We start from the raw sequence: 249,989 nt of genomic DNA, 5'->3' as shown, positions 1-249,989 counted from the left end.
TGGATTAAACAAAAAGAAAAGGAGTACTTGTGGCACCTTAGAGACTAACAAATTTATTTGAGCATAAGCTTTCGTGAGCTACAGCTCACTTCATCAGATGCATTTGGAGTAGCTCACGAAAGCTTATGCTCAAATAAATTTGTTAGTCTCTAAGGTGCCACAAGTCCTCCTTTTCTTTTTGTGAATACAGACTAACACTGGCTACTACGCTGAAACCTGTCATTCCTGTTCTGTCCCCAACAAAAGCATCACACACATAGACAGACCCTTTGTTTCTCCCTCCCTCCAGCTTTGAAAGTATCTTGTCTCCTCATTGGTCATTTTGGTCAGGTGCCAGCAAGGTTATCCTAGCTTCTTAACCCTTTACAGGTGAAAGGATTTTTCCTCTGGCCAGGAGGGATTTTAAAGGTGTTTACTCTTCCCTTTATATTTATGACATATGGCCTTTTGGCCTACCTTATTTATAATCATGGCCTTATTCTGCCAATCCCTCTGAATACTTTTTGCAATTGCTTGATTTTGTTTTAAGGCTAATGCTAGGTGGCACCACGGCCACTCCGGCTTGGGAACAGCCACTAAGAAGCACAGAGAGCAACAGGGTATGAGTGAGATAAAATACAAAATTAATGCACTCAAAAAACAGCTCAACCTGACCCAAACTGCTGAGGCTGAACTCACACCCTGCTTGGCTCCAACACTATTTGGAAAGCTTGCCTCATTCTGCTGCAGCTTTATACATGACTGAGTATTTTGTCAGCAGGAGATAAACTGATGGAGGTAATGCCTTGGGACCTGACTCAGTGCTGACTGGTAGGAGGTCGGGGAGAGGGAGCAGCTGAACTCTGAGCAGAACCGGGTTTACAATAGTGTCAAGCCCACACTTAGAAAGGGCCTATTATGGACCTGTCTAATCCATCCACATGGCTGGGTCTGGCCCCTCGTCCAAGGAAGTCCAGGGCCCAGGCCTTGCTGTGTGAGCGGCTCCCAGCCAGCGGGTCCTGCTCACCTGTAGGGGGCTCGCCACCCAGCAGCTAGGCTTCACTATACGGGCTGGGCAGGGCTGCTGGCCATGGGGCCAGTGGGCGCGGTCAGGCTGGGTGGGCTCTTGGGGATTGCATCCTAGGGGTCTGCCCCACTCCCCAGTGTGGCTCCAGCTCCAAACAGTCTCTGCTGCCTGCCATCTGTGTGGCCCTTCCCATCTCCCCACGGCTGAGCCCCCTGGGACCGGTGCAGAGGCTGAGCTGGTCTCAGCCAGTAGGGGGAGAGGGGGGAGTTTGGGGGTCTCAGGACTGAGCCCTGAGGGAGCCCAGCCTGGGCCGGACGTGCTGCCACTCCGGCCTGACTGATCATGCCACTTCTGAGAGGCCACAGTGATCCCTGATTTGCCCCAGCTGCCCTGTCAGCTCAGCGCAGCGGACACAATCATCTCCCAGTGAGGCCAGTGAATGCAGCTAGGGGGCAGGGTGCAGGGGAGTGGGTCTCCGGAGGTCTGGGGGAGAGGGCACTGGGCAATAGGGGGTTCTGTGTGTTGGAGTATTGAGCAGTGGGGGTCTCTATGGGGTGCTGTGCAGTTGTTGGGAGTCAGGGGGCTTTGCATAAGTGCTGGGCATAAGGGGTTGGGGGGACTGGGCGGTGGAGGGGTGTGTGGTGCAGAAAAGGGCCAGGCAGGCCAGTGTGCATCTGGCAGCTGCTGGTGTGTAAACATTGCCCTTGTGCTGAACTGGGCGGAGTGCCTCCACCCTGGGCTGGGCCCCATTGTTCCTGGCCGGCCCCCTCGCTCTGGGACCCCTGACCCCTCGCACCATGCCCTTTTGCCCCCATAGAGGCCCACAAAAGGTTAATCCGGCCCTGGCTCCTGGTTGATGAGTTTCCTGCCTGCAGACCAAGGCCAGCAAGAAGCAGCAGGTGCTTCCCTCCTATGGCCTGTCACTGGCAGGAGCCTGCTGGAAGCCTGGCCACGGGAGCCCAAGGCTTAGCAGGAGACTAGCCTTGCCCCTGCCCACTTCCTACGGGGGTGCATGAGCAGGGGCTCATAGGCTGCAGCATGCTCGCGACCCGACGGGGCTGGGCCGCGTGCCCAGTGCGCTCCCTCCCTGCGCCTTTATTTGCCTGTGTAAGGAAGGACCCGCCCCCCCCGGCTGAGAACAGTCTCATCGGCATCGACCTCCAACCAACAGAGGGCGCAACACGGCCTCAGCCTTGCTAGCCCCATTGCTGCGCATGCGCCTTTCTGCTGTAGAAAGCTGTCCCAGTCTCCGCCCCTGCGAGCGTCTCTCCCTGCGCATGCGTATCGCCCGTCAATTTGCCTACTTGCGCGTGCGCTCCTGTGCTTTTAGAGCTCGTCTTCCCGCGCATGCGTCTTTTCTGCTCCGCTCGGGGTCAGTCGGGCTTCGGTAGGGGTGAGGGGACAAGATGGCGGCCTCCTCTGTGTGTCGGGCCGGCTCTGCCGCCGGCCGAACCCTTCTGCGGGGCCCCCGCTCCTCGGTGAGTGACCGCGCGCCTCTGCCCCGCCGGGGCCTGGGGGAGAGGATGCGGATGCGGATGGGGCCGGGCAGGCCCAGCCGCCTTGGCCGCCGGGAAGGTCCCAAGGACGGCGAGGCCCTGGGGACCGGCAATGGCCCAGGCCTGGCTCTGTCTGCCGCGCCCCCTCCCCCGCTGCGGCTGGGCTAAGAGATGGGGAATGTGGTGCGGGGGCCGTTCCTCGGCAGGGTCCCGGTTCGCAGTGACCTTCCCCCGGAGCTGGGTGCGCGGGGCTGGCCGGACGAGCCGTGCCCGTTGGGGGAAGGGCAGGGCGCTGCTGTCGGGGGGGGGGGGCGTTGCCGCGCTGGAGGGTCCGAGGCGAGCAGGCCCTTCCTTCGGGCGCTGCTCCAGACTGCGCCCGGTCGGATCCCGCCTCCCTTAGTGCCGAGAGCCCCGATACACCCGCGGCGGGACCCAGCCGTCGCTTCTTGCTGTTGGGTCAGTCTTACCCAGAGCGTCAACGCTGCACCTGCGGGCGGCTGAATCCTACACGGCCCCTGCCCACCCGGCAGGGATACAGCCAGGGGCCCTGGAACAATCTGTACAGTGCAGGTGCTGAGAGCCATTGAACCAAACTGCAAACCCTGTATATGATGGAAACCTCTTCAGGCTGGAGAGTGCAGCAGCACCCCTACTTCCAGCTCCTATGGATCCAGCTAGCATCAAAGAAGTTTAAAAGCTTGTATAGCCGCTTGTTGAAGCGCACCCAGTTCCCATGTTTGTGCTGGGATGTTGTATACGTTAGGAAGGCTTCGCTCCTGTGTAGTAGGTGGTCTCTGGCTGAGACTCTAGTCTTAACCAGACATCTAGTTGGCATCTATAAATAGACATTTGTTTCCTGACTAAAGTCATTTAGTATATGTCAAAACTGGGTGCCGTTTCTGATGCTGTGGGGGAGCAGAGTACTGCACCTTCTGTTCGAGGTTCATAATCCAAGGAAATCCTGCTATCCAATTTGGGGTTCTGTTGAATAAAATGATTTCAAATTCATTTTAAAACTATTAAGACAAGCCCCTAAAAGATTAATAAATGGTAGTTGAGAGAGGAAAATGGATTAAAGAGGAACAGTAATACAGATGTAGCAGGGATAGTTAAAGCAGCAACTCTTTATTCTGACGGTGTTATGATTATTTTAAAAAGGGGAATTTCAGCAGGGAGCAAGTTCCACACCCTAGAGCCCACCACAGCAAAGGTCCGATCATTCAACCATGACAGTGTCAGCATAATGTCAATCAATTATTGAAAATGAGTTAAAAGTAGCTTCAGGTGCTACACCTGCCCTGAGTCCCCCTGCTGAACTTTTTAGTTTTGCAGTTATGTTTCCCTATTTTGAAAATTTTCCCCTTTTGCTGAGTGCAGAATCCCCATGGGCAAGAGCTAGTTATCTAGGCAAAACAGTGTAGCAGACAATGCAAAATACTGTCAAAATGCACAGAACAAACTGTCGCAGCTCCACAGCAGCACTGCTATGCCCCCAGCTTTGGAGCAATCTCCAGGAGGAACCTGTTCAGTGTGGTAGACCATGTACAGGTCTTGCTCTTCCTTCAGAGCAGGCTATGCCACCTCTTTAGACTGAACCACTGTGACTTCAGCACTCCTACTTCATACTGTGAGCTCTGTTCACCAAGTCCACCTGAGGGAAACCCCTGGTAGAGACTTGTATGCTTTTCAGGAATTAATGCAGCTCCCCAGGTATTTACAGTGATGCTCAGACAGTATTATCAAAACACTCAGGTTTATTGCTAAACTGGAGCACAGCACTGGAAGTCCTTAAATTAGCATAGAGAACTGAAGTTTAAAGCATAGTTCAAGTCCATTCTGGTTAGTCCAGAGCCCAGCCAAGCTGTAGTGAACCCTCATGTTCAGGCTGTGTCTCTTTAGCCATCTGACATCCCTGGTCATTTTCAGGTGAGAGCCCTTGCTCCTTCCCGCAGCCAACTCTTAACCCACCCACAGTCCTTTGTTCTCGACCTGTGGAATTTTGCTTTGCTTTCCTGCTGAGAAGTGGGGAAAGCCATCTTCCTGTGGGTCCTTGGTTGCTGGGTGTCAGTGTTCTGGTGATTGGATTTGCCATTGATATGGGGTTGACCTTGTCAGTCTTTTAAATGACCCCTTCAAGCTCAGACATCTTGGCAACATTCGCTTATGTCTCTGACAGCACAGCTGTGCTGCTATAGTACTTCAGTGAAGATGCTACCTATGCTGATGGGGGTCTTCTCCAGTCAGATTAGTTAATCCACCTCCCCGAGAGGCAGTAGCTTTGTAAACGTGAGAATTCTGTTGTATTAGCGCTGTCTACGCTGGGGGGTTAGGTTGGTTTAACTGCGTCACTTAGGGGTGTGGATTTTCCACACCCGTGAGCAAAGTAGTTATACTGATGTAATTTCCTAGTGTATTTCTGGCCCTAGCCTGCCCTGAGACCAAATGGTCGTCCGTCCTCCCCCACCCCATAGCCATACAAAATATAGGGGAAACAGAGGTACACAGGGTTCAGAAAACTATTACATAAAATTTCCACTTTGTCACACAAATTAAATGTAAAAAAATTAGAGAAAATAATTCTCACCCTTTTAATCTTTCCTCCTCCTCCTCCATATCATGTTCATACTTCTTGTCTTTGTTTTCAAATCTCTGCATAATTCTTCACCCTTCCCTTCTTATTGGCGCATATTTTGTGTTGCCCATCTATTGCCTCTTTTGCTGGTGATACCACCTTCAACTTCCTTTTTGTCTGATTCTCCTATGAGTATCTGCATGCCTTTTTCCATGCTCATCTCTAAAAATGAGCTGGTCTGCAAGGCCTTTTCCCTTTCTACATTCAAAAGCTTCCTGAAGACCCATTTCTACCATGATTGTTGTTGCTTGTGGATTAAGTCTGTCTGAATTTGTTTCTTACTGATACATGGCCAGTTAGAATTGGGGCCGGGGAAGTGAACCTGAGCCTTAAGCTGTGCTGGGGGACCCCCCCATCTTCGACAGTGGTACTCGGGATCTCATCTCCTCTTACCCTCACCATACACACTTGGTTCCTCCCCCCTGCCATCAGCCCCATTTTGTCTCCATTATCTTTAGTAAAAGTCAGGGACAGGTCATGGGAGTCTGTGAATTTTTGTTTGTTGCCCGTGACCCATCCTTGACTCTTACTAAAAAATAACTGAGACAAAATCTTAACCTTAGTAATAAGTGATATTGCTCTATGCTGAAGCTGAAAAAAATGGGTCTCAAATGCAGATAGGCCTTGCACTGCTAAGGGCTTTGAAGTTGAAGTGACATAGTTGATTTTAATCTGCTACGTATATTGTAAATAAATGCATTATAAGCAGCCACTGTAAAGAATCAGGATCTATGTATCACTTTCACTGTGTTATCCCTACAATGGAGAGGACGTATGTACACTGTACACTTAGTACAGATCTACCAAGATATATACTTTGTGAGTTGAGTGTTTGATAAATGGAGATATACAAACCTGAAGGACAACATATAAACTCATTGCTTATCTGTCCCAAATCTTAGCATAGGAAAGAAAAGTAGAGAGGTACAGATGTCCATCTCCGGAGACCCATGGTGTAGATTACGATTTTGGGATGAGCTTAAAGCCCTGCAAAAGATCTCAATTTATGTTAAGAATGCCTAACAATGGGACCACTTCCAAACTCCTGCTTCTGGGGCTTGCCTTGAGGCCACTTGATTGCTCTCATCCTTTTCTCTTCAGCCTGTGAAGATCTCCCCCCCCCCCCCATGTTCATGTGTCCAGAGATCTCAGAATCTGGCAGATCTTATAATTTAAAATATATATATTAATTAATGGTTAGGGACCTGTTGTGGGAGAGCTTTAGCAAGTGAATCTGTGTTCTGCTGGATTAGTTTATTGGGTCTGCACCATCATGTGACTCTTGGCAATCTGTGTTGGTAGCTCTGTATTATAGTGTGAGTTGCTGTTTGATGGTGGCTTTCTCTTTAGCCAGCTTTGATGAGTTTGGTGAGAAATCGAGGTGCAGCTACCTATGCCCAGGCACTCCATAACATTCCAGAGACGCAAGTTTCCTCTCTGGATAGCGGCCTCCGTGTGGCTTCTGAGGAATCCGGCCAGCCTACGTGCACAGTAAGTGTAAGATGGGTTTGGAATCGTCCCATGATCACTATTAACTTAGTTCAGGTAATGTACTAGTCTTTCAAAGAAGACCAGCCCTTATTGGAACTAAGGTTAGCAGCAGAGATTAAGCCATTTGTGTTTACCTGTCTGTGGCTCTGGGCAAACTGGCTTAAATAAAAGGCACAACTTGCTTTGGAATGAGTCAACAAATGTCTCAAAAGTCCATTGATGCTCTCATGCTCTGCCCAGATCATGAGTTTGCATGGAAGTAGCTTTCAGACTTACTTACACATAACTATGACAGCCATTCATTGCTTAATACATCTTTGAATAAATTCTGAAAATTACTCTTATGTGGCAAGGTAAATGGTATAAATAGACTAGATTATTTAAAAAAAAAAAATACTCGCCCTTCATTGCTGGTGGAATTGTATGTCCTGGTACTAGCAGTGGGATTGTCTTAAACTCCAGGTGTTACACTTAGTGACAGGAAATTTGCATATTTTGCTATTTTTATTTCCTAACTGTATTTATTCAGCTCATTTATCTTCTGTTAGGTAGGTGTGTGGATTGGGGTAGGTAGCCGTTATGAAAGTGAGAAGAACAATGGAGCAGGATACTTTGTGGAACATCTGGCATTCAAGGTGAGATGATGTGCTAGGTCTGGTTCTTGTCATGGGAATTGACCCCATGCAGCTACTTACGATTGAAGCTCTGAGCTTTTCTGTCTGACTTTAATTTATATGTGGCTCTGATTCCTATGGGTCAAATACACGTTAGAAAATTGGACTTCTTCCACTTGCCACTGCTTAAGATGGGTGGGCAGCAAAGCATGAACACATCTCCTTGTGTAAGTTAGAAGGAAAATGACGTTAAGCTCTTCAGGGCAGGGAGTGTCCTTGTATGTCATATTGCTTAGCAGAATGGGATCCCAATCCTGATCCAGACCTCTGGATTCCACTGGAATACAAATAAGGGGCTGTTTTAGGTACCTGAGGGCAAAATAAAAGTTCAAGCTGCCCTCTCTGTTAAAAAGGCATTTTATCTGTGAATGTGCACTGAATCTTTGTACTGACTCCCATGGTCAGTGTTCAGGGGCCTCTACTCTTGCCGTTGCCCGGGGATTTACGTGCCTAACTCTCAAGTGTTTCCCATGGTAGTCATGGGATGATATTAACTGGCTCTGAACAGCAAATTTACCAGTCAGTGGCATGAAAATCAATGGCAGTGCTGCATACAAGAAGGGTGCGCAGAGGTCCTTGCGGCTAACTCCTGAACTTCCAGAACAATTTTTTTTATGCAGTTAAGTATTTTAAACAATGGAAATTTAGCCCACTTTTTAAAAAAAAAAAACAAAACAAAACCCAGAACCCTAATTTATTTAAACCTAACATCAGTAATTTTATTTTTATTTATATAGAATTGTGTGTGTGTATATATGTATGTACACATATATGTACATATATATGAAAATTACTAAAAATGAAGCACTCTTGCTTTGCTACTGGTGTAGTTTGTGGCAAAGGAAGTAATTGATCACAATTTGAATGTATGACAAGTTGGAGACTTACTGCTAATATTGGGGTAACTCATTTACTGGACAAACCTGTGTAGAAACCTTGTATTAGTATTTAGCCCACATTAAATAAACAATGCTGTAAATAACGGAACTTTCCTTATGGCTGAGCATCTCCAGCCTTTTAATAATGCAGCCACCTGCTGAGCAGCACTTCTTTAGTGCAAGCAGGCCTTCCTGCTGAATAGTAGCCATACTATGGTAGCTTTCACTGGGAGATCAGCCTCACTTCATGGTGACAAGCATTTTAGGGCATTCTGAAAATTACATTTGTCCTCATTAGTAAGTAACTATTGGCGTCTGATGAGAATGAAACATAGCTACTTCTAAAGTGGCACCCTGAGTTCTGTGGAGATCTGTGTCATTCATTTAGTTCTTTAGTTGTCAGGGAAAAACCTAACCAATTTCTAGCTACATTTGTTTCTTTTAGGGCACAAAGAAACGTCCTTGTGCCACTTTTGAAAAGGAAGTGGAGAGTATGGGTGCTCACCTCAACAGTTATACCTCCCGGGAGCAGACTGCCTACTTCATGAAAGCCCTGTCCAAAGACCTGCCCAGAGGTAGTGTGACCATTGGTCTATTAAGTTTCTGATCAAGAGCTTGAGGGCAGAGAAATATTAGTTTGTTTTTAATGTCTCGTTATCAGGTGCCAGTGGGTTAAAGCAGGGACTCCAAGGCTATGATTCACTTAGTACCCAGGCAATCTGAGCATTTGCAGGTCCTGAGTAGTTAACTGATGAGCATATAGTCATGGAATGGTGCTCAAGCCTTGAGCTTCATATTCTTCTAAAATAAGCCTTTGCGGCCTACTATACTACAGTTCTGTATATAGCCTTTAATAATGTTGTTGGGTGAGACTTTGATCATCCTTGGCTGTTTTATGAGGTTTGGGGAGATGGGTAGCGTTAACTCAGTTATTAACGGTCATAAATGCTCAATGGAGCTCCTGTGGGTTCTGTTTTCAGTGCAGCTCCTTGCTGCCATATGCAGATTTCATGTCTTTTGGGAAGTAGCATTTGCTCACAAGAGCAAGGACCTACAGGACTAGCTATGACAAACCATAGACATAGCAGGTTTTCTGCAAGTGTCCTACACGTTTGACTCCTGACATGCTGTAGCCCCATCTCTTCCAGTTTTGGGGACCCACGCTGCATTGCCAGCATACGGAACCCCTGAACTGCTATGTAATTCCTGTACCAGTCTTATAATGCCTCTGAAAAGCCAAATGTTATGCCAAGCTGAGAACTGATTTTTAATTTTGAGATTTCTAAATATTGAAACCATTCTATTTTATCTGTTTTGTGACCCAATGGAGACTTGAACCTAAGTGAAAAGCTAATATGTTAGCCCATTTTGCCCCACATACCCTATCCCATCATGGTCTCCTACATTCCCTCTTTTTTGCTGAGTCTTGGTAGAGTGTTTATTTCAGTCCATATCCATATCCATTCCTTCTCCAGATTATGACCTGTCTTCAGTTTTCTGCTGCAGTCTGTAGTGGCCAGGTAGAGAAATTGCTGAAATTGTGTGTGTGTATTGTAGCTGTCGAGATTCTGGCTGACATTGTGCAGAACTGCAGCCTAGAGGATTCTCAGATCGAGAAGGAACGGAGCACCATCCTTCAGGAGCTGCAGGAAATTGACAGCAACTTGACAGATGTAGTCTTTGACTATCTTCATGCTACTGCTTTCCAAGGCACTGCCCTGAGCCACACTGTCGAGGGAACCACTGAGAACATCAAGTGAGCAGCAAATCCACTCTTTTAGGTCTGGAATATGATATATACCCAAGGACAGTCCCCCTTCCGCTAACACACAATGCGTGGGAGCACACAGTTCCTGTTATGGATCATTGAACTTGATAAAAAGGGAGCTGCATAACCTCAACTACATGCAGCTATGTGCAGTGAGGGTGGAAAGGTCTTTGCTAGTAAAGCACATTAGCAACAAAAATATTTGCACAAGGAAGCCAACCCAACCCATTTGCACGCAGCAGGTAGTGCTATACATGTGGCTGATCTGTTCACCATAGACTTGCAATTTTTGCCTTGACTCTGTGCTTCCCACTGCTGGTGACAGATGCCGTATTATCAGTTTTGGAGTTTGAAGTCCTGTTGTATTAGGCCTGATCCTAGGGCGAGCAGTGCTACACAAGCTTCTCTCACATATTCCCCACTATTGTGCCTCAGCCCTCACTAGGGGGGATTGACTGTTTAGGCCAAGAGCGCAGCCCTCTCCTGTATCTAGTCTGTGGTGCCTCAGATCACCTGTCAGGAGTGCCATTATGGTGGCGGCCTTGACCATGGACACTTACCCGTTAGCAAGTAGATAGAGATCACCTCACTTCATATAGGCTACTAAACAACCATCTGAAAGTAATAACTTCTGGTCACAACTGATATAGGCTGAATTTGAACTGGAGACCTAGAATTGAAAAAAGAAAAGGAGTACTTGTGGCACCTTAGAGACTAACAAATTTATTAGAGCATAAGCTTTCGTGAGCTACAGCTCACTTCATCGGATGCATTTGGTGGAAAAAACAGAGGAGAGATTTATATACACACACACACAGAACATGAAACAATGGGTTTATCATACACACTGTAAGGAGAGTGATCACTTAAGATAAGCCATCACCAGCGGGGGGGGGGGGGGGAACCTTTCATGGTGACAAGCAAGGTAGGCTAATTCCAGCAGTTAACAAGAATATCAGAGGAACAGTGGGGGGTGGGGTGGGAGGGAGAAATACCATGGGGAAATAGATTTACTTTGTGTAATGACTCATCCATTCCCAGTCTCTATTCAAGCCGAAGTTAATTGTATCCAGTTTGCAAATTAATTCCAATTCAGCAGTCTCTCGTTGGAGTCTGTTTTTGAAGCTTTTTTGTTGAAGTATAGCCACTAGTCTCTAAGGTGCCACAAGTACTCCTTTTCTTTTTGCGAATACAGACTAACACGGCTGCTACTCTGAAACCTAGAATTGAAAGGTTCAGTATCCTAGTCCCAGTTCCCTAAGCATTATGGTCTCCAGGGTACAGCACAGGGGAGGGCTAGATGACCGATTCCCAGGAGATGTTCTTACCATAACCAAGGGAGTATTGAATACATTGTCACTTCCGTGGTATTGAGTACCTGCCTTCCCTGACCACCCAGCCCTCACAGCTCAACCTATCTCCTCTATATCTGGATTGTTGGGATATTAAAATGTTGTGTATGCTCTTTAGGCGTCTGACTCGTGCGGATCTAGCTGCCTACATAGACACTCACTACAAGGCCCCACGCATGGTCCTCGCAGCTGCTGGAGGTAAGTGTTAGTTTTCTGGGACTCTAGGAGTGGGGTTCTCTCAACAAAATTTTTGATGGCCTCGGAGTGCAGCCACCAACTCTTGCTGGTGGCTGCTCTGACAATTTTTCCTAAAATACTTAATTAACTTTAGGAAAAACAAATAAATATGCACATATACATGTCCAGAGCATTGTGATTTATGTAGGGGTTATTTTCAAACTCAGTAATAAAAGTAATGTACAATTGTCTCTGTTCTTTACTGGACCTAAACAGAAAAGAACCAAAAACAAGATGCTTTGCATGTTCTTGTCTCTTGTTGTTGTTTTTTGTTTTTTGTTTTTTTTTAAGATTTGTTAGCTGGATGGCAGGCAGTGAAAAGTGATATTAACTAACATACAAATATCACTTTTCACGGCACATTTACTCAGCCCCAGCAAGCTGGGAGCTAACTTTAAGCCCTCTCTGGGGAGGTAGGTAAGGAGACAGCGGGGGCCAGCACCTGGGGCCAGGCTGGCACCCAAAGCCCTGGGGCCGGGGATCAGAGACTGCTGCTGTACAGCTGAAGTCCGGGGCTGGAGGATGCAACGGGGGCCAGGGATGATGGAGATAGGATGAGTCTGTCAGTGGGGCCCGGGGGTGGTGAGCTGGGGCCAAATCCCGGAGCCATTTGGCCAGAGCCTGGGGGATGGAGTCCGCTGCCACGCAGCCAAAGCCCAGGGCTGGAGGAAGCAGCAGGGACCAGGGCAACAAGGGGGAGTGGTGAGCCTGGGAATAGAGCCCACTGCCACATGGGTAGAGCCCATGACCAGAGCCCACCACCCCAGGGCTGAAGCTGGAAGCTTGAGCCCCACCACTCCCAGGATATGTGGGGAACTCATGGCAGCTGCCTGTTCCTCTGGTGTTTCTGGTTTCAGAGTGGGGCAGGACCCAGCTACTGGTGGCCACCCCAGGGGAGGGGCTGCTGCTTCACCTCCCCTGCCCCCCCAATCACCACCAGGGAGGCTGTGGCCACAAGAAAAGGCAGCCATGGTGGCCATGTTTGAGAAACAATGCTCTAGGAAGTCTTGATACTTTAAAACTGATGTTTAGACTCCAAAGCGCTTTCTCTCATCTACGGCTCTTGTCTGTCATATGGTACATAATTTTTTTTTTCTTCCTTGCATTTCAGAGGCCAAAGCAGCTGTACTGATTTCTTGTTCCTTCTGTTCCCCCTTTCCAGGTGTTTCCCACACAGAATTGGTAGACCTTGCCAGGCAGCACTTGAGTGGAGTTCCCTTTGAATACAAGGAGGATGCAGTGCCCATCCCCCCACCCTGCCGTTTCACTGGGAGTGAGGTAAATACTTCTTGGCAACAGCTGATTGCTTTGCGTACAAAGCATACCTTTGTGACGTTATCCCCTGGTCACTTAGGGAATGAAATCTCTGTGTATGTTTTCTTTATTTGAGTAGATGGCACCTCAGTCCTGAACTACAGCAGGCCCTGCTGTTCTAATCTTGAGACCCTACACAGCTCTGCTAGTCTTGTAAAAAAGTTTTGGTTGTGGATGTGATCAAAATCCCCTAGGAACTTATTGAGGCTAGTACTTTCATCTATGACCTAATGGAGTCTAGAAACCAGATATATCTGGTGACGTGAATGGCACATTACATACAAGAACTTAAAGGTGAACGGCTAGCTGATTTTGCCCATTACAGCACCAAATCCCCTAATTTATCAACCCATGCTTTGCACAAGACCCTGGAGAGAAGGCCACAATGCTCACTCTGCTCTTGTCATGCCCCTTGATGTTTTTCAGATCCGTGTCAGAGATGATGCTTTACCCTTGGCTCATGTTGCTATTGCAGTGGAGGGGCCAGGATGGTCCAATCCAGACAATATTCCCCTCCTTCTAGCTAACTTGATCATAGGGCGTTATGACCGCACCTTTGGTGGTGGTAAGGTAAGAAACTTGGGAGCATGGCGTTGAGTCAGCTGTAGTGACTTAACATTATGATCTCCTTGAGCAGGAAGCTGTTGTGTATAATACTGAATTCTGAAATGCTCCCATGAAATGGAGTTTGTGAATCCAGAAGGCAGGATAGAAATGCCGACCAGGGCTGATCTGGGACACCTCTTGAGCTGGATGGGGTGTGACAAGGAGGTCCTGCTAGCTGTCTCTGGAGAGAGCTATATGCAGCTTTCTCAGAAAGGATCGCTGCACTGCAGATCCTCAGCAGCTATGGAATAGGACCGAGTAGGGCAATTCCCAGCAAGGTGCTCACACCCCCGAGTATCCCTTCCCTAAACTTGTCCTGTGATACAACAAAATGTTCATTTAATGGTGATAGTATTTAAGCAGGGCAGGGTAATATGTATCCCTAAGACACAGGCACATCTTACAACTGCGTGTGGTGAGGACCTGTTTAAAACCCAATGTACGCCTCTCCTATCTCTGTATAGAGACTCCCTCTGGCAGGGCATGCCTGTAGTATAGTCCACTCTAATTCCAGGCCACCTACTCCCTATTTCCCCCACTTTCCTTGTGGTACCCTTCTGGAATGGTACCAAGTACCACCTCCAGAGTGCAGTTCTGGGAAAGGAGAGAAATGTAGTGAGATGTAAAAGCCTTCAGCAGGCTGTACACTCTACTTTCTACCATGAAAGCTTGTTATCTCTGTGAGTTAGAGCCTGGAGTGCCCCCTGAGTTGAGCTCTCTCTATCTTGTTTGCTCTTCTGACCCTATAACCACTAAGGGGGAGGCATTTGAACTGTCAAAGGAAAGATGAGCATTTGAATCACTGAGGGTGTTTACTTATGTGCAGAATCAATCCAGCAGGCTGGCTACAATTGCAGCAGAGAATAAACTCTGTCAAAGTTTCCAGACCTTCAACACTTGCTACTCTGACACAGGCCTCTTTGGACTCCATTTTGTTTCTGATGCTCTGAACATAGAAGATACACTGCATTTTGCTCAGGGAGAGTGGTGAGTGTGATTTGCTGCATGTGATCAGTCCCTATTATGGGGACTAGATCTAGCAGAGAACTTACTGTATCCTACAAAGTTCAAGCCCATGTACTGTCAAGAGGAGTCCTATGCTTTCTAGAGTTTTATCTCATGTTAATCCTTTCCTATGGGGCTTCCACACTTACCTTGGGAAGAAACTCTTCAGGCTATAAGAGAAATGACTCTTCATATCCTGCCTGAATCTTCCTTTGCCTTAATCTCACCTCATTGTTCTAGTTTTATCCCCCAGACCTCCCTGAAAGATGGCTGTGGTCCCTGTTTGTTTTGGTGCATTAGAGGTTGTTCTAGTGTTGGGGCCTCTTATCCCCAAACAAGATTTCCTTTCCCAGAGCATGTGAAAGGCACGGTCTGTCCATCACCTTGTTACACTTAAGAAAGGTGACCTGGTGATACATAATGCACAGTCTCAGTCCTCTTGATTGACTGGTAAATGCCTTGGTGCTGGAGACCATTCAGTGCCAGGATTAGAGGCACTTCACATTGTTTAGCTTTTCTTAGTTTGATGCATGTTCCAGCAGTGCCTAGAGGCTACAACCAGCATTGGGGAGCCCCCTGTGCTAGGAACTGTATGCATAGAGCAGGAAACAGTCCTTGCCCCCAGGAGGTTGCTATCTAGATACACTGGGTGGGAGAAAGGGATGTAAAGACTTGTAGGAAACCTACCAAATGGCACAGAACCCTCAGGAATTGAAATCCCTTGACAGTGGTCGGTGATTGACTCCCATTTTGCAACCCTTAACAACCCTAGCAGCAGAGATTGTGAGTGATTGAAGTTTATAGCAGCAGGACTATCAACTGGCAGCATGCCCTGGTCCCTTTGCTTTCTTTCTTGTTGCTGCCAAGTTGGAGTGACACACCTGCCATTGAGGTGCTCCCAATTGTGACTGCTCGGGTAAGGTATTTGTCATTTTCCCCCCATGTATGCTCTGACTAGACTTGCATTGAGCTTGCTTCGGTCGGCTGTCAGCTTTCTGTGCTACTCGTTGCTGAGTTCGTAGCCACTCTGAACAATACATGGGGAAGGTTAGTTCTTGGTGTATTAGTTAGTAGCAAGAGGGTTGAAGACCTAGTATTCAGTTTGTATAAGAGGTTGAAAATCGAGGGGCAGTGTTCAAAATAAATGTGGGTGGAGATAATCACTTCTCATCTTGTACTAGTGGAATGTCTTTGAGAGCCCCTTATTCCTTCTGATTCCTGTTCAGGATGCGTCTGTGCACCAGTGCGACAGATGGGGAGGTGAAGAGAGCCAAGAACATCCTGCGAAATGCCCTGGTGGCTCAGCTGGATGGTATGTTCTAATCTAAGGAACAGCTGCTTTGCATTTTTTAACAGCTCCAAGTTCTGGCCCTCCTGGAAAGGAGGAGCTCTGGCGAGAAGCAAAGTGCTACTGGCAAGCAGTATGCATGGTTGCTCTTCAGCTCTGACCTGGCGTATCCTCTGTTTCTGTCCTAGGTTACCACCCCAGCTTTGTTAATTCTGAATCCTAGTCTGTAACACTCCATGCTATTCTGAATCCATGGGTCTCTCCTGAGCAAAGGTGGCAGTGCCAAAACAAATTAGGCACCACCCTTGTGATGCCTACCAATGGCAAGGTTGAGACCATCAAGCTGGTTTCAGTTATGACCCAAGTTAGGTGTGAACCCTGGTCTCCAGAGGTGGAAGTTGTAATGCATTTCTCTGTTCCCCACTGGAGCTGCCTGGGATGGCCTACTAAAGGAGCACGTGGGTGCTGGGTTATTGGAAGCTGGCTAATGGTATGGGCTGCTTGCATACTTTTTCCCAAACTGGTGGTCATGCTATGACTAAGGCCAGGATTTTGTCATGGTTACTTTTAATAAAAGTCACAGATAGGTCATGGGCAATAAACAAAAATTCACAGAAGCCATGACCTGTCTGACTTTTCCAGCTGTGGCTCCATGGTTTCCCTTGCCACCGTGGTGGCTCTCAGCTGTGGGGTTCACCACTCTGCTGGCACCAGCTGGAAACTGCAGGGGGGCCTCCCATGGCAGCTGGGAGCTACAGGGTAACCATATTTCCCAAAGAGAAAATGGAACACCCCCAGCTGCTCGCCCAAGGCATCCCCCGTGCGAGGCTGTCCCCTGTCACTGGAACCCTGAGAAAGGGCCTCTTCAGGAGTCTGTCACTGGAACCTTGCAGGGGGCCCCCTGTTGCTGCTGTTACCAGAACCCTGGCCAGAGCCCCGCTGGCTGCCAGCTCCAGAGACCTGCAGCGCTGGGGCTGAAGCAGAGAATGTGTCAGAGGTCTCTGAAAGTCACAGATTCCATGGCTTCCGGGACATAAACAAAACTGTAGCTATGACATGCTGGAAGGCCTTTGACTGTCTTGCTCAAAACATGAGGTCTTTCCTAATGAATCTCTACATCTTTCCCAGGTACCACACCTTTATGTGAAAATATTGGGAGTCATCTCTTGAACTACGGGCGCCGTATATCTTTAGCTGAATGGGATGCCAGAATTGCTGTACGTATCGGTTGTTACGGGAGCCCTCTTAACCTTACTACAGGTGTTCATTACTGGGCATAAAACCTGCTGCTGAGAAACTGGGCATCTAAGGCACTTACTGTTTAATTAGACTGTTTATCCTGGCAAGTCAGAGGCAAGGTCCGTGTTAAACAACTGAAATGTATGTATAGTGGAATTGCCAAAATAAGGCTATACTTGGGTTCTGTGTTGTCACACCACCTTCCTGCACCCTAGGTCTAGATGCTGGTTCGTCCCTTTTAGGTTAGTAGTACAACATATAACCATGTTAAGTAACTTGAGTGTCTATAGCATTAGTGATGTGGGCACATTTGAGTGACTCCACCTCTGAGGAGATGGCCAGGATATAGCTTCAGCTGGAAAGGTTTCAATGAGAACCAGAAGCCTGAACTAGAAATGGCTTGAGAGATTCCACCCAGAATAGTTTACTGATGAGCAGAAAGCTGGTTCATAAAGTTCTTCTTTGCTTATCCATTTGGCTTTGCGATTGCGGCAATAGAGTAATATTGAGAGAGAAGTGTTCTTTAACAGGTATTTCAGGGGATCTTCCCCAAAGGCTCCCCTTGTGTTGACTCTTCCTTCTGGTCAAGAATGGCTCGTGTTGAACTCTTAATCTTCACTTCTAAGTTGATTTGTCAGACTCCATCATTTAATACTTATCCCCAAGCTCCCTCTGTCAGATACATAGTGGGTGCAGTCTTGGAAGAGCCATATAACAAGGGGCTTTGTTGTCTGGCCCCGTGTGTGTGCAATCTCTGGCACTTATGGAGCACTACATCTGATACATAACTTGAGGGACTTTAGTTACATAGACTGGAACAGGTTGTCCATATCCTGCCAAGAGGAATTTCTCATGGAGACTGTAAGCTGTCCTGGCAGACAAGTAGCCAAATAACTTCGAAGCAGCATCATATTGAGCAGATAAACAGGGTCAAATCTCTTGGTCTTTGGCAGTCTGATTGTGTGGTAGTTGAGTGGCTTTTAGTTTGTGTAAATGTGTCTGTCAGAAACACGATTCATTGCCTGTTCTTGTCATTTCCTGTTAGGCTGTGGATGCCAGGATGGTACGGGAGGTCTGCAGCAAATACATCTATGACAAATGCCCAGCAGTTGCAGCAGTAGGTAAGTGACCTGGTTATAGGCACAGGTTGAAAAGCAACCAACATGGTTGAGTCTGTTTATAATGGAGAGCAAAGTGTCTGCTTGGTGGATCTCTGGCAGCTTTCTGTATAAAGTAATTTGTAGTTCTGGCTTTTCTCCCTCTAATTAACCCTCCTGGTAACTTCACTACAGTCTCCCTTGCCTTTGTGCATCAGATATGTTGAAGCATGTTCACCAGGGAGTATGTTTTGAAAATCTAGTTAGGTACAGCTGCTAAGACAATGGCTTTGGGCTGCTGGCTAGCCTCCCACTCTGTTACAGGCTACCGAGATGTGATTAACAATGGAGTTTCAATCTGGGTGGAGTCCACAATAGTGCCCGCCAAATGTCATCTCCTTACTCTGTGGTGACATCAATTAATGTAAGAATAAATGGGCTGGACTCCTTGCAGTGCTACTCTGGCATGTCTGTCTGTCAGCCAAGGAGATGTTCCCCTTGGAAAATTTGCCAAGCGTCTTCCCTCCCTTAAGTGCCTGGTGGATTCCCCTCCTCCGCACAGTGATCTCCAAGATTAAGTTTGAATCTTCAAAGGGGAGCTATAAGAAAAGGGGTTTTCTAGACAAATGGGAAATAGTGTTAAAAAACACTGTCCAGTTAAACTGTCTTTAGACTTGTTTCTTCCTATTGTTGGACTGAGGTTTTAATGTGAGGATTTGAGTCTGTATGGTGGCGTCATTGGATCAGAGAGCAGTAGAATTGAGAAGCTGATGGTGGATCTCTTCACTTTATTCTAAGTGACTAATTCTCCTCTGCTCACTCAGGTCCCATCGAACAGCTCCCAGACTACAACCGGATCCGCAGTGCCATGTACTGGCTCCGTTTCTAGGCTGTGCCCCCTGCAGAATGCAAATGGAGACTTCTTGGGCTGGGATGGTGCTCCCAAGGGGTGGATCCGTGTCTGAATCTCTCCTGTGTGGCAGTGGCAAGATGGGCCTTGCTGTAAGCACTGTACAAACACTTGTCTTCTCAACTGTTAAAACTAACCGAGCCAAATAAATATAATTTAAATGGAGTGGGCTCTCATGGCTGTTCATGGCAAAGTGCCACTGTTGGCTAGGTGTGAGGTGGAAGTTCTTTCATGAACTTCTCCAAGTTGGTGACACGCTGGATGAGCATTAGCACTGGCAAAAATGCAGTTACAGTAGCTGGGCTGTGATAGGGTATGCTGAGTTAAGTGATGCCCGGGTCATTGCTCTTGCCTTTCACCTTTGCAGACCAGTATAACACACAGGTGGCCGAAGACTAACAGTGATGCTGTTGGTCTGGATTGGGGTGCATTGAGGAGTGCCATGTAGAAGGAATCTTGCTGATATTTGGGCCTCTTGTCAGTTTCTATAAATGCTCCAAAGTTCCTTCTTTCCTTGAAGGAAAATGGAAAAAAATATTTTGCTTCCCCTCGCCGTGGGATTGCACTCTGTCCACTGTTCAGTCACTGCCATAGCCTGCAGATTTCAGAGTAGCAGCCGTGTTAGTCTGTATTCGCAAAAAGAAAAGGAGTACTTGTGGCACCTTAGAGACTAACACATTTATTAGAGCATAAGCTTTCGTGAGCTACAGCTCACTTCATCGGATGCATTTGGTGGAAAAAAGCCTGCAGAGACACCTTTGATACTGGTCTCTCATTCTGTGGCACCAGGCTAGAACAGAAGGATGAATGTCTCTAATCTTCACTCTTCCTTCAATACAGCTCCTTCTTGCACCTCTTTACAGTGGCTACAAACAGAACTGTTACTCACCGGCACCTTTTTGATGGGCACAGATTAGCTGGCTTCACCCAAGGGGTTGCTTAGTATTTTATTCTCGGTGCCCTGAGTAAAGGGGCAACCTTGGACTAAAATTTTGCTTTCAGAAACCGTTCATCTGCTCTGCTGCTACCCAGCAAGCATCAGCATTTAAACGGCCACAAAGATCGGGAGCGAAAGTGATGGAGCTGCCATCCAGTTGGGCAGTACATGTAAGGAGAATGGTAGCCTTGTGCTGTGCGATGAAACTTAACTGTATTGATTCAAGTTTCTTTTGCTCTTTCCTGTGTGTCAGACACACTAAGCTTCACTACGCATGAGTCCTAAGCTATAAACAGCATCACTTGAGCAGACAGCTTGGCCTAGGCGAGAGGTCGAAATTGTGGCTTGTTTCTCTAGAATGAGTGATTTGGATCTGTTCTCAGCTCACTTCCCACCTCCTTATTTCCAAGAGTGCACCAGCATTCCTGTCCATTCAGATTCTTTTCAGAGAGAGCCTCTCTGAACTGGGCTAGCCTACCAATATGTGCACACATCACCTCCACTTTAGCTCAGACCTCTCATTTCTAGTCCAGGTACAAGTAGTTTGTTCTTCTGGAGGAAGGCTATCAGGATGCCACTGGGCACATGATATGCACACTGCTGTGGTTCAACAGTAGCATGGTACAACTCTTTGAGGCACTATGGGTTTACTGTTTGTGCACAGTGTTTGGCACCAGGGGCACTGATCTGACTGTAGCCCCTGTGCACCTGTCCTACTGGTAAAGGAGGGGAAAATGGTGTCTAATGGCACAGAGGCTTGGGAATGGGATTCAGGACCCTTCATCTTGAGGCTGATGGTTAAATGTGGGCTAAGACAGTATTGATCAAAACTTGTTACTGGTTGATGTCCTTGTTCTATGTGAAATGATTAGGACCTAAACAGAAACTAAATAGACAAGTGTCCCCATCAGATAAACCACTAATAATCAGTCCTATCTTTAACAGTGTTTGAGAGGCCAAGAACTGGTTGCACCATGGAGACTGAACTATCTTATCCCTGGAGTCTGTGTTGGGTTGAAGTGGGCAGTCAGGGCAGAGCGGAGGAAACTTATCCTGCTTTTTGCTATATCTGGTTGGTCTCCTCTAGCCACACAACTCCTGTGTTGTCAATCCAGCATCTTTCACAGTCATGAAATTCACAGGATATCTGTGGAAAGCTGACTGTATGGTCAGACCCAAAATGTACAATATGGAGGTGCAAATTAGAACTGTGCCAATAACTGTTTGTTTTAGTTTGCTGGGAGTTTCAGATCAAATAAAAACTGAAACTCTTCAGAATATTTGGTGAATTGAAAAACATCGGCATCGACACCAGTGTCAAATGTTCATTGACCCAAATAGCACTTTTTGCTGAAAAGCTTTGCACAGTGGTAACACAGATACTTCCCACAAGGTGGCGCTAACTCACCATTTCTCTGTTCTTAAATTGCAACTTTTTTATTTAAAGTTTTGTTTTCTGGATATAAATATTCATTGAATTCTCACTTAATTTCTAGACATTGCCCTGACAAGTGGATTTTAAAATGTAAAATCTTCCAAGAGTTAGTCATCAAATTCAAGACTAATCCAGTGAGCTAAGCCACTTGTGCCAAATCTGGATTCTTAATGAGAATTGGTGTTTTTGAACTCATTGCATGTATTAGGCATGTTTGAAACTGTTAAATATTCTTGATGCAATTTGAACTGAAACTGCCATTGCAAGTTCTAGCTTGTTAGACACGCATCTAAATCCCAGAACACTTAATAACATGCTCACTTTTGCCTGAACCTTGTAGGACCAATAAACAATTCCACCCCTGTTTATGGCTGCAATTAGACCCTAACCCTCTTTGTTGTCTTCCCTAACTGCATCTGCTCTGTAGCTGGGCTAGGTGAGCTGGTTGAGTCTAATGCTGCCAGCAAGCTTTGTAGTTGGTGGAAGGTAGAAGAGGACAGCTGTAAGGTGGGTAAATGGGAATTCATTTATGTAACCCTTCACATGACATTTCCTGAGCAGATAGCTCTAGTGAAGAGAAACTATCTTCTTTGGAAAGAACTACCTGTTAGCTGCAAGGCACTATGGGGGGAGAGGGGGCTTTTAACCCTCTCTACCAGTCTTTGCTTGCTTTTTCTTTTTTCTGCTCCAGCATAAGAGAAGAAAATGTTCCCATTACTCAGAGGACCATGTTTTATAGCAGTGGTTCCCAAACTTGTTCTGTTGCTTGTGCAGGGAAAGCCCCTGGCAGGCTGGGCCGGTTTCTTTACCTGCTGCATCCGCAGGTTCAGCTGATCGCGGCTCCCAGTGGCTGCGGTTCACTGCTCCAGGCCAATGGGGGCTGCTGGGAACCACTGTTAGAGTTCTGGGTTAGGACTGACCCTCAGATGTGCAGAGTGGATCTGCCTTTGGAACAAGCAGCTCCTTTGATATGTGAGAGCTGACCTTTTGGAATACCCATCTCTTGCCAAGGGATGGTCCATAGCAGCCAATTGTCTGTAATTGCCTTACCTGAACTCAATTATGCCCCCCAGCTGCTACTCTGAAATCCCCCTTGGAAATTACTGTTGACACTAATCATAGATGTGCAGCTGTGCTTGTCCTTAAGGAACCCTGGAGCTGCAGAGAGCTGCTCCCATTCAAATGATAGAAGCTTTTGTTCTTGGTTCCCTTGTATTCTGGAGAGCTTTTGGAAGAAGAGCCTTAATCCTCTAAGCTTGGTTCTCTATTTTCTACCAGCTTCCTGCTGCTGCTGCTGATGGAGAGCCGCTCCTGATGCTTGCGGTAGGTGAGGAGAATCGGGCCCACAGGGGGCCAGTGTTTAGCACAGTTCTAATCTGTTCAGATACGAACAGGGTTTAAAATGGGAGCACGGTTCGTGTATGCTTTGCAAACTCAAACATGTTCAGACTCCGCTAGGAAGGGTCTTTAGAGCAATTCTGTCATGCTTATGCTCGGTGAACAACTCCTGTTCCCAGCATGGACAATACTGTAACTGAATTAGCAGCCTTAACGGCAATGTGGGGCTTAAGGAACAGCTTCTCCTTGTGTGCTCTCCCTCCCTCTGTCCCCCAGGCTTCTGGAGCAGTGTGGCTAGTCTAAGGTGCCATGGCATACAGCCAGCAGCTTTTGATTGGATGAGGGCCAGGCCATGGCCAGTATTGGAGTGAAGAGGAAAGCTAATCAGTGGGAGAGATCTCATGAAACAGTATGGCTGGGAAGCCCATGTCACTACCGCTCAAAAGTACCCTGCTTATTGGTCGATTAACCTTTATTGAAGCTACTCCCTTAATATGGCTGAGCTCAAAAATGCACCTGAGAAGTGTCGGCCCCTTTGCAGTCACATGCTGCTGTCCTGTGAGCTGGGTGGGGAGGAAGATGGGCTAGTGGATGGGAGACTGGATTCACTTCCTGGCTCAGCCAGGCTTCCTGTGTGACCGTAGCCAAATTACTTAAAGCACCTTGTGATTCCATTCCCATCTGTGCAATGGGGATTATATATTGCTACTACTTAGGTGTTGAAGATACAAATGCATTGACTGAGGCACTCTGGTGATGAAGGCCATCTAAGTGCCTGGATGGAGCTGTAGGTCTGGCCTGCTTCCACTTGTTCTGTTGGAGTGAATGAACTAGCTCCTCGCATTAGGGCTTTCTTTAGTAGATGTGTTACTGCGGCTTGCATTTGACTGCACCAGAGTGAATGAGCACTTGGATGATGAGCTGAGCTGTGAAGTCCTCAAAGATACGCCCCCCTCCCCCCCCCAGCAATGTGCTATATGACCCATTAACTCCTAGGAACCTGCAGGCTTTGCTAACTCCTGATGCAGAGTCACTAAATCTCACTTCTCCCACACACTACAAAAACTGGCAAGAAATCAGTGCTGGAGCTAGTGTTGGGAGTGTCCCCGGCTTCTGAGCTCTGGTCTGTAAGGGATAGTTTCAGTATCCTAGACTTGCTTTGAGCAGAAACGATCCTTGGGGGGAAAAAAGAGATGCTGATGTAGAGTGTCTGGTAGTTTGGAGGAGAGAGAGAGAGAAAGAGGAGAAGGGGTCTTCTCAAGCCTGATCACCAGCTATGTCCCAGCCCCACCCACTGTCCTTGTGTAGTTGATTTGGGATGGGACAATGTGCAGCTCAAGGGCAAGATTTGGTTTGTCTCTGCCTTTTCTCAATACTTACTATTAGCTGGGGAAGGGAGTAATACTGGGACCTAAGAATTCTACCAATGCTCTTCTCTCTTCAGGTGCTCTCTATAGAGGTTCCTCATTTCTCTTCCTCTCTGCTTAAGCTTATCTCCCCGCTGTCCCCCTAGGCCTAGCATTAAGATCTTTCTCTCAGCTGAGGATGCCTGGATGGGGACCTTCTGCTCTGAGGACTATCAAAGCTATTCGTAGTTTAGCCAGAGGGGGGACTGGGATTGACACCTTCCCAGGGGCTCAGCATGCTGGCCAGGGCCAAGGGGCTGTTTGGTAGTTCCTGCTCTTATGCTAGTGCAGAAGGCTGCTCCTTGGAAGGGGAGGTTCTCTTAGGTGGCAGCCTTATGGCCTCAAGTGACGTTGTTCACTTCCTTCATGTCAAAAGTGACAGCTGCAATCCCAGTCTCAGGTGTGCCACAAAGTCTGGCTGGATTAGTAATGGGTTCCTTTGGGAGATCCAGGAGCAAACAGAAATGCTTTGCGAGCTGCGCTAATGGGGAGGCTTTCTTCCCATCCTGCAGGTAGAGTGACACAGCCAGCCACCCACTGTCTGAGGCACTACAGGGAGTAAGAGGTTCTAGGTTGGAGATAGTAGTCCAGAACAGAGGACGAGCCATTGTTATAGATCCTGGCCTGAGCAGGACAGGCGTAACAGGGAAGATTTAAAAGTGAGAGTCTTCACCTGGGCAGCTGGCAGTGCCCCCAAAGACCCTGTTCAGATAGTGCAGGGTGGGATGCTGCCCAATGGGAAGAGCAGCTACTGTTCTGCTTGGCTTGGCTAGACTAGTGATTTAACACACTTCACTCCTTAACCTCAGCAGTTGCAGCCTGGTAGCTCAACTGCTACAAGAAGCAGCATCCTTTTTCCTCTGTCAAGGATGTAATAGGACAATAAGCAGCTCTAGCTGCAGTGTGAGCATGATGTTGCTTATTATGGAAGATTTTGCTTCAAATCCCTGAAGGATTTTTGTCTGGTTCTTTGCCAGGCAGCCACAATCAAGGTAATTTTTCAGCAGAGATCAAAGGTCAGAAGGGGGGTCAGAAGGCATGGTCCACTCACAAAACACTAATTTGGGATGCTATTGATGCATAGATAAGTGAGGTATTGAATTGTTGAATGAATCCTGGCAAAGGGGAAGCTCCTGCAGCAGTTAAAGAGGGAAGGGAGCAGGGTTATAGGAAATAAAACCCAGCCTTCCTTAGGTTTCAGAGTAGCAGCTGTGTTAGTCTGTATTCGCAAAAAGAAAAGGATTACTTGTGGCACCTTAGAGTAACAAATTTATTTGAGCATAAGATTTCATGAGCTACAGATCACTTCATCGGATGCATTCAGTGGAAAATACAGTGGGGAGATGATTTATATACCCAGAGAACATGCAACAATGGGTGTTATCATACACACTGTAAGGAGAGTGATCACTTAAGATGAGCTATTACCAGTGGGGGGGAAACCTTTTGTAGTGATAATCAAGGGGAGCCATTTCCAGCAGTTGACAAGAATGTCTGAGGAACAGTGGGGGGTAGGGGGGGAAATAACATGGGGAAATAGTTTTACTTTGTGTAATGACCCAACCACTCCCAGTCTCTATTAGTTAACTGTATCCAGTTTACAAATTAATTCCAATTCAGCAGTCTCTCGGAGTCTGTTTTTGAAGTGTTTTTTGTTGAATAGCCACTCCTAGGTCTGTAATCAAGTGACCAGAGAGATTGAAGTGTTCTCCAGCTGTTTTTTGAATGTTATAATTCTTAATGTCTGTTTTGTGTCCATTTATTCTTTTACATAGAGACTGTCTAGTTTGACCAATGTACATGGCAGAGGGGCATTGCTGGCACATGATGGCATATATCACATTGGTAGATGCGCAGGTGAATGAGCCTCTGATAGTGTGGCCGATGTGATTAGGCCCTATGATGGTGTCCCCTGAATAGATGTGGACAGAGTTAGCAATGGGCTTTATTGAAAGGATAGGTTCCTGGGTTAGTGGTTCTGTTGTGTGGTGTGTGGTTGCTGGTGAGTATTTATTTCAGGTTGGGGGACTGTCTGTAAGCAAGGACTGGCCTGTCTCCCAAGATCTGTGAGAGTGATGGGTCGTCCTTCAGAATAGGTTGTAGATCCTTGATGATGCGTTGGAGAGGTTTTAGTTGGGGGCTGAAGGTGATGGCTAGTGGCGTTCTGTTGTTTTCTTTGTTGGGCCTGTCCTGTAGTAGGTGACTTCTGGGTACTCTTCTGTCTCTGTCAATCTGTTTCTTCACTTCAGCAGGTGGGTATTGTAGTTCTAAGAATGCTTGATAGAGGCGTTTGTCTCTGTCTGAGGGGTTGGCGCAAATGCGGTTGTATCGTAGAGCTTGGCTGTAGACTGTGGATCATGTGGTGTGATCTGGATGAAAGCTGGAGGCATGTAGGTAGGCATATCGTCAGTAGGTTTCCGGTATAGGGGGGTGTTTATGTGACCATCACTTATTAGCACCGTAGTGTCCAGGAAATGGATCTCTTGTGTGGACTGGTCCAGGCTGAGGTTGATGGTGGGATGGAAATTGTTGAAATCATGGTGGAATTCCTCAAGGGCTTCTTTTCCATGGGTCCAGATGATGATGTCATCAATGTAGTGCAAGTGGAGTAGGGGCATTAGGGGACGAGAGCTGAGGAAGCGTTGTTCTAAGTCAGCCATGAAAATGTTGGCATACTGTGGGGCCATGCGAGTACCCATAGCAGTGCCGTGATTTGAAGGTATACATTGTCTCCAAATGTGAAATAGTTATGGGTGAGGACAAAGTCACAAAGTTCAGCCACCAGGTTAGCTGTGACATTATCAGGGATACTGTTCCTGACGGCTTATAGTCCATCTTTGTGTGGAATGTTGGTATAGAGGCTTCTACATCCATAGCGACCAGGATGGTGTTTTCTGGAAGATCACCAATGGATTGTAGTTTCCTCAGGAAGTCAGTGGTGTCTCGAAGATAGCTGGGAGTGCTGGTAGCGTAGGGCCGGAGGAGGGAGTCTACATAGCCAGACAATCCTGCTATCAGGGTGCCAATGCCTGAGATGATGGGGCATCCAGGATTTCCAGATTTATGGATCTTGGGTAGCAGATAGAATACCCCAGGTCGGGGTTCTAGGGGTGTGTCTGTGCAGATTTGTTCTTGTGCTTTTTCAGGGAGTTTCTTGAGCAAATGCTGTGGTTTCTTTTGGTAACCCTCAGTGGGATCAGAGGGTAATGGTTTGTAGAAAGTGGTGTTGGAGAGCTGCCTAGTAGCCTCTTGTTCATATTCCAACCTATTCATGATGATGACAGCACCTCCTTTGTCCGCCTTCTTGATTATGATGTCAGAGTTGTTTCTGAGGCTGTGGATGGCATTGTGTTCTGCACGGCTGAAGTTATGGGGCAAGTGATGCTGCTTTTCCACAACTTCAGCCTTCCTTAGGTGCACAGAAGCTGGGTCAGTTAATGTTTGCATGGGTGCCGGTGCCTCTGCCTTGCCTGCCTTCAACTGGGAGTAGAAGTGACACAAGGTCCACAGGAGCAGCTTCTCCCCAGAGATGTGCAGCCTAGACAAATCCAAGAAGGGTCAGCGATCTCCAGCAAGCTGGTTTTCGAGAGACTAAGACCAAAGCATCTGCTAAGCTCTAAGTATCTGCCTCTTCTGATGCATAACCCAACTTTCTGGGATCCACGTGGCACTTGTAGTAATGTATCTAACTCTGGGGCACTGGGGACTGCAGAGCAGAAGACACTCCTTAGGATGCTGTGACTCCCAGACCTGCTTTTCCCAGCTTTGTGTACTTGGATTCCAGATGTGCGGAACTTGGCAGGGCTGTTGTAACATTGTAATATAAACATCTCCCAGTGCGGTCTGGTGCATGCAGCTGCTTAAAGGGCCAAGAGCGTGAGCCATGGATTTCTCTACTAGAGACCGCATGTCTGAAGTTGGCACCTGGGTTTCCAGGGGTCCGAAGGGGCAGGATTTGCTGATGAGTTTGTCTACACTGCCAATTGAACAACAATTTTTGTCCTTCACAGATGCTTAAACCCCCCCGCCCCCCGAAAGCCAAAAGTTTTGCCACAGCAAGTGGCAGTGTAAACAGCTCGTTGTCAGCAGGAGTGCTCTCCTGTCGACAACAGGAACCCTGGTCAAAGGGCATGGAAGTATTTTATTGGCAAAAGTGCCGACAGAGCATTTACACTGCCTGACTTTCAGCGACACGGCCTCAGCAAAGCAACTCTTGCTCAGGCCAGAAGAAGTCTCATGTGAGTTAGTCAGTGGCCCTTGTTTTCTGAAGGCCGGGGTTTATCTGATGCTTTGGGGAATGATGGAGATATTGGATCCTGTATCAAGAGGTTCAGTCATGAGGAGAGGAACAGCTTCTCCTGCAGTTAGCTAGGACATTGAAAGAGGCCCAAGTTCATGCACCAGCACCGAAATCCTGTCTGGGTGTGAATTTGTGTTGCAAGCCATGTAATCACTGTTCAGCATTACCTTCCAGCCGAGGTGTTGGGCTGTCTGATTGTATGGTCCTTGGATGTGATCTAGCACCCCATACTGTTCCAGCTGGCTTATGGCTGTTAGAGTGAAGGACTCACTCAAGTTCCTCCAATGAGGGGAAGTAAGCAGGGATGAAAAATTGTCAGCCAAAGTGGATGCCATGGTGCTGCATTTGCCAGCCACTTCCTAAGAGCAGAAAAACAACTCTCCAAAGCCTCACACCCCAGCCAGGCACTCAAATATGCTGCTGGCAAAACAGCTGAGCGGGGTGATGCAGTCTGTCTGTTTTGTGGTGGTATGAGGCCATCTTGGACGGGGCTGTGCATGGGAGGGGTTCCCATGCTGACAGACATTCATCCTGGTGGGGCAAGGTGGGTGTTTATTTTGTCCTTTCTTCTTGCATGGGCACCCCTCCAAAAAGCTGAGGGATGAACAGAAGAACCAGCCTCCAAAGGCAGAACACTTGGGACATGCCTTGACATGCCAACTTCATAAATCCCCTTAAACACCACCTGGGTCTCTTCACTACAGTACTATGGGTGGCCGTGCTTGCTGCTATATATTTGTCTCATTTGATGGGAGCAAGAGACCCAAACTTTCTTGGGAAACCTGAGGGGTTGCTTCTCTCTCTGTCACCTTAGCCCAGTACTTCAGCTGCTTTGATTGCATAATGACCATAAAAACTTTATCTTAGACTCTGATGAGGGGTTATATAACTGCTGATGTGTGAAATGACTACTGCTGTAACAGAAACCAGCTGGATTCATGGGTGGGGATCCTCCTATTTCCTAATACCATGTGTTAATAGGCAAGTTAGAGGTGTGAAAATGCAGAACTCTATTTTTGGTTGGAAAAGCAGCCTTGCTGCAAAGAAGTATGGACCATATATGTGCCTGTTCTGCCCCATCTATGAAATAGCTGCAGCAAATCTCTGGCAGAGACCTCATTGTTCTACTATCGGAGCATCCTTCTCCTGGGTTTGACCTCTGACCAGTTTGCTAGTCATCCTCTCCATGGAACTTTTAAAAATACTCTCTTCCCTGAAGCTTCCTACTGGATACGCTGCGTTTTAGGGGTGTATGCTAACATTGGCTGTGTCCCTGCCTATCTCTGGTCAAGTGTCCTATTGTTACAATGTGGTGCAAGGGCTATCCTGTTCAGATCCATGCGAGTGCATGCTCCTCATGCTTACCATTAAGCTACTTTCTAAAGTTCCTGTCACCATACTCGCTGGTTAAAGTACATAAATTATGACTCATAATGACATAGGTACCTGGGGCCACTCAATTCTCTGTACTAACAGGTGCCCAGTGCTGAAGAATACGTTCTAAGCTTTTGGGGTCAAACTAGGATCTACCTTTGTTAAAAATGGGGCTTTCACCATAAACTGCAGTGGGTCTTGAGGTGACTTTATTGGATTACTGGATCCACAATGTGAATCCTGAAATATGTTTGCAGGAGAAGCAGGTACACCATTGAGCAGTTACAATGTGATAACAAAAAGAAAAGGAGTACTTGTGGCACCTTAGAGACTAACAAATTTATTTGAGCATAAATAAATTTTAGTCTCTAAGGTGCCACAAGTACTCGGTTTCTTTTTGCAAATACAGACTAACACGGCTGCTACTCTGAAATGTGATAACACTGAACTGTTCAACAGAGATCTGTAAGTCAGTAATAAAAGGAGGGAATGGCTGATCTTGGAATGAGATATGGAACCTTTTACACTAGTAGACCAGTTCTAATCCAGCCTAAGATGATAGTGGTCCAAAGCTAGAACCATCTCATGGTGGTTTTGCTAGCCTGTGAGATAAGTTGGTGGTTCGGAGGCTTCCTCGTCACAAAGCCAACACTGCTGGTAGTAACTGGCCATCACCTTGGCAGACTGTGCAGAAGACTTGGATGGGTTGTGGCGAGTGAATGCCCTTCCCAATCCCCGGAGGTCAGGACTGAGGCAATTGGAGAGTGGGGGCTAATAGTGGAGGTGGTGTCTGTGGACGTTGAAGTGCGTGAATTGTGAATTTTTCCCATGTCATGTGGATCTGTCAACTCTTCTGGAAAGCTGTTACTGGCTGGGGGTTTGTAGCCTCTGGTCTCACAGTGTGGGTTACCCAGAATTCCCTTGGAGGGCAAACAAAAGAAGATACCTCTGCCCTCTAACACTGGGCCTGCTAGCGGCATGTGTGAAGAAATCCTCGATGTTGCTGGCTGGATACCAGCGAGGGCATGACCCTTCCCACCTTGGGGCACCTAGCCAGAGAATTTCTGTAGGGGAGCAGGCCTGCCTCCATTTACCCCTTCCTCCTCTTTTTTCCTGTTTGTGTGGGAGTACAGGGCTGCTGGGCTCCAAGCTCTGCCCTGGAAGGGTTGGTTTATAAATTACGGGGAACTTTATTTCAATCCCTCATGAAATGCTGTGAATGTCTCCAAAGGGCAGGTGCTATAGAATTGAGGTCATGGGACTGTTCCCCTTCCCCGCCCCTGGCATTCTGCTGCCAGAGGAGGCTGGCACTGAGCACTCAGTGCCACCACCTCTGTAACTTGGCAAGTATAGAGTTAGTGCAGGAGCAGCAGAGGCTGCACTGGCTCCTGCAAACTCTAAATACAATTCGTAATAACTAGCCTCCCCTTCCAACATGGGAATGCATCAGTCCTGTGTTCTTGCATCTGGAAAGCTGCCCAGTGCCATGGTCCTGGGGAAAAATACCCAGCTCCTGAATAAGATAATCATAAATCTCAGTCGAAGTCATTACTGCCCCAGGAAGCCAAGCAGCTAGTAAAGCACAGCCACTAGCAGCACACGGGGCACGGCTCCAGATTCCCACGCTCAGCACTTTGCTCTCCTTTCCTTCTCCGTGCAGAATGAATGGCTGCTGAGCTCCATTTTAAACCTAGGAGGGCAGCTTCCCCCTTCGTTCAATTCCATCCATTCATTAGCACCTCTCCACCACTCCCTCACTTCCTTTAATTTCCCTCTTGCCTTCACCATTGCGATGTTACTCTTCCCCCCCCAAGATCCAGGGGGTGAAGCAGGAGTCCTGCAGCATCTTCCCCTCCTCCCATACCTGCCAGCAGGGCCCATAATAGCAGGGTTTAGGGAGAGCTCTGCTTGTTGCAGGTCTATTCAGAGCACACCAACGCTCATCATCCCATGGTCCATGGCAGCTCCTGGCTCCAGAGCAGGGTGGAGAGTGCATTGGGAAGGAGAATGGGGAACAGCTCCTTCCAGCCTGTTCAGTGGGGCACAGTGAGAGCTGCTTAGTGAGGAGCCCTTTTGCTTTCCCGCAGGTGGCAGCTGCTTCTAAAGGCCACTTTGGTTTTTACCCAACAGCTCGGGTATTGGCAAAGGGCCCAATGTGACACCCATGGGCCCTGCCTCAGAACTGCCCTAACAGGAGTTTCTCCAACCCCCTAAGTCATGCCCAAGCCCCCATGATCTGGAGCTGTGGTGATTCCTTGGGCCTGTGAGCAGTGTGGGCAGGCAGGAATCTTAAACCTAGCCAGAGCAGCCTTCAGGGCAGGGGTGTGCAATTCCTGCAATCTCACTCAGAGGATAACCAGCTGGGCCAGGGCCCTGTGCTGCATCCTGGAGGTAGTGGGAGGCAGATGTTGCTCCTTAGACTTGGCTTAGGCCACGTAAACCAAGCAAGGAGCTGACTTGCCGCTTACAGCTTTCAAAGGCAGGGAAATTCAGATCTGGCACTGGAGTTAATCCAGCTGCAGAATTCTCTCCTCCCCCATGCACACATGTTCAAAGAGATCCTCACAGCTCCATTGCCAAGCACTTAGGCCATCAATCTCCTGGGCCAGACCCTCAGCACCAAGGGGAAGAGCTCCTCCTCCCCAGCTCCCATGGACTGCCTGCTTTCTCAATCAACTATATTTGCGTGCTTTGTATGTCAGAGCCCTCTCCCTGCAACTGGTGGGTGTAAGACCTGCCTACACCACCATGGCGCTGGGCTGAGCTCAGCTTCCAGCTCGGCTGGGAGCAAACCTTCTTTTGGTTTGCTAGAGCTGTTGCCTGTGGACGCCACCGAAAAGCTGGGGCAAAGTGGAACTTCAGCGATGAGTACACAGTGAGTCATCTGAAGGGGTGTCTAGTCACATCCTGGTGCACGCACAAAGAGAAGGGCTTGAGTGCCTGAGAGCCATCTCATCCTGCACCCTACCTCTAGCGGCAGTGCTGAGGTCGGATCCTGACACTCCTGTGTAACTCTGAACTGCTAAACCAGGTGACAGCAGCTCCAGCCACCTCGCTCCTCTGGGTTGCACTGCGTCTCTGGGGATGGGATGGGACCTGATGCACTAACCCAGGTCTCACTGCAAAGTCCATTATTGACTCTTGAGGCTTTCCTTGCCCCGCCCCTCCCCCCACGGCCATCATTTTGGGATGAGTGCAGTCAACCCCAGAGGAAGGGCAAGCTGGCATCGCCCCTCTGTACTCCCAAGCTCCAGAGGGGCTATAACCCACTACCCTTAGGCCTAAGACCCACCTGAGCCTGTGTGCCAGAAATGGATTCCTGGGGCACTGATCCAGGCTCTATCTCCCTCGTGTATGGGTGTGTGGTGATGGGAGCAACCTAGAACGGCTCTGGGTTACTTTGAGACATAAGACACTATTGCAGGGGTCGGCAACCTTTCAGAAGTGGTGTGCTGAGTTTTCATTTATTTACTCTAATTTAAGGTTTCGCGTGCCAGTAATACATTTTTCGAAGGTCTCTTTCTATAAGTCTATAATACATAACTAAACTATTGTTGTATGTAAAGTAAAAATAAGGTTTTTAAAATGTTTAAGAAGCTTCATTTAAAATTAAATTTAAAACGCAGAGCCCCCCCCAACCCACTGGCCAGGACCCGGGCAGTGTGAGTGCCACTGAAAATCAGTTTGCGTGCCGCCTTTGGCACGTGTGCCATAGGTTGCCTACCCCTGCATTAGTGGAAGGTAAGGTGGTGGTTGTCATCACTTCCCTGAGGGGCCCTGCCTGGGATAACCAGGAGGTAGCAGGCCTTCTTCTGGCTATTGGCCTAAACAGCTGCCCTTATTCCTGCCTACAGCTGAGCTGTGACCTGGGGAGGGGACAGCATGTCTCACTGACACCCCCAAGCTCATTGCTCAGGGTCCTGCAGGGGCGTGCTAGATGGCTGTGTCCTGAGGTTTGCTACCAGTGGGCTGGGCTGGGTTGTACAGCGTGAGTGGCTATCAGTCTACACAGGTCTAGAAGGAATGCAGCTCTTGGGACGGCAGAGCCGGCTCCCTGGCCCAGCTGCTGTATCGGACACCGGCCCCTGCCTCAGCCAGGAGGCGTGTTGAGTCACGCTCTGCGGATACTAAGCTGCATCCTACACAAGTCTGAATGAATGAGCACTTTGGTGCTTGTCTGGGTTGCATCTGGATTCATTCATGTTTTCCTGGCAGCAGGGGCTGCAGAGAACTCCTCTCCTTTGTACTCCTCCTGCCTGTTTCCTTGCAGCCCCTCTGTGCCATCCTTGTTGGGAGAGCTCTTGCATGAGAGCCACATAGGTCTAGTCTTTGAACGAAATGACACACCAGATACACAGTGCTGTTGCTGAGGGGCTAGTGGGTTAATCTTGAGCACAGCTGCCACCAGCTGAGATGGGTGCTTACAAGCCATGTCCCATATGTAAAAGGCTGCACCCACAAAGGCCAGAAACCTCATTTCCTGTCTGCATTTGGCCTTCTGCACAATGAGTTTGGGGCGGGGGGGCTCAGCCTAACTCTTGGGGCTGTTTGTTTGCATCCATAAAACACGGCCCAATTGCAGAGCATTGCAGGTCTCTGCACAAGGGGAGCTCTGGGAGTGGAACAGCAGCAGGACCGAGGGGCATCAACCGAGGTATGTGGGACCTAGAATAGTGGTTGTGCAACAGGCCAGGAGCAAGGGGCGTCAGCAGAGCTGTGTGCTGTGCCTGACTCCAGCTAGCACTGTCACTCCCCCATTTTTATAAGCACTAACATTTGCCCAAGAACTTAACCCCCTTGCTGCCCCCTAAGATCCTGAACAACCTACCACAGAGGTTCAGCTGACTTAATGGCCATACTGGCCAAGACGCCTGTCCCGCCCTGCTCACCCCTCTCACAGTCAGTTCCCAATCTCTTGATTTCCTGCACCTCATTTCCCTGCATGGCAGCAAGTGAGGTACAAGGACTAGCACAGAGCCGTTCTTCTTGCACTAAACATGCCTGTGCCCTGGGACAGGAGCCAGTGCCTTGACACCCTATGCTGCCTATAAAACAGGTCCTCAGAGCATGCTTGCCTCGAGAGACAGGGTTTGTCTGTTCAGCTTTAATTCAAGCAGTGCCAAAGTGCCCTCAAGGCTGCTAATTAAGCTGCCTTTTAGAGGCAAGAGTTTTCCTTTTATGGTCTGATAAGTACTGTTAGTCATATTTATCTGGGCCAGCTGAGCCCGCTGCACCTTCCCTGCAGAGCTGCCGTGGGTCTGACCCACCTGGTGAGCCGCCCCTGCCTGGTACAGAATGTATCCCTCTTGCAGCACATCGGTAATTAGAGGCGGAGCTGTACAGTTTCTAACCTGTGCGTCTCTGGACAGGGCCTGAGTGCACAGATCCAGCACCAACAGAGGCTTGTTAGGGACCTAGGTACGTGCTGCTAAGCAAAGGGGATCAGTCACTCTTCTGCCCAAGGCTTGTGAGGCAGGATTTTCAGTGGATGCTCGATAGCCTGGGCAGCTGTTCAAACAGTCAACGTACCCTTACTCCCTGCTCTTGCAGATGGGGTATTAGCATTGCTGCCAAAGGCCTGGACACACCAGTGAAACACTGGCCCTTCCAGTCCCAGGGTATGGATCCCTCTCAGTGCACAGCAACCCTCCGCCGCTCCCTAGGGTGGGGGACACTTCTCTAATCTGTTTTAGGGTAGCGGTAAGAGGTGCTGCATGACCTCTGCATGGCCACTTTGCCTGGCTACCTTATTGAAGGAGCTGAATGGCTCAGAGGAATCCCCTCGTGTTTCTGTTCCCCGTCTGCAGTGGCCCACCAGTGAGGCTGTCTGGCAGCTCGTGTGAAAGGAGTGGGTGGATCAGTCCAGAATGGGCATTGGGCAGGTGTCCATATCCCAGCACTGGCACCAACAGGCCCCCTTATAGGCACCCTCAGCTGAGTGACAAAGGATTGAAAGAGGCATGGAGATGACTGCTGCTTCCCCTGGGGGGTCTCTCCAGGACAGGGCTGAGCCCATATTGGCGTGGCACAGCATGGAGTGGAGCCTGCCGTGCTGCTGGATCTGTTCTGAGGCTATGCTGGCTGCAGTGCTGTCACCCCCGCCTCTTTCACAACACTGCTGCCCCCCCCAGCCCCACTCAGGGAGTGCTGTGCTTTGGGGTCCTTAGCCTGGTGGAAAGCAGACAAAGGCTGTGCTTGTTACACTGTGCGTGTCAGAGGGGGAGCCAAACCCTGTGGTTTTCCCCCAACTCTGCTCTCCCTTCTTCTGCCACCAGCCTTTCTCTAGCTGCTTTGTTGAGCCAGACGCTTTCCACAGGAACAGCTGCTGAAAACAAAACAGCGTGTGCACCAGGGTGCTCGTCCTGCCAAGGTAGCGCAGGGACAGGGGCGCGGGCTGGGGGAGGAGAGTTTTCCTGAATGCTTTGTTGATATGGCAGATTCCTCTGGGATGAGCCTCGCACTGCTCAACAGCATGGGTGGTCCCGCCCTGTCTAGTTGGAAGACGGACTGAGGGGAGGCCTGGCACGACTGCAGCATGGCCCACTGTCCCCAGGGGAGTTACAGCCAGCACTGGCACTACCCATGTCCCTGGCTCTTGGGCTGTCTTTCCTTGCTTCCTGCTGCAGGACCCCACCGAACCCGCCTTCCCTCGCTGCCTGCATTCTCACGCTGTGCTGCACTGCAAGCTGGTCCCTCCTCTCAGGCCTGGGGAGCAAGGGAGCTGGTTGCCCGGGGAGCAAGGGAGCTGGTTGCCCAGGGAGCCTCTCCTCTCCTCAGGGGCTGGTGTGTTGGAGAGTTCCTGGCAGGGAGCCCACAGTATGAACCCAAACTGGTTACAGCAGCACCAGTGACCTCTGCTTGGCCTGGCTCCTTTAGTGAAAGCCCTGGCCTCTCCACCTGGCTCCTGAGACGCCTGCACCTCACTCCTCTGCCCTGAATCTGGCTCATTAGGTTACTAGAGCAGGGTCTGTGCTATGCTTGCGCTCAGCAGAGGGTAGAAAGGCAGAGCTCTCCTGGGGAGCTCTCCTGCATGGAATCGGCCCTGAGCAGCAAACAGGCCCCTCCACACCAACCTGCCTTATCCGCACAGTCACACATGTGCATACTCACACACTATTCAGTGCATGTGCACTGGGCACAGCCCCACGTATTAACCCCCCACGGAGGGGGTTGCGCACGGACCCATGCGCACGTCCACAAACAAACAAGCACAAGAACCAAAGACACGTGCATTTGCACAGAAGAGCACGGCTGCCTCACATGTGCGCTCCAACCCAGCTGTGCTCTGAATCCAGGCTGAGGAGGGGCCAGTCTCCAGACCCCGCTGTTGTAGTGGAAGGGCGCAGCCTGCTTGGCAGAAACAGAGCGGTGCCAGGCCTGGATGTTTCCAGTGAAGATGGCTCGTTACCTAGGAGACCCAAATATCTGCCTGAGAACAGCCCCCAACTCCCTGTGCTGTGCTGGCTGCAGTCAGACCAGGATGGAGGAAGGAGCATTTCCAGGCTCAAGGGAAGGAGAAGGGAGGCTCCCGACAAGGGAGAGGGAGGCCTGGCAGCACCCAGCACAGGTACGTGAGTCCACCCTCCGTTCCCTCCCCCTGCATGCTCTGAGGGGCTGGCAAGCTCTGGCCACAGGACTGGGGTGAGGTTCACAGCCGGGGCAGGAGAGGGTACTAGCTGCTGGAGCCTGCTAAATGGGAGGTGCCCAGAGCCAGACACAAACCCTGCCTTGCAGGGGCGGTTAGTGGGGTTGTCACTGTTGGATCCTTTGGAATGGAGTTTTGGGAAGCGCCTGCCCAAACAATCCCTGTTTCTATTCTTGCTCTGCCAGGCCTTTGCCAAGCGCTGGCTCCTCTCCCCCTTGCTGGCTGGCAGAGCTTCTGTGGGATCTGAACAACGGCAGAGAGCAGCCCAGCTGTTCTGAGCTGGGACCCCAGCCTCAAGCACTTGCCAGGTCCTCGATACTGACTCACTCAAGATCTGTCACCTGGCAGGGGGAGGATGTGTGCTCTGCTTGGGGGGAGGGGAACCTTCATTTGCATGCCCCCTCTCTGTCTCCCATGATTCGGCTGCTGCAGTCAGTGATGGATTATGTCTGCCCACCCAGCTGGCAAAGGGTCAGAATTTCCCAGGGGCACGCTGGCAGCAGCTTGCAGCACCCGTACAGTGCTGTCGCCTGAGTTCATTCCCTGCATGCTGATTCCTGGCAGTGGGTAGGGCTTGGATGATTCCTGCAGCAGCATTTGTCTTATTATTGTTCCTTTCTAGTGCCCGACACAGTGTAAGCGCTTGCAGTGGGAATCTAGTAGCTAATGCTGAAATGGGCTGGTGCTCTTGGCAGCCCCAGGTTTGCTGACCTCAAACAGCAGTTCGTGTGCCCTGGGAAATGTCGGGTCCCAAAGAGCTTGGTTTTCACTTTTCTTCTCCATCTGACCTGTAGCTACCCACCCTCACTGTTAGTGCAGCCCACAGGGTTGCCCCGCCTGGCACCCGGTTTAGCAGAGTGGGTGTAAAACATGGCCAGATCAGCGTGGCAGCATCCAGCCTTCACTCTGCACAAGTGGGAACGACTCCAGCAGCTGCACAGCAGTGGAACCAGGCCCACCATTCCTGGTCATGGCTCCCATTTCCATAATGACAGGCAGTGACGGATTGAGGCCTGAAGCACCCTCCGATGCACAGAAGCAGCACCCTAACTATTGCCATCAGTACTGTCCCTCCTGCTACTCTTTCCTCCCCAGACAGCAGGGCTGGGGCCCTGCATCTTTGGCCAAACCAGGCCCACATTGAACTTGAGCTGGCTTGTCTGACTGAGGTTGTGCTAGGCTCCTCAGCCTTGTTTTATAGCTCTCAGTGCTGAGCACGGTCAAAATCTTCTGTGGGGGAGAGGAGGAGCCTGGGCAGTGAGGCCTGTAGGAGATTCTTTAGGTGTCCAGGGAGAAGCTGGTCTGGAGCCACAGGTCAATGTTTTGCCTGTCTGGGATGTCAGTTTGGCTGCCTTTGGAACTCCAGACTCAAGAGTTTATGAGAAGAAAAGCTGCTTTGCCACAGCTTCTAGCCCCCTGGGAAGTGTGGGCTGGTGAAGGCTTGTCCAAGGGCCCCTGTGGGGCTGAGCCTGCCAGGAAATGGCCAAGTGGGCTTAAAACTCCCCCAGCCCTGAATGGTGCACTGAGCCCTCTTACCCAGCATGGGCCCCAGACACAGAAATGCATCAGCAGAGCACTGGCCTTGATTCTCAGAGTGAGAGAGCAGCTCCTAGCATGTTGCATTGACTTGGTTAGTAGCTGTAATAGACCAGACAGACTTCTTGGGAGAAGGTGAGTGGGAAAATGCCAGTTCAGACCCCCAGATGCTTGGCGACAGGCTGCTGACAGTGCCAGATGTGTCACTTCCAATGAGCGGTGTGCCATGTGCTAGAATGCACCCTCTGTGGCTGCTTCCTGGCAGTAGCCTCTATTGTGTTATGGGATATCTTTCCTTGGCTTAGATGCACTCATGGCCGGAGAGGAGATTACCTGTGCTCCAGCTGGACTGAAGCACACTGCTGGCGCATGACACACAGCAGCCATGTGGTCTCCCCACCATGCTTCAGGGGTAGGAGAGTGTTCTGCATGCAGAGCACTTGGCTCAGCTGGCAGTTCTTAGTGTGGGAGCTTTAACAGTGGAGCAGGGAAGAGCTGACCCCGAGGCTGGTTGCGGGCCCTTTGCTTTGTCCCACAGCCCAGTGCAAGGAGAGACCCTTACGGATGTCTAGGAGATTCTCCCCTTCCCACTGGGCGGAACTCCGAGCCTTTGGGCCCACAGCGTGTGCCCTTACTGCCAGGCCCTGGACACATGACTGCGTTCTCTTACTCTCCCCGAATGTACTGCAGGCTGCCTTGGGGAGCAGCCGGTTTGTGAAGCCAGGCTCTTTTCTGGAGTGGCTCCCCCCATTCTAAGCTGGCTCCAGCTGGAGTGAATCCTTCATTCTGGGAGAGTGACTCTCCTGCGGGGCCTGCTCTCAGCAGAGCAAGTGGGTGAGGTAACCCTGCTGGAGGAGCTGCAGGACTGGGAAGTGCTCTGGAGACATTCCTGGAGCATGTCCCAACGAGCCCCTCAGGCAAAGCAGAGATTCCGCAGCTCCCTTCTCTGGCCATCTCTGTCCTGGCCCTGTGGCTCGCCCCACTTCCTCTGCTCACTGACCTTTGAGGAGGTCTCTTTGTTTCCTCTCTAATAGACTCTGCAGCCAAGTTGCTTCTAAGCCCCAGCCAGGAAGATGTGAGATGCCGTGTCAGAGCAGTCACTGGCCCATCAGCCCCATCTCCTGCCAGAGCCAATACCATCTGCTTCAGAGCATGAGAGAGAGCAGGGAACAGGCTCCCTGTTGGATTTGCCCAACTGCCCCAGGGTCTCTAACATCCCTGCCGGAGCAATGAAACTCTTCCCCTTTCCTCCACAGCCTCCCCGTTATGGTCACCATCCTTCTGGAACAGGCAGATGAGACAAGGTTCAGGGGCTGCCTATCCCTTGCTCTAGAGAAGCTGTAGTGCTGGGAAATGCTGCCCTGCCCTGTACCAGGCAATGCTGGAGCTGCCCCACCCAGGAGCTCAAGGAGTCCAGGACGCTCCTATGCTATGGCTGGGATTCCTGGATCACTGGTTCTGCCCCACTGCCCCCACACCTACAAATCTGACATGCAGCTCTAGGCCCCTTTGTCTCAGGTGTGCAGCCTCACAGTGTGTTGGGGACAGCCTGAAGGGCGGGCAGGCAGGCAGGGAGAGCACCATGGGGGCTCCCTGCTTTGTTCTATCCCACAGCATTACTGCCATCAGGGGTACCCTAGTGATGGGAGGGGAAAGGAGGCACCTCCCCCTGTACTCACACTCCCCTACAGCTGTGAGCTGGTCTCTACCCTAACTGCAGCTGGCCAGCTGGGAGAAGGGATCTCAAGGTAATAGAGCATGTGGCACTGGGGGCTGAATAAGGGCTCTCTGGGTATCATAACAGAGCTGCAGCATGGGGCTGGGCACTGGCTCAGAGCTTCCAGGGGCTTGTTTCCCATTCAGCCTGTGCCATTCAGGCCATAGTTTCCCAGGTGCTGAGGAGCTCAGAGCTATTTCTGTGGCTGCTCTTGGTTCCTCCCATACACAGTGTCAGCCATTGGCAAGGCTTGGAGCCTTACTGGGGGTTAATGAGGCCGTTCCCTACCTGGGGCTCAACAGCTGTGTCTGCATTTGCCCGACAGTGGGGATCCCGAGCCGAGGGCTGCCCTGGCACAGCATCCGTACATGATCCCTACTGCCTGGCGTGAGTCACTGTCTGCTCTGGGCCTCCCTCATACCAGCCGTGGTGAGTCTCTTGGAATCAGTGCAAGCCCCGAGGGGGACGGCTGCCTGGCAAGGGGCTAGCTGCCTTCCTGCCCAGCGCAGGCTTGGCGTGCAGCTGCTGGCTGTGCCAAGCTGCAGCTGGTGGGGGGCTGGACTATGGGCAGCTGGGGGCTGGGTCTGGGGAAGAGCTCCATGGTGGTGAGGCAAAGAGGAGCCCTGGGGGCTGGACAGTAAGTGTGTTTGTAGTGCTAATGCCCAGGCCAGGGCCAGGGAAAGGGAAATGAAGAGCACAGGGGAACTCTGGGCTGCAGGTGAGAGCCCAAAGTATTAATACCACTCACCAGCTCAGCTCGCACTAAGCCAATGTCTCCTGAGGTGGCCCTGCCTCCCCTCCTCTGAGCCAGCAGTAGGAAGGCAAGGACCAATGATGCCGTTACATTCACTGGCAAGGATTCATCTCCACCGGCCTGGCCCTGGCCCCAACTGCCCCCAGCTAAGCCTGGGCTGCCATTGTTCTGGGTGCTGTACTCACAGGGCACCTCGCCTGGACAGCCCCCTGGCTGTGGAGGTGGAAGGTGACCAATCTACCCACTACGCTCCCCCACCTGGAGACAGATGTTCTCACTGTGAAGATCACAGCTCAGCTCAGGCATGGCTGGGGCGAGCAGGAGGCCGGGGCCCAGCATTGCTGCTGTCCCTTCCCTCTCACTGCACAGATGCCATTATTGCCGCTTGTTGCTGTAGGTCCAGCATCTTTGCATCCTGCCAGTCTGCACCCCTGAGTCCCACCAGCCAGCCCCAAGAGGCTCCCTCCTCTCCCCCACGGACAGCTAGGCCTGAGATGCAGAAACGTGTGACAGGCGTCCTCTCTCTCTTGTGCTCTGGGTGCAGAGGGAAAACTTTCATTTGTTTCAGTGACAGCAGAGATCAGCCAGTGCTGTGCGCTTTAGAAAGTCCCCCCTCCTCCTCACAAGGGAGCCCTCTGGTACAGGCCATAAGGACTCTCCTTCATGGCCCCTCTTCTCTAGGTGGATTGTTTAGTCCTCCTGAGAGAGGCAGAGCACTGTATGACCTGTAGTGGGAATGTGGTCAGCTCTATGCTTTGGGGGAGAGGGAATCTAAGCTGACTGTTATCTGCCTGTCTGAAATAAGGGCAAAGTTTTGCTGCAGGCTGGATATGAGGAAGGAGCAAAGGACCCTGTATCTGAGGCCAGACCAAACCCATGTCCTGCTATTGTCCCCACTATAGCTCTAAGCAAGCTCCCACTTCCCCACTGGGAACCATTCCGCTGTAGGTCGCTAGCCACCTTCCCTGTAGAAAATTGGGCCTCTTGCCTGATTTTGCTCAATCCTTGGTGGGAGGGGGAAGGTCTTTTCTCTGGGGGGTGAGTGGGTGGGGAGGTTGGCTGCTGCTTCTGCACAAAGAATGTGCTGGAAAGCTTGGGCATGACTGCACACGACCTCTGGCGCTGTTTGTAAAGGCCAGTGTTAGGGAAATTGCATGGAGTTAACCCCGTAGGCTTTATTCTATGCATTTGTAAGCACCCTAAGGGCAGTGTGGGGACGTGTTTGTCCTGGAATTATCCTCCCCGGCATTTCAATCAGGAGTCCTCTACCCTTATGGAGAGGTGGGAGAAAGAGGAGCTTTTCCCCTCTGTTCTCTTCCGTGTCCCCAGAGCAGGGAGCAGTCCCCTGACCTCCAAGAGCACTGGTGGAGAGCCGTGCTGGAATTGTGCCTGATTTATCTTATCAGTGTGGATGTGCCTGATGGACATGTGATTGATTTCATTGCACACAGAGTCTCAGAAATTATAACTAATTATGTCTCAATGGCCATTTATAGATGCAATTACTAGGGTTGTAGGCCCAATTTCCAAAACCGGGTGTGCAATAATGTGCCCAAATCAGGTAGCTGTCTGTACAAATGGGCCTAATTAACCAGCTGTAAGTGCAAGGGCATGATCTGCATGTGCAGTTATGGTAATTGCTCATGCACATTGGGGGCAGACATTTGACAATCTGGCCCGTTACCACCAGTTCTATGGAGCAGATACACAGACCATCACTGAGACTTTAATGACTGTGTTACATACAGGTGGGAAGGCAGCAGACCTGCCAGGCAGAAAGTAACTGGTAGGTAGTTATTTTTTAGTACCAGTTTGGTTGCTGCTGGATTTTCCTACCTAGCTTTGGCTCCTGCCCTGCTGGGGAGGCTGTTAATAGAGAAGGGGAGTACCTGAAATTGATACGCACAGCCTGTTCGCAGCTGTGGGTAAAGCTGGTAATGTGTGTAATTCACAACAGGGTTGGCAGCACCCCCAGCCTTACTGGTCCTGCGGAGCCACCACTGCCTACCCTCTTCTCCCCTGCAGGATGGAGAGATCCCATCAGCAGCCTGAATATGGTAGGGGTCCCATACCTGATGCTCCACTGCAAACTGGGGCAGGTTGGAACCAGACAAGCTGGGGGTGGTGGAGGTTGAGGCCTGTGGATTCTAAGCAGGGGTGCAATTAGGGAGAGCAGCCCCTACAGAAAGGGAGGTGGTGTCTCTGCTCTCTTTAATTTTCTCGCCTTGCTCCTCCCTCTGCAGTAATTACCACTGCAGAAGCTTTCTGGCACCAATGTGAGCCGAGCTGTGGGCCCCTTTCCACCCAGCACATTCTGTGCACCCTCCTCCTGCCTGTGTCCTACTCTGGCAGTGTAGCACCTTCCTGTCATTGCTTGTGTGAGAGAATTAGTGTCCCTGCCCCGAGCTGCTCCCGCCTAGTTCCCAGCTTAGCCCAGAGTAACTGCAGCCTGCACAGCCTTGCTTGGAGGGTGCAATGTGGCTCAGGTGAGCCCACTCCCAGCCAGGAAGTCTTAACCCTGGCCTACAAGGTGCTGTCTGGAACCTCCCTTCCCCAAGGCTCTGGGCCCACAGGCACAGCATGGAAACCAGTCAAGTCCACTCAGTGAGTGTAGCCAGCCCAGTATCCCTGCCCTTACCTCATGCCCATTACTGCAGTAACTAAGGGTCTGAGTGTATGGCCTTAGGCCAAGCCTCACATTTGTAGTGTCCAGGGCGTGCCAGGTGCTGCCCTGCTAATTAGAGAAATGACACAGTGGGGGGAGGGATAAAATCCAGCAGCTCAAGCCCCCTAGGCCTGGCATAGACACCTGCATGGCTCGATTCTGTCTGCTAGTCCACTGGTGGTTGGGGGACTCGAGGGATTGCAGTGGGGAGGAGCTAACTGTAGGCAGGGAGGGAAGGACAGCAGCTGCAGCCCTGCTGCCATGCGGGACCGCCTGGCCCCAGTCATTGGTGGTGGCCCAGCAGGCTCAGTCCTGGGTTTGCTCTGTTCCCCTGGGCAGGAGCATAGACAGAAGAACTGCGAGGGGGAACCACCTGGTGAACAGAAGGAAACAAGGTGTTGAAGGGAAGCTGCTGGGGTTGGTGAAGTGAGCAGGTGGATGCAGACTGACAGAGAAGGGCCCTTTTCTGACTACGCTGAGCATGAGTCACAGCCCCCTCTCTCTCCCCGATCTCAGCCAGCCGCATGGAACGCCTTAGCCCCCCCGCTCCCTGTGTGAGGGTCCTGCAGCCAAGGCTTACCCCGGCTCTTCATGAGAACTATGGGTAGCAGCTGAGCCAGAAAGGAGCCCCTGCTTTGTAATGGGGGGTCTCTAGATAATAGATGGTGCAGTGAGTGCGCTAGCTGTGCATCTCTGGGAGCTCTGCATGGCTGCCCTGCCTGCCCCTGAGGCCTTTTCCAGCTCAGTTGTGGGGAACGAAGACTGGAGCCCAGGGGAAGCTGTTCCATTGAGGTGAGGCCTGAGCAGGGAGCATCAGGGGCTTTTCCTTCCACTTGATATTAGCAGGGAAAAGGGCATGATGAGTCCCTCCTCAGCCCCAGTCTGGCTACACCTGTGCTGCAAGCAGTACCCCTGGGCTAGTGGGAGGTATCTTGGGTGAATTCCTTCCACAGACGGTACAGGACAAATGGTCTCAGGTCCCTCACAGCTCAGAGCTTCCATCTCAGCCACTGCCCAGCTGGCTCATCCCCTTCCCGGCTCTGCTCAGTGACACGCCAAGGGGGAGGGGGAGAGAGCACATGCCATGCTCAGCTCCTTGGGACACAGCAGCTGGAGTCCAACTCGCCCTCCTGCCCCCCATCCAGTAGAACTTTGACCAGCTTTCCCTGAGCGTGCTCCAGTCCCTGTCCAGCCCCATGTGCATGGGATAGGAGGGTCCAAATCAACAGAGCTGCATGGCAAGATTGGGGCTGGGATAGCCAGGGGGCATGCTGTGGGTGTGGACCAAGGGGCACTGGCAGAGCTGTGTGGGGTCCCAGGACTAGAATAGGTGGGAGGGGGGCTGTGGGTGTGAATGGAGAGGCACTGGCAGAGCTGTGTGGGGTCCCAGAGCTAGAATGGCTGGGGGTGTGAATGGAGGGGCACTGGCAGAGCTGTGTGGGGTCCCAGGACTAGAATAGCAGGGGTGGGGGATGACTTAACCCAACCCAAGGGAGCTCCAAAGGCAGATGAAGGGAGGGTCTGATGCCAGCGCCACCTGCCCAGTAGTTGCCCTGTTCCGAGTTTGTGGCTCTCGCTCCACGGGCCCATTGCTGAGTGCCTGTGGAGCAGGGAGGCCTGCAAGCTGCCTGCAGGCAGATTCCTCGAGTTCCTCTCCCGGTGAGGTATCCGGGCCCCAGAGGAACTGCACCTCGACTGACATACCTGGCAGGAGGCAGGATCTTGGGGGTGGGGGGGTTAAGGGGAGAGATGGGGCAGGTTGATGATGACGCATACCTTTCCCTTCATGGCTTTGGCAGTTGGAGGAACGCTAGGCATGGGAGGGGGCAGGGGAAGGAGGAGCGTGGTGAGTCATTCACACCTGGTGCTCTCCCTCTGCAGAAGGGAGCCTTTGGGCCTGGAGGCCACATGCAGGATTCCTTTCCTGGCACCGCTGGCGGGGGGGTCATGAAGCATCTAATCTGGTGACTAGGAAAGCAGCACGGGCTGCCTGCTGCAGCCCCCATCTCCTGTGGCCCTGATGGGGCCAGACGGGACAGGGGCACTCAGCTCTCTGGGGTTTGCCCTGGGATCCTCACAGCTCAGAGCCACTGCTATCCCCCTTCTGACTTTCTGTTGCCAGCCACTGCTGCTAGCGGAGATGGCTCCCCAGTCTGTCCTAGCACTGCAGGACACTGGCCTAGAGGGGCTGCTCCCACACTGAAACTGGGATGCCACTGGCACAGAGGGGCTGCTAGGGCTGCTCTGGGAGATGTGTCCTGGGCCGGGGGCCTCCGTCCACTCTGCATGGGGTCCGAGTCAGTCATGATGCAGCACCTGTGCAGGCCCATCCCCCTTCTCTTTTAGGCTGTGTGGCTTGTGCTGTGCTCTGCAGTGATGCCATCCAGATGCTGCGAGGCCTCATCCCTCTCTATGAAGCCCCTGCTGTGCATGGGCACCTGGCCAAGCCTTGCCATGCCAGCTGGTTACTTGGAGCCCATGGTGGCTGGCAGAGCCCAGGGTGACTCTCGGAGCAGCACTTTCACAGCAGCAGGCCCTCAGCCAGGACTCCTTTCCACTGGGAGCTGGGATGCCCTTGGCTCCTGGCAGCTTCTCAGAAGCTGCCGAGGCCCATCTCTTGGCACACGCCTTCCCCCAGCCGTGACGCCACAATTCCCAACAGTGCTTCTGTGGATCTGTGTCTACAAGCGGGGCCGTGAGGACATGGGTAAACACCATGCTGTGGAGATGTGCACTGCTGTGGAGCTGCCAGGCACTGAACCTCTTACTGTGGCTGCCCCATGGACGTTGGCGATGGGGGGTGTCAAATTCTGAGCTGTTTCAGCCATTGCATCTAGGCAATCCTCCTCTCAAAGAATCTGCCATTCCTGCTCTGGGCCTGGGGCCAACTACAGAGCTCTTGGCAGCTGCCTCTGCTCCTTGTTTAATGAAGCCCCTCTTCTAATTGGGACAGGCTTCCCTGCCTTCATTGGATGGGCTGCTGAGCAGGAGACTGCTCCCATTTGGATGGCAGATGGGAGGAGGGCACAGGGATCACCCTGATTACAGAGCATGGTGCAGTGTGTGTGTATGTACAGTTAGCCACCTCAACACCCAGAACCAGGCCCACCCAGAGCTTAGTCAACAAGGGAAGCTAAAGGCCATCAGTCCTGGAGCTACTGACCGTGTAGGGGAGGGGACTGAACACAGGTCTATATGCAAAGAAGTGCTAATGAGGTGGCATGGGATGCTCTTGATGCTGTGCCTTTAAGAGGGAGCTGGGAGCTGACAGCCCCTCCCCGGCCTTTGAAACTGTGTGTCTGGAAAAGTGCTTCAGGAGCCCAGGCCAGGCTGCATCTCTGCGAGGGCAGAAGGCCCCAAGTGGGTGCACTGGATACAGCTTTGAAGGTGCATTGGATGTGGGGTTCCGTGGCGCTACTCAGGGTAACGGGCCTCCACCCCCTGCTGGAAGATGCACATGGACCTGCTTATCACTCTTGAAGGAGTGGAAGGGGGAGTTCCTGAGCCTGCAGGATCTGTGCCTCCAAGAGAGGAGGCGAGGACACAGGTATACCAAAGGCCTGGAGGAGGAGGAGGGAGGTGGCTCGGTTCCTGCTGGGAAGATGTGGCAACAATGCAGCTGTTTCTGAGGTGCATCCTGCCCTGAGCTGCTGTAGTGTGGGGAGAAGCCACTGGGTTCTTGCCCTGCTGGGGTGGGACCCACGATAGAGGATAAGTCAGAGAGAAGCCATGGGGCAGTAACAGGACTGGGAACATGACGCAGCATTTGGGGTGCCCTTAAGCCCACTGTGAGGGGAGGAGGATTGACTAGAGGGATACCCTTTGGGGTGGGGAGGGCAGAGGATCTCCAAAAGGAGCTGACATTGGTCAGGTGATGAGAATGTTCCCAATCATGCTAGAGAAGAGACCCAAGTCCTCCTGCCCCAGGGCACAGCCCAGCCCCTAACTGCTGGGTGTTGGGAAGAGACTTCCCTGTGGGCAGGGTATCCCAGAGCTGCCTGCTGCAGGGTTCCTGCACGATTTCTGGAGCAGACACTGCTGGCGCTGTAGGAGGCGGGATACCTGCTCTCTGGATCACTAGTTCAGCCCAGTAGGAAATTCCATAGCCCATCTCCTCTCAATTTGGCTCCCTATGAAACTTAACATGAGCTCAACAGCCTGGAAAACTGAGCATGCCCTCTGGGGTTCCAAGGTCAGTGATGTTCCCCATAACAGCTCCACAATGCCCCTCCTCATGGACTAATCTTGATTATTGGTCTCCCTCTGCACCTGGCCTTTCTGAAAGCTAAGATTCCAGGACTCGCATGTCTAGGACTGGTTGCAGAGTAATCCAGCACCATTCTCCATAGGAGTCGCCACCTGGGAACCATCTAGTCTAGCTTTCTCCATCCTGGCATACAGAACCAAGGGCAGCCTGTCTCTGATAGTGTTTAATTCTGTTTTGAAATGTACTCTGTGGTGTTCTGTAATATCATGCAGCAGTGAGTTCCATGGGTTAACTGCAAGTTACATAAGAAGCTGTTCCTTTGACTAGATGTGTGACCCTTTGTCCCAGTGTTGAGGGATGTGGGGAAGAGAGGCCCCTGGTTTCTTGGCCAGTGTGCACACTGCTAGGAACCGAGCAGCCTGGGAGCCCCAGCATCTCCTGTTTGTTTTCTTTCCAGTGGTCATTCTGGATAATCTAATTTAGTGCTGGAGCCATCCTGCCGGCTGCTTGTTTGTTGAAGACATTTCTCTGATGACTCTCTCTGGTGGCTTAACCGATCTGAGCATGTGAGCGGGGCTGCAGCTGAGGCTCCCGGAACTCCCCAGACTCCCTTGACAGGATGGGAACAGCAAAGCCACTTGGGCCAACGCCACGTAGCCCAGGATGGCTGATGTCTCTAGCGCCTGCTGAACTTTACCAGGCTTGCAAAGTCATGGCTAGGACCAGACCAGGAGGATGGGACTTACCCAGTCCAGCCCTTCTGTGGCTCCATTCCCCCTTGCAGCCTGGTTCAGCCCTGTCCAGACTGCCCTCTGGAGCAAGCCAGGATCAGGAGAGGGCTTTTAGCCATGCAGTACACTGGTGCCTGCGGAATGGGAGCAGTCAGGGGTTGGTCAAATGGTCCAATGAAAGTTCAGTGGAGAATTAACCTTCCGTGCTGCTGGAGTGATCGAAGTAGCCTGTCCTGTCTGGTGGGGTCCTGGGCCCTTTAATCGCCTTTGTGGAAACTCCCAAGGCAGAGGTGCTTTAAAAGGGACCCTGGGAATTGCTTTGAAACCAAGTGGGGCCTTTCTAGCCTTCTCATGAACTGGACACAGAGCCCCTGGGGGGAAGGGAATGGCCTCTCCTCAAGGTTCCTTGTAGCATAATGGGCTCCTAGTCTTGGCCGGAGCCTCTAGGTGCTTCTACATAATGAATGGCAGCCCAGCAGTGTGGGCATGGAGCCTTGTGCTGATCTCCAATTGGTGGGGGCTGGGGGGGTCTGCTAATTCTTCATGTTAGGTGGTGACTGGTGGGTGGGGAGGCAGAGTGCTAACTGATTGGGGCCCAGAGGCAGATGACTGGTAATTCTCTGCTTGTGAGGAGAGCAGGATGATACCTGGTCACCTCATGCTGCAGTGAGGTGTTGGCCCCACCGCCCTCTGCTGGTTAGCCTGCCTCAAACCTGCCTGTCTGTGGGTCAGTCCCCTCTCTTCCAGCTGAGCTTCCCTTTAGTTCACCAGGCAGAAGTTGGGAGTGCTGGAGTCAAAGGACAAAGTGCATGGAGTGAGCCTGCTGCCCTAGAGAGCCAAGGGTGGGGGGAACTAGCATTGCTTTATCGCAGGGACTGAGGTTAAATCATGCCTACAGCAATAGTTTTGAAAGGTGCCTTTTTCCTTATAGGACTGGTCATGTGGAACTGTAATGAACAGACAACCCAATGCAAAATCACCAGGGGTGCAAGGTGAATTGGATTTAAAAGCAGATAATGCACAGTCCCCTGCCTGATTCGGAGCATTAGCTGACCACACTGTCCTGTCTCCTTGCAGAAAGGATAGTACATATCGTGGCATTGTATGGATTCTTGCACCTTCCTCTGAAGCATCTGGTACTGGCTTTTGCTGGAGACAGGAAACTGGCCTAGATGAGCTAATCAGTCTGATCTACCGTGACTAGGGCTACAGAACACTTGATGCTCCTAGTTGTGAGTACCTGAAGTGCTTAAGTACTGCAGGGGTGCGAGCACCGTGGAAATACCTAGTGAAGTAGACACTGGTCTGGACGGACTGTTGTTCTGACTGGGTATGGGAGAGAAGGGGAGACAGGATTGTTCTGGTGGGGTAACTTTGATTACATTTTATTTTAGCATTAGCCCAAGAGGCCCCAGGCTGGGTTAGCTCATGAGAGCCAGGGATTTACACCAGAAGCAGAATGGATCCAGTCTCTCTTGTTGGGATTTGTCTTAGAAAAGTTGCTGGTTGTGTCTCACTGAGTGACTTCCCTGTGCCTGGATTGAAAATGCAGCTGGATAATGTTATGACGATACATAAGATTTGTAACTAAAATGAGAGGAGAATCAATCTTCATGCTCTAATACATAAACTACTCATAGCAGGGGTCAGGAAGACCCCCCCCCACACACATACACATCATGTACAGTATTACACAATTAGCCAGCTGCATAATGGGCAGGTTACACATTCCTCAAGAACATCAGCAACTGGCTTCTTCCAGGCAGGGCACAGAGCTGATGGAGTCAGTGGCCTCTGGTTTCTCAGTCTCTTGTTTCAAATGTGGCCAGTGTCGATTCTGTTGGTTAACTCCATTTGTGTGGCCAAATGGGCTGCTCCTCTGGACAGACAGAACTACCCGATTATCCTTCGTGAGGTTATATGGCTGGGGTGGGCCCACGCTATGCCACACAGCCCTCCCACCCAACACTGGAACCCTGCCTCAATTTCCTATGGCCAGAGCCCCCCCAGACCTGCTATGCTCAGGGCCCCCCCAAGGACTGTGCCACAATTGCACAGCACCCTGCTCATCACCCCTGCCCAGGGCCCCCCTGCCCATAGCCTCCCCCACAGAACCCCCACTCCCTAGTGCCCCAACACACAGAGATCTTCCCTGCCCCCTCACAGCCCAGCCCACACACACCCCCAGCCCTCCAGAGACCCACTCCCCCATGTCCTGCCTCTTGGCCACACTCACCAGCCCTGCTGGGAGGTGACTGTGTCTGCTGGGCTGAGCCAGCAGTGCAGCCAGGACTGGTCACAGGGTGGGGAATCACTCCGGCCCCTTGGGAGTGGCGTGATCAGCCAGGCCAGGGCCTGCCCCAGCCAGGCTCCCTCAGGACCCACTTGCCTGGAGGGGCCCAGCCAAGCCCCCCACACTGTCCCCTGCCCCGACTGGCCAGGCTTCTACACCAGTCCCAGGCGGTTCAGCTCTAGGGAGACAGGGGTGGCACCACAGGTGGTGGGAAGTAGAGACTGCCCGGAGCAGAGGTACACTGGGGTCCAGCCAGGGGGCAGCGAGGGGGTGGAGAGGAGCCCTCCTGAGAGGAGCAATTATGTGTGTGCAGGGGAGCCAGCAGGCTGACGGGATCTCAGGGCACAGTGCAAGCAGAGCAGGCCTGGGCCCCTTCTGAGCATGGGCCCGGCTCCATGGAGCCACTGTGGGGTGAAGCGGGATTTGGAAGCCCAAAGAAGTCTCCCAACTGACTATCCTAGGTCCTTGCTATGGGATGGGGAGGAGGGGCCAGCACTGCTTAAACACTGGAATAAATTGCCTATGGAGGTTGGGGATTTTTAAGAGCAGGTTAGACAAACATCTGTAAGGAATGGTCTAGATAATACTTCCATGAGTACAGAGGACTGGAGTAGGTGACCTCTCCAGTTCTATGTTTCTCACCCTGTCCAGATTAATGTGTGTAGGGGGGGACGACCAGTGCACCTTTGCCCTGACCTGGGGGACCCTCTAGTTAAAGCTGGCCCCAAATGCCAATTTTCCATGGGAAATTTGAACCAAAAATAAATCACTCCCCCCCCCCGAGTTTCTAGTGAATTTTTCCAGTTTTTCAACAAAAACGGAACCCAAATGCCTACATTTTTTTTCAATTGTCAAAAACCTTTCTGGGGAGAGATGCTCAGTGGTGAAAAACCCAACCCCCCAAGTGTTAACAGAACCTAGATAGTTTGACTACAGAAGCTGGATGCTGATTTTTCATTAAGAAATCGAAACATTACCAGCCAAGGGAAAGTTCTCTGGAAAATGTTCATTTTGTCAACCAGCCTTTTCGGGGGTGGGGGTGTGGGTGAGGTTGTTGAGTCTATGTGGACCAGCCCTGCCTGTTGGGGTCCTGAGGTGGGTTCAGTCTCCTCAGCCCCCTGACCAAAAGGAGCTGTGGGTTGGCTTTCCTGATCTGGCCAAAGAAGGATCTGAGCTGAGACCCATCCTTGCTTCTTAAGGCCCCTTCGGCCTCCATCAGCGTGGGCCAGGACCCAGCCTCCAGTGGCCACCATCTGCCCCATTCACTGCCCCGGCTCAGTTGCTCTGCTAGATCAAAGGCCATCGCTGTCCCTCAAAGGCACAGGCTGGAGCTGCTGCCTCCCCGGGGATGTCCCGTTTTCCTCGGCAGGGAAGGCCCGGTGTCTTGGTTGGAGCTGGAGGCTCCCGTCCCGGGTGTGGCCGGCTGAGCTCCACTCCCCGCGCCCTGACACGCGAGCAGGGGAGCAGCCCCTTGCACCTGGGAGGGCCGGGTGGCCATTGGCTGCCGCGGGAGCAGGGGCTGGGCCGGGGGTGCAGCCTGCAGCGCTTTGCCCAAAAGCTGGGGCCCCGGCTTACTGGTGGAGGGGTCGGGGGGCACAGAGGAGAGAGGCAGGAGCCGGAAGGAGGCAGGGACTGGCCCCCCTGGCAGCAGCTTCTCCGGGACTCTCTCCAGCCTCCCTCTCCACTGCTCGGGGAGCCGCGGGAGTTTCCTCCCCGATGCGCGGCGGGCAAGGAGCGCGGCGATCTCGCTGAGGGGCCGGGGCCGGGTCCCAGCCCGACTCGCAGAGGCGTGAGAGCCGGGATTTGCGGAGTCTGCTGGCGGGCAGCAGGTAACGCCGCGCCGCTCCCTGGGGGAGCCCGGGCAGGGGCAGCAGCTGCAGGGCTGCGATGGGAACCAGGTGGCTGGGGGCCCCCGGGGAATCCCAGGGCCTTTCTGTGCAGCCGGGCTTGTCTCTCGTGCGCCTCTGCCCCCTCCGGGGCGGGAACAGCCCCAGCAGGAGCCTCCCTAGCCCCAGAGCGCCCTGGACACACGGTTCCCTCTTCACCAGCGCTGGGAGCTTTCCAGGGGAAACCCCTGGTCTGGTCAGTTTCATCCGCGGAGGCTTCCCCTTAGCTCCAGCTCCCCTCCCACGCGCTGCCCCTGCAGCCTGCTGCCCATTCCCCCGCCCCGCGCGCTCGGGGAGCTCTTTGGGTGCCCCGTGGCTTTGCAGGCACCCAGCAGAAGGGTGGTCTTGGGTCCGAGCAGAGTCCTCCCGACATGGCTTCCCGGGCAGGAGACCAGTTCTGTGGGGAGATGGGGGGAGCTGCCCTGAGTGGGAGGCTTAGCCAGTGTGCACCGGTGCTGTGGTCCCCATCCTGTTGGAGCTCCCTGTATAAGCTTGTCCCAGGGTATGTCAGGGGAAACTGCTTACCTGGGACTGGTGAGGGACAGGGGCCAAAAGATGGGGATGGGGAGACAGGAAGGGGCAATGCATCCTGGACAGCTGAGCTGACTCTCCACTCTGGAGCTGGCAGGGGTTTGAGGAAAGGACAGGTTACAGAGCTCTTTGGACCATCTCTCTCAGGCTCTGGGTTTGCCTTGACTTTCACTGGGGCCCAGTACATGCAAAGGGAGAGGGACGTCAGCCAGGCAACCCTTAACAAACAGTTACAGGGAGGAAACGGGAGAAGTAAGATCCGAAGGGATCCCGCTCAAGCATTCACACTTATAGCAGTGCACACTATTGCACGCTCACACTGCTGTGCATGCTTGCACTCTCAACTATGCACAGTCACATACTTGCATTGCAACCACAACCATCCGCTCATCCGCTGAGGGTCAGAACAGCGCACGCTCATGCTGTTGCACACTCACAGCTGCACACTTGCACTCTTGGGTGTACACAGCCTGGTTGGAGAGAGCTGGGAATTGCTGCTGGGAAGCAGGAAGGCCTGAGGTTGGCAGGCCGGCGCGGGGTTGTTAGCTCGCTGCCTTGGTGTGAGTGTGTGCAGTGACACTTCTGCCAGGGGAACCTGCCCTGCCCATTCCCCTCTCCCCGGAGCTGGGGAACCCATGTCCTGCTGAAACTTGGCTTCTCTCCTTCCCAAGGGGACAGAATTGTGCCATGCTGGAGAGGTGGCCCCTCCTCATTGGGGCTGGAATCAGGGGTTCTGGCTTTGCTGATTAAAAGCTCCAACAGGGGACCTGTGCCTCTACCCCTGCCTCCTGTCCTTTGCCCCTCACTTTCTCTGACCTCTTCTCCTGCATTCCTGGCCCCCCTCCCCCCAGCTCCTCTTGGTGTCAATGTGAATCCCGGGGAGACAGATCACAGATGTATAAATGAGCCTGGATACTCTCCTGTTTGGATTCTTTGGGATAGTCTCAGCTCATTGAAGAGGGGGCATCTGATCTCCTGGCCTGGCTGTGCTGGGCAGGGTTTGTTGGTGCCCCAGAAGCTCTTACTTTCAGGTGTTTCTGGTTTGATCTACTTTGTTAGTCTCTAGACCCTGCTTGGAGCTGCTCATGGGGGGAAAGTGCCTGCTTGGTGTTGCCTAGGAGCAGAAGGGGTGTGTGGCTCCTGTGCAGCTGAAGAAAGAGGTGGAAGGTGATGGCTAACATGTGTGGTCCCTCAGCCCTGGCTGTGCCTCTGTCCCCATTGGAAAGCTGGACTCTGCATTGCTGAGGGTGCAATGGCCCTCCTTAGCTGTCTCAGGGCTGCACTGCTCCAGCTACATGTTAGAGGGAGGAGCAAGAGCCCCATTTGCATTGCATGAGAGCCCTCGATTCCCAGGCTTCTGCCAGTGCAGATTTGTAGAGAAGTTCCCATCCCTCCTGGCCTGCAGCACTAACAGCTCTTCTGGCCCAGCCGTAGACCTTGGGGTTGGATCTGGTGTTCATCAGCTGTGGGGGCGAGAGAAGCAGTGCCCCCCATCGTTAATGCATGTGAGCCTGTGCCAGCTGCAGAGTTTTAATGGGCCTGGATTCCAGGCACGTGTTCAGCCCATGTTGGAAGGGAGCCCTCAGCAGATCTGGCTGAGAGGAGTTTCCCCTCCTCTTTGGCTGGCTCTGCCAATACCTGTCCTCCCTGTTCTGGATGGCACCACATGTGCAGCACTCCAGGCTCCTCACCAAACCACTGCAACATGCAATAACGCAGCCCAGGTCCATCTGACCCATTCCTGGGCACTGCCAAGGCTTCTCCCTTTTACAGCTCTATGCAGAACAGCCCAAGCTGCTTTAAAGGGAAAGATCCCAGAGCCCAGGGCTGCGATGCAGAGAACAAACTCCCCTCTGCCTCCTCGAGCAGATCCCTGTATGACATGGCTAAGGCTCACTGGCTTGGGGAGGGGGGCAGGAGGAAGGGAGTGTTGGGTAAAGCTTGCACTGCTGCTGGCTTCTCTTCGGGGAGGCAACATGGTCCCATGGGTAGAGCACGGGGCAGTGGAGAGACCTGGGTTCCATTCCCAGCACTGATGCTGACTTGCTGTGTGTCCTTCCCCTCTGCACGATGGAGATAAGAATGCTGCTGACCCTCCCCTTTGAGAGCTAGCAGTGGAAAAGTGCAGTGTGAGGCCCAAGTATCAGCCAGGCTGCCAGTCAGGCCATTCGCCAGCTCTGAACTCGAGGCAAATGAGAGAAGCTAAGTGCGGGGGAGAGTTTCCTCCCCAAATGGGCTGGGCTCTTGCTGCCTTCCGTGGGCTCGTCCTCAGGCTGAACTCCCACCCGTTTCACCAACCATGGGATGATTTAAACTGGGGAAGCTTTGGATGCGGCTTTCAATCTGTCAGTGTTTAAATCTGGCTCACATCAGTTAATAACTGACTACTCCCATGGGAGTGTGTCCACATGGGCCTGCACCAGTTTATCTAAACCAGTGCAACATCCCACATTAGTCAAACCAGTGCAACACTATGTGCAGAGCAAGCCTCAATATCCCCTTTATGGGCATTAGTGGATGCCTGAAGCCCGAGGTGGGGTAGGGGAGAGGATTGGTATATGTGGGGGATGGGTTTAGCTTGCAGTTACCCTCTGCCTTTAATGATGGTTACTGCAGCCTCTCTCCATTCTCCATCTTGGGGTGCAGTGCTCGGGGAAATGGGAGCTCTTACAAACTGCCACCAAAGTTCCAGGGAGCCCTTGGTGCCAGGTTTCATCCTTTCTCGCCCCTCCGTGAGTTCCCCCAGTCCGTGTGCTGCTGCCAATCCCTCTGCTCTGTTGCTGAGTTGCTTGGGTACGGGCTGGGACACAGAAGAGCTCAAACAGAGAGAAATAAGTGAAAGGGACATAAAAACAAGCCAATTCTGTGGTAGTCTAGCTCTTTCCTATGGTGCCAGAGCAGGAATGTTATACTGGATTGAGCCCAACAGCCTGTCATATCTGGTGTCTGACTGCAGGACGGATGGAGGGTCGATCTAGACCATTACCTGCTCTTCTCTAGAGACCAGTGGGGGATGGTGCTTTTGATAGAAAATAAATTGTCCCTCCCACACCCAGGCCTATGCATAAGTGCACAGCATTATCCTGGGGTAGAGATTTCTTCACTCACCTATTCAAGCTGGTGATAACTCTATTTTCTGAAGCATCAGGATCAATGGCCCTTGAGGTAGTCTTTGTCCCAGCTGGTGTCACTGCAGATGCTGTTCTTATTCAGATAAATGTCTAACCCTTAGTGGAATCTTCCTAAACTACTTTCCTCTGTAATATCCTGCATCAGCAAGTTCCACAGATTAACAGTGTCTGTTTTTTTTATTAGTTAAATTTGTTGCCCTTCAGCTTGAGTGAATTAATGCACACTGGAGGGAATCATTTGAATGAATCACACCTGTTGCTGGGTTCTAAATGAACTGTGACAGCTCAGGGAAAAGTCAAGTACGTCACTGTGGACAGCTTTGAGATGTCTGACTATCAGAAAAAGCAAACCGAATGGCAAGGTGCATAAGGAGTGGGCTAGGAGACAATACTGAATAATAATAATGCTGCAAGGACTAGGATGCCTCCGTGTAAATGAGTACCAACATGTCAGCTGGAATCTGTTTTCGGTTCTGGTAATCTCAGAAAAGATCCAGCAATGGGGAGAGACTGCCCACGGAGAGGTGACATGATGGGGACATTGTATTTCAGAGAACAGGGATGCTCTCCCCTGGTGTTTCGCAGCCTTCTGAGGTGGTGACCCCATACCCAAAATAAAAACTGTTGGTGATCCCCTTCCATCACTTAAATTGGCTACAGAAGTCAGAGTATCAAAGGAGCAATGCTGAGCTGCCTCAATGTGTGAATGTGGTCAGAGGCTGCCAGAGAAAACTTGACCATGAAGGGTCTGGATGTGTCAGGCATGGGGGAGCTTCAGACTGTAATGAAATTGGCAGCGCTGTGTGACACTCCTGCCCCCATGGGTTGGAAAAACACTGCTCTAGACGTACGCAAAATAGTGACTGGTTTAGAGATGGCAGATGAGGTCGCCTATACACCCTGCCTCCTGGCACAAGAACATGGGGCCAGCCAATGGAAACTGAACGCCAGCTTGTTTAGAACTGACCAAAGGAAACACTTTTCAACCCAGTGAACCTGGAGAACTTGCTGCCACGAGGAGTCGTTGTGGCCCAGAACTCAGCACAATTCAAACCCAGATTAGACCTTTATATAGACAATAAGAGCGTCCATGGTTACTCAGACAGCAAAAAATGCCTACTTCAGGCCCTGAGCCAACCACCTGGGCTTAGTAGGCACTTCTCTTGGGGGAGGTGTTCATAAGTGTCCACTAGGGGGTTTCTTGCATCTGGCCACTGATCGGAGACAGGCCACTGGCCTAATATGGCAACCCCTGCTGTGGGGTGAGGTGCCTGGGAGGGTCTGGTGGGCTTTTTCCATGAAACTCAGGTGTGTCTCTGCCCCCATCCCATTGCTTTGCTGAGACAGGAACCCCCCATTGGTTTTCCTGTTCCCTGGCGGGCATCCGCTCCTCCCACTTGTTATGTCTTGCAGGATCCCATGATGAGAGGGTGGATCCTGCTTCTCGCTCTGCTCCTAGCTCCAGCAGCAGTTACGGCACAAAAAAGAAACCAAGGTTGGTGCTGCCTGAGTTCTCCAAGGGGGTGGGGAGGGTGGGGGTACGTGAGGCAAGGGCTGGGGGCTGGGCCCACTCTTGGCACCATCACTGGGTTTGCTGGAAACAATGCGTGGCCCCAGAGAAGTTGGGGGAGGGAAGATGAGGGCATTTGGCCCACATAGTCAGCTGGGTGGGCGAATTCAGGCTGGTCCCAGCTCCACCCCTCAAACCAGCCTATGCCCTGTCGTCCGATACCTGGTGTCTCCTCCCAGCACAAATTCGCTGGCAGGCTGCCCAGGCAGATCTGAGCCATGACCATGCTGAATTGTACTGGGTCTGGAGGGTGGGGTGTACGTGGGGGAGGGGATGGGACACAGACTTTGTTGAATGGTTCATGTCCGCACATGCCTGACACAGGACTGGACGGGGCAGAGAAATGATTCGGAATAGGGGATCTCTGCTCCCCTGCTGCCTCGAGGCTGGCCTCTGTGTCTGTGGTTGGGATGTCTGCCTGGAGCATGGCATGTTGTTGCGTAGTTAGGTGTCACAAATCTGCCGCTCTCTGCAGTTCTCCAGCTCATGCCTCTCCGGTATCCCTATTGGCCCCTTCCCCACCCCACCCAACCCCACCATGCCTGCTGATATGCAAGGTTAAGTGGGGCTTGTCCAGTGTGCTCAGCTCCTGGCCCCACCTGTGAGCTGTCAGGCTCTTGCTTGCTCCCTCCAGAAGGTCAGGTTGGAATCCCACTCTCGGCACCACCTGGGAGGTCCTGTCCTTGGAGGGGATAAGGGCTAGATCCTCAGAATGAGAGCCCCCATCCCTGAAACGAGGACTGCTAGGGTTGCCAACCCTCAATCTCTTGGAGGCTATTGAAGCCAAGCCAGGAGATTTTAGGCCACTAAAAGTCTGACGGCACAGCGGGGCTAAGGCAGGCTCCCTGCCTGCCCTGGCTCTGCGCAGCTCCCGGTGTGAACGGCATGTCCAGCTCCTAGGCACAGGGGCATCCAGGAAGTCTCTGCACGCTGCCCCCACTCTGAGTGCTGACTCTGCAGCTCTCATTGGCCAGGAACAGTGGCCAATGGGAACTGTGGAGCCGGCACTTGGGGTGGGGGCAGTGCACAGAGTCGCCTGGCCACCCCTGAGCCTAGGAGCTGGACATGCCATCTGCTTCCCGGCAGCTGCCCAAGGTAAGCACCTCCCAGCCAGAGCCTGCACCCCCTCCTACATGCATCTCAACCCCCTGCCCCAGCCCTGAACCCCCTCCTACACCCAAACTCCCTCCCAGAGCCCACACCCCTCCTGCACCCCTACCCTCTGCCCCAGGCTCAGCCCCCTTCCTACACTATGAATCTCCCGGCCCAACCCCTCAGTCCAGAGCGTGCACCCCCTCCTGCACTCCAAACCCCTGTCCCAGCCTGGTGATGGTGGAGGAAAGCGAGGGAGGGAGGGAGGGGGGATGGAGTGAATGGGGGTGGGGCCTCAGAGAAGGGATGGGGCAGCCGTGGGGCCTCGGGGCAGGGGTGGGGCAAGGGTGTTTTGGGTTTGTGTGATTATTAGACAGTTGGCAACCCTCAGAACTGCGAGTGGGGGGGTGCGGCATCTCCCTTGCTGACTTGCTGCTGCCCCTGTGCTCCTGGGATAGGTCAGAGGGCTCCTTGCAGGTTTGTTCTGCTCCAGAGTGTAGACTGTGCTTCCCTGATGCTCAGCCTGGGAGTTGCTGTCTCTCCCTTCCCGCATAGGCTTGATGACTGCCCCTTCCCCTGGGCTGGGGCATGGAGGAGCCCAGGGATTTTATCCTGGGGGAGGTTGGGAGGTGCCCTGTGCTGACATTCAGAGGGGACTTGTGGCCGGGAACGCTGGAACAATTTGTACAGTGGGGGTGCCGAGAGCTATTGAACCAAACTGTAAACCCATGGAAACCACTTCAAGCCAGGGGGTGCAGTGCACCCCTAGCTCCAGCACCTATGCTTGTGTCATGAGGGGAGGAGGAGGAGGAAGGATACATGGTCCTGGGTGATGGAGCTGCCTCTCTCAGCCCACATAGGACCTGGAGCCCCAGCTGCCTCTTGGCAGGAACTTATCCCTGAAGGAATGTGGGATGTGTGAGAGGCTGGAGTGATTCCCAGGGGAGGGGCAGCTGCTGCCTCGCTGGTAAGTCCCTGGCCCCTTTGCAAGGCCCGTGGTTGGCAGGGAGGAATGGGGTACTAGTCTGAGAAAATCTATTGTGTTCTCTGCTAAGGGGGCCCCTGGTCAGTGGGCCCTCGGGGAGCTGTCAGCCCACAAGCACTGGCTGCTGGCAGTGCTCATCCCCTGCGTATTCATGGGATATACCCACCCCTGCCTGGGTGGCCCTGTCTGCTCCACACCCGCTCGGCTCTGGAACTCCTATAGAGGGATAGGCTGTCATGGCCTCTGGCACTGAACCTGTCTCCTTGCTAGAGAATATGGCCCTGAGGTCTGGGCTTCCTCCTTGCCCTGACTCATGGACTCTGGCTGTCTTGGAGCTGTCTGTGGGAGAAGTGAGGGCTCCTGGGGTAAGAGGCTGGAAGGGCTAAGTCAGGGGAGGGAGCCTCCATGGCAGGGCTGGGACGGTTCCCTCTGGCCCTCGCATGCTGGGACAAAGGGAGTCAGCCCTGAGCTGCTGATGGTTGCTTTGTAGGGACATGCATCAATGTCTATGCGGCCGACATCGTGTTCCTGGTGGATGGATCCTCCAGCATCGGGAGGGCCAACTTCCGCATGATCCGAGCCTTCATGGAGGACCTGGTCAGGCCCTTTGTCCACGTGGTTGGTGAGAGCGCGGTGCGATTCGGGGCAGTGCAGTACAGCGACGACCCCAGGTGAGTCCCAATGGTCCTGTTCCCCCGTGCCAGGCAAATGAGGTACAGGAGGCTCCTGCAGCCCTGTCCCTGGTGGGGGCACCTCTCTGTGCTCCTGGGGGTGGCTCTTGGGGTTCCAGTCACCAAGGGAGCTCAGGATGCTTGGAGTGGCCCCAGAGCTATCTGCTGTGGGAGGAAGTGCTGCCAGTGCCTGATACCTGCTACTGACAGAGGAGGCCCAGCCTCTGCTCATGGGCACTGTGCTCAGTGCCCCTTGGTAGCCAGTGAAACTCCTTAATTGTTCCCGGCTGGGCAGGGGGAGGGTGAGAATAAAATATCTAATTACCTCCATTGCCCCTGCAGCCCCTAGCATACTTTCTATGGAGCCCCATTACAGATAACCCACTGACCACCTCTGTAGTGTCATCGCCTTGCTTCCGTGGAGCTGCACCCTAGGGATACATGGGAAATGACCCATCCCCTATAGAAACCCTGTGGGTGCCCTGGTAGCTTCCCCTAAGGAAACATGTGGGCCATGCACTTACTGTGTAGGGATCCTGCTCAGAGCGGGAGTTGGCTGTGTTGTGGTTTTCCCCCATCCCCCTGGGATTGCGTTTGTCCCCAGGGTCGAGTTCACGTTCTCGCGGCATCCCAATGGGACGGAGGTGAAGAGGGCCATCCAGCAGCTGAGCTACAAGGGCGGGAATACACGCACAGGTGCTGGCCTCCGGTACATCGCTGACAACTTCTTTGGGCCCACTCAGATCCGGGCCGGGGTCCCAAAGGTACCTCTAGAGAGACCCTGCTTATGCCATGGCCAGGGAATGTGAGAGCAAAACACTGGCCTGTCGGTTCTCCTCCAGTGGGGCCAGAGAATGCCGATAGCTAGGCCGCTCACACGGCTCCCTCCGTGCTGGAGGGGGAGCAGAGCTGGGCGCTTGGCAGGAGCGGGTGGGTTGCTAATCCTCTCTCCTTCAAATCCCTGTGTAACATCTATCCAGTTCCAAGTCTTTCTCCATAACAGGGGAGACCATGGGGAGGCAACATGCTCCAACCCAGTGGGACTGTCTGACTGCTGCTCCCCTTCTTCCCAGTATGGGCCCCTTCAAACTCAGCTTCTGGGGGTCCCAGTCTCACATCTACTGTGCTTTGGCTGAGCCAGCTGGGGTCACTGGCCTTGGGGCCCCTCCTCCTTGAGGTGGGCCCCACGGCTCATGTTGAGCCTGGCAGCTGGTGTGGAGTTGGCCAGCCCCCGCCTGACTTGCCCTTGCCCCTTCCTGGCAGGTCTGCATCCTCATCACAGATGGCAAGTCTCAAGATGACACTGAGCAGCCATCTGTGAAGCTGAAGGCTCAGGGCACTAAGGTCTTTGCTGTGGGTAAGTGACTCCAGGAGCCCAGGGGTCTCTCTGCCTTCACCAGGCTGCTCAGGACTCCCACCGCTGGCCAAGGTGTCCCTTTGGTGCAGGGGAGCTCTAGGAGGAAGGCAGAGCCATTCATCCGTCCTCTGATCTTGGCCAATGCAGCTGCTGGATGAGAGTGGAAGCACCTGGCTGGGCCTGGAATGAGCCTGATCCACTCCCCCTGCCCTCCCACTCTAGAGGATGGTACAGGGGTGTGAGGCTAGGGAGCTCTGGCTTGCTGGCCACTACAGGACATTACAGGGCACTGCAAGGGGGGTGGGAGGTGGGAGAGTCCGAGGGGATGGGCCAAGGGTCCTGGGAACCCAGCACACCTACAATGTGCTGCTGCTAGCCATGAATGTCTGACACTGTAGCAGCCAGCTAGGGTGAGTAAGAATGGGGGGTGCCACTGTGCCAACTGGTGGGTGGAGGGGGACATAGCTCAGGGCATAGCTGGGGATTATTCCCAGGAGAGAGACTCACCCACTCACTGGCTCTCCACCCCCTACAGGGATCAAGAATGCAGACAGCGCGGAGCTCACGAGTGTGGCCTCCACTCCCACAGAGGACTACTTCTTCTACGTCAATGACTTTAAGATCCTGGGCACCCTGCTGCCGCTGGTGTCTCAGAGGGTGTGTGCCAGCACCGGAGGGGTCCTGCAGACGGGTAAGGGGCGTGTTGCAGCTAGTGCTCTCGGCCTCCCCCTGCGATGGCTCAGCCCTGGACGTATTTTGAAATGCTGTGTTTGATCACATCTCTCCTGTCTGCCGTGCCCTTCTAACCCATGAGTCCACTACAGCCTGAGGGATTCTGGCAGTCTCCCCACTGGGGTGGTTTGGGCCCTGTCTGCACTTGGCTCTGCTTGGCAAGATGCTTCTCTTTCTGAGTTTCAGGCACTGGCTGTCGCAGCTGTTTCTGATGCTGCAATGGAAGGGTTAAATTCCACCTTCCCCTGTGTTTCTGGAGATGAGCCCCATCCTGGAAGTACATCTCCGTGTCTAGGGCTCAGTGCTAGTGTCACGCTGCGGCATTGTTTTGTGGTGATGGGGCACGACTGGGGCCCTGTGTCGGTTTGCTTTGGCCCCACGGGTGCTGCCCTGCCCAGTTGATTCCCCCCCACCCAGGAAGTTTGAGTGAGAACGTTTTCATGATTCTCTTCTGATGACGTTCTTCGCTGTGGCAGAGGCCATCTGTCCCCGAGCGGGCTCCCTGTGTTGGTCAGCTGGGAGTTAGAGTCTGCGCCGCGGCTCTGTGCATGTCAGCCCTGGGGAAGGTGTGGTGCCAGCAGGGTGCCTGACTGCTGCTGCTTCCCTTCCCCTAAGGTCCGCGGGTGTACAACAGTCCGTCCAATCTGGTCTTCGTGGAGCAGGCGGTCAACATGCTGAGGATCCGCTGGACTGCGGCGGGTGGCCCGGTCACAGGCTACAAAGTCCAGTATGTGCCGCTCACAGGCTTGGGGCAGCAAGTGACAGCAGAGATGCAAGAGGTGAGAGCTTCCCTTCCCAGCTATGGCCGGAGATCCACCTGCTGGGCAGGCTCAGCAGAGAGGCCAGTGGGACTGAGCTGCCCCCCCTTGCTGGGAAAGAGGGTTTCTCTGGCTGAGGCACATTGGAAAGGGTGTGCCTGCAGCCTACCCTCTGGGCGAATGGAGCCTGTTGGCTTCTCGTGGCGGCGGCTCTGACCCCTGCTCCAGCACCAAACCCCTTAGGGAAGTGAATGGTGCAAAATCCCATATGGAGCCCACCTGCTCTGTGGGGCCTGGCTCACTGGGCCATGCCATCTGGACAGCAGCAGGAGGCTGGCGAGCAGGCAGGATGTTCGATCTCTCTGGCTGAAGAGGGGAATGCCTTTGGGTGCCTTTGAACAGGTCAACCTGAGCCCCGGGGAGACGAGTGCTGTGCTGAGCCCGCTGACAGGAGGGACGGATTATCTGGTCACTGTCATCGCCCAGTATGCCAACAGCATTGGCGAGTCGGTCTCTGGCAAAGGACGCACTGGTGAGTAACCTGCCCTGCTCCCCATCCATGCAGCATGTTTGACACCCCCCGCCCCCCCACCTTGTCCATCTGCCCAGAGCAGGAGCCAGCCTGCACTCCCAGGCTCCCTGGTGCCCTCTGAGCCAGGGGGATTCCTGATGGAAGAGCCTGGTGAGCTTGGAGTCCTGCCTGGGGCTAGAAAGGTCGGCTACCATGTCCATGCACCATTGTCTGAGGATGGGCCCCATTGCAGGGATAGGGCCTGGCTGAGCCCACCCGAGGATGGGACAGGGCTGCTGGACCCACTTTCCAGCTCAGTTTGGGGTGAGTGGGACTCCTCATGTTTGTGACCCTGGCAGGCTTCCCATGGGAATGGGTGACTCCTTGTGGCCTCACCATGTGCTCACTCCATCATTGCCGCCATCTTGAATTCTGTGGCTGGATGGCCGTGCAGCAGCAGAGAGATTAACTGTATATGGGGAGTCTTTGAGTCAGTGCTTAGAATCCCGAGGACGCTGCCTAGTGGAGCGTGACAGTCTTAGGGCTGCTCCGCCACATGCTGGGATTTGGCCCCAGACTGGCTAATGACAGCCCCTGCCCCCTCCTGCATCGCCCCAGGGCAGCTTGCTTTTCTCCTGGCACCAAGGCGCCTCTTGACCCCGCGCGAAGGGCTGGCGGCTCTCTGGGGCAGGAGTGTGTGAGGGTGATGGCCTTGCCCCCATTCTCTTTCAGGGGCCCTGTCTGGAGTGTCGAATTTCCGAGTGGTGGACGCTGGGCCGTCCTTCCTCAGACTGGCCTGGGGAGCTGCCTTGGAGAACTTGCAGGGATACCGGATCACCTACATGGCCCGAGGTGAGGGCGGGCGATTGGGCCGGGGAGGCGCCACCTCTCCTGTGGCTCTGCAATGTGGGAACATCCCCCTGGGGTGTGTTCTCTGCCACAGGAGAACTGCCAGCCAGCCTGGCTACAGACCCTCGTCCCTCATATGTAGGGTGTGGAGCCTGGATCCATTCCAGGAGGGCAGGGGAATCCAAGCCTGGGCAGGCCTTTCTCCACTGCCCTAGGACTCAGCTGAGTGGGAGGGCTGGAGGATAATCAGCTAGCATGGATCTCTGCTCCCTTCGCTCTTTGGCTGCACCACCTCCTCCCCACACCCTGTCTGTCCAGCAACTTTATTAGCCCCAAAGCCCAAGGAGCAACAGACGTGATGTATGAACTCCCTCCGAGGCTGGCAGACGCAGAGCCAGTTGAATGGCCTCTTGCTCCCTTGGGAGGCCGTGCTGTGCTGGGGTCAGTGCAGGGCATCCACTGTGCCCAAAAGAGGTGGGTGGTGCTGCCAGGATCTCTGTGATATGGTGTGTGTGGCATTCACGTGGCAGAGTGAAGCCCAGGCACCCAACAGGTGAGAGCGGGTTCCAGCCCCAGCTCTCCTCTCGCTGCAGCTGTATGTGTTTGGGGGGGAATGTGTGGGCCCAGGTGCTTCTGTATATCCAGCCTGTGTGTGTGTGGCAGGGGGGAGGGGGTTGGAAGGAGTTGGGTGTGTGTCCTGGGGTGTGGGTGTACAGGACTGGTTTGTGTGTACGGGAGGAGGACAGTACATGTGCTGGGGATGTACATGTGGAGGTATGTATTGTATATTGGAGGATTGGGCCAAAAGAAATCTAATGAGGTTCAATAAGGATAAGTGCAGGGTCCTGCACTTAGGATGGAAGAATCCAATGCACCGCTACAGACTAGGGACCGAATGGCTCGGCAGCAGTTCTGCGGAAAAGGACCTAGGGGTGACAGTGGACGAGAAGCTGGATATGAGTCAGCAGTGTGCCCTTGTTGCCAAGAAGGCCAATGGCATTTTGGGATGTATAAGTAGGGGCATAGCGAGCAGATCGAGGGACGTGATCGTTCCCCTCTATTCGACACTGGTGAGGCCTCATCTGGAGTACTGTGTCCAGTTTTGGGCCCCACACTACAGGAAGGATGTGGATAAATTGGAAAGAGTACAACGAAGGGCAACGAAAATGATTAGGGGTCTAGAGCACATGACTTATGAGGAGAGGCTGAGGGAGCTGGGATTGTTTAGTCTGCAGAAGAGAAGAATGAGGGGGGATTTGATAGCTGCTTTCAACTACCTGAAAGGGGGTTTCAAAGAGGATGGCTCTAGACTGTTCTCAATGGTAGCAGATGACAGAACGAGGAGTAATGGTCTCAAGTTGCAATGGGGGAGGTTTAGATTGGATATTAGGAAAAACTTTTTCACTAAGAGGGTGGTGAAACACTGGAATGCGTTACCTAGGGAGGTGGTAGAATCTCCTTCCTTAGAGGTTTTTAAGGTCAGGCTTGACAAAGCCCTGGCTGGGATGATTTAACTGGGACTTGGTCCTGCTTTGAGCAGGGGGTTGGACTAGATGACCTTCTGGGGTCCCTTCCAACCCTGATATTCTATGATTCTATGATTCTATGTATATGGGGTACGGTGTGTGCTCCAAAAAGGTTCAGTGTGTGTTCGGAGGTAGAGGTGTGTGTGTGTGTGTGTGTGTGTGTGTGTGTGTGTGTGTACAGGGGCTCTCTGTGCATGCTGGGGTTTGGGCAGGGGTGTAGATGGTTTCAAGCCCCCCACCCCAGTGCTATTTTCTGTAGGAAGCTGCACCTGGAGCTGCCCCTCCCCAGCCTGCAGCCATCCCAGTGCATGTGGCCCTGGCAGCACTCCCAGTGCGCCTCGCCCTGCATGCTACCACACCTGGCTGCCATGGCAGTGCATCTCCCCAGCAGAGAATGCTGGCCCTGAGGGCACAAAACTACTGCTGAGCTCATATGAACCACCCGTGTGCCCTGCCCAGACCCAGTGCCTGGCAGAGGGGGCCAGCTTAGAACTGTGCGTGGAGATTTCCCTACCATCTTCCCCTCCTTTCATGGCATCTGCAAGGGAGTTCCAGGACTTGCCTACAGCTCCCTGCCAGGGAGTGCAAGCAGGGCCCTTGCTCCCTTTTCCCAGCCCTGCCTGGTTGGGTTGAGCCCCTGATCTTTGTTTACCTCCTTGCACTGGCTGAGCCCTGCTGCTGGGAATGGGGGCACAGAGCTGGGCTGAACGTACTGAGCTCACATAGCGTGTCTGCTCATGCTGCTAGCCATGTGCTTGCACACGTGTGGGAGGCCAAGTGTGTTCTGTGCTGCATGTGCCTGCATGTGCTCCCCCTCGCCAACCCACCTGGGCACCAGAATGTTCCAGTCCTGACCTACTGCATGAAGGAAAGGCCTGTCTGAAGCCCCACATAGCTTGTGTTCTGCAGCCTGCCCAAGGCTGGGGTGGTGTCCGGCAGCGCCAGAGCCCCCTGCCTTCCAGTGGATAGTCCCCCCACGTGCTGGGCTCCACTCATGCGTCGCTGTCTGTGCCCATCCCAGGTGAGGCTCAAGCGGAAGAGATGAGCCTGGGGGCGAACGCTGTGTCCGTCACACTCAGCAATCTGCGCCCCAATACTGACTACATGGTCACACTTCAGCCTATTTCTCAGCGGCAGACTGCAGCGCCGGCCCAGCTAACCGGCCGAACCCGTAAGTACCATCTGCTCAGACAGCCAGAGCCTGGGGCTGCCAGAGGGCATCTGACTGGGTTTTCTTCCTGCCTTTTTATTTCTTTTTTTTTAAAAAAGGAATTTAAAAAAATTTTTTTTTTTTTTTTGCAAAATAATTGCCCGATTATTGAAATGTTAGTTTTTCATAGGACTTTTCTCCATATTTTTATAAAAACTCTATCAACATAGCTCTCAAAATCATCATCAACATTTTCTCTTTGCCAAAATCCCGGTTTCCAGGAAGGAACCATGGTTTTCAATAGGCAAAACATTTCTAAAACGCTTTTGATAAAAATGTCAATCCAGCTGCGTGAAAAGTGTCAGGCAAACTAGAAAATGGGCCCACTTCGAACCCTGTGAAATGAACACCCCTACCAAATGTTGTGAAATCATTAGCTCATGTTTTTTCAACCATGTCTAACTCATGTCAAGTACAAAAAGTGCATAACTCAGATGCAGCATACACCCTTCACTTTGACCCGGGGATTTTTAAATGAAGAAGTGATTTTGATCTCTCTCTCTCTAATCACCTGAGCATAGAATTTTTTGGTAAAGTATCTCTGATGTATTTTGAGACTAGTATTGGTTGTCTGGTTTATGTGACACAATCAACTTTTAAAATAATGCGTGTGTGGGGACTTGCATTTGAAGCTGATTGGTGCATGTCCATGAAGTGCACATTCCTGGGTGTCCTTTTCTGAAGAGTTTTGTGGGGTATTTATATTTTGAGATTACCGTGAAGGGAACTGTGCTTATTTAGGGGCAGAGTTAAGGTTATTGTGTCTCTTATGTGAGCTGGCAATGCAGAAGGGTGACTGGGCTGGACTCTGCAGTATATTTGGCTGCCTTCCGGGTTGCGTGGAGACTGAGCTCTCTGGGTCTCACATTTGTGCCATGGGGTTGTGTTTTGTTTGATTCCCTCTCCCTCTAGTGCGTTTGGAAGGGGTGCAGCAGCTGTCAGTTCAGAACATCTCCCAGCAGAGCATGCTGGTGACCTGGCGGGGTGTGAGTGGAGCTACTGGATACCGGGTCTCCTGGGGGCTCCCCTCAGGTAGGTCTACCTGACTCACTAGAGCTCTCTCCCCAACCTAAAAACCAGTGGCAGGGTGCTGTAGACTGAACGGTGGACACGGTTCTCTAGACCTTCTGGCTGGATGGTGGGGAGCCCCAGCGTGCTGAGCTGTGGTGCAGGCTCTAAGGAGTGGGTGGGTGTGGATGGGGGGCTGGCATGCCTTTCTTCCAGCAGAGCAGATACACCTCTCCCATGGGACAGGACTCTTCTGTAGTCAGGTGCATTATGGGGCAGAGGGTCCCAAACTGTGTTCTCTGGAGCACCTGCTGCTGAAGTGTGGAGACTGGAGAGTCCAGAGTGGCTGGAGGAGAGGTGAGTGAGGCAGCATGCTGAGGGGAGAAGGGGACCAGGGGGCTGGGCAAGCACGTACAGGGGGAGAAGAGGAGGGCAGATGGCAGAGCTGCTTGAGAAGTTGGGGGTGAGGGGAAGAAAGTTTGGGGGTGGGGGGGGGGGTGGAATGAGCAAAGGGGGCCGGGGTGATGAACTTCTGTCAAGAGGATCTTTATCACACTGAAGGCAATTCAGATCCATACCTGCTCTCCTGCTGGGCCTTGTGCCAGTCCCAGGGGCGTAACAGCCTGGGGGAATGGTGGGGAGGGGCCATGCGCCAAGCTCTCTGTCCATTATCTGGGAGACTCTGCAAGGCCCTGCTCTTGGAGTACTGGGGATCTCTCCTTCTGACCCTGAGACACATGGAGAACCAGGCCAAATCACACCAGACTGAAAGGTGTCCATGTGTTCCTGGAAATGATCTCGCCATGAGCTTTGGGGTTTGCGCAGCTTCTTGGCCGGGTCAGCCACGTTGTCTGTACAGAGCCCATTGCTGAATCCCTCCAGGAAGGCCCACACATCTGGGTCACAGGTGCAGGGCCCAGGTCTGCCAAACCTCTTGGCATAGAGCTCTGGGAGTCCTGCTTGTGGAGGATGGGTAGAATCAGGCCCTGTATGTTAGTCACCTGTGTCTGAGGTGGGGTGGAGTGTGGGGAGCTTTCTTGTTCAATCATCCCCCAGCTTCTCTATTAACATGAACAGTTTTTACTGACAAAGCCACTTACGGCTGGGTGTGGGAGTGGTGTCAGGATATTTGCTGGCCTTTGGCAGCCCAGAATCCAAAACCTGATGAGATGGGCCTGGGGTGTGGCCTGGTGTATGTGGGGAGGCTGGATGCCAGACTAGACTTCATCTGCTGTGTCGTGGAGGCAAGGATACTGGATTAGCAGCGTAGCTCTGGCCCCGTGCAATCAAGAAATGGGATAGCGGACTGGAAGGGCTGTTGGTCTGGTCTGATGTGGAGACCCTGGTGTTGCATGGGGCTCTCATTTGAACAGACGACCTGGAATTGTGCCTTAAACCCTTTTGCTCTGGATTATCTCAGGCCAGGACATTCGGAAATTTGATGTGGATGCCAGCAAGAATTCCTACCTGCTGACAGGGCTGCAACCAGACACAGATTACCTGCTGACGGTCACTTCACTCTACGGGCAAGTGGAGGGGCCCCCAGCCTCTATTAGGAGAAGAACAGGTATGTGAATGGCCATGGGAGAGGCTTCCCACTGCTGAGGGGCAGGAGGCAGGGTCTGTGCCAGGAAGCTGGTGGTTCTTTGGGATAACTGTAGTATTTGTACTATAGTAGCACCCAGAGGCCCCAGTCAGGGCTCCATTGTGCCAAGCCCTGTTTTGATTGTGACACTCCCCAGGAGTGAGGCACCTCACCGTTACCTGTCTTTAGCATGAGAAGGTCACGTCTGTGCGTGCTGTGGATTAGCTCCTGGCAGCCCAAGCACTACCTTCCAGATCCCCGCAGGCCTTGCTCTCTGTACCGGTAGCAATCGGCACACACCAATGCCTGAGTTCTCAGAGTGTGCAGTGCACCATCCAGCCCCTGATTCACTGGCCACTCCTAGAATTACCAGGCCGGCTGTTCCCAAAGAAACTGTATGCACCAGCTTGTCGGCTCAGGAGCAGCACTTTGCTTAACACACAGCACTGAGATATGTTGATAGTGAAAACTAGAATAGGCTTATCAAAGAACAGAGATTCCTAGGATAGTAGTAAGGGTATCAGAAATAAATGGTTACATACAAAACAAAATCATCACCAGCTTTCTAGGTAACTACATTAACAACTTCTCCTCCTGTCTGAAGAAGCAGATCTTGCCCAACATGCTTTCCAGTGTTGTCAGCAAAGCCTGGTGGAGACCCCTCTTTCATGAAGTAAACTCACAGTCCATTAGCTTCCTAGGTGAAGGATGCCTTAGTGTCTTTATTAAAGCAAATCTTTGATGTGCTGTAACGATGTTGGTTCTGCCGGGACCCAACTGAGAGTGCCAATTCAGGAAAAATTGCTTAAAGCAGGGCAGTTACAGCCCAAGGCTGGGGTTTCTATGCACACCAAGGCAAACCATACTAGCCAAACAGAGAAGACTTTGGTTTTACCCCACTGGTTAACCACAAGTCACACAAGCAATTCCCTTAGACACTCCAGTTTCCCAGTATCACCACCAATGCCACTCGTTATGGGGACAGATGGTTATGAAAACCAGTACCCCAGTAAAAGAAAAAAGGTTCTCTCGATCCCAAAGGACCAAGCCCCAGACCCAGGTCAATATACAAGTTAGATCTTACCCACAAATCACGCTGTTGCCAATCCTTTAGAATCTAAAATCTAAAGGTTTATTCATAAAAGGAAAAAGATATAGATGAGAGCTAGAATTGGTTAAATGGAATCAGTTACATACAGTAATGGCAAAGTTCTTGGTTCAGGCTTGCAGCAGTGGTAGAATAAACTGCAGGTTCAAATCAAGTCTCTGGAGTACATCCACAGCTGGGATGGGTCTTTCAGCCCTTGGTTCAAAGCTTCAATGTAGCAAAGTCCCTCCAGAAGTATGAAGCAGGACTGAAGACAAGATGGAGGAGCTACAGCAGCTTTTTATATTCTCTTGCCATGTGGTCTCTGCTTTTTTTGTTCCAAAGACAAGCTGTCCCTCACATGGCCTGGAAAAACCTCAGAGTTCTGTCCATAGGCATGTCCCTGCACACCTTCCTGAGTCACAAGGCGTGTCTGCCTTCTCTCAATGGGTCAACTGTACAGCTGATGCTCCTTAATGGGCCATCAAGCAGGCTAGGCAGAGCTGACGCCAACTTGTCTGCGGTGTCACCCAGAAGCATAAGTTTGAAATACAGACAGTATAGAGCCAATTTTCATAACGTCAACTATAAAAATCATACATACATACAGATAGCAAACCATAACCTTGTCTGAGACACCTCATTTGACCCCCTTTATATAAGATTTGGTGCCACTGCAGGACTTGGTTGCAACAATGATCTATACGGTCCCAGTTCAAGTGCATAATGTCACACGTGCACTTCAAGCATTGTTCTCCCTGCCCACTGTTTGCTTCTTCCTATTGCTTTTTCCTCTCTGAAGCCTTTGCAACCCTTTGTCTGCATTCCGTTCAGCTGGCTGAGAGAAGACCCAATGTGAAGCAGACAATACTTAATTTCCATGTAAGCAGCTAGACAGAAACATTTCTTGACTGACGGAAAAACTGTTTTTTCACCTTTGCGGATGACCAGTCCCCTAGACTTGACCTAGAGAACATAATTTTCAGTGTATGTACATAACTTCTTACGGAACCTCTGTACATGCGTTTTCCGATACTGATGAAGAGTGCAACACTGGCTTTTGTTTTTGACCTTGCACGGCACTCTTTGGTGAACTAGAAGTTATGTACCAGATCCAGGAGATCCCCATAAGCCCTGTGCACCCCCTCTGTGCACCTTGCTAGTTGGCAAGAAGAGATTATTGTGTCACACAGATAAACACCCATGGACATGTAATGAAGAGAGAGGTCAAGCCCCCAAGAGCTTATGCTCTGAGAATGTCCAGAGGGCTAGCAGGACAAACAGCTGGGGCAGCACAAAGTACTAGCAATGTACATGGCCCCAGGCTTGGCTGATGTCCCTCTCATGGGAGAGCTATGCACAGTGGGAGACAGCAGCTCTGCATCCTGGTGTGGCTGGGGGTGGGGGGGGATTGATATGGTCCTGAAGGGATCCTGGCTGATAGAGCGCTTTGTAATGTCCAGAAAGCAGGATGAGGTGGCACCTATAGTCGAGTGGGGAGGAGGCTGGGGCTGCTCCTGCAGAAACAGTCCTGACAGTATCCCTGCTGATTGCCCCCAGCAGTACCATCCCTGGTGCCCGTGGCTGGGTCTCCAGGGGGTTAATGCCATTCTCCAGGCCAGGGCACAGTAGCCTTTCCTTTCCCACAGGTCTGGGGAGGGAGGCCCCTATAGTAAGGGGGGGCTCAGCCCTGGGAGTGACCCCATGGCACAGACATTTCTGGACACATTCTAAAGCAGAGGGAGATGGGGAGTTATTTTTCCCTGTGTCTTTTTCTGGCTGGGAGCGTCAGTTGTTCCAGGCCTGGCTCCTCATCACCTCTCTTGGCATAGTGGCTCTCTCGCCAGTGCAGCCCCCAGCTTGCCAGCCCTGCAGACTGAATCCCTACCCAGAGCAGGCCCCGCCAAGGCAGTGCCAGAGCTGGCTTCCCCCATGAGCTGCCAGGGAAGGACCCTCCCTTGGGGGAGGGTATGCAGCCCAGCTGGGGGGTAATTAGCGACAACTGTGGTGGTGGGCACTGGACGGAGGACCACCACCTCACTTCCCAAAGGGCTACTCTGGCGTGGTGCCCAGCTTTAGGCTCAGCTTGAGAGATGGTTTTGGAAGCCTAAGTGTTTCCCTTCAGTGGGCTCCCGGCTCTGTCGAGAGCCTTCATGCTGCTGACCTCAGCCTGGCTGTCTGTCTCTCCTTCCTCTAGAAACAGGCATAGTCCAGTCCCTGAGGACTGTCATTCTGGGCCCAACTTCCATACAGGTGGCCTGGAACATTATCCGCGATGCCCGTGGTTACCGGCTGGAGTGGAGAAGAGCAACAGGTGGGCTGGCCAGGTACCCAGGGCAGGGGGTGGGGAAGGCTACTGGAGAGGCTGAAATGCCCTGTGTCTGCGTGGGGGTAGGGTGATAGATCCCCACTCCTCATCTCCACAGGCTCAGCTGGGCTCCAAGTCTGGCTCACAGACCGGTCGGGTTTAGGGGAATCCAGCTGCTGGTGCAGGAGTTCCTGGGAGGACGAAGGGGAGGAGTTGTGCTGAGATTCAGGGCTGGGAAGCAGCAAGTGACTGCCTCATTTCCGCCCCCCCCCATCCCATTCTGGTTCTCAGGTGCTGAGCCCCGACAGACTGTGTCCCTGCCCACCAACATCAACAGCTACCAGCTCGCTGGCCTGCAGCCGGCCACAGACTATCGCATCACCCTATACACCCTGTATGAAGGGAAGGAGGTGGCCACACCTGTAACCATCTCCCAGACAGGTGAGTGAATGCCCCTGGGCCCACCTGGGTGGAGTGGGCAGAGGAGGGATCCCAGAGCCTGGAGGTGCCCAGTGCACCATGCAAGTGGCTCTGTGACATCCTACCAGCATTTTTTGGGGTGGGTAGCCCTCCAAGTGAGTGACATCCCCAGCACAGGCTCGCCCCGCTCACCCCGCTGGGCTGTGGCCTGGCAGCATGGGTGGGGTCATTGCTGAATGCTGGGCCCCCTGCCAGGCCCAGACTGCATGGGGCTGAAAGACCCGCCCCCTTCCCTAGAACCTACAGTCAAAGAGGAGCGTGAGCATGCTGAAAAACTCATGAAGCTGCAGAACCAGAGGGGCGGTCGCATCTTTTTACAGGACATCAAGAAACCAGATCGTGATGATTGGGAGAATGGGTTGACAGCAATGGAGTGTGCCTTGCACCTGGAAAACAATGTGAACCAGTCACTCCTTGATCTGCACAAGCTGGCAACTGACAAGAATGACCCTCATTTGTGTGACTTCTTTGACTGTAGGGCTCTTTGACTGTAGGGCCCTTTGACTGTAGGTTTTCAAAGGAAGCGACTTGGGTGCTGGGCAATCAGTGATCAAACAGATCCCTGCCCTGCCCTTTCCCCTACACTGGAGCCTCCGTCCATGCAACAGCGGGGGTGCCAGGAACCCCATGGACTGAGCGAGGGCAGGATTTCCTGGCCCTGCCAGGCCTGCTCTGACTGTTCCATAGGTCTGTGGTACCCTGCCCCCTCCTTCCAGTGCTCCTTGGTGTACCCAGGCTGTGCCTGCCCAGCTGTGAGCCATGGCCGTAGCACTGTCTTGTCTTGCAGGAGCAGAGCCCCCAGTGGGCAGCATTTCTGACCTGCGGGTCATTGATACTGTGGGGAAGAGGATCCGGCTGGCCTGGACTGGGGTCCCAGGTGCCACTGAGTACAAGATTGTGCTGCGCAGCTCCCAGGGTGAGTCTCCAGCAGGGAGCCAGTGCTTGGGGGCCACAGGGGAGTTGTGGCTGCAGGCTGAAGCTCCAGACCCATCCAGAGCTGACTCTCTGGAGTGCCACCTGCCTCCTGACTGGCATCTGAGGCTCAGTGGTGGGGGGACTGGGACAGGCCAGAGCACCTTGCACTTGTCAGGCCACAGCTGAATTGTGTGACACAGAGCTGATGCCACGAACTGGGAGCATATGTTCACAAACCCATGCTCAGTAGTGGGGGGAGTTACCAGTCCCCAGTCCACTAGCCCCAGCTGCTCTAGCCACCCCTGGCCTGGCATTCCTCCAGAGCACCATTGGCTGGGTACCTACTAGTGTGGCCACCCTCTGCTGGGTGATATGGAATGGCATGTGTGATTCCAGGCCATGCAAGTGGGCTCTGAGGGAAGTGCGCTCATCCTGCCCATTGGACGAGACGTGTGCATGTAGTGGGGAAGGAGTGGTACCTGCTCCCACTCTGCTCTCCAGCCCAGTCAGCTCCCCAGTCAGGAGTCTGTGCCCAAAGGATGAGGATCAGCCTGGTTTGGCCTGTGGGTGGGGGTTCAGTGCTTTGTACCTCGGTCTGAGGGTAGCAGGGATGTCACAGAGGGACTCTGACATAGCTGATGTGACATCAGAGCTGGCGGGAGCCCTGAGCCTCCCCATTCCTGTCACCCCGGCAGATGGCACTGACAGGACCAGGCAGATCCCAGGCACCCAGACCATGCTGGAGCTCGAGGACCTGAGAGAGGAGGTCACCTATGTAGTGCGTGTGTCAGCCCTGATTGGCAGGCGTGAAGGCAGTGCCGTCCCCATCAGTGTCCGGATCGGTGAGTGCCAGCTAGCCTGGGTGGGTGGGACCTGAGGCCCCAGGGAGGATAAGCTGGAGTGAGTGTTCTCCTCCCATGGAGCTGGCCCGAGGCAGTCAGATGGGATTTCTTACTAGCAACCCTCCGGGCTCTGACTGGGGCATGGGTGGGAGATGGCCTTTGTCCCTTCACACAGGGGTCGATCCTTCTTTCCCCAACTCCTTTCCCATGCTCCCTCCCCCAGCAGCAGGCTGAGCAGTCATCAGCTGGCATTCAGCACAGCTGGCAGTGTCTCTCTAGAACAGACACCCAGGGGTGCTCATGAGCCCTGCATGCTGCACCCATCCCCACTCTACAAGCCGTGCATGCTATGTCCGATATTACCCCCATTCCAAGGGCCTGGTCGCTGCATCTCCCTTGCCCAGGGGCTGGGAATGCTCCCTTTCCCCTGGGGCAGTCATGCCTGCTCCCCCAGCAGGCTTTGGTCCCGGCCCCTTGGGCTCGCTCTGACTGGGGTGTTCCCTTGTGTTTTTATGGCAGAGCCGTCAGTGAGCAGCGTGTCCAACCTGCAAGTGGTGCCTGTGGGTGTGGGCCGTGTGCGGCTTCTGTGGAGTGCCATACCCAGGGCCACTGAGTACAAGTTGGTGATCACCAACAGGCAGGGTAAGAGCTGGCCTGCAGAGTGTGGGCATGGGTGTTGGATAGGCTGTGGTATGGGGGCCATACCTGCTGGTACCCACTTCTCCACCTGGCAGAGCTCTGCTTTGCAGGGGTGTCTGCTGAGGCACCTGGAGGGACGTCAGTGGAACATGGATAAAAGGTGGGCAGCATGGGGGGCTGTGACTGAGCAGGGCAGAGGGGCAAGGGCCTGTAGGCAGCTGTGACTGGGCAGGGCGGAGAGGTTGGGAGTTATGAGGGGGAGCAGGACATGGCTGCGGGTGGCTGTGAGAGGGGTTTTTGTACTGGGCGAGCCTGCCATGCACCAGTACATTAGGGCCATCTCCCCTGGGAGCGTCAGGGTATCTGAGAGCCCTTCCCCGTGCCACAGTAGCCATGCTGTGGGAGCCTCGCTCCCTCCTGGGGCACAGAGGCTGACTCCCCAGTGCTCTCCCTTGCTGCAGATGGCTCAGAGGAGACCAGGCGCATCCCCGGCAACCGGAATTTCTTTGAGCTGCAGGATTTGAACGAAAGAGTCACATACCTGGTGCAGGTGACAACCCTGGTGGGCAGCCAGGAGAGTGACCCTGCCACTATCACTGTCCAACTGGGTACGTCTGCATGGGGACCCTGTGCAGGGGCACGGCTAGCACCTGGGTGGCACCAAGCTGGCTCAGCACTTGGGCTGAACGGTCCAGCTCTCCCAGCAAGCCTGCGAGGCTGGCTGTCACCACTGCGGGGCGTCCAGCTCTCTCAGTGAAGGCTCTGGGTATGCAGCCCTTGGTTAGCACCTGCATTTGTTCCTGCCCTCTGGCTGGGCTGATTGTGGGGACTGGGCATGACAGATGAATCTCTGGGGTCCAGGCTGACACTGTCTCCGGCCCTGCAGATCCCCCATCTGTGGGCAGCGTCACCAACCTGCGGGTGGCTGAGATCAGACCCAACCGGCTGAGGGTCACTTGGAGTGGGCTCCCTGGGGCGAGTGGCTACAAGTTGGCATGGCGGGCGAGTGATGGTAGGTGTACTGAATGCATGTGGGCTCAGGTGGGCCATTGAGGTGAGACTATCCAGACTGGCTCCTTGCCTTGGGAGATGCCCCTGTTACCCGTCTGCCTCTGCTAGGAGGCACTGAACTGCAGCATGATCTAGTGGTTAGAGCAGGGGACTGGTGTCTGTGCCTGGCTTCTTGCTTAGAGCTGGTGACAGGATCCCCCTTGCTCACTGGCAGCCCAGAGCTTGAAGTGCCTTTGGCCTGGGGTATGTTGCTGCCCCAAACTATTCTAGGGCCAGCTGGACTGGCTGTGCCATAGCTGGGAATAAGCTACAGCCTCACAGAGCAGATCCTGCTGCCGGAGGTTTGCAAGCCAGTGCCTGCTGCAGGCAGGGTGGGGCTTGGTTTGGCCATTCCATGCTTGGTGGCCTGTGCTTGGCTAACCCACCATTCATTGTTTGAGGAGACTCCATCCTGCTCTCCCATCTCCCTGGGGAGAGCACAGACTGGAATCCTGGCCCCTGCTGCTTCCAGATTGGTGGCTCACCTCCAAATGGCAGCTGCTGTTGCCATTCCCTCCCCGCTGGATTGGATGCGGCCATGAAATGCTGGCCGTGGTCCTCCCTGGTTGTTGCAGCATCTTGGCCTAGCGTGTCCCTCCTGCAGCATCTTAGCCCGCTCCGCCCTCCCAGACCTACCCTGCCTATGAAATCCGACCCCTGCAGCTTGTTTCTCTCCCCCAGGCCAGGAGATCTCCCGGGTCCTGCCAGCCGACAGGACCTCCTTCAGCATTGAGGAGCTGCAGGCTGGGGCCGTCTATGTCATTGGGGTCTCGACCCTGGTTGGCAGCAGGGAAGGCAGCCCTGTCACCATTGCGGCTAGAACAGGTGAGGCCTCGCCTGGCCCCAGGGTGCAGCTCCTCCCTGCCCCTTGTGGTTCTGTGCGATACTGATCTCTTAGTAACCCAGGCCTCCTGTGTGCCCTCTGTCACAGCTCCGGAGCAGGTGGGGATGGTCTCCAGCCTCAGGATCCTCTCGTCCAGGAGCAATGTTGTCCGGGTCACCTGGGTTGGAGTGCCTGGAGCAACAGCCTACAAGGTGGTGTGGAGCCGTCGAGATGGTAATGTACCCAGCCAGGTCAACACAATGCCTGTGTTGCCCACACCTCCAGACCTCTGCCCAGCTCTGTCCTGGCTGTGCTGGGAGCTCTGGGAATCCCATGGTTGCCCTGGCCTGCAGATCCCATCACACCACTCCTCTTACGCTCTAAGGACAGAGGGCCTTTGCCTCCAGCCCTGGAGTCTCTTCTCTCTGCCATTATCTGACTGGCCCAAAGCTTGGAGTTGAGCATCATGAGATGAATCTCTCCCTCCCCTGATGAGATGGGATCACTCACTATCACCAGTTAGTGGAGAGCCTGGCTCTGCCCCCCCTCTGGGCAGCCAGAGCAAGGGTGGCATCCTTGCTGGCCCTGCCCCATCTGGGTGCCATGTTAACCCTCTGTTCCTTTGCAGGGGGCTCCGAGTCGAGCGAGGTGGTTTCTGGTGACACCAGCTCCTTTGACATTCTCAACCTGGAGGGTGGGGTCAGCTACACCGTGAAGGTCACAGCACTGATTGGCAACCGCGAGGGTGACCCTGTCTCCATCATCGTCACCACACGTAGGTGCTGATGCCTGGCCATGGGAGTCATGGATCCCTGCTGGGCTTAGACTGGGCTGTGGGTGGAGTTGGTGACTTCCATTGCCCAGGGTCCCCTGACCCTGGGCAGTGCCCTCCCAGCGGGATGTGGGCAGGGAACTGGAACTCCCATCTGCTCCTTGCTCTAAGATCTGTGGCCTGAGTTGGTGGGCAGTGCCTGTGGGAGCTGGAGGTGGTGATGCCTGTGCCACAGAATTAGCAGCAAATCTGCCCCAGCAAGAGTTGCCCATGCAGCCCAGAGAGCTCTTCTCAGGCCCTGTGACACAGCTCCGGCCCTGCCAGAACCTCTCCGATCCCTGACAGAAAGCTGAGGAACCCCGCCCAGTGCTCGCAAACTGCCCATGTGAGCCAGGACACCCAGGTCCCAGGGGGGAGCCTCTCTGTGCACCTGGCTTGACAGCTGCAGCGAGACCTCTACTCCCCTGACCCTGTCCCTCTGTGTTGCTGCCCCACAGCGGCAGAGGTGGCCCCAGCTCAGCCTGTGGGGAATCTGCGGGTGATTGACTCCTCGGAGCAGCGCATTCGCCTCACCTGGAGCTCGGCGCCGGGCAGCACCGGGTACCGCCTGAGCTGGAGGCCAGCAGATGGTGAGCTCCTTCCCCTCCTTCCCCGCAGCTCTCCTGGACCGCCCTGCCCATTTAACCCCGTCTCTCCCCTGGGGCAGGAGGGCCGGAGAGGAGCCAGCTGCTCGCCCCCAATGTCAACTCCTACGACATCGAAGGCCTGGAGGCGGGAAAGCGCTATGAGATCCGGATCACCAGCCTGGTGGGCAGCCAGGAGAGCGAGACTGTGGGCATTGCTGCCAACACTGGTATGGGCAACCCTCCCAAAGGCCAGCCCCGTCTCACCCAGCCCAGGGTCTGAGGGCCTGGAAGGGAACCTCCGACCACGGCTGTTCATTGGCATGTCATCAGGGGGCGGGATGGGACAGGTTTTGCCCTCTCTGGAGTCTGAGACAACCTTGCAGGCTTAGAAGCCGTCTCTCTTAAGGGGAGTCCAGTTCTGCTCCCTGGAGACCCTGTCTGGCTGAGCAGTGTCTGGAGCCAGGGGGCCACCCTGTGGTGAAATGCAGAACTGTGCTTCCCCGACCCCTCCTCCCTTGCCTGATGGGTTGGGTTTGCTCCCCACGCCCTCACCAACTGTTGATAGGGGGTTGGGGTGACACCAGTCCCTTGGGCTGGAGTGGGAGGCACACTCTACCCCCATTCTTTCCTGCCCTTCCAGCACCTCTGGGCCGAGTCACCAGTTTCCGGGTGACGGAGACCCGAGATGATTCTGTGACCTTGGCCTGGACTCCGGCTCCAGGGGCCACTGGCTACCTCCTCACCTGGAAGCTACCCCAAGGTAATGAACAGATTTCCAGCACGGCTGCCTCTGGAGCTGCAGAGCTACAGCAGGGACCCCTAGAGCCTGCATGGAGCTGTGCCCCATGGCTGCCTGAAGAAAGGGCCCCCCTGAAGAGATAGGAACCCCCCTTCCGTGCTGGGCCACAGCTAGCCCCCTGCTCTGGGATTCCCTTGCTCGCCCAGAACAAGCTCTGCAGAAGTCCTGGCTAAGGCTGTGCAAAGCCCTAGAGGAAACCCAGGCTCAAGGCCAGCGAACTGAAGTGAGATTGGGGCTCAGCCCCCCCTTAGTGGGCAGGAGCCCAACTCCCCCAGCTGGCAGCCTGCTCCAGACAGGCCAGGTCACTGCTGGGAATGGGGACCTGCTGGGGGGTCGCTCTGGGGCAGGGTGGATGGGGTGGAGCTCTCTGGCCTGAGCCCAGTCTGGAAAAAGGGTTTCTGTTTCCATTGCTGTGGGATCCTTGACCATCCCCAGTTCAAATACCCCTTCAAAGGGAGACAGCACTGAGCAGAGAGGTGGGGGGCAGAGGGGATGGGTAGCAGGGCTCACACATCTCCCTCGGACCCTGTCTATGCTGAGGTCCCTTGTCCCTGTTTGGGTTAGAGGGAGGCGAGACACAGAGGACACTGCACGGGTCAGCAACTTCCCACCAGGTGTCGGGGCTGCAGCTGGGGCACAGATACCTCTTCACCATCCGGCCGCTGTTTGGGAGCGCCAGGGGCGTGGAGTCCACCCTCACCGACCGCACAGGTACGGGACAGCCTGGCTGGCTCCCAAGACCAGTTCGGCTGTGGGAGGGGTAGGGACTGGGCTGTGGGGCCTTGCCCCATTGGGGCACTTAGTGGTTTGGGGCTCAGCCTGGTCGCTGCTGGGACAGGGGCTCTCACTAGCCAGCTGGCATCTCCGCATGGCAGTGAGGCCTCAACTGGAGCCTGACCTCTCTGCTACCACTTGGGTCTTTTTGGTGGCTGTGGAGGCTTCCTCAGCACTCACTGCCCCTGATCCTGAGCAGTGGGGCAGCAGGCAGGAGCCTGCCCTGCACACAGGGGAGTGGCCCTCCAGAGCAGAGGTGCGGGGAGCAGCTCCTCTGTCAAGCCTGCCCCCAGGAGCTGAGCTGCCCTGGGCTTTTCTTCCTGTCCCACTGCCGCTCAAGGGCTCCCTCATCTCCTTCTCCTGTGCAGTTTGCAGGGATGCTCGTGGTGACATCATCTTCCTAGTGCATGGCACCCGGGACAGTGCCTACAGCGCCGAGGCCGTCCGTGCCCTGCTCTCCAACACCGTCTCAGCGCTGGGCCAGCTGGGTCCTGATGCCGCCCAGGTACTGGGGGGCAGGGCTGGCCTGGGAGCAGAGCTCTGGTTCTCTCCACTGATGTGGAGGGGTGGAACGTGCACCCTGCACACATACCCCTTGTTCCTCCACCTGCCCTGGGGGCTGCCTTGAGCCATCCTGCGTCTCCCCTTCCCCTGCCCTGGGGCTGGTCCCACCCCGTCCTGGGACCACATCATGGCTGTGATCTCAGTGGCCTGGCCGACCTCTTGCTTTCTTCCCCAGGTGGGCCTGGTGATCTACAGCTACCGCAGCGTCCCGTGGGTCCTGCTGAATCGCTCCAGTGACCTGGACACTGTCCTGGAGCGGATCCGCACCATGCGCTACGAGGAGCCCAGCGGCAACGCTCTGGGTAAGAGGCACTGCGCCTGCAGCCTGGGCTCCCCCGTGGAGCCCCACGGTGCCTGCTGTGGGGTGGGAGTGATGCCAGCTTTGGATGTCATGCTTCTTCGATGCCACAGTGCCAGGGGATGAGGACAGAACACTGTCTGGGGGAGGGGCAGGAAGGGAGGGGACCCTGTACTTCGAGAGCCCTATGCAATGGCGGGTTGGACTCTGCAACCCCAGGCCATGGGAACACCTTCCCAGTTGGCTGGGGTCCCGCTCTGGAGTTAACCTTGGGTGGGGGTGAGTGGTGATAGGGAAGGGGATGGAGGTGGCGGGGCCCTATGTGGGCTGAGATAGACGTGGCATCAAACCTGCTTGGTAGTGATACCCTTTCTCTCTGCAGGAGCTGCCATCAACTTTGCCAGGACCTACATGCTGAGCCGCAGTGCAGGGCGCCGGCCTGGTGTGCCAGGGGTGCTGGTGGTGCTGGCAGACAGCCCCTCTGGTGACGATGCCATTGGGCCGGCCAGGGAGATCAAGGCGGCAGGTGAGAACTGGATCCCTGGAGCTGGGATGTGGCGTTTGAGCCAAGTGGAGAGGGTGGGATGGGTATCGCAGATCCACATGATTGGTGCTACACTCCCAGCTTTGGAACCCCTTCAGCATGCCAGTCCCGCTGCGGGTCTTGCTCTTTCTCCAGGGTAAGCCACTCGGCTTCACCACCTCCTTTGACTGGTCCTCAGTGCCTGCAGCTCTCCTCTTTCACACTGTTCAAGTCCAACTGAGACAGACCCCATGGGAGACTTGCGCGCTCTTGAGGGGATCAGTGCACCTCGCCAAGTGTTTGCAGTGATACTTCCACAGTTGGGTTAATTTGCTAACTGGAGCACAGCGTAGGAAGGCCTTAGGGTAGTCTAGAGAACTGAAGGTTAAAGCACAGACCATTCTGGTTAGTCGAGAACCCAACCAAGCTGTAGTGACCCCTTGGTTCAAGCTGTGTCTGTCTCCCTCTGTCTGATCTTCTCCATCAGACCCCAGGTGAGAGCCTAGACTCCTTCCAGCCACCAGCTCTGATCCCCCACCTCACTCCTTCCCAGTCCTTTGTTCTCGCCCTAAGGAGATGCTGTTCAGCCTCCCTAAAGAGAGGCAGGAAAATCCAGCTCCCTCTGGGTCATTGGGTGCTAAGTGCCAGTGTCTGAGCAATTGGATTTGACATTGTCTTCCCAGATGCTCCACTGATATAGGGCATAAATCCCAGACAGCTAAGCGCCATTCACATCTATGTCTTAGCCTGCTCTGAGAGCAAACAGTCCTTTTCTACCCACTAGATAACAATTCAGCATATAGGGGAAACTGAGGCACCAGCCAGGCTCATAAAAGTATTATAAAATGTTCCCACTTTGTCACATCAGGCAATAGCTGGGGGGCAGGGGAAGGTGTGGGGAAGAAGGGAGAGGGCAGGCTGGTAGGGAAGGAGTTTACAATCGTGGGAAGGAAGGGGTGTGTGTGGGGAGTGACAGGAAAGGAGGGGATTGTGTGGGAACCCTCTCCCTCTCCCCTTTAAGGCTGGGTTGGTCAAAGCCCCTGCTCAGGGCAGTTTGCCGGGGTGCCGGAGCCTCTAACCCGTTTCCCTTCACCCCCCTGAGTGGTGGGTCCAGGGTGGTTAGTGCCAGGCTGGCCCCCCTGAGGCTCCTTTCTGCCCTGTGTAGGGATCCAGGTGCTGGCGGTGGGCATGGACGGGGCGGATCGCGAGCAGCTGCGCCGCATTGTCACCAGTGAAGACCCGCGCCATGTTTTCTATGCCAAGGATTCGAGGGCCGGCCTGTCAGAGCTGGAGGACAGGCTCGCCAGCACCCTCTGCAGGGTGACTGTCATGGACAGGGTAAGAGGGGAGAGCGGCCCGCAAGGGGGACGCTGCCTTCTGCCCCAGGTAGGGTTGCCAACTCTCCTGGTTTTGCTGGGAGTCTCCCAGAATCGGCCTCTATCTCCTGGAGGCTACTGAAGCCAAACTGGGAGATTTTTAAGTCCAGTGGCGCAGCAGGGCTAAGGCTGCCCTGGCTCCGTGCTACTCCCGGAAGCAGCTGGCATGTCCCTGCAGCCCCTGGAGGGGAGGGTTCTCCATGTGCTGCCCCTGCCCCGAGCATTGACTGGGAACTGTGGCCAATGGGAGCTGCAGGGACAGTGCCTGCAAGCAGAGGCTGCACGCGGAGCCCCCTGCCCACCCCCACAGGGGCCGCAGGGATGTGCCAGCCGCTTCCGGGAGCAGTGTGGAGCCAGGGCAGGCAGAGCGCCTGCCTTTGCCCCGCTGCGCCTCCAACTGGGAGCTGCCTGAGGTAAGTGCCACCCCCTTCTGCACCCCAACCCCCTGCCCCAGCCCTGAGTCCCCTCCCGCATCCAAATTCCCTTCCAGAGCCTGCATCCCTCACCCCCTCCCACACCCCAATCCCCTGCCCCAGCTCTGAGTCTCCTCCTGGAGCCTGCAGCCTGCACCCCCTCCCACACCCCAGCCCCCTGCCCCAGCCTGGTGAAAGTGAGTGAAGGTGGGGGAGAGCAAGCGATGGAGGGATGGAGGATGGAATGAGCGGGACATGGCCCCAGAGAAGGGGTGGGGCCTTGGGGAAGGGGCGGGGAGGAGGGTGGGGCAAGAGTGTTTGGGTTTGTGTGATTAGATAATTGGCAACCCTAGCCCCAGGGTTGTCCCCAACTGCAGGCCCAGAGCTATCCTAGAGCCAGGTTGGAGCTGCTGTCGGGTGGGGCATAGGGAGCTGCAGGTGACTGAAGCCGTGGGGCTGGGGGCAGCTCTCCCCTTCCCCTGCACATGCAGCATCTCCATGGCCCATGTGTATAATGTCCCCCTGCAGGTGGGGGGGGTGCTGCTCCTTGCCCCAGGGGCTTGGCATGGGGTGGAGCTGACTTGGCTGCCCAAGGCCCTCTCTAATGCAGAACTCTTCCCCCTCAGCTGGAGCCCTGCACGGTGCAGTGTCCCAAGGTGAGTCCCACACCAGTCAGCACCTCTGCAGCTTCCTCCCACGAAGAGAGGGCTGCAGGAGAGCGACTGCAGATAGCCAGACTCCTCTTGGAGCTGGGGGGGGGAAGGGATGGGAGCCCTCCTGGAGCTGAAGGGATGGGCCGGCATGGAGTTATTGTGGGGGATCAGTGCAGTGAGCAGTGGGAGGGGAGGTAGCATGGAAGAACCAGGGTGCGTGAAAGGCCTGTTTGGGGCAGGGGAGTGTACTGGAGAGGGGACGGCAAAGAGGACTCCAGGCTCTGGTGAAGTGGGGAGTCAGGGAATATTGAGGTGCCCTTGGGAGGTGAGCAAACTCCTGGGGGAAGGGCATTCCACCCTCAGGTATGTCTGCAGAGGGAGTGGGCTGCTTCCAGCCCAGAGCCTTGGGCCACGAGGGTGGAGATGAGAGCGCCAGGCCCCTGGCCAGGAAGGTGGGGAGAGGTGGGTTGGGTGGTGGCTTTTCCCTGCCAGCTCTGCCTTGACTCCTAGTGCAGCCTGGCCAGCCCCATCACTGTCTGTGCTGCCCTGGGGAATGGCTGGGCCTAGGTGCAGGAGGTGGAGATGCTCATGGGTAGCTCTTCTGCCTGTTGCTGCACTGCCCCCTAACTGACCTCTTTGCTGTTTTGCTGCAGGGTGAGAAGGGGGAGCCTGGCCTGATTGTGAGTATTACAGGATTTGCTGGAGGGGTGCTGGGGTGCAGGGTGGGGGGGGGTCTGCTCCCCTCCCAGGGCGAGGCCACTTTGGTTTAGTGGCTTAGCGGATGGACTTGGAAGCTCTGACAGCTGATCAGCCTGCGTCTCGGGAGCAGGAATGGCCATTAATTCCTGTCTTTGTCTCTCTGTGCAGGGGCAGAAAGGACGTGTGGGGCAGCCTGGCCCCCCTGGAGACCCGGTAATACCCCCCTCTGTGTGTGGGCCCCTGGGCTGGGGGGACTGTGCTGCTGAGCTCTCCCTGCACTCAGTGTGGGTCAGGTGCAGACCCTGTGTTAGTGTCAGGACCTTTCCAAGGCGCAGGGCATGCCTGGACATAGGCTGGGATTGGGGAGCTCAGCTAAGGGATGCTGCCGCCGGCAGTCCCAGGGCCTCTGCGCAGTGGGGGCTCGTGTGAGGAGTAGCGCAGGGGCCTTTAGGGGGCCTTATTACAAATCCCGTGTCACCCCAGTAAGCAGGGAGGAGGACATCTAGGGACCCCTCCTTGGGCCTCCTGCTGCACTGAGCTCCTTAGGGGCCCTCATTGGCCTGTCCTGGGAAAGCTTCTTGTGGCAGCTAATCGTCCTGCCTCTTCTTTGGAGAGACGCAGAGAGCAGGAGATGGAGGCACTGCAGGATGATGGGCATAGAGGGGCCTCCCAAGGCCCCGAGCCTGCCCTTATCAGGGGGGATGCATCTCCACGTAATAACCCCATGTCATTTCTCCTTGGCTGTTTTCTCTCCTCTGTTCTTTCTAGGGCCTCAATGGGCTTCCAGGCCCCCCAGGACCAATGGGGCCCCCGGGTGCCCCAGGCGAGATCATCGAGCGGCCTGGCGAGAAGGGGGACAGAGTGAGTGAGTGCCCTTCACACCCCGCGCCAAGGGGGAGGGGCAAGGGCACTGGATGGCTGCATTGTAGGGGCAGAACATTCACTTTGTTCAACTCTGATCTCCTTTAGAGCCAGTGCCCTGAGGGTCCCTCTGGGTGCATCCTCCATGCCCATGTCCCCTGTGGAGCCCCGTGGTGTCCCTATTTGTGGCACGCATGCCCTTGAAGCCCACTGGCAGTGCTGGGCACGAGAGGCATGGGCAGCACTGAGTACAAGGCACTAGGCCCATTGACGGTGCAGGGTGCCAGTAGCACCAACAATGCTGGGCACAAGGCACTGAGCACCAGGCTCTTTGGTGGTGCTGAGTGCCAGGGGCACGGACAGGCTGGGTCAGAGGTACCGGGGCCATTGGCGGTGCTGGGTACCAAGGGCATGGACAGGCTGGGTCAGAGGTACTGGGGCCATTGGCGGTGCTGGGTACCAGGGGCATGGACAGGCTGGGTCAGAGGTACTGGGGCCATTGGTGGAGCTGGGTGCCAGGGGCACGGACAGCGCTGGGTCAGAGGTACTGGGGCCATTGGCGGTGCTGGGTACCGGGGCACGGACAGCGCTGGGTCAGAGGTACCGGAGCCATTGGCCGTGCTGGGTACCAGGGCACAGACAACGCTGGGTCAGAGGTACTAGGACCATTGGCAGTGCTGGGTACCAGGGCACAGACAGCGCTGGGTCAGAGGTACTGGAGCTATTGGTGATGCTGGGTACCAGGGGCATGGACAGGCTGGGTCAGAGGTACTAGGGCCATTGGCGGTGCTGGGGATGCAACTATCTTTCACAACCCCCCTTCTGGGGTTTCTCTGGCACTGGGACCCAGGATGGATCCTATCCCCATGGAATCCCTTAGGGAGCTAAAAGCAAGTCCAAATGGGGCTCTGTAGTGAGAGCTTTGACCAAATCCCAGCTGAGGGGATCCTCTAAGCCGAGATGCCCTGTCCCAAATTCAGCCCCTGGCGCGGCTCAGCACTCTTGGGTGACTTAGAACATAAATGGGTTTCACTCTGGGGCGTGAACCAGGCTGGGAATGGTGAGGCCAGTGGCCAGAGCAGAGCCAGGACCTGCTGGTTTATTCTCCTCTCTGTTCCCAGGGATTCCCAGGAGCGGATGGGATCCCAGGAAGCCCTGGTCGCCCTGGCAACTCTGGCTCCCCTGGCCAGCCGGTAAGTAATTCCTCCTAGTTCCTCCTCTTGGGCCATATTTATCATTGTTCTTTGCCTGCCGGGTGATTTACATCCCCCTTCTCATGATGCTTTGCAGCACTGAGCTATTACTTGACTTCATCCCATGTAACAAGGGTTGCAGAAGTCCAAATTAAATGGGTCTCTGAGACCCACATTGCCCCTGTTGTCCCCCGTGTCAATCCCCTTCCAGGTGCTGTCTCCTGCCTGTGGTGGCTAACTTCAGTGCCATGGAGTGTAGTGGTTACCCTGCTCCATTGTTCCTGTGTCTGCGTCCTGCTCCATGCATGACGTGCAGACCATGTGCGTACCTCCTCTCTCAGCTTCAGTCTCCTGCTCCCTTGGCCGGAGGATGCTCCTCATCTTGTTGTTTTGTTTTGTTTTTTCTTCAGGGTAGACAAGGCATTCCTGGCCTCAGAGGGCCCCTGGTACGTAGAGCTCCTGGTTCCCCGTTAGCCTTGCTCCCTGCTCTGGAGCACCCCCGCTCACTGTCGCCTTTGCCTTCCAGGGGGACCAGGGCCCAGTGGGGCCTCCCGGGCTGCGGGGAGAGAAAGGCGAGCCGGTAGGTAGAGGTGCATCCCGTCCAGTGCTGCCTAACGTGGCCACCATCTTGGATTCCCCACCAAGCAGGGCAATCCCAAAGGCTCCGCTTGGAAAGAGGGAGAGAGAGAGAGAGAGTGAGCTCTGTCTGCAGCAGCCTCTGCCGGCGCCTACACCTTATGTAACCCCTGATCCCTCCAAGCTCTGTGTCCCACAGCTCTATCAGGCAGTGCTGCCGTGAGCAGGTTCTGGCATTGGCAAGAGGGAGGCCTTCCACCTTAGATCCAGTGAGACACCTCCCTGTAAATTACACACACGTCATACTGGGGTCACAGCAGTGCTCCCAAGCTGAGCAGGGTGGAACCAGCTCAATGCTTGGAGCGAAGACTCCATTGGCTCTGGAGTGCTGTGAACAACTCAGTAGGGATTGCTCTCCTTTGATCTTGGTGCTGCCTCCTGGTGCCGGGGCACTGTGCTGCGGGATAAGTCATAAAACTGAGTTCTTGGCCACTTGTGATCACTAACGGTCCCCTGGCCCATTGCCGAAGAGTCTGGTGCTCACCCCCATGTCCTGGCCAGAGTCCAGCTCTGGTGACTCTGTGCAGCCTTCCCCGATTCCTTCTTCACTGCCTGTCCTGAACCGTGGTGCAATGTCGCTGGTACAGCTGCCATGTCTTCTCCCAGAGAAGCTGAGGTTTGTATATGGGGCTAGGCTGGTGCACTGAGGTTTGGCCTTCTGTTTTGTGTAGGGAGATCCAGGGGTGATTGTGAACGGAGGAGGGAGGCTGCCTGGCCGGAAAGGGGAGCCTGGGAGTCCGGTATGTAGTAGAAAGCAGGTTTGGACTGTGTGGTCATTGGGGTACAGGAATGAAAGGAGAGGTCCTGTAGCCCAGGCCCTGGCACCCACAGTGGGACTGTAGGCGGCGGGGGCTTTGCATCTCTCTGCCCCATGGTGTGAGCCTCTGGGATCCATTCAGTGGATCCGAGAGCGTTCCCATGAATCTCCGATTGCACGAGGATTGGTGTCCCCAGGGCACTTCTGCTCTGAATAGATCTGTGCTCAGCTCTTATTCTATGGACCCTGCCCTCTCAGGCCTCCTCAACATGGGTGTAGTTTGGGAGGGTGGGGGGCATTGCCGCCCCAAAGTGCAAGCCTCAGGCAGGCGTGGAATTTGCCCCCGCACACGCAGCCCCGTTAGCCAGACTGGAGCTGCCCCCCCGATATAGAAGTTAAACTATGCCTGTGCTCCTCTGTGCTGTCCCTGCCTAGAGGTGGAGGTTTGAGGGACTCGCAGGCTTGCCCAGTGCCAGATGAGCAGGGATCCAACCCTCTCAGCAGTCCTGCCTGGGTCTGTCACCCTCTAGGCCTTGCACTGAGGTTCTTAGACTCCTTGCTGCCGGTCCACTAACTCTGGGGCTGCTAGCACATGGAGGGCAGAGGCCTTCTGCCATAACCCCATTCCACAGAGACTGGGGGCCCTGCATCTAGGGTGAAGCTGTGCCAGGCTACAGCAGAGCCTGCACACAGATATGCTGGGCAGTATGGGCAGCATATGAACACCCTGAGCACTGGCTGAAAACTCGCAGACCTGCATGGCTGGCTGCCGTGGCTCATCCCAAAATCTAGGGTCCCCAGTTCGTGGTGCGCTTTCTCCCCAGCACAGAGCACTGATGGAGCCTCTCTGATTTTCTAGGGAAATCCTGGCCTGCCTGGGAACCCTGGGCCTAGAGGAGCAGTCGGTGATCCAGGACCTCCTGGGCCCATTGGACCTCCAGGGCTGTCAGGACCTCCCGGAGAGTTTGTGAAGGTGCGTTTCCTTCTCCCGCTTGGGAGGAGCTGTTCAGAGGCCCTGCCCCGGGCAGCTAGATTGAGGCACATCGTGCCCCCTCCCCTGTGCATGCACGCAAACAGCCTCTTCCATAACATCATGCACCCGCACGGCAGCCCCCGTGCAACCCCTCTACAGCTCCTTCCATGCACGCAGGCCCTGCCATGCCCTGCCTCCCCAGGCATACAGCTCCCACCCTGCCCCAGCACCTTTCTCACAGCCATGCCCTGCCTGTGGTAAGCTCGCCTGGCCTGGGGGGGGGGCGGAGGTTTCAGGATGGGGTGTGCACCAAGAAGCCTGAACTGCAGAAGAAGCTCCGGCAGTGCCTGGGGCTTGGGCAGCAGCGGGGCTGGGGAAAGGTGGTGGGGCAGGCCCTCACCTTGGCATTGGAGGCACATGGCAGGCTGGGGAAGCGGTACGGTTAGGGCAGCTGCGGTGGCACAGAATCCCTGCACCCCTACCCTGGGCACCCAGAGCAGCCATCCGCCTGGCTGCTTCTTCCCCTTCATGGCTGCTGTTCTTCTGCAACTGCTAATGGGTCCTGTCCTGGAAGGGAAGCAACCCTTCTCTGTCCCCTAAATGATGTGGCTCTGCCCAGCCATTCTTTCCCCGCCCAGCTCAGCTCCAGCCCCTGCCTCCAGGCATTCCCTCTCCCCAGGCTGCTCCATCTCACACCCTCCCTGGCTACAGGGGTGGAAACACACCAGCCCCAACAATGGAAATTAGCCCCCATTGCCCCCCTGATTCTGCTGCCTCCTGCTGCATGTGTATCGTCATCCCCCCCCCACACGTGTGCACATTGTGTGTCCCTGTGGATCTCTCACCCGTGCACACGTGGCTGCACTGTGGCCCCTGGCCAGGTATGTACACACAAGCCAGATATTCTGAGGCTGCTCCCGGTGAGTGAGTATCATGCAGAACTTATCTTTACTTGTGGTTTTCCTGCCAGGTGCCCTGGGCTGTGAATGCACCAAGCCCACTGAGCATTGCGTTCCCGGGGGCACTAGGTTGCCAGGTGCAGGAATCCCTCCCTTTAACCCTGTGTATTTCCTCTTGCAGGGGTCAAAAGGCGAGCGAGGAGAGCGGGTAAGTGACCTTCCTCCTTCCCTGGCTCTTCCCCTGTGTACTGCACTCTGGCCTGGGGGAGGCTGACAGGCTGTGACGCTCAGCAGCACTTGCCCCTTCATGCCAGCGGGTGGGGTCCCACAATGCTGTGACAGGGCAGCAGCGGGCTCTGCTCTCTGCATTGTGGAGCTGGCCTGTGGGAGCTGCAGCCAGTTAGCCACAGGGCTGAGCCAAGACATGCTCTCCTGGGTGGAGGGGCTGTGTTTGGGGGCAGAGCCAGCTTGTGGGGCTGTCAGGGCATAGCCGGGTGAGAGGGGTAGTAGGACTGTGACGTGATATCTGAGCTCCCTGTGATTGTCTCTCTAGGGCCCCCCAGGGCTGATTGATGGGGTAACTCCTGGAGGAGAGCCAGGCACCCCGGTGAGTACCTCCCCCTGCCATGTCAGGGCTGGGAGTGGAGATGCATGGGTGAGCGAGGTGGGTGGGGATGGGGAAAGGGTGACTCTGTGGGGGGGTGTGGTGCGGGGGAAGTGGGGTAAGGAGGACTGGGGGGGTATGAGTTAGGGAAGGGGCAGAATAAGGCTCCATAGAAAGGGAAATCCCCCTTGCTAGATGTGGGCGTGTTAACCTTGCGCTGAGGCTGGCTTCCCATGAATGCCGTGCCTGCGCTGAGGAGGCCCTGCCCCGTATCACTCAGGGCTGGTCTCCACGCTGCTCAGGTTGGTCTCAGCTCTTTCTTTCTCTCTCGTTCCTCAGGGCTTGCCTGGCGATCCTGGGCCCCGGGGACCTCCTGGGCCCCCAGGACAGAAAGGAGACAAGGTAAGAGGTGGGGCTGTGATGAGAGGCAGGGGCCGCAGGAAAGCCCAGGCTGTGCTAGTGCAGTATCTGCTGCCATCCTCACCCCCTAATCTGCTGTGGGATTGTGCTCTGGTCTCCCTTCTGCATAAAGGCACTTGATGCCATGACCAGGGCAATGCATACATGGTAGGAGACTGCTGTGGCTTGTAGTGACCTCGTTTCCCTGGATCCCACCCTGCTAACCGGGAGGAGCAGGGGAGCCGTCCTCGCTGGCTCCTGTCCCCTCAAGTTCCCTGAGATATATGATGCCTTTGTCTTTTCTGGACGCTTCCTTTGCTCTTTGTCCCCAGGGTGATGGGGAAGAAGGCTTTCCAGGGCCGCCGGGTCGCCCAGGGGACCCAGGAGATCGGGTGAGTCCCCTAAGAGGAGGTAAGCCATGCCCTGGAGGAATGAACCCAGCTGGCATGGAGCACCCTGCAGACCTGTGGAGCCTCAAACAGCAGGCCCCCTGAGTGGGGAACAGCAAACCACTCTAGGGCTATGTGGTCAGAGCTGGGAAAGGCCTATTAGACCCCTGAGTCCATGCCCCAAGCAGGGCAGGAGAGAGCCTCTAAATCAGAGACTGCATGAGACCCACTGGGCCAGCGCTCTCCTGGCTGTCTCCCTAGCGCCAGCCCTGCCTCTCCCCAGCTGGATGGCAGCATGGCAAGCCCTGCTGCAGGGGTGGAGGAGCTCATGTACTCGACTGGCTGCTCTTACGGCAGTCGGATGGCAGCCACCTCACCTAAAAGCCACCTCAGCCAGGGGCCTCCCCATTCTCAGCTCTGGTAAAGCAGCTTCCAGCTGGGGTGTGCTCAGAGCAGGCGCAGTGCTGGGGGGCTGCTCACGCCCTGGCTCAGACTGCTGGCAATAGGGCCTGAACAGGGGCAGGAAATAGTCCTGTGTGCACAGGTATCCTGAGGAAGTCGGAGGCTAAGCCTGCAGGAGTGGGGGAGTGGGTCCTGGATTCCAACCTCCTCAGCCACTGACCCACCAGGCTGCCCCCTAGACAACCCAGCTCCCGCCTCGCTCCGATCAAGCAGGGAGATAGGTCCAGACACCCCTGAAAACACACCTCAGCAGGTTTTGCCAGGGACTCCCTGGTGGAGAGATGTAACATTCTTGCTTCGCTTTCCTAGGGCCCGAGAGGACCTCCAGGTGAACAAGGAAGCAAGGTGGGTCCTGGGACCTCCCTGCCGGAAGGCTGGTTCAGGTGGAGATGGGGAGTTGGGATTCGTGGGTGGTGTACCCAGTTCTGCGCTCTGCGACCTTGGGACAGCCCCTTCTCCTCTCTTCTGCACCTGTTTCCCCCTCTGTAAACGGGGGGAGGCTGTCTGTGTCCCTGGGGCCATGGGGATAACATGCCTGGAGATCTCAGAAGGAGGTGCTGAGTGTGAAAAAGTTATTACACAGGTGGCCTGCCCACTGTACATGGTCACTGCCCTGTAACAAGGAAGCCTATCTGAGCCTTTCCCCCGGACTCTCTCTCTGGGGAAGCTGGATGTGATGCGGCACTGCTCCCAGGCCCGGCTCTTCGGTGCATGGGCTCCTGGCCAGAAACCCTCTGCCTGTGATGGCCAAGGGACAGTCTGAGACAGAGCACTGCAGCCTCAAGTGGGGAAAATCAGCGGGAGCCAACAAGCTGCTGAGGCCACGAGCCTCTTGTGTGTTCCTGTGCCGGGGAGTGAAGGCAGGGCCACGCAGGTGGGGAGTTGCTACAGTCCACTCTACTCGTGGGGTCCCCCCGGAGGCATCTGCTGGCTGCTTGCCCAGTGGTGCCTGCCTCTTGGAAACTCTGCAGGATGAAATAGGCCGAAGGCCTCCTCTGCTGCCCCGGGGCTCCTCCCAGCTAGGTCCCATCGCCGGGCATGGTCCTTGTGCCCTCCAACACTGATGCACTTGTCTCTTTTGTGACAGGGAGACCGTGGGCAGCCGGGAGAGCTCGGAGAAGCAGGGGAGAAGGTGAGAGTTTGCTGGAGCACAGGGTTACGCTATGGGGATCAGGGGTATCGGTCAGTGCCTCACTTGTGCCCTTGGGACAGTGCTGTTAAGTCACGACATCCCGTCCAAGCAAGAGGAGAGTTGGGACCAATCAGGTGACCTGTCACTACTGGAGCAGGCACCACACTCAGGGCTCCTGAGCTGAGGCTGAGTGCTGTTGGCTGCTGCTCCCACCTCCCGAGAGTGCTCCCTTTGCACAGGGAACAGGCATCTGCAGTTTACACCCCTGGGACTTTCTGGCCCCCTGCCTGTTACTGCTGCTCCAAGCCAAAGCTCTGCCCCAGAAGTGATGGAGAAAACCGGAGCCCTGAACGGGAGAGGCTGGGACTTCTCTGTGACCATCCCTGTCTCCCGACAGCCTCCCCAATGACAGACTGGCTCACAGTCTGCAAGTGCGCTAGAGATGTGGACAAACTGGATGTGGATTGCTGGTCCCTGGAATGGGCAGGACCATGCTCTGTGCTATGGCCATGTAGCTCAAAACCCCTGCAGAAGAGTCTATAGAAGATGGATGCTCTGCCCTAGTCTGTTTCGACTAGCTCTCCAGAGAGGGTGCCCGTTGGCTGCTAGGATGCTGCTGCAGGGGGCAGGGTTATCCGAGGGGCCCCAGCAAGTATGAGCCCGGCTGAAATGTCCTTTCTCTTTCCATTTCCTCTGCAGGGTGATCGCGGACTCCCTGGGCCGGAAGGGACGAAGGTAGGTTCGCTCTGGGTTAACCTTTCACAGTCGAGAGCCTGCGATCGCTGGGGGTGGGTAGTTCTCTCTGTGCTTCCCTCAGGATGCCGGAAGCTTCTGCACAACAAAAAGGGTCCCCTTCCCCCAAACCCACCCACGTCCTGCAGCTCAGGAGAGCAGGAGCGCTGGCCAGAGGCTTACATCAAGCAGTGCTGTGTGATCCCAGCCAGGGAATGGTTGGGGGAGGAGCAGAGAACTGGGTGAGGTGGGGAGGCTGAGCAAGGGGTGTGCTCTGGGTGCAGGTTGGCTCCTGCTGGGCTGTGGGGGTGTGATGGTCCTTCCTCACTTCTAAATGCCAAGTGTGCACAGAGCCTGTCCTGTTTCCACTCACACCTTTTATCCTGTTTCAGGGGGAGCCGGGATCCCCAGGCCGCCTGGGTCCAGCAGGCAGAGAGGTGAGTGTGGGAGACCACGCCTAGCCCAGGTGGAACGTGGCAGTGCCAGCCCCACACTGTTGCAGAGCCTGGGCAGGAACGCGCCTGTGCTGAGATGTGTCTGCTGCAGCGCCCCCTGCTGATCTGGCACTGGGTATTTCTCCCCTACCCCTCCTCTGAGTTTGACAGGCCCGAGGGATGGATGGAGGGGACAGAGAAGGAGCAGAAATGTCTATTGGAACCTCCTGTAACTGCCCTGCCAAGGCCTTGGCTTAGCACACTGAGTCAGTGGGAGAGTTCGGCGGTCAGGGATCTTCCCTCCAGCTCCTAAACAATGGGCCCCAGCACAAATTGGGCTAGAGTCCCATCCATGGTTCTTGGTCAGTCTGGCTCTATCCTGGGGCGTGAGTCTCTGGGGAGGCTGGCATTCCCTGCATGGATAGACGAGGGTACCACCAGTTCTCTCATGGGCTTCTCTTGTCTCTCTAATCTCTGGAACAGGGATTGCCAGGACCGTCCGGCCCACGAGGGGAAAAGGTAGGGACCCTTTGAAATGGCCTGTGTCCTGCCTGCTTGCTGGGCCCCTCAGCCAGCTCTTGGGGTGAGCAGAGCATTTGTGGGGCATCCATGAAGTGAGAGATGATAGTGCCCGCCCCTGAGCTGCACTGATTTTTTTCCCCCCATGCCCCCGACATTGCTCCTAATGTGAAGAGTTCTCTTCCTTTGCGTGTCTTCTCTGGGCCTGCACATCCCAAGTGTTGCCTTCGTCAATGTCCCTCCCACAGATCTGGGCCTCAGGGGCCAGGAACCCTGGGCCTAAGTGCAGAAAATACTCAGACTGTCCTTAATGCAACAGACAAAGGGTAAGCTGCCACACTGCTGCCCCTTTGCATTCATCACTGACATTTGGTGGGTGCCTGGAGATTAAATGAGGAGTGGAGGAGGAGTCCAGGTAGGAAGGGAATGGCTCTAGGTCTCGCGAGAGAGAAGTGCTGGGAATCCCCCTTGATAGGCGAGACTGGTGGACGGGGCTGTTGGATCTTGGAGAAGCTCTTAGAAGAAATAATATTCCCCAGGTGGCTCTTTCTAGAGAGGAGGTGTCTCCCCTGCGATGGGATTGCCCTGCAGAGGGAGGTGGCATTGCATGCAGTCCGCTTGGCTTATCGCATCAATACCAGCCTGTCACCTCCAGCCAGAGGAGCTGGTAGGGCAGAAAGCAGATGTCCTCCCTGTGCGACTTGTGCCATCCGTGCTCACTGGGCACAGAGAATGGGACCACTGATGCTCTGTCACTCAGCTGGGGCAATAGCACTCTCCTGGCCGTTGTCACTGTCTGGGTCTCTGGCACTAGCCCCAGTGCCCTTGGGCTTGGGTTCCCAGTGCTGCAGGGGAAGGGGAATCCTTGCGCTCTTTGGATCTGGGTGTTTAAAGTCTGTGGTGTGGGGCAATAGAGAGATCAATACCGCAACCCTCCAGTCTGGCACCAAGCCCCTCGGGAATCTCCTTGTCAATAAGTAACGCCCAAGGAATGGCAGATGGGGACCTTGGCCTGCAGCACTCAGCCAGGTGCAGAGGGCTGGTGAGTGAGCCATGCTGGCAGATAAGCTGAAGGCCATGGCTCTCAAAGGAATTCCAACTAATCCCGAGAGACCCTCGGCACACGGGGCTCTCTGATGGTTTCCTCACACTCCCAGGGCAGGGTGGGCTGCTGCCCCTCGGGAAGGCTCTGCCCCCTGAGCCGGGTGGCTGACCCCTGGCCTTTGTCATTCTTTCCCTTAGGGGGATCAAGGTGCTCCTGGGGAACCTGGAAAGCCGGTAAGTGGCCTCCTCTCTGCCAGGCAGGAACTGCATTCCCAAGGGCCAGGAAGGGTGTTGCTGGGCTCCCAGCACGTAGGGTGGATACTGACCCTGAAAGGGGCAGGAGAGGCACCACGGGACCGCGTTGCTGGGACAATGGCCCCTAGCGTTGGTGCTTGTGGGAAGGTCGGTGCAGAGATAACTCACTTCAGGGAGCGGGGCGTTGCCTACGGGGTCCTATTGCACCCAGCAGTTGAGGTTCTTCCTCTGTACCCCACCACCCTTCTCCTGAGTGCTGACCTCAGCCAGGGGATGGGCAGAAGGCTGCCTCTGTGGATACCCGGCCAAGGGGAAGTGTTTCCCCTGGTGGTTGTGAGAGGTACCAATTCCCACAAAGGGCAGGCAGGGCTCTCTCCGTGTGTCCTTGCCAGCAGGGAGTGGTGCACAGGTTTCAGCAGTTTCTCTCTTTGTGTTTCTCCTCCAGGCTTCCAGCGTCTCTGGGGTCAAAGGAGAGAAGGTAACTGAAAATGATCCTGTGCCCAGAAGTGGGGTGCTGGCGTGGGAGGGGCCTCTCTTAGTTCTTTTGCAAATGTACAGTTTGTAAGATGCACTCCCAGCTGGCACTGTGTGTTAGGGCAGGGCAGAGTGCAGCCATGGGGCTTGGGCCTGTGGCATGGTGGTGGCTGATGTGATCCAGGAAGGGGACAGTTACCCAGCCGGGCTGGCGAGCTCAACTACATGTTGATTCTGCTCCATGGGCCAGGGTTTCTAGTTAGGATGGCACATTCCCACAGTGACCAGGAGATGTTCCCAAAGGTCGAGGGGAGAGGCCAGCCTCTGTGTAATAGCTTAGGGTTGGTCCGTTATCTGCTCAGTGCCTTATTACTGGGGTCAGCCCTGGGTGAGAGAACACACCTCCTTTAGGTTGCCATATTCCTGCCCTGTGTTCCCCTCCTTCACCCACTCTGTTCTGTGTCTCTCTTTTTCCCACTGCCTTGCCTTTCCTGCAGCAACTCTCAGGACCTGAGGGTGTCACTCCTACTCCCATCCCCTTCTGTCAACTCAAATCATCAGCAGTGAAAAAGTTAGAGTTGACCTCACATGAGGTCATTGGGCTTGAGAGCTGCTGCTCCAGTTGGATCGGCAGGGGCGCTCACCCCACTGGGTCATCGCAGCAGGCTCTCTGCAGATGTGGGCAGCCATTGCTGCAGTGGCTATGCTCAGCTCGTGACTGGAAGGCTCTCTGCAGCTGGGAGGGCTGGAAACTTATTTCTTGTAATGAAAGCTGAGGCCAGGCAGACTGGAGCCCCAATGCTCATGGGCAGAGGGGGCTTTGGCTTCTCTGGGGGCAGTGTGGGAACTTCACCTGCACAGAGGCAGCTTTGACGCTGCTTTCTCCAGTATCCCAGGCACATTCCTTCCACCCACCCCCGCCACTCCTGGCTCCAAGTCACTTGTGGTCAGTCCAGCCGACTCCTTTCAGTGTCATCCTATCCTGAGCCCCACCTGCCCCCATTCATCTGGGAAGCAGGTGAGCAGCTCTGTCTCGCCCGTGGGGGGAGGGTCAGTGTTGGGGTCCAGAGGAGATCAGCTCTGTGTGGCTGATGGTGCTGTTTCCTCCGTTCCAGGGTGACAGAGGCCCTGCAGGAGCAGAGGGGGCCCCGGGTCCCAGGGGAGATGCAGGAGATAAAGGAGCCCGCGTGAGTATCATTTAGGCCGTCAACACAGCCAGGAGCTCTGGCGGAGGCAGGCAGCTCAGGGACAACTCGCTGAAGTGAGTCTGGGGCTCATCTCCCCACTTAGTGGGCAGAAGCCTAAGTCCCGCAGCCAGCAGCCTGCTCAGCAGGGGCAGGGACGCTGCTGGGAGAGGAGACCGAAGTAGCTCTTGGCGCTGGAGAGGGTGGTCGCTCTGGGACAGGGAGGCACAGCTCTTCTAGCTGGGTAGGAAAGAGGGTCTCTGCCACCAATGCTGCATCCCGCAAGGTGGCTCCTCAGTGCACCGTGGCTTAGAGGCTCTTCAGGGGTAAGTCTGAAATCTGGGCCTATGCTTACGGCTCCCCAACATGCCTGTGTAGCTCCCTGCTCTGGGAGCTGGAATCCATCTCTCCCTGAGGGCAGGCCAGGCTCCACCATCCTCTCTGGGTGTAACATCGCTGCGGGGATGCAGAGAGAACCACAGCTTGGCCAGGTGAGGAGCCTGGAAAGGGCTTGTCCTGCCTGCCTTGCTCTGACCTGCTTTTCTTTTTGTTTCAGGGCCCCCCTGGATTCAGTGTCCCTGGCCCACCTGGCCCCAAAGGAGAACAGGGCGACAGGGTGAGTCTTGCCTGCCTGCCTTGTGGCTGGCATCCCCCAGCTGGCTGTGCCCTGCATCCCGGGCCAGGTGCCATCAGGGCCATGGGGCCATGCTCCCACTCGTCTCTGTCCCTGGGATTATGTCTGACTCAGAGCTCTCTCTGAGGAGGGAGTTGCTTAGTCTCTACCCTTCGGGCCAGGGTTGCTGGGGTGGCATCGATCAGCCCAGGGCTGTGCCCCTCTCTCCCTCAAAGTGGTGGGTAAAGGACTAGAGAGTCACTGGTAAATATGAAAGTGGCTGGTGTAAGAACAGGTAGGAGCCCATCTCTGCACAGGTGTGGGGCCCTGGCTCACCTGCACTCTGGGTGGGGGAGGGATTTGTGGACTTGCACCCCCACCACCCATGTGCAAGAAGGGCTCTATGGAAAGGCCCAGGAGCAGTCCCCAAGGCCCCGCGAGTTCTGCTCCATGTCCCACAGCCTCCCCTGAGACCACATCCAGTGGGGGCGGCACAGACCCTGCAGGCAGTCAGGTCACCAATAACAGCCTCTCTCTTTCCGGACAACCAGGGGATTGTCGGTCTCACTGGCAAGAGTGGCCCAAAGGTAATGGCTCTGTGGGGTGGCGGGGGGGGTGCGGGGAGGGCTCCTCTGCCTGGCTGCCCTGAGAGCTGGGTTGTGTGTGTGCACTGGGCTCCTCTCCGCAGGTGCTGTCCTATGGGAGGAGGGGTTCCTTTCTTCTTGCCCCAATGCATGGATGCTCTGTTGTGGGGGGGGGAAGCTCACCCTGCCCTGCACTGCATGTGTGGGTGTTGTGTTGTGTGAGGGGGGGCTCACTGGTTACTGTGGGGTGTGTTGGGGGGCTCCTCTTGTTCTACACTGTTCACATGGGTGCTGTGGGTTGGGGCTCTCTTAGCTGGGTGCTGGATTGTAACCAACTGGCTGTACATTGACTCGGCCTCTCCTCTCTCTGCTGTGATTTTTCTCTTGTCTAGGGTGACCCAGGGGAACCCGGTGAGAAGGGGGAGCTGGGGAGACCAGGAGCTCCAGGGCAGATGGGCCTGCGAGGGAAGGAGGTAATGTAGAGGTGCTCTGGATGAGGAGGGCATGACCTGGGTGCATGCCAGGGTGCCCATGAGCAGGCAGATGGGGCTCTTGGGTCTACAGTTCTGACTGTTGCCTCAGACAGTTCCTGCTGGTGGAGATCCTGTTTCTGGCCACAGTGATTATACAACATGGTGGAGTTTCCATGGAGACCCTATGCCAGATTGTTATGACAACATCAACAGGCTATTTTTAATAGGGGATCCATGAGGTATTTGAGGGGGCTGTGTGCAGTGGAGGTGTATTCGGTGGAGGTTCATTTGAGGGGCTGGTGCGGGTGGGGTTATGTGGAGGCATATGCCTGGGGAAGAGGCTGTGTGGAGTGGAGGAGTGTTCGGGGTGATGGTGGGGGGCTGTGTGGAGTGGAGGAGTGGTCCTGGTGGCGTATCGAGGGGAGGCGTGTTCCTGGGGGTGTAGCGAGTAGAGATGTGTTCATGGTGATGGTGGGGCTGTGTGGAGTGGAGGAGTGGTCCTGGCGGTGTATTGAGGGGTGGCGTGTTCCTGGGGGTGTAGCGAGTAGAGATGTGTTCAGGGTGATGGCAGGGACTGTGTGGAGTGGAGGCGTGTTCCAGAAAGATGGGGGCTTGTGGATATGGAGGTATTTAGGGTGCTGGGTTTGTACACAGGGTGCACTGAGTGGGTGACTCTGTTTTGTTGGTCAGGGAAGATTACTGGTAACTCTTTTTTCTCTTGTGTGTGCTGCAGGGTGAACGTGGTGAGAAGGGTGATGAAGGGACCCTGGTAAGTGATCAGTCTGTCACTTTGTGGCAATGCCCCTCCCCTGCTTGGCCACATTTGGCTTTTCCCACCATTTTCTTACTTCCCTCTCTTTCCCTCTCAGGGAGAGCCGGGTCAGCCAGGCAAAGCTGGAGACCGGGGCCCCCGGGTAAGTGAGGGGGCTGTGAGGGGTGTATCCCGTGGGCTGGCGGGGAGGAAGAGATCATGGGAGGCCTGCATGTGGGCTTCCCAGGGGGCTAGGGTTGTGGGGACAGGGGGATGGACAAAATGCTGCCCCTCCATGGGACTCCATGCTGTCGTGCTCCCCGAGCTCATGTGAGTGGGGAGCTGCAGAATGTGCCCAGCTGAGCCCTGTGTGCTGCCTGGGGGTGACACAGCAACCGAGATACTGACTGGGGTGAACTCCAGAAGGCGCAGCCTGGGGGAATGATGTTACAATGGAGTTTGTCCCCACCCTGGCTTCTGGGTACCCTCCACTCTTGGGGAGCCTGGTGAATTCCAGCCTCTGTAGGGGCAGCAGCAGCAGCAGCCCCATCACTGCATGTCCCATGGGCCCCTTGGAGGGGCCTTTGCCTGGCCCCCGATCCATAACTGTTCAGACCTGAGTGCCCCTGCTCCTCCCCAGCCCTGTTCCTTGGGTCTGGGCTCCCCAGCCTCTCACTCCAGCATGGGGGTCACCATAGTGCTGTGGACCCGCTGTCTTACCTGCTGTCTCTCCACCAGGGCCTACCAGGAAACCGTGGCCTCCCCGGGGAGAAGGGTGACCAGGGAGACCCAGGCGATGATGGCAGAAATGTAAGTTCCCAACTTGCAGCCCACTCACTCCTTCCCCAGCAGCTGGCTACCTGACTCTCCCCTCCCCTCACTGTGTTCCTTCTCTCCTTGCAGGGCAGTCCTGGAGTACCAGGGGCCAAGGGCGACCGCGGGGAACCGGTGAGTAACTGCACCCCCTTCTGCCACGCTTGGAATGAAGCATTAAGTGCCCAGCCTGGGAGTCCTCCACCCCCACACAGACCCTTTTCCTTGGGGCACTGCAGTAGGGTGAGGCTGGGGCTCCCAGTGTCACACCGAAAGGACTGCAAACAGGACACAGGAGCACCAATATGACCCACACATAATGGAAATCCAGGCATGTAGGGGGATCGCCATCCTCTGAGAGGAGCCACTGCAGGCTGAGGGTGTCCATTGCATGCTCCGTGCACACACCCCTGCTCCTGTTGCATGCTCACCCCACAAAGACACAGGCTTACTTGTACACTTGCTGATTTGCCCTGGCACGTGTGGTGCTGCCCAGGCCTGCACGTGTCCTCCCTCATGCTCACCCAGACTCTGCACAAGTATCCCAAGCTCAGGTGATGGCACCTGAGTTTGATGATCTTTCCCTTCCAGGTCTCTGGTTTGGAGTCAGCCCAGGCTAGCAGTGCTGACAGCTAAGTTGATGTGCTAAGCCTGATGTCTCACCCAGTCTCTAATGGGCAGTCTCAGCGGAGTACCCAAAGGCTAGCTGGTCCCCAGAGATGGGCCATGTCAGGGCAAGGGGGCAGCATGAAGAAGCTTGCACCAGTTGCCACCCTTAGCAGCTGGTCCTGGCCATGAGAACCCCCCAGTGCAGCTTCTTGATTCAGGGCAAGATGTGGAGCTTGGGCTCCATTCAGGCTCCATGCTGGGTGGGGGCCCCCAAAGCTCTTGTTCAGCTCTTGTAAGACTAAGGTGGTTTGGAGCCCTGCAGAGCTTTCCCCCTGCCCCCACAGGGTGCTGCTGTGTCTTGGGCTGTCTGTGAAGATGTCCTGGAGGCCTCCATTAATGCTGGGCTCTCTCTTCTTCTCTGCAGGGGATGCCTGGACCCCCAGGACGAATTGTAAGCTCCGCATTTCTTTATCCCTGCCCTGGTCGTGTTGGGTTTGTGCCCTGGGCCCCATAGCATGTGACCCCTCTTTCTTCCCCACAGGTCGATTCGGGAGCTGGAGGAGGAATTGGAGAGAGAGGCGAGAAGGTAACGTTGCTACTATCTCCTGGGGGCTGCCGTAGGATGAGAGCAGTGGAGCAGCCCTCTCTCTGCAGGAGTGGGATAGCCCAGCTGAGAGCCCCAGGCCTGAGGCTGGGCTGTAGCCTAGCACTCTGTGTGTTCTGGTACCGCTCAGGCCTCTGGCTCTGGGGGTGCACCTGGACGAGGATATAGGACAATCTGGTTCTAGGGGAACGACAGAGCTGGTCCACCTCCCTGAAAACACTGAACATCAGTGATCCTGTGTCTAATCTGTTCTGATTGGCTGTTTCCATTTCAGGGGGAGCCAGGGGACCCTGGAGAGGATGGGATGAAGGGTGCGAAGGGCGAGGCCGGGGTACCTGGCCTGCCTGGAGAGAAGGTAGATGCTAGTGCCTGGGAATATCTGTCTCAGGAGGTGTTGCTTGGAACTGAAATGCCCTTGGATTGAAAGCCTCTGCAAGCCAAGCTCTAAGGGAGGGACGGGGTGTGTGGCAGAGGGAGCTGTAGGTCTGGGTGTAGCTCCTAGGAGCACAGAATAAGGGCAGCTGTCCAGCAGCAGGGAAGCGATGCCCATATGGAGGGGGGGAACGTGCCTGCCCAGGGGAGCAGTGAGTGTGGGGAGGCTGTATTGGGAGGGGGGTGTATTGCAGGGGTTGAGGAGTCTGTAGCGCTGGGTTTGGGGCATAGGTGCACATAAGAAGGGAGCATGCTGGGGGCTGGTACCTCTGGGGAGCGTGTGCATGTGGGAAGAGCCTGCACAGGGAACTGGGTCATCTCTCAGGTATTCATGTGGTGAGGGGCAGGGTGATGAATATATGAGGGAAAATGGGCCCCAGCCATCTCCTCCTGACCCTCCTGGAGTAGAACCATCTCCTTCCTCTTTCAGGGTATCGAAGGCCCCAGAGGCCCCCCCGGAGCTCGGGTGAGTCCCTGTTCCCTTTCCTCTCTGCTGCTCTGGAGGGATGCAGCACTTCCTGCTCCCCACCCAGGTGCTGGGGAGCTTTGGCTGTCTCTGCCCCTCACCTGGTGACCAGCCGTGTTCTCTTCTATTTCGTACCCTTCAGGGTGACCCTGGAGACCGAGGCCAATCAGGAGACAAGGTAAGAGCCTCACTTCCACCTGACATGCCAGGTCTGCCTGGGCCCAGCATGGGGTGGGAGGGTGGAGCTGGGGTGTGTTGGAGGGGCCCCATTGGGCCATACCATGTCTCTAAGTGGAGCTCTTGCCAGGACACGCAGCCGGCAGGGCCTCTTTGCCTTGTTTGTGGGGGAGGAGGGATACATCCCGCTGCTTGGCCTGTGCTCGCAGTCCCAGGTGAGGGGAGCTGAGGGCAGCATGCCCATCTGCATGGGGCAGGGAGGGGGCATCCTGTTTGAGTGCCGAAGGGCTGGCCTGCATCACTGTTGCTGGAAGGTCCTTACTTCCACTGCATCCGGTGCTGCACCATCTGTTCTCCCAGCTAATGCTGCTGCCTGCCCCACTGCGGACTCTTGGGGGAGGTCGGAATGGGGGTACCTCGGTGCGAAGCTGTCACTGCCTGGTTCTCTTTCAGGGAGACAGAGGCCCTCCAGGGCTGGATGGCCGGAACGGGTTGGATGGCAAACCTGGGCAAATGGGCCCCGCGGGGCAAAGGGTAAGTGTGGCCTGGCTGGGGGAATCCCATCCCTCTTGCGTGAGGCTGCCCCTCAGAGGGGCCTAGGAGCGGCTCTGCTCCCTGCAAGGAGAGCCACTAACCGGAGTATCGGTGTATCGCCAGGTCCCGCTAGCCATGTAACATTCCCCTGGCAGCGTGACCTGCCCCTGATAGCGTTGCCACATGACAGCAGCTTGTGCAGGTGCCGAGGAGACTCCTTCCCCAGGGTCCAGGATCCCTGCTGTAGCTGAAGGAGCTGTCTCAATATTAAGGGTTGTGGTAGGAAGGCAGGAGAAGGCGTTGCCTAGCAGGGCCATGTGGAGCTCTCCGCATATAGGCTGACAGCTGCTCCAGCAGTGCCAGTGCACCCTGGAGTAACACCCCCAGGGTGGGAGGGAAGTGCAGTCTCTAGGGTGATCCACCCAATCCTTGGCTTCTCTGCTGAGATGCCAATAACGGCACCAGTTAGTGCCAGTTGTGACGGTGGCTCAGTAGTGCAGGCACCTGTCCTTGAGGACCTGGATGGAGACCATGAGCTCGTTCACTTAAGCCACAGAGCCCATGAAGCCTGAGCTGGATTTGAGTCAGTGCCTAGAGGGAGGGTCCATGTCCCTGAGCCGTGTGGTGCTTTGTGCTTATTTGTGCTTGTGCCCCTTGAGTGCCTGCTGCCGGGCTAGCTCGGGGTGCTGCTGGGTTTCCCTGAGTGGCTGCTGCTCCCTGCCAGTGAGTCTAGGGGCCCTATTAGCAGAGGTGCCTGTGTGGTGGTGACCTCTCCTGCTTTCATCCTGTGAAATGAGCCAGGCCTCTCTGGAGCCCCCCGGCAATACCCTGACATGAGGTGGCCAGGCCCTAGAGTTAGGCCTGAGCCCAGCCCCAATGATCATGGCCATGTTCTCTTGTTTTTCTAGGGTGACCCAGGCAAGCAGGGTGATCCTGGCCGAGATGTAAGTAGGGAGCTCCTGATTCTGAGGGGTGGTGGGTCACACAAGGCAGGGGGCTTCCCCACTCCTCCCCTTTCCCTTGGGCACCCTGAAGTCTCATGCACGAGGCCAGTATCTGAATAACACTTCAGCAATGGGCCCAGGAGTCACCAGAGCAAAGCACTGGTTCAGCTAGCTCTGTGCCCCACCTCCCTGTCACAGGGGTCCATCCATTCCAGTGTCCTTCCTCTGACCAGCAACTGATGCTTTACCCTGAGGGCCCAAGGCCTGGAGCTGTGTGTTGAAATCCTGAGCATGGTGGAGCTGCCCCGGGGGGCCATCTGACCCTGCAGAGTCCCTGGCCCAAGGGCACTGCTTACCCCTGCAATCACCAGTCCTCCTCTTCCTTTGTTGCTGAGCTGCTGCCCCTTGTGTCTGCCTGTGACCCAGCTGGGATCTGCCTCTCGCCTGATCTTTTATTGTTGCAGGGGCTGCCAGGCCTACGAGGGGAGCAAGGTGCCCCAGGAGCCATTGGCCCCCCGGGACCACCAGGCTTGGCTGTAAGTAGTTTGGTTGGCTGTTGTGGGCCATCCCTGCCGGCTGTTCCCTGCATCTTCTCTGGCGTCGCCCTGCACTGGCAGGGCCCCAGATAACCACACCACCTGCCTTGCCTCCCTACCAGGGGCTTCCTTATGAGGTCACTCCTGCTCTTCGGCTGCCTCTCATTCATGGTCTCCACTCACCCTTATGTGCCTGACCTGAGGGGGGTGACCCTGCCCCACACCATGTCCCACATGCTCTGCGAGGCCTGTTCCCAGGACTCATGCTGCCCCCTTGGCCCATCATCTTGCCGTGAGCAGCCTGACCCAAGTCTGATGTGAGGCCTGCTTGGGCCCAGGGCTGCTTGCCCAGAACTTCCTGACCTCTCAGGAGGGTTTAGGGCAGCCCTCAACTCCCAGCAGCCCCGTTTGGCTGGTTGCTCTGCCAGCTCAGCCCATGCTATTACCCCGGGTCTGGCTCTCTCCAGTCTGCTGTCATGTCCCAGCTAATCACTCTCTGGGCAGGGCTCACAGCCGGGGCAGGTATCCTGACCCAGCCTCCCCTAGGAGCTGCTGCCCTGTGGTATGACAGCATTGGACTCCAGCCACACTGCCCCTCAGGATGAGCCCAGAGGGGTCCTGCAGAGGAGCCTGCTGCTGTCTCAGGCATGGGGAAGGCCCCTCACTCTCCTAACAGCCTGCGCTTCCTTCTAGGGCAAACCCGGAGACGATGGCAAACCTGGCCTGAAAGGGAATAATGTGAGTAAAGGAGCCAGCCTCTGCTGGAGAAGGGCAGCTCCTGGCTGCGGTGGGCAGGGTCTCTAGGCCTGACATGCAAGGACCTGCGCAGGCGAGAGGGAGCTGCGCTGGCAATGGGGTGGGGACAGAGGAAGAGACTGCTGCCTGTAAAGCTACAGTGTCCTTGAGACTGTACTGAATGCAGGCAGAGGGCTCCTTATCAGACTCTGGTGCCGCTGCGCCCCTCGCCCCCGACAGACCAAATATTGGCAACCCCTGTAACAGATCCTCAGCTTGCCAGGACCTTCCACTGATGGGTTGTCAAAGGGGCATAAGAAAGGGTTTCCCAAGCCCAGAGGGTGGGCTTTCCCCCACCCTCCCATGTGGGGCACCCATTGTGCCATGGGTAACCACCAAGGCCAGTGTCTGCCATCTCCCTGCTGCCCGCCATTCCTCAGCTCCACTAGCCCTGAGGGAGCCTGGCTCCCTGGCTCATCTGAGGGCTGTATGGCAGATGTCAGGAGGGCTGGGGGACCCAAGGGGATGTATTGTGCTCCCCAGTGTGGAGATGACAGTCTGATCTGGGATATCTTCCCCACACCTATCCAGGGTCCAGCCCCCTAGTGTGCAGGGCCTGTGTGGAACAGGGCTTTAACTAGTGGTTTCTATCCTCCTAGGGAGAAGATGGGACTCCAGGAGAAGATGGAAGGAAGGTAATGAGCTAAAGGGCGCCTCTCCCCTGGACTAGCCAGCCCCCTTTGCTAGCTAGGCCTGCGAGCAGCCTAGCAGGTGGGGTTCCCCTGGGAGACAGACTCTCCCGCTGCTCCATTGTCTCTGCCAGGCACCTCTCACCATGCATTTCCTCCTGGTGCCAGCATGCAGCTCTGGGATGCTCCAGCTTTGCTTACCCAGCAGGAGGGGTGGGTGAGGTCAGGCCTGATGTTACTTCCTCCCAACTAAGTAGCAGTCCCAGATCTTGCTGGCTACAGGAGAGGGGCCATTGGGAAGACAGACCCAGGCTCTGGGCGAGGGTTCCTGCCCCAGTGGGGGCAGGGCAGGCGGACGCAGTGGCTGGGCCCTACCTGAGTCACTTTGACTGTCTCATTTGGAAATGGAATGAGGCTGTAAGGTAGCCATTTTCTCTTGGCTTTTCCTGATTAGGGGGACAAAGGAGAAGCTGGAGCCCCTGGCAGAGATGTAAGTACCTATGATTTTTCCCCTGCTCCTTTCCTCCACCTGCCCTGGATTTACCTCAGTCACAAATTGCCCCCCAGCCTAGGGGCTTGGTGCAGGGTCTGTCTGTGTTTGGTGGCTCCACATGTGACTCTTCCATGTGCTGCCTACACATTCAGTTAGGCCCTTCTCTCTGCTCCGATAATCCATCACAATGGGGGCTGCACCGTCTGGATGGTGCCAGTGGCAGAGACCCCATCTAGCAAACCTGGGGGCAACTCTGATGGGTCTCCCCAGCTTGCTGCCCATAGGCAGGCAGGGGTGGTTGGTAGTGATCCAGTGCATCAGGACCTTTACCCACCGGCAGGGGAGGGAAGTGCAGGCAGCGTCCTCAGGCCTCCCCCCACCACACACTGTATATGGGGAGCTGCACCCTCTGGCCTGTGCTCCCCAGCTTATAGAGGCTTGGGTTTAGATGGCAGGCTCTCCTGAGCTGGAAAGGGCAGAGGGGGCTCCAGCTCTGGCTAATGAGATGTTGATGGGTGGGAGTGGATCAGGGTGGGACTGGGGCCTCAGTGACTCCATTGCTTACCGGCCCTAGTTGTTTCTTGGGCTCCTTTTTTGGCACCTCCATTCAAGCGTTACTAAAAGATGCTGGCCTGCTCCTAGTTGGTGCCTCCACCACAGCAAGTGGTGATAGTGCCAGGGGGAGGTACATGCCTTCTGCTGGCACCCCAGGGTGCTGGCACTCTTTGACAGTGACGGGCCTTTCAGCAGTCATCTGGCTGTAGTACTTCTCTGTAGGCCCTCCCAGCTGGGAGGGGGTGAGGGTACGGAGGATTGTGGGGTGATGGCAAGGGGGAACAGCACCAGATTGTGATGCATCTGTTCTTCTTTGGCAGGGTCAAGAAGGCCCCAAGGGCGAGCGAGGAGACCGTGGGGCACCAGGCCCCTTGGGACCTCCTGGTGTCCCTGGTGTACCAGGGCAGGTTGGACCCCCAGGCCAGGTGTGTAACCTCCAGAATAATACTCCTAATACCAGCTGCTTGGCACGGCTCGCTGTGCCCATGGTCATTTGGGAATGGAGCCCCATAGCCTGCATGGGAACTGGGGGTGGGGAGAGCACTAGTGCTGTTTACAGCTGGGGGAGTGGAGAGATAGAGAGAGAGAAGAGGAGACTGGCTCAAAATCACACTGAGCTCAGAGCCTAGGACTCCTATCTCCCAGACCCTGCTCTAGCCACTAGATGGCATGCCGATGGCTGAGCTCGGAGTACAGACCTGGCCAAGTCCAGAGCTGCCAGGGTCTGGACAGCAGAGTAATGTCTTATTGTGCCATGGCATGGATACCCTGGGTCCCTCTCTGATTCCTTGGGGAAATCCTGTTCCTCTCCAACTGCAGCTACAAGCTCCTTCCAACCCTGCAGGACCACTTGGGATTGGACTGCTGACCATACAGCCTGCTTCCTGCCTCAGGGGGCAGACCCGGGGGCAGGGAAAGTACCCCAGCTGGAGTGGGCTCCTCCTTCCAGTCTCAGTGCTCACAGACACCCCAAGCTGCGTGGCCTCCTCTCCCCAGCCCTAAGAGTGCCTGCGGACCCCACCCATTGGCAGTGAAGCTGCTCTCTCCCACTACTCGCAGGTCCAGGGTCTGCTCACATTTCTTCTATTCCTTCCAGGGTGCTCCAGGCCTCGCCGGGGTGGCTGGACAAAAGGTGAGTGTTTTCCCAGCCCCCATCAAGCCACTGGAAAATGAACAGAGCAGAACAGCCTCTCCTGGCACTCCACTTGGAGAGGGGCTGGCTTGCTGTGCCAGAGCACAGACTTCTGGGCCCTCGGGTTAATTCTGTGAGTTCCCTGAGCCCCTTTCCCACTGTGTCCAGCTGGAGGGTGTGGCTTAGTGTCCTCCTGTGAGCTGTCTTCTTTGGAGGAGCTGGGGGCTAAGGGGGACTAAGGTGCTTCCTGGGGGGCCTGCGTGGAGAGCAGTGGGGCCCAAGTGTGAATGGCAAGGGAGCTCTGCCTCTGCCCACATTCTCTGGGGTGCCATAGGCTTTGCAATAGGCCAGTGCGGGTTCCCAGCGTGTCTGGCCCAGACTTGGTTCCAGGTGGAAGTTCTCTGAGGCTGCAGAGCCCATGTGCTGGGCTAGCTGGGGGTGGAGCACTGGTTTGTGTGTTGACCCACCTGTCAGGGGAGGGAACTTGGATATCTGCCCTTCCCCCAGTACCTTGGCACTGTTCCTCCCCAGGGCCCTCCCCGAGCTGTATCACTTCAGCCTAGGCGTAAGCGGGGGCTCCTCCAGAGGAGGCGGAGCTGAACTCTTCCTCCTGGGCTTTACTCTCCCATCGCAGGGCTGGAGGGGATCCTGACTCCTCTTGTTCTGTTTCAGGGTGACCGAGGAGAGGCTGGATCCAAAGGAGAACAGGTGAATACCCAGCACTGCCTGGGGTGATCCACCAACGCTGAGTCCTCCCCTCCCCACAATGCAGTGCCCTTTGGGGGGGTGTGTGCGGGGGAACCCAGAGCTTGGTCTGCCCCTCTGTATCCCCTCTGAATGCAGCTCTGAGACTCTGGAGCAGCTCCATCAGCTGAGATAAATAGACCCTTGCCAGTCACTGCCACTTGGGAGCAGGAAGAATAGGATGATTATAGGCCTGCTGAGTCCACCTGCTGCAGAACAGTGCCCTGCAATGTTCATTCTCATTGACAAGGGAGCCTTCTCCTAGCCCCGGTGGCTGTGAAGAAATGCTTGGGAGTGTGACCCGAGCATAGCCGATGCAGCAATGCCAGCCCAAAAGAACTCTGCCCCACTCATCTCGATCCTGTGTTTAACTCTGGAACTTAATGAGGTCAATTTAATAGCAGCATAGTATCTCTTTCCCTGCGGATCATTTTAGCAGCAAAATCCGTCTGAAGCTCTTGCTATTTCACAATTCCAAACCACCTCCTACGGCGCTAACCGCCTCAGCTGTCCCAACCTCCAACTTCCCCGACAGTTTCGCTTAGGTGGTTCTGTGTTAATACAAATGCCGGCAGCCCAGTGAAAATGGGAGCAGTGTAAAATGGACTTTGATATCCAAATAGCTAACCCAACGTGCTGTGGGCTCCCATGTGTCCCTGGGGTAGAAGTCATTACTGTGCCTTCCCTCTAGCTGATGGGCTAATCCAGTCCCCTTGGGTAGTTCAGGCAAGCACTCGCTTTCTGAGTGTGACACTGCTGCAGAATTAGCAGACTCTGGTTGCAGCAGGTAAGTCCTACTTGCTACAAGGTATGAAGAGTTAATGCAAGTGATTGGCTATTTTACAAAGGCAGTTGACCGGGGCCTGTGTAAGACCCGCAGTCCCAGGGAGAGCGCAGTAGTGACCTGAGAGCAGCGTCATCGCACTAACGGATGGGTGAGATCTCAGCCCTGTCCTCCCAGATGGGGAGGATTCTCTCTCCCCCACATTCATTAGGTCAGCCCCCCAACTCCTGCTGCTTCCTTCCCAGGGGTTTCCATATGACATGGCCAGGTGGGCAGTGAGCAGAACTGTTCTAATCTGGTGTCGTTCTGCTTCTTCTCATGGTGACTAGGGCAGACCCGGGGATCCTGGACAGCGTGGTGAGCCCGGGACGGTTTCGGTAAGTCACTGTGTGGGGCCAGTCCCATCCATCTCAGAGTGGGGGAGCTACTTACACCTGCAAAATAACTTGGGCATTGGCTGGTGCAACCAGTTCAGCCCTGGCTGGTGTGGGGAGGGTTAAGGCCTGGGGTCTCACAGCTGGCAGTGTTGAGCCTCTGGGGGCTGCCCCTCTTTTTGTTCTCATTGTCTTTCCCTTGCTGTTCGTAGAACGTTGAACGTGCTCTGGAAGCCTATGGGATTAAGGTAGGAAGCAAAGCAGCAGCCAGCTCTGCTCACAGGGCATCTGTAAAGGGGGAGGGGAAACACGGGACTTGGGGTGGGGACACTGTCCCTGGCCATTGGGAAACCAGCAGGAGGGAGGCCTGAGCCTGGTCAGGGTGGGTGAGGAACAAGGGGGGATGCCAGAGCCCTGGCCAATAGGCTCTTGCGTGGAGAAGACCAGGGCCTGGTGAGTGCACAACCAAGAGGGAAGCCAGAGCCATCGAGCATGTGGTGTGGGGAAGGTTGGGATACTGGCTGGTGCACCTGGGGAGGGGTGAGGGAGTGAAAGCCTAGGGTCCCCAGCCACTGGGCCATGGGGTAGTGGTGAGGAAGGCCAGGGGCTCTGGCCAGCATCTGCCTGGTATCCCAGCAGCTCTGCTGGTGGCAGGCTTTTGGCAGTGGTAGGCCATGGCTGCAGGGTGTTATGATGGTATCGTTCCCATGTGTGCCAGGTGGAGAAGTTATCCGAGTGTGAAGGTCAGACCTACCATTCTCTGTCCCTGCCACTGATCTTCCCCCAGCAAATCATGGGATCCCAGCATGTCTGTCTGTATTCATTGGGGACCCTGTTCTTGTGCAGTGGTGGGATCGAGAAGCACTTGCTCAGGGCTGTATGGACTCTCCCGGTTGTCCCTCTGTCGGGGGCTCAGAGCATGGATAGATTATCCCTCCCCCAGTCCACGATCTGGGACCTCCCTCCTTTGCCCTCTGTTGTGATGACTGTGCTCTGTCTCGCTCAGATTGCCTCGCTCAGAGAGATCACTGGAGCCTATGACGGGAGCACTGATCCATTCCTGCCCTACCCTGACCGCCGGAGAGGCCAAAAGGGCGACAGGGGTGACCCAGGGGAGAGGGGACCTCCAGGCAAAGAGGTAAGGTGGAGCCACCAACAGAGGGTTGGGGCAGGTACAGAAGGGAGGTGGTGAGTTCCTCTGGGGCCTTTCTGCTGCCCCTTGTGGGTGTGGGATCCTTCAGCCAGCACCCAGGGAAATAAAACACTGCCCTTCTTAGGGGTTGCTCTCTACCTGGTCCCAATGGACCCCACTTCAGGCCTGGATTAAATCAAGCCTCTCTGAGTCCCTCAGTGGACAGGGCCAAGCAAACAGCTTCTCAGATTCCTTCTTTCCTCGGGAGAGGAGACATGTTGAGTCCCCAGCCCCTTCTCCTCAGGACTCTCACACACGTGGCTTTGGAGTCCCCCGTCTCCTGGGGAAGATGGGGGGGGCAGGAAATTCCGATGTCTCCCTCGTTCTCTCTGCCTCAGAGCTCAGGGATACAATGAATCTCAGCAGCATCTCCTCTGGGGAGCTGCCTCCCTCTCTGGGGCTGTCCAGCTCCAGCCACGTCATAGATCGGCTTCATGCTGCTTCTGGGCCCTGCTGGCCCTGTTAACCCTCGTCTCCCCATGCACAGTCCCGCCGTCACGCTCCATTAGCAAGTGCAGCCCTAGCCTGTTGGTGCTGCCCAAGACAGAGCGAGACTTTCCTGCCTCCTGTGCCCAGTGCTCTGGACTTGGCCTCTTGCTGGCTAGAGACTGAACTCCCCGCTGGCCCCAGAGGGCTCCCTCCAAGCCAGGGCTGAAACCCGTTGACGGGGCAACGCATGAAGAAAGCCTGTCTATCCACTAGCAGCACTCTATCTCCAGTGCCGTCCCTCCATCCCCAAACCATGAGCTTCCCCGTCATTTCATCTCACCTGCTGGTGCCAGTCCTGGGACTAGCTGAGTTGTGGTCTGTTTCTTTCAGGGCATGATGGGCTTTCCTGGAGAGAAAGGGCCCAAGGGCGACAAAGGAGACCAAGGCCCTGCTGGCCCTCAAGGCCCCATGGGACGTGCTATTGGAGAGCGAGGTCCAGAGGGGCCACCTGGCCAGGCAGGGGAGCCTGGCAAGCCTGGAATCCCAGGGGTGCCAGGCCGGGCCGGGGAGCTCGGAGAGGCTGGCAGGCCTGGCGAGAAGGTGAGTGAGACCTGGGAAGAGGGAACAAGGATTGGAAGGTCAGTGGTGGCCAGTTATGCAGCTGGCTCAGTGCGTGAAGCTGCTAGGGGATGGAACAGGGATGGAGGGGGCTTCCCTCCCTACCCCTCTCCCCTGAAACCCAAGGATGTGGTGACACCTGTCTGCCATGGCTGTTCTCTCAGGCTCAACTGGTGCCTCTGTGGGTGGGAGCAGCCCAGGGATTTAGGAGCCTTTTTGAGGAGGTTGTGCAGGGGGAAAGGATTCTTTTGGGAGGACTCTGCTGCACAGTGACCAGACTATTGCTTCCCAGGCGAGGACCTTGGCTGCTTGAGGGCCCCTAGTCCTGTCTCAGGCTCCCGGTGAGACTGCTCTGAAAGCTGTCAGCTGGGGCCCTCCTGTGGCATTTACTGACCCTTGCTTGGGAGGGGAAGAGGGAGCAGAACCAAACTCCTGAGACAGCACTGCTGACCTGGCCCCACCTTTGCTTTGCAGGGCGATCGGGGCGAGAAGGGAGATCGTGGAGAGCCGGTGAGTGAGGTCTGGACCCACCAGGCATGCAGCCTGCTGCACCTTTCCATATCATGCACTCTTCACAACTGGAAAACATGTATCTCTGTGGGATCAGAGGCAGCTATTACTGCCCATGCCTGCACGTGCATCCAAGATTGCCAGTAGGGGAAACTGACCCTCTGACTTAGGGGGCTCAGGATTATTCCATGGGGGTACAGAGGCCATTGGTTGCATGTAGCCTGTGGCCATGGGGCTAGATTCCAAAGACATGGGGCAGGGGTGCTGTCTTCTATGCCCCCCACGCATGTTACTGATGATTCAAAGTCCAGTGGCTCCTCGTGTAGCCCCACCCTAAATCCAGCAGGAATCCGCAGGGCACACAGAGAAGCCCCCAGCTGGCTGGCACGTGCACCAGCAGGGGAAGGTGTTTGACAGTGCTGCAGTACCATTGTCCACCCGTGTTGTGCTCTGGGCTAGCAGGTGGAGCCTCCGAGGGCTGGAATCAGAGACAGTGCCCACAGCCCTGAAGGGAAGAGGCCCCAGTACTGACTGTGGGGCACAGAATGGAAGGTCCCTGTGATCTTGGGCCCAAACTAGGGTGGGGAGAATGGGCCAAGAGGTGCATAAAGGACAGTCCTTCACCTCCTCCCAACACTTACCCCTTGGGGTGTTGCTGCAGGGTCAGTGTACAGGGGCTGCCTTCTCCTGGAGCTGTGGGTGAGGGGCTTTCTTCCCCCCGGGGATGGCTTCCGCTCTGCCCTCTGGGGGATCATCTGGGACTTTGATCCATGTCCTGTTTGTCTTGTCTCAGGGCAGAGATGGTGTGCAGGGTCCTCCAGGGCCCCCGGGACCCAAGGTGAGTGAGTCCCCACCTGGCAGTGTTGTCCAGGTCTGCCTACTGGAACCAGAGGGGTTTGGATGCGTGGGGGTTGTGGCACATGAAACTCTTGACTTGTTTGGCTCTGGGCCATCTGCAAAGGACCTGACTCCCCTGCTCCTTGGGCTGACAGGGACGGGAGAGCTGTGAAGGCCATGTGCTGAGCTTTTGGGAAAGGGAGTGCCCCATGCTTCCCCACAGCCTCCCGCCTCTGGGATATGCTTGGATCTAGACAGCCTTGTCCATCACTCTGGCCAGAACTGAGGAAGAGCTATTGTGACACAGGGCAGCTCCTATACAACCCCCACCCTCCGCAGGCCTTGGGCCTTTGAGTCCCTATTGTCCTGTGTTATCATGGGATCCTGCTCTTCAGGCAGCTCAGACACAGGTGTTGGGAAGCCACTGTAGGCAGCAGCCAGGTGACTAACATCACTCTGTTTAGCAGGGGACCATTGTGCAGCCCCAGTTGAACTAGGAGACAGCAGCTGGGGCAAATTGCCCCAGGACCTGTCCTTTTACTAGCAGGTGCCATGGGAAGACCCTGAGACCTGGCAGGGTTGGTCTCCCTCAGACCCATCTAACAGGATCAGCACAGCTCTGCATGAGTCCCAGGGGAGGCCACCAGTGACAGTCAGCTCTGTACTCTGGATGTGGCCCTGAAAGGGACGTTCCAGACCCAGTGGGCCTAAGGGGCACTAATTAATCTAGTACGGAACATAGAAGAGGTACGAGCCCTGCTGCTTCACAGCATCAGCCAGGGATGGAAGAGGCTGGGTAGGTTCTTCCAGAGCTGCCCATTATGGGGTTTCTTGTACCTTCCTCTGAAGCAGCTGGGTCTGGTCATTGGCCCCTGGGCAAGAAGGACCCATCAGTCAGATCTGGTTTGGCAGTTCCTGTGGCTCCAGAGGACAAACAGGAATCTTACCCAGGGCATGTGGGGAGAGGGGTTGGCAGGTGCCCTGTAGGAAACCAGATTCCCGTGGAGGGTTCCCAGGGCTGTTGGCAGCAGAGTTGCTGGCCCTGGGCTGCTGCCTCTCACTGCGCTCTTGTGTCTCCAGGCAGATGTGGTGGAAGGGAGCCTCTCTGGTCTTCCAGGGGAGCGTGGACCCACAGGACCCAAAGGAGCCAAGGTTAGTGCCAAGGAGGAGAGAGGAGCCCTGACTATACCCATGTCTCAATCAGAGTTTAAGGCCCAAAGGAACCACTAGAGCTCCTGTCACCATCACCAACTTCACCCAGTACCGCACGTGACACCTGTCTCACCAGATCTCCCAGGGTGCTGCAGGAAATGGAGCTGGTAACTCTTCCCTCTCCCTGAATTTGGCCCAATGCCCCAGCATGGTGCTAAGAGGTGCAGTGCTGCTGCAGTTGCTGCCTTTCGGATGGGATGAGCGAGGTTCTTTGTGGTCATCAGAGAGCTAATGGCGCTTACCGCACAAGCCTGCGTTTAACCGTTGTGTCCTGGCCAGACTCCTGTGCGGAGCAGGACGTGCCTAGATTTCTCCTGTACTTCCAGTTGGCTGAGAGATTCTCCTTCATAGACTCTTGTGAATGTGCTGTGTGATATTCAGCAGCCCCCCAGCCCAGAGGTGGCTGCATTTCAGTGGTGGGTGAAATGATTCCTGTTTATAACGTTATAGGGATCACCCTGTAAGCTCCTTATTTCCCAAACCAGGGTCTCCCTTCAGCCCAGTTTGGAAACGGACACTGTGGTACGGTGAGCTCAGCCCACTCTGGTGACATCATTGTTGCCACAACCATCAATGTACTTTCAAGGGGACAAAGCAGCAAATGGGATAAAATGTGAAATGGGACAAAATGTGAATGAAACACATGAAGTGGGAACAATGGTGGGGCTTGGAGCAGAGGCAGCAATGATGTGTACTTCTGGATTGGGGAAGGAGGTGGCAGCTGCCACTCAGGAGAGATGTAGGGAGAGAGTGGTCTGGAGCCAAGGCTCCAGGGTTCTATTCCCTACTCTATGGGGGCGTGTGTCCAATGGTTAGAGCAGGGTGACTGTCTGTCTGTGGTTTGAGCCTGGGCTTTCTGACACTAACTTCTCTCCTGTGCAGGGAGAGCCTGCTGTGGATGGCGAGAGAGGACCCAAAGGAGATAAGGTCTGAGTATAGTAAGTCTTCTGGCACCTGCACTTCACCAGCTTCCTCTCTGACTCTGTCTCGCGCACATCGGGGGATCGCCTCTGCCTGGGGCACTTGACTCTGTCTTTGATCCCTCAGCCTTTCTCTCGCTATCCTTCTATCTGGCTGCACCACTGCTCAGCAGGCCCAGGTCTCTGGGGCTGGCCCTTCTGTGTTGGAATCCAGGCTCCAGTGCCCAGCCAAGGCACTACTGGTGGCTCGTCACCCCATTGGAATGGTTCTTTCCTGGCAATGGCAGCTCCTCAGGCTAAGTCTGAGTGGTCCATGGAGAGAGAATTTGCATCCCCCGAGGGGGGCCCTCCAGGGCAAGTGTGAAGCATGTCAGCAGGTGATGGTGTGCTGAGGTCCACTTCTGCACTTCTGTACCCTGCGCTTTACTATGACATGCGCCCTGTTCCCTGTGCAGACATAGGAGCTAGTTCTCCTGCCAATTTCCAATAAGCGCCCAAGGCAGGGCTGTGCTGAGACCTTATGTCCCCATGTGATGTCCCCCTAGGGCAGCACTAGGGAGATAGGGGGACTCTGGCCTCCCCTCAGGGAGCAAACAGATCAATATCCCAGCGTGTGAGCCTCCCCCTGCCCTGGACAGGAGAGGATCTTGGGTTGGGATGGGTCACGGTGATTTCCTGCTGGTTTTGTGACGTGCTGCGTGTCCCAATTGCAGGGTGAACCTGGGCAGAAGGGGGAGAGAGGAGAAGCTGGCGAGAAAGGCAGGGGTGGCAGCCCGGTGAGTATTGCTAGCGGGACCAGAACTACTGGAACAGCAGCAGGGTTGGGACTGAGGTTCATTGGCAGAGCTCGGGGGGCAAGGCTGCACTGACAGGGCCTGGGGTGCGCTGGCAAAGCTGGGGGGGTGAGGCTGCACTGACAGGCTGGGGTGTGTTGGCAGAGCTGGGGGGCCAGGCTGGACTAGCATGGGGGGTCTGGGGTGCATTGGTAGAGCCTGGGGGGGGAGGGGAGGTTGCACTGACATAGGGGACTGGGGTATGTTGGCAGAGCTGGGGGGCAAGACTGCGCTGATGGGGGCTGGGCTAGCACAAGGGGGGTTAATGTGCATTGACAGGGCTGGGGGTGGGGTTAAAGTTGGATCAGCCAGGGCTAGAGTGAGGTGCTTCAGCAGATCTGGGGGCTCAGTGCTTCGAAGAGTTTTAACCCCTCGGTGTCTGTTTTTTACTGTCTGTTCCTTGCCTTGTTTGCTTTAGGGCCTCCCAGGAGAAAGAGGGCTTGCTGGGCCAGAAGGGAAACCGGTGAGTAAAGGCAGGAAGCATCAGCCTGGGAGTGTGGGGTGTGGGAGGGAGCGCATGGAAATGGGAAGGCCGGAGGAGTGTGTGACAGGCTGGCTGGGAGGCTGCTCGGAGAGGAGTGAGTTGGTCACCAGGGGTTTTCTCAGGAGCCAGAGTCCCTGTGTCAGGAGGTTTAGCGGGCGGAGGTCGTCATTCCCAGCTGCAGAGACAGGGCAGCTCCCGTGAGACATGCCAGCACCCCAGTACATTGCCAGTTCCCCAGTGCCACAGCTGGGCTCTCTGGAATGTTTGTGGGACAATTCCCTGGGCCGGCAGGGATTCAGGACACTGAGCGGACATGGCTGAGACCATCGCTGGCCCATGTGCAGGTGGGTGAGGTGCCCTTTGCCAGCACAGGGGGACAGGATGTGATTCAGGCAGGGAGGAGAGACTAGGGCTCAGCATATGTCTAAGGGCCCCCAAACCAGCTGCCTTTTTTCTGTTTGTCATGCTGTATCTTGGTGCTCTCTGTGCCGGGAGGGTTTGGAACAGGTACCCGGCGCTGACTGTGATCGAGCTGCTAGGGGATCCCCGTACAGCCCCCAGTTTGTTCTTGGAACATGTCTGCCAGCATTAACCAGCGGAAGACACTAGGTGTGCAGTAAACCCTCCTGCACAAGGTGCCAGCATTGCTGTTCCAGTGCCTTCGCACCCCCGTGAGCAGCATTCCCCACTGTGACGTTTTGCTGCCAGCTCACGTGTTGTCATTTTGTGTCCTTCCCTTCCATCCAGGGCCCGCAGGGCTTTAGAGGGCCTCCTGGCCCAGCTGTAAGTAACTCTTCATGGTAGGCCTTGGTTCTGGGCCCTGGCTAAGGTTGGCTTCTCCAGCTCTCTGTCTATCCTGTGCAGCAGCTCTGACTTGGCATCATATTGTGTAGAAGGCCAGGCCTGAACTGGGGCTGCTTCAGGGGCTGCTGTGGTTTCTCTAATTCTCCGGCTTTAAATTGCCTCTTTGCAGGGTATGCCAGGCTTTCCCGGAGTTCTAGGCCGACCGGTAGGTGACTGCCTTCCCCTCTTGTCTTGCGCCCCTTCTGCATGTAGCAAGTACATCCTTCTCCTGCAGAGTCTGGGGCATTTCTGCTTTCAGGAGCAGTCTGCATTGTAATCTTTTCACAGGGAGGTAGAGATCATGCATCTGGAGGTTAGAGCAGGGACTGGGATTCCAGAGATATGGGTTCTAGTCCTGGTTCTGACTCACAACTTTGGGCAAGTCACTTACTCTCTCCTGGCCCTCAGTTTCCCCATCTGTAAAATGGGGCTAGTGACTCTGAGACTCCTCACAGGTGCAAAGAGCTCAGTGATCCTTGGATAATGGTGCTAGAGCAAGGCCCAGAACGACTGACTGTGTAGTGCACAGCTGGTTAAGAAGTGCTGACAGCAGATAAAGTGAAAGGATTAAAATCCTGTCTGTCTGTGCCTATCCCCTCTTGTAAATCACCTAAAGCAGGCTGGGTTTGCACTGCTGCCCATATTGTCCCAGACACGGTGTGACATGCACAACAGCGTGTGGAGAGTGTGGGTGCAACCCTGTCACCCACTGAATGCGACTTCCCTCCTTCGGCAGGGCCATGAGAGGGGACTATGGTATGGTGGCGGGGACATTTCACATGAGGATAACTCAGTCCAGAGCTCAACCCTTTTTAAAGAATACTCATCCAACCAAAACTCCGTTAAACCCAGAAGTCAGTTGGCCCATCTGGCCTCTGCAATGGCAAGAGGTGATCAGTCTCCCAGAGCCCCCATCCAGTACTAACAATCTCTCTCCTGTCCTGCAGGGCAACCAGGGAGATCCAGGGCCACCAGGCTCAGCTGTAAGTAACACCAGCCTGCTGTACCTTCTGTTGTCTATGATTGTGGGTATATCAGAGCCACATCTCAGGTGGCCTGGGGGAATCTGCCAGTGCCTGAACCCCAGCATGCATAGTCGTGTCCAGATGGTTCCTGGAGGCTGAAACCTGCTGGCATGAGATGTCAGCCCAGCCCAGAGCTTATACTGGGAAAGGGGAACAGAAAATAGGATCCCAGTGACATCCATTGGAGCTGCCAGAGGCACACAGAGCGTTTCCTTTCAGCATTCACCTCCCTGCCAGCCCTCCCCACGGGGCCTGCAAGAGATGATGTCCTGCAGAGCTGGAGGCATAGCCCGCTGTGGTATTAGCAGGGCCAGGGAGATGAGGAGCCCTGAGCCCAGAATGTTAAACAGGGCTTTTATGTGTGCAGCAGATTCCAAGGCAGCGAACCAAACAGGAAACACATCAGCGCTGTTCGTGCTGCACTCCAGAACCGGCTCAGCTGCACTGCTGGGCTCTAGCTGTACCTGGGATAACAGTCTCCTCTTTCCTTGCAGGGGCTTGTTGGACCACCTGGCGCTCAGGGCCCACCTGGAATAAAGGTACATCGCAGACAGCAGCAGCTTGCAACCCGCTGGAGGCTGGAACCTCTGGCCAGAGGAAGCTGGAGTCCTGTAGCCTTTGTTGGGCTTCGGGACTCCAGGAGGCTGCGTTAGCCGGAGGAAGCACTGCAGATCAATGAATCAATAGGAAACCCGCAGGCGTGGCTCGTGCATCCACTGGGGAAGGCCTCCAGCTGCCGGGAGCACCAGGCTCCATGCAGAGCTGCATGTGGGCTGAGAGAGGGCCACGCATGAGGCTTGGGTGATAGGCACATCCCTGAGCAAGCCAGGGGCTGTGGAGCTGCAGAGCATGCAGAACGCTCTGCTAGCTGGAGGGCTTTGCTGCCCTGCTTAGACCCAGGATTGCAAGGGTCTGATTCCAGGTCAAGTACTGCACACCTATGGGTTACGCCATCCCCTGGCCACTGTGGTCACAGTGTGTGTGAGATGCAGGCTGCCCCCATAAAGGGGTGCCACATGTTTGGAAGGCCTTCATGGCGTTGTTCCACATTATGGAAAGAGTGAGGCTTGCAGGAGAAACTGGCTGGAGCCTTTGGGCAGTCCATAGCACAAGGGACACGGGGAAGGGGTGACAGCAGGGGAGGCTCCACTTCTCCAGCCAAGGGAGCGTGAGTCACAGTACTGGATCAAATTCATCCTGGGACGCGTCCCTGGAGTCAGCGCAGTGAGTGTAGGAAAGTAATGGCGAGGACAAAGCACATGGAAGTGAAAGAGCAGCAACCCAGGGCTGGGAGACACTGAATGTGTCTTTGCAGAGAGCACTCTGAGGGGTACCTTCCCCTGTCCGTGGGTGGGTGTCTACCCTGCTCTGCCTCACTTAACTACGCGCTTGTGCACACTGGCTTGAGGCCTCATGGACACCTGCAGCTGAATCTGTGATTGTTGTACCTGCCCAGTGCAGGTTTGTAACATACTCTCTTATTGCAGGGAGATGTGGGTGAGCCTGGCTCCAGCATTCGGGTGAGTAGCTCTGCCATGCCCTGCCCTCTGTGCCCCGTCCCCAGTCAGGCTGGCTCTGGCCTGATCTTAGGCACTTCTGGGACCTTACCCAGTGTGTACACACCTGCCCTAAAGGGAGTGCTGGGCCCTTTCCTCAGGGGACAACAGGTGTGTCCTGATTCCGTGTCAGGCCAAGGTCTGGGAGCCTGCAGAGTGACTGCCTGGGGGGAGATGCTGTCAGTGGGGGACCCACTATCCTAGGGAGAGGCTTCCCCAGCTGTCTAACACATGCCTCTTTGTTCCGTTGCAGGGTTTGCCTGGGCCCCAGGGGAGTGTCGGCCTTCCAGGCCCCTCAGGGCCCCCTGGCCTTGTGGTAGGTAGTTGGAGTGGTTCTCTCTCATTTGGGTGTCATGAGGGAGCAGAGTTTGAATGGTCTCTCTGCTGCTGCCCAGGGTGGGAGATTTGCAATTCCTCCTTCATTGCCTTTGATTCCTGATTGTGTTTGTTTTCCATCAGGGACCGCAGGGCGCCCAAGGATTGCCAGGACAAGTGGTGAGCATTGCTTGTTCACAGTGCCCGATAGCTCCTTTGCTGCCATGGGGGGGTATGAATTGCCTTTCCCAACCTGCCTGGCTTTGCTTATGGCCCTTGCAGTGTCCTGCCACTGGTATCTCTTCTCTTGGCAACCTTTGCCTTTGTGTATACATCCATTTGGCAGAGCTCGGCCTTCCTTGGCTGAGCGGGCAGGATCCAGGTAGCCCTTCTCCGAGGCCTGGAAGTGGCAGGAGGAGTCCGATGGAGATGCTAACTGTGGAGTGGATTGTCAGCAGTGCTGTCTACTTCTCTCTCCCCCTGATAATTCCAGTTGTTCCATTCCTGTTTTCTAGGGTGAGACTGGAAAGCCTGGAGTGCCGGGGAGAGATGGAGTGCCAGGGAAGGAGGGAGAACCAGGGCTGCCTGGAAAAATGGTATGTCCCACACAGGTGCTGGCAGGGCATGTGTGTCTGCTACAGTGAGCTCCAGCAGGAAGGGGAATGGCAGCATTCCCCAGATACTCGGGTGACGGAGGAGTTAGAAATGCCACAATCCTGCTGCACTGAGCCTCTCTGGCCTTCCCTCCCATTGAGACCATGTGGCTCAGGAGTTGTTCTACGTCTGTGCAGCTGGATGCCCCAGTGACTCTAGCCCAGTTTGGATGACACAGGAGGTCTCATCAAACCACAAATTCCAGGGGATGTGGCACCTCTAATCAGCACTGAAAGCTTGGCTTTGAATTCAGCATGGTTTAGATTTTCCGTGGCAGCATGGTGTGTGGAAGAGTACATTGAATTAAGCCACTGGGAGTGCGGTATGCAAGAGAGCTAAGTCAGCAGCCATGTATGATCGGCCAGGTTACCTCTGTGGTGGCCCCACCTCCTGAGGGAGCTGATGGTGGCAGAGCAGCCAGGGGAGCATGGATTTGGGGCAGAGCAGCTCCCATCATGTCCATCTCAGGCCAAGCCTAACAGTTGTGTTGATTGCATGACAGGGTGTGCCAGGACCCGCAGGCCCTGCCGGACCTAAAGGAGAGCCAGGGGACGCCGGGCTCCCAGGACAGGTGTGTGAGACGTTCTCCTATCTCCCTTAGCTCATTTTCTGAGCCAGCTGTGGTAGGTTACTAGCTCCCTTCAGTGGATTTTCCTTCTGAAGGTGGGAGTAACTCATCCAAAGCCCAGCCTGGCTGGGTGGGGTGGGATGGGCTGAGTTGGCCCCTCTCCAGGGCTGTGGAGAGGCCTCCCACCACCACCCCAACATCCCCTGCTGCAGGAATTCTGAATGCAGGTCCCATACGGGGATGGTGTCGGGACCTTTAATCACTTTATAGCTTACCGAGTGAGGAAATGGTGACAGCAGCCGGGGTTCAGCTGGGCTGGACAGCCCTTCCACACGGGGGTAGGGAGTTTGTATCCCCCTGCCTAAGCCATAGACCAAGCAACGATGCTTATCACTGTGCTGTCTTGCTGTCCTCCTTCGTGTGATTCACTCACTTCCTACTCTGGCCCTTGAAGTGAGAAACTTCCCCCAGTCCCTGATGTCACTCTTCTGTTAAATGTCCATATTTCCCCTTCCCTGTCTCTAGGCGATTGTCGGTCCTCCTGGGATGAAAGGCGAGAAGGTAAGAGGCTTGGGGGTTAGCTCAGGAGAAATCTGCACAGAAAGCTTCAGAGCGGGAGTGTGGGGACTAGAAGCCAGGACTCCTGGGTTCTTTTAACTCTGACCCAGAAATTGTATTAATAATAATGTTGTTAGAGCCCAGTAAAAGCTACAGGGGGAGAGGGTGGGGCTGGAACAGCCTGGAGTGAGTGACCAGCCCTCTGGTGCAGAGCTTTCTCAGTGCCACGCTGCCCATGCCCCTGTGTCTGCTCTGATGCCATGAGCTGCATCTGCTCTGGCTTGTCCAGTGCCAGCTTCCCTGGTGTCTCTTCAGCCACTCCAGCGTCTGAGCAGGAGCACAGGGGTCCCAGGCTGCACCAGGAGTGATGGTTTGGGGTGACCAGGATCAGTGGAAGAAGGGAGCCCAGATGTCAGCTCGGGGTGGGAAGGGGGTTGGGATGCAGGGGGCACAGGAGGGATGCCTGACATGCTGAGCCTTTGTGTGTTGCTGTCTAGGGTGCCCCCGGAGAGATTGAAGGGAACCTGCTGGGTGAACCGGTAAGTTGGCCTTTCATGTCCCTTCCCACTGTTATATCTTGGACTCTGCGCCCAAAGCCAAACACTAACTCTGCTCTCTACCTGCAGGGTGCCAAGGGCGAGCGAGGCTTACCGGGCCCCAGGGGAGATAAGGTGAGGAACTTCCCCGCACCCCAGTGCAGGGAGGGGCTTCTACTCTCTGCTCTTAGCCACCTCCTTGTGCTGGCTCATGGTGCCTTTGTGACCTGATCCATTTCAATCCCCATTGGTGAGTCTCACTCTCTTTCTTCCTGCCAGGGGGAGCCTGGAAGACCGGGGGAGCCTGGAGACCCTGGGGAAGATGTAAGTACCACGTAGATGGGGTGTTGGGAATGGCTGGGATCCCCACTGTAGGAATGCTGAGTCCAGGGCCAGTGTTAGAGGCTGGGGGAGGCTCCTCCCTGCCCACCTGCTCAACCCCCTCTTGGTACTGTTCAGATTCTTGTCCTGGGCCCAGCACTGGAGTATGAGAGCGGTTTTGATTTGTTTCATTGCCCCACCTGAATGGGAAGCCCTGGCCTTTGCCATAGTAAACCTCTGAGCATGGGGCAGCTCCAGCGTGTCCAAGATCTGGCTCCAGGGAAAGGCTACCTTGGTGCGTTGCAATCTAGTTCTGAAAAATGGTATACAGCGCATGTGCATGCCCTCAAATGTGTACGTGTGCAGGTGAGTGTGCACAACATGGTTTTTCTTCATTGTTTCCTGTGCTTGTATTTTAACAGGGAGCCAAAGGATCCCCTGGAATCAAAGGGGAAAAGGTAAGTAGCAGTCCCGGTACTTGGGCTCCAGTGTACTGAGCCTAGAACTCACTGGCACGCCCTGTCAGTCCCAGAACGGGATGTGTTTAGCAGTACTTGGTGGCTCAAACATGCATCTGTCACTTGTTACCTTCCATATTGCACTTGGGCTCATATACCTGAGGTATCTCCCTTGCAGTTTGATTGTCATGTGCTGAGGAGTAGGGAAGATTGTGGCAGCAGCGAGAAGGGAAGGTCTCTGAGTCGGCACGGGACAGGAAGAGAGCTCTTGGGAGCTGGAGCAGCCACCAGCTGTGTGTTCAGGGTTACTGGGATGAGTTGGCTTGCTCTGATTGGTGTTTGGCTGGGTGAAAGGCTGATGTAAATGGGCTAATCAGAGCCCTTCTTGCATTGTTTAACAGTGACTGTAATGTTCATGGCTGAGGAAATGGCTGTCACAGCGTCTGTCTCATTCCTGCCCTGGCGGGAACCCCCAAGGCTGAGCGGGGAGTTTATTCTCTAGGGACCACAAGCTGAATGCACCCCGTTCTGTGACTGACAGGGTGTGTTGGTGAGGTTCTTGTGATGTGGCCACTTTCCCACTAGGGACTGACTGAGGCCTCCCCGTGAACAGCCATAGATTAGTCACCAGCTGGGGCATAGCTAACTGGAGGATAATTCTGTCCCACTCCCATCCACTCCCTTTATGTCCCTATGTATCTACCCCTCTGCCCCTCCATGTGGCATGACTTACCATTTCTATTCCATCTGCACCATTCAGGGTTCAGTTGGCATTGGCCTGCCGGGACCCCCTGGACAAGATGGGCCTCAAGGTTTGAAGGTAACATCTCCTAAGACTTTGTTAGCACAGAGAATCTCTCCTTAGTCATATGGGGAGTCTGGGAATCGGAACTCCTGGGTTCTCTTCCTGCCTGTGCTTCTGGCTTGCTGAGTGACTTGGGCCAAGCCTCTTCCCTGGCTCTGTGCCTGTCTCCCTTTTTGTATAATGGGGTTAATGACACTTGTCCTCTGTTGTTAAACACTTGCTTGGAAGGTGCATATTATTATTGTTATCAACTTAAAACATGGAGTGAAACGCCACGTGCTAGCCTTGGCACCGCTCCCTGTTCAGCATTGCTGTCTCCTGCTGTGTGTGACCTGTCCAGCCCGCAGACTCTCTGCCAAGCCGGAAATACTGTGAATTTTTACAACACGAGCAAGACACCCATAATCTCCCCCTTCGTGGGAAATTGATTATTTGGTAGATTCTCCAGGCCCTTTGAGTGAGTCACAGGACAGCTCTAGATGGGGAGGTGGCAGGAGCCACTCTAGAAGCAGGACAGGAAGGGCTGGATCACCCCCCCACCCCGTCTACCTTGCCCCTCACAGCTTCAAGGCTGAGAGACATGGGTGCTTACAGAACTCATGTGGCATCAGTACCATGGGTGCTGGACAGCTCCTGCTGGAGGCCCTGAAGAGCTGGACACTCTACTCCTGGTTCCAAACCAATCCCCCAGCAGAGATCTTCAGCGCCAAGTTACCAATGAAAATTACCTGCCTCTCCCTCCACTATGCACATCCAGGGAAAGCCAGCTACCCCAATGTTACCGCAGAGCAGGCAAATGCTGGGATCAGGATGTCTCCACTCCAACGCCAGCCATCCTCCATATACAGGCCTGACCCCCTCACTTTTGTGCTGCCTACCTGTACAGGCCTAAGATCCTTTGCCCTGCTTCTGCCCACCCTCAGCGTGTGGGTGTTTGGCTGAGCCCATCTTCATTTCATTCCTCCCCACCAGGGCAGAGTGCTCTGCCCTGCTAGAGTACAGCATTTCCCTCCAGACTGAAATTGAAGTCCCCTGAGGAGTGTGGGCCCCATCCCACTGCTCCTCTCTCAGCAATCTGGCATCAGGGGAGTCCTTCCCCAGCAGCAGCTCAGCAGCACTAACTCCTTCTGTCTCCCCTCCAGGGCGACACTGGCTTACCTGGCCCACCAGGATCCCCGGGCTTGCCAGGCATCGCAGGGACCCCCGGCCAGCCAGGTCTGAGGGCAGAAAATGGACAGCCAGGCCCACCAGGACCTCCAGGAGAGAGGGTAAGAGGTGCAATTACCATCCGGCTCTGAGCTCTGGCCCATCTCACCCCTGCTAAAGCACAGCCACTTGGACCACTCGCCCCAACAGCACATACTGCTCGGCACCAAGGGCCAGTGCAGCAGCACAACTGTCCAGCTGCCCAGCTTCTGCCCTGGGCCTGGCCCTGGAGGTTCATGTGGTGGAGCCAGATTACAAAGGGAGGCCACTGGGTGAGTCCATGAGATGTTCCAGAGCCCTGAGGCTTCCTGTCCATGGACTCCTTGGTGCTGGCAGGCTGGGCCTCCTGCTGCCGGAGTGCAAGGGGTCAATGAAAGAAGCAAGGGAAAAGACCATGTGGGACCATCCTGACTGCCCCCAACAGATTTTTCCCTGCAGCGCTTTCTCCGACTCAATGTGAAGTATGCTCCAGCAAAGCAGCTTCGATCAGCTCCCTCCTGCGACGTGCAGAGAGTCTGCAGCATCCCCCTTGAAGGATTAAATGTCCTTTCTCCACTCACTCCTCCCTGGTCACATGTGGCAGTGCCTGCCTGCCCTGAACTGGGCTCTCTTTCCTGGCAGGACCTCGGAGTTCACCTGAGCTGCACAGTTCCCCTCCACGAGAGCACTTGCACTTGCATTTGCCTGATGCCCCAAGTGTGAGCTCTGCCATGGGGTAGCTTGGTGAAGAGAGATGCCCCAGGGCACTGGGGCTTGGCCTCTGCCATGGAGAGGCCTTAACTGTGCTCCCTTTACAGCCAAGGCCACTCCTGGGCCTTCGCTAGCTGTGAAGTGGGACCTCATCGTGGCCAAGGCCTCTCTTGACTGATGTATTTTTCTTGCTAGGGTTTGATTGGCTTCCCTGGAAGAGACGGTACCTCTGGATCACCAGGGCCCCCAGGGCCCCCAGGTCCAGCGGTGAGTGTTGGGCACCTGGGGCCCAGAGTGCTGGGTTTGTAGCCAGGAGGAGGAAGATGATTTCCAGGAGGTGTAGCAATTGCTACCCCTAACTAAGCCTCTCCCTGTGTCTCTCTGAAGGTGCCCTGCACAGCCTCGGAGAGGGAGAACTGGGTAGGGTGCTGGAAAGAACCTGCTGCCCTGACAGAGCAGCAGGCAAGAGAAGTCAACTGCCAAGCTCTCCGGGGAGCAAACGAACAGTGTAGGAGGTGATAGGCAGCTGCCCTGGGCCAGGAAAGAGGCCACTAAAACCCAAGCCAATGCCACTTTGCACAGCTCCAAAGGGAGGGATTTAAAAGGTCAAGTGCCCAAAAGCAGGTGGGCTGGGTGTCTAATTCACCTGGGCCACTACCACAGTGTGGGCACATTGTCTGTCTGCTTACGCATGCAGCTGTGACTCTTGCTCATCACTTGCACACACAGTCCCAAGGATTGTGTGAGATCTTCCAGCCCCCACCTCCAAGCATGGGGTTCACCTTTGGGAGACAGAAAAATCTCTTGCTTATCCCAGTGCAGGTGCCCTTAGGGGTCTCCCAGTGGACTGGAGCCAGAGCAGCTTTGCATCCAGATTCAGAGCTGGGTGAGAGGCTTACATGAGTATCTTTGAACTATTCCCTTGAGTGGGTTGGGGTTGGGGAGGGATGGCTGGACAGATGACTATCTGCATTTCTTCAACTAAAACTCCCTCCACCTGCTTGTTCCCTTGTGTTAACCTCCTATTGCCACTAGTGCTACCCAGGGCCAGACAAATGAAAGGGAAGTGAGGTGGGTAGTACAAGTGACATGGCCGACGTACGCCTCTCCTTGGCGTAATTGTGGTTGGCACCGAGACCAGGGCAGCACTGATATCTGTATCCTGTGATATAGCAAGCCCCTGGGGATTGCTTCAGAGGCGCCTAGGCTGGTCCTGGTACACTGATCTGTCTCTCTTGTTTCAGGGGGCACAAGGCATCCCAGGACTGAAGGGTGACAAGGTAGGCTCTGGTTTAACCCTTATTGCGCCAGCCTCCTGTGGCTGCTGGAGTGTGGGAGAAGGGCATGTTTTCTCTAAGGGCCCCAGCTAGAGTGTTTTTTTTCTTGCTTGGTGGATGTTCCCTATTGCCTTTAAATAACACCTGTCCCCCTTTGGGGGATGGGTCTCCTGGATGGAGCCAGACTTTTCTCCCCCAGTGTGGCTTCTGGGCTAGTGATGTTGATAGATAGAGGTACAGGGACATCTCAGAGCTACCTACAGGGGGAGCCCTTGGGGCCAAGTGTATCTCTGACCCATTTGCAAAGGCCGTTCTTCTCTCTTCCTCTGGCCTCTGGTGCAGTTGCTTGTCTCTGAAGAAGCCTGTTGTGGGGCATGACTGTGAAGCCAGGCCCCATCAGTTGATCCTGGGGCTGGCAATGCTGTTACAGTACAAGTACTGAGGAGCAAGTGAGCTCCTGTCCTGTTGCGTGACCTGACTTCACAGTTTGAGGGTATGTGCAAGCAGAGCTGGATCCCCTTCAAGCAGCCAACAGACAGCAGCACCCCTAGGGGTGCAAGTGGCATGAGGATTCTGCCTCCCACATGGAAACCTCTGAGCACCAAGGGAGCAGCGAGGAGAGGCCATGGCTTTCTGGCATCGCCACATGTCTGGTTGTCAAGCCATGCAATCTCATGTATGTGCAGGGTAGGGTGGCCAATTTTGGTTGGATGTATTCCTGGAGGTTTCATCACATGGCATAATCTTTAATTAAAGATTCATCATTAATTCCTGGAGACTCCCGGCCAATCCTGGAGGGCTGGCAACCCTAGTGCAGGGCAGTGTCCCATGGAGCATAATGCTAGAGATTCCCAGAGCTGGGACAAAGTGAGCAGGCAGAGGGCGTGGAAAGGGGCAGCCAGTGGCTGGATCCAGCAGGGTGCAGGTAGTGCCTGACTCGGCAGTTTGGGCAAGGTGTGCAGGATTGCCGCTTACCTCGGCTCATTCAGAGAATGCTGTTGTTAGCTACAGCGTCACTAACACTCTTTCTCTCTGCCCTGTAGGGGAACGTGGGGGCTGGACAGCCGGGCCCTAGAGGCGAGCGAGGAGACCCTGGGCCACGGGTACGTATCTCCCCTATAGCCTCCCCCAGCTGTGAGTGCAGACCCCGCTAACCCACCCCTCTCCTCAGCACTGCTGTGTGTGAGGGGACAAGCACATTGATCTCGTGGGGCCAGAAAGACTTTCCACCCTGCAGCACCGGGGACTCTACCAGGCCTCGTGTCTTTGGGATACTGACACGACTCTTCATGGGCCAGGGGTATGTGGAGCAGTCTTGGAGGTTAGAGATGGAGAAGACACTTTCGAGCCCATCTCCCTGAGGAGAGCGCCCCCTTGGCACACACCCTGGCTGGGGCTGCGGAAAGCCCACAAATGGGTACCCTGGAGGCATCCCGTGTCCAGGACCCTCCCCAAGGCCGAGGTCACTGCTCTGGGGCTTTGCCTCTTACCCCCGTCACCATGGATCAGGATAGCAGGCTATGGAATTGACCCGCTGTGCCCTCGGGGCCCAGCTCTCCCATTCCCGGCCCTGTGCTCTGTCTCACTGTGCTCTTTTCCTCCTCGGCAGGGTGAAGACGGGCGCCCAGGGCTGGAGGGAGATCGTGGGCCTGCGGTAAATACCTTCCTCCTCCCTTTGCCTTGCCCTTTAACCAGGGGCTGGGATTGGCTCCCGCTCGCCAGTGACTCCTCTTCTCTTTTCCCTTTAGGGGCCTCCCGGAAACCGAGGGGAGCGAGGCGACAAAGTAAGCAACCTACTGGTGCGGGGCAGTGGGGCCGGGGGAGGGGAGTCTTCTTCCCCTTCCATCAGGCTGCTATTGAAGTACAAGCACCTGCCCATGGGGTACAATCCCATGCTGATGGGGTGGGGTCAGGCAGGGTATTGCCCAGAGCTGCCCCAGGATTTCACCCCCCAGCCTGCTTGGGCTGCTGCCTGACCAGGGGCTGTCTCCTCTCCAGGGGAGCTCATGGCCTGTTCTCCCTCTTGCTCTCATTTCTCCCAGTTCCTAGTTCTAATAAAGTCAGGTATGAACTCGTTTCTCTCTGATCCTGAGCCCTCCACTCATGCCTCTCAGGACCCCATGAACTTCCCTAGGTTGGGGTCCCCAGGGCTCTCCTCTCCTCTCCTCTCCCCTGAGTGTCTGTCTGGGTTCTGGCTGGTCTCCTTGATGCTCTGAGGGAGGCCCTCGGGTTTGGTAGTGGCCTGACAGTCGTAAGACCCACGTGTCCCTGTGCTAGGCATGTTTCTCACCCACGCTCTCTTCCCTTCTAGGGAGACATTGGAGCTATGGGGCCCAAAGGAGATAAGGTGAGTTCCCCATTTACATGCTGCTCGGGGCTCGTTGGCTGACCTCTAGCACCAACTGGCACAGCAGAAAGGCCCACTTGCCTTCAGACCTGGGACTGTCTGAGCCACAGTCCCCAGAGGAAGGTGGGACAGTAATTCTGTGCTGGCAAAGCTGCAGCACACAGAGCTTTTCCATCTGCCGCCTGCACACCAGGCGCTTCTGCCCAAATGCCACCACAGCAGGTCCACCCTATGTGAACCCTTCCAGTGCTAGTGGCCAGCTTTGGCTTTGCCCTGACTGGACAATTCTTAGCCCTGGGGCTGCTCCAATAACCCCTGCCTGTGTCCCTGGGTTTCTCACCGTGGGCTGTGTAGGTCCTTGGTCCCCAGCGGCGTGGGAAGCCGTCTGCCCTGCACCGCAGTGGTGCGTGTAGGGTGTGAGCTGGACTCTTGACTGGCTTGAGGGAAGCAGCAGATGGCCCTTGAGCACATGAGCCTGTTTAAACCCATGGGATTGCAAACTGCAGCATGGGTCTGTGGTTTATTTTGAGCTCTCATTGGCTGCCGTGTGGTTTGTTTGTTTTTCCCGTGTGCAGGGTGATACTGTCATTGTGGAGGGGCCAGCTGGAGTCCGGGGGAGCAAGGGGGAGCCGGTAAGAGCCCTACCCCATAGAGCAGAGGTTTTCAAACTGTGGGGTGCACCCCCTAGGGAGGTGTGGAGGAACGTTTTGGGGGGGTGAGCAGCGACGCCAGGCGGCTTGGGCCAGCCCTGCACAGTGGGGCTCAAGCCAGCCCCACACCACCTCCACCCCCTGACTCACCTCAGCAAGCCACCCAGCCTGCAGATCAGTGTCAACATCCACCATGGCTGCACTGATTTCTGTTCCCAGCAGCTTCCGTGCCCAGCGCTGGTTCTGCCCCCAGAGACCATCACACGCTCCTTCCCCCACCCTGAAAACCCTAGTTGGGAGGGGCATGTATTGGGACTATTTTTGTCTGAGTTGGCAGGATGCAACCAAAAATTATAACACCCAAGTGCGGCTTGGCTCAGAAAGTTTGAAAACCGCTGCAGTTTTTGGCCGCATTGCCCAGGGGTCAGAGTGGGCTGTTCCTTATGGGCTGTTTCCAGGATGCTTTGAGATTTATCAGCCTGGAGGCGTTTCCTGCTATTGAATCTGTAACTGCTAAGTCCGTCCCGTCCCATCCCCCCCCGCCACGATCCCCTCTTGCCTTGGGGTTCAGTCCACACCGCACATGACCCCCACCTGCCTTGGGGTTCACACCCCAGATCTCAGCAGACACTTCCCCCATGTACCTCCTCCCCCAAGTCTCCGTGTCCCTTTAGCCAGACAGACCAGACACCATCCCAGGAATCTCCTCTCCAGTCCCAATTTGTGCCTTGCTCTTCTCTGAATCCCAGCCCATGGGTCATCCTCCCTGTGCTGTCAGGGGACTGACTCCCTGCACCTTCCGCCCTTTCCCCTGTCCAGGGAGACCGCGGCCTGAAGGGGATGGAAGGGGAGAAAGGCGACAAGGGTGACCCGGGCCACCCAGGAGAGAAGGTATGTGAGCGAGCAGCTGGAGGACAGACAGGTATGGGAGCATGCCTGTCTGAAAGCTGTCCCAGAGGCTCGGGAGAAGCCACATAGCACGGAAGGCTTGGCAGGACCGAGAGCAGCTGCTGTGATGACTGGGCACTGTGGAGCACAGCTGGCCCCAGGAGTTAGGAGCTGGACGCTTTGTGCCCTTTGCTTGCTGCTGCGCGGCCATGGAGAGAGAAGGGGCTTTGGGCTGCAGGCCCCAGTTATGGAATGGAGACCAGCAAGGAGGAGGATGAGAGGGGGGCATGTCACTGGAGACTGCAGGGGAATGGGCCGAGATGTGATGGAACAGGCTCGGTCCCAGCCTGCGTTATACTCTGCTGATGGCTCGGGGCACCCCGTCCTGGCCAGCGCCAGCCCCCTGTATCCCACTGGCAGTGGTGAGGTGTTCAGCAGAGTGGCCCCTGGACACCTCCTTTCCCGGAGGTGCATCATCTGACCAGGAGTGGAGTTGGCTAGTGAGTCACTGTGGTGGGGGAAGCAAATCAGGGACGTTTTGTTTCTCTCTCTCATTTGGGGACCTTTTGTTAGAACCTAATATAATTTCAGAGGCTGGTTCTGTCCCTCCCACTGCCTGCTGGGAGCGGGGGAGCTTTCCTCAGGCTGTGCACTGATGTGTGCTTTCACCCGCAGGGAGGAAGAGGCGAACAAGGGGAGAAGGGCTCTACAGGCTTCCCAGGAGCACGCGGCCCTGGGGGCCAGAAGGTAAGAATAGTCACAAGTGTGCACAGCCCTGCACGTGCCACTCGTGCGTGTGTAGGTGTGCCTGCAAGTGCGTGTGCACACAGGCCTGCCAGAACATCTGCTATCCCCATCCTGGCATGTACCTGCAGGCATCACTCAGGCACCCAGCCCCTCCGTCCCTGACCTGGTGTGTTTGCCTTTCCAGGGTGAAGTTGGTGAATCGGGAGACCCCGGAGAGTCGGTAAGGAACTGTTCTTCGCTGTTGTTTCTTGCCCATTGCCCAAGAGCAAAGCCTGAGAGACATTCTGTGTTTCTTCTTTCTCCAGGGCCTGCCAGGAAAGGATGGAATCCCAGGAGCAAGAGGGGAGAAAGGGGACATGGGGCCACTAGGAATGCGAGGCCCTAAAGTGGGTATTTTCTTTGTCTGTCTGTCTGTCTGTCCTCCTGTGACCCTGAGAGAGCCTGCCTGCCTGGGCCAGATGTAGCCCTAGGCAGACCAGAGGGACGCTGAGCCCGCTCACGGCAGTGTCTTGGGACCAAGCACCTTGGGGAAAGAGGAACCCCCCGTGTGCATTCAGGGTCAATGTCAGGGAACCCCCAGGCCACCAATTGGCCCCTGGGAATGGGCTCGGATGCAGTGGAGTCTTTCCAAGGGGGCTGTGCAGCCTCCCAAGAATGGGTTTGGTGGCATCAGCTGCAAGACATTGATGGCCTTGATAGCCTGAATTTCTCCCCCCGATACCCGACACCCAGCATAGATTCTGCCTGCAAAACCAGCCCATTGCCCCAGGGGTTAGTGTTGAAGTGTGTTGCGGAGCTGTGTTGTGACGTCTCTCTTCACTGCAGGGGGATCGGGGACCGAAAGGCGCCTGTGGCCAGGATGGAGATAAGGGGGGGAAGGTGAGTGTTCACGGGTCTGCACAGGTGACTCCCCTTCTCCAGCCAGTCAGCAGAGGTGGGGACACTTGGTTCCAGAGGCGGCAGAGCCACCACGCTAATGGAAGGTGGGACTACAGTGCGTTGCGACGTGCTAGTGGAGCCGCCCAAGAGCCCTGTGCTCCCCGCGCAGCTGAACGGATCCCTGGGGAAATGACTGATGCTTAAGGGCTTCCAAGGGAATAAAGGCTGCCCTGGGGGCCAAGAGGCTTATGGGAAGTGGTGACAGTTCAATCCCCATCTGGTAGAACCCAGTGGAGCTAATTCTGGGCCCAGTCTCGCCCCCAGGGCAGCCTGGTCATGTCACTTGGCTAAGGGGCTGGGGTGCTATGGAACTGAGCTCTGTTAGACCAGCACTGGCCCTCTGAGCCACCAGCGGGGGTCTGTGTAGCAGACGAGAGAGGGGCCTTTGAGAAGCCCGAAGTATCAGCCCTGCCCTGCGGCACTGGAGGGCCCCAGGGATGCTGTGGAGGCTACTGAGGAGACTGAGGAAGGCAGGGGGGACCCTCAACCCCACCCCTTTGGAGCCCTGGGGTTGTACGGTGCAGCAACCTCCAACCGGAACTGAACCCCAGGAGGGGTGAGTCCATGGGTGGGCGGAGCTGTGTGGCATCGCTCAGAGCACTGCTCAGTGGACTGACTTCCTTTGGAGTAGAGGAGGGTTGGGAAGCCATGGGCTAGATATAACTCCATCAGTAAAGCAGTCTGTGCTCTAGACATGAGCCCAGTATGGAGGGGCCTGGGCACTGTCCAGTCTGGTTCCCCATTACCCTGCTGTCTCCCACTGACCTGTATCTCCTTCTGTCTGCTCTAGGGGGATCCGGGGATTCCAGGCCGAATGGGACTTCCAGGAAGGAAGGGTGAGCTGGTAAGTGCACCCAGCTGGCTCCAAGGGCAATGTGATTGAGCACATCTGGACTGGCCAGAATGAACATCTGGTTTGTTTTCCTAGGGAGAGCTGGGCATGCCTGGAACCCCAGGAATCCCCGGGAAAGAAGGTCTCATGGGACCCAAGGTAGGGATTAAAGAGCAATAATGTTTGGGGGGTGGAGTGAGGCCTGTGGATGAGGGGCTGCTGTGGGGCTTGCTGATCGCTCTCTTCAGATCGTGGCCTTACTTGGCCAGAGCTGCCTCACTGACTGTTGGTTAATAGCGTGCCACGGCACGTGCCCACCTTATGTGCAGAGAGTGGGATTTCTCCAGTGCTGCTAATAGAAGCACCAAAGCTGCCAGAGGATCTGCATTAAGATGACCCTGCAGCCCTTTCCAGTGCACTCAATGAGCGTTGGGAAGTAAATAGATGCTGGGACATAATGTTTCCGATCTAACTGCTGTTAGACTCTGTACAAACCTGACATTTGGAGCCCAAGATCACCTGACAATGGCACCTCTACCCAGTTGTTTGTTAGCCACTGGGCCCACAGAGCCTGATTCCAGGGACCCCAGCCAACTGGGGGGCCCTGGAAAATGGGCGACCCCATGCCCCAACCAACTTCGCCTGTCCAGTGCTCCTATGGAGTGGGGCAAGCCCCCGTGCCCTGACAGCACTCCCTAGCTGGGGCGCCAGGCAGGTGGAGCGGGGTAAGCCCCTGAGCCCCGACCCCACTCCCCGGCTGGAGAGTCAGGCTGGCAGAGTGGAGCAAGCCGCCATGCCCCGACCCTGCTCCCCAGCAGGAGCACCAGGGTGGGGGGACTGCAGACAGAAAGGGTGGTCTGCTCTGGCCCCACAAAACCGTAATCCGCCTGTGCCCCTATCCCAAATCTCGCTAGAAAAAATACCTTGTTCTTTGCTTTCGCAGGGTGACAGGGGATTTGATGGTCAGCAGGGAGCCAAAGGAGACCAGGGAGAGAAAGGAGACCGGGTGAGTTGTGCTTTACTAAGGGCCAAACTCCAGAGCCCTTGAAGCTTGTGTTAGTGGGATCAGGGCTTATACCTAAATGCTTAGGAGTTTGGAAACTTCCCCACAGGAGCCCTCTGCTGCTGCGGCAAACCCCAGCATGATGGCAAAGCTCTGGTGCCCTGACTTGCTAATTGCTGGACAGTTTTCAGACACTGACCATCAGTAGCTCATTGCCTGTTAACCAGAGCTGGACACTGACGTGTCTGATAGGGTGTAAGGATATGCCCGGCCAACTGGGGAACCGTGATTCTCTAACCAAGACACGGGTCCCAGCACTGACTTGAAACTCCTCAACATCCTCCCTTCCAGAGGATTCTGGCACGGCAGAACCAGTGCTTCAGGCTGTAGCAAAACTGGGAGTGGAGCAAGGTCAGTTCACTGTTAGAACTCCCAGCTGGTGAGAGCAGTCACAGGCCTGATGGAAAATAGCTGCGATTCTCCCACTGTCAACTGGCACCATCTGGTGTCTCCCCACAGATCCACTGCTGTCCTACAGCTTGGGCGGTAGGGGTGATGGGGGTGGGGGTAGAGCATCTATGATGTATGGCCAACCCCAAGTGTTCAAAAATCAGGCTTCAAACCCTAAAAAAAATCCCAAGATTGGCTGAAAAATTGACTTTTTTTTTAAATGACTAAATGTTGGGTTCTTTACTTTCTGGTTTGGGGGCCTTAAGGACGCACTCAGAACACATTTTTCAGCTTCTCTCTGCAACCAGGAGGGCGAGATGCTCGCTCTTTTTAAAAAGCAAGTTGAAATTCTCATGTAATCACAGAATGTCAGGAGCTGGGGTTCTAAGAAAACCCTCAGATATGCTGGGTCTTGTGATGACGTTGTGAGTGTTAGCCACACTTCTCTGTCAATAGACGACGCCTATCTCAAAGGGTACAGAGCAGGTCAGTGCTGCAGGAGATTGACTCGGTGTGGGCCAAGGTGCCAGTCTGTCACACTCCCAGTTTGTACTGCCCAGTGTGGGTCATGCCCTTCCTAACCCCTGCCTCTTTTCTCAGGGTGCTCCAGGCATTATTGGCTCCCCAGGCCCTAGGGGCAATGATGGAGTACCTGGCCCACCCGGCCCACCAGGTAGCGTTGGCCCTAAGGGCCCTGAGGGGATTCAAGGGCAGAAGGTAAGAACCTCTTCCCCTCTGTGCATGGCCATTTCCCTACAGCTTCTACTCACTACTCCAGACTAGGACAGTGTTGCCTTCTGAATGGCCAGCAGGTGGCGAGCTCCTGTCTCCTGCTGCCTCTGGAACTCCACAAGGAAACCAAAACTGGACCACAAACCCCAGTGCACTCCTATCCCTGGCAGCAAAGGGACCAGTGTCTGAGAGGGAGCAGCCACCCCTTTTCTGTGCAGCATTCAGGAACAAGAGAACACATGAAGGGCGAGAGTGAGCTCTCAGGAGTCCCTTGGCAGGCACAGGGTGGAGGAAGCAGTTCCCCTTCCCCTCCCATCTGTTTCAGTTCTGCCTGGTCATATCCCCATCAGGGCAGTGAGCAGGCCCTGGACCTGCCTGCAGTTAGCAGGCAGCAAGGAGGTGGTAGACTCTGTTCAAGCAGGATTGGCTCCATCCACCTTCTGAATCAATGAACGGTGCCGTGCAAGTGATGTGCAGAGGCTGTTAGAGTGACAGGCAGTGTTACTTGCTGGTTAGAGCAGGGAGCTGGGAGTCAGACTCCTGAGGTCTATGCCCAGCTCAGTCACTGGCTCACGCGTTGACTCGGTTCAGTCTCATAACCTCTTTCTGTATCTCTGGGATGATTTCCTTGCCTCCCAGGGCCGGTGGGGTTCATTAATAATGCTTGCAGCATGCCTCTGACCCTGAGCTGGAAGTGCCCTGCGAGGGTGCAGTGTGTTCATTCTAGCTGTATTCTGGAGCACTGCTATTTCATGACCTCCCATTCACCCATAAGATCAGCTTCAAGGCTGCCCTGAACCCAGTCTGAGGGCACCATGCGTGATGTCTCTCCCCAGTGCTGCATCTTTGATCAGGTTGGATTGCTCCCCTAGGGGACAGTTCTTACCTACAAGGACATGGGGACCCGCCTTTGAGGACTTCTCACTGGGGATAGGGAGATGAAAGCAGAAGAGTCTAATGTTTTGGAAGCGGCTGAGAAATCTTTCTCGAAATAAGTGAGACCGTCATGTGTACCAGCTCGTTTAGAGCCATGTCTAGGGAACAGCCCCATTCCCTGCAAGAGGGAGCTCTGGGGCGTGTGGGGGATGGTAGATACTGCCCTTCTCTGGATGGCCCAATCCTAGAACTCCCCTTGCTGGCTAGTGTCTCAGTGTGTATTTTCCTGCTGCAGGGTGAAAGAGGCCCCCCAGGGGAGTCGACTGTAGGGACCCGAGGCATCCCTGGGATTCCAGGAGAGAGAGGAGATCAGGTGTGTAAGCATGTTTCTGACCCATTGGATGTGCATTGCCTGTCTGAATGCTTGACTCTGCCTGGATATATTCGCTGTACCTTGAACCCCACCTCCTTCCTCTCCCCTTCTTTTGGTGAAGAAGAGAGCTTCCTAGGGGCTGACAGGGTTCTGCAGAGGGTGGGTGTCTCCTGGTTCAGGGAGTTGCTGACCAAGTAGCATGCCTCTTGATTTCCTATTTGGCTTGTTTTCAGGGGAATCCAGGACTCGAAGGCTTGAGAGGAGAGAAGGGGGACCCTGGCATGACGGTGAGAAGAGAGCTCCCTGAGGTCTTGGAGCAAAGCCCTGACTCACAATGACAACACATCCGTGCCACTGCGCAGTCAGTCAGAGCAGTGGGATACTTCCCTCTCCCAGGGGCTGGGACTGGCCCTTGAGTCCTGCCTTCCTGCATGGCAGGCTTGAGGCCTTTTCCCCTTACGGTTTCCCTCCAGGTCTGGCTCAAGTGTTGGATTGTTGGAGTGGGGAGAGACTGCTCTTTTCCCAATGATCCCCAAAGCAGCTGAGGCAGGCTCATGATGGGCTGGGGGGGCCGGAAGACATCTCTTCCCTCTCTCTCTTCATTCCCTTGGTTTTCTCTGCAGGAACAAGAGATCCGCGCATTTGTCAGACAGGAAATGAGTCAGCACTGCGGTAAGTGAGGCTTCACCTTCCACTTGGGGCTGACTGACTTGTCAGCAGCACCCCGGCTCTGATCTCTTATCACTACCAGGGCTCCTTGGGTAGAAACTGGTAAACAAAATTGTCCCCTTCACTGTCTCCTCCTCTGCCCTCTGTCCCTTTGTTCCTTCCTCTCCCCTTCTTTTGATGAAGTTGCATGTACCATGACTTCCACATCTGGAGGTGTTCAGAGTACAATGTGCCAGCCCCCTGTGAGTGTTAGGGGCCTATCAATCTAGTCTGTCCCTTTCCTGATACCTGGTGGCGGGGCAGGTCTGTGCCAAGTGCCAGGATGCTAGAGAAGGCTTTCCCCATGGATTAACCTCCTCTTTTCTCTCTTTCTCTCCACACAGCTTGCGGCGGGCAGTTCTCCTCTTCTGAACCACGTGAGCACTGATTTCTTGTAACCCTTTTGTGCATCCTTTAATCCCAGTTTGCAGTGCTGAGCAGCAGCCCTGTCATTGACGAGCAGGTCCATTCTCCCAGATATGTAGCAGGTTTCACGAACGGGCCATGGCCCGTCCTGGAAGGTCACATGCAGCTAGCTCAGCCCTGTAGCACCAGTTAGGTTGGCAGATTGCCAACAGAAGAGGCAGCCCTGTGGAGATGCTGGCTTGGCATTGAGCCCTAGGAGACTGGGCGAGCGTGGCTGGGTTGGTAGGGGAGCTGTCATTGAGGGTGACTGACTAGGCCAGGAGCAGGAGATAATGGAAGCTGGGGTAGCAAGGGCAGAAGAGATGATGAGTGACATGCTGCAGTTTGAAACATTCCTCAGCAAGGTCTCACGTCTGGCAGCACTCGGGGTGTCAGTGAGTGCAGTGGGGATTCTGAGGGGGAAGCACCAGGGACCGAATCCCTATAGGCAAGGAGGACTCAGTAGACTCCAAGCCTAGAGCTGCCACTAGGGCAGTTTCAAAGCAGAGCTTCAGAGGCCGGACAGGAATGGCCAAGCATCTGACGGCAAAAGGAGAGTGCTGCACTGGGCGTCCCCAACCTGAGACAGCATCTGACATGCTACGCCAAGATTAGCAAACGGATAGTCACAGCAGCCATCCCTTCTCTGGACCCAGGGTCCAATGCGCCTCTCCCCGACTCACTTTGAACAGACTGCCAGTGGGCAGAGTAACTTATGGGTAGTCGTGCCTGGAGAAGCCAATACTTGTGATACCAAGGCACCAAATACATGGTAACAAGCTTGTAAAAGAACAATTATTGTGCAAGCCAGGACTGAGGAATCACTGTAGCAAATACACTAGAGCAGGGGTCGGCAACGTATGGCACGCGTTCCATTAAAAATCCAATTCGGCCTGGCCCTGCCTGGCCCGCTCTTCTCTGCTCCCCACCCTATCCCGCGGGGGCAGAAGCTTGGTCCTGCCAGCTCCGTTGCCTCTTCCCGCAGTGTGCTGAGTTCCTGCCCCTCCTCCTCCTCTCCATCCCTCCCTCCCTGTCCCCCCCCATCAGCTGATGGCCCTTGTGAGGGAGGGGGTGGGGGAGGAGTGGAGTCAGCGTGCTCGCTGCTCCCAGCAAAAGCAGAGAAGAAGCCGGGGCAGGGCCTTGGGGAAGCAGGCATATCCCCTCCAGCCCTCTGCCCTGACCCCCCCCACACACACACACCCAGCCCTCTGCCCTGAGCCCTGCAGTCCCGCACACCTCAAGGCCCCTGCCCTGAGCCCTGTACCCCCCCACACACACACCCAGCCCTCTGCTTGACTCCTTCACCCACCCCCCACGACCCCAGCCCTGACTCTGGCACTCCCACACATACCCAGGCCCCCCACACCCCATGCCCTGATTCTTGCATCCCCCACACCCCATGCACCCCCCACATCCTGACTCTTGCACCCCCACCTTCCTACCCTGAGCACCAAATGGGAGCTCCTGCACCTCCCCCCCCACATTCCCACCTGCACCCCTCCCACCAAATGGGAGCTGCCCAGGTAAGTGTTCCACACCCAAACCTCCTGCCCCAACCCTGAGCCCCCTCGCTCATTCTAGCTCCCGGCCAGACCCTACACCCCAACGCCCAGCCTGCTCCTTCACCCCCAGCCCTGTGCTCAGTGCACTCCCACCTTCAGCTCAGTGCAGAGAGAGAGGAAGAGAATGGCCAGGGAGAAGGTAGGTACCCACTGTATGTGGGCAGGGCCAGGACCCCAGACTGGCAGCGGGCTGAGCGGGTCCGGCAACCGGGATCCCGGCTGGCAGGAGCCAGTGGATGGAACCCCTGAGCAGCAGTGGGCTGAGCCGCTCAGCCCACTGCTGGTCTGGGGTTCTGGCTACCAACCCCTTGCCAGCCGGGGTCCCAGCCGCAGGCCCCACTCAGCCTGCTGCCGGCCAAGGTGAACGGAACCCCAGACCAGCAGCAGGCTGAGCCGGCCAGCGGTGTAAGGTCAACATTTTAATTTAATTTTAAATGAAGCTTCTTAAACGTTTTGAAAACCTTGTTTATTTTACAATACAACAATAGTTTAGTTATATAATATAGAGAGAGGGACCTTCTAAAAAACATTAAAATGTATTACTGGCACGTGAAACCTTAAATGAAAGTGAATAAATGAAGACTTGGCACACCACTTCTGAAAGGTTACCGACCCCTGCAATAGAGTAAGGAGAATAAGATGGCACAAGGACATTGACAGACTCATCCAGGATGAGATCCGTTCCTGCACAAGGGCTAAGCCAAGTGTGGATCAGGGGAGGAAGAGAGAGGTGAGTGTGGGAAGGGAAGAGAGGGCTGGTGAGGAAAGCAAAGGGGAAGAAGGAAGGCAGGTTTCATAGCAGGTTTCCAGAAACGGTAAAAAAAAAAAAAACAGCTGAAGATTGTAGGGAAGAGGAGGCTAGCAGGGTAGCCAGCAGTGTAAGCCTGACAAGGAGGAGCTATGACGCAGAGGTAGGTAATGTTTGGGCAAACATGAAATGAATTATTTGCCTGATTGTTCTCAAAGGAGGATGGGGGACACATGCAAGGAACAGACATAAATCTTCCAGGAGAGGAAGAAGAAATACCAGAGGAAATCAGGATCACGGCAGAACAGGTGATCGAAAAAAGCAAAGCATCTTTCTAAACCACCCATGCCAAACCGGCCCAGAGCAGAGCCAAGCAGACTCCATCCTTGAATGTCAAGAGAGAGTGAGAGAGATTATCTTCTAGTAGATAATTCCACACTGTTTCCAGCCAGACCCAGCAGGCTGTACCAAGCTGGGGAAAGGCTGAGTTTAGTATCGGAGGCATCATTTGTACAGGGCACAATGTTCAAAGGCTTCTCAGCATTCCTGTAGTACCTTCCTATTTGTGTGTAGAATCTGTGACCACATGCCTCATCCAGAGCCGTAGGTGAGCCTGCCTCATATCTGGGAAGACCTTTGCTATGCTCGTCTGTGTCCTGTCTTGTCCTCCACTGGTGTTTGAACAATATACAAAACCAACGAGGCAGCTGTCAAACTCTAACCCACCAAGGGCTGGTTTCAGAGTAGCAGCCGTGTTAGTCTGTATTCGCAAAAAGAAAAGGAGTACTTGTGGCACCATAGAGACTAACAAATTTATTAGAACATAAGCTTTCGTGAGCTACAGCTCACTTCATCGGATGCATCCGATGAAGTGAGCTGTAGCTCACGAAAGCTTATGCTCCACCAAGGGCTGTGTTCAAGAGCATGTCTGCCCACCCCAAGAAGCCCAGTTCTACTGAGGGGATTGGGTGGATTAGGATGAAGGGACTCCAAAGAGAATATATTTCCCTTTGTGCATGCATCCTGCCTACAGGTCTCTTTCTGCTGGTATTTCCAGCATCTATATTGCCATCACCTTGCCGTGGAGTCAGTAGGGTGAATTTTTCTGTATGGCCTCTGTCCCAGGAGGTCCTGTCCCATCAGAGGCAGGAGGATACAATTACATAGATTATGCCACAGGCCAGGGGTGATGCAGACGAAGTGCTGTTGTTTGGTGTCCAATGGCAGGCCGCAAGAGGTGGTCCAGACCTGCCCGTCTATGGTGCTTCTCTCCGTAATGCCTATTTCCTCCCTTAGGTCTCCAGCGCAATGCTAGTTTTGCACCATGTGTGGCTGGCTGTTAGCAGTCTTGGAAGTGGACAGTGCTGATGCTGCTCTTGAGCATTGGCCCGTGACTTGTCGGGGGGAGGGGAGCCATGTCAGTCATTTGTATGTCCTGTTTGATGTCTGTGCTGTGTCCTTGCCTCTCTTAGGTCTTCTCCCCAACTATCCATCCACCCAACCATTCCTGTCTGTTAATGCTCATCTAGTCCCTGTGCTTAAGTTATCACACGCTGAAGAAGAGGAGGGTGAGTCTTGTCTCTTTGTGCCCTGTCATAATATTCGTTCTCCAGTGCTGACTTTGTGAGTCCTGCATGGAAGCTCTGCCATTACAGTGTCCTTCACTTGCGGGTACCAAGGGATTGCAATACCCGCCTTCTGTAACAGTAACTCAGAGAAGCTAAGGCAGCTGCAGGCCATTTAAAAGTAGAGTTCTGGCTATTTCTTACCTTAATGCTAAGATGCACCTAGATATGGGCCATTGTATTATGACTTAATGAAGGGCATCTGCATTCTCGCAATGACACAGAACATATAGGGATGTCTTTGCTATGTCGTCAAACCCCAATCACCTTTGGATCAACTGATCAGAGGGACAGGCGAGTGAGAATGATGTGCAGAGTGAAAGGAGTGTTGTTTATCAAACAGCTGGAGTGTACAGTTTGCTCAGGATGAATGGGTAGGTTCATGAAAAGATAAACAGTGACTGAGTAGAGGAGTAAGTGTATGACTTGGATAGATACTGCAGGATGGTCACATGGCTTATGGAAGGGTATGTGAATGTAATGGATGCGTGAATGTCCAGGATGACGGGTACGTGGATGAGTGACTATGGATGGAGAGTAGATGAATGGATGGGCTCATAGGTAAAGGGGGTGAAAGGAATGGGAAGAGGGAATGTCTGAAGAATGATGGGAATGTGAGGGCAAATGTGTAGAATGACTGGAAGGACTGGTTGGCCGGATGCTACAGCATGGCTGGTAATGCAGCATAGGTTGGTGAGTAAACATCTAAACCTGAATTGCATCCAGTAGTAAATGAAGGTGGCACAAATCCTCCCTCTAGCTCCTTTTCCAGCTTTTCTGTTGTCCCATTGAGATAGGGCACAGAGAGATTTGCAGAGATAAGTCCCAGAGAATGTTTTCATTCCCCATTTATTTAATTGTTAGCATTTTCGGTGACAGCCTCTTTGCTTCCCTGTGCCCTGTCCCCACACACCCCTTGTCTGCTCTAGAACATTTTGTATCTGTTTTCCAGCCATAGTGTCCATCCCAGTAAAATGAGCACAATGTGTTCTAGTGTAGCTGTAGCTGTAGCCACACAGGTCCCTGTGCTGTGACACTGCACCTTTCGGCAAGTGACCCCTGTGGCACGGTTAGTTACTGAGCAGTGCAGCCAATTCCTTTCCCTCCGGCTACCTTTGTGCAAACAAACCAATGCACCAGCCGGTCAACTCAGTGACATGTTGACCAGGCCTGTTACTGAATCTGCCATTTTCATCAGCTGGTCCCAGGATCAAAGCTGAAGGCCAATTGTCGTCATCCTAGGAATGATGAGGGATGAATTCCCACATGGCTTGGGCAACAAGCCCAGTGACGCCATCCACCTGCCCTTCCCACCCTGCACTTCCCTGTCCTGTGGCCCTTCTCATATGGCCGGTGTTATTTTCCAGGGCATGAGGTGCATGTTGTGAACACAAATGACCCTGAGTACGAGCATGTCTACGCAATGGAGGACTATGAAGAGAGCCTGGAAGCTGATGGGACAGAGAGCACCATGCTGAGTGATGGTGAGTTTCCTTAACCTTCCGACAGCTCTGAGGAAAATGAGACCTCCCAGACTCTTGTCGGGGAGGAGGGAGCAGAGAAAAAGAAGCAGACTTGGTTTTATGTGGTCCTCAGTGACCCCTGAGTAGTGTGGTAGAGATCTGGCATTTTTTTGCAGGGAGGAGATGGTGCGGTCTCCCAACTGTTAAGTGTCCAATCATGGCTGAGTAAATAAAACTCTTTGTACTGTGCAGAAGGAAGGAAGAAAAAGGAAATCTTTGGGTGGAAAACAAAGATCCTCATCTTATAGTCTTTGTGCCCTGCCATGTTGTTAATGAGGATTCTGTAGAGGATTCTTACCCCTCCCAGAAACAGCAATGTCCTAAATACTAAGCATCCAGTACGGTACACAAAGATCATATTGGCACTTTGCTAAAAGCAATGTTTCTTTTATTTTGCATGAAAAGGAGCAGATAGCAGCCACCCAGAGAGAGACTACGGGTCCCAAACTGCAATGCTTCAAATATCCAGATCACAGCACTGCATTGTGGCATCTGTTAGAGCAGACGTGGGCAAACTACTGCCCGGGGGCCACATCCGGCCCTTCAGACATTTTATTCTGGCCCTCAAGTTCCTGCCGGTGAGCGGGGTCCATGGCTTGCCCCATTCCACATGTGCCATGGCTCCGTGCAGCTCCCGGAAGCAGCGGCATGTCCGTCCTCCGGCTCCTACGCGTAGGGGCAGCCAGGGGACTCCGCACGTTGACCCCACCCCAAGCACTGCTCCCCCCGCAGCTCCCATTGGCTGGCAACCATGGCCAATGGGAGCTGCAGGGGCAGCGCCTGTGGATGGGGCAGTGCGCAGACCCATCTGGCCGCACCGCCACATAGGAGCTGGAGAGTGGACATGCCGCTGCTTCCAGGAGCTGCTTGAGGTAAATGCTGCCCGGAGCCTGCACCCCCGACCCCCTCCAGCACCCCAGCCCTGATTCCCCTCCCGCCCTCCAAACCCCTCGGTCCCATCCTCCTGCACCCCAGAGCCTGCACCCCCAGCCGGAGCTCTCACCCCCCACCCGCATCCCAACCGTCTGCCCCAGCCCGGAGCCCCCTCCTGCACCCTGAATTCCTCATTTATAGCCCCACCCCAGAGCCCACGTCCCCAGCCAGAGCCCTCAACCCCCACCCGCATCCAAATCCTCTGCCCCAGCCTGAAACCCCCTCTCGCATCCTGAACTCCTCATTTCTGGTCCCACCCCAGAGCCCACAGCCCCTGCCATACCCCAAGCCCCAATTTTGTGAGCATACATGGTCTGCCATACAATTTCCATATCCAGATGTGGCCCTCGGGCCAAAAAGTTTGCCTGCCCCTGTGTTAGAGCCACAGTAAAGATGAGGGTGATTAGCAGTTGCATTTGGTTCTCTGACAATGCTTTGGCCACCAATCCAGTACAAGATTTGAAGCATAGGGATGGATCACACAGGTTTTCAAGAGCTGGTGGTTTATCCAGCAGATGCAAATCTTAATATCAGGGTTCAGGACTGAGAACACTATCTAAAGTGCTGATATAGTGCCAGTCACCATAGGATCCAGGTACTGACCTTCAGGTTTAGGTGAGACGATATTGTGACATATCGGGGTACGATTCAGACCAGTGAGGGCCTGCATCACCCTTGCCGTGCAACCTTGCATGCCTTACAATACCTTGCTGAAGTAGCTCCCACCTGGGATGCTCACAAACAGCATGCAAGCCAGACCTTGCCAGTTACACCCTGGCTCTCATTATCTTTGCTTCTACTGCAGAATGACCCCAACGTGCCCTCAGTCCTGGATTTTCCCCCATAAATGTATGTCCTGTACTGCCCAGCCCTCTCCTGGACTGTACAAATATTTTAAATCCATTATTCCTTTAAGAGAATAATATATTGGCTTATTAACTTAAATAGAGTTACCCAGACACTTCAATTTAAACACACGGGATTAGATAAAACAATAAATCAAGATTATAAACTACAAAGGGATAGATTTTAAGTGAGTACAACTAATGAGTCATAAAAGTCAGAAATGGTTAAAAGAGAAATAAAGATAAAACGCCTACTAGTGCCTAACTTAACAAACTATATTAGATTCAAGCAAAATTTCTCACCACACGCTTCCAGCAATGTTAAGATGCCCCACCCCCAGAGTCCAACAGCTGTTTTTCATTGTCATCTTAGGTGCAATGCTAGAGACAGACAGAGGGAGAGAGAAAGAGGTGGTGTCCTGGGGTGTTTGCCCCTTCTTTTTATAGTTTGTCCCTCTCTTGAAAAAACCATTTTCCAGCTGAGAAGTAGGAGACTGCATCTGTGTGGCAGGAAGTTCCCTGCTGTTTTTCCTATATGTTTGAGCTTCCTTTGTTTTCCCTTCCTGCTTGATGACTCTGTTTACTGCTTAAATGCAAATTAAGGCAAACATACACTTATTTGTTCCAGACAGGCCTGTTTGACCAGTTTGGTGCTATGTGGGTCTTGAACATGCACTCTTAACATAATACAGGGGAACTTTATTGTGATGGGTTCCCCCAGAGTGCCACCTGGAACTGGGGTACCACTGAGCCCTCTGACTGACCAGCCTGTGCTCCCTCTCACACTATGCTGCTGTGACAAGCTCTAGACAACTCCCGGTCTTACACTTCCACCAGCACTTACACAGGCAGGGACACACCCAGCCACAGTTACATGCAGGCTTTGACCAGCCATTGCATGAACCAACAATAGAAAGGCTACAGCCAAGATTACTCCCAGCCTAGAACCAAGGAGCTGTACTATCCTGCCCAGATCAAAATCCTGACCGATATGAATTTATTACTCAGTTTGCCTCTCACTCAGTTTGGAGAGGAATATGCACACTTGTGGTAACTAAGCTGAGGTTTTTCCGCAGACACTTAAAGGCACACTGGTTTAGGTTAAAATATAAAACAAGTTTATTAACTACAAAAAGATAGATTTTAAGTGCTTATAAACTATAGCAAACAGATTACCTAGTAAATAAACAAAAACACAAACTAAGATTTAACATACTAGAAGGATAGGATTTGAATTAACAATTTCTCACCTTGACTGATGATACAAGCAGGCTTACAGATTCTCAAGGCACAAGCTGCACTTGCTTTGCAGCTTGGAATCCCCACCCCCACTCCAAGTCCTTTTCTTTCAGAGCTTCTCTCAGGTATTGAGTTGCGGGGGAGTGAAGAACAACAGATGATGTCACTCCCTGCCTTATATAGCTGTTCCATATGGCAGGAACCCTTTGTGCCAAAAACAGTTCCCAGCCCAGTTTGTGGAAAAATACAGGCACCCAAAATGGAGTCCGGAGGAATGTGGTCTGGTCACATGCCCTTGCAGAGTCACAGCAGCCATTACTTACAGGTTGGCCGAAACATCCAGAGGAAGGCTAAGCTATTCCACAGCCCATTGTCTTTGCTGATGACCTATTAACTGTCAGGTTTCTTCACTGTTGTACCTGAAAGGCTGGCCATGGGTGTCTTCCAGAGTAAGCCCACATGAAATTCAGATCCATAATCAGTATTCATCACTTCAGATACAAAAATGATACATGCAAACAAATAGGATAATCATAACCAGCAAATTATAACTTTTCCAATGACACCTTACATGACCCGTCTTTTACAAAATGCATCATAATTATGCCATAATCATATCATAATAATATTACGATGACAAATATAGGGTGTAGTGTCACACTTACAACTTCACATACAGTGTTGCCAAACATTTTATCTGGACAGTACTGGACCAGCAAATTGAGTTTTGAAATGATACCTTATAAGGCATACCTTATACAAAGATTATTACAATAGTGCATAGGGTGTGAATACAGGGGTTTATGCCATCAGACCTCCATCCTTACAAAGTTGCAGTAGGGTTAGCCACTGGCTGACCTGGAGGCAGCAGGTCAGGGCCCTCTTTCCCGGACAGGGCATCTGCCACCATGTTTTCTTCTCCCTTGGTATGCACAATCTTCATATGAAGTTCTTGTAGTATAAATCTCCAGTGCAGAAGCTTGGAATTTGAGCCTTAATTTTGTTTAACCAGATCAATGAATAATGATTCTTTAAAACTCTGAACTTCTTGTTAAGAAGATAGGGCTTAAACTGCTTGACTGTCCACACAATTGCATAATCATCTTTCTTTATGACAGAATAATTTCTTGCTTAGGGGTGTTTTTCTTGTTGTTTACCCTGTCTGCATCAGGATAGCCCTTAACCCAGGATCTGGTGCATCTGTGCACAGTTCAAACATTTTATCAAAATCTGGACTAGCTAGAAGAGGCTTTTTCAGACAAGATTTTCTTTAGCTTATCAAAACTCTATCTGCCTTTGTCCATACAACTTTGTTAGGCTTTGTCTTTTTACATAGACCTGTGATTGCAGATACGCAAACCTTCTGTAATAGTTTACCAGACCTATGAAAGATTGAACCTGTTTTTGGTTTGGGGTACAGACCAATTTACTGTGGTTTCAAGGGTTCAGGGGATATTTGATACTTCCCTACCCAGTATCCCAAATAAGGAACTCTGGCTGCTCCAATTTGACACTTAAGAGGCTTTTATGGGTAGGCCTCCCTTTTTGAGCTTCGGCAGCACCGTTTGTAAGTGTTTTTTGTGATCAGCACAAATGTTGCCAAACACTTCAATGTCATTGACATAGGCCCTTGCAAACCTCTGTCAACCATTTAACACTTGGCTGACCAGCCTCTGAAAGGTGGCCCCTGCATTAATTAGCCCAAATGGCAACATTGTAAACTCAGAGAGCCATAGCAGTGATGAAAGGGGCGTTCTTCTGTGCAGCCTCATCTAAGGGAATATTTCAATAATCTCTGCCAAATCAAAAAAGCTGAGATATTTAGCTTTGCTTAAGATATCTAGCATATCATCTATTCTAGACATAAGATAAGCATCTAATACTGTGCCCACCCTAAGTTATCTGTAATCAACACAAAACCTTACAGTGATATCTTTCTTAGGGACCAAGACCACAGGTGGTGCCCAAAAGCTGTCAGATTCTTTAATTACTCCCAGGTCTAACATGCTTTGTATTTCTGTACAAGTTTGTTCCTGCACCTTGCCAGTGGCCCTGTAGCTCTGCTGGGAGGTGGCTGTGGTCTTTCTGTAATGATTTTGAGTCAGCCAAGGGTGTCTTTCCTGGCTTGTTAGAAAATACATTGTGGTTTTTCAGCACAGACAACACATCTTCCCTTTCAGTGGGTGTGAACACAGGGCAGATACCAATGCTTTCCAGAGTTGAATCAGTTTGGCATTCAGCCATTAAATCAGTGAGGTGGTATGCCTCCGTTTTCCTTTCCACAGAGGTTTGACCAATGCAAAATGTTTAAGTGTCTTCCGTTCACATATAAAACTGCCAATCCCATCTGGCTCCTTTCCATTTCTCTCTAGCTATACCTTACTGGGGGTTCGCCTTGGGTTCTGAAGGGCAAGAGGCATCCTAATGTCTTCTGATGATGTTTTGCTAGGTATGATGTCCAAGCAGATTTTTAAGAATTGATCTCTTTTCTCTCTCAGCCCCAGGGAACCTAACCAGCAAGTCTGTTCACTTTTTTCCCTCCCAGCTGACCCATGCAGCTTGCCCTTGGACGAGGGAAACTGCAGCAGATTCACACTCAGGTGGTATTATAACCAAAAAGTGGCAGAGTGCCGGCCTTTCATCTACAGCGGCTGCAGGGGGAACCTCAACCGTTTCTACACCAAGGAGGACTGTGATCTCCAATGCAGGCACCAGGCAGATTCAGGTAGGGGACCAGTAGTGCTGCTCCTCTCCATTGCCAATAGATCTAGGACAGTAAATGTCCTTTTGTGCTGATTCAGCTCAGAATGTAGATGAAAACGGGCAGGCTGTAACACCAGTGTGTCTAGATACTGGGGTGTAGGGGTCCTGACTCCCAGTCATCTGCTTTCACCACTCTTTTCTCTTTTTCTGCAGATGCCCAAATTGCTGCTGATAACATATCAGATGAGAAGAGGAATGCGTAAACTGCCCTGTTTTAGTGGGGTTTTCCTGTCCGGGGGGGAAACTGACCAAAGGGAGAGAAGACCCCACCTGCCCTCAGAGTGAAAGACTCTTACACGCTCCTACAGGGGAACCTACCCTGGGCCTGCCCCAGGTCCTGGACACACATGGTGTGTTTGATCTGAGACTCTCCTTGTTGCCATCTCCGCTCCCTGCAGCGTTGCCCTGCATGCCAGCTTGCCGGAGCAGAGACGTGGTGCTATTTCATAATGAGTATTTGTGTTGCTCTTGGTTTTACTTTTTTTTATTATTTTTAAATTAAGGTGAAATTTTTATCAAATGGAAAAAAATAGCTGTAACCTCTTTAAAAAGCCAACAGTTCTGAATTAGAGCTTTTTAACTTATTTGATGCTGACTAAGAACACACAGAATGCATTAGCCAGATCAAACCTGTTCGTATTGCCACTTGCTTTATTTCTGGTTCACAGGCCTGTGGGCCACTGCTTGTGAAATGGACTAGCCAGCTTGAATGTCTCCTAGCCAGACTGCTCATGTGCAATTGGCAACCCACTCACTCAGTGAGCAGAGCTGTGAATGGCAGCATAAAGGCATAAAGCCCTGGATTCAGTGCCAAAGTTTGCATGATGCCAGTTCTCCAAAAGGATAAAATCTTCTTGGTTTCTGCCTGGAAACTGCCCCCTCCCATCACCCAGGCACTGGAAATGCTCCTTCGTGGCTTGTAATGCTGTGCATTCTTTTCTCTTGCTGTTTGTCTTTTGGGGGGGGCTGTTGGCAATTCTGCCCTTGGGGCTGCCAAAGGAATAGAAAATACAGGCTGCCCTCCTCTGCTGGCATATCCCAGCCAATTGGACTGTATCAGAGAGTAGGAAACACAACCCAGTTGGGCAGCCCTTGAATCTTAGAGATGCAATCTTACGGCTTGGAAGAAACTGGCCAGGTGTCAGTTCTCCTCAAGCCCCAGCTAGAGCCTGAGCCAGAAGGGACCTTCTCTCTAGGCAATTCCACCATTCTTAGCCTAACTCTTTTCTTAGCTCCATGCTTGGAAGCCCTCGCAGACAAGCACGTGGCAAATAGCAAAATGTGGTTTACAGCTTGGCAGCAGAGATCAGCCTCTCTCTCCTGGTTCATGCATTTCCCTCTGGATACCTAAGAAATCTGTTCTGCTCCAAAACAGCATTTCCCTCTGGATCCCCAAGAAATCTGTTCTGCTCCAGAACAGCATTTGCCAAAGGAAAAGACCTGGTTGGTATCTCAGATCTCCATGCTCCGGTAGGACCAGACTGTTTGCACACTCCATTTGCCATCATCAAAAAAAAAACATTTTATAGTAACTAGGCTTGTTAAAGGCACTTTCCTGCTGGCCTCCACCAAATCCTGGATGTTAGCTACATCTCCCATGTGCTACTCCCCTGCACTGTATGCTGCTTGATGCCTACAAACATTCAGTTGGTATAAAACAGCTGGGAAATGCAATTCACACCTGGCCTGGACCTCCAGTGCAATTTTGTGCTCAGGCAAAGGTGATTTTACAGAGGTCCCTCGGAATATCCAAGACCTCCAATTAAAGAAAAGAAATCAGGATATTGTAAAAATTAATTTTGGATTCCAGAAAAACTCTAGTCAGGACCATTTGCAAATTTGACATCATGTAGAGACTTGGGATTTGGAAAATCATGTTTTTTATTTAATTACTAATTGAAGTAACCTCTCAAGTTCCAGGCGGGGGCTCCACAGGGGGTAAAGGCTGTAACATCTGTGCTTGTTATGCCACTGGGGGAGGCATAGGCAGCTGTGAAAGAGCAACAGATCTGTTAAAGGAAACATTCCCCACCTCCCCCCAAAATAAATTTCATTTGAAGAAGTTTCACCTTAATCCTGAACAGTAACCAATATTCTCAAGCAAGAGTGACAGCATTGGAAGAAACCCAAACTTTAAGTGTACATGTGTGTGTAGATTTGTCTGTATGATGCACATTGATCCACACTCATTTTAACAATGCTTTTCTTTAACCTAGTGGTGCTGAACCTTGTTATGAGAATAATCAGGGAAACAATGAGGATGGTGCTATGCTATTGTAAGTTCCTGCCATAATACGGCATTTTAAAAAGCTTTGTAAAGACTTGTTTGCAATCCCGGTTTTATACCATCGCCCTTTTCCCCACCCAAAACACTGTGCCCACAGTTGGACATACTCACACTCTCTTTCAGTTATGTAAAGTGTCAATACAAACCTCCCATCTTTACACAGCTGTTCTGAAAAGGGAAACGAGGGTAACTGTCACATCTGAAACCATGCCAATGTGTGGGTGTATATATGATATCTATATATTGCTGCAGAGTGTGTGTGTGTGTGTGTGTGTGTGTGTGTGTGTATACAGCATGTGTCTGTGTGTCTGAATGCAAGGGAGGTGTCATTTAAAGTTGCAGTAATTTGAATCTGATGCGGTTATTGTAATGATAGCTAGTGAGGGAACATCCTGGGCTAAGACACAGGCACAGAGAGATTTCACTGGCTGGACAGAAGTTAGGGAGCAACATTGTGACTCTAAAAGATTGTTTCTGTAGTCATCAGGTCATGTTCCTGTGGAGTGGCTTGCAACAGGTGTAGTTGAGGGAAATGTGACTGGTGTTTCAAGTGCCTGGCTTTGTGTGGCGGGACAGACTTGCTGTTGAACAGTACAGAGTAAGAACTGTGCCTGGGAAGACATGCGTATGCAGCACTGTTGTGATCTCAGTGCATTTACTGTAGCTCTCCATTTTGATTACAGTTCAGATCCTTACTAAAGACGACTACTGTATTTTCTGGTCATGGCCCATATACCCTAGTAACGCTAATACCAATTGGCTTGGTGAGGCCATTATTTGTGATATTCTTTTAATAAGAGAGCACAATTCTGAGGTCTTGGCTCCTGACACAGTCCTAAGTAATCAGCAGTATCTTAGAGTTGCTGATGTGTCATGTCGCCGGCCCAGCTGGCTGGAATTGTGCTGTGAGGCTTTCAGCAACCTCCTCTGAATTTGTCAGGCTTGGATCTTCAAAGCATGGGTGTGAGTGAGAGGCCCCCTGTTATAGTAATGGGCACTAAAACATCTGACTCAGCTGAGGACAGACCTTCTTCCAGCCTGCATGTATTGCTCACTCCCGTGGGATGCCTGGGTCAGTGCCCAGTGCTTTCACAGGTATCCAGCACTGTGCGATGTTTCCATTGTCGTTCTTGCACAATCTTACAGCTTTTCCACAAAGGTCCCTTGGAAATGGAGAACCACCATCCTCCTTACATCTGGGCCCATGTGGCCTTGCTGTAGATCATTACTAAAGATAAACGTAACTTATCAGCATGTTCCCTGCATCTTTTTTGGGGACGTGTTTGTCAGCATCCAGCGGTGAGTTTCACTTCCGTGTCACCTCTCAACAGCTGTGAAAGAGGCAAAAATACCACCCCGCCTGGCAGTGACTTTAGGAAGATTTGTCTGGATAGATTCAGAGAATGGTCACTACAATTCCAGCCTCCCACCCTCTGTTGCTTTTGTAGCTGCTCAATCTGCTTGTGATGTAAGCAAAGCAAGCAGCTCGCAACACCATCCAGAGCGTGTTACATTGTGTCACTCCAGTTGCTCAGGTACACACTGTACAAGGCTTGTCATTGAGCCTGATGTTGAACTAGTCCTGCAGAATCTAGATGCAAGTCATGTTTGGTTGGTTTTTTTTTCTGTCAAGTGCCTCTTGTGACATGTTGCAAAAACTCAAAATCTGGGAAATAAAAGTTTGTGATACCTCATTTCTGTTGGGCTTACCAGTCTGCCTTAATGCTGTGCCTCTCCCTACCCACCCCAGAACCTCTTGCTCATTGCTACGTCACACTGTTTCTGCACTTTTCACTTACTGGAATTTTGTGGCCTTTCAAAGTGTTTTATGTCTCTCTCCATCACTTTATCCAGCCCTTTTGCTTTTTGGCCTGTAATAGAGAGGAGCAAGTTGGTGCCAAGACTCACAGCTGCCATTAAACAGCCCCACAGAGAGTATGTGAGGATTGTTCCCAATTTGATGCACAAGCCTAAACTTGCTACTGCGACTGGCTGAAAAGTAGCAAAAGCCATCTGTCTGGGTCAGGAGTATACACTTGTCATCAGTCAGCTGCAGTGAAATGATCGACATAGCCTGTCATCCCTCAGAGTTCAATGGAGTATGTCCAGGCCAGGGAGTGGGCATTACAGCACCAGAATCAAATGCCAATTGTCTGTTTTGCTGGTGAGCATCCCTATTTTAAGTTAACTAAATGGGAGAGAATCTGCTTTCTTTCAAGGCCTTTCACCAAGGCTGAAATAATTATTTTTGAAAGGGTAACCCCCATTGAAGTTTTGTTGGCCCAAAATATGCCTAATCTTTGTTCTTAAGTATGTTTACAAAGTCCGTCTAAATCTTTGTTGCTCTGTTTTTATTTCTTTGAAAAAAAACAAACTTAAATTTGTTTTTTCCTTCTTATATAAAAAGCCATGACTCATAAGTGACCTGATGATAGCAAACCAACATGAGTGCCTGGTGCCCATGTGCAACTCTACTAAAATGATCCAACTCTTGCAATTTTCCCTTCAATAACTAACCAGTAAATGCAGTCTAGCATCTGGGAGCAACTCTACAATAACAGAGAAATGTGCCAGCTCCCCCCTCTCATTTTCTGGTGCCCAGGGTGCAGTCAGTATTGAGACTTGTGCAGTCTTATCTTCTGAGCAAAAGCATGGTCTTTCCCTGCAGCTCTAAGAAGGCTGCACTTGGTAACCTCCTCCCTGGTACACACGCTTTGGCCCCAAGGCTGTGAGGACATGACCCTTGTCATGTGGGGTTTATTGCTGAGGAATCCGGAGCGGGTGCCATGCCAACTGAAATTCACCCAGCAAACTGTCGAGTGGATGATGGTCATTTCTGCCTCTTTGGCGTGTCTTTACAGTTGCAGCCAGCTAATTACAGAAACTAGCCCACTAAGGTTAGTATTGCGCTCTGGCCCCACTCAGCAGTGCTGCGCACCTCACTCACATGACCAAGCGTGTGACTTCCTGGGTGACACTCTGCCCACATCAGCAACTTAGTCATCAGCAAGGGCTAGGGCATAAGAGCTACAATGCTAATGTGTCCAGCACATGCTGTGTCACTGCGATTGTGGCTCTGCATAACGTTTCCAATGCTTTATATGAATCCATGCCTTCAGTCTAATTTCAGCTGCTCTGACCAGCTGGCAAGCAGATTTCACTCAATAAGGAAGGCTTCTGTTCCCTGCATTCTCTTTCTCCTGCCCTCTTTGTGGCTTCAGCTAGTAAAGCAGGACAGGCTGTTGGTACATAAAGGAATCCAGCCCTCGCTAAAGGCCAACAATGAAAGCCATAGGACCATGACAGACCCTGTAAGCAACAACACAAGATTCTCTATTACCTACAGAGATGAGAGGCATCAATGAGGCAGGTTTCTGTGTTGGTCTCAGGACTGAGAATGGGAAGAGAGCTGGAAAGCAGCCTTTACACTTAGCTCCTTCTGAGCAAAGGATGAAATAGGGTCCCAAACAGTTCCTGGACACACTAAGGAAGAATCCACCCATTGCCCTGTGCTTCCAGCAGAGTCTTTAACCCATATGGGAGCAGAGTGAGGTTCTGGTCTCTTACCCTACAATTCCCCCAGTTCAGCCACTCCTTGGCCTCTGTGCAGTGCTTACTCTGCAACCAAATGGTTGAGTCTATAGCAGACGTAATCTTCAGAGCACTTTACAGACATGAACAAATTGCCCCAACACCCGCCTGTGAGGCATCCACAGGTATCTGCTGTCCCTTGTTATAGAAGAGGAAACCGAGGCATAGAAAGGGAAAGTAACTTGCCCAGAGCCACAGAAGGAGGCAATATCAGAGATGGCAGTATAACGCAGGAGTTTCTTGCTCCCTGTCATGTGCTCAGAGCAGTTTGCACTTGTTTACCAGCAAAGGGAGACTCCCCAGGACCCAAGGCTCAGATCCTGCTGCTTTAGCACCCACTGTGCCAAAGGACCTGCCTGTCCTATGCAGCCTCAACTCATTCTAGCAGCACCTGGCTCATTCTAGCAGCCACCATCTCCCTACTCTGCTCCCGTGCTGGGCACAGCCCCCACTCAACAAAACCCAAACTAAACCGAAAATGTCTAAAAATAACCCATCTCTGCCCAGTGTGGCCTAGGGCGTGACTCTGGCTGCTGGAAATCTGAGCCTGGCACATTTCCAGCCGGGCCTGGGCAAGAGCTAGCACAGCAAGGGGTATCCCAATGCATGCGTCATTGCGATCACATCAACTCAACTTCCAGTCAGCCTCTGAGTGGGGAGCCCTGAGCGCCGTTCAGTGGTCCCTAACATAGCCTGAAGCCTTCCAGGCCTAAGCCACAGAACACAGTTATTAATAGCACCAAACAAAGACCCCCAGCGCATGTGGCAGGAGTAACTGGCCAGGCAAAGCAGATCCATTCATTCACAACTGGCTTTGTCCCATTGTGCATGAGTGTGACTGTGACTGACTGCTGTCACCAGCCTCATCTCATAATTAGGGCCCTACCAAATTCAAGGGCATGAAAAATGTGTCCTGGACAGTGAAATCTGGTCTCCCCATGAGATCTGGTCTTGTGTGTGCTTTTATCCTATATGAGACCAGCATTTCCCAAACTAGGGTCCCAACCCAAAAAAGCGATTGGTGGGGTGGGGTCGCACGGTTATTGTGGGGGGTCGCGGTATTGCCACCCTTCCTACTGTGCTGTCTTCAGAGCTGGGTGACCGGAGAGCAGTGGCTGCTGGCCAGGCGCTCAGCTCCGAAGGTGGCACCCCACCAGTAGCCAGACAGCAATACCAAACCAGGCCACCCTTATGCGCTGTTGCCTTCAGAGTTGGGTCAGGAAACCCCCAGTTCCAACACTGTGAACTTTCAGATTTAAATATCTGAAATCATTAAATTTACGATTTTGTAAGTCCTATGACCCTGAATTTGGCCAAAATGGACTGTGAATTTGGTAGGGCCCTACCCATAATTGATCCCCTGGAGCTGGATTCACCCTCTGCTAGGCTCCTGATGTGCTCAGTGTTCACTGGCTGACCTCAGCAGAGGCAGGGCTGCAGGCTGAAATAGGTTGGGACCTGGGGGGATGTGAATTTCTGCTGGTGGAGTGGATGGTGCTGGCTTGATGGCGATAGAGATTCATTCCCATGTATCAAAAGAACAGCTTACTTGCTTGGGCAGCAACAAGGCAAACTTCCCCCATTTACCCCCACCACTGTCTGTGTGTCTCAGCCTGAACCTCAACAGGGCCCTCTCTAGTGGTGAGAGGGGAGTTCAGTCTTCTTTGGGGGTCAGATGGTGGCTGAGCCTGCTAACAGAGGTGCCAGTTAATGCCAACTTGGTGATGGTGGTTCTACAACATCAATCCACGCTAGGCTGAAGACCCACCAACTCATTTCACATAAGAAGCCAGGGGCTGGCATCCAGCTGCTTTCTATCATTGCCAGACTGTGGTGGTATTGTTTGTAAAGTGCCCTCCTAAAGCTCATACAGTAACTGGCAGGGAGGATCCCAGTTGTCTGTTCACAGCCCCCGCCCATCCATAGTTCAGCAGTGAAAGAGGCTGATCTGAACCTTCCTCCTCACTAAATCTGATAAAGAGAGCATTGCTTAGGGGGCTAACGAACTCACCTTTAACTTGGGCTGACCAAGAAGGCTGCCTAGGAAATACCAGGGCTTCAGCATGCAGACTCCTCCCCACTAGACATAAGGGCTAGATGAGGGCACATCATACCCAAGCTCTATGATGGCTTCCAAGTCAATTTTGTATCTGCTCCTAGCCCTTCTCTCTGAAGTCTTGCTGGGCTGTACCTTGTCTCACAGACCACTTCTCCCTACATATCCAACCGTGATTGCATTGGTCTCTGGGGGCTGATGTGTGGCTGACCAAGTGCAAGTCTCAGCTCATGAGAGCTTGGCGTTTTTGGTAGAGGCCCTTGTCTGTGAAACACTGCATCACCAATAATCAAGCTAAGCATGAGTCTTGCAACCTTCACACACTCATCTCTTTCAGAAGACCTCAGCCTGACAAATAAGCTGTGGAAGGGCCCAAGCAACACTGCTGCTGCAATTAACTATGCCAGCTGAACGGCTGAGGAGCCAGTAAATGCAAACTGTGGAGAGGGGATAGGAATTTGAATACCCTCCTTAAAGGCCCTATTGTTCTAAATGTACATAATGGTGCCTACATATTACAGTGATAGGTGTTTTAGAAATGTGCAAATAACCAGAGAAGAGCTAGAAAAGTCCTGTTGGGTTATCCAGTCCATCTCCTGCCCAGTGCAGTAATAATTTGACTTAATAATTATCAGACCAGGGAATTGGGGACTATGACTCCTGAGTCCTTATGCCCCACTCAGCAAGTCATGGGCCTCAGTTTCCCCATCAACAAATGAAGATGATACCCATGTAAGGGGGATGGGGCATGTTGTGTGGTTAAATGGATTATTTGTAAAGTGCTTTGAGATGCTGTAATGGAAGGGGCTATAGCCATGCAAAGTACTGTTACTTACAAGGGATAAGCACCCAGAGATGTGATATGCACCACTTGCCAGCATATCACGGTAACATCACTGCAGCCAGGAGGCTCCAGGCTGCTGGCTCCAAAGCAGCACATTTAAAAATCAGAAAACCTTTTACAGCATGATATATTTGATGTCTGAGAATGTCACTTATCCAGAAGCATCACTGATACTTTCCTGAGGCTTTGGCATGTGTTTTTTTTTTCCCCCCCCCTCCTCACATGATTAACCAAGGATGACAGGAGCAGGAGTCCTCAATTAAATGGAAAAATCATCTTGATAGTCAAACATGAAATAATTAATACTCCGCTGCATCACATTCCCAGAATACCCTGAAACACTCTCATTGTGCTGCTGGGGAGCAGGGGAAGGGGGCAAGCATTCCCCCCCTTACCCTTTTGAGATGATCTCATCTGTACTGAGGCAAAATTCTCATTAACACTCTCTTCACCCCATGCCATACCCAGCCTCGGGGCAAGGGGAGGAGACAGCACTGGGGTGACAATAAGAGCCCAGGAGTCTGGAGCTGAATGAAGAGAGCGTGCTGCCCTTACTCAGAGGCAGCAGTTGCAAGAGGCTCCTAACTCAGCCATTCTCTCTGCTAACTTCAGTGGAGTGTGACTAGTTTGTTGAAGTTGTACAAAGTTGTATTTGAAGGAGAGACGGCTGGCAGGAAAAGGTTCTACTGGGAAAGGTGAGATTTCAAACTTTACAATAAATTAAGGGTCTAATTTAAGTGATAGATTATGATCCTTTGGGAGAGAATATATGTTTTTAATTTGTGTCTCTGGCACCTGACTCCTGCCGTGTATTTAAAATGCTTAAGATTGAATTGAGAGAGAGAGTATGAGAAATTGGTTTTACACAATCAGCAAATGTGATTTTTAGCTCCTTCTCCTGTTTCTTGGGCAAATGTACCCGTAAGACCATACAGAAAATGGAAATCTGAAATCTAACCACTTGTTCGAACCTGTCCTAGGGATCTAGGAATTCTTAAGTCGAGCAAGTCATGTAGCTTCAGTAAAACAGTGCTGGGATTTGAGTGTCTGACTGAGCAGGATACATTGAGGGAACTCAATCTGCAAAACCAATTATGCAAAATGTGACAGAATTAAAGATACAAAAATGCCTGCAGGATGACAATCTAGCACAAGGGAGATTTAATCCCACTGGCCTCTGGTGCTAAAATGAAGAATAAAAAACTAGAGTTAAAAGAAGAACAAATGCAACCTGGATATTAGGGAAAGGTCTTGATGGGAAGGTCAGTCTGATAGGAGATCTTTCCCCAATTTGGTGCTTATAAGGCAATCACCTTTTTGGAATATTTCCTGATCCCATCACTTATACAATGATATGTGTGGCCATAGCTGCATCCATAGCACAAAGTCTCTTCAATTCTTTTTCAAACTTGAGGGACTGATACATGAGTTTGGGGATGTGTGGCAACTGCCATGGGTAGTTCTGGGCCAATGACTAGAGAAGTTCAAAGTGAGGGTAGCTACGTTTGTGAAGGATCAATTTAAGCTCTTTCTTGTGAGATACAAGTGACTAACTTGTATGGAAGGGGGTCTGGTGTTTAGAACAGAAGGGACTGGACATCAAGAGACAGGTTCTATACTTGGCTGTACAAAACACTGTGATCAGTGGTTACAGCAGGTGCCTAGAAGTCAGGACTTGAGTTCTATTCCTGCCACTGACTCATATGATTTTACGTAAATTAATCTCTTGTTGCCTTAGTTAACCAGTCTGTTAGCTTGTGCCCCAGAAAACATAGATTATTGCATCATAGAGAAATGGGTATCAAGAATAGATTGCATGAGGGTAAGGGAGCCTAAAAAAATCTTTAGATTTACATTTTTAATTTCCAATTTAATGTTCAAAGGAAAGATCATAAGTTTTTAGTCATGGAAAATATCTAATAGCTCCTTCTGCTTGTTATTTTGCCAGCCTGAGATAAATCCCTAAACTGACATGATCCAATCTGAAAAGGTTTTTCAATCTTATTTCCTTGGGTAATGGAATAGATAAAGGGCATGAAACCAAGAGGAAATTAACATTTTAATCAGGAAAAAAAATGCAAAAGTACCATGAAGATCAGCTAACAACATCACAAAGAAAAGTGACAGTAACTGGAATGTCCTAATCCATTAAAATGTTACCTTATTGTCCATTACCTCCCAAACCCGTTCATCCCAGAAGTCCTGCCCAGCCTAACTATATTCCTCAGAATTTAGGTCCCAAAGGTAAAGTTGTGGCATACACCTCACCAGCGAACCTTCCAATTCTCCCCTCTCTAATGCTGCCAAAAAATCAAGCTTCAAATCAAGCCTCTTTGGCTAGAAATTCCCAGGAGGGTCTCTGTGAAATTGCTGATGGGAGAAGGTCACAAAGGGCTGGAGGCAGACTGGGCTAAATAGCACCTTGTATGATAACTACAAATTAAAATGTCAACTATGGGGGGAAGAGGAGAGGGTGTTCCCTGGCTGGGGGAAGGGGGGGGGGCGGCTACAGAGCATTTACAATGAGGTGGCAGTTTGGAAGTGAGGAGGGATTTCTCTACCTTTCCCCCTAGAAATAAATCATTGCAGATAACTTTGGGCAAATTCTCGGAGGCTGCCTAGGAAAAAGACTTTCCAAAGGGCTTTTTTGGGGGGGAGGGGGCGGGCGGGGTGTTCTCTGCATTCTGGGGTTTGTCAGAAGAGGAAGCATCAGTAATGGGCAAAGGAACTAACTGCCTAAACAACATACGCAAAAACAATAGGGAACTGTCTCCTCCATTAACAAGCCAATAACCTTTAAAAAGATTGTGGTAAAAATAAAAGTTGTAAAATAAGTGTTAAATGGGCAAAATGTTTGTCCTTTGGAGCTGGGGGAGGTGATGGACTAGTCCCCCATAAGATTTGTGTTTAAGGGGATAGTCCCAGATTATGTCACTTTTGGCCTAGGCTATGAACAGACTAAATCCCAGATGTGAGCATATCTGGTATGTTTGCCAGCACAGCAGAAGTGTTTTACTTGGATGTTCCTGGTACACTGGGCAGGACAGTACATGTGTTCTACCTGGGATGCACCTATCATGTCTGGAAGCAAAGCAGGGGCATTTTACCTGGATGTACCTAGAACAGTAGTGAGCAACTCCCATGTAGACAGACCTAGGCATTGCTAGCATTTCCACCTGGAAAGGAAGATCAGTGCATTCCCAGTGACCATACATTAAACAGACAGGCTAATTCCTGCCTCCTAGATGGCAGCAAACTGAAAAGGATTTGCCTCCACCCCATCAGTGTCCCTCAAACTCTCTTGAAATGCTAGGCAAGCTTTCATTAGAGATGAACTCAAACATCTTGGTACAAAAACAGCAAATCTTTATTTTGAAGAAAGACTTGAAATAATATATTTTTAAAACCCCAGCCACTTACCCAAAGGTGTCCCTCAAACGCTGAGAATTTGGCACCCCTTGATGCAGGGTGCCCGGTCCTTCTCACTAGCTCTAAGGGCTCAGTTGCAGCCCTAAATATGTTGGGCTTTGTCATTCTCAAAACATGATTTTCTGGCCCTCCATTTATCTAAGGTGCTTTTCACCCCTTTCTCCATACTATACGAGAGCAATGTAAGTTGTAGGTAATGGGCCAGATCCTTGGCTCCAGCTCCAGCTGCTTTGCACTGGTGAAGCAACACAAAATAGCCACAGAGCTGCCTTGAAGAGCACCTTCCCCCAAGAGTTACCCCATAACAGAGAGGAATCCCCACATGCAGAGGTAGTGCAAGGGCCTTGGCTCTCTATATCTTTCTTACCTGCATGGTATTTTACATTGCACTAGTGCCTTTATTCCTGAGGTCCCCATGCCCTTTACAAAGTGATATACAAAACACCCACAAATCAATCACTTCACTCACCACTAACAAGTAGGCATCTGTGAGGCACATCCAGACAGTATGCACCTGCCAGCTGCAAGCAGGTAGAATGTGACTGCTCTGCTGCTAAACATTTTGGGTGCAGCTGGCAGCAAAACAAGTTAAATGTCAGTTAAAAGAACATCCTCCTTTTGCAGAATGTTATGTGGCTGATACGGGACAAGGATTTGCAGCTGTAACCTGTGTAAAGACCCTTTCTTTCTGTCCACAGCCTGTTGATTTTCCATGGAATGGCCTCTGCTCATTACTGAAAGTGCACTGCATGTTCATTTGCAGATTTCCTGGATGATGCCCTGCCACAGAATCTTAGTGTTACTGAGCTTCCTGATTCTGTCCTGGGCTCCAGCAAGAGCCTCTAAGAAAATGGGGAGTGAGATGCTTCAGAATATCTATGATGCTGAAGCAAACTTTCACCAAACCGGCCCTGAGAAGAGAGACAACCCAGTGAGCAGAGAAACCTTGGAGAACAGACAGACCCTGAACCTGCTAGCTGCTAAGGGCCTCTCCGTAACAAATGGAAGTCGCCATAATAGTGGTGACGAGGCTAGGTCTAGCCACAAGGAAACACGTTGGGCATTACTGGAGGAGTCAGCCAAGAGGACACTTTCCTTGCTTCCTTCACTCGGCCACAAGAAAGCCATGTTCGTCAAAAAGAGCAGCCCTGGGACCAAGTTCTCCCTATCACTTGATGTCCCCACCCATATCCTGAAAATCCTGATAGACCTAGCCAAAGCTAAGCAGATGCGGGCCAAAGCAGCAGCCAACGCAGAGCTCATGGCACAAATTGGACGCAGAAGATAAATCTCGTTCCAATTCAGAAAAGCTACAGCAGTCAGATTCAGCTGAATTCGGAAATCTATGTAGCACAGATGTGGTCTAGTGCATGGATTCTCCCGTTGTGGTCTGTGGTCCACAGAAAGCTGGCCAACCATATGGAGCCAGCACCGCCTCTTTTTGTTCAGCCGCTTCTACAGATGTCCAGGCTCTTTGTTGCACAGCTTAGTTACGTCTACTAGCAGCCACTACTATATAGGAGGAGGAGGAGGAGGAAGATGCAAGGAAATAGGAGTCACTTTCAAGAACTGAAACCACAAGCAGGACTCTTAAACATATATAAATACTTTCCTAATTTTACTTGTCCATACAAGCAATTGCCATTAACTCACTGTGTGACATTGGTCAAGTCATGTCCCTTCTCTGCCTCAGTTCCACATCTGTAATATGGGGATAAAGATGCTGACCCACTTTTATAAATGCGGCGCTGATATATGGATGAAACCCAGTTTGTAATTGCGTATTATTAATGTGCAAAATACTGAGGCTTTTATTCAGACCTTTTTCAGGAAAACCCAGTAAAAACTGTGTAATGATCTCAGAATTTGACTTATTTGTTATCAATTTAGTGATGGCATTTTGCTGAACTGAGCGAGTTGGCATCTAAGTTAGGTGTATCCAGAGGAAGAATGGTCTTGTTATTGAGGCTCTGCACTGGAATTCAGGAGACCTCGTGTCTATTCCCAACTGTTCTACAGACTCCCTCCATTGCAACCTTGGAAAAGACCCTTAGTCCCTTTCTTTGTGTCTCAATTTCAATAATAATACTTCCCTACGTCACAGGGTGTTGTGAGGATAACATTATTAATATCTGATGTGTTCAGATGCTACAATGATGGAGCCCCAAGAAAAAGCTAGAAATAAAAAAGTGAGGAACTGGGTCTCTGGAGTAGTTGTTAGTGTTTTACAGAGCATTTTTCAAATCCAGCACTTCCTGCAGGTATTTCTTCTGTGTGATTACCTTGGCTTCTGTCAGAACATGACACATGTGGGATGCATCAGTGTTACTGGACAATGCAGAACAGGCAAAGAGGTAACATTAAATAAATAGTACCCCTCTGTTCCTTCTAGTTAACATAACCATAGTTTCATGTGTAAAAAGATCACGGGCAGGTAGTTTGGTCCCCCTACCAAAAAAAATTATGAATTTCACACAACCTATTATACAGAAATTTCCTGATCTCTTCATTTCAATGAGAACAAGTTATGTTTATATTTAAACATTCTCCCCTGTAGTTTTGGAAACACAAACTCAAGCCATCCACCCTAGTGCAGGAGTGTGAAGAATCAGAAAGTGAAACTGCCTGGGAGAGTTTTACTGTGCCAATCTGAGTGAAAGGCTAAAAGTTAAAGTAAACAGAAATAATGGAATTATTTGTTTTAATAATCTTTGGTGGTGTTAGGACTATGGAGGGAAAAGTGTTTGTTTTTTTAAATACAGGAGGCCTGATTTTTCTCTTGTTTTTATATCGGTGTGTCGCCATTAACTTCAGAGGAGTCACTCCTGATTTACATCAGTGTTATATCAGAAACAGGCCCATCGCTTTTTTCTCTTTACAGTGAACCCTTAAGCTGCAGGTGTAGCGTAGTTTCATGTGACTCAAATACATCTGAGCTTTTTCTAGATAATACAGCAAACTGCTGATAAATTTTAAAGATAACATCTTCAAGAAATTTGAAATGAAACTTCTTGAATATATTTTCCTCTCCCTCTCTATTTGTGTCTGTATTAAAGACAATTTTTTTCTTTAAATAAAGCTTTATTTACCACCCTGAACAATTCTTCAGAGAACGTACAGAAAGACGTGCAACATGTACAATAAAAAGTGGCATTTTCAAATCCGATTTGATTTCTTTACAACACTTTAGACTATCCTGTCACTCTACATCTTGTTACATCTTTAATAGGAAGACCCTTACACCCTAAGGGGTCATGCACTTCTATAGTCACTCAGTACAAGCAAGTCAAATCTTACAAACACTGAACACTTACCATATATAGAGCCCTAAGAAAATGAGATTGTCCCAAGGTCACCCCTGAAGTCAACCATCTGGAGAGGGAAATGGGCCTTCGTGTTTTACTGATGGACCAGGGGTGAGATGAGAGAGGAAGAGAGGTAGGAGTTGCTAAGATTACTGCAGTACCCCATGGAGTTTGTTTTCATTCCACATGGATAAAATGTGCTATGCCCTTGAACCACTGCTCTCTGGCTGACCCAGGCATAGCATTGATGAGCTTTAGAAGCAGCTGTGCCCAGCCTTCCTTGATCAAATTCAGGGGTCAGTGTACGAAATAAAAATGAAAGGCAGGGTAATTCACAGAGAGGGATCATCTCAAAAAAATGAGACAACTCAACACTGGTCCATTGAAAGAAATGAAGTTACACCAGTTTACATCAGCAATGGATCTGACTCCCTGCCTCTGGTGTCTTGTCTGGGTCCCCTCACCAGCAAGAGACCTAGCAGAATTGCTGGCTTTTACAAGTCATGAATGCAATTGTGTGTAAGTGTGAAATGTCAGATTTCCGTTGGACCCTGACTCCAACTTCTTCAGTGAGGTTTTGAGATAACAGCAGAGAGCTGGGGCTGACACACTGGTACAAAGTACACAGGCCATTTACACAGAACAAGTAAAGGACAGACCAGAAAGAGAAACCATCCTCAAACTAGCTGGAGTTTATCCCAGACATTGCCATGTTCTCTGAGGACTACTTACTCTACGGTAAGTATATTTCTTATTACATATTTTCTCAGCAGGCATTAAAGCAGAGCTATGGTGTCAGGCTACACGTCCTTGAACAGACTTCCTATGCACTTCTTGATTTAGGGGATCAGGAAGGTGAACAAAACAGTATGCCATTAGGAGGCAACTTCAGGTAAAACATCACTAACTTTGACAATAAGATCTGTAGGTGGATTCACAACATACCAGGCTTCTTTTTGCAAGCACTTTGAATCCAAGTTGGGATAACTGTAGAAGATGATGAAGCAATCCACTGCTCAGGGTCACTACAGGGTGGTTGACCACCGCATTTGTTAAAAGGACTAAATGATCCCACCCAGTACTGTCTGACTTACAGCCATATCAGCTGGTGCTGTGACCCAGTCAAATCTTGAATCTCACAAGTTAAGTAGGGCTGGGCTGGGTCAGAACTAGTCCTTGATGGCTCACCTGCAAAGGTAGTGTAGAGTTTCAGTGGTTCTGTAAGTAATGCCCTTCTGTCAGTACTGAACAAATGTGCAATCATGATGATGGGAGCTGCTGTGCTGTATGGCTGGTGCCATCTGTTAGAATGAGATGTAAAAATGAAGTCATGATTTCATTTGGTCATTAATGATCCCATGATATTCTTTTTTTTACAAGAGCCAGTCTGCTAACCCCAGTGTCTTGGCCAAATTGGACTTGATTAATTCCATTTTGCTTTCCCTAATTTCCCCTGTAGTTTACGTAGGATATAGTATGCTTTCTCATATTCCTAAATTGTTTAGTATTACTGTGCTCTCTTTAACAGCTGTCATGTTGCACCTTAGTGGTGGATGAGATAATCCCAGTACATAACCTAGTAAACTGCTTTGGGAGAAAGGAGCAATATAATTGAACTGTGAGATATTACTAGTTATTCCTTACTTGCCTGCATCAATCCTGACACAATCCAGAAGACTGTTAGAGCTATTCAAGAGGTAGATAAGAGGAGCAAAGTCATCTCTGGGATGCATTACTGCTATTTTGGGGGGTGGGCAGTAGATGGGTTCATGATGCCAGGAAACAGCAGTGGTATTTCTTTGGCAAGGCAGGAATGGGAAAGCTCTTGGGGTTGAACTAGAGCCTAGTTTTTAGAAAGACATCCAGTTCTGATTAAAAGATTTCAAATGATGGAGAATTCACCACATCCCCTGATACATTCTTCCAATAGTTAATTACTCTCACTTTTTAAAATTTGCATTTTATTTCCAGTTTGGAGTGTCTAGCTAAAATATTCCAACTATGAGCACCAACATCTGTCTTAGTTGAGTATTCTATTTTTCTATATTATGCTCACTCACACAGCTACAGTGAACGCTGTGGGACAGGAACCCTTTACTGCTTTGGTGTGGCTCATGCACTGCACTACAACTTTCAACATGAGGGAAGGGATTCGTTTAAAAAAAAAAAACACAACAAAAGTGTGAAACATTTATTTTTCCTCCTTTAAGCTTTGAGTGTGAATGTAAGCTGTACTCAGAGGGGAACTGCACCCCCTGAAATGATGCCTTTAAAAATAACCATGTGAAATCAGCAGCTGGCTTTTAAGCCGAGAATAACAGAACAGCGTACGATTGTAAAGAGCACTCAGGGTATCCCAATGAAAATAGGAAATGGCCACAATGGGACTGCAGAAATGACTCCAGCAGCCACCCTGTCCTCAGTGATAGCTCATATGTGGTAGCAGGTGTATTATTGCAGAAGGGAACGTGAGCCAAGATCCCTTCAATAACCCCATCAGATTCTCAAAGAACATCCTATGATCTTTAATACTCTCCTCCAACAGACCCCTCTAGATATGGGCAGAAAGGATTTGGTTTAACATTTCACAAAAGCCTTAGGTTCAATATACACTTTAAAGGTCTCTCACATCCTTCACTATAGGCTGGAAATGTCACCCACTTTTGAGCCCTGTTGCCAATGGAAACTGGTGGGGCAGGACCACTGTGCAATAGATAAAGGAGATGCCTTGGCACAACCCTATCAATTATATCTTGCCAGGTCCCACAGTTGGCAGGAGTTATTCTCCCTCTAATAGCACTGAGCTTCCCCAGGAAATCATAGAATATCAGGTTGGAAGGGACCTCAGGAGGTCATCTAGTCCAACCCCCTGCTCAAAGCGGGACTAGTATTCCTGTGTCCCAAACCTGCTGCACAGAGGAGCAGGAGATTAACAAATACAGCATCTGAAATAACCTAGGTCCAGAGAAACTTTAACTACCCAGGTCATTGCCCCATAGGCTTTGGGTCCCCCCCAGTCACTGCCCTACCCCCCGTCATTGCCCCATAGGCTCTGGGCCCCCCTCAGCCACTGCCCCCAGGCTCTGGGCCCCCCTCAGCCACTGCCCTGCCCCCATCACTGTCCCCAAGCTCTGGGCCCCCCCCTCAGCCACTGCCCCCCCACCGTCACTGCCCCCAGGCTCTGGGCCCCCCCAGCCACTGCTCCGCCCCCCGTCACTGCCCCCAGGCTCTGAGCCCCGCCCCCAGGCTCTGGGCCCCCCTCAGTCACTGCCCCACCCCCGTCACTGCCCCCAGGCTCTGAGCCCCCCCCTCAGCCACTGCCCCGCCCCCCGTCACTGCCCCCAGGCTCTGGGCCCCCCTGAGTCACTGCCCCACCCCCCGTCACAGCCCCCAGGCTCTGAGCCCCCCCCTCAGCCACTGCCCCGCCCCCCGTCACTGCCCCCAGGCTCTGGGCCCCCCTGAGTCACTGCCCCACCCCCCATCACTGCCCCCAGGCTCTGGGCCCCCCTCAGTCACTGCCCCACCCCCGTCACTGCCCCCAGGCTCTGAGCCCCCCCCCTCAGCCACTGCCCCGCCCCCCATCACTGCCCCCAGGCTCTGGGCCCCCCTCAGTCACTGCCCCACCCCCGTCACTGCCCCCAGGCTCTGAGCCCCCCCCCTCAGCCACTGCCCCGCCCCCCATCACTGCCCCCAGGCTCTGGGCCCCCCTCAGCCACTGCCCCGCCCCCCGTCACTGCCCCCAGGCTCTGGGCCCCCCCCAGCTCTAGACCCCGCAGTCACTGCCCCGCCCCCCCGCGCCCAGCGCCTCCTCCCCTTGCCGGGCCTTGGGCCATCAGCCACGTCAGCCCGACCAGCCTCCAGCCCGGAATGCGCGTGCGCGGCGCCCCCCCCCCCCCGGCTGAGCTGTCGCAGTGACAGGCTGGCAGGAAGCGGCGGCGCGGCCGGAAGTGGAGGTGCTGGGCTGGAGACCCCCGCGCGCCCCCACCCCGGGCAGGATGCTGAAGAAGTTTGACAAGAAGGATGAGGAGGCCGGTGAGTGTGTGACGGGCCCGGCCCGGGGGGGGGGCTGTGCCGACATGGGACCCGCTGCCCGCCTCCCCCGGGGCCAGCGCGCGTCCCGAGCCGGTCTCCGTGCCCGGCCCCGCGCTGCCTTTCAGCGTCCGCGCAGCCCTTTGCCCCGGGTCTCGGCTTGTGAGGTGCCCCCGGCTAGTGACCTTTCCAGGCGTCCTCCTTAACTCCGCCCGCAACGCCCCCCCGGGCTCCGGCTGCCCCAGGCCCACTTTGCCGACCCCCTTAAGGAAGCCAGGTGAAGTTGTGGGGTCCTTTATTTTCTGGCCTGCTCACCTCACCTTGCGCCCCACGGATTTATAGGAGTCCAGGTTTACCCATTGCACTGCGGTGATGTCCCAAAGCCAGCTGCACAGTGAGGGGCCGGGGATTAAGCAGGATGCATCTGAAATGACATCTAGAGAAACCCTAACTACCCCGTTGTTTCATGTTCTCTCTGTGTGTGTATATAAATCTCTCCTCTGTTTTTTCCACCAAATGCATCCGCTGAAGTGAGCTGTAGCTCACGAAAGCTTATGCTCTAATCAATTTGTTAGTCTCTAAGGTGCCACAAGTACTCCTTTTCTTTTTGCGAATACAGACTAACACGGCTGCTACTCTGAAACCTAACTACCCCGTCCCCTCATGCTCTGCCTCCTCTTCTCTCCTTTGCCTGTGTCAAGGTTCCTTCCCCACTCTGAACTCCAGGGTACAGCTGTGGGGACCGGCATGAAAACCCCCGCAGCTTATTTTTACCAGCTTAGGTTAAAACGTCCCCAAGGTACAAACTATTTTACTTTTTGCCCTTGGACTTCATTGCTGCCACCCCTAAGTGGGTAACAGATATATAACAGGGAAAGAGCCCGCTTGGAAAGTCTTTCCCCCCAAAATCCTCCCCAAACCCTACACTCCCTTTCCTGGGGAAGGCTTGATAAAAATCCTCACCAATTTGCATAGGTGAACACAGAGCCAAACCCTTGGATCTTTAGAAGAATAAAAAATCAATCAGGTTCTTAAAAGAAGAATTTTAATGGAAGAAAAAGTAAAAGAATCACCTCTGTAAAATCAGGATGGTAAATACCTTACAGGGTGATCAGATTCAAAACCTAGAGAATCCTTCTAGGCAAAACCTTAAGTTACAAGAAAGACACAAAGACAGGAATATCCATTCCATTCAGCACAGATTATTTTCTCAGCCATTTAAAGAAATCATAATCTAACGCATATCTAGCTAGATTACTTACTAAATTCTAAGACTCCATTCCTGTTTTGTCCCCCACAAAAGCATCACACAAAGAGAGCCTTCGTTTCCCCCCCCCCCCCTTCAGCTTTGAAAGTATCTTGTCTCCTCATTGGTCATTTTGGTCAGGTGCCAGCGAGGTTATCCTAGCTTCTTAACCCTTTACAGGTGAAAGAGTTTTTCCTCTGGCCAGGAGGGATTTTAAAGGTGTTTACCCTTCCCTTTATATTTATGACAGCCTGGCTCCTGGCTCTTTGTCGCCCAAACCAGTCACTGGCCCACCTGGCGTATGTGTGGATAGCTTTTAAAAATATATGGCTGATATTCTGATATACCAACTGCAAGTGTATAAAGCAACCTGTGTGTCCTTTCAGTGGCAGCGTCTTTGCCTAGAGCTACATTTGCTTTATGTGTATGTAGGTTGCTGTTCAAGATGTTTTATGTAAATGAAAAGTAGGTGATTTTTTTTCAGGAGACCGTGTTTGCCATAGTGTAAAATATTGTTATCCTGATAATTGCCATAGAGTAAAATATTGATGAACTGATACAAAAGTTGGGGTTGGAACTCAGATGGCATGGAGATGAACACAATATAAACAGAAAGGTGGGGTTGGGTAAGCATTGTGGAAATGATTATTGGGCAAACTTGATCTATATCATTTACATGGTATTTGAGTGTCACACAGGATAGGAGACTGGACCATAGAATCTGGAAATGGAAAAACTCTATTAGGCTCTCATTCTTCAATGCCAATGCAGGATGGTGAAGTAGTCCAGGGAGCTGCACTACATTCACTTAACACAGCAACCTGAGCTGTTCTGCATGTTAATATATGACTTACAGTCAGAAACATGTATATGAGAAAAATTCTCCTGATTGTCAAATCAAGTGTTAAAGCAGCCTAGAAACTGGCTTATAGTCTCTCCAGTAGTGTTTGTGTCACACATGTTGTCTCTTTTTAGCAAGATGACTGCTGCAGCAGTGACTCTGAAATGCTCAAAGTGACTTTAAAATATTGTCTTCAAAGATATGTTGCAGGATCTTTCAAAACATTGTATTGAGCAGCACAGGTGCAGCTTCTAGGTATTTTGGAGCAGCTCTGCCAAATCATTCATTGCTTGCTTCACCATCTGCTGCTCTTTAACAGAGGAGCAGTGTCTGGATAAAAGGAGAGGGCTGTATCATATTTGCTGCATGATCCACATAGAATCGGTGCTGGATATGACAGTGCTGGACAGAAGGCCTGTCCAGATAGGTGTTTGAGTTTTCGCTTGTACCTCATGGTATCTTCTTCAAGTTCATGTGAAACTTTTTTTCTTTTGTGCCATTCATGTATTATAACTTGCTCCTTTTGTAATATTAGTAATTTAATTCTAAAATAATCTCAGAGATTGGTCTCAGGGATGTATCTCTGCATATCTGTGGCTTCCAGGAATGTCTTTACTTTTTTATTTTAATGTATGTTAAACCCTTTGCTCAGGTTTCGGCTTTATCCCAGGCTTCCTCTGCATCTTTTCTGCATCTCAGCACTTGGTAAGGTATAATCATTTAGGAGGGAATCTGTTTTTGGCTACCTTTTCAGGGAGGTCTCCTTAACTGCATCCACAACATTTGTAAGTGCATCTGGTTGCCCATGCAAACTTTGCAAACACACTTGAGGTCAGTCGAAGATGTGGTCCTTTATTTTCTGGCCTTGGGTCTACCACCTCACCTTGCTTCCCACTGATTAACAGAAGCCCTCGTTTACCCAACCATCTTTACTACTTGGACAGCATCGAAGGCCTTCTAAATGATTTTGCTCTTCTTCTTTATGGTCATTTCCCCTTCCCTTTTTCTATGTTAAATGAAAATTTCTAGCATCCCTGCACACTTCTTCCTCCATTCAGGTTACCTACACATGCGCAAGGTGACAGTCCAAAAGCTAATGGTTGTGATGTTCAACTGAGCACATTGAAAATGGCAAGAGTACAGGATAGAACAATCTTAAGTGCAGTAGCTCATCCCTTGATTTACTGACCCGGTAGATTAATATTTTATGTGGAATCCTGAAATCGCAAAAAAGATGTTCTTGTGATTCACGCCTAGGGCTGGGAGTCAGGGTGTTTGGGTTCTATCCCAATGTGTTCCCCAGACTTCTTATGTAGTCTTGGTCAAGTGACTTAAGGACATATTTTCAAAAGTGGACTCTAATTTTGGGTGCCCAACTTTAGACATGTAATAGTTCTGAGTGTATCAAGTTGGTCACCCAAAAACAGAGGCCATGTTTGAAAGTGTAGCCCTTAACTTCTCTATGCCTCAGTTTTCGCCATCTCTAAAATAGGGATAATTGTTTAGATCAAAATATGTAAAGTGCTTTGAGATGCTTAGATGAAAGGTGCTAGAGAAGGGTGAAGTAATTGATGGTGATTGTTGTTGTTAATGGCAGATTTTGGAATCACAAATAGAGGAGGTCAGAGTGGCTGTAAGGATGCAGAATTAGTTGTATGTAGTTGCCAGTAAAATTACCAGGAGTGCTTTTTCAAATCCCTCTTTGGAATATGTGCACATGTACACACTGGAATTTTTTGCTAACCTGCTCACTTCTCATTCTTCTTTTCCCACTCCAACATGTAAGTGTCCAAGCTTTGGTACAGGGTACTGTCTTTGTAACTTATTCTGAGCCTAATTGCTGCATCTTATTTACATAAGAATCAGCAGAATGCGATGCTCTGTTATGATTTGAACTTGAAACATCACAAACTGGGACCAGTAGTCTTTGTAAGAATCATCCCTATAATAATGCATTTTATGTTACTTTGAGCATTTTGGAGCCATTGCTGCAGGCAAACACTGCAGGAACCTTGTCTTTAGGGATGATTCTTACAAAGACTACAGAGCCCAGCATGTGATTTTTCAAGTCCAGATCATTGCATGCCAGGAGTTCTATTCTTTCCAGGCAGCATATCTGTATTAAACGTGACCTGGCCATAGGCTGCAGTGTGAAGTTTCATGAGCTGTATAAGCCTGTGGGCCGCACTGAGGTTAGGCACTAATTAAATTTGCTTATCAATAGCTATCAGCTTATGAAAGGCTGCAGCTCACTAATAAACACTTAATGAGGACTAGATATTAATCATAATTGTAGTTCTTGCCTTCTGATCATTCCAGACCCATTTTTTGCTGTTTTTCATCAGAAGGTAGCATGCAGTCTACTAAACAGAATGATTAAATACACTTTTTCCAAGCTCTCCAGTTCACTGCCTTGGGGTTTTTTAATTAGCTGTATAGCCAAAAATATAGTTTACTGATGAATTCTCTGATTGTTTTATAATGCAAAGTATAAAGTATTCCAGATTCGCACAGTCTGGTGTTTTAGTGTTTTGTATGGCAGTTGCTACACTGGGTTTAATTTCTGGGCCTGATCATTTGCTCCCGTAGGTGGCAGTGCTCTGAGACCTGGGGACTGAAAGTGGGAGCTCTTTATATTCAGCAACCTCATCTGGCCTATTTAGGAGTAACATTGATTAGCTCTGAAGAAAGTCCCATGTAGTTTTCCTTAACTGATAGATAATTGCTGCAAGGTGGGGATAACTTATAGGAAGCCCCCATTGAGGAGGGGATAAGGTTGACCAGTTTGTAATGCCAAGAAGAACAACAATCACTTCATGTTTTAGGATAATTCTCTGAAAAGTGAGTTCATGTTTAAGCTATTTTAAGCTGTAGGTATAAAAGGTATAATCAAAAGGGAGGCTTTCTAGTGTCTTTTCACATAGCACAATTCCTGGGATCACCGTTGTTAATTATCTTATTTTACAGGTGGAAGTTCCAACCCATTCCAGCACCTGGAGAAAAGTGCAGTGTTGCAAGAGGTAAATTCTAAAAATCCTATGTCTTTTATGAACATCCTCAGTGGTACAGTCTCCTCTCTGGGGTAGGAAGTTAGAGCTCTTTAGAAATTAACTACACTTTTGTCCCAGTCCTGCTGGCATTGAAATAAATAGTAAAGCAGAAGTTCCCATTGATTTTTTTTTTTTTTTTGGAGGGGGCACAATTGGATCCTGTTTGTATAACAATGAAAAGAGTTAGTAAACTGTAAATGGATGTATTTTTGTCTGTAGGAAGAATAGATTTTCCCAGATTTTACCCTTCTTACTAAGGGGGAATCTGCCTTGGGTGCCCTAAAATTCTAATAGGATAGGGAAATTAAAAAACAGGATGTGGTTGGTTATTGAACAGTCTTTGCCTTTAAAGGGTGGTTCTGCTCTGACAAATGACTTTTTTTTTTTTTTTGTTAAAGGCCTCTTTTTTTTGTCCGCAGACCTGCTCCTTGCAATTCAGAATTATATCTATTCACTTCAATGATAGAAATAACATTTTTAGTACAGTTTGCTCTTGTTAGCCCTGCAGAAACAGTCTGCTCTGAGAGAGGGAGCTGGATTCTATTCCAGTTTGTGCATCAGCACCAGAATTGTTCCTCTTAAAATGGGGTTGCATGAGTGTAGCTGAGATTGAAATTTGGCCTATAGAACCTTTATCATCACAGTGTGGCTTTCAGATCCCATGGTGAGTTAGTAGGGATGGTTGTTAGAAAGGTGGGGGCATCTCTTTTGTCCCAAACTGAGAGAGTCTGATCGGAAGTCATTGAGAGAATAATAAAATATCCAGTCTGTAACTTGCATCAGTGGCTCAGTTCACACAATGTGTTAGATAAACCACAGATACTGTCTTCTGGGCTCTTATTCATGCTTTTGTTTGTTTCTAGGCTCGGGTTTTTAATGAGACACCCATAAACCCTCGGAAATGTGCTCACATCCTCACCAAGATTCTGTACCTCATAAACCAGGTAATGGAGAGAACGTGAGCTAGGAGTTCTGTAGATTTTAAACATTTTTCTTTTATAAACTAGTCTTGCCTGCTAATTTTAACTACTGCCTTATGAAATGTTACTTAAACAAACAATGTTCCAGTAAGTTACCACTTTCTCCAGGCGCAAAGAGTACTGGAGTGATCGAATGGGCAATTTAAAAAACCAAATGCACAGATTGGTAGCAACTGGAAGTTACTGTCTTATAGCTGTTTGATGACCACCTTGGTTCTAAATCCAATTCCTAGTGGTCAGGTATCCACATAGCAGTGGTTGGTATTTAGGCACCTAAAGAAGCAGGTAGGTGCCTAGTGGGATTTTGTAAATCACACTCAGTGTCTTATCTGCATCTTTAGGTACCTGACTCCTTTAAAAAATCTGGACCTAACTGGCTCCTTATTAGCCATCTCAGCTGAGATGGAGTATGGAATGGGCTATGTAGTCTGAACTCCCTTTCATCCTTCAGGACATTGTCTTGTCGCTGACAGTTGTTGCGATGCTTCTGTAACAGCGCTGAGTAAGGTTTTCTTCCACCTACACCAGCAATTAAACCACTTTCAGCGCCACATCAGGGGGTCACGCAGGCCAATTTCTAGTGCCGATGGGTAGGGCCCTGCCAAATTCATGGTCCATTTTGGCTAATTTCAGGGTCATAGGATTTTTTAAATCGTAAATTTCAAAATTTCAGATATTTAAATCTGAAATTTCACACTGTTGTAACTCGGGGGGGGGGGGGGGGGGGAGGGTCCTGACCCAACTCTGAAGTCAGCAGCGCATAAGGGTGGTATGGTATGATATTGCTGTCTGGCTACTGGTGGGGCGCCGCCTTCAGAGCTGAGCGCCTGGCCAGCAGCCACCATTCTCTGGCCACCCAGCTCTGAAGGCAGCACAGTAGGAAGGGTGGCAATACCGTGAGCCCCCCACAATAACCATGCAACGACCTCCCCCAGTCCTTTTTTCGGTCTGGACCCCAGTTTGAGAAATGCTGGTTTCCCCCATGAAATCTGGTCTTTTGTGTGCTTTTACCCTATACGATACCGATTTCATGGGGGAGACCAAATATCATGGTCCATGATGCACTTTTCACAGCCGTGAATTTGATAGGGCCCTATCGTTGGGCATTGGAGTGGTTCCTCCCTGCCAGCGTTGAGGCACACTGCGGGGGGAACTCACCTTGTCATGACTCAAGCTGTACCTGTTCTGTGGATAAATATCTGTTATCCTGGAACCTTTAACCTGTACAAAAACTGCTTTTTTGTAAATAAGAATTTCTGTCCCTATTTTGCCCATTCTAGGGGGAGCACCTGGGTGTGATGGAAGCTACAGAATCCTTTTTTGCCATGACCAAGCTGTTCCAGTCCAATGATGTATGTCCTATACTTATGCATTTTGTGTGTACATTTGTCTAGCAGGATGTGATGCTGGTGAGAGCCTCACATTCAGCCCTGAGCTCTCTCTTTATGTGACAAGCTACTCTCCCCTGGGTAGAACCACTTGATCCATGCCCCCCACATGCACATGATTATTATGAAGTGCATCCGTTTCTAGTTACTGACATCTTAGTAGTGCCTCATTTTTCCCTGTTGCTCTTTGGTGACTTGGGGCTTGTCTACATGAAGACTTTGTGTGCGGCAAGATGGGGTGTGAATCTAGAGCACACTAGCTTGCCACATACTGCCCTGTGGACCCTGCTGCTGCACATTAAAAGTTCCATAGTGTGCTTTGACTTCCATAAAGTCTGTGTGTAGAGAAGCGCTTCTTTGGGAGATTCCTACAGAGAGCAAGAACCTGCACAAAGGTTCTGAAGCTGCATATCAAGGTAGATAGCACTTTAGCTAATGCTAATACAACCTACAGACAAATATATTGAAGGGAAAAGGTGACTCCATTTCCTGGCTGGGAACCTTCCCATTCAAAAATAAAAAGCAAATGAACTTTTTAATGGCTAGTGCTATCACATAAAATATTCAGAGAGTCACCATGTGAAAATGGCTTTCTTGACCATCCCTTCGTTCCCAGCTCTTCCAAATGTGTGCTATCTGCATAACCAAACCATCTGAATAAGAGACACTCATCAGGCTTCACCATCCATCTGGGCTCTTCCATTTTAACTGCCTTTATTATTTAACATTTATACTGTGGGAGTCCCTGGAAGTTATGACCAGTTTGGGCCCCATTGTGCTAAGCACTGTACTAATATATAATAGATGATGGTCTGCCTTGCTGTGTGTCCCATGATAAAGTGACCTTCTTCCCTGCTGAGGTAGCTCAGCCCATAGCAGTACCTGAAGGAGGCAAAGAACTAGCACCACACCAGTAGCTTACTAGAAAGTGGTGCTGCAGTTCTGAGCAGTCCTGCAGCAAACACTCTGTTGGTGACTCCCTACAGGGTACAATGAGCAGCAGAGTACCCAGTATTTCCAGTCACGTGTGTTCAAAAATCATGAGTCAGGCCTCAAAATCCTGAAATTGGCTTAAAAATCTGATGATTTTTTTAAAAAAAGTCTGGTTCTTGTTATTGGCCTTCTGGTTTCTGAGCCTTGAGAGTTCCCTCAGGTCACACTTTCAAGCTTTTCTCTGTAACCACGAGCACCACAAAGCACAAAATTTCCATTGACTTCAACGGGGGCAGGATTTCACCCTTCCTTTTATTTTTATTTTTTAAATGAAAGCTGAGATTCCCACAATCGCTTGGCTCCAGGAGCTGGGATTTAAAGGAGGAGATGGTATGATGGGATAATGTGATTTTCGTAATTAATTGATCTTTAAATATTCATGGTAAATAGGCCTAATCCCCTGAGATGGGATATTAGATGGGTGGGATCTGAGTTACCCAGGAAAGAATTTTCTGTAGTATCTGGCTGGTGAATCTTGCCCATATGCTCAGGGTTTAGCTGATCGCCATATCTGGGGTCGGGAAGGAATTTTCCTCCAGGGCAGATTGGAAGAGGCCCTGGAGGTTTTTCGCCCTCCTCTGTAGCGTGGGGCACGGGTCACTTGAGGGAGGATTCTCTACTCCTTGAAGTCTTTAAACCACGATTTGAGGACTTCAATAGCTCAGACATAGGTGAGGTTTTTCGTAGGAGTGGGTGGGTGAGATTCTGTGGCCTGCATTGTGCAGGAGGTCAGACTAGATGATCAGAATAATCCCTTCTGACCTTAGTATCTATGAAAAAAAAATTTTCAATAAAATCTTGAGAGTTGGCAACTCTGTCCACCCTGCCAGGGTTGGTGTGCTGCCAGCTAATGCTCGTGTTGCCTGTTTTACCTGCCAGCCGACTCTTCGCAGGATGTGTTACCTGACCATCAAAGAGATGTCCTCCATCTCTGAGGATGTCATCATTGTGACCAGTAGGTGAGTCCTTGCTGGGGTGTCCCCTTTCTTTCACCGCTATTTGCATGTTCCTTCCAACAGGTCTTCTCTTCTCTAGGCCATCTAGAGATAGCTATGATCCCTAAAGGGAGGTATGAAGCTGAGGAAATGCTCTTGTTTAAAGGGGGCCATTGAAATATAGGCACTGAAATCCTGACAATATATGTGAACTGACAGTGTAGCAAATGCCATATGCCAGGCCCTTGTATGTTTGGTTTGTCTCTCTGGATTCCCATGCTGTGCCCACACCATCGTATCTGACCACCTTCTTTTGTAAAGGGCTATTTTTTAACTCTTGCTTTTCTGTCTGAGCCCTTTGACGTTTCTCAGGGTCTTGAAGTGTTCTCTGGGGGATACGTTGCCAAATAGGTAGGCAGGGATTTGGCCATGTGACTTCTATTGTTCTAACCTCATTGGGCGCTGCTTAACGTACCCCACTACTTGGGCCCAAGCCTTGTCTGACACGTCATCTCGGGACCACTGCTTTCCCAATGGGAAATCCTGACCTAAAAGGAGGCTGCTGCAGTGGGAGACAGCAATGACAGAGTTGATGGGAATTGCAAAGGTACATCCTCCCCATGCAGCATTTGGAAATCAGCCTGCATGTATAGGGACTGTCAGTCCCCTCCCCCACATGTAGTTTTGCACCAAACACAGCCTGTTGCCTTGGGCAAGGGCAGGATGTTCAGGAAAGGAGTCCAGATGCTTCATTACTCTAGCCTTTAACTCTAAGTAGCTGCATTGGTGTTTTGGTCTCTTGAGGTGATCTGAATGGCATAAGGGCTCCTGTCATTCCTCTTGTGACCAAACTTTCCCTACCGGAGCAGGACTAGGCTGAAGGCAGCATTGTCATATCCTCTTACCCTCCTGTTGTGGATTTTGGCTGTGAAATCCAGTGCCCATGGGTTGGTATGTGCAACGCTGCATGTGTGCTTTTTATAGCACCAGTGGGTAAAATACGCAATACTAAAAAACTTCCTTCACGTTTATACAGTTTGACCAAAGATATGACTGGGAAGGACGACAATTACCGAGGCCCTGCTGTGAGAGCACTCTGCCAAATCACTGATGTAAGTGCCACCTGCCACTCAGGCAATTGCATGTTGCTGGGCCCTTATCTTCTTGGTCCTGAATGCCTGGCCCTCCCAACTCTGCCCTTGCATCCTATATCTGGCCTTGCTTTTCCTTTTTCTCCCCCTCTCTCTGTCCCCCTTGCCGTCTTGTCAGCTTTCCTTGTAAACTTCTGAAAGGAGTTGGTTCTCATTTTCCCTCTCTGCAGAGTACCATGCTGCAGGCCATTGAGCGCTACATCAAGCAGGCGATTGTGGACAAGGTGCCCAGTGTGTCCAGCTCTGCCCTGGTGTCGTCACTGGTACGTATGCACCTACAGGGGTTTGTGTGAGGGCCATTTAAACCAGGAAACCAATATCTGTGTTGGGAGCTGAACAGCACGTTCTCCAGTATTTTCACATGTTAAAATATGAGCCATCTTTTCAGTATAGAAATTTTTTCTTTAAATATGAAGTATGATTGATTAGGACACACTTGACAACACTGAGTCACAGCCCCTGTGGGCCTGCATTGGTCCATTTGGGAAATAGGCATGATAGGAGGAGGAAGCTTACAGGGCCTACTTATGCTGGACTAGCTTTTTGACCCATGTTCTTTTGTAATGCTCACATCTCCCATGGATAGCATTTACCCTGAATGTCAGTCTGCAGGGTTTAAAACTGGGTTTAAATTAATTTGGGTTTAAAACTGGACTTGGATCAGAACCCGATGAGACATAGTATTTGTGCAGGAACAGCCTGGCTGCCAGGAAATCTCCCATTTGTGGTCACTCTGGCAGGAAGCTTACATGGTGCTTTGTGGAGGTGTCATGACATCAGACACAGGGCCTGTCCTCCACTGTGGTGTGTATATTTCTTCCTCTCATTAATGAGAGCTGTGAGACTGGAGCCAGGGGAAAGCAGAAATCTCTTCTGGCCTGGTGATTTGTGTTTCTGTAAAGTAGATTTGAAATTGCTTAACTGAGACAATATTGGAATTAGATGGCAAACTCTTCTGGGCAGGGACTGAGGCTTTGTGTGCGGGAGTGGGGGGCGTGTTAGTCACCCAGCACAGTGGGGCTTCAATCCTGATTGGGGCCTCAGGGAATTATTGGAATATAAATCCATCATTATCAAGATTCTCCCTTTGTCCTCCATGTGCTAATGTTGATGAATAGTGCTCACAACACCCCTACAAGGTAGGACTGTGTCATTGTCTCTCCAGAACCCAAGCTGGAGAAGATGGGGGTTGTTGCTGTTTTTGTGATTTGCTGATTCATATTAGTTTATCCTGGACCTTGATGGGCTCTTGTGGGTTATTCTGTGCCCACAGCATCTGCTGAAGACCAGCTTCGACGTGGTAAAACGCTGGGTGAATGAAGCTCAGGAAGCAGCTTCCAGTGACAATATCATGGTGCAGGTAAGAAACCCTGGGGTGCATGCAGCAGATCATAGAGCAGATCAGGGGTTTTGGTATTCTCCAAGCTCAGTTGTACATCTCTGGGCCATAGATGAGTAAATGCATAAATAACATAGCATGTGGTTTGTGAATCCCTTTATTTTCTCCTTTGCTAATATGCGCAGTATCATGCCCTCGGCTTACTCTACCACGTGCGTAAGAATGACCGTCTGGCAGTCAACAAGATGCTCAGCAAGTTCATGCGTCATGGCCTGAAGTCGCCCTTTGCCTACTGCATGATGATCCGAGTGGCCAGCAAATTGTTGGAGGAAGAGGCTGGAAGGTGAGGAAGTTGTTTTGCCACATTGGAACACTTACAAAGAGGGATCTGAGGAATCTCCTCTTACAGGCTTGTCCTGTTATCTGGTTTTGTTTAAACCTTTAAGAAATAACATGTAACATGATGCAACCCTTTTCCTTTTATTAATAGTTAAAAAGTAGCACAGAAAAGGGAGTGGGAGGTGATTCCCTGTCACTTTTATTTTGTAACTAGACAATCTATGTGTCTAATCCAGGTGTTTGGTGATCTAGCACTTTGCTTCCATGTTTATGCTGTCCCCTTGTGTACGGTTCTCACACTTCATTGAAATCTTCCATTTGATTTTCCATATCCTATTGTAATTAAGCGGCTAATGTGTATGTATCATTGCCCTCTGCTGGATAGCACCAGAACTGCACTATTGATTGTCATGAGCCCTATATGTCTAACAGCTAATGGAAATTCCCCTTTAGTTCATCAGGAAGGGGTCTATGCTTTTGGAGTAGGATGGTCTCAGTTCTATCCTTGCAATGCAAATTAGTGCAGCATAGTGACAACTACAGAGCCTTAGCTGAACACAGACTGATTACAGTCATATTTCTTTTTCATAAAATGCAACTTCTAGTAGCTCCAAGAGCCATTCCTTCTCTGCCAGCCCATTCAGTCCTCCCAGTGCCTAAGGCTCCTTTTAATTTCTTGACTTTGTCTCCTAGCCATGACAGCCCCTTGTTTGATTTCATTGAGAACTGCTTAAGAAACAAACACGAGATGGTGGTCTATGAAGCTGCTTCTGCCATTGTTAACCTGCCTAGCTGCACTGCCAAGGAGCTGGCACCTGCCGTGTCTGGTAATTCTAGTGCTATTTAAGGGTGTAACTGGGGGATTGTGGGCCTATGACAATTACATTTGCTGACTACCCTGTGATGTAAGGCCTTTATCAGTACTCAAGCTTGTTGAGATGTCATTATTGCCTATATATATATCTTTGCTGATGTTAGAAAGTGTTTGCCTGCTGCATTCAGTGTGGATTGTTCTAGGGTCTATGTCTCTACAATGCAGTCTCATTGTAATTAGCAACAAAAACAAAAATCCTTTTGCCTTATGACATGCCAGCAGCTCTGTGGGAGATCTGGATTCTGAAGCAACTGGGGGCTCTAGCTTCCCAGCCCCATGCAGTTCAGATGCTCACTGAGGTGGTTCATTTGGGCTCTGGGGAAGGTGTGTGTAGGAGATCTGCATCTGCAATAACCGTGTTCTTTGTTGGTCAACAACACATGGAATGGAATGGGATTTAAATTGTAACAAGAAAAAATGGGTTTAAGTAGCAGTCGAAATAAAGGTTCAATGGGAAGATAGAAATTTCCAAATCATGGTTGATGAACACCTTTTAGTGATGTTAAGGAATGGAGGGAGATGGACTAGCTCAGTGGTTTTCAATTTCAAATGGAAACATGATCCCCTTTGGAAATCTTAGACATAGTCCGTGGATCACATGTGGAAAACCACTGTTCTATGGTAAAGACAACCTTTCGCAGACCCCTTCGGCGTTGTCTGTGGGGCCCCCAGGTGTCCGCGGACCACACGTTGAAAACCACTGGACTAGCTAACCTTCCATGGGTCCCTATGTTTCTGAGAGAGTAAATCCAGGGAGCTTCCAATTATTTCCTGCTCACTGTTGCTCTTACAGTGAATCAGAATCTTTTGAGCGGGGTATGGGGCGCTTCTGGTTCATTGATTTCTAAATGTCTACATTTGATGCTGTTTCAGTGTTACAGTTGTTCTGCAGCTCCCCAAAAGCAGCTCTTAGATATGCAGCTGTTCGCACCCTCAACAAGGTAAGATTCAGTGTTCTAGGAGTTTGAATATCTTTCACTTCCCCTGGATGGTGAACCAGACCCCCCCAGGTTCAGGGTCCAGAGAAGAAAAAGGGGGCCAGGCTATGTAAAGATTTGATTTCTATCACTCTTACCCTCCACCCTTCCTATCCCACACACAGTTCCCAAGTATTTAGAAATCAGGAAACCAGAGTTTCTATTTCGTTGCTTTCTGTGCAAAATAAAAACATCCAGGAACACGTCAGACAAGGAAAACAAATCACACTGACTAGTGGTCTCTAGTGACAGTGAATCTCAGGTGTTGTGCAGTACTGCATTTCCCTCAACGCCTCCAAGTCTCTCCTTAGAATGAAGCAGCTCCTTCTTAAGCGACTGGGACCAAATCCTTACACTCCTCCTCACCCCATCCTCATAGCAACTTTTGTTCTAGTGCAATGGCTGGAGCAGCCTTTCATAGCCTTTACTTGTTTCAGAGTAGCAGCCGTGTTAGTCTGTATTCGCAAAAAGAAAAGGAGTACTTGTGGCACCTTAGAGACTAACAAATTTATTAGAGCATAAGCTTTCGTGAGCTACAGCTCACTTCATCGGATGCATTTGGTGGAAAAAACAGAGGGGAGATTTTTATATACACACACACAGAGAACATGAAACAATGGGTTTATCATACACACTGTAAGGAGAGTGATCACTTAAGATAAGTCATCACCAACAGCAGGGGGGGGAAGGAGGAAAACCTTTCATGGTGACAAGCAGGTAGGCTAATTCCAGCAGTTAACAAGAATATCAGAGGAACAGTGGGGGGTGGGGTGGGAGGGAGAAATACCATGGGGAAATAGTTTTACTTTGTGTAATGACTCATCCATTCCCAGTCTCTCTATTCAAGCCTAAGTTAATTGTATCCAGTTTGCAAATTAATTCCAATTCAGCAGTCTCTCGTTGGAGTCTGTTTTTGAAGCTTTTTTGTTGAAGTATAGCCACTCTTAGGTCTGTGATCGAGTGACCAGAGAGATTGAAGTGTTCTCCAACTGGTTTTTGAATGTTATAATTCTTGACGTCTGATTTGTGTCCATTCATTCTTTTACGTAGAGACTGTCCAGTTTGGCCAATGTACATGGCAGAGGCGCATTGCTGGCACATGATGGCATATATCACATTGGTAGATGCGCAGGTGAACGAGCCTCTGATAGTGTGGCTGATGTGATTAGGCCCTATGATGGTATCCCCTGAATAGATGTGTGGACAGAGTTGGCAACAGGCTTTGTTGCAAGGATAGGTTCCTGGGTTAGTGGTTCTGTTGTGTGGTGTGTGGTTGCTGGTGAGTATTTGCTTCAGATTGGGGGGCTGTCTGTAAGCAAGGACTGGTCTGTCTCCCAAGATCTGAGAGAGCGATGGCTCGTCCTTCAGGATAGGTTGTAGATCCTTGATGATGCGTTGGAGAGGTTTTAGTTGGGGGCTGAAGGTGATGGCTAGTGGCGTTCTGTTGTTTTCTTTGTTGGGCCTGTCCTGTAGTAGGTGACTTCTGGGTATTCTTTGGGCCCTGTCAATCTGTTTCTTCACTTCAGCAGGTGGGTATTGTAGTTGTAGGAATGCATGATAGAGATCTTGTAGGTGTTTGTCTCTGTCTGAGGGGTTGGAGCAAATGAGGTTATATCGTAGCGCTTGGCTGTAGACAATGGATCGAGTGGTATGATCTGGATGAAAGCTAGAGGCATGTAGGTAGGAATAGCGGTCAGTAGGTTTCCGATATAGGGTGGTGTTTATGTGACCATCGCTTATTAGCACTGTAGTGTCCAGGAAGTGGATCTCTTGTGTGGACTGGTCCAGGCTGAGGTTGATGGTGGGATGGAAATTGTTAAAATCATGGTGGAATTCCTCAAGAGCTTCTTTTCCATGGGTCCAGATGATGAAGATGTCATCAATGTAGCGCAAGTAGAGTAGGGGCATTAGGGGACGAGAGCTGAGGAAGCGTTGTTCTAAGTCAGCCATAAAAATGTTGGCATACTGTGGGGCCATGCGGGTACCCATCGCAGTGCCGCTGATTTGAAGGTATACATTGTCACCAAATGTGAAATAGTTATGGGTCAGGACAAAGTCACAAAGTTCTGCCACCAGGTTAGCCGTGACAGTATCGGGGATACTGTTCCTGACGGCTTGTAGTCCATCTTTGTGTGGAATGTTGGTGTAGAGGGCTTCTACATCCATAGTGGCTAGGATGGTGTTTTTAGGAAGATCATCAATGGACTGTAGTTTCCTCAGGAAATCGGTGGTGTCTCGAAGATAGCTGGGAGTGCTTTTACTTTACTTTGCTCCCTTCAATTCCAAAGGGAAGAGCTACAGAGTCTGTGTAGTGGCTGGTCTGAGCCTGCCTCCAAAGACTCTGCAGAGCTAAGGTCCATGGAGAACTGAAGTTCAGAGCCCCTGCAGGGACTTCTGGCTTCATGTGTGACAATGGATAGAGCCTGAGCCTTAATAAATGGAGAGCGGGAAAATGGACACACAGCATTTAAAGGCCATGCTACCAATGTCTGTCTTTCAGCAGGGTGGCATATTTCTTTGGTAGAACAGAGCTGATAACTTTGCCCTCAGGTGAGTTATTTATCTGGGATGGCTTCTTAGAACCTGTTATATTTGGTTTGGTAGACAGGCTTGAGTGCTATATAAGGTCTGTATAGCATTTGGTTCTGTCAGCTGGGCCCTTTCCATGTAGTCAGTGAATGCCATTGTTTCTCCTCACTAGGTTGCCATGAAGCACCCATCTGCTGTGACTGCCTGTAACCTGGACCTGGAGAACCTAGTGACCGATTCCAACCGCAGCATCGCTACGCTGGCTATCACCACGCTGCTGAAAACGGGTAGTGAGAGCAGCATTGACCGGCTCATGAAGCAGATCTCCTCCTTCATGTCAGAAATCTCAGATGAGTTCAAGGTATGGAAGGTGTCCCCCAGTGAGAACTGTACTGGGCCTATGTCTTTCTCTGTGTACACTTGCCTTCTGAAATCTGGGTCAGGTTACACGACTCTTTCACTTCCAGAGACTGGACTTCAGATCTGCTGGAGACATGAGTGCAAGGGGATGATGGTATTGACCTATCCCCAAAGTATCCCACAGTCTCTATAACTTGCCACCATTAGTAAGCTCTGTTCTGGAGACTACCCATAGTAATTAAATCCCTATTCCAATGGGCCCTATTACCAGCCTTCTCCAGGGACTGACTAGTGCATGGAGAGAGGAGTCCCCTCTCATCCCTATGGCTGCTTCTCCAGTGCATGCTACCCATCTTGTAGATGAAGGGAGAGCTGTGGTCTCCTGGGCTTCTCAGTCCAGCTTAAAATTCATGTGGAGGGGAGAAAAAAAGAAATTGAAATAAGACAGAATTTTCCTTGTTAAATGCACTGTTTCTAAACCTGGTCAGGTCGTGGTGGTGCAGGCTATCAGTGCCTTGTGTCAGAAGTACCCACGTAAGCATGCAGTCCTCATGAATTTCCTCTTCACTATGCTCCGGGAAGAGGTAAGGCTACTGGCCAGCTACTTTGTGGTGGTGGTGTTTATTTGTATTGCAGTAGCACCTAGAGGTCCCCTTCAGAATGAGGCCCTGTCATATTAAGTGCCATATAGCAAGTGTTATGTAGCAGGTGAAAAGCTTGCAATCCCAATGTAAGCATGGTTAGTAGAAATGGCCAGCTTGATATGTCATGATTATCTGCAAAGTGACATAAAAAACTATTTATCAATATGTTTCCATGATCGGATTTGAAGCATGAGTGGGATTCTGCTGCTGGGCTTTATTAACTTTCAAAGCAAATGCATGTAACAGGAGATCCACTGGCATTACATGTCTGCATAATATTGAACCAGTTCTGTTGTTGCCCATTGTATTTTGACATTACATTCTAAAAAGCCTTGTCTTGTGTCAAAAATCCATTATCAGATGACCTAAAACTATTTTAGTTCTGCTCCCCCTGCTGTTGCAATGAGGGATCATACCTGAAGCCATTCTCTGTGTGCCTTCAGATACAGAATTTCATAAAGGCACTGTTAGAGATTTTCTGAAACCCTTTCTAAATAATCTCCTATAGCACTCAGGACTCCACGTATGCCTGCTACCCAGCTGGCATTAACATCGTCAGTTATGATATCATGTTCTGCCTATTAAAACTTCCCATTTTGGATCATACCAAGACCTCTTATCTTGTACTTTGAAAATAGAATATTCCATTTGTGCAGATTGTGGCTGGTATAATTTTGAAATATGGTTTCAGAGTTCAGGCCACTCAATTTTATGGCTCTTTCATCCAATGTAGCTCCTAATATATTCAGAGCACCCACAATTATGCATGTAAATTATAAGAGGCCATCACTCTGTTTAATCCCCCATTATTCAGAATGAACATGAGTAAGCAATATCTGAAGGTAATCTTATGTGTATTTAGTAGCTAGTTGCAGGGTATGCCAGGGGAGATACTGATCTTTCATCTTCCCACCCTAATGTTTTGTATTTGACTGGCCCTGCAGTGGTTGATTTGATACCTAATGTATTGCCTTTGTGATTCATACTTGGTTGTCTGGTGTGGGAAGAGGGATTATTTTTTCCCCCATATGGTTGTTTTATGTAATGATTCTACCAGCAGAGAGGCTCAAAATGGGCCTTTCTTAAAAGGGATGTAAACCCTTCAGCTGCAGCCCCTTCTTTAAGGCTTGCTTTTTAATTGGAGTGTTTGTAATTGTTCTCTGTTTGGAGTGAGCTGCACAGAGACCTTGAATATTAGCAGCTCCTAAGTAAGCACAGAAGTAACTCCCAAGTCTCATTGAAAAACTAAGGGCTGTGATGTGCTTCCAATTCCTGTCCTGTTTATAAGAGCTTGACCCAATATGGTTCTGTCAGTGCAATTTTTTTGAGATGCAGTACACCCATGGACGTAGCTGGAATGGCCCAGTGCACTGAGCAGACCTAACAGAGTGGGGCAGTGTTGCTACCCAGTTCCTTTCAAACACAGGTTAAAAGTCAGCGGTCGAGGATGTCTCTTTCTAACTAAATCCCTCCCTGGCTGGTTAATGTTCCCAGTTAGAACTTCTGGCCTCCTTTGAATTTTCTCACTGGCCTTTGCTGCATAGGGCGGTTTTGAGTACAAGCGAGCCATTGTGGACTGCATCATCAGCATCATTGAGGAAAACTCGGAGAGCAAAGAAACTGGCCTGTCTCACCTGTGTGAGTTCATTGAGGACTGCGAGTTCACTGTCCTGGCCACCCGTATCCTCCACCTGCTGGGGCAGGAAGGGCCCAAGACCAATAACCCTTCAAAATACATTCGCTTCATCTACAACAGGGTCGTCTTGGAGCATGAGGAGGTCCGTGCAGGTAAGGTGCAGGCCTAGAAAGATACATGTCCTTCAAGGTTGAGTAAATTTCTGTGACTGAACTTCAAGTAAAGGGATCTCAGTGGGCTAATCCACTTGCTTTTTACCTTCTGTGGAATGAGTTCAAATACAATTTGGCACTTGGCTTAGTCCCTAATACCCCTTTGTCCATAGTAAGAAAACTTCAACATCCCTTAGCAGGAGTGCTGGTCTCCATGTAGAGGAATATACAGTGGGCAGGTTTTGATGTTTTGGTTGAGATGGGTGGAGGAAGATTTGCCAGCACTTTGCTGCACTATGCCTGGCTGTGTGTTCTACGTAAGAATGGCCACAGTGGGTCAGAGCAATGGTCCATCTAGCTCAGTATCCTGTCTTACAACAGAGGCTGGTGCCAGATGCTTCAGCGGGAGTGAATAGAACAGGGCAGTTTATCGAGTGATCCATCCCAGTCCCAGCTTCTAGTAGTTAGGGGCTTAGAGACACCCAAAGCATGGGGTTGCATCCCTGAGCATCTTGGTTAATAACCATTTGATAGACCTATCCTCTATGAACTTATCTAATTCTTTTTTTAACCCTGTTATACTTTTGGCTTATACAACATCCCCTGGGAACAGGTTGTTTGTGCATTGTGTGAAGAACTACTTCCTTATGTTTGTTAAACCTGCTGCCTGTTAATTTCATTGGATGACCACCGGTTCTTGTGTTGCATGAAGGGGTAAATAACGCTTCCCTGTTCGCTTTCTCTACATCGTTCATGATTTTATAGACCTCGATCATGTCCCTCCTCAGTCAACTCTTTTGCAAGCTGAACAGTCTTAATGTTTTTAATCTCTTCTCACAGAGTCATTTTTGTTGCTCTTCTCTATACTTTTTCTAATTCTAATGCATCTTTTCTGAGATGGATAGACCAGAACTGCACGCAGTATTCAAGGTGTGGGCGTAGCATGGATTTATATAGTGGCATTATGATATTTTCTCTCTTATGAGCCATTAGGAAAGGGATAGATAATAACATTAACTTTTTTTATTGCTGCTGCACACTGAGCAGATGTTTTCAGAGAACTATCCATGATTACTCCAAGATCTTTCCTGAGTGATAACAGCTAATTTAGATCCCATAATTTTGTATGTATAGTTGATATTATGATTTCCAATGTGCATTACTTTGCATTTATCACCATTGAATTTCATCTGCCATTTTGTTGCCCTCACCCAGTTTTGTGAGATCCCTTTGTAACTCTTCACAGTCTGCTTTGGACTTAACTATCTTGAGTAATTTGTATTGTCTGATTGTTTGGAAGGCTTCCTGCTTCTGATTAACTTTAAAAAAATTTTTGCTGTTAGTTTTGTCTTTTGTCTCTAAAACTGTTGCATTAAAATGAGATCACAAAACAGAGGGAACTTCCAGTTGCTAACTTTGCCAGCTGATCCTGTTTTCCTTGCTGTTGTTACAGGTGCAGTAAGTGCTCTGGCTAAATTTGGAGCCCAGAATGAGGATGTGTTACCCAGCATCTTAGTGTTATTGAAAAGGTGAGCTACATAGTCTGCCCTCTGTCCCAGCAGACATTTCAGAGATTCTTCCTAAGAATTTAAATGTTTGGACAAACCTGGGATTTTCTTGACGTATTGGAGCTCCTGACCCACTTGAGAGAACATAATGAGACCTCTGGACTGGCACAGTATTTTGGGTACAGAGTCCTAGAGCCACTATCGGGTATATAGAACACTGCCTCCCATGGCAGGTTCTAATATTGCTGTTGCATTCAGTGCCACAAAATTAATCTGAGAAGCCCAGAAGGGCTGTCAGAAGGAGGTGAACTATCTATTTATTTATTGCCATATTAGTATGATCACCAGTACCACAACTAACTCTATTCTACAGTTCATATTTTCAGTCTCTTTAGGCCACCACCAAGGTAGATCAGTTCTCTGCATACATTCACAGTGCTCACAGCTGGGTTTTGGCTCGCCTTCAGGTGCGTCATGGATGATGATAATGAAGTGAGAGACAGAGCCACGTTCTACCTAAATGTCCTGGAGCAGAAGCAGAAAGCTCTCAATGCTGGCTACATCCTGAATGGTAATGTGGAGGCTTTTCAGAATAAAGCTGCATTTTTTTTACCCAAGGTCCCTAGGGAACAGACTGGTTCCAGGGAGCTTGAACATCCTTCAGACTGTCATAAATCTGTCGATTGTCCAGTAATTGCATGAATGGTAAGGGCAGGTAAAGACATTTGGTAGGTTACCTCTTGATGTGAAGGACACATGCATTTCAGCTATCCTTTCCAAATCTGCTCATATGAATGCCGTAGGGTGGCTGACTTCTCAGGCTGTAGTGCAGTGATGGCTGGGCATCAGAGACCCAGATTCAGGCCCTGAGGAATGTGGTTACAGTAGAATTGTCAAATGCATTCCAGATGTTTGCAGTTTACAGGTTTGCTCTGGGGATGATAATCATTTGCATAAATGTCCTCATAGTATTTTCAGAAATACTGGATTCAGTGTGTCCAGTGCATGAACACTGGGTACTTATGCTTTCTACAGCACTAGCCAATTAAGAAGAGCAGAGATGGAGATTTTAGTTGGACTCTGACTCAATGGCTCACAAAGTTGGTGTTTGCTTTGATTTCAGTGATCTCTCTTCTTTCCTCAGGCTTGACAGTATCCATCCCTGGCCTGGAAAGGGCGCTGCAGCAGTATACCCTGGAACCCTCTGAGAAACCCTTTGACCTGAAATCTGTTCCTTTGGCAACTGCTCTCATCACAGAACAAAGAACAGGTACCCATGGAATAACAGGGGCAGTCCTCTTCAATATTAAAGCTGATTGCTTCCAACATCCCCTCAGGAGATGGACTGGATGGGACCTCATGGGCGTCTTTCTTTCCAGCTTGTGTGATGCTATGAATTGTTAAGATCCATCTTGTTTGAATTTTGGGGTGTTTATTTTCTGTGAAGTCCATGCTGGTAAATTCAGTTGCTCCCAGATTAGGATTCTGTTGTAATCCTCCTGCTAATAATAGTAATCGCTCATAATCCTCACTGAAGCTACTGTTGTTCCAAAGCTATTTTGGAAGTGAAGGTTAGGACTTTGAGTACAATAGGATGCATTACTTGGGGTGAGAGTAATGGAGTCTGTAGCAAGACAAAAAATGGGCTTCCTTCATATTCTGTAGGAGTTCCTATCAAGATGTTTTCTGCATGTGAGCTAGTGATCTTCTCAATTCATTTCTCTGTCCTGTTTTGCTTCTATCCCTGCAGAAAGTATTCCTATCACTGTGGTCAAACAGCCAGAGAAAGTGGCAGCAACAAGGCAAGAAATATTCCAAGGTAAGCAGAACGTGGGGCACCTCTCATTAACCCGGTGTAGGGGGAAGAGGTACGGATATAGCAGTCATGTGATTTGTTGGGCCTGCCTAAATCCTGTAGCCTTTCACCATCTGAGTTGACTCTCATGAAAGGGAAATAGATCGTTGTGCTTCAAGCCAACTTCTAACAAGTGGCGTTATAGTTAGGGGATCTTCTCCTGAGGGCAGGTTATCTCACAAGTGCCCACAGCAGTTTTTCTTGCATATCTGCTGAAGTTTCTGATACTAGCCACTGATAGGATATGGGATTAGATGCACCACTACATGTAAGCAATATGGCAATTCCTATGTTCCTCATCTGGAGGGGATTCCAAACTTGAAGGGCCAACAGTACTTCTGATTTTGCAGGTTATAAATGCAGCAGGAATGGTGAATGTTTGCACTCAATAACCGATCAATACCAGGCCCGGGAGATTGGCTGATCTAAGCCCCTAATTCCTGTATGTGTGGGGTGTTTTGCTTTCTTTCATGTTCCCCCTGCTCATGCACACCTTGGGACCAGGTTTGGGGCCCTTCACTGCTCCTGTCAGAGTGGTCACATTCACTCTGAATCTATCCCTGTGCACAGTATTGGATCAGTGATTTATTACAGAGATGAGCAGGAGTTAATTGAGCTTTGAAATCTCTCTCTGTTCTGGGCACTTTCACTCATATGATATTTGGGATCCAGCTCTACTTTCAGGGCATGCTTGTGTCTGGCTTCTACTTAGGTGAATGGCTGGCATGTCCAAAGAAAGAATTTGTTGCTAGATTTTAATGCCCTAATTAATATATTTAGTTGCTGGTAGCTCTTTGCTAAAACACTTTCAGGTGACTTAACAGGTGCTTCTTAGAGCCTCCGAATGAGACCTGCTATCTGACACCTGGGAGTTCGGAAAAAGAAAAGTTTCTTTCTGTTAACTCTGTTTTAGAGCAACTGGCAGCTATCCCAGAGTTCAAAGGGCTGGGCCCGCTCTTCAAGTCCTCTCCAGAGCCTGTGCCTCTTACAGAATCTGAGACTGAGTATGTGATCCGTTGCACCAAGCATACATTTGTCAACCACATGGTGTTCCAGGTGTGTAGGCTGCTGCTACAGGGTTGTAAAAATAATCTCCTAATTGTTAATTACCCATTGGGCTGTTTCTTCCCAGTGGTGTGTCTTGTTTAGTTCACAATATGTAGCAGAGATATTGAGACCGCTTCTTCCATACTCTGGGCCCAAGTAATCTGAATTTAACCTAAGCATGTGTGCATATTGTACATCTAAAGCAGGGGTGGGCAAACTTTTTGGCCCAAGGGCCACACTAGGGTATGAAACTGTATGGAGGGCCGGGTAGGGAAGGCTGTGCCTCCCCAAACAGCCTGGCCCCTGCTCCCTATCTGCCCCCCCCATGCAACTCCCCCCCCCCCCCCGCTCCTTGTCCCATGACTGCCCCCTCCTGGGACCCCCTTCATGTAACCCCCCCATTCCCTGTCCCCTGCTCCCCCCGCAGAACCTCTGCCCCATCCAACCGCCCCCTGTCCCCTGACTGCTCCCCGGGACCCTGTGCCTCTTACCCATCTCCTTACCATGCTGCTCAGAGCAGCATGTCTGGCAGCCGCGCCGCCCAGCTAGAGCTAGAAATGCTGCTGCTCTGCGCTGCAGGAGCACACAGCCCCGCTGCCTGTGTGGCGGCATGGCTGCAGGGGAGGGGCCGGGGGTTAGCTTCCCCGTCAGGGAGCTTGGGCTGGGCAGGATGGTCCCGCGGGTCAGATGTGGCCATAGTTTGCCCACCTCTGATCTAAAGCATGTACACAGTCACAAGGTGGTGCTGTTCTCATTCATAGTGAGTATGTGGACTGTGGAGGGCTACTTTGTTTATGGGTTGGGAGGGAAATGTTCCTCAACCAGAGGCCTCAGAGTCAGGGTCAAGAAAGGGTGGAGCTTCCTTAATTTGACAGTGTGAGAAGGTTACAATAGAAAGACAGGTCAAGAGGAGAGAAGACTTATATTCATTTAAGTCATGAATAATATATATACTCCCTCTGTATTGCTTGGCTATGCCCCCAGCGTGCTCCCGCTATGTCTGAGGCATTCTTTATGATGCATGTGCAACTTTTCACCTGGACATCTGAGACTCCAAGTGGCCCAGGGCATGAGGAGTTTTGCAGCTAGTTAGTTTATGAAGAGTATGCATATTTTATGCTTACCTAACTTCTTTTACAGAGGCTCTCAAAAGTCTTTACAGAGACACACATGCATTATCTACATCCATTTTACACTCACGTAAACACACAGAAAGGTGAAGTGACTTGCCTGAGGTCACATAATGAGTCAGTGGCAAAGCCTAAATAGAAGCCAAGTGTCCTGATTTCCCCCTCCTCTGCTCTAGCCATTAGAAGGGCCACCTCCAACTCAACTCTGAGATACTGCACTTGTATTAAATTGAGGAAGGAAAATGTAGGCTATATATATGTCAATCTAACCTTCCTTATAGTGAAGACCTTAGAATATTTTCCCTGGGGAAGTGATGGAAAGCTGTCTTTCTGGAGACATTTAAAACTGCCCTGCACAAAACACTAAGACACAATACTGTACTGAAAGAGGTGAACTACCCTCTGATTCCTCTCAGGCAGAAGGCTAAGATTGAGCCACTGGGCCAGTGTGTCTTTATTTATTTTAAATTTCTTTTCCTATTAAATGTTTACAGAGGTTTCTGCATCCATTTGGGTTTTTAACTTCTCATTTGAAAAAGTAGACATGCCAGCTTCTCTGTGATATATGTCTAAATAAACCTTCACAGGAAGGTCCTTTGACTACACAAGTCGACATCCAGTAGCACAGAGTTTGTATTTAGGTAGCAGATATTGCAAAAGGGGATCGGTGTTAAAATTCATACTGAGCAAGTCCTCTGCCTGAATCACTATCTCCTATTATGTCCATCATTAATGGCTTCAAGCTGTTGCTTCCCTTTCTTTCCCTGTGTAGTTTGATTGTACAAATACACTGAATGATCAGATCCTGGAGAATGTCACGGTACAGATGGAGCCGACAGAGGGGTATGAGGTCATTGGCTACATACCTGCTAAAAGCCTACTGTATAACCAGCCTGGTATCTGCTACACGCTGGTGGCGCTGCCTGAAGAGGACCCCACAGCAGGTAAGCAGCTTGTCCTCGTAGATTGCCATTCCCCTCAAATAACCCATACTGTATTCCCCACACCCTCTGCCCCATGTACAAGCCATTTACTATAGCTGGTAAGTGAACACAGCATCCCATAGCACCGAGTACTGTTTCTCTTCACTACTCTGTGCGATATAGCCTTTCAAGGCTCCCCTCCTGGAAGAATTCTTTCTTCCCACTTCTTCTCCTAGGTTAACTTGCTTCAGAACATTTCAGAGTGAGGCTGTGCACAGCCCTTTGTCTCCCTTCTCCTCAGACACTAGGAAGACTGTTTGGCGTGAATGTAACAATTAATGTGATGCTGGCTACTGACGAGGTCTGTGGGAGCTACATTTGGAGGGTCCCACACTAACAGAGCCTAAATTCCTTTCTTGCCTAATCTAATTTCTTAAAAGTAGTTGTCTTTCCCCTGCAGCATAGGCCTGGGACACCCGTTGCACTGGAAATGCCCTTACCACTGCCCTTAATGGATTTTGCTCAGGCAACCTGTAAAGAAAGGAAGGAAGGATGGTCTGGTGGTGAGGGCACTAGCCTGGGACTCAGAAGACTGGGATTTAGTTCCCTGCTCTGCCACAGATACCACTAGTCTCTCTGTGCTTCAGTTCTCCATGTGTGAAACTGGGATAATAATACTGCTCTGTCTCCCTGGGATGTTATAAGATGTTTGTAGTGCACTTGGACACTATGGGAACGGGGGCCACATAAGTACCTACAGTAGGTAGATAGAAGTTGGAATGCCTTCTAGAATGGGTACAGCTGAGTCTCCAGCTCACTTATGCCCTCACCAATCAGAAAGTGAAATGGCCTCTCTGGACGCTTCAGTCTCATTTGGTTTTCTTTGTAGTAACACAACTGATGACTGCTATACCTCTTTTTTTTGTTCACTGGGTAGTTTGTTTCATCTGGGTTAGTTCATCACTGCCTGTCTTAATTTGTAAAGAAGTATTAATCAGCTGTTGTGTTGCAATGCAGAGGTGACAGCATTTCAGTGGTAGGTGAAGTGACTCCTAGATAATATCTTGAGTATCTCACAGGGGCAGTGAGGCTTATTTAATGAGCATTTCTAAAGTTATTTGAGATCCTCCCATGAAGAATAATACAACTTAATCTAAGAATCTCAGTGTTTTACAAACAATTCTCACAGCCCACTGTATCTATAATCATTTACTAAATCTAAATAGATAGAATGTATACATTTCACATTTGGGAGAGTGAAGCACAAAGAGGGGAAGTGTGACTTGCCCAAGTTCACTCAGCAAGTCAGTGGTAGAACTGAGGATAGAACCCAGGACTCTTCCGGTCCCCTATTTTGAACACTGCACCACACTCCCGCCCATGAAGAGAAATGCATGTCAGATGGTAACGTGAGCCTTTCCTTTGCCACCCCCCTCCCCAGTGGCCTGTACATTCAGCTGCATGATGAAATTCACCGTCAAGGATTGTGACCTAAACACTGGCGAAGCAGACGATGAGGGCTATGAGGATGAGTACGTGGTAAGGATCTGACAACTGGAGCTTCAGTAGGTCCAGGGGCTTTTGTTTCCCTTGTATTTTCTGTGCACCAATAGCCTGTTCCTCTGAAATGTAATCTGGCCACTGAAGCTTTGGGCACTTTCTGTAAAGAGGGGTGTGGGGTTCCTCCCCTGGAGAGACGGAAGTTCCTTGTCATGAGTTTCCCCAGTCTCTGCAGCTGCTCTTCTGATTGTTAGGGCCAAGACACAAATTTAATGAAGCTCTGAGTTTCATAAGCTTTCAAATCTTAGCATGGTTAGGGGTTTACTCTACCTAACCTGGATTACCTTCCTATGAGTACTCTTCATGCACATACCTGGATACACTGGACATCTGTCTTTAAGGAGGCTGTGGTGTCTCCCTCAGGTTGGATTGCCCTGGGTTAGCATGCTGTGTCACACGTGAGGAATGAAGGGTGTTGTCAAAGCTGTGTGGAATAGCTGGCATGGTTCCTACTCACGCCTTGGGCAGCACTCCTGTGAACTAGAACTCTCTGTTGGAGGGTAAATAAAGCTCCTTCTGTTCTTGAACAAGTGCTTTTGACTTTAAAAATAACCTGTCAATGCTCAAAACAGGACAGTGGGCTCCACCAACACAGTAGCAGCTTTAATGAATGGAGGCTGTTTGGCCAGATCTTGCACTGAATGTGTTTCACTTCATAGGCCAGAGTCTGACTCTGGTACTGGGAAAATTCCATTGCTGGCTCTTGAGCCTGGAAGGGAACCTTGGCTCCTTCCTTTTGGCAGTGAGACAAGGGCTGTATTAGGGTTCTGTGTAAGGGCTTGTGTCTGAGCCCACTGCTATATCCAGACAGCTTTTGAGCACAAAACCAATCTTTGTGCTGAGGTCTCTCTTGCTCATTGGGAGCGAAAAGTTATCTTGAGCTTAGCCAACAGATTTGGTTGCTTCACTCAGGGTGGCTTTGTTTGCCTTTTGGAGTAGAAGATGTGATGGGTCTGAACCTTAACCTGTTCTGTTGGCTCCTGTATTTCCCTGCCCCTTCCTCACCAGACACTGTTGAGTATCTGATTGTAGCAACTACTGGGCAGTAAGTCAGCATGAGCTGTAGTAAGAGCTGGTGGAGCTTTCTCCAAGCAGAAGGAATAGAGAGGATTTTCCAAAGGACACTGCGCAGCTAGACGCTACTCTGTGCCAGGTTATACAAGACACTCATCCCTCTCTGCTACAGCACTTGAGCAATTTTAAATAACAACCACAGTCCATCCATTAATTAAATTAGAATAATGAGGAGATTTTGATCATACCCTTGCAGAGGAGTGTTTCCAGGTATATATATGCGCTGGAGAGATGGGCTTATCCGATGAGGCAAGTTCCACCTCCCATAAATGTGGCCACAGCAACAGCTCAGCTCACCTAACATTCAGTGGTGGATTGTATCAGATATGATACTTCCTGAGACAGTCTCAAATGCAGGCATGTACCCTTCTCCATTATGGACTCTGAGATCAGTTCTTCTTGGACCTGGAGTTCTCACTGTGCATTACTGATCTCAGAAATGATGAGCTGGGATGCAAAATATAGAGAAGTTTCTCAGTATTCCAGAAATGTAAACCTTGCATTAGTCCAAGCCCCTGCCTCTATTTGGTTAAATTTTATTTGTGTGTGGTCCCTTCTTTTGGATCTTTGATCTTTGGCAGGTTGAGAGCTGTGCTCGGAATGGGAAGTCCCATCATAAAACCATGGGCATGGAAGAGCTAAAGGCTCTTCCAACTCCAATACCCAATCAAAACAGATTGTACCAAAATATCATTGCTCAAATAAATCAGAAGGGAGACAGGAAGCTAATTCTGAGAAAATCCGTGATCAAAAGTAAATGTCACCATCTTTACCTGTTTCAGAGTAGCAGCCGTGTTAGTCTGTATTCGCAAAAAGAAAAGGAGTACTTGTGGCACCTTAGAGACTAACAAATTTATTTGAGCATAAGCTTTCGTGAGCTACATCTCACTTCATCAGATGCTCACAAAAGCTTATGCTCAAATAAATTTGTTAGTCTCTAAGGTGCCACAAGTACTCCTTTTTCTTTTTGCGTCTTTACTTGATTGCAGTGAGCCAAGTCTATAGCTTTCCCCCAACAAGAACTATCTTATTTCTGTCAAACTTTCTTTCCCTATCAGCTTGAAGACATTGAGATAACAGTAGCTGATCACATCCAGAGGGTTCTGAAACCAAACTTCGGAGCAGCCTGGGACGAGGTGGGTGATGAGTTTGAAAAGGAAGAGACCTTCACTTTATCCACCATTAAAACATTGGAAGGTAAGGAAGTCTCTAACCCCTACAGAACTCCTAGCATTTCTCTGCTTGCAAGAGGCAGTCTGAACTCTGGCCTTTTAGAGTATGTCTGCACTGCAGCAGGGAGATATGATTCCCAGCACAGGTAGACAGACTCGCACTAGGTCAGCTCAAGTTAGCATGCTAAAACTAGCAGCGTGGATGTTGCAGCACTGGTGGTGGCTTGGGCTAGCTGCCCAAGTCCAGGCCCCCCACCCCTCTGGGTCTGAGCTTGAGAGGCTAGCCCAAGCCATGGCCACTGCTGCAACATCCATACTGCTATTTTTTGTGCACTAGCTTGAGCTGAGCTAGCCAAAGTCTGGCTGCCTATGCAGAAATCACACCTCCCAGCTGCAATGTAGATATACCCTTAGAGCTGTGGCTCCCTTTGGTCTGCTGGAGGCTCCTTTGGGCCTCTAGTTCTACACCCTGAAATTGGAGTCGTAGTTCAGGTCTAAGGTCCAATACAGACCTCTTTCTGAGTAAGATTGTGATGGGCCAAATTCATCTCTGGTGTAGGCTCATAGAATTGGATTTGTCCTGTTATGCACAGTATTGGCCTTTCATAACAAAAACCTGCTTTTAATTTCAAAAGAAACCATGTTGGTTTGGTCATTGTTGTGATGGAAACACATCCTACATTCTGAGTATCCTGAGCCTTTGGGGACTGGGAATGGCGTATGAGGAAGGAAGGGAGCACCTCACACTGTTCTTGAGCAACACCCTTTTCAAGAAGGTGGAACATGGTTCAGCCTTAACTCTAGCCGTCCTTGCACAGGAGAAGTTAGGCTACACCTTAGGGCCCAAAAGTAGGAAGGAAGAGTAAAACATAGATGTAATATGAAGCCGGGGAGGAGGGATCCTGAAATGACCTCCTTGTTCTCATCCTCACACTCAGTTTATTAATTTTAAAGACTCTATCTGGGCCTCTTCCAAAGCCCTTTGAAGTCTGTTGGGGTGACAGCTTCTGGGAGTACTTTTATATTGGGCCTTCATCATGCAGTTTTGTGTTGCTCCCTTTAATCATCACTGCCTGATGGGGATTAGTCCTTAGTTTGCTGTCCGTTGTCTCTTCTCTTTGACTATTTCTGTGCTGTCTTCTGTGTCACCTCATGCACGGAATACCCTCCCTGAACTGGTACTCAAAGCTACAACCCTCTCTTATTTTAAATCCCTCCTGAAGACCCATGTCTCCTGCAAGGCCTGAAAGAAGCTCATTGTCTCCTCCATTTTATCCACTTTTATCTCCTCAAATAAGTTCTACCACTGCTGTGCACTATCCTTGCTGAATTACTGTGCAGTCATCTTGATGCTATCCATATCCTCCTTCCTGCTCACCTTTGTTACCCATGCACCCTTGCTGTATCATGTACAAAATTATTATTTATGATTTGTATTGAATTAGTATCCAAAGATCTCGCTCAAGATCAGGGCCCCACTGAGCTGGGACCTGTACGAGTACATATGGAGGCACTCTCTGCTGTGAAGAACTACTTTCTAAGCCCCTTCGGGCAGAGACCACATCTCTGTATTGGGAGGAGGGCCTTACTGTTCATTTGGACACTGTTAAAATAATGATGTTAAATAAACCCATGAAACTGACCCTCTGTTGTTTCTTTTAACAGAGGCAGTCAGTAATATTGTGAAGTTCCTGGGGATGCAGCCGTGTGAGCGATCGGATAAAGTGCCAGACAACAAGAACTCTCACACGTTGTACCTGGCAGGTAAGCTGTTGGGATTCTCTGTTGGGATCTCTGCCCCACCTTATGTGGCACTCTTGGCGACTCTGGGGATACAAAGGGATTTGTCTGTTTTGAGACTGAACAGTAGTGCTCAGGATGTTAGCCCAACTAGTACACAGCCTATCGCTCAGTTGCTACAGCCTCATATAACGTTCATTGACCTGTTCTGTTGTGCTCCCCATCCCTTCAAATTCAGGGCAGCTGATAATGTGGGATCAGAAGAATTACTTGGGGATAGGGATTGGGGACAAACTCAGTCCCTTTGGATGGTTTGAATTGAGTTCAGAACTGCCCTGCATGATCTTCAGGAAGCTGTTACCCCAACCTTTGTGGGAGTCCCTGGATTTCCAGAATGAGGTGAACTGAGGTATCCTATGGGAGATGCAAGGAGGACTTGAGCAACAAACTGAATGTAATTCTAGATGTTAAACTAAAATGCATACTGGGTGAGCAACTGATGGTGCTATCAGAAATGTCTGGATCTTCTCCCCATTTGAATCTAAAATATAAATTTAATTTGTGTATCCATGGGGTTTTGAAAGATTTATACTAGTGATGAACTCATCCGGGTACTGTAATGTGCTACTGTGGGGTTTATAACTATCCAGCTGCATTGGGGATTTTTTGGACTATGTTCCGCTAATGCTCTTTGGAGAATGCACCCTGCTCCAGCCACGAGTATCCTTAGAATTTGATGAATGAGCGAGTGGCATTCAAGCGCTTTATTCTCTTCCCTCTTCCCTTCTCTGTTCCAGGTGTGTTTCGGGGTGGCCATGACCTCTTGGTGCGTTCTCGTCTTGTCCTAACAGACACTGTAACAATGCAGGTCACAGCCCGCAGTGGAGAAGAGCTTCCTGTGGACATAATCATGGCCTCAGTTGGCTAAACTGTCTTTCTGAGACTGCACTCTGACATAAAGGGAGAATGTTCTTGGTTTTCTTGGTTCCCTTTTGTTCCGGAGACTGAATTGGAATCACATTCACTACAGCAGCTTTTATCATTAGTAAAACTAGGACAGTTATTTGGGTTTTTCTAAATTAAAATTGTGGTGTTTTTATGCCAATAGGAGGTTTTAGGAAGCATTCAGTTTCACTTAAATCCATAAACCCCTCTGAAGAATCAGTCCATTTAATACCAAGTTGCTGGACTCCGCAGTCTGGAGGTCCTGTGTTTCCAGGGAAGCCTTTTTAAACCATTCCTATCATGGTAACACTGTATCAAACCTGTTAAGTCACTTGGAATCTGAAATTAGTGTGCTTTTAATTAGCACTAATTTTGCTAGTATTTTTATGTCTTTAAAAGACTCTTAAAAACAGGACACGGTAAATAAATAAAATAATACAATTCCCTCTCCCGCAGGCTATAGAACTTGGCTGCCTTCCGCTATCATCTTCATGGAAAATGGCAGGCTGATCTTCTCCCAGGGTACTTACCCCTCAACACGGTGGGTTGGGATTGGCTGGCTTGCAATTATATTCAGTCAAAGAATGGGAAATAAGTGCCTAGCTCTAGGTTTGCATAACCCTGTCAGAAGGAAATAGTCTCTATAAAGTGTAAATCAATTGAACACACTGTCTGTGTATAACTGGTTTGGCTGTTCACATTCCCGTAGTTATCAGTAACTGGTTTTCCAGTTGTTCTTAGATCCAACACTGAAAGCCTACTGTATAAGTGGTAGAGGATTATGTGATTTTTGGTATGGTGTAGTATCCTGAGGAAATGTGACCAGTTAGATTTTTGAATATGAAAGAAGCAATATGGTGATGTGTAACATCAAACAGTGTGTAATATATAAACCAGAGCTGTTGTCATTCCTCTCTGGAGCCATCATTTTGGTTGTGAGTTTGTTATGCCAGATAAGGGGAAAACAGGAGAGATGTCTGCTTCTAGCACCTGTAATTGATCTTTGTTCTACTCTGCCTGTATTTTTTTATGCGAAGTGTCACCATATAATGTAACATTAAACAAAGTATTAAAAGATCCTGATGGAATTTACATAATTTATTATTGGCCTAAAGGTGTATCCAAAGGCATTGCACCAACTCATTCCTACAAGGCATGTACGACTGGTAGGGAGATTGTCATAGACAATGCCGGTCTTGCATGCTTTAACAGAGTGATTATCTAGGGTAGTACCTATTTTTGTCATTGCCTCTTCTGTTCACTTCTCCCACCACCCTATTGGAGGGGCTCACCATATCCTGTGCTAATACTCAAGGAGTTCTCCTTACTCATCACCTTCTGCATGAGCCTCCCACTTTTGTTTTTTTGTTTTAAGCAAACCTTTGTCTCTCCTGGTCCCGAGGCTTTGGCCACTATAGGGCAACACATGCACCTGTGCAACCTGCAGTGCTAGCCTGAGGTTTCTGCAGCAGTCTGTCAGCTAGGAGAATGAACTTCATATCTCCTCTTACTAGAGTGGTCCTATTTCGCACTTTGCAGCACTAGGGGAATTGCAGCAAAACACAAGGCTGAGTGGGCAGCTGATCATGTGTCCTGCGGGCACAGACCCTGGCCACGAGCGGAGGGTTTGGTTGGGAAGGGTCTTTGCCAGAGATGTGTAGCTGACAGAAGGGCAGGGAGCCAGGAGCGCTCATTCCGCCAGCTCGGGCTGGCACCCGTGCTCTGATGCGGTTAGGATCTGGCCTCACCAGCTCGGGCTGGCACCCGCGCTCTGATGCGGTTGATGATCTGGCCTCACCAGCTCGGGCTGGCACCCGCGCTCTGATGCGGTTAGGATCTGGCCTCACCAGCTCGGGCTGGCACCCGCGCTCTGATGCGGTTGATGATCTGGCCTCACCAGCTTGGCCCGACTGAGGGGGTTACACAGTTCTTTGCACAGGGTGCCTGTGCAGAGCACCACTGGGGGCAGGTTTGTGACTATCGCGTGCATCCAGCGGAGCAGAGCTGGGCCCTAGAGCCTGAGAGTGAGAAGGCAGGTAGAGGTGCCGGTGCCCCTGCTGTCCCTCCCCGCCCTGGACAGCCCCCAAACGCGGCCCTTCCTCCAGCCGTAGGGTGACCAGACGTCCCGATTTTATAGGGACAGTCCTAATCTTTGGGTCTTTTTCTTATAGAGGCTCCTATGAGCTCCCGATTTTTCACATTTGCCGTCTAGTTCCCCCTACCCAGTCGTTACATAGCCCAGCCCGGCGGGGGGCCTCGCGTGGAGCCCGGCTCGCCCGCAGCGGGTGCTGTGAGCTGGGGCCAGCCCGGCAAAGCCCCAGCCCTCTCTGGGGCGGGTCCCGGTCCCGGGGGGCTGGGGCTGGGGCTAGGGCCGGGCCCGGGCCCTGGGGCAGGGAGAAGCCTGGCTGCGGCGGGGCTGCGCCCGCGCTCACCCCCGGGGGAGCAGAGCCAGCCCCTCCCTCGCCAGTCCGTGGGGCAGGCCGCGTGCCCGGGCCAGAGCCTGGCGGGGGCCGGCAGCACCCCCGTCACGTGCCCGCCGCCGCCCACTCACAGGCGGCGGCTGGGACCCGCCCCCCGCCGGGCTCTTGGCGGCTGCAGCGGGCGGGCTGAGGTGTCGGCAACGGTCGGGTGAGCGGGAGACTGAGGCGAGCCCAATAGAAACCCACCATGGGGCCAGCATAGCCCCGGGCAGGCCCCCCCCCCCGCAGTCAGTCTCCCTCAGTCCCTGGCCGGGAACCCCCCCCCACAGCCCCTCACCGGAGACCCCCCCAGTCCCTGGCCGGGAACCCCCCACAGCCCCTCACCGGAGACCCTCCCAGTCCCTGGGCAGGAGGCGGGAACCCCCCCTACAGCCCTCACCGGAGACCCCCCCAGTCCCTGGCCGGGAACCCCCCCCCACAGCCCCTCACCGGAGACCCCCCCCAGTCCCTGGCCGGGAACCCCCCCCCACAGCCCTCAGCGGAGACCCCCCCAGTCCCTGGCCGGGAACCCCCCCCCCCCACAGCCCTCAGCGGAGACCCCCCCAGTCCCTGGCCGGGAACCCCCCTCCACAGCCCCTCACCGGAGACCCCCCCAGTCCCTGGCCGGGAACCCCCCCTACAGCCCTCACCGGAGACCCCCCCAGCCCTCAGCGGAGACCCCCCCAGTCCCTGGCCGGGAACCCCCCCCACAGCCCCTCACCGGAGACCCCCCCAGTCCCTGGCCGGGAACCCCCCTCCACAGCCCCTCACCGGAGACCCCCCCAGTCCCTGGCCGGGAACCCCCCCCCACAGCCCCTCACCGGAGACCCCCCCAGTCCCTGGCCGGGAACCCCCCACAGCCCCTCACCGGAGACCCTCCCAGTCCCTGGGCAGGAGGCGGGAACCCCCCCTACAGCCCTCACCGGAGACCCCCCCAGTCCCTGGGCGGGAGGCAGGAACCCCCCCACAGCCCCTCACCAGAGACCCCCTCAGTCCCTGGCCGGGAACCCCCCCACAGCCCTCAGCGGAGACCCCCCCAGTCCCTGGGCGGGAGGCAGGAACCCCCCCACAGCCCCTCACTGGAGACCCCCCAGTCCCTGGCCGGGAACCCCCCCACAGCCCTCAGCGGAGACCCCCCCAGTCCCTGGGCGGGAGGCGGGAACCCCCCCCACAGCCTCTCACCGGAGACCCCCTCAGTCCCTGGCCGGGAACCCGCCACAGCCCCTCTTCCAGCCCCTTTTCCCCCCACCAGGAAGTCCCACAGCTCCCAGGCAAGGAGCGCTGCAGCCCCCTTCCCAGCCAGGAACCCCCTTACAATTCCCCCTCCCCCCACCAGCAACCCCTCTCGGTCCCCTGACCACCTCCCTCTGGGTAGGGATCCCCAAATCCCTCTCTCTCCAGGCAAGGGCCCCCCTTTTCCATGCTCCACCAGGCAGGCCCTCAAATCACTCTTGCAGTGAGAGACCCCTGTCCAACAACCCGTGACCCAGAGTAGAGATTCCCACTCCCCCTTTCCCAGAGCTGTACTGCCTGGGGCTTCCCCGACTTCCTGGTTCCTGTAGATTTAGATGTATGGTTAAAGTAAATACAGGGGAACAAAGGGCTTCCCCCAGCCTGTATCCAGGGGTCTGTTTCAGTGGATATAGTGGGCAGCAACACCAATCCGTCTTGTTTTTCTTCCAGGGCACTTATTTTTTCTATCTGAGCACCATGTAACAATTAAAGATAACTTTGAGCGCGTGTCCTCCCAGCCTCCCTTGCTCCACTGAATATTACTCAACTGCAATCCTTAGTCATCCCACTGAAAGACGTGTTAACATCATAGATGGGGGGAAAGGTATGGGGGAATGCCCATCAAACTACGTGGTGTGCATTAAATATGACACTTCAGTCTCTTGCCTCTTGTTCTCTCATTTGTTCATTGTATGCTTACTTAGATTATTTAAGTCTTAGTGGCTTTTTTAATAATATCCAGCACACTTTTGGGCTCTGTAAATAATAAAGCACTGACACTTTGCCAGAGAGTGGACAAGGGGTTGAGTTGTAGGGGAAGACGTGCATGTAGTAAATTGCTCCTTTTATATCCAATGTGAAGGTGAAATGTGTTCATGCTTTGTCACCTGAAATCAGATTTGAGGCCATTGTTCCACAGCATATCATGTCCTCTTCTTTTAGGAAACTTGTGAAGAATGTGTGGGCGCACAGCCTGCGCTCTGGGAGCAGATCGCATCCGCCGGGCCTGTGTGTACCGTGATAACCATGGTAGAACAAGACAACCTGAATGGAGAGATGCTGATAAATACAGCCCCTCCTACAACAAGAGTCCCCAGTCCAACAGCCCTGTTCTGGTTTCCCGACGACACTTTGAGAAGGTAACCTTCAAGCAAAACAAAATACTTGGCACGAATTATGGCGCATCATATACAATGACTAGTAGTTTGAAGGGGGGTAACTGTATATTTCACAACTGTACTTGACCAGTTTGATATAAATATCTTTATATTTTGGAGCATTACAGTTTTCGGTCTCTCCAAGCCTTAGTAGTTTAATTTTAGTTCTGTATTTCCAGACTCCTACTGCTAGTATGTGCTTTGCAGGAATTCATACTGACACGTCAGGCTTTTCAGTACACATGCTTGCTGTATTAGTAGTTACATATGTGTTCCTACTTCTACAGTAAAAAGGTGTTTTAAGTTCTGCTGAAATGTCAGGAATTAGGTATTTGTTACAACTGCTTAGATTTGTAGAACCAGAAATGTTTAAAGGTGAAAATTAAAAATATTAACACTTTATCATTCTAACCCAATACACCTGCATAGCATTTGAAAACTACTTCCTCATTTACTTTTCTGCTTAAATACTATACTTAAAATTCCACAATTCTCCTGCAATAGCTGATGAGATCACAAAGCAGAAAAAGATGGTGCTTGAAAAATATCTATTTATTATTTGTATTACTGTAGTGCTTAGGAGCCCCATTTATAGACCAGGACCCCATTGTGCTAGGTGCTATACAAACATAGAACAAAAAAAGATGGTCCTTGTCCCAAGGAACTTACAATCAATGTGTAAGACCAGAGACAACAGATAGGCATAGGCAGACTGATGGAGGAGTACAAGGAAACAATTAGATAGTATTGGTCAGTATGATGGGTAGCGGTCTCAAGCATACCAGAGGCCTAACTATGAACACAAGCAAATATCTGATCATACAGTTGTCTTTATTGAACTACTTTCCATGCTTATTCACTATTTGGGGAGAGAGTGAGACACTTCATTTACAATGTTGAAGCAGAAACTATTGGATTTGTGCTTTTCTTTGCTGCTTTCTATTCTACTTGTAGGCCTGAAAGGTTTTACAAAACTCAAGGCCAATAGAAATGTTTCTGTGTAATTTTGTTCATTGGGAACTTTTTTTTAACAAACCATTTTCCTGTGGTATTAGCCACCCAAACATTGCAGCTTTTGGCTAGCACCTGAGAATCAGAAAGTGAATTTGACTAGAAGCAGAAGTGAAACCCACAGTCTGTTTCCATTGTCCAAACTGAGAAAAAATGCAAAAATGTGAACAGTGAAAGTAAGTTAGACTTTAAAAATACTCAGATTATTAAAACAAAGTTATTTTTTATAACATTTGTAAGAATTTTTTTTTTAAATAAAAAGAATTAAGGAACCTAACAGTGTCCTTTTATAATTATTCACTGCATTGGGGAAGACCCTAAGATGATGATGTTACTGGGACTTTTTTTGGTAGGACAGAATGTGTAATATGCTTAGAGTGGAAGATCTCTGAATAGTATTAGTGAAGTAAAAATTGCAAATTTACTATTATACGCAAATATTGTATTATATAGTGAATGTTCCTTATAACCAGTGGTTTTTATATTTATTTTTGAAAAATAGCCTTATTGCATATTGCTGGGTCTGAAAATTAATCCCTTGCATATTTTCAATGACTTTCTCATAGGAGTAATAATTACTGATTACTTTTGAATCATTTTTCGGTTGCAGTCACGTATGAGCACTGAGTATATTCTCACACCCATACAAAACAGAAGTGATAGAATTGCCAAGAAAAGTAACTAGCAGAACAGCAACTAAAACTTTCTTGTCAGAAAGTAACCTTTCTTCTTAAAATGTAAGATATTACTTTAATAAGTTATCTGTAAGCTCCTCTTTTCTTGTTAGGCTCTCTGCCACTAGTTGTAGTGAGTGAGTTTGCTGTGATCTGTTTGTAGTCTCTACTATATAATGGAGAAGACAGAGAGCTACAATATGTTCTGATTACTTTGAAATTTGCTGTCTGCTCCTGTCTTGTGTACTGGCATGAGGTGCTTTTCTATTTTATGTGAAAGGATGCTGACTCTTCTGAGCGTGTCCTTGCGGCTATGCGCTGGGGACTGGTCCCAGCCTGGTTTAGAGAAGCTGACCCTTCCAAAATGCAGTATAAAACCTGCAACTGTCGCAGCGATACCATGATGGAGAAACTCTCCTACAAGGTAAGTTTACAATATTATTGCATTTAATGAGTCTTGAGAGAAGGAAGATTTTATAATCATCAGCTCCTAGCAGGGCTACTAATGACTCGTAAACCAGAGATCAAAGCCTCTTCCTAACAAGAATTGGCCACCACCACCCTGTTACACAGAAAATAAATCCTTCTGAGTGACGCATTGTAAAACCTAGCATCTCAGTTTCATTGAAACAGAAGAACCCAACAAGCGATAGCTTTTCGCATGCTGTATTTGACCAGGTGGCCTTAAGATAATGTGCTATTTGGTTCAAGTGCAGTTCAGGCTGGAGAAAACAAAGACATTGGTTCTATAGAAAGAAAACTTTGGGAATAAAATGCTACTTAAAATTAATAAAAAGCTTGTCTGTTAAGCCAATTGAGCAGCAGCACAAGGAGCTCCATAGGTAGACTTACCCTGCCCCCTTCAGCTGGAAGGTGGGCATACTGTTTGGTGGGAGTCTATAAGAGGGGGTTCTGTCACACTCTAAATTTTGGAAGGTGAGAACATGAAGGATTATTTTGTCTTACTGCTCATAACCTTCAGTGAGTTAGAAACTCTCGGAATTACCCTGAGTATTACTTGCGGAACACCTCCAACTTAATTTTGGTGTGTGGTGGGTAGTTAGGTGCCTATCTCCCATTGATATTAATGAAAGGGAGTAGACAGAGTGCCAATTACTACAGTGACTTATTTAAAACTAAATCAGACTTCCTGAATGGAGTGGAATAGAATGACTAGATTTCCATCTTGTGCTAGTGTGGAGTTCTCATGCTGCCACCACCATGTATTAATGTATTTTAATTCTTAGGTGGTTAGGGGACACTATCAGATTACTATGTATAAAACACATATACAGGAATTATCTACATAATAAGGCTCTAACTTTATCAAGATCTTTTAATGGTGGCATAGACCCTGATAGCAGAGCATAGTTTTATGTGAACAGAACCCCAGTGTGGACCTACAGCTTTAATGTCTATGCATTTGAGGATCAGTTATAGAATACAAAAAGTGTTATAAAGAAATGTGTTCCCTATACTTCAACCATAGCCTTATCCTCCCCTCCTTCTCCCACCCCAACAAACATGTTTCTTTTATATTAATACCTTCCAAGCTGCCATCTGCTTTGATTTGTGACATGGTCAAATCTTCTCTTCCCAAAGGGACCTCTGGTAAAGGGCAGGCGCTGTGTAGTGCTGGCAGATGGATTCTATGAATGGCAGCAGCACAATGGAAAGAAGCAGCCCTATTTCATTTACTTCCCACAGCCCAAGCAAGAAATGGTACTGGATTCCCAGCAACAATGTTGTTTTAATACTCAGCAATGAGATATAGCACTTTCTGATTTGAAAAGGCTTTAGAAATATTAATCAGTTGTCACTTATCCTGAAGAAAAACATGTTTATTTTATAAATTCCTGCTCACTCCAGCTGTGTTTGTGATTGAGGTTCAGGCATAGGATATTGGAGGCAGTGCAGCTTAAATGTGTGGTGAGGCCTAACTTCCAGGCAGGTGGAAAGAGGGCTTTGGCAGTGATGGAAGATGTCCCGCTGTCATGTAGTCATCCCCTATATATTAAAGTCCTGAAATGCAGAAAGATTAGCTTCTCTTATGTTTGGAACTGTTGCTGTAATGTGTGATGGTACACCCAAAGCTGCAGTCTGTGCATGGCCTTTTGATCTACAGTGTGTTTCCCATCACTCTTCTGACGGAAGGCTTGATCCTGAGAAGTGCTGAGCACAAAGAGCTCCCATTGAAGTCAATGGTCCTTGGTAAAATTTCACAGAACAGAGTTCTGAATAATCTCAGAAACTATTCTCTGCCTGTCGTGCTTTCTCCCCTCGTTATTTATTTTTTCATGGAAATGTAATCTGCTACTGTTGCTTATCCTTTCTCCTCTCCTGTGACCTCACAATAATTTCCAAAGTAACAGTTTACAATGCACAGGTGGAGAATATTGACTTTGAGAGGGGGGGGAAAGTATCAATGCAAGATGAAGTTCCTAATAAAGGTTTTGTGTAAACAGCCCTAGAAATAGGGAAGAGTAATTAAAATAGCAGATGAGGCATGGGTAGCTGAACTACACTGGTTTTGAGTGTTTTCTGTGAGGCATCAAATAGCCTTTAAATATCTTTGTATTGAAATTACATAACACAGGAAGGAAATTAGGAAAGATTGTGATCATTCTGTATCTTTATTTTCCAGGCAGATGGGAAGGATGATGATGAAGAGTGGAAAGGCTGGAGGTTACTCACCATGGCTGGGATTTTTGATTGCTGGGAGCCCCCTGATGGAGGGGATGCATTGTACACCTACACCATCATCACAGTAGATGCTTCTAAAGGCTTAAGTGATATCCATAACAGGCAAGTGAGAATGACTGGCTGTGGATTGTAGAGTTTAGGGTGGCAGAGATTAGTGGCGAGAGTGTGGCAGAGAACCTTCCTTTTACTTCTGTGCTGTGTGGAGCAGGTAGTGTGACTGTATTCCCCTACATACATAGCCTTGGTGGCCAAGAACACACAGGCCAGAAATTCTTCCATGCTCTTTCTACCTGATCCCCCTAGAGAAGTACATTAGAACATTACTGACTTGTTTCAGGTCACTGAATCTTACCCTTGCCATAAATCATTGTGTTTGGCTCCTTGCTGGTAGCAATTAGAATTAAATTGCTCATAGGCCTGCCTAGTGATTGACAGACCCTTTGCCTCCTCTGGGGAAGCAGGCTTCTTTGGTGAAGTTAGTACACTGTGTGCCTCAAAGAAAAACATTGTATTGCTTAGTCCTTTCCTCATGGCTTCAGAAATTAGGTCTGTATGCCTTCGAGCCAGTTCTTAACGTGCTAATAGTTATTGCCAACACAGTTAATCTCCAGAGAGCTGGAATCTGGATTATGTTAATTCTGGATCTTAGTTTGGCTTTCACCCAAATCACTCAGTCCTGCCACGTGGCGGATAAGTTGTGTGTCTCTATGTGGACTTAAGATTTTTGTATCTCCTCCCATGTTTAGGATGCCAGCTATCCTGGACGGGGATGAGGCCATCAGGAAATGGTTGGACTTTACAGAGGTATCAACACAGGAAGCCCTTAGGCTCATCCACTCCACAGAGAACATTGCTTTCCACCCGGTTTCCACTATAGTAAACAACTCCAGAAACAATACACCAGAATGCCTCGCTCCCATTGGGTTGGGACCAAAGACGGTGAGATCTGGTGGTTGACACAAATCACACTTCCCTACCATAATACTGTTTAATAATAATAATAAATAGAATAGTACTTTGTCCTCTGTCTAACTTTCTAGCTGAGGGTTTTGCTGCTCTTTACAAACATTAATGAATTAATCCTGCCTGCGAGGTAGATAATTTATACCCATTTTCATAGATGCATAGATTGTTCAGCCTGGAAGGGCCTTTTACAGAGGAGAAAATGGAGGCTGTAGAATCAGGGCCGGATTTAGAGGCAGGTGACTCAGGCAACCCCCTGGGGTGCCAGGCTTAGGGGGCACCAGGCTCGGGGATGCTGTTTTTGTTGTTAGCGACAAAAGGGAAAATAGAATGTTTGAAGTAAAATGTAAATACAGATTGCAGATCCTAGCATGCAAATTTATCATCTTATATGACAGGATGAATCACGCATGCAAATCATGCATCAAAGTTGTGAAATGGGCTACAAACGCAATAAAAAATAAGGCATTCAAAAGTTTAACAAATGGGGTGGGGCATGCCATAGAATATAAGAGAATAAATCACACGTTTTGTTTAGCTGTTTATTATGGGCTGGCAGCTCACTCAGTGCCTGAGGATGAAAGATAGATTATGCCATGTACGATTCTTGATCTACCCCTTCTAACTGATTCAGGGTGGCTCTAAGAGACTCCCAAATAAGGGAGTGTTATTTACTCCTCATAACACAAGAACTAGGGGTCACCAAATGAAATTAATAGGCAGCAGGTTTAGAACAAACAAAAGGAAGTATTTTTTCACACAACACACAGTCAACCTGTGGCACTCCTTGCCCAGAGGATGTTGTGAATGCCAAGTCTATAACACAGTTCAAAAAAAAACTAAATAAGTTCATGGAGGATAGGTCCATCAATGGCTATTAGCCAGGATGGACAGGGATGATGTCCCTAGCCTCTGTTTGCTAGAAGCTGGGAATGGGCGACAGGGGATGGATCACTTGGTGATTACCTGTTCTGTTCATTCCCTCTGTGGCACCTGGCACTGGCCACTGTTAGAAGACAGGATACTGGGCTAGATGGATCTTTGATCTGACCTGGTATGGCTGTTCTTATGTTCCCAAAGGCAGCCATCCATCCCCAGTTGGAGAGAGGGTCACTGAAGTGAAGGCCTCTCAAGGATTCCCATTCTTTTCCTGCTCTTCCAGAAATAAATCATGTTGTAAAGTGTCAGGATCACTCTGCTTAATATGGTATATTCTTTCCTGAATGGCATTTGGGATTAATCCGACTGGGACTTTCACGGGAACCTTCTGCAAGGCTGTGTAACTGTAGGGAGTGATGCTGCTGCTGCATCTTCCCCATTCTGAAACTGGACCCAGCTTATTGACTTGGTACCCATGTTGGCATTTTCTGATGTGCCTTGCATATATGACCAGCTATTTCTGTGGTTCTTATTTTTCTTATTGTAATTTGTCCTCACAGGAAACCAAAGTCAGCACTAGCAGCAAAATGATGTTGGATTGGGTGAAAAACAAGTCTCCCAAGAAAGAGGAAGGTGATTTGCCCAGATGGTCCAGCCAGTTCATCCAAATCGCTGCACCCAAGAGAACCAGTGCAGGCTTAATGCACCAGTGGCTGAAGAAGGATGAGGGGGATCCTTGTGCAAAGAAGCCCAAAACTCAATGAACTGACTTTCAGTTCTGAGTTCCTAAGTAGATGCAGCGTGTTAGCCTGTTAGATCCTGCAGACTGGTACTGAGACTCCTGTGACCTTGTTGCATTGAGCATTTAAACATGATCTCTTTAGCACTGATGTGATTTTGTAGCTTGTTGCCCTTCTTGTGCTGATGGTTTACTGATTCAGGAGAGCAGTGTTTTTAAAACTTTCTTTCTTGTCTTCCACTAGCAGGGACATAGATTTAATGTGCAATATTCACCTCTCAACAACTTTTTCACAGCAACCCAGTGGTTGGCACTGACCTGCCTTGGGAATGTCTATGGATCAAATACATCTGAGAGGGGCACTTAAACGCAATCCATGCTCTTCCCATTGGATGAGAAATAGAAAAACTGCATGGGATTCTTTCCTGTGGTGGTATTCAGCTGGCTCTCCTGTGTGTTGGTTCTCCTGTGTGTTAATTCTCATAGATAGTCTGTTCTATACAGATTATTTTGGACATTTTTGATGCTTGAGAACTTCTGCAGCTGAAAAATGAAAAAAAGAATCAATGTTAAACTAGTATTTAAATCAGAGACAGAGACCCATTTCCCAAGGCCAGGAAATTCTGGGCTAACACTGCCTTGCTTTGTGTTGGCACAGCAACATGTATGGGCCTCTGCATAAGGGTTCCAGAACAGTGGGATCCTGATGTCATATGTGGGAAGGAGGATGTTCAGGATCCTGGAAGCAAGTGCCATGGGTACTGATGCCTTTTAAAACTGAGGAAGCATTCTATTGTGGAAATGGGGAGGGGTGTGAGGAAGAGAGAAATGCCTTGTTAAGTCAGTTTTGCTGGTGAAAGCTAAAAAGTGGCCTTACCTTTAAATCCTTTTCCATGCTCATTGTCTGTCCCATTTCTGACAGGCTGACCTGCCTTTAAGGAGTCTGTGTGCTATTGTCAAGGGCTGCTTTGAAAACCATTCCCCAGTGGTGTTGTAATATTATGGAAGCCACTAGAAGTATCCCCTCAGTTTCCCATTGTTATAATGTAGTTATAATGTAGGCATGAATCAGTATTTTAACCAGTGTGGTCTAACCCTGCTCAGAGCAGGGTTAGATGACACAGTGGTAAAAATGGCAGCATATTGTCTACACCAGACCTCGCACTGACAGTAGCAACACTGGTAAATTTAAAGAGAAAAAAGTCCTGATGTTCAGAAGTGCTGAGCGCCCACAGCTCCAAATGAAGTCAATAGAAGCTGCAGGTACTCAGTACTACTGAAAAACAAGCTTTAATGCGTTGGCATGACCTTAGAGAGCAGGTTCCTGGGAATTACTGGATTTAATCTGTCTTCTGTGGCAGCCATAACTCCTAGCTTTATTATTTTTTGTGGGGAGTGATGTGGGAAAACTTGTCTTGGCCATAATGTTTGAGCAATCGTTTTGTTAATGGGATTTTAAGATTTAGAGAGTATTTTCTGAATCCTTGTTCCAGAGAGGGAACAATCACTCTTTTGAGTAGGTAGATCACTGGACTGTCACTAAAGTACAAAAGTTTTTTTTTTCGTCTTTGGTCTGGGACTTGAACAAACAGTGAGAGTCAAATGTTAGAGCAAAAACCTTAGCATGTGGGAGCTCTCTGGAGAGCATCACTTATTTGTGTTTGAAATAGTAATTTGTAGAAAATAAAAAGCGATCAGTTGGCTTGTGATGCGTCCTTGTGTGTGTCTGTCTCTCTATACTTGTTATCAATCCATAATCATCCACTCCACAAGCAATGTGAATAATGTGTCTTCCTCACCCTTGCAAAAAGAGAGACTTCATAGAGAATAGTGAGCTGTAAGACTTTTGGCTGGCTAAAGTTCCTGAAGAGGTAAGTTTATTTACAAATTAAAATATTCTCAGAAGGCAGATTGATGGCTCCACTCATACCTGCTTTGTTCAAAGGGAGCTCCACAGATGATGCTTAGCTGCTGTGGAGAGTCTTGAGGGACGGGCGGTTGAGCAGCAGCCTTTGGAGTGTCGAACAGGAGTGTGGTAACATACCATTAAATGGGGGAGAACCAAATCCATACTGCAAGGAAATGAGTTCTTTTAAAGGTATCAAACTGTATCCCAAGATATATCAGAATCTTACAGTAACCCGTTACATTACATTCATTGGGAAATGCTCCATTGAGCCCCATTTCTGACACCTTGGAGGAGTTAGGGAATGTCTCCTGCTAGCTGATCGGTAGTTTGGGTGGATTTAGGGTTTCCCTTGTCTATGCTTAATGTAAACTAGCCAGAAACAGTTTTGCAGTCTATTTCCCTATTACTGCCATCATTAATCTCTCAAGACAAAATGATGTATTATCTAATTTCAGTCCCATTCCAGACTCTGGAAGAATCGGAGGGCTGGATTTGTGGTCCCTGAAACTCTTGTCTCAACACCATCTATGTGCTTCAGCAAGCAACATGCAGAAAGTGAGAAATAGATTCCTTCCCCTGCCAAGTCATTTCTTCTCTCGGCAGCATGATTTTGCTGCCCGTCTTCAGTGTATTGGCTGTAGACAGCAACCATTGCAGAACAGACTCTACAAAAAGTCACAAGCATGCATTTAATTGTTGTAAAACTCACTGTTGCTACTATGGAGGGAGGCATGAGGTGAATACAGACCTGGCAATCAGGAATACCTGAATTCTAATCCTCCTCCTAATACTCACTCTTTTATTGCCTTGGGCCACTCATAATCCCCCTCTGCCTCAATTTTCCCATCTGTAAAATGGGGAATAATCCTTCCCCCTATCACTCATAAGGGCCGATTATGTGTAGAGCATTTTGCAGGTAGAAAGCACTGGAAGTGTTATTGCTAACTATATTTATATACTGTTCTCTCTAAATAACACCTTTAAACTTGTATCTATTTCCAAATCAAATGTGTCTCCATTCAGAAACTGTTAAAAAAATTTTAATGAACATGGTACCATAATCTCATCCTGAAGCTCATATACTTGCTTCAAATGAAGCCCTTCTGTTGAAAGCCAAATGCCAGTTCTGCAGGCCCTAATCCCCCCACTCCCAGTTATGCCAACAGCTGTGTCAGAAACCTCAGAAAACAAGTGTATTGTTTTTCCTAGTGTTTGTCTCTCAGGAATGAGGATTTTTTCTTTTTACATGCAAGTATAAAACCAGCACTAAAACCAGGGGCTTTCAAACCCATTGCCAATAGCCAGGGAAGTTTATTAGTTTTGGGAAAGGAAAAGGCCCATCCTGTTAAGGTAGCAGGAGACTGAAATGAAATGAGATTTTCCTTAGGTGTTTGCACGTGCTCCACTAGCCCTTTTTCTGAAAAGTTTCACACTCCTTCACTGGTGGTAGCAAAATGGGAGCCCTAATATAGAAAAAGTTGGTGGAAGCAGCGGCAACTAGAGTTTTAATCACTGTGTCATGTAGAGTTATATGATGATGCAGCTGCTGTACACTAGGGCTCCCAGTGATGGAATTACACCAGTATTAGAAATGGTAGGATTTATTTGTGGAAAAAGGGCTAATGTAAACACAGCCTAAGGATTATTGGATAGCAGATCTGCCCTACCAATATTGGGATCTCCAACAAGAGAGCTGGGATCCCCTGTATTTTGCTGATTGTCCTTGATTTTATTGAGAATATTTGAGAAGGTGAGAGACTGCTTGCTCCTCTGTGGCACTCCCCTAGGCGAAATATAGCTTGCTCAAGTAGGGAGACAGTGATCTATTGGCTGCCCTTCTATTTGTGGTCTACAGTGTCACTATGTTGACACACCTTTAAAAAAACTCTCAATTTCAGAGTCCTGCTGCTTTGCAGGCAGAAGCTCTTCATCCTGGAGCAGGACAGGTACCAGTGGTGGTACTTACAGCTGTTAAAACTGGTAATCTACACATTCCTCTTTTTACTTTAATATAGGCGCCTGATGGTGGGTTGCTTCCCTTTCCATTGGGTGTGCTTCAACCCACGTTAGCACTTGTATTGATCATGAGCATAAGCCTGGAGTTTGGAACAACCCAAAATTGATGGTGGGTCAGAATAGCACAGTTGAATAGGAGGGGCAGAGTCTGGATCATACAGCCAGGTTTGTGTCTGATGTTTATTCCTACTAGAGCATTTAACACTGATACAGCCCTTCCAAATGTTTTATAAACATTTAATTCACGGTTAAGTGGTCCACATTTATATGTGGTCCTTATGCCCATAAATACCCTTCATACAGCCCTGGGGAAAATCTTAAAGCTGTGGAAGCTGATGCTCAGAGCGGTAAAGTGGTGCCAAAGGCTAGAGTGAGGCAGTATTAGATTTGCAATTAGAATTTGAAGCTTCCTCCTTAGTTCCACGCTTACACAGCTAGGGTGCCCTGTTCTGAAAGACAGGAGCCGTAGGCATTTGCCCTGGCACAAAAGCTACCTGCCCACATTTGTCATAACAAGGGCGGGGGGAGATATTTTTCTTGCCTGTGACACCCCTGCCGCCCCAATCCAATACCAAAGTGACAAGGGCAAGAAGAGAGGGGAATATTGTACATAAAAAGAGAGAGGCTCAGCCGTGAGCCACAGAGCTATTGGGGCACAGTGCAGTGCAAGGTACTGGTGTTTACAGCGGGACTGGAAGGTGAATTCAAGCGTGGAGGGTTTTCCCCGAGCCTGATATGGAGCAGATCAGGGGCCAAAGAAAACTAGCAACAAGTGACTACTTAAAGCACTAAAGCAGGGGAAGAAATATCAAAGATCCCGTCTCCTTACAGCTGCTGTTGCTGCACATTAACATGCTTCACCACCAGCTCCCTTTGCAAGCGGCCCAGCCACCGTCTCGACTGCCACTCCACCCGCATCAGAGCATAGGGCGTTGCGAGCCCTATGCAAATCAGGGATCGGAATACCCGCCAATGGGAGCCTGCTCGACTCCCACGACCGCCAATGGGAAGCGGCCGGCGGCCTGGGCTTGGATTTATAGTCGCTCGCGGCTGCGAGTATTATTGTCATTGCAGCTGCGGGCGTCTGGCAGGGCGGATCGGGCTCAGTGTGGTGGTGAGAGCCAGGGCTCTGCCTTGGGTTTTAGTCTCCGTGGGGTTTATTTTAAGAGCGTGCGCATCGCCGCGCGGGTGCTTCGCTGGGGGCCGCAGGCGGGGGCGTGTCACGGGCTGGGTGCAGGTCAGCGGCCTCTCGGCGCTGCAGCCCGGGCACGTTGTAGCCCTAGCGGGCGGCTCTCGGGGCGGGTCGTGCCCTGCCCTGCGGGCTGCGCGTTGTAACGCTGTTGTGTTTCTCCCCCCCCCCCCTCCTCCCCAGGCCCTGGGACCGGCGCGGCGCCTCTCCTCCCGGCCGGCAGCCGCCGGGATCGGCCCCTGCTCCCCGCGCGCCGCGTCCCCCCCGCTATGTCCGGCCGAGGGAAATCCGGCGGCAAAGCGCGAGCCAAGGCCAAGTCGCGCTCCTCCCGGGCCGGCCTGCAGTTCCCGGTGGGCCGCGTGCACCGGCTCCTGAGGAAGGGCAACTACGCGGAGCGGGTCGGGGCCGGGGCACCCGTCTACTTGGCCGCCGTGCTCGAGTACCTGTCGGCGGAAATCCTGGAGCTGGCCGGCAACGCCGCCCGGGACAACAAGAAGACCCGGATCATCCCCCGGCACCTGCAGCTCGCCATCCGCAACGACGAGGAGCTCAACAAGCTGCTGGGCGGGGTGACCATCGCCCAGGGCGGCGTCTTGCCCAACATCCAGGCCGTGCTGCTGCCCAAGAAGACCCAGAGCTCCAAGAAATGAGCCCCGAGCCACCCGCGTTCCCAGGAAGTCGAGCGATCCGCGATGCGGTGCGGCCAACCTTGGCGTTGCCCTCGTATCCTCTCCGTGTGCCCGCTCTCCCACCCCGATCCCCCCCCCATTGCTGCCGTGGGGCACAGCCCTCCTGCCCCCCATGTGCTAGCTTTGCAGTCCGGCAGCAGGGGAGGTTGTAGCTCTTACTACAGAATGATAATGAGCCTGTGATTCTTTCCCTTCCTCTCCAGCCCCCCAGCAAGGAGGGAGGTATGAAACGAAGGAAGGAAGCAGTTTGAATTTGAAGAAATAATAATTAATAATAATAAAAAAGCCCTTGCCCCGGTGCCGGCACCCTGCCTGTTGCTTTTGGGTTGCTTTCTGGACTGTTTGGCTGCAAAGCTATCCTTCCAGGGTTGCTGGTCAACAGTTCTGTTCTCAGAGCAGCATCTGTGGGGTTGGTGGCTTGCTGTTCTGGACTTGCTCACATTCAGTCGGAAGAAGTATTTGGGAGAAGGAAGAATTGGTTGGTTCTCTCCCTCTTTCCCCCCCCCCCCTTCTTTTTTCTTTTTCCCTTCTGGAAGCTGTAACTAACTGCAAGGGAAAATATTTTGCACAGTGAAAGCTCCAGCCTGGAGCAGGAAGAGACTGGGTTTGGTCAATGCTCTTTTTATTTATGTTGTGTTTGTCCCCGAGGATACCATGCGTTTCCTTTGTATTCTACCTGGATATTGTTTGGGGGTGGGAGAGTCATGGAGGGTGATCTCTCCCTATTGCTTAACTTTTTTGCACGAATGATCTACTTTACTTTCTCACCTTGCTCCATGCAGGAGGTAGGGAAGTTCAGGAGAGTGATAATTTTATCTGCTGTTGCTGCACATCCCCATAAATGTGATCAGAAATGGACTTAGTAAGTACAAGGAGGGTGGTGAAGCCAGGAGACTTTCCAATTGTGGGAAAAAAAGTATCTGTTTCTGGGAGGAACTAGTCATTCAGATACCAAGTCTTGTTTTGTCCAGTGCTATAAGCGAAGATGTCATCAACTGTAAAAGAGTCCTCCTTGGGTCTCCGGTTCCGTTTTGAATCCCTTCTTGCGAAGTCACCTTATTGTAGCTGTTTGAGTTCATGCACCCAGTGGACTAGTAGGATTAGTTGTTTCTCATTAGTGTGGTCCTGTATGGTTTGGGGGAAAGGGTGCACTTGAAAATACTCTAAAAGAGCATTACAAGGTCATGAGTTGACCATTGGCAGGGAATGGAAGCTGCCATTGGTCCCCCCCCTTTTTTTTTTTCTTGATCTGATTAATAGCTTTATGTTGCAGAACCTCTTATTTTTATTGGGAACTTATCACTTGTACCCTAATTGCACTTTATAATGACATGCAGTGTTTTTTTTTTTTTTTCATCACTACTTCTGGTTCTTAAAATGAAGTGCTAGTTAGAAATCGGTTAACTGTAGTCCTCCTTAATGGATTAATGTTTCTTTTTTTAAATAAACCTATAATTTACATAAAGCAAATATATAGTTAATGTGGTGGTTATTAAGTGGCTATTTGGATAATGTATGAGCATGAAAGTCAGCCTAGCAGTCCCTGTGACACATAGTAGCTGTGATCTTATAGAAATTGGTATAAAGAGCAACCTTGTTCCTTATTGTGAGGGCAACTTGTTTATGTGGAAGGTTGATAGAACCATGTGCATGCAGCAGTGTCTAGGCTGTTGGACAGTAGAACTTCATAATCTTAAAGTGCAATGGACAACTGTGTCTGTGCTGTAAGTAGCATGTGTTCCACCTAACAAATCAGCTCTTAATTTTGTAGATGAAGTAACTTGCTCTGATTCAGTTATATTCTCTAGAGTAGATGAATTTGGATGCCTGTAAGGGGTTTTTCACTCCATTGTAGAATGTGGAAAAGGTATGTTACTAGAGTACTGATTAGTGATAATGGAGAAGTAAACTTGATATGGCACTGGCTGTCTGGGATATTCTGTGGTTTCACCCCTCCTCAGGCCTGGGGGAAACCATTTTATTTCTGGGCAGCTGCATCTTACTGCTGTTGCATGGGACCAACTTGGATTCTTTCCTTCTGTAAACTGAGCATTAGGCCATACTGGGGTGGATGAGGGAGGGAATTGGCTATTTTTCTTTATATACAAACCACTGTTTAGAGAATGGAGATTCTAAAATGTCTCTATCTTGGTGTCTTGTGTTCTTTTGTTTCTCTAGGACCAGCATTCTGTACAACTCAAAGGAGATTGCTTTGCTTTGTATTTCTTAGAAAATGCAGAACTTGTGATACTGAAAAAAAGAACAATGCAAACCCAAAATCTGATTAAACTGGTTCAGTATTGAATGTATGTCAAACTTGCTGTCTGTTATCACCACATCACCTAACTCTTGCTTGCATTGGAATTGTCATATCTGAGGAAACAGGTTGATATTTTTATGTCACTAACTTTGTATTTGGATTCTGTCTTCCTGGGAGGGATGGGGGGAGAGAGCTCGTTTAGTCCAGCAATCCGTCAGTTGCCATAGCCGTTGTTTACTTTTTTCACCCCAGATTGATCTTCTCGCCTGTCAGTGTGTGAACAAACGTAATAGTCATCCTCCAAATTTTTCTCCCCGCTGCTGGTAATGTAGAGTCACTTGATGACCCAGCCAATGAGGCAAATGCAAAGAAACTTGAATCTCCCTCAGAAGGTGGCACCTGCAAGGAAAAGCAAAGCTGGACTGGAACACTTACTCAGCTGGCTGATAAGAAGCTTGAGATTCTGCACAGGAGCTGAATTTCTAGTGTAGACTTAAGTTTCATGTACCCTTTTCCATTTGTACTTGGGTGGAGAGCTCACAATATATATGCCAGGAGACATCTAGGATGTCATTCTGCAAAGACTTGTATTTCTGACTTTCTTTTCCTTGGGTGGGGAGGAAATTGGAAGGGTGCAGGGGGAGAGGACCATAAGCCAGGGGGTGCAGCACCTGAAGTGGTTTCCATCATATGCAGTGTTTACAGTTTGGTTCAATGGTTCTCAGCACCCCCACTGTACAAATTGTTCCAGCGCCCCTGGAGAGGATGCAGGCAAGCTTGGGGGGAGGGGGGACAAAACCGTGGCTGTCTTTTAAAGAGCCTGTAAATAGAAGATATTGAGGAACTTAATTATTTGTATGCCACTAGCACTGGTAAGGATTGGGGCCCCTTCGCTCTGAGCGCTATACAAACACAAATAAGGCTGTCTCTCTTGTAAAAAGCTTGCAGTTTAGGATAGGATGCCACACGTGTGTAACAAACAATTGAAGGAATGGGGGTTAGAAACCTGGCAATGGAGGAAGGAGGGCAGTAATGAAAACATTACCCACTACTGGGTCTTCTGTCTGTTAAATTCTAGGTAAGTGTCAGAAGTGCATGACTAGCCATCTATTTCAATTTAGGAAAGAGTTTTAGTTTCTCTTGTGCCCTGCATCCAGTGGAAGCCAGGCTGATGTGTTCTTAACAGATGTATTTATTATAGTTGATAAAAGCAGGTGATTTTTTTTATTAGCTTGGGTTTGGCTTTAGCATAGGTAGGTACACTTTATTTGTGGGTATTTAAACTCCATCCCAGTCCACACTAGTCAAATAACAATACTGTGCAATTTTGGATTCCAAACCTACTTTAAAAACTGCTATTTTTTTTAACTTTCAGATTTTTATAGTATTGGACTTCAACTGGTAGCCTGCCATGAGATTTTTCTTTATTGCTCAAAGAGGGGAGAGAATGTTTTTTCTCAATTTCCTTTAGTCTACCTTGTGCATTTGGCAGCGTTTTATGCACAGTTACCCACAAATACATGCAGGAAGCTATTTTGCATAGCAACATGGGAGAAGAAAAGTTCCATTAACAACAGAAAAAATACAAATTATCGGAAGGTAATTGGAGAGGTCTGGCAACTGAAACTGCTTCTAAAACTGATTAGATTTCAAATTAATAATGTCCTTTTAATTCTGCAAAAACTTGTGTTGTCATCTGGGCCCAGATTAGGGTTGGGAAAGTCAAATATTTGAAAGCACTAATTTATTAAAACAGTAACAAATAAGAGTAAGACTTCATGGTCTCCGATTAACTTACTAGGCATAACTAAGGATAAGTCCAAGTTATTTTAACTCAGAAAAATGCAAAACAGTCAAAAAGGTAGGCTGCTGCCTACATCGGGACATTCTTGCTGGAATACTTGACCATATTTGACTCTAGTCAAATAATTGGTGGTCCATGGACTGCCTGGTTGAGATCCTCAAAGGTATTTAGGTGCCTAGCTCCCACTGTGTTCAGGCATCCAACTGCCACTGTAATCCTTTGAGGATTTGGGCCCTAGTGACTAATGAAACTACCCCAGACCTGCTTCTAAATGTGGTGCTTTTATAGCACCACAGAAACCTTGGCAGATGGTAATAAAAGTGAAAGCTGCATTAGGAGACTGTACTGAAGAGACTGACTTAACCTAGCAAATCTCTTGTGTTTTAACTTCTCCGTGACTGCAGGTTTATAGCCCTGCAACTCCACCTGGGATTTGAAAATCAAGCTATGTTCTTCTGCATGTCAATTACAAATATTCTGTAATCAGAATTTAGCTGATGGCTTTGTTGATAGAATAGAATTCACACATACACTCCGTCTGTATAGTTGTACTACATGGAGCACAAGTTGTGGCAGTAAGTCAGAGGGCTCTGGCATAAGGGGAGTAGCTATACTGAGTTAGGAAGGGCCATTTTCACCTAGTCACTTTCTTGGCCTCTGTGCTCTGATAGTGTAGCAGACTGCAGTTCTGTCTGCCCACAGATTGTATACACCATGGCCAGCGACGGTGCAAGTCTTGTATCGTTTCTTTGTGCTCCCCCGTCTGTCTCCAGCTGCTGTCTCTTGTCTTTATACAGTAAACTCTTTGTTCTGTTGGTACAGGGCCTAGCACAATGGAGTTCTGGCCCATGACTTGGGTTTCCATGTGTAACTGCAGTAATTGTCTTCTCTGCAGTCCTATCAATGGGCCTGCCATTGCCTGGAAGAACCACTGCTACAGGTGAGGGGGGAGTGCAGTCTCTGCTGAGACTAATTGTGAGGATTGCTCCTGTGAGGTAAGCTCTTAGGCCTCTTCCCAATGCTTGCTGATGCCCGGGGGGGTGTTTCTACTGATTTCTGTATGGCTTTAATCGGGGGCCCTTAGTCATCATGACACTAGGGAAACTGGCAGGGTCGTTAAGTGAAGGAGAAACTGGAAAGGAATTATGCTGTACATCCAGTGAGCTCTGCTTTTCTGTTGACTGCCCAGAACTTCAAGTCTTTTTAGATTATAAATTCTTTAGAGCAAGGGCTGTCGCACACACATTGCCTAGAACTGTGGGGTTTCAGTCAGGAACACACACAATAAAACTGAACTGAAAGTACTAACTCTGAGCTTATTTCCAAGGGCTCATCCATCTGTTATCAGATGACTTTTTTTTTTTTCTACAACTACTACTAACCTGGCCTAGATTTAAGGCAGTGATGTAGAGATGAGATGAGTGCCTAGTCAGGAAGCCATCCAGTCCTTTTTATGACATACTTGCCTGCTAGGGGTTTTTTGACAGAAAAGAGCAATGACTAAGTTCACTTAAAGATGAATCACAAAGGTGTCTCTTTTTTTTTTTTTTTTTTTTTTTTTAAACTGGGTTTGCATTGCCTCTTTGGCTTTTTCCTCCTATATATTATACAGGAATTGCCTGGCAGGTGGGCTGGGAGGGGAGTTGGAGTGGCTTGTCTTTAAATTATTGCTGCTTTCTCATGTGGTTTACTAGGTGTACATGGGGAAGCTGTAGCAGCATAACCGAATGTGAATTTAAACCAGTGTAAACCTCTCTGTGGACATGCTTATTTTGGTGTAACAGTGGCTTCTTTTGATTTTTAGTTAAAGTCTGTTGGGAACAGAGTTGAGTTTAAAGTGCAATAAGCCACTCTCAAACCAAACTAAGTGAACATGTAGAGGTTTGCATTGGCTTAACTACACTGGTTAAAAATGTTTAAAGTTAAACTGGTGCAACTTTCCCCTGTAGACTAGCCCTTAAATATCAGGAATATCTCATCTGGTTCCCCTGGTTTTCAGGAAAAACATCTTGGGTGGATATTGTGAGCTCCCTACCTCTTACTTGACCAGGAATAGGGTTGTTGAATCTTTAATGCATGTTTTCTCCAAAATTTTGATCAAAAGAGTTAAACAGGCTTAAATGAAAAAGCAAACTCAAATCACAGAACTTTCAGTGGTCTACCTAAAAATCCCTCTTGTTCTCTTGTAATGTTGCTAGGCCTCTGGTCACTATAGTCTTTCAGGTTAGAAAGGAGATGAATTTCTAATGAAAAATTTCTGCCCTTATCACTCAATCAAAAGAAGGGTGTGCTATTAATTTCCAGGAACACTTGGCTGCAGGAGCTGACCTCTGAAGATTTTTATCCCACAGTCCTTCCTAAACCAGATTCTAGTAGGACCCTTAAATCCTGAAAGCTTTTACATTCAGACAAGTTCTGACTACTGACACAAACACTGTACTTCCCTTCACTTAATGATTACTGGCTCCCTTTTTGCCTGGAGCTTATAGCAAGGGAAGACACTTATTTACAGGAGACCATAGATACTCATTTGAAGTGCTAGAGGTAAGAGACTCTTCTTCTGCTAGCCAGACTGAGGCCTTTTCATTTTTTCCTCTCTCGCACTCCTTTCCTAGACCAGTCTGTCCAGACTAGAGCCTACTTTTGTATAAAAGTATATATTCTACAGTAATAGTCCACAGCTGTCCCTCTTACAGCACACAAGGTGGCTGCTTGTTGCAGTATACTCTTGATGTGGTAGAGGTCATGTAACCCCAAATTTTATGAGTTGGACATAAGATTTGAGGTAGGTGTCCTGCACTCATCTTTTGTTTCCTAGATATCTCCCACCCACTTTATTTTTTTTCTGCATTTTATTACAGCTTCTGTAGACTGCTGCTCAGAAAGGATCTGGGATAAAAGGGCTGGAATGAAATCTTGCCAGGTGCCATGATTAAAAACCCAAGTAGATAGGAGGAGGAGAAGGCAGTGCTAAAGCAAGAGATGAGTGCAATTCTTCCTGTGCATCAATTCTTCTGCCTTGTTATAGTATAGGAAGGGATAGTATAGGAAGGGAGACGCTTAAAGCTTGCTACTTACGCTCTCTAGCTTTCCCTCTTTAGGTGCTCTGGCTCTGCTCCTGAAGGGAGAGGTTGAAGCAATTAGCTTATATCTCTGAAAACGTCACATTTAAACAACCCTACTGGTGTTGGCTGTAAATGGCCAGCTGTTGACTAAATGTCAAGCTGCCTGTACCTTACCCCAAAAAAAAAAAAATGCATAGGAAAACCATTCTGTGTTGTTCCCCGAGCTCCAAACTAAGGAAAACTCTGCATGGATGTCCTTGATGTTTTATGAGGAATAATGAGTCTGTTACACTGAACCATTAATCAGTGAAATGCAAGAGTACTGAGAGTAAGATGCATAGGCTAAGTCTTAAAACATAGCCTGTGAAGACAACTCTATAGAGCTAGTGAAGTCAAGCTACAGTCAATTCCACTCAATTTGATGGGGACCATGTAGGCAAATACTGTGCGTGTATGTGTAAGGTAGTGTAGAGGACAAATCCAAATGTTGCCATATTGGCTGTTAGAGTTGTAAAGTCCTGCTTAAAAGTAATGAGGAAAGGGCATCAGGCTCCACTTTACTGCAGGGTGAACTCTTTACAAGGATAAGAAGTTATGCTTACTGTGACCTGCTAAGCCCAGGGGCAGGCTATGATGCTGCTGTGGGAAGGGAGCATGGGTGTGAATCTAAGCCCTAGTTTCTTAAAGATTATTCCCAGGTATACAAAGCTGTGCTTGGAACATGAAAGCATACAATTTACTGAGCTGAAGATGGCAGTAGTGGGGCTGTTGTATTATCCAGCAGTCAAGTCAGCTTGGGCTTTACCTCTCTTTAATTGAATTAAAGGTGAATGTGAACAACAATCTGTGTAGTAGCCTTTGTTTTACATTGCCCAGCCACACTGCATTTATGCTTCCAATGTGCCACAAATTTTGGTATGGATAAGGGGCTGGAGATTTGGGATTCTGTGCAGGTACCTGGTGGGAGTGGGGGTTGGCAGTGGGGGGAGGATATTCTCTTCCTCCCTGTCCCACCTGGGAGCAGAGCTGCAAGCACTACTCTAAAGTGTCACTAAACTTGATCTAATCCCCTTTCGGGCAATGGTGTCATCCTGCTTTACAGTGAGTGAAGGGCTGGAAGCATGTGGGCTCTGTCCGACCATTGGGCCTAGGACCTCTTTTCAGTAGCTTATAGTTGACATAAATGTGGTGTAAGTAAGGTGCCTGTATAGCACAGATCTTTAGGCCCTATGCCAAAGAGCAGCTTTGCCTCAGACCCAGCCATCCTTTTGAGGCTTTATCACTGCGGTTCTCAATCTGGAGTCTGAGAGGGTACCCTAAGAGGTCTGAGAGTCATGTCTGGGGCCTTTGGCCCTGCTGCTCAACTCTTCCCCCTCGCTCCCAGTGCCTCCTGCAGCCTTGGAACAGCTGCGTGCAGGAGGTGTTAGGAGGGAGGGGGAAGAGCAGGCAAGGGGTGTGCTCAGAAAGAAAAGGGAAGGGGTTGGCTTTGTGTAAGGAGAGTTGGCAAACACCCTTGCCCTGTCTCTCTCCCTCCCACCCCTCACTCCCTTTCATGGGGGTAGGGGAGTGGGGTGCAGGCACTGGCTGGACAGTGCTTACTGGGGGTGGCTCCCTGTTGGAGATGCAGCAGAGCTAAGACAGGCTCCCTGCCTGCCTGGCCCTACACCACTCCCAGAAGTGGGTGGCACATCCCTGTGGGCCTCTGTGCTGCCCCTGCCCACAGGCACCACCCCCACAGCTCCCATGGGCCAAAGTTCCCAGCCAATGGGAGCTGCAGAGTTGATGCTCACGGTAGGGCAGTGCCCTGACTCATCCCCCCCCAGGAGCTGCAGCGATGAACTGGCCGCTTCCAGGATCAGCACTGGGGCAGGGTGGGGGGGCAGGCAGGCAGGGAGCCTCTCTCAGCCCTGCTGCACCACTGGAATTTTAGTGGCCTAAAGTTTTGGCTTCAGTAGCTGCAGGGTGGTGGAGCCTGATTCTGGGGGCCTCCCAGTGAACAGATCACCCCTAGGGGAAAAAGTAGTTGGGGGGGTGGGGAGTGAAAGAGTATGTGTTGTTTTTCTTCTCAGCTCAGGTAGGAGACAGCTGGGTTTTTTTTTTTAATGTTTATATTATTTCACAGGTAAGCCCATGGCTGCTGTGCTGCAGGGCACTGAAACTCAGGGCTGCTGCTGTTGCCCTTGCTCCCGTCTGGCCAGTTAGACATAGTGTAGGCGTGTGCCCTGCTCTTGCATGCCCTGAGCAAACAGCTCCAATGACAGCGGGGTGGGTAGAGAGCTGAACCCGCAGCCACTGCAAGCTGCTCACAGCTGACAACAGCTGCCCGCTGAGGACACAAAAGCCCCTGGCACTAGCCAGCTGCTCCAGGCCTAGCTGGGCGGGGAAGGGGGCAGAGGAGGGGACAGGACCCCACCCCCGGGGAAGAAACAGCCCAGCTGGCTCCTGCAGGCAGGGCAGAGATTTAAACCGGTTCACGGCAGCCTCGAGCTAGCTGGGCCAGGACGTTGGAGCAGGAGCCATGGGGGGACAAGCTCCGCACCCCAGGAGAGGGGGGGGCCTGCACCGTGACATGCACAGCCCCCACCTCCCCCTATGGACGGAACATAGGGAGGGGCAGGGCCCCCCCGCCAGAGGCTGCGTCCCCCATGCGCGGGGTACAGGCCGGGGCTGCTGGCCCCACACGTGCAGCCGCTTTCTCCCCACCCCACTCACCGACCGTCTCCGCTGCAGCACTGGGACGCGCCAAGCGCATCACCGCCCGCCCCCCCCCCCGCCAAATTTCCCAGAGCCCCTCCCCCCGCTAAGCAGCGAGACACTCCCCGAGCCCCCCCCGCTAAGCAGCGAGACACTCCGTGAGCCCCCCCCGCTAAGCACCGAGACACTCCCCGAGCCCCCCCCGCTAAGCAGCGATACACTCCCCGAACCCCTCCCCCGCTAAGCACCGAGACACTCCCCGAGCCCCCCCCGCTAAGCACCGAGACACTCCCCGAGCCCCTCCCCCCGCTAAGCACCGATACACTCCCCGAGCCCCCCCCGCTAAGCAGCGAGACACTCCCCGAACCCCTCCCCCGCTAAGCACCGATACACTCCGTGAGCCCCCCCCGCTAAGCACCGAGACACTCCCCGAGCCCCCCCCGCTAAGCAGCGATACACTCCCCGAACCCCTCCCCCGCTAAGCACCGAGACACTCCCCGAGCCCCCCCCGCTAAGCAGCGATATACTCCCCGAGCCCTCCCCGCTAAGCACCGAGACACTCCCCGAGCCCCCCCCGCTAAGCAGCGAGACACTCCCCGAGCCCCCCCCGCTAAGTGCCAGTTCTCTCCCCGAGTCCCCTCCCCCCCCCGCACACACGGAGAAAACAAGTCAAAGGTTTAAACAATTTATTGACCAACCACGAAAAAGGCCATTGACTCCGAATCCCGAACACGTGGTACAACGCGCGGGGCCAGGCCGCCCCCTCCCCCTCCCCGCCACGCGCACAACCAGCGTCACCCCGCAACAGGGGCACAAGACTCGCAAGGCTGGGGCAGCGGCTCACCGACCGGGGGGGGGGGGGGGAGGTGCCCTTTAAGAGCTACCCAGGCGCCATTATAGGGAACTGGCGCCTCAGCCGCCGTTTCCATGGCGCCAGGGCACGAACCAATAGAGAGCGTGGTCGCTGTTCGACAAATGCCGAAGTAGGGCAAAAGAACACCGCCCCCCCCCCCCCGCAACAGTGCGCCAGGGCCGGGACCTGGGGGACCCACGTGGCATCGCCCCCTACCGGAGGTGGCGCAGGGAACATAAAAGCGAAGAGACTCGTGAAAAACAGCTACTATGGAAACTGGGGAGGGGGGGCGGGACCTAGCCCTGTAAATATGGGGCTGCGGCGGGGGCGAGCAGAGACCTTCGCGGGTGGCGGGGTGCGGGGCGGGGGGGCGAGGTGCCAAGTAAGAAAACAAGGGTGACGGGCTGCGAGGCTGGGGCAGCCCTGACCCCCGTTTCCCTGCCCGCGGCGACGGCTACAGAGCGAGGCCGGCCATACAAATACAACGCGGATAACCTGGGTCTGTCCTCAGAGCAGAGTCTGTCTTGGGGCTCGAAGCCCTGGATGCCTGGGGAGCCGGAGGGGAGGGTGGGGGGAGGGTGGGGAAATGTTCTCTCTCCCCGCCCCAGCGTGGTGGGGCGATGGGGGCGCCCTGCCCCCCCCCCCTCATGCCTTCCTGCTCTTCAGCGCCTTGGGCTTTGCAGACTTCTTGACCTTTTTGCCCCCCGGGGAGGCGGCTTTCTTGGCAGCCTTCTTGGCTTTGCCCTTGTCTTTCCTGGCGGCTGCGCTGCTGGCGCCTTTCTTGTGAGATTTCTTCTCGGGCTTCTTGCTCTTGGGGGCCGGTTTTTTGTCCGCCCTCCGGGAGGTGGAGGCTGCAGCCTTCTTGTGGGACTTCGGGGCGCTGCTGCTAGCGCTCCCCTCGCTGCCCCCTTCCAGCTTCTTCCTGTTGAGCTTGAAGGAGCCGTTGGCGCCGGTGCCCTTGACCTGGAGCAGGGTGTCGTTCTGCACCAGCGCCTTGATGGAGTATTTCAGGTAGGTTCGCCCGTTCTGCTGGTCGAACCAGGACACCTTCTTGGCCTCATTGTAGATCTTGGCTAGCGACGAGCCGTTGCGCTCGCCCAGCTTGCGGATCGTCTCCACCACCAGCTGGCTGTACTTGCCCGGCTGGTTCTTCTTCTTGTTGTTTTTCTTCTTTTTGGAGGGAGACAGGGACGAGCCCCCGCCCTTCGCTTTTTTGGCGCCACCTTTCTTCTCCGGGGCCAGGGGCGCTTCCTCCGCCTCAGTCAGAGGCAGGTCGGCTTCTTCTAGCTCCACCGACATGCTGGCCGGGACTGCTCAGATTGCAGGGAAGAGGCCGGTCGATGCCGCAGCTAATCAGTGCACGGACTCGCGGCCGCTGCCTGGGGCTGCCCCGCGCTGGCGGGTGGCTCGCTCGCGAGCGTAGGCGTCTGTGGGGAAGCACCGGGGGCCGCTCGCCCTGCTCCAGCTCCGAGATGCAATCCGCCTGCCTGCCTGGGCGGGCTCCGAGGCAGCCCTTTATATGCACAATGAGCGGACCACGTTGAGAACAACAACAGCCTGGGCCAGGGCCAGCTCCAACTTGTGCTTCTTGCAGCCCCTTTGCGGGGCTCTAGCTCCCAAGTCCGACACCCCAGCGCTGAGGCGGCCCCACAAAACCCTGCTCCTGACGGTGCCTGACCCCGCTGCCCTGCAGCCGGGGCTCCCTGGGCCCGAGAAAGGTCCCCGAGAACCGATTTAAAGAGCACACCCTATGCTGGGGAGAGACAGAGGAGGGGGGCGCTCCGAATAGGGGGGTCTGGGCCTCCCAGGAGGACTTATCCAGCCGCACAATCGCACAGGCCGGGTAGCGAAGAGGGGGGTCTTGGGCTGGGTCCCCTCTGCGGGCGGCGGGGATCCCTGGCGGCTTTGCTGTCCCGGGGATAATTTGTTGTAACTAACACACTGGACGCCCTCACGTGGTCGGCAGCAGCAACACGGAGCAAGCGAGACGCTTCCAGGGGGGTCCCCGCCCGATATGGAGGGGCCGAGGTTCTGAGAAGCCAGGGATCTCTGTGGACAGGACCCCGTTGCTAAAGGGACCCCACCGGGCGGTTGAGCGGTGTCACCCAGTTTGTGTCTGGGGTGGTTAGATTCCCCCCCCCCGCAGGCGCTGCTTCGACCTATATTAAAATACAGGGGTTCGGGGAGGCAGGAGCCCTCGATCATCGCTATAGGGCGAGCTGCATGTGCATGGCCGCGGGCTACGTCCCAGATAATCTCGGGGAGGGGGGGTGCGGCGAAGGGTTTTATCGTGGGGGACTTGAGGGGGAGCTTTCAGGCGTGTCGCTCTGGAAAGAGGGGTTAACCCCCCCATACACACATCGCGCCCCTCGCACGGGTGTCTGTGCATACTGCTGCCCCATGCGCACTGGAAGGGGCGACATACATGCCCCCCGCTAGCCCGGAGCGTGTCTGCGGCATCCCCTATGGCGCTGCAGTGGCAAGGGGGATACCGCAGGAAAAGATCGCGCCCCACCCGGCCCTGGCGGCTCCCCAGGGGGGCGCTGGATTTCCCCCGCCATTCCCATCCCAGAATGCCATCACAATTCATCCCCCTTCTTCCGCCCACCAAAAAAAACTATTTTAAGAAACAAACTCTGGCGGGCGGAGCTGAGCCCTTTGTGTCAGCGTGGGGCAGGGGATGGTGGGCGGGCAATGTCCAAACCTCCCGGCCAGATCGCTGCCTCCTGGGTCACCTTGGGGGGGGGCGACGCCCCCTCTTCTGTCCTGGGGAGCGGGGCACTGACCCTGCGTATCCAGCGGCAGCCAATCCCCCGCCGGAGGGATCAGGCCCTGGGGCACCTCCGCCTCTGTCCGGGGCGGGAGGGGGCGCAGGGCCGGGGTGATGCCGAGGGCGCGGGCCGTGGGAGGGCAGACCATCACTGGTGCTGTCCATCGCCTCCCCCGCAGGAAGGGGCGTGTGTGCAGCGGGGCGGGCGGCACCGTGCAGGCTGCCCGCATCCGCCGCCCAAGCCCGCCCCGAGCCACCTGGGCAGGGGTGACCGGAATCCGGAGCGCGCCGCTGAGCGATGCCCCCATGCCACGGGGAGGGGGGGGTTGCAGCTGAGTTCCCCGCCCGCCGCCCCTGCAGGTGGGCGTCGGTCGGTGCTCGGGGGCAGCGCGGGGCAGGGTGCTCCGGAGTTACAGCGGCTCAGAGCCTTGGGGGGGGGGGAAGCGGCGATTCCCCTCCGCTGCCGCCGAAAGGGGGGGAGGGCCCGCCGGAACGCCCGTCTTGTCAACCCCGCTTCTGGTCCAGCCCTTCGGGGGCCAAGGGAAACCTCCTTCACTCGCTCCTCAGCTGCACCCCCCCCAGGTCCCCCTGTACATGAGAGGAGCAGCGGCCGGTCCCCCAAAGCCCGCCACTCACTCCAGCAACGGGACAAATACTGAGAATTCTTGGAGCCCCCCCCGCCTCTCCCCACTCCCTTCCTATCTACCCCCCCCACGCCATCGCCCCACTCCCTTCCTATCTACCCCCCCACGCCATCGCCCCACTCCCTTCCTATCTACCCCTCCTCGCCGTCGCCCCACTCCCTTCCTATCTACCCCCCCACGCCATCGCCCCACTCCCTTCCTATCTACCCCCCCACGCCATCGCCCCACTCCCTTCCTATCTACCCCCCCTCGCCGTCGCCGCACTCCCTTCCTATCTACCCCCCACGCCGTCGCCCCACTCCCTTCCTATCTACCCCCCACGCCGTCGCCGCACTCCCTTCCCTTCCACCACCCCGCCTGTCTGCCCCACCGCCTCCCCATCTTCCTTTCCCATTCCCATCTGCCCCCAACACCCTCTCCCTTCCACTCCCTCTTCCTGTCTGTCCCTTCCTCTCTCCCCACTTCCCAGCTGCCCCCCATCGCCTCCCTTCCAGCTCCCTTCCCATCTTCCCCACTACCTCCTCCACTCCCTTGCCCCGTCCCGTCTGCCCCCACATCCTCTCCCTTTAACCCCACCCTTCCTGTCAGCCCCTCACACTGCCTCATATCTCCGTCAAGTTTGCCCCCCCCCACAACCATTCCCATCTGCCCCACAGCCTTCCCCACTCCCTTCTAACCCCTTTCCATCTGTGCCCCCCCACAAGCGATCTCTGCTCCCTTCTCTGCTGTCAGGGGACAGCCACCCACCATCTGCCTCACCTCCTCTCCACTCCCCTCTGCATATAGAACCATCCCCCCCCCAATCTTTTCCCTTACACCCATCCTTCTTTCCTGTAGTTCCCATTGCACTGTCCCTCTCTCTCTTTCCAGAGCAAATTCTAATTCTCTGATGGACTCAGCTAGCTCAGGCTTGGTCTGCTGTATGAGCTGCCCTCCTACCTTTGTTCTCGCTGTGATTGAATGCAGCACACTACTGTATGATGCATCAGGTCTCAGATACACAAACTGGTACTGTCCCAAAGTGAAGCAGGAGAGCAGCCAGGCCCAGCTGCTGCCCCTGCTGGCCTCCCTACCCCCGCTGGCCTCCCTACCCCCCTTCCCCTTACTTGTCTCCAGCTAAAACGAAGCTTTGTTGAGCCCTGCATCCCACAACAGTTTAGGGCTAAATGGATCTGTGCTTAGTCTGACAGAGCTTGTGGAGGACAGCCTGTGAATTTGTGTGTGAGAGCTGAGGTCCCTGTCTCCCCTATGTCGAAGATGTGTATGCCTTAAGGGCAGGGGCATTAGAGAAGGGCCCCCTCACAGCCTGTGCCCCTTGGCGCCAGGTCTTCTTAGGCCCCGTCTCAGCCATGGCTGAAGAAATACGGGGGCCAAAGAGGCAAAAGTAAGCTGGTGGGAAATGGCCCTAAGATATCTGTTGCTGGGTTAATAATGCTAAATGCATTCGCTAGCCAATCAGTGCAGGCTCTCTTCCTTTACAAACACTAATGAATTAAGCCTGGTAGAGTCCCTGGCAACTGGTGAATATCAGTAAAGTGCTTCAGAGTAGCAGCCGTGTTAGTCTGTATTCGCGAAAAGAAAAGGAGTACTTGTGGCACCTTAGAGACTAACAAATTTATTTGAGCATAAGCTTTCGTGGGCTACAGCTCACTTCATCATCACCAAATGCATCCAATGAAGTGAGCTGTAGCGCACAAAAGCTTATGCTCAAATAAATTTGTTAGTCTCTAAGGTGCCACACATACTCCTTTTCTTTTTAGTAAAGCACTTGTATATCAAGTTCCATTCCTGACAGAGTTTAGCGAGCAGTCATATCCCTCTGAAAATTACAGTGGTCCACACACACACACAGGCCACCATTTCAAAGCAGCCATTAATTTTGAGTGCCTTGAGTTCCAGGTACTCAACTTGCATCTAAGAAGCTGCAGCTTCCATTGACTCCATTTGGAGCTGTGGTGCTCACCGTCTCTGAAAAACTGACCCTTAAACCTCCATCCCTCAGTTTCCCTGTTTGTACACTAGGGATTAAAAATAGTTCATTGTTGGTTGAAGTCATACACACAAGGGAGGCAGCATATGGAGCTGGGATTCAGACCACCTCTGTAACTGGTTTGTTTGGCGACCTTGGTCAAGCCATTTCACCACCTTTTGCCTTACTTTCCCTATCTGTAAAATGGGGATAAGGATGTAAAGTACTTGGACATCTAGTCATGAAACCTATTATGTAGGAGTTTAATATTATTATTACATATCCGTGACATACTTTGACAGTTCCTAGTGTGGGGCCACTAAAGAGAAGCAAAGTAGTACTAATAACTGAGCTCTGATTACGCCCATAGCTTGTCAGAATAGCGTTGCATTACAATCACAGAGCAAATTATAGAATCATAGACTATCAGGATTGGAAGGGACCTCAGGAGGGCATCTAGTCCAACCCCCTGCTCAAAGCAGGACCAATCCCCAACGACCTCACTGCAAATCTAGGAGAAATGACATTTCCCATGATCTATGCCCCAATCTTCAACTCCTGACAATCCGGGAGGAGGTGACAGCTGATTGTTCTGACATTTGACATGGCTATTTTCAACCTCATCCTGTGTGAATGCAGTCAGCTCTTATTAGCCACTGCCCCCCAGTCCTGCGTGCATTGAAGTAAATGGGCTCTGCATCTTGCAGGACTGGGTGCATTATCTGTGAATATGGCAGAAACCAGGCACCTACAGAGACCAGCATCTCTGGCTCCATGCCTTGCATGTGTGAAGATTTTTCAGAGAGTCCAGAAAAATGGGTCGTGAAGTACCAAGACTCTGCAATTTCCATTACCAGATTCTAGTGCTACCTCTGACTCGGCCTCCTGAGCTATCAGTCCGTTTCTTTCATGTACGGTGAAAAGGTGCATTTGATAAGCTCTCCTCCGCCACAGCCCAGCAGAGATGGCGCCACTTAAAAATGGGCATATTCCAAAACCCACAATTATCAGCTGACGGCAGCACAGCTATATCCTGTATACACCTCCAGCCTTCTCTACTAGGCACACAACACCAGTCCCTCAATTGCCCTTTGATCCCAGCTAGAAAGTGGGAAAGAAATGCTTTATCAGGCCGTAAACCCAGCTCCCACTTCAGTGCTCCCAAACAGCAGTTAGCACAGACCCTCAGTAACAATGGAATTGCCTATGGGGAATCTTAGCAAGCCAATTTACATTCAGATTTGTCCTTAATTATGCAGTTATCCAACTGAAGAGGCAGGCCCAGGCACCTGTGGACCACAAGGCCTGGCTGGACAGCATTTATCATCCTAAAAGAAAAGGAGTACTTGTGGCACCTTAGAGACTAACAAATTTATTAGAGCATAAGCTTTCGTGAGCTACAGCTCACTTCATCCGATGAAGTGAGCTGTAGCTCACGAAAGCTTATGCTCTAATAAATTTGTTAGTCTCTAAGGTGCCACAAGTACTCCTTTTCTTTTTGCGAATACAGACTAACACGGCTGCTACTCTGAAACCTGAATTTATCATCCTGTTATCTGGATGTACCCTGTGCCGGTTCGAGGACATGAAAGTAAAAATGCCAGAGGCTGGGGGCCTGCTAACACTGCCCACTGTTCATGGCAGTAGCAGGCGGGACAGATTTCAGAGTAGCAGCCGTGTTAGTCTGTATTCGCAAAAAGGAAAAGGAGTAGTTGTGGCACCTTAGAGACTAACAAATTTATTTGAGCATAAGCTTTCGTGAGCTACAGCTCACTTCATCGGATGCATTCAGTGGAAAATACAGTGGGGTGATTTATATACACACACAGAGAACATGAAACAATGGGTTTGATCATACACACTGTAAGGAGAGTGCTCACTTAAGATGAGCTATTACCAGCAGGAAGGAGTGGGGGGGAAAGGAGGAAAACCTTTTGTGGTGATAATCAAGGTGGGCCATTTCCAGCAGTTAACAAGGAGGGACAGAGAAGAAAATGGGGACAATCCAGTACTGCTAGGTTTTCCTCAGCAGACATTCTGTATGGGCAATAGTAATGTGAGATGGGAGCCAGAACTGAAATGATTAGCAGAGCCTTGCTTACTCTGTCCATGTTGCATCAACAATAATAAGTAATCAAAAGCCTAAAGAGAAGAATGATGGGTTTGCAGTTAAGGCTTTAGACTGGGACTCGGGTCTGGGTTCAGTTCTTGACTCAGGCCCCTTTGTGGATCTGGGCCTGATTAATTTGCATTCAGCAGGTCGGTGGCAAAGTCCCTGTTTTAGACACTACTGCACTCCACAAACCCCCACATGGCTGACATCGAACCCTATAGGCACCTACCTTTCCACTGTAAAAGTTCTCTCAACACGTATCTTTCTGCATCTGGAGATGCGCACTGCTGCCTCCCTCTGGGCATCTGGGTGCCTCACTCCTACCTTAGGCCCACAAACCGGGAAAGATTGTCAGAGGAGCACCTAGCTTGCCTGTGGGGCCTGAGCCAGTAGGCATGCTCAGACGCCACCTAACTCCACGCAAAACAGCCATGTTTGTGAGGAGCCAAGGCAATGACCTCCCTTATAACTTGTGCACCAGTGGTTTGGGCACTCACCCAGTTTGTGGGAGATCCCCAGTTCAAGTCCCACTCTGCCAGGTGAGAAGAGATTTGAATGGGGATCTGCCTGATTTCAGGTGAGTACCCTAGCGCCTGGGCTAAGGAATGGTCTGATGTGTGTGTCCCTCTATCTCTACAATTGAAGTTGTTCCACTTTAAACTAACTGAATAATTAAATATTAATTGGGCCAGAGAAAGAGTGAGAATCCCTCCATAGACCAGTGCCCTCGCCTGAGTGGTGGGAGATCCATTCTCATCAGGCAGCAGGGGGATTTGAACTGAGGGTTTCCCACATCGCATGTGAGTACCCTAATCACTGAGATAAGTTATAAGGACAAGCCTCCTCCCCCTGCCACTTTGTGTGGCATGAGAGCAAGGGTGCTGGAACAATTTGTACAGTGGGGGTGCTGAGAGCCATTGAACCAAACTGTAAACCCTGTGAATGATAGAAACCACTTCAACCTGTAAAACCAATATATGATTGAAACCACTTCAAATCGGGGGGGTGCAGCAGCACCCTGTAGTTCCGGCACCTATGAATGAGAGAGGTGCCTCACACATTCTCGTAACAAATGGCTAAGGTACCTAAGCCCTCTGACGCTGTGATTCACAAGCAAAAACAGGCACCTCCCTGCAGCCTGGACTTGACTTAAGGGCAGAAGAGAAGACCCTGTGAGGGACAGAGTTTAGGACACACCCCTCTCATCAGCATCTTCCCAGTGGCTCACCTTCTAAGCAGCTTGTCTCTTCCCATTCATTGTATAGGGAGCCCAGGTGCCTAACTCAGGGTTTGTGGAGCCCATTGTTGTACCGGTGATTTGCTAGTTGCCTAAAGTATGTCATTTTGTAGATCTGGACCTTAACTTCTCTAAACTTCAGTTTTCCCCCATCATAATCCTTCCTTTTTCCAGCTTGTCTGCTGAGATAGTTAGCTCTTTTGGGGCAGGGATTGTAGCTATGTGTGTGTGTGCAGTGCCTAACACAATTGGCCCCTTATCTCAGCTGGGGCATCTAGGCACTACTGCAATACAAATAATTGGCTGGCTAGCGGGACAGTACCCTAAACAATATCTGGCAGCAGCTCAAGCATCTGCTTCATGCCAAAGAAAAGGATACAGGAGAAAAGCTAATTGGGAGGGGGCTGGCTGAAAGGTTTACATCAAAGTCCCAGAATGAAAGCGCTAGTCACAGTGGAGTCCATCAGACTGAACCCAGACATGGAGTTTGAGTCCCACAGACATGGCAATAGGATGCTGCCTGCAAGAAAAGCCTGCAGTCCTGGTGCACAGGATGGAAATATGTGAGTCTCTGCCCTGCACTCTAGGAATGGGTTCCCAGAGCAAAGGGCTCTTTTGAGCTGGCTACTTCACCAGGTGGCTGACCCCTTCCTGTTACTGCTACTCAGGTGATGGAGTTCAGGAGCACTAGCTTCCAATCCCTGCACCACGCATGTTGTGATGCAGGTTGAGAGCTGAGTTCACTGTGAACTTCTTGGGATTCACCCACTCACAGTATCAAAAGGTAGCACCCAGAGGAAGAGGTGCAGCTGTCATCAACTGGCAAGGGTCTAGTTGTTAGAGCAGGGGCCTGGGAGTCAGGACTGCTGTTATATTTCTGTTGCTGACTAACTCTGCCTGGGCAAGTCAGTCAACCTCTCTGTGCCTCAAGTTCCCCATCTGGAGAATGGGGCTATACTATCTACCCACCTCCCAGGAAGCCGAGACTTAAACAGCCCTTTAAAAATCTCTTTGAGCTGGTATCAATATTATCTAGTGCTCTCCCTACAGATTAACATAACCGGCAAAAGCGATTCATCTCAGGCAGGATTCTCCCTTCCCGCCCTGGGAGATCGTAAAAAAAACCCTTCTCCAGATACCCAGTTGCTGAGCTGCTCTGAGCCAGGCACTCAGTGCTGAGCTGGGGAACAGCCCTGTGGCTGGGCCCCTCCGCTGACACTGAAACCACCGATGAGGCTGGCAGGTTGTGCATTGGCCACCTGGGTCCCCAGGCATTGTGACGTCACCGTCTCCATGGCGGTAGAACAGACTCGTGACTATGCAGGAGGCGGTGCGGGAGCTGGGAGGCCTCGGAGCAGAGGACTGAGGGGAGCGGCGGTGGCGGCAGCAGGGATGGGAACGCGTCCGCTCACCACAGTGGGCTTAAAGGGCAGGAAGGCCACCCCCATGGCGCCAGCGCGCCTCCACCCCGCCAGAACCCAGCTGCCTCAGGAAGGGAGCAGTGGGAAGCTGTACCGGGGCTGCGATCCGGCACCGGCTCTCCCGTCTATCTCCAGAGCAGCATCCCCCATGCCCGGAGCCAGGCTCTCATCCCCTGAGGGCAGCGAATTCAGCTGCCCTGGGCGGGTGTGTGTAGTTTCATAGTTAAAGGGTCAAGCTGCAATTCACAGATTCATAGATACTAAGGTCAGAAGGGACCATTCTGATCATCTAGTCCGACCTCCTGCACAGCACAGGCCACAGAATCTCACCCACCCACTCCTACGAAAAACCTCACCTATGTCTGAACTATTGCAGTCCTCAAATCATGGTTTAAAGACTTCAAGGAGCAGAGAATCCTCCAGCAAGTGACCCGTGCCCCATAATACAGAGGAAGGTGAAAAACCTCCAGGGCCTCTCCACTCTGCCCTGGAGGAAAATTCCTACCTGACCCCAAATATGGTGATCAGCTAAACCCTGAGCATATGGGCAAGATTCACCAGGCAGATTTAATAATTTTATTAAGATAATGTTGAAGTAAAAAGAAAACGGTACAGAGTTTAGGCATAGAAGTTTCTGGTTTTCAGGATTAAGGTACAAGATTAAGATTATCAAGGGGTGCGAAGTTCAGTTTAGGAGCGGGTGGCGTAAGGAATACATAATCTGCAATCTCTCCGATTGGGGGTAAAAGTTTAACGGGTCAAAGTACAGACATTGAGATATGGGGGTATGTTGTCCATATAATGGCTATGTTCAGGTGTGGAGTATAATGAGTGGGTATGATGATGAAGATGGATCTACCCTCATTTCAACTTTCATCTAATTTCAAGTCTAAACTTCCTGGTGGCCAGTTTATACCCATTTGTTCTTGTGTCCACATTGGTGCTGAGCTTAAATAATTCCTCTCCCTCTCCTGTATTTATCCCTCTGATATATTTATAGAAAGCAATCATATCTCCCCTCAACCTTCTTTTAGTTAGGCTAAACAAGCCAAGACAAGTTTTCCATTCCTCGGATCATCCTAGTAGCCCTTCTCTGTACCTGCTCCAGTTTGAATTCATCCTTTTTAAACATGGGAGACCAGAACTGAACACAGTATTCCAGGTGAGGTCTCACTAGTGCCTTGTATAATGGTACTAAAACCTCCTTATCCCTACTGGAAATACCTCTCCTGATGCATCCCAAAACCGCATTAGCTTTTTTCATGGCCATATCACATAGGATGACTATGAGCTGCCAACGATCAACCAATACCACAAGGTCCTTCTCCTCTTCCGTTACTTTAATTGATGCATCCCCAGCTTATAACTAAAATTCTTGTTATTAATCCCTAAATGCATAACCTTATATTTCTCACCATTAAATTTCATCCCATTACTATTACTCCAGTTTACAAGGTCATCCAGATCCTCCTGTATAATATCCCGGTCCTTCTCTGAATTGGCAATACTTCCCAGCTTTGTATCATCTGCAAACTTTATTAGCACACTCCCACTTTTTGTGCCAAGGTCAGTAATAAAAAGATTGGTCCCAAAACTGATCCCTGAGGAACTCCCCTGGTAACCTCCCTCCAACCTGACAGTTTGCCTTTCAGTAGGACCCGTTGTAGTCTCTCTCCCCTTTAACCAATTCCTTATCCACCTTTTGATGTTCATATTGATCCCCATCTTTTCCAATGTAACTAATAATTCCCCATGTGGCACGGTATCAAACGCCTTACTGAAATCTAGGTAAATTAGATCCACTGCATTTCCTTTGTCTAAAAAATCTGTTACTTTCTCAAAGAAGGAGATCAGGTTGGTTTGGCACGATCTACCTTTTGTAAAACCATGTTGTATTTTGTCCCATTTACCATTGACTTCAATGTCCTTAACTAATTTCTCCTTCAAAATTTTTTCCAGGACCTTGCATACTACAGATGTCAAACTAACTGGGCTGTAGTTACCCGGATCACCTTTTTTCCCCCTTTCCTCTCTCTCCCCCCCCCCCCCATCCGCAGGCCCAGGAGCAGCAATTCCACTTCCCACCCGTACAGCGACCAGCAATTCCCTCCCCCAGAGCTGCACTGACTGGCCTGAGGGACAGGGGCTCTCACTGGTTTCCTTTCTCCCAGGGCCCTTTGGCTTCTCCTTTTGCTCTGGCCCCTTCCTGCTCCTGCTCACCACACTCTTGTTAGCTGCTCCCCCTCAGGGCTTCCTGCTGCTAGGCCTGCACTTCCCTTACAGCCTCTCCAAATTCTCCTTGCACAAGCCAAGCTGTTGCTGCTTCTATGCCTTGCCCTTTAGCAGCATCTGAACGTGGCAGGCAGGGAGACAGGCCTTTGGATTTCCTGAGACTTCCACTGCCCTTGTCCGCAAGCCACTAATGGCCTGTCCACACAGCGGTGATGCTGGCATAGAGCCCTGGAGTTTGGTTTGGATTGAGATCCCCAGAATCCCAACCTACTAGTGGAGTCAGATCTCTGTGTTTGAGTCATGGTGGGAGGGAGTCCTAGCACTGGTTAGCATAATATAGTCATCTTCAAAGCACTTCACTGCCATTAGTGAATTCACCTGGACAGCCTGTTGTGGGGTGGTAGTGCTATGCCACAGAGGAGGACACTGAAGCTCAGAGACTTACCCTGCTAGGAATAACATCCCTGTCTCCTGGTTCCCAGTCCGCTGTGCAGGCCCCATGGTGCATGTGAGAGCAGATAGTACTGGGAGGGGGCAGGCAAGACTATCTGAGCTTTTTCCTTTATCTGCTCTTGTGCAAGCTAGAAGCTGGTAAATGACTAGAAAAAGTGACTTGGCATAGAAGCCTGCTATTTGCCCAGGCCTTCTCAGCCTAGCCACCAGGCCAAGCCAAGCAGTGTCAGCCACACTTCCTGTGCCACCTCTAATATTTGAAGCATCAGGCTTTAGCTGCATTTGGCTAATCCACTGACTCAAATGTTTGTATCTTTAGAGGGCCAGGACAGGACATGTTCAGGCTCCTTGGGGGACACCATGATATGATAGTGAAGGCCCACCACTGCCCAGCTCAGTCTAATGAGCACCTTCTACAGCCCTTTCTGGCCTAGGGAAACAACTGAGTGTTTTTGTTTTCCAATAGAGTTAGCTCAACTGAGCTAGCTTAACTCGACTGAAAACCTCCTTTAACACCAGTGTGGCAACACACTAGCACCCTGCGCACCACATATGCTTAAAGGGCAGGAATGCCTACTCCCATAGTGCCATTGCCAGATCACCCAACCACTGGGATACACTTGAGTCACATTTCCAGGCTTGCCCTCACAACCACAAGGGTTAGAAACGTGGTATTGCACTGTAAGAGATTCTCACATTAACTGCATCACTCCGGACCTAAGGCTTTAAGAAAAACTCTATTGCAAGACTTTTGCGAAAACCACAAAAAATAGCAGCCCTAGCAGCAAACACAGTAAGATTTACAAAGTTGCTCTTTTATAAGCAAAGATGCTCAGAGAGTTAGGGACCAAATGCAGCCCATTCAACCCATCTGCTGGTCACAAAAACTTCTCCAGCGGGCATACTCATGGGCAGTGAATAGTACAAAGTCTGGCATACACAAACCCTCAGGCTATGTCTACACTGCAGTGAGATGTGAGCCTCCCAGCCTGGCTACACAGACTATCTCAGCTCGAGTTATAACACTAGAAATGGTAGCATGGATATTGTGGTTCAGGAAGCAGCTCAGGCTTGCTGGCCCACCAGACCCTGTGGGTTGAAGATCAGGTAATTAACCCAAGTCTCTGCTGGAGCTACCATGTCCACACACTGCTATTATTAGTGTGCTAACTCAAGCCAAACCAGTGCAAGTCTGTTGCCATGGACTAGGAGGCTCACTTCCAGCTGCAGTGTAAACATACCCTTATAGGTCCTGTCCTCAGCCAGCCAGCCAGCCAAACTGGATTAAAACTGGTTTCAGAGTAGCAGCCGTGTTAGTCTGAAGTGAGCTGTAGCTCACAAAAGCTTATGCTCTAATAAATTTGTTAGTCTCTAAGGTGCCACAAGTACTCCTTTTCTTTTTGGATTAAAACTATTGCTAGTCAGTTCCACATCCTATTTCCTTGGCCATTTGTAGATTGGCACTTTAGGATTCACACTACAGCTGAAAATCTCTTAGTAAGTTACAGACACAGCTTCACTGACCTTTATGGTCCTGGATGGTGTTTAAAGCATAACACAGCTATACTACAGAAACTGTGCTAGGTGGCTGCTAACAGCTGTTCTTACAATACTTTAGGGCTACCATAGAGACAACTGTTGTGTGGACAGCAGCTTAATGGAGAGTTAGTAACTTTGTCTCCCATATTACAACTGAGATCAGAATCATTTTCCTCCTCACCAATCCTCTTCTTCAGAAAACCTAATTACATGTACCTGTCCTCAAACCAAACTTGCCCCCCCACCCCCCAACTCAAAAGCATCACTTCCTTCTAGGCTGGCACACATGGGTGATGACCCCTAGAAATTCTCTCATATTTGGTGGAGCTTTCCACATGTTCCGATTCTCCTCAGTGTTGGTTTCTAACTCAAGGCCACTAGCAAATCATAGCAGCATTGGGCAAATAAAGTAGAGATTTTTGCTCTAGCTCTATAAATCATTCACTTCACCTAATGTATGTCACTGTTGCACAGGTTGCTCACAAATGAAGCAGCCCTGGGAGGTCTGGCTATTGATCAGCTCTACCCATGATCCAATATTTAAGAGTGCTTCCCCATCCAAACATGGTACTAAATCAAATATTAAACTGTACATGGTAAAATAGGTGTCCCGAGTGCAGATCTGAACTTTGGTTTATTAAGGACTGAGGCATCAGGAACTAGAATAGAAGAAGGTGGCAGTTTAGATGTGCCAATTGCTGCCCTTTTCTCCCCACTAGCAAAACTGCAGAAGAGGCTTGTTTCTTTAGACTAGAAGCAGTATCAAATACTATTCAAGTGCATGAGAGGGGCTGAATGAGCTAATCCCTGTCCTGAGCAGCATGGGAGCAAAGTCTTCCTATATTTGTACAGCACTTAGCACAATGAAACCCTGATCCGAACAGGCTAGCAGATGCTATTACAATACAAGTAATAAATCAAACAGTGAAACATTATTGAAAAGCTCTCTGGTGCCTTCTGGACTTAAAACCACAGTGTACAATGTGGTTCAGGGAGGTTGAAATGCCCTTGGCATTTAAATGAGACAGAATATAATTTGAGACTAAGGAGAGACCCACATAAAGGGGCTCCTGAATTATTTGAAAAATAACTTGATCGAGGTAGTTTTAACTTTGGTGTCATCTATTAATTGAAAGGACATGCTGCTGCTCATTCCAAGCAAGACTTACCACTTGCATCCCTTAGCCCCTTTCTCCAGGCCCAGCCCAGGGTTGGAGGTCATGGCCCAACAGCACTTCTATTTGTGTGCATGAACAGCTGCACATGACCTTCCCATTGCTGATCAGCAATTGCATTTCAATGGACTAGGCAAGTCTAAACACTGTATTGCAAGCAGCCAGCAACCCAAGTATTCAAAAACATTTGCTGGGCTACATAACCTACTGAGCACATCATTGTTACATTCCCACTCATTGGGCAAAAAGTCTTGCTTTTTTTCCAGGGCAGAGAAATTAGCCTAGACAGAAGCTGACTTACCAGCAGCCACAGAGTCTAGATTATGCAAAGCAGTGTAAAAATTGGAGACTAAATTAAAGCAAAGGTAGTACGAGAGGGAAGAAATTGAGAGAGAGATGGTTTGAAGTGGGATTTGGAGAGATGCAGGAAGGCTGGGCTTAGCAGCAGAACACGCCTGAGACCAGGGAAGATTTTAGAAAGGAACACGTGGCAGACAGAAAGAAAGACTGTTTAATAGTTACTTTGACTTAACAGCAGTAGCTCTTACCTATGAAGGGCCTGTATTTTGAAAGCCCTCAGACCAGCCTAAAGCCTTTGCAACACATTTTTGTTGTTTAATGCTTGGCTACTGCTGTCAGCCAGGCCATGAGGTGCTGAGACAAGAGACTCATGCTCCTTTCTCATGCCTTTTGACTCTGCTATGAAGTTGCATCCTGAGCCCAGGACACCTTGGTCTAGGTCCACCTGAAGGCTCTGCAAGCCATCTTGCCATATTAGGCCTTTAGTACACAAGGTGCCTGCTGTAGAGGCAATAGAACAGATGGCCCTTATATGTAGGCAGTGCAGTCTACACTACTAAGTAAAGTATCAAAGAGGTAGCATGTTAGCCTGTACCCCTCTTCATGTGTCAGTATATTTATACCTGCATCTGTCATTTTCACACCACACATCTGAAATTTTTTAAACCCACAAGAGTTTATGCCCAAATAATTTTAGTCTTAGGTACCACCAGAATCCCTGTTGTGCTGTCACTGCAGCACTCACCACTATGGAAAAGAGCAGCAGGAGAGAGCAGTGCACCAGTCTCTCAGGGCATTTAAGTACTGGAATTGATTAAAAGGAATTGTGGAGTGGCCTGTAGCACTATGGAGCCATCCTAGAAAGAAGATGCTTAGAGTTCTGAAGGAGTCCCTCAGTCTCCAAGTTAAAAATATTGCACCTGCAGGCAAAGTTGTGGAGGGGGAATATTGTCTCACTGTAGAGATGAGTTGGTTGTAGGATTAAGAGGCCTCCTACACTAGAAGTGAGCTCCAGCCAGAAGCTTTGCTTTAAATGCTGATAGCTACAGGAGACAGGGGCCTGCTCTGGTCTGTTTAGGATTAACTAAGGGTGCCTTGACACTGGCCTCTCTCCTCACCATACAAACCGAGTTTCACTTGGTCCAGACTATCTGTTAAACATAGGAGGAAAGGGATATAGCCTTCCCTCTCCACAATGAGAAGTTCTTCCACCCCACAACATTTGCTTGCTATATTAAGCCATAGTCCTGCCTCTGCAACTTGAGTACTGTGACCAGCTGCCAAAGCTTAGAACATTCACTTTAACCCTAGTGTGGGTTCTCTTATTAGTCAGTATAAAAAGCTAGTGTTGGCATTTGAGGCCTTGTAGATATTGAAGCAGAGACAAGTCAGTTGGAGCTGGTAGTAGATCTGGGTTGCCCTTCCCTATTCCCCCCCCCCCCCCAAGACCTTGACTTGGCTCAGTTGTCTAACAGTAGGCTAGTACTGTGGTTAAGTCCATGCAAAGATGGC

At 51.6% G+C, this 249,989-nt stretch overlaps 6 protein-coding genes across 16 annotated transcripts; 5 read left to right on the top strand and 1 right to left on the bottom strand.

Annotated features, from left to right (window-relative positions):
* The first annotated feature begins 2,270 nt into the window (after window positions 1-2,270).
* Window positions 2,271-19,158, top strand: LOC119859145 (cytochrome b-c1 complex subunit 1, mitochondrial). The gene is made up of 13 exons (XM_038410880.1): window positions 2,271-2,484; window positions 6,485-6,625; window positions 7,174-7,260; window positions 8,623-8,752; window positions 9,735-9,933; window positions 11,416-11,495; window positions 12,697-12,812; window positions 13,275-13,418; window positions 14,281-14,441; window positions 15,686-15,771; window positions 16,876-16,964; window positions 18,032-18,107; window positions 18,908-19,158. Exons 1-13 carry the CDS (start codon window positions 2,413-2,415, stop codon window positions 18,970-18,972), a joined length of 1,446 nt encoding a protein of 481 aa, XP_038266808.1. The 5' UTR covers window positions 2,271-2,412; the 3' UTR covers window positions 18,973-19,158.
* A 17,879-nt stretch (window positions 19,159-37,037) lies between these two features.
* Window positions 37,038-156,379, top strand: COL7A1 (collagen type VII alpha 1 chain). Of its 8 annotated transcripts, none has more exons than XM_043518878.1 (123): window positions 40,897-41,110; window positions 50,433-50,617; window positions 58,293-58,374; window positions 61,017-61,197; window positions 61,802-61,961; window positions 62,461-62,554; window positions 63,090-63,245; window positions 63,902-64,065; window positions 64,447-64,576; window positions 65,288-65,407; window positions 67,952-68,101; window positions 69,053-69,172; window positions 70,569-70,715; window positions 74,018-74,134; window positions 74,420-74,569; window positions 75,396-75,524; window positions 76,219-76,365; window positions 76,885-77,007; window positions 77,466-77,612; window positions 77,891-78,016; window positions 78,736-78,879; window positions 78,986-79,111; window positions 79,506-79,652; window positions 80,147-80,278; window positions 80,356-80,502; window positions 80,916-81,035; window positions 81,639-81,785; window positions 82,217-82,353; window positions 82,588-82,714; window positions 83,093-83,236; window positions 84,399-84,571; window positions 85,649-85,678; window positions 86,329-86,355; window positions 86,543-86,587; window positions 87,143-87,235; window positions 88,357-88,428; window positions 88,839-88,874; window positions 88,955-89,008; window positions 89,736-89,804; window positions 90,681-90,794; window positions 91,875-91,901; window positions 92,247-92,300; window positions 92,637-92,699; window positions 93,029-93,088; window positions 93,857-93,892; window positions 94,635-94,679; window positions 95,379-95,414; window positions 95,804-95,848; window positions 96,329-96,364; window positions 97,607-97,642; window positions 98,109-98,141; window positions 99,253-99,324; window positions 99,878-99,937; window positions 100,486-100,521; window positions 100,911-100,991; window positions 101,725-101,760; window positions 101,861-101,905; window positions 102,481-102,552; window positions 102,646-102,690; window positions 103,589-103,615; window positions 103,706-103,750; window positions 104,043-104,123; window positions 104,631-104,666; window positions 104,809-104,844; window positions 105,297-105,377; window positions 106,286-106,321; window positions 106,786-106,857; window positions 107,551-107,595; window positions 108,252-108,287; window positions 108,736-108,771; window positions 109,650-109,754; window positions 110,426-110,461; window positions 111,134-111,169; window positions 112,319-112,366; window positions 112,576-112,611; window positions 113,370-113,501; window positions 114,375-114,584; window positions 115,077-115,112; window positions 115,906-115,950; window positions 117,030-117,101; window positions 118,044-118,088; window positions 118,795-118,857; window positions 119,333-119,377; window positions 120,372-120,407; window positions 121,189-121,224; window positions 121,761-121,805; window positions 122,754-122,786; window positions 123,076-123,138; window positions 123,282-123,317; window positions 123,653-123,733; window positions 124,294-124,362; window positions 124,885-124,920; window positions 125,415-125,456; window positions 125,544-125,588; window positions 125,733-125,777; window positions 126,197-126,232; window positions 126,993-127,052; window positions 128,180-128,305; window positions 129,129-129,200; window positions 130,178-130,213; window positions 131,254-131,313; window positions 131,820-131,864; window positions 131,959-131,994; window positions 132,522-132,557; window positions 133,133-133,189; window positions 134,027-134,098; window positions 134,771-134,842; window positions 135,027-135,062; window positions 135,148-135,228; window positions 135,668-135,721; window positions 136,572-136,625; window positions 136,710-136,772; window positions 137,557-137,619; window positions 138,667-138,783; window positions 139,970-140,047; window positions 140,281-140,334; window positions 140,671-140,719; window positions 141,100-141,132; window positions 143,689-143,778; window positions 144,943-145,038; window positions 146,463-146,579; window positions 152,181-152,360; window positions 152,552-156,379. In XM_043518878.1, the coding sequence occupies exons 2-123, from the start codon at window positions 50,498-50,500 to the stop codon at window positions 152,599-152,601; spliced, it is 9,495 nt and encodes a 3,164-aa protein (XP_043374813.1). In that variant the 5' UTR covers window positions 40,897-41,110; window positions 50,433-50,497; the 3' UTR covers window positions 152,602-156,379. The 8 variants fall into 8 exon arrangements, with proteins under 8 accessions (XP_038266132.1, XP_043374816.1, XP_038266129.1 ...); XM_043518879.1 differs by lacking the exon at window positions 40,897-41,110 and adding an exon at window positions 47,431-47,647; XM_038410201.2 differs by lacking the exons at window positions 40,897-41,110; window positions 50,433-50,617 and adding an exon at window positions 37,040-37,350.
* Window positions 156,380-171,678: 15,299 nt separating this feature from the next.
* On the top strand, window positions 171,679-205,405 carry COPG1 (COPI coat complex subunit gamma 1). 2 transcript variants are annotated; one of them, XM_038409847.2, is made up of 24 exons: window positions 171,679-171,942; window positions 176,994-177,046; window positions 177,940-178,020; window positions 179,337-179,408; window positions 181,317-181,396; window positions 182,409-182,484; window positions 182,694-182,786; window positions 183,797-183,883; window positions 184,048-184,205; window positions 184,895-185,028; window positions 185,949-186,016; window positions 188,754-188,942; window positions 189,430-189,525; window positions 191,130-191,373; window positions 192,827-192,902; window positions 193,349-193,452; window positions 194,026-194,151; window positions 194,632-194,700; window positions 195,650-195,792; window positions 197,686-197,857; window positions 199,278-199,375; window positions 201,529-201,667; window positions 203,308-203,406; window positions 204,180-205,405. In XM_038409847.2, exons 1-24 carry the CDS (start codon window positions 171,906-171,908, stop codon window positions 204,308-204,310), a joined length of 2,625 nt encoding a protein of 874 aa, XP_038265775.1. In that variant the 5' UTR covers window positions 171,679-171,905; the 3' UTR covers window positions 204,311-205,405. The 2 variants fall into 2 exon arrangements, with proteins under 2 accessions (XP_038265775.1, XP_038265776.1); XM_038409848.2 differs by lacking the exons at window positions 171,679-171,942; window positions 176,994-177,046; window positions 177,940-178,020 and having other exon boundaries at window positions 181,268-181,396.
* Window positions 205,406-206,787: 1,382 nt separating this feature from the next.
* Window positions 206,788-217,852, top strand: HMCES (5-hydroxymethylcytosine binding, ES cell specific). 3 transcript variants are annotated; one of them, XM_038411426.2, is made up of 7 exons: window positions 206,788-206,955; window positions 208,962-209,158; window positions 211,142-211,285; window positions 212,464-212,583; window positions 213,506-213,666; window positions 214,311-214,503; window positions 215,967-217,852. In XM_038411426.2, exons 2-7 carry the CDS (start codon window positions 208,976-208,978, stop codon window positions 216,168-216,170), a joined length of 1,005 nt encoding a protein of 334 aa, XP_038267354.1. In that variant the 5' UTR covers window positions 206,788-206,955; window positions 208,962-208,975; the 3' UTR covers window positions 216,171-217,852. The 3 variants fall into 3 exon arrangements, with proteins under 3 accessions (XP_038267354.1, XP_038267357.1, XP_043375532.1); XM_043519597.1 differs by lacking the exon at window positions 206,788-206,955 and adding an exon at window positions 208,424-208,623; XM_038411429.2 differs by lacking the exon at window positions 212,464-212,583 and having other exon boundaries at window positions 206,797-206,955.
* A 3,032-nt stretch (window positions 217,853-220,884) lies between these two features.
* Window positions 220,885-224,253, top strand: LOC119858594 (histone H2A). The gene is made up of 2 exons (XM_038409573.2): window positions 220,885-221,184; window positions 221,443-224,253. The coding sequence occupies exons 1-2, from the start codon at window positions 220,923-220,925 to the stop codon at window positions 221,907-221,909; spliced, it is 729 nt and encodes a 242-aa protein (XP_038265501.2). The 5' UTR covers window positions 220,885-220,922; the 3' UTR covers window positions 221,910-224,253.
* An 8,190-nt stretch (window positions 224,254-232,443) lies between these two features.
* On the bottom strand, window positions 232,444-235,570 carry LOC119858668 (histone H1.10). Its single transcript, XM_038409816.2, has one exon. The coding sequence runs from the start codon at window positions 233,921-233,923 to the stop codon at window positions 233,270-233,272; it is 654 nt and encodes a 217-aa protein (XP_038265744.1). The 5' UTR covers window positions 233,924-235,570; the 3' UTR covers window positions 232,444-233,269.
* Between the last annotated feature and the right edge of the window lie 14,419 nt (window positions 235,571-249,989).

Source organism: Dermochelys coriacea, chromosome 7 (assembly GCF_009764565.3).
Source record: "Dermochelys coriacea isolate rDerCor1 chromosome 7, rDerCor1.pri.v4, whole genome shotgun sequence".
Lineage (NCBI taxonomy): Eukaryota > Metazoa > Chordata > Testudines > Dermochelyidae > Dermochelys > Dermochelys coriacea.
Note: the sequence above shows the minus strand (reverse complement) of the source record. Positions and strands in the feature narration are given on the sequence as shown.

Excerpts from the sequence above, each read along its gene's own strand:
- LOC119859145 (XM_038410880.1), top strand. The coding sequence starts at position 2,413 with ATGGCGGCCTCCTCTGTGTGTCGGGCCGGCTCTGCCGCCGGCCGAACC. Across the intron at positions 12,813-13,274 it reads GCCGTTTCACTGGGAGTGAG|ATCCGTGTCAGAGATGATGC; the intron begins GTAAATACTTCT and ends GATGTTTTTCAG. Across the intron at positions 15,772-16,875 it reads CCTGGTGGCTCAGCTGGATG|GTACCACACCTTTATGTGAA; the intron begins GTATGTTCTAAT and ends CATCTTTCCCAG.
- COL7A1 (XM_038410201.2), top strand. The coding sequence starts at position 37,165 with ATGTTTCCAGTGAAGATGGCTCGTTACCTAGGAGACCCAAATATCTGC. Across the intron at positions 113,502-114,374 it reads GGGGACCTCCAGGCAAAGAG|GGCATGATGGGCTTTCCTGG; the intron begins GTAAGGTGGAGC and ends TGTTTCTTTCAG. Across the intron at positions 127,053-128,179 it reads ATGGGCCTCAAGGTTTGAAG|GGCGACACTGGCTTACCTGG; the intron begins GTAACATCTCCT and ends TCTCCCCTCCAG.
- COPG1 (XM_038409847.2), top strand. The coding sequence starts at position 171,906 with ATGCTGAAGAAGTTTGACAAGAAGGATGAGGAGGCCG. Across the intron at positions 179,409-181,316 it reads AGCTGTTCCAGTCCAATGAT|CCGACTCTTCGCAGGATGTG; the intron begins GTATGTCCTATA and ends TTTACCTGCCAG. Across the intron at positions 194,701-195,649 it reads AAGGCAAGAAATATTCCAAG|AGCAACTGGCAGCTATCCCA; the intron begins GTAAGCAGAACG and ends ACTCTGTTTTAG.
- HMCES (XM_038411426.2), top strand. The coding sequence starts at position 208,976 with ATGTGTGGGCGCACAGCCTGCGCTCTGGGAGCAGATCGCATCCGCCGG. Across the intron at positions 211,286-212,463 it reads TGGAGAAACTCTCCTACAAG|GGACCTCTGGTAAAGGGCAG; the intron begins GTAAGTTTACAA and ends CTCTTCCCAAAG. Across the intron at positions 213,667-214,310 it reads TTAAGTGATATCCATAACAG|GATGCCAGCTATCCTGGACG; the intron begins GCAAGTGAGAAT and ends TCCCATGTTTAG.
- LOC119858594 (XM_038409573.2), top strand. The coding sequence starts at position 220,923 with ATGCTTCACCACCAGCTCCCTTTGCAAGCGGCCCAGCCACCGTCTCGA. Across the intron at positions 221,185-221,442 it reads GGATCGGGCTCAGTGTGGTG|GCCCTGGGACCGGCGCGGCG; the intron begins GTGAGAGCCAGG and ends CCTCCTCCCCAG.
- LOC119858668 (XM_038409816.2), bottom strand. The coding sequence starts at position 233,923 with ATGTCGGTGGAGCTAGAAGAAGCCGACCTGCCTCTGACTGAGGCGGAG.